Below are 288358 nucleotides of genomic sequence, written 5' to 3' on the forward strand. Positions count from 1 at the left end.
AGTATTCTTGCCTGGAAAATCCCATGGACAGAGGAGCCTGGTGGGCTACAGTTCATGGGGTCGCAAGAGTAGGACACGACTGAGCGACTAAACCACCACCGCCACCACCACCTGTGAAGTACTTCTCTGTATTTCCCTGGTGAGGAAACTGACATCCGGGGTGAAAGCATCTTGTCGGGTACCACTTTGCGCCCCTTTCTCCCGCGCAGGGGCGGGTGGGGAGCTGACCCCCGATCTTAGAGTGGAGGGGCTTCTGGCGCTCCACGCTCTCGGACTCCAAGGACCACTAATGCACAGGAATCGAAAAATAACCGTGTTGCGGTCTTGATCTGCAGAGTGAAAAAGTTGTTTCGGAGTTAAGTTACGCCTGAGACGGAGGCCAAGAAGTGGAGCCCAGGGGGAGAGAATTACACAGGAGAGGGGCGGAGTGGGGTGGAGAGAAGGGCGGGAGAGAAGGCCGGAGCCCACGCGCGCGGGGGCCGGGCCGGGGCGGGGCGCGGGGCGGGCGGGGAGGTATTGGCCGGCGCGTCCGGGAGTGGCCCCCGCGCCCGCCCGCCGCCCGCCCGCCGCCCGCCCCGGGAGCCCGCACGCGCCGCCCCGCGCGGACAGCTGCCGGGCGGTACCTGGATCGCCGGGCGAGCGCGCGGGGCAGAGCCGCCTGCACCCCGCCGCGGGAGAAGAGGCGCGCAGCGTCCAGTTCCGAGGAAGGTAACGCAGCGCGCCGCTCCGGGGTTAGGGGGGCCCGGGGTGGGGCTCGGGGTTTGTACCACCCGCCCAGGGTCCGGAGCCGAGAGGACACGGGGAGCAGCGAGATGCTCTCTTCGCCCGCCTGCCTGCGCCTCCCCGCAGCCGGTCCAGCCCGCTCGCTGTGTTACCTCGAGGAGTTCTCTTTCCCTCTCTGGTACTGGTTCCTCCTCTCTTAAATGTGGGAGTTGCTGTGGTGTGACGCTTTTTGGTTCTGAGTTCTGAAACGCGCTGCACTTTGTGGCGGCGTCCGGCAAGCGCCCTTGCTTAGTCTCCCACCCGCTGAAGAGCCAACTCTAGTGCCCGGGGGGCGAGTCTCCAGGAGGCCGAGTGCTCGGGTGGGCGGCGGCTCCTTGCGCTTTCGAGGACTGAGCTTGACCTGGGGCCGGCTGCTGGGTGGACCTGTCTGCAGGCTGCCCCTCGGTTGCTCAGGTGGGGTGCGGTGGGGCGTGAGGACCTACCTACAGGTGGGGGCTGGGGAGGGAGAGTTAGGAACCGACTGTTGCTGCTGGGAAAAAAGCCGGTTTGTTTTGGAGTTCTCTGCCTGCACCCAGCCCTTGTCCCGCGGTTGAGTTGTGTATTACAGGAATGGGCTTTATCGTCTTTTCAAAGTGGAGAAACCAACTGCCTCAGCAGCTAGGACAGCGGGCTCCACCAGCCTGTAGGAAGTGGGCCCCTGTCTCTGCCCCACCCCGCCTCCTCCCGCTTCCCTTTCCTCCCGCCTCCCTTTGTAAAGCCCCTTTGACTTCGAGGGGGCTCCCTTCCTGTCTGCATGACAAGTCCTCGTTTTCACTTATTGCTGGTCTGTGACCAGCAGGCTCCAGGGCTTGGGTTCTGGGTTGAGATGCAAGCAGAGATAAGAAGAGACTATGAATCATGCTGCCAGCCTCCACCACTCGGGAATGTGCAGAGGAAGCCCCGGACAGACACACACACTCACACTCTGGAAGGCTGGATAGATTCCAACTGCTCTTCAGCTTCCGGTCCCCTTGACAGGCATTCCCAGCGAGGCAGGCAGGTGTCTGCAGGATGGAGCTGCCACCCAGGGGAGGAGAGCTGAGCGGAGCAGAGGGCCCTGGTGGGTTTCTGTAGAAGGTGCCCTGTGGGTCTCTCGCATCTCTTTCCCTCTGCCCTGTAGCCCTTCTGCCCTCAGTGTGGTATCCGGGTGAAACTAGATTCCAGGGCCCATCAGAGGCAGCGGAAGGGGCCATGGAGGTGGCAGTATTGACTTTATGGGGGCCCTTATGGGCCAGATACTCTGTTGTGTAAAACAACATATCCTTAACTCTCACTGATCTATGTGAGGGCTAGGGTGCTGGTATTTACTCCATTTTACAGATAAGAAACTGAGGCTCAGAAAACTTGTTTCCCTTAGTCATATAGCTAGTAAATGGCCGAGCTGGGATTCAAATCCAATCTTTCTGGTTTGAAAACCTGTGTTCTCCACCCCTCCCCCCTTTTTTTGGTGCTCTGTGAATAAGGGCAAGTTGGCATAGTGACAGCAGAAATGACTGTTGCTGAGCTTACACAAGGTGCCGGGCGCCATTCAAAGCACTTTGGAGGTGTTATGTCACCTAAGGTGCGAGGGGTCCCGTCATTCTGGTGGGAATCCGAGATGCATTAGGCTCTCTCCAGCGGCAGCCCCCTTCCAGAATGCCCCTGCCTGATCCCGCCCAGCTGCTGGTGCCTGGATGGGGTGGGGGCCCTGTTTGCTCTATCCTAGAGGTGGTTTGAGGTCTAATGAAAGATTGATTGTCCACAGCTGATCCGTTAGACCTGACCGTTGGGTTGTGAATGATCCCACTGTCCCCTGAAAGGCCTTTCTCAGGCTTCGCTCAATAAACATTTGTGGAATGAATGAATTAGCACGTTGTGCAGAGTGGTCTGCCGTCCTGCAGAAGTGGGCAGTGGCAGCCCGGGGCCCCCACCATCCTCAGAACCCCAGGATGCCAGGCCAGATTGTTTTCCTCCTCAGGTGAGGAAGGTAGGGTGAACTGTGCCCCTGTGGGCTTACAGATTACCCTGGTAATATGTTGACTGGCACCTGTTTTGTAAAGGAGTTTTAAAGATAGTGGATGAAGACGAATTTGACTTTTTAAAAAAGTGAACTGGAAAAATGACTTAGTTTTAATCAGGTTTCTGCTCTTTCAAGAAGAGGGGAAAATAGGACGGTACTATTCGTGTTCCAGCTTCCCAGACTTCTCCATAAAAAGTCTCCAATAGCAAAGAAGCCTAGCAAGTGCTCCTGCGCGTTGGGGTGTGTAGTTCAGACGGGCCCCAGGCAGCTTGAAAATGCTTTTAAGGTTTTATGCAGTTTTTATGTGATTCCATATACTTGTTAGGTTTGTTTTTTTATATACAAATATTTGTATATAGTTTTCTTCCCCAAAATATTTGTGTAAAATTGGTGCCCTGGCATATTGCTTTATATTCTTGGGGGGCTGAGGGGACCCAAATGGAGAAGCAGGGCAAAGGTTCTGGTCTCGGGGCTTTAAGTATTTGCATTTTCTGTTCACTTGGTTCACAGTAATAGAGCTTCCCAACCTTCGGTGATGATTACGTCTTTTCCCATTTTTTGAAGTGAAGAACATATTTAAAAAATAAAAACAATCATTGTTTTCCCTCCCCCAAGTCTTATTAAGATACAAGTGATACACAACACTGCGTAAGTCTAAGGTGTGCTCATGATGGTTATATGTGTATATGTTGCTTCTGTGTTTCTTATAGTGAGGATGTTTGCAATTTACTCTTGGCCACTTTCAAGTATGTAATACATACTCCAGTCACCATACTGTATCTTAGATCCTCAGACCTTACTCATCTTATAACTGGAAATCTCTATTCTTTGGCCAGTATCTCCTCATTTTCCCCCACTCCCCAGCCTCTGGCAACCATCATTTTACTCTGCTTCTAGGAGTTTAGCTTTTTTAAGATTCTCCATAAAAGCGAGATCATTACTGTTTGTTTTCTTATTATCCAAACTATAACCTGTTCATTGTAGAAAAAGATAAAGTACAGATTAGCATTAATAACAGTAATACATCTGTACTCAGACAACTAATACAAAACTTAATGTAGCCTTTCATATCTTTCTCTGCATCTATACATTTCAAAAAAAAAAAGGAACAAATGAATATAACCCTTACTTTTGACTCTATTATTGTCAGAGCTAAGAGCCATTTCAAGTCGTTTTGAATAATTAAAGCCGCCATAAAGGTTACTCTTGTTTGTGAACCCCAAAGTTCGCCCCCTGGAGTTCCCCTGTGTCGTTTAGTTTCCAGCACAAGTGCCCGTGAGCCGGGGCTGCTGCTGAGGTTGTGGGGTCAAGCTGTGCTCCTTGTAGGGCTCAAGTATCTTGAATGTCTCAGGTGTAACCGAAAAGGTAGGTCTTCACGGTTGCTGACGTGGAACATGTGAGCAGAAAATGCCCAGTGGGGAGGAGGGAGCCGTAGATAAGGTCATTGCTCCAACATTGCATTTTAGTACCTGTGTGGCTTTGGGTAGCTTTTGTGAACCAGCTTTTCCTTTCATAAATTGGGACACCTGCTTGATTTTTCTCCACCACAAGTCATTAGGAGGACCGAGAGTCAAATGTTGTTTGTTATCTGAATTGCCTGTCAGTGTGTATGCAATTGAAGCTAACTTGATGGTTGGGCAAAAGCATTGTTGGCCTTTATAAAATGCTGGGCTCCAACTCTTGGGGTTTACATCAGTAGAATTTAATTGTGATGCAGACTCTCTACTGGATCCCTACTGTCTTCCACAGAGAATATAGGATTCCTGGCTGGCTGGCATCTCACTCGTCTTCATCACAATCCCGAAGAGAAGACGACAGAACACAGCCCTTCTCACAGAGTCAAAACAGGCTTGCCATTCTAGGAAACTGTTCCTCTGCACAGGGAGTGCGGAGTTCCTGAGGGCTGGCTCTCACTGCCTAAGGCAAGGTCCAGGCGCACTGAGGGAAGGCCGTGAGAGCAGCTGGAGAGGTGAGGTGTACCCGAGGATAGCAGCAGCTCCTGCAGTCAGGGCTACTCACGGGCAGGCACCAGCTCCCGGCAGGGCAGTGGAACGGGCCCTGCCTTGGGAAGCCGACGGCTCAGCTTCTGCCTGGCTCGTGGACATGCTGGGAGATCCGGGGTTACTCACGTCCTCTCCCTGATTCTTGCTTTTTTTTTTTTTTTTAAGGAAAGATTGTTTATTTGGCTGTGCAGAATCTTAGTTGCAGCCTGTGGGTTCTGGTTCCCTGACCAGGGATCGAACCCCGGGCCCCCTGCATTGGGATCATGGAGTCTGAGCCACTGGACCATCAGGAAAGTCCAAGTGTTTTTTAATCTATAAAGTGAAGGAGTTGGACCAGTTGAAATTCTTTCCAGTCTTAAATTACTGCCAACTCTCTGCGGCCCCATGGACTGTAGCCTGCCGGGCTCCTCGGTACATAGAATTTTCCAGGCAAGAATGCTGGAGTGGGTTGCCATTTCCTCCTTCAGGGGATCTTCCTGACCCAGGGATCGAACTTGCATCTCATGCGTCTCCTGCATTGGCAGAGAGATTCTTTACCACTAGTGCTGCCTGGGAAGCCCATCCATAAATGTCTATGATTCTGGGTTATTTTCCATTCACATTCACCCAGATAGAAGCTTGGTAGAGAATGACTGCATCCGGATGAATCAGATAGGAGCTCCACTGGTCCTATCAGTTAGCGCGCATTACTTACACAGATAAATCAGGGGTCAGAAAGTGCTCCCACTTCCGGTTGCATTCAGGGCCCTCTCATGATTTTCCCAGGGTCTCCTCAGCTGACTGCCCTCATGGAGAACACATGGTCCGCAGATCTTCGAGGGGAGAGTTGTTTCTGCTCATCTATCTGTTAAACTCTTAATCTAGAACTTCCTCAGATTATAGAAGGGAGAACTGCTTTGGGACCACTTCTGGTTGACAGAAGTACTGTGAAAACAGGTTATTTATGTTAATAAGGCCATGCGTGTCACTCCTACTCACTTCTGAAATCACTAAATACAGTACTTTTGTCTGGTACCCCCTGGGTACTGGGCTTCCCTCATAGCTCAGTTGGTAAAGAATCTGCCTGCAGTGTAGGAGACCTGGGTTTGATCCCTGGGTTGGGAAGATCCCCTGGAGAAGGAAATGACAACCCACTCCAGTATTCTTGCCTGGAGAATCCCATGAACAAAGGAGCCTGATAGGCTACTGTAGACGGGGTTGCAAGAGTTGGACACAACTTAGCGACTAAACCACCACCACCACCCTGGGTACTTGGTCCTGGCTGAGGACTTCTGCAGAAAGTGGGAGCAGCATGCAGAACTATAGGAATGGTTGAGGCAGAGAGGAAGGAAGAGAGGAGAGGAGCGCATGCTGGCTGTGGCTGGAATACTGTGGAGATGAAAAGACCAATTTGGGGAAAAACTGACCCTCTAAGGGCTTGGGGTCTCTGATTGAATTCTGCATCCAGTTGCCCGGCACTCAGTGGGAATTTAGCGAAGTGTTTTTAATGAATTAATAACATGAATGAAGGGAAGAATGAATGAGTCACTCTTTTGAAATGAAGTCTTGACATTCGGTATAAGAAGCACTTACAAAACCACCTTCATATGCATTATCCCTCATAACGGTGTGGGAGATTAAAGGCCAGAATAAAAGCATTTCCGGATGTCATGACTTGGTAGACATTTTGCAACTAGTGGAAACAGATTTGTTTTATTATTCCTAGATAAGTCTTCCTTCTATAAATGCATCAAGGCATATTCGAGAAAGGCATATAAGATCTAGTAAATGGTAAGATCTAGTAAATGGTACCACAAGTTCGCATTGTAAGTTGGAGAAAGAAGGGCATTGCTTAGCTCCGGGGCGAATAGGCGTTCTTGTTTCCCTTGTAGAGCATTGTTTTACTGTAACCCCTGGTGTGACTGACACCATCAGCTTCTGATCAGACAGATGTGCTTTGTGTCGCCATTACTCGCAGCCACAGGCGCCTGGGGTCTGCTGCCGCTGGCTGAGTCAGATGATTAAAACCCAGGGCTCTGAGGCTGAGGGCAGGGGCTGTACCCCTGGCCAAGCCAAGGCGCTCCGCCAGATCCGTGCCTCAACCGCTCCGCCAGCCATCTGCCCTGGGAGGAAGACTGAACTGAGGGCAGAATCTTCACCCCTGCTGGTTTTAGGCTAATCATTTGAGTTTTAGTAATAAAAAGCCTGGCTCACAGACTTGGAGGATGACTTTATGGTTACTGGGGGCTGGGGGGAAGGGTAGCTGGACGGATGGACTGGGCGCTTGGGATTGACATGTACGCATTTTTATTGGTTCGTTTCTGTTTGGCTGTGCCGGGTCTTGGTTGCTGAGTGGCGGCTACACGTGAGCTTCTCTAGTTGTGCGGCATGGGGGCTTCTCTTCCTCGCATGGGGCGGGGGGTGCTTCTCATTGCAGTGGCTTCTCTTCTTGCGGAGCGGGGGCTCAGTGGTCGCGGTGCACAGTGTAGCTTGCCCCGCGGCGTGTGAGCTCTTCCTGCATCAGGGATCGAATCCATGTCCCCTGTGTTGGCAGGCAGACTCTTATCCACTGGACTAGGGAAGTCCCTCACGCTGTTATGTTTAAAATAACCAACAAGGACCTATCAAGGTAGCTTTATACCTACTATCTATACCTTCTATATAACATAGGGAACTCTGCTTGATATTCTGTAATAACCTAAATGGGAAAAGAAGAAAAGAGAAAAAGAGACAAAGGATCTTGGTTTTCAGTTTAGTTTTTTGATTCTTGATAGAATGTATTCTAGGGTTGTTTAAGGTCTACCGTCTTGGGACATGTTGAGGGGTGCATCCTGAGACCTTATCACCATTTCCTTAACGTGTCTGTAAAATGTCAGTGATCAGACCTGCCTTACAAGGTTGTTCAGAGGATTAAATGAGATCATATATTTAATGTGGGGGGCTGATGCCCAACAGTGAATTGGTCTAAAAACTTTCTCCTTATCTTGGAGGCAGCAAGGGGCTAATAAAAGTATCTCAATATTGTGTGTGAAATAACTAGATTTTAGAATGGTAACACTGTTCAAAGTTTGAAAGGTGGATTTGAGGTTGCTGGAAGGCACGCTTGTTTGGACTTGTGGGTACAGATAAGATATTTTAAAGCTTTTGATAAAAGGTACTTGGTAGAGAATGGTACTGCTATTTAATTCAGGACTTTTGTAGGAAGGTATAGGGCTTCCTCGGTGACTCAAATGGTAAATAATCTGCCTGCAATGCAGGAGATGGGGGTTCAATCCCTGAGTCAGGAAGATACCCTGGAGAAGGAAATGGTAACTCACTCCAGTGTTCTTGCCTGGGAAGAGGAGCCTGGTGGGCTACAGTTCATGGGGTCGCAAGAGCTGGACACAACTTAGCAACTAAACCACTGCCATAGGAAGGCATATATGTGTTGAAAAATGGTAATGCCGTGTACTAACCTATGGACTAGACCACACTGGAGATCAGTAATTCCATAAATGATAAATATGTCCTTCCTTGTGAAGTGAAATTCTCTTAGTCATGTCTGACTCTTCACAACCCCATGGATTATACAGTCCATGGAGTTTTCCAGGCCAGAATACTGGAGTGGGTAGCCTTTCCCTTCTCCAGGGGATCTTCTCAACCCAGGGATTGAACCCAGGTCTCCTGCATTGCAGGCGGATTCTGTACCAGCTGAGCCATGAGGGAAGCCCATGTCCTGCCTTGGAGCTAAGCATTTACCACTTTTAAAATAAGAACCTGGGTTTGCTTTTGGCAAAATGATTGAGGCTTGGCCCCAGAAAGAACGTTTACGCCCCTTTTCCATATTTCCAGAGTTGAAGTTCTGCGAATTGTTGACAGCCAGTACACGCTGAATTTGGTTAGTGCTTTGCAGAATGTCTTGTGCTCAGCAGGCACCGCTGTGGTTAGCAGTCTCTGAGTTTCCTGGTGGGGGAGGAGCAGGGAGGCATGGGCCACAAAACGCTTCAGTTCAGTCTCTCAGTCGTGTCTGACTCTTTGCAACCCCATGAATCGCACCACGCCAGGCCTCCTGGTTTGTCATCAACTCCCGGAGTTCACTCAAACTCACGTCCATCGAGTCGGTGATGCCATCCAGCCATCTCATCCTCTGTCGCCCCTTCTCCTCCTGCCCCCAATCCCTCCCAGCATCAGAGTCTTTTCCAATGAGTCAACTCTTCACATGAGGTGGCCACAGTACTGGAGTTTCAGCTTTAGCATCAGTCCTTCCAAAGAACACCCAGGGCTGATCTCCTTCAGAATGGACTGGTTGGATCTCCTTGCAGTGCAACAAAACCCTTATCTGTGGGCAAATCGCAAGAAACGGAGTGGCCCTGGTCCCCGAGCCATCAGCATCAGACAGCAGCGCGCACAGGTGTGTGTTTGTGTTTCTAGGTCCCTGTTTATGCTGACCGAGTGTTGTCTGCTTTATGCAGACCACAGGGAGAACCTGACACATACTGGGAGTTCCCCAGGGAGGATCCCCTTGGGGGATCAGCCGTGGTTGCCAGGGGGGCCGAGATGTGGCAAGGATCGCCCGCTTCCCACCTGAATCAGGTGGTGGCCCCGAGCCAGGGGCGTGGAAGGGAGGCGGCTCCGCCTGTCAGAAGGCTCCGGGGACAGATGTTCGTGGAACCGGTCACAGGTGTCCGCCTGGTGTTTGCGGAACTGCGGATGGAGTGAATCTCCTTGCTTTTTCTCTCTGCTAACCTTTTCCCCAAGGTCAGTCTCTGAGCTGTCAGGGACTGGTACCAAGTCTCAGGCTGACGGGTGGTACACGGAGGGTGAGATGCCCACGTTCACCTCCCGGGGGCGCCTTACCTTGGGCTTCCGGAAGGTGAGGGCTTTGAACCCTGTCTTCCTTCATGTGCCACGCCCCAGGTTTTTCTCACTGGGTTAATCGGGCAGAGGGAGGAATCTTTGATAGAGGCAGGTTCGGTCTCCTCTGAGACCACAGGCAGCCAGTCTGACAAGCCGTGGGTGAGAATGGCCAGCTCTGGGGAGAGGGAGGGAGAGGGGGAGGGAGGGGGAGGGAGGGGGAGGGAGGGTGCGTGTGCATGTCCATGCTTCACTATCTAGAGGTAGTGAATGACTACCTGTTTAGAACAGTAGGATTGGTTGGTCTTTGCAATTTTGTTGGTATTCTTTTAAAACTATAATTAGTGCGCATTTGTTGATAAAGGGACAGTATCCTTTGGGGGCTTCCCTGGTGGCTCAGATGGTAAAGAATCCACCTGCGATCTAGGAGACCCAGGTTCAATCCCTGGGTCCAGAAGACCCCCTGGAAGAGGAAATGGCACCCCACTCCACTATCCTTGCCTGGAAAATCCCATGGACAGAGGAGCCTGGCAGGCTACAGTCCATGGGGTTGGAAAGAGTCAGACACGACTGAGCCAGTAACACACACACATGCTCTGAGGGAAAGAATATCAGACTTAGAGACAAGAGTTAGTTCATTCAGCAAATACTTGGTATTTAGTGTGCTAGAGATTGTTCAGGCTCAGAGTCCAGTGGGGAAAGCATCGGTCTATAACTGCATACATTGTGGTGTTAATAGTCAGATATGAGCACTGAGAGAGGTGGGTGGTAAGAGGGAAGTGGGAGCAAGTGCCAAGGGCTTCCTGGAAGAGATGATACTTGAGAAGAGACTTAAGAGATGAAGAGGGGTCAGGAAGTTAAGAGGCCCAGGAACTAGTGTGGTGGGCACAGTTTCACGTGTACGGCAAGCTTGGCCAGAACTGAGGCCAGTGAGGTAGGGAGTGGGCTGAGCTTGGAGAGACTTGTCCATCTCATTAAGGAGGCTGGACTTTATGAAATCCTAGCCTGTATTCTTCACTGTGTGAAGATGGGGCAAACGTTTCCCCTCTGAGCCTTAGTTGCCTTATTAGTAATATGGAGATGGTAATGATTGCCTGACTTTATCTCATAACATGACAGTGAGACTCAAATAAGATAATAGTGGCCAGCAATTATTGAACACTCACGGTATGCCAGAGAGACTCTGCATTAAGCTCTTTTCATGAATTAACTCATTGAGTCCTCACCACAACTTTATGAGATAGGTACTACTATTAAGCCCATTTCATAGATGAGAAATCGAGGGCAGTGAGGTTAAGTACCTTGTCTCAGATCATAAAGTTAATAATACATAGTAGAGTCAGGATTTGAACTGAGGTATTCTGGCCCCAGAGTGCTTCTTAGTTGTGTGTAAGTGGATATGCTTGAGTTTACAGTGCTGTCTCTCTGCCAAGCTGAAGGCCTCAGTCATGTTTGCTTGAGGCTGATGAAACTCACAGCTCTGGACTTGACACGTGCAGTGTGTGGCTTCTCCTCTGCTCCAGCTGATCCTCTAAGCGGGCTTCTTCCACATATGCTGATCTAGCCACGACCTCCTTCCTGAGCACTGGTACCTCATCTCCATCGGAGTTCTAGATACTTCACTGAATTCTTTGACCAGCTCTTTTTTACTGTAAAAATACTTTTAACCTTTAACCTGGCTGCCTTCCAGGCATTTCTGGTTGAATGTGCTAATACTGAAGTTAACTTGAGAGTTTTGAGTCTTGTTTGATTCCTGCATCTCCTGAGGAGCGTTGTTACTGCTTCCTTCTCGATGTTGCTCCCAAATGACATTTATGTTTCACCTCTCTGTACCTCCCAGCTCTCTGAGTTTTGGGAGATCTACTGCAAAAGCCTTAGCCCTTTTGATTACAGTCAGTCCTCTCCTTCATGCATACTAATGTAACATGTTTAAAAAAGTAAAAAAAAAAAAAAAGAAAGAAAGAAACTCACACACAGACTCCCCACAGCATAAAAGACAATCTCCTTCATTCTACATTTGAGACCCATGTTTTAGATTCTTCTGGTTTTTAGTGGGGTATGTGCCTGCCAATGCAGGAGATGCAGATTCTATCCCTGGGTTGGGAAGATCCCCTGGAGTAGAAGATAGCAACCCACTCCAGTGTTATTGCCTGGAGAATTCCATGGACGGAGGAACCTGGCAGGCTACAGCACACAGCTCCTTTACAGTGTTGTGTTAGTTTCTGCTATAATCAGTGAATCAGCTGTGCATCCATCCACTCGTCCTTTGATTTCCTTCCTGTTTAGATCACCACAGATCATTGAGGAGGCTCGCTCTGCTATAGTAGTGGATATATGTCAATCCCAATCTCCCAGTTCATTCCACCCTCTCTTCCCACCTTGGTATCCATTCATTTGTTCTCTATGTCTGTCTGTGTTTCTGCCTTGCAAATTAGTTCCTCTGTACCATTTTTCTAGATTCCATGTGTGCGTGTTAATATGCAATATTTGTTTTTCTGACTTCTGGTTAGAGTCTTATCTTTCACTGTCCTCTTCTCTGAACCTAATCTCCCAGTCAGACCATATTCCCCTTTCCCTACAGCAGCCTCTGTGCGTTGTTCACATAGCTTCCTGTCTGTGCCCGAAACGATACTTTTATTTCCCTGCTTGAGCTCTTCCCAACCCTGCCGCTTACTCTCAAATCTTACCTGTCCTGAAAACTGCAGCCCTATGGTAATTCTTACCCAAATCTTCCTGGTTCGTCACAGCAGGAAGTTTTTTCTCCTTTCTCTGGCTGGTTTAGTGTTTGGCTTCCGCCTCTTTTATGATCGTCATCACGCACCACCTTGTGTTAGCATTCTTTGTGTATTCAGCTTATCTTCCCTATTGGTCTGAAGTTTCTTAGAGGGCTGGGACTTGCTGGTATTTCCTTAAGGCCTGGAACACAGCAGGCTGACACAGTCCAAATATGTTGAAAGAATATATTTTGAAACCCTAAGTTATGTTCACTTTTTTAAAAGAATTTCAGTATGTCAGTTGGCTATAGGAATTTAGTGGTCAGAGGGTAGTTATGAGTTAGATATCTGGGGTTTTGGTTTGTGACTGCAGGAAACGATTAACATAGGGAGCCTGAGACTGCTTGTCCTTAGAAATGCCTGCTTGTAAGGCTGGTCCTTGACTGGTATCTGGGAACCTGGATCTCAGAAGGGTTCCCACCACTTACTCTTTCCCCAGCACTCACTGTACCTAAACTGTGCAAATAGTGCAGTATATGCCGAGGACCTGCTTTCTTTCTGGGAGTCTGAAATTTGGGTACACGCTAGCCAGAGGGTATCCATGTTGACCAGTCCCCAATAAAAGCCCCTGGGCACTGACTCTCTAATGAGCTTCCCTGGTTAACATTTCACACATGTTGTTACAGCTTGTGTGTATGACTCAGCTGAAATAGGCCTCTTGGAAGCCCATGGCTGGTTTTTACCAGTCTTCACCTCAGCTGGCTTTAGTCTTTGCTGATCTTGCTTTGTACCCTTTCATTGTAATAAACCATGGCTGTGGGGATGACGTGTATGCTGCTCTGTGAGTCCTCCCACTGAACCATCAAAAACCTGGGGCTGGTGTTGGGAATCCCCTCAACACACCATGAAATGCCACAAATGCAGAGCCAATCCTTTGGGTTTTTGTGGGTTTTTTGGCTAAAACTTCAGAGTTATTAAAGTTTCAGAGAGGTTTCAGCTTCTTACATAAGAGGGGAACCCAATTCTTAGGACTGCTTGCATATTGCAGGTACATGGCGCTCTGCAGGGTAAAGCTGAAGCCTTCTTGGTTGTCTCTGTAAAATTTGGGTGAGAAAGAAGTATTGGAGGAGGTTTGATTTTTTTTTTCATAACATCTCAAGTACTGTCATAAAAATGTTATTTATCGGAACTAGGCTTTTAGAAAAACTAGCGGTAGTATTAGCCTGGGATCCACCCATTCTTATGATTCTTCTAAATCAGGAGTTGAATGCCTTGAACATTTTTCCTGCCTGAAAATAAGGGGTGGACAGGGCATCCATAATATTGAGATGCTATGGTGTGGGACATCAGCTAGATGCTTAACATGAATCATTTTCTCAAAGGTAGGAATTTTAAGCTATACAATATAGTTGATGCAAACGAAAATGAAACCAGAGTCACACAGTCCATGTAACCCTGGAATTCCAGCCTATATACTCTTTTACTTTTTCCATTGTGCTGCCTGAACACAATGGTGGGACTTCAAGAATAATAATCATTATATCAGCCCATTTATGAGTGGCTAAATATTTCTTTCTAAAATATTTGTTATTTGGTCTTGGTTGCAGCACGCAGGATCTTCCATGCGTCATACATGGGCTTAGTTGCTCTGAGTCGTGTGATATCTTAGTTCCCTCACCAGGAATTGAACCCACATTCCCTACATTGCAAGGCAGATCCTTAACCATTGGAGTCCCTAAGTGGCTAAATCTGACCTGGACCTCAGTCAGTGTTTTGAGAAGTTTTATCTTCTGGTGCCTAGCTGGAAGGTTTGGAGAAGGAGGAAATCGCCCTGGCAATGATGGCTTCTGTGCATGCTCTCGGCTTTGAACTGCCTTTCCAGGGTCATGCGGGGCTTGCGGCAGGGGGACTGTCCTGACTGTGTTCACGTGGTGTGTGCTGCAGTCCGTGAATGGGTGGTGGGCAGACATAGCCTGCTCTGTTGTTTTGTCAGTTTCAGAGCAGGTGTGATGAAAGTCTTTCTTCCCGACAGTTTTGCTCAAAAACATATCTGGGAACATCCTGCTTTATTAAATTTGAAAGTAAATGGAGAGGGTTTTTTTTTTTAATTTTTATTTTGTATTGGAGTATAGCTGATTAACAAGGTTATGATAGTTTCAGGCGGACAGCAAAGGGATTCAGCTATACATGTGCATGTATCTGTCCTTCTGTAAACTACCCTCGTGTCCGGGCTGAGGCATAACACTGAGCAGAGTTCCCTGTCCTGTACAGTGGGACCTTATTGGTTACCCTTCCATCCCAAACTCCCCAACTAGCCCTTCTCCCCTTCCCCTCGGCAACCATAAGTTAATTCTTTAAGTGAGAGCTTTTTTTCTTTTTTAAAGGAATAGAACTATAAGAAGGAAAATAGAAATGGGTGATTTGAAATACACGATGCAATATTACTCAGCCATAAAAATGAATGACATTGGGTCCTTTGTAGAGACATGGATGGACCTAGAAATAGTCATATAGATGAAGTAAGTCAGAAAGAGAAAAACAAAGATCAGCGTATTAACATGTGTATATGGAATCTAGAAAAATGGTATAGATCTTATTTGCGAAGCAGAAATAGACGTAAAGAACAAATGTATGGACACTAAGGGTAGGATGAATTGGGAGATTGGGATTGACATCCATACACTATTGATACTACATGTAAAACAGAACCAATGAGAGAATCTACTGAATAGCACAGGGAGCTCTACTCAGTGCTCTGTGGTGACCTAAATGGGAAGGAAATCCAGAAAAGAGAAGATCTATGTATACATATAGCCGATTCACTTTGATGTACAGGAGAAACTAAACATTGTAAAGAAACTATAGTAAAATGAATTTTTAAAAAGAAATGGAGTAATCTGGGGTGCCCTAGTCTTGTTAGTTTCATCTTGGGAAATGTTTTTTATGTAACATTGCTTCTAGATGATTAGCATATTTCAATAAGGAAACAAGGCCTTGGACTCTACAGGATAGTACAAAGCACTGAGTGTGAGCACAGACAAGGTACACAATTAACATTTGTTGAATAAATACAACTGGGGGCAAGTGTCTTACCTCTTTTGCTGTCCAAAGGATGGAGTAACTTGGGCCCCAGGTCCCATTCATGTGCTTCTGCTGAGGAAGGGAAGATTCTCTTTTTTTAGATCAGATGTTGAACCTAGGGCCAGGCCATCATCATTTCAGAGAATGAAATGCAAATGGCTTCTTCTTGGCGGGATGAGATTTTATTTGTGATGCTGAGCATAGATTTAGTGGTAGAGGTAATAATAATAGGAGCAGCAGCTACTGCTGCTGCTGCTAAGTTGCTTCAGTCGTGTCCGACTCTATGCGACCCCATAGACGGCAGCCCACCAGGCTCCCCCGTCCCTGGGATTCTCCAGGAAAGAACACTGGAGTGGGTTGCCATTTCCTTCTCCAATGCATGAAAGTGAAAAGTGAAAGTGAAGTCGCTCAGTTGTGCCCAACTCTTAGCGACCCCATGGACTGCAGCCCACCAGTCTCCTCCGTCCGTAGGATTTTCCAGGCAAGAGTACTGGAGTGGGGTGCCATTGCCTTCTCCGAATAATAGCAGCTAGTACTTAGTATTTATTATGCAAGACTAAATGCTTTACACATACAGACCCATCTAATCCAGACGTCATAATTTTAAGTAGATATTTTACCAGTGAGGAAGCTAAAATGCAGAGGCTATGTAACTTGCCCAAGGTCACAGGTAAGTGGTAATTCTGAAATGTAAATGTGGATACCAGAGAGCAGTCACTAACCTCTCTTCAGTCATATTATAAAGGAACAGGAACCTAAATATTTTTCCCCAATTTTTTATTGGGATAAAATTCACAAAAATTTATCATGTTAGCTTTTTCTAAGTGTTCAGTGGCATCAAACACATTGACAGTGTTGTGCAACCATGACCACCGTCCATCTCCATAGCTCTTTTCATCTTATAAAACTGAAATTCTAGACCCATTCAACAGCAGTTCCTCATTTCACCCCACTCCTGTGCGTGTGTGCCCTGCCACTCAGTCGTGTCCGACTCTTTGCACCCCTCTGGACTGTAGCCCACCAGGCTCCTCTGTCCGTGGGATTCTCCAACCAAGAACACTGGAGTGGGTTGCCATTTCCTCCTGCAGGGGATCTTCCTGACCCAGGGATCAAACCCTTGTCTCCTGCACTGGCAGGCAGATTCTTCACCACTGAGCTGCCAGGGACGCCCCACCGTATTCTTACCCCTGGCAACTACATTCCACTTTCTGCTTCTGTGGTTTGATGCACCTCATGTAAGTGGCATCACACAGTGTTTCTCTCTCTGTGACTGGTTTATTTCACTTAGCATAATATCCTCAAAGATCTCTCATATTGTAGCATATGTTGAAATTCCCTTCCTTTTAAAGGCTCAGTAATATTCCATTATATTCTGTACACAGATTTACCACATTTTGTGGAAAAATTGTAACTTACCACATTTTGTTTATCCATCAGTGGATACTTGGGTTGCTTCTACTCTTTAGCTGTTGTGAAAAATGCTGCTGTGCAAAAGAGACACAGATGTACAGAACAGACTTTTGGACTCTGTGGGAGACGGAGAGGGTGGGATGATTTGGGAGAATGGCATTGAAACATGTATACTATCACGTAAGTAACGAATCGCTAGTCTAGGTTCGATACAGGATACAGGATGCTTGGGGCTGGTGCACTGGGATGACCCAGAGAGATGATATGGGGAGGGTGGTGGGAGGGGGGTTCAGGGTTGGGAACTCATGTACACCTGTGGTAGATTCATGTCAATGTATGGCAAAAGCAATGCAGTATTGTAAAGTAAAAAAAAATAAAATTTAAATTAAAAAAAAAAGAAAAATGCTGCTGTGAACACAGGTGTATAAATATCTCTTCAAGACCTTGCTTTCAGTTCTTTTGGGTATAGACCCAGAAGTGGAATTGCTGAATCATATGGTAATTCTACTTTTCATTTTTTGAGGAACTGCCATACTGCTTTTCACAGAAGCTATACCATTTTGCACTCCCGCCAGCTCTGCACAAGGGTTTAACTTCTGCACATCCTTGCCACCACTTGTTATTTTGTTTCTTTTTTTTCCTTGATAGTAGCCATTCTAATGGATGTGAGGTGGTGTCTCATTGCAGGCTTAATTTCATTTCCCTAGTGATTAGTGACGTCAGGTACCTTTTCATGTGCTTACTGGCCAATTATGTATCTTCCTCGGAGAAATGTCTAGTCATTTGCCCATTTTTCATTGATATGGCTTTTTTGTTGTTGAGTTTTAGGAGTTCTCTTGTAAATTTTGGATATTAATTCCTTATCAGATGCATGATTTTCAGATTTTTTTCCATTCTGTGGGGTGCCTTTTTAGTCTGTTGATAGTGTTTTGATAAACAAAACTTTGAAATTTTCATGAATTTCGACTTGTCTACTTTTTTCTTTTGTTGCCTGTGCCTGTGGTGTCACAGTTAAGAAGTCACTGCCAGATGCAATGTCCTGAAGCTTTTGTTCAATGTTTTCTTCTAAGAAGTATATGTAGTAGGCCTTACATTTAGGTCTCTTAACCATTTTGAGTTAATTTTTGTATGTGGTGTTAGGTAAGGGCCCAACTTCATTATTTTGCATGTGGGTATGCGGTTTTCCCTGCATTATTTGTTGAAAAGACTGTCCTTTTTCCATTGAATGTCCTGGTACCCTTGTCACAAGTCATTTGAGGAGTCCTAGACATTTTGAGAGGCCATCTAGTTCTTATTGTTTCTTTGCTTTTTTATTAAAAGTACAGGTGAAAGGTATTTCTTTCCATGAATTCCTGGAGCAATTTCTAGAAATTCTGCTTTTTCTTTTAGGTCTATATAAACCTTAACAACTATTTGAAAGAAATGAAAATTCATGTTTGAGTCTTTTTATACTTTCCTGCCTAACATAATGTTATTCTTCCCACAAATACCAGGCAAATAGTAGAAATTAAGCTCAAACAAGCAGGAAAGACTTCATAAACTCAAGTTCTCTCACTGGGGGACCAGGTCATGGGGAGACATGATCCCCAGTTGAGAATCTGGATTCTTCTGAATTTTGTGATATGAAAGTCTATTCTGTGACCCTGAGGAAATGGGAGATTTTATTGCTTGTTTTGTTGTCTTTTAGAGTTGAACATGAGTTTTCAAGCCATTGGAGCATGGGAGTTGAGGAACTGTGAGCTCTTTTCTCCAAAGAGTTTCACAGCATCATTAATCAAAGATGGCAAAGCATAAACTTCCCATTTGGACATGTTTCCAGCTGTGCTGCACTTGTTTTTCAGACCACATGGTTATTTTTAATTGACTATTTTGTGGGGTTTATATTTGCATTGAGAGAGCATGCTGACTAAAACAATGTGGAAATGCCATTGCTTGCCAGATTCCAGCCACAGATTCTCCAGCCTTTTTTTTGGTAATAGGAGTTTTCATTTGTGCAGAACTAAGCAATATGACAACTGTGAGGCCCTAACCATGGAAATGCCTCTTTATTTGCTCGTTGGAACAATTTCCATGACAGAAAGTGTTGAGAGCATGCCCTTGATTTTTAGGGACAGGTTTATAAAACATCAGTTATGAGATATATCAGCTTACATTTCATGGATGTTTTGAAAATTTGATGTGGCTGAAACTTCTCCACGTCTGTCTCTTGGAGAAGGTTTATAATTCAAAACCCCTGAAGAGAAAATAGAAAACTGCTCATCTCCAAAACATAGAATTTGACTAATAACAGTTCTCAAGTTACTTTCTTCCTTATAAATATTCATGTTTTATAATGAAAAACAGATGTAATAAAAGTTCTGATACTAAGAATCTGTGCAGGTGGAAAGCTGTTTATTAACAATTAACTTTTGTGATTACTTCTCCCGTGAAATCATTTTGATTCTTTGGTTTATTGTTTCTAAAAGGTACTTGTTTGAGGAGAAGGAAAAGTCCTTCTGGAGACTTTAAGGCACTTAAACTGACACTTTTTATGGGAGCCCCATTTAGAGATGGTTTGCGTTAGAAAGTTAAGCTGCAGGTTAAGAGAGAAATGAGCCCTGACTGGGAATAGAACAGGAAAGGGCAAAGGATACGTGGCTTTGGCCTCCACTGCCATGTCTGATATCCCTTTCTAATCTGTCCCAGAAGGGTTTGGGGAGCTCTGCTGGTAGAGCCCTGGCTTCCCTGGTGGCTCAATGGTAAAGAATCTGCCTGCCAATGCAGGAGACTTGGGTTTGATCTCTGGCTGGGGAAGATCCCCTGGAGAAGGGATTGGCTACCCACCCCAGTATTCTTGCCTGCAGGGTCCCACGGACAGAGGAGCCGGGCGGGCTACAGTCCATAGAGTTGCAAAAGAGTCGGACACGACTTAACAACTAAACAGTAGGTAGAGCCCAAGGTCACCTCTGATTTGAAGAGGCTAGAGGCTCAGTTGGTGTCTTGCTTTTCCATGTGAGTCCGGTCTCTTTCAGTGATTCAGAGTCTAATGTACAGAACAACAGGCTTTCACTGGAGCAGATTGTCCCCACCATTGGACCTGTTCATCTGGTCTCCTTTGATTCTTACTGGTACATACCCAGATTTAGCGCATGGTAATCTTTCCTGTGGAATTCACCAGTGACACTGTGTGCAGGTGCCATCTCAGCCAGACTGTCAGCATGGTTATTAATCCTCTTTTCCTGCAGCTTTTGTATTCCTGTAACAGCCGGTAGGATTCCTAGGGAACAAGGTTGGGAGCTATGAGTCTTTCTCAGTTTCAAGAAACTGGGGAAGCCAACTGCTATTTGTCACATGTATTCCCTCATTTACGAGCTCAAAGTTTAGATCTGTGACCCCATAGGAGTTACTCCCAACATCTTGCTAACCACATGACTTCCTCTAGGACTTTTGATTTAAGCCTGAAGCAAGGGATTGGAGTGGGCTCACATAAGAGTCTTTAAGTATGTATTTGAAGAGCTGTTGTAGGTGTGTTGGAAAACAGCTGTTTGCTGTGTCCACAGTGGATGGTGCACAAGGGAACAGGTGGCAGATTAGATGGAAACAATTTAGATGATAAGGGGCTGGTCAACCTTTAGGATAGGAAAGGAATTTAGAGGTTGTGTATTCCAGTCTGTATCCTACAGATGAGGAAACTGAGGCAGAAGCAGGTTGAATGATGAATCCAGGCTCACAAAGCTAGTGAGTAGCACAGTCAGAGTTGAATCAATGTCTTGAGGCTTGCCCTTTGGTGTTTTCCTGTAATCCTGAATTACCAGTCCTTAATTATTGCAAACGCTGTGACTCAATGCTCAATTACTCTCTTCAGCTCAAGTGCTCTTCCTTCTGGATTTTTTTTAAAGTATAAAAGATGATTATCTCCCATTGTGGGGGAGGTGTGTGCAAGTAAGGTCTAGAAAGAAGTAGAATATTTTCTGGAAATTGCTGTGAGCCAGAATACTTCCTGAGAGTTCTTTGTTTTGGAAGATACACATTTGCACACACTTACCATTTCCTCTGCCACACCATACTTCATCTCTTCACCCTGAAGTAGTTTCTAGGTCCTTCCGTTTTCTCTTCCGCTGTAGAATTGTGGTGGGGCAGGAGCTGCCAGCACCCTCGGGCAGTGGCCTGAAACCTTTTTGGCTCCAGGGACTGGATTCATGGAAGTCAGTTTTTTCCACAGACCAGTGGGGAGAGGGGATGGTTTCTGGATGACTCAACTGCATTACATTGCTTGTGCACTTTATTTCTATTGTTATTATATTATCTTCACCTCAGATCATCAAGCATTAGATCCTAGAGCTTGGAGGCCCCTGCCCTAGGGCGCAGGCCAGTTTCCCTAAATAGCAGGCAAGCAAGGATCCTCAAGCTGGGTTTTCATCTCTAATGTGTGAGAGCCCAGGGATCAGAGGAAGCTACTGGGAGGCTGTCCTTAAAATGCAGATAAATTTAGAATGAAAGGAAAGGTCGGTGTCTGACATGTAGTAGTCACTTAAGAAATAATTGTTGAACAAATGAATTACGGTGTTTTTCTTCCCTCACTGGTAATTATAGAGCTGGAAGGGAACTTAGAAACAAATTCAGCTCTATCTTTTCATTTTATGGGGTGGGACAAGTGAAAACTAGTGATTTGCCTAAAGTCTCACAGCTAGTTAGGGACTGTGCAGGGCCAGGCATTGAAAGACGTGTCCTTCTCGGTCTTGTTCTTATATTACGTTGAACCAAGTGAAGTTGTAATTTCTGTGGATCAGAACATTTGCATATTGGCAGTTTTGTGTGGTACAACCTAATATGTTAGAAGGATCAGTATTATATACTTTCTCTCTCAATCAATAATAGTAATAACAACCTTGGCCTTCTCTGTAAAACAAGCAAACCTGGAGCAGTGTAGCTTAGTGTGAAGGTCAAGAATACTGCTTCTCAGCAGATGAGCCTGGTTGTATATCCTTCATCTTTCTAAGTTGACGTTTCCTCATCTCTCAAATAGAAAAAATATTATGTGCATCACTCTTGAGATTGTTTTTGAGATTAAATGAGATGATTCTTTGAAAGGCTTAGTGTACTGCCTGTGTGTGTGTGTGTGTGTGTGTGTGTGTGTTAAATCGCTCAGTTGTGTTTGACTGTGACCTATGGACTATGGCTGCCAGGCTCCTCTGCCTGTGGGATTCTCCAGGCAAGAATACTGACGTGGATTGCCATGCCCCTCTTCAGGGGATCTTCCCAACCCAGGTATCAAACTCAGGTCTCCTGCCTCTCCTGCACTGCGCCACCGGGGGAGCCCCAGTATACTGCCTGGCATGTAGTAATTACTTAATGAGTAAATACTGTTATTCATTGAATTAATAAGGAAGAGAATAGAACTCATAAAGTTTTAAAGATTTATAATCCTTCTAGACCACACATGCTTTTTTTTTTTTTTTTCCCTCTGAAATCTAGGGGATATGCCACACGTTTGTGGTCTCACATTGATGTATCTTTATGTTCACTTTATTTCATATGCTTTGCTGGTTACAGAGAGTATGCTTGGAAAGATGTTCTATTTTTAAGTCCTTGGCTTTGACAAACATGCTGTCCTGCCACGCAAGATCATCACGGCGGAAGTCAGGCAAACGTGTGACTACACAGAACTAGATCAAGAGCTCCATTTCGGGAGGGGACCTCTTCTGTCAAGGTCATGGATGACCTCAGTGTCTAGCCAAGGACAAGTGGATAGTCAGGGCTCAAAATGACTGACCAACTGATCCAAGTGTGTGCGTGCATGTGTGTGTGTTCAGTTGCTGAGTCAGGCCTGACTCTTTGTGACCCCAGTATATTCTTTTGAAACCTGGACCCTGGGACCATATCCTTTGTTTGCTGTCTCTGCCTTATGGGTCAGCAAATATCTCCACTGCTCGGGCTTGGAGACACCCATGTGTAAAGTATTTCTCATAGAACTCTTCATGGCCCAGTGACACATCCAGAGCAAATATGTTTTCAGACAGCTGCGTATTTAGGGGAGAAGTTATCACCCTCTGGGTAAGAATGGACTAAGGCACTCCCAGTCCTGAGAAGGAAGCAGGAGACTTACCCTGAAAACAAACACTTCTCTTTGGAGAAAAAGGAAAGAAGCCCTTTCTCTTTTTCCTCAGTACCACCAGCCCAGTATTCTTAGGGACTGTAGGCTTTCGGGATATCTTGCCCTACTGTCTATGTTGTCTTTGGACAGGACTAAGGCATGAAACCAAGGGGAGGAGGACATGCCCGAGAGAAACCTTCTTCTGCAGAGAGATTTTCAGGGAGGGGGACTGATCCTGTCCTAACAACTACTATAAGTCCCCTTCTCATCTTCCAGTTGAACTGGTCTTCCATCTCTCCATCCTCCGTCTCCATTTACCTTGTCCACGTTACTGTTCCCATTGTAAATGGAGCTAAAGTTTGATCTTTAGAGAAGGTGCTATATGAATAAAACACTATTTATTGAAGAGACATAAACTTACTAAGAATTAGCCAGCATTTTTTTTTTTACATTAAAAAAATTTTTTGGAGTATAGTTGATTGACCACATTGTATTAGTTTCATGTGTACAGCAAGTGAATCATTTATGCAATACATATATCCGCTCTCTTTTAGGTTCTTCCCCGTATAGGCTATTACAGAATATTGAGTAGAGGTCCCTGCACTATACAGTAGGCTCTTATTACCTATCCTGTATACAGTGGAGCTTCTTTGATGGCTCAGTGGAAAGAATCTGCCTGCCAATGCAGGAAACTCAGGTTCAGCCCCTGGGTTTGGGAGATCCGTTGGAGAAGGAAATGGCACCCCACTCCAGTATTCTAGCCTAGGAAATCTCATAGACAATGGAGCCTGGCAGGCCACAGTCCATGGGTTTGCAAAGAGCTGGACACGATTTAGCGACTAAACAACATTCTATATATAATAGTGTGTCTATATCAATCCCAATCTCCCAATTTGGCCACTGTTTTGAACTACAAGGGCTTCCCTTGTGGCTCAGCTGGTAAAGAATCTGCCTGCAGTGAGGGAGACCTGGGTTCTATCCCTGGGTTGGAAAGATCCCCTGGAGAAGGAAAAGGCTACCCAGTCCAGTATTCTGGCCTGGAGATTTCCATGGACTATACAGTCCATGAGGTCACAAAGAGCTGGACACGACTGAGCGACTTTCACTTCACTTCACTTCACTTGAACTACAAAGTGGGCATTAGTGCCTGGAAGTATCTATGGAAGGCTAAAAACATTTATTGAGCATCTTCTTAAGTTGGTATTGAGCAAGGCTGTTCATGTACACCATATCTCATTCACCTAGCAAACTTGCAAAAATAAGTAGTTTAAACTGAGGTTCAGAGAAATTAGCTGGCATATCACACAGCAAATAATCAATGCAGCTACTACTGCAGGCTTAGTGGGAGGTGATCTTTCATCTCACTGTAGACCGTAAGGGTGGAGAAGTTGGGGCACAGCATTTACAGGCCTTTCAGAGTTGAGAAAATGGGAACAAAAGGATTGTGAATTACCAGTTTATCCAGCTCTACAGTGAGGAGTAGAGAATGTACACGTTCCTTCCTTCACTTGCTCATCTATTAAGAACCTTTTTATTCAGTTTCTACTCTTTGTTCAACATTGTGCTAGGCACCAAGAGGGTGTAAAATAGACATGGGCCCTGTCTCAGGAGCTTTTATCCTCTAGGGAGATAAGAGTCCTGAAATCCCTGTCCAGAAGAGGAGTTAGACTATGTGGTTAAAACAGTTGGTGTACTTAGAGATGGGCGAGATCTGTGTAGGTGGATAGAAAAGATTTCATGTATTAAACACACACACAGTCTCAGGTGGTGGTGTTGATGGTGGGAGAGGAAGATTGCTTAAGATTTTTTAAAAAACTTTACATGATAATTATAGATTCTCATGTATTATGAGAAATAATACAGAGAGATTCGTGTACCATTTACCCTGTTTCACTCAGTGGTAACATCTTGCACAGTTGTAGTATAATAATCACACCTAGGATAATGACATCAGTATAATTCAGATTTCCCCAATTTTACATGAAGTGGCAGCCCACTCCAGTATTCTTGCATGCAGAATCCCATGGACAGAGGAGCCTGGTGGGCTACAGTCCATGGGGCTGCAAAGAGTTGGACACGACTGAGTGACTAAGACTACACTGCATGTGTGTGTGCAATCTTGTACACACCTGGATGTCTTAAGTTCCGTACAGTTTCATCACATATGTCTACCACTACCGAGACACTGTTCTGTTGCTGCCCCACAAATTCTCAACCCTTGGCAACCTTTGTTCTGCTTTCCATTTCTATATTTTTGCCATTTCAAGACTGTCATATAGATGAAACTATGGAGTATATAACCTTTGGGACTGGCTTTTTTACAATCAGTATAATTCCCCTGAGATTCATCCAAGTTGTGTGTATTTATAGTTTGTTTCTTTTTATTGTTTAGTATCATGAGGTATGGATATACTTCAGTTTAACTTTTCACCTTTTGAAGGGCATCGAGATTATTTCTAGTTTCTGGCTATTATAAATAAAACTGCTACGAACAAGATTTTTTTCTATGCTATTTATGTAGCACGGTTGGGTCCAGCCTCAGGAAGAGTATGACGTTGGAGCCACTGTCACTCCTTTCTTGGGGATATTTTGTTCTTTTATTTTGCACTCATTCAGCAAGTACTTCGTGAGGTAGGCATTGTACTATTTGAGGATTTCTGGGTGGCTGAGTGGGAAGAACCTGCCTGCCAATGCAGGAGATGTAAGTTCAGTCCCTGGGTCGGGAAGATCCCGTGGAGGAGGAAGTGGCAACCCACTCCAGTATTCTTGCCTGGAGAATCCATCCCATGGACAAAGGAACCTGGTGGACTATAGTCCGTGGGGTCACAAAGAGTAGGACATGACTGAGCAACAGACCACAGCGCATTGTACTACTTACATTCTACTAAGAAATAGGTGAGTGAAAATTACCTTTGTTGATTCTTGGACTTCGGTGGCCTATGGCTCTCAGTATATGGCTTCTTTGGGGGAAAAAGTCAAACTGCAAGTCCAGGTGTGGGCATTGTTGTGCTCCCATGGACTCGACAGTCCTCAAAAATTCAACTTTCAGAGTTTTACTCTCTTAATTCTTCTGGAACAAGTCAGACTTTCATGATTTGTTCATTATCATGATTCTCAGGAACTTTTCATGATAAAAATTTTCATTGAAAATCTTACCAATCAGTCTCTGGAATTATTTTGGAACAGAAGGATAGAAGAAGTTTCTGCAGAAATTGTTTAAAAATCTACTTTTCCTTAAAAACAGAAACAAACAACAAAAAAGGACCTAATCGAACTTACAAGCTTTTGCACAGCCAAGGAAACTATTAAAAAAAAAACCTCAAAAAATAGCTTACAGAATGGGAGAAAATATTTGCAAATGATGTGACTGACAAGGGCTTAATTTCCAAAATATACAAAGAGTTCATACAACTCAAAAACAAGAAAACAACCCAATTAAAAAATGGGCAGAACACCATAATAGACATTTATCCAAAGAAGACATACAGATGACCAGTAGGCACATGAAAAGATGTTCAACATCACTGATTACTGGAGAAATGCCAATCAAAACTATAGTCAAATTTACTTCATACAGGTCAGAATGACCATCATTAAAAAGTCTACAAATAATAAATGCTGGAGAGAGTGTAGAGAAAAGGGAACCCTCCTGTGCTGTTCATGGGAATGTAAATTGGTGCAGCCACTATGGAGAATAGTATGGAGGTTCCTCAGAAAACTGAAATATGATCCAGCAATCCCATTCCTGGGCAGAAATCCAGACGTAACTATAATTCAAAAAGATACATGCATCCTTATGTTCAAAGCAGCACTGTTCACAATAGCCAAGACATGGAAGTAACTTAGATGTCTATCAACAGAGAAATGGATAAAGAAGATATAATACATGCATGTACAATGGAATATTACTCAGCCACAAAAAGAAAATAATGCCATTTGCAGCAACCTGGATGCAACTAGAGACTATCATACTAAGTGAAGTAAGTCAGAAAGAGAAAGGCAAATACCATACGATGTAACTTACACGTGGAATCTAAAATAGGGCACAGATGAACCTATCTACAAAACAAACAGATTCACAGACATGGAACTCAGACTTGCAGTCGCCAAGAGGGAGCTGGCGGCGGGGAGGGATGGACTGGGACTTTGGGATTGGTAAATGCAAACAACTACATTTAGAATCAATAAAGAGGTCCTACTGCACAGCACAGGGAAGTGCATCCAATCTCCTGGGATAAACTGTAGTGGCAAAGAATATAAGAGAGAATATATGTGTGTGTGTGTGTGTATACATTCAGTTCAGTTCAGTCGCTCACTCGTGTCCGACTCTTTGCAACCCCATGAATCGCAGCACGCCAGGCCTCCCTGTCCATCACCATCTCCCAGAGATGTCATTCGAGTCTGTGATGCCATCCAGCCATCTCATCCTCTGTCGTCCCCTTCTCCTCCTGCCCCCAATCCCTCCCAGCATCAGAGTCTTTTCCAATAAGTCAACTCTTCGCATGAGGTGGCCAAAGTACTGGAGCTTCAGCTTTAGCATCATTCCTTCCAAAGAAATCCCAGGGCTGATCTCCTTCAGAATGGACTGGTTGGATCTCCTTGCAGTCCAAGGGACTCTCAAGAGTCTTCTCCAACACCACAGTTCAAAAGCATCAATTCTTTGGCGTTCAGCTTTCTTCACAGTCAAATTCTCACATCCGTACATGACCAATGGAAATACCATAGCCTTGACTAGACGAACCTTAGTCAGCAAAGTAATGTCTCTGCTTTTGAATATACTATCTAGGTTGGTCATAACTTTTCTTTCAAGGAGTAAGCATCTTTTAATTTCATGGCTGCAATAACCATCTGCAGTGATTTTGGAGCCCAAGAAAATAAAGTCTGACACTGTTTCTACTGTTTCCCCATCTATTTTCCATGAAGTGATGGGACTGGATGCCATGATCTTCGTTTTCTGAATGTTGAGCTGTAAGCCAACTTTTTCACTCTCCTCTTTCACTTTCATCAAGAGGCTTTTAAGCTCCTCTTCACTTTCTGCCATAAGGGTGGTATCATCTGCATATCTGAGGTTATTGATATTTCTCCCAGCAATCTTGATTCCAGCTTGTGTTTCTTCCAGTCCAGTGTTTCTCATGATGTACTCTGCATATAAGTTAAAAAAGCAGGGTGACAATATACAGCCTTGACGTACTCCTTTTCCTATTTGGAACCAGTCTGTTGTTCCATGTCCAGTTCTAACTGTTGCTTCCTGACCTGCATACACATTTCTCAAGAGGCAGGTTAGGTGGTCTGGTATTCCCATCTCTTTCAGAATTTTCCACAGTTTATTGTGATCCACACAGTCAAAGGCTTTGGCATAGTCAATCAAGCAGAAGTAGATGTTTTTCTGGAACTCGCTTGCTTTTTTGATGATCCAGCGGATGTTGGCAATTTGATCTCTGGTTCCTCTGCCTTTTCTAAAACCAGCTCGAACATCAGGGAGTTCATGGTTCACGTATTGCTGAAGCCTGGCTTGGAGAATTTTGAGCATTACTTTACTAGCGTGTGAGATGAGTGCAATTGTGCGGTAGTTTGAGCATTCTTTTGCATTGCCTTTCTTTGGAATTGGAATGAAAATTGACCTTTCCCAGTCCTGTGGCCACTGCTGAGTTTTCCAAATTTGCTGGCATATTGAGTGCAGCGCTTTCACAGCATCATCTTTCAGGATTTGAAACAGCTCAACTGGAATTCCATCACCTCCACTAGCTTTGTTCGTAGTGATGCTTTCTAAGGCCCACTTGACTTCACATTCCAAGATGTCTGGCTCTAGATTAGTGATCACGTCATCATGATTATCTGGGTCGTGAAGATCTTTTTTGTACAGTTCTTCCGTGTATTCTTGCCACCTCTTCTTAATATCTTCTGTGTGTATACATACATATACATATATATACTATATTACAGTTCACTGTACAGGAAAGATACATACAACATTGTAAATCAACTACACTTTAATTTTAAAAGTCAGTGAGAAAATATGCTTTTCCTTTTTAAAAACTGGTAAGGATTTTGACTCCTACAAGGTATAGATGTTTGTCAGAAAAGGGGAAAGTTGAAATTCCACTATTCCTTCTGTTTTACATCCCCAAAGGGGGTTTATTTCCAAGTGCCCTCAAATGAGTTGTGTTTAGTTTGAGCCCATACTGAAAGTCTGTTCTGTCCCTTCTGTTATTTAGGAGATGTCTTTTCATTTGAGTTTTATTTGGAATTGCAAAAGCCTCTGTCCTCAAGTGAGACTGAATCCCACGGAGCAGACCTCACTGGTGTTTTGCCTTCGGTTTTCACGGGTCCCCAAATTCTTTTCCCTTTAGCAGGGCCATATGTCATACATAGCTGTGATTTCAGTGTAGACAGTGGGTATGGGATTCTCTTGACTCAAATTGCCTGTTTTTCACCTTCTGCTTCTTCCATCCCTACTTTGAAACCTTTTCTGACTGTTTCAAATAAGAAATAATATCCAAATAAGTAGACATGGCATTAAATACATGCAAATGCTGGTGTATTGTGGCAGGCAGAAGGCTGTGGTATAACTAGTGATTCTCAGGGCTGATAGAAACTAGTTTATATAAGTCTAGATGATGGGAACATTTTTCCCTTACCAGCTCTGTGGAATTGTGGGAAGAAATTAAAAATGAAAATTTAAGGTGATGGGGTTTCTTGGGATAATTTTGTTTTTTAGTGAAATGTTGAAGGCTGGTCATTTTCTGTGCTTCTGATGTATGTAAGTGTAATAAGATGAACATGTCATAAAGTTAAGCCCCATGATGATATCATTTGTTTCCTTTGTATCACAGCTTATAGTAGTGGCATTTGAAAGCTATTATTTTGGAGAATAATAAAACTATGGACCCAGAATTTGAAGTGAAAGCATTGTAGGCTGACGAGTTCTCCTTCATCTCCTCTGTCTTTTCTTCCATTCTTTTTTCCCTCTCTTGTATCTCAGATGAAAAAAATTAGGCAGAGTATATCCTATCTTTAGATAAGATTTTTTTTCTTCACATTTCTATTCATTTACTTAGTTTCTTTTCGCAACATGTTCACATGAGGTTCACCACACTTTTTTTCTTCTTGGTAACTTTGGGAAGAATGAGGCAGAAGGAATTTAAGGAATTTGGTGGTTAAGCTGCCCTTAAAGTCCAAACTCTATTTTCAGACCATCTTGCCCCATCTCTACCATTAAACTTTTATAAAGTTTAGTCTTAATTTATCTGAGTTCATTGGATGCTTTTCTTGGGGAAATGTGTTTTTTTTTCCCTCCTCTGACCTTGTCTTTTGGTGAAGGTGAAAGTTGTCCCAGGATCTGAGAAGCATAAATTTTCGGGTGTCGGGTGAAGGTTGATGCTGGGACATGGTGTCGGGTCAGGCCACGCTGTTTGCGCTGGGACACGTGATCCTGGGCTGTAGCGCTGAGTCCATCTGCTGGGCCCCTGGGGGTCTCCGGGGACCTCCTCTCCTTGGGCTGCTTCAGAAAGCTCAGCTCGAGTCTGTGGGCAGAGTCTGCCAGAGACTAGAAAATGAGCCAAGCCAGAGTCCACAAGGGTCAGAGAGAAAGGACAAGGACAAGACTGCAGTCCAGGCTTCCGGAGGAGGACTGTGTGCTTTGTGACACTGTCATTGGAGAGAGGCGGGGTGACGTGGGGGTCAAGAGCTTGGATGCCGAGGCTGAACAACAGCTGAGTTGTGAACTGCTACTTACTAGTTGTTCAGTCTCTCTAAGCCTGTTTCCTTAGCTGTACAATGCTTACTTTGGCATTTTGTTAGAAATTAATGAATTAATAATATGAAGTGTTTCTATTAACGCATGTATATGGAATCTAGAAAAACAGTACTGATGAACCTATTTGCAGGGAAGGAATGGACACACGGACATAGAGAATGGACTCATAGACACAGCGGGGGAAGGAGAGGGTGGGATGAACTGAGAAAGTAGCATTGACTTATGTACACTGCTGCTGCTCCTAAATCGCTTCAGTCGTGTCCGACTCTGTGCGACCCCATAGACGGCAGCCCACCAGGCTCCCCCGTCCCTGGGATTCTCCAGGCAAGAACACTGGAGTGGGTTGCCATTTCCTTCTCCAAGGCATGAAAGTGGAAAGTGGAAGGGAAGTCGCTCAGTTGTGTCCGACTCCTAGCGACCCCATGGACTGCAGCCCACCAGGCTCCTCCGTCCATGGGATTTTCCTGGCAAGGGTACTGGAGTTGGGTGCCATTGCCTTCTCCATACCATGTGTAAAATAGAGAGCTGGGGGGAAGCTGCTGTATAACACAGGGAACCCAGCCTGATGCTCTGTGATGACCTAGAGGGATGGGATAGGAAGGGGGAGGGAGGTTCAGGAGGAAGGGGATATACATACAATTATGACTGGCATTATCGTATGGCAAAAACCAACACAATCTTGTAAAGCAATTATCCTCCAATTAAAAAAATTGAAAAAGTGTTAAGAACAGTTCTGTCATATGGTCAGTGCTATGTAAGTCTTTGATGTTCTTATAGTTATTATTAATAATAACTAATTTTGCCTAGTTTGCTACTACTGTCAATAAGGGCTATTTAATTTGGCTGCAAAATATCTTATTTAGAGGAGCTTGAGCACTACTGAGTGACCCCGTTAACTTGCTCCTGCCAGTTGGGATGGCATTGTTCTGGGCTTTGAGATGAAAAGTGTGCTTGTGAGTTATAGGGCCATGGTCCATCGTAGCCAAATTCTGCTGGCGTCTGTATTTTGCTCTTTCACTAGTATGAATCAGAGCATTTTATTGTTGGATCTATGAGATCTCTCTTTGGAAAAGAAAGATCATCTTTTTAAGTGCCCTTATTTTGCCAGTGAGAACAAAGACCCAGAAGGCTGAGTGACTCGCACAGCATCACATAGCCTGGGGGCATCAGAGGTGTGAGAGAGAGTGACCTTAATTCCCATGACAGTTTTCTTTTTCCAGTACATTTGGTTTTTCCACAACCACAGCCTCTCTCTGAAGTGTGATGTACCTGATAAGTCTCTCACACAGATGTCCTTAGGAGGTATTTATTCATCAACCTTTGTTGATTAAAGCTTTATAAGATGAGTGCCCATCTTTTTCTGTAATCAAAGTTATGGATAAAGATTGATTTACCTCAATATTTTCAGCTTTCCATTATAGCTTGACCGTTTAAGACTTACCTCCATTCAGAAAAAAATTAGAATAATGAGATTTTATAAGTGTTAGCTGACCCATATGTTTGTACTTTTTGAAATGAAAACAGGAAATTCTTTTAGAAAGTTGCAGAAGGTAACTATTATCTATAAAATACACATGTATGCACATATCTGTGTATGAACCAATATTTAAGAAGATGGACAGGGGTGAAGTTCCTTCACTCCTCTGAGCCCCGTCCCTCTTCTGTAAAATGTGAATGGTAGCACTGCTTTCCTTACAGTGTTGCTGAGGATTCAGTGAGGTAGGTTATGTAAGTGTTCTGACATTATGGGTCTTCATAGTGACAGCAGCATATCATATTATACAACATCACATATTATACATCCTATTATATACAACATCACATATTATACATCCTATTATACAACATCACATATTATACATCCTATTATACAACATCACATATTATACATCAGATTATACAACATCACATATTATACTGCTTATCCTCTCAAAAACAAAAACCCCAACTACATCTGAACCAAAATAAGCTTTGTTAGGGCATTGTTTCATGGGAGAGAGATGTCTGATTTTATCCTTTACCTGGACATTAGAATCTTGATTTTACAGTCACTTAGCAACAGTTTTTTTTATAGAAGAATGGATGACGGGTTCTCAGAATTTCATAAATTGGTTACAAATGATTGAGAAGTAAATATATATATATATATATTGCATATAGTTATGCATATAAATACTGTTATATTCAGATGTGTATCTATATTTGAATTTATATATACACACACACACTGCATTTTAGACATTGATAGGTGGGTAGACATTGATAGAGCTAGTACATATGTGTCTATTCTTTTCCTCCTCTAAGCTTAGTCATTGTTCAGCACTTGCTCAAGGACAGACGGATCTTCAGGTCTCCACTGGCGGGTATCCGTGGAAGGCTCTGCTGCCTTCTGATCGTTCCTCAAGACGCCAGAAAGGCTGGAAAGGTGCTGGAACTGGTTCTGCTCTCTAGCTTGGAGCTCTGTTTTTCTTGGTCATTGTCCACTCTGCAGATAATACTGGGCTCACCTGTGATGGAAGAGAAGCTTTAAATTCTCCCTGATTGGGAAGAGTCGCTTTCAAGTCTAAACTCCAAAACCACCTACCATCATCATATAGTCCCTGCCTCCATCCCATCCTGACTTCTTGCCAATTGCTTGGGGTTGGGGACCACGGGGGATTGCTTACTCTCCTATATTGTGTGAATTTCATCTCAGCACCCTTGATGAAATAGGTATTGTTTGAAATGTTACCTGATGAAATGAAATTGGAATCAGAATTCTGGAGAGTTGACTCAAGTCTCACTAGTTAACAAATAAGAATTATAATTCTGCAAAGAGTAAACCATAGAATTCTTGTCACCTGAATTCCTCAAGAGGTCTGTGGTTTAACTTTCATCTCATTCTTCTGTGTCTAAAGTCCCTCCTCTCAAGGACCCTTAGCCTGAATCCACAAACTCCTCAATTCCTATTTTTTTTTTTTTTGGCTTAAATCCAACTCTGATATACAGAGCCTGGGCCTGTTTCATTGTGCTCTTATGTAATTTTGAGATTCTATCATCACTTTGAAATCTCTCCCAGACACTTGCCTCCCCTTCCTTCCCACTGCAGGAGCAGGTCCAGGTTGCTTATTAATTACATTCCTGAGGCTCGGTAGCAGCCAATGCAGTTTGGGAAGGTGGGCTGGCGGTGCATGCACGTGACTTGCTTCTCTCACAGAGAATACCTGACTGAGGAGGTCAGTGAGCTCAGGCAGTTTCAGTAATGATCAAGAGTGCCAAGGTCAAGGATTTTAACCCTGGCTCAGTGGGTGGAGATTCCATGTCCTTAATGCCACCTGGCCCTTTCCCTGGTACCCACAGCGAGTGCCCAGGCAAGAAGCTCAGAGCCACCCATTTTCCTGAGAAAAATACCCAGAGTGCACATGCTGATTACTGATGGTAACTAAAGAATGTCCACCTTTTAAATGAAAGACAGTAGGCTGCTGTGTGCACATAAATATAGACATCCTCTTGTTTTTCTGTACTCCGCCCCTCTAAAGTAGCGCTGTGCTCTCTTCTGCGTGGGCTTCCATGAGTGTAGGCTGTGAACTGTCTCGGGTTCACCCCATGGTCAAAGCTCCACTCTCGTTTCCCCTCTTCCCAGTTCCTGCCGCGATCTCTTCACCGCCCCGCTCATTACACGGTTGACGCAACTGCAGTCTCGTCCGCAGGCCTGTTCCTCCTCTGCGCATGCGTTCCCTGTCCCGCTCTGTCACTTCGGCAGCTGTGTGATCGTGGACAAGCCCCTTGACCTTGCTGAACCTCGTTTTCGCATCCATAAAAGGATTATGATGACACTTCTTCCTCCCTACCTCCCAGGAGTGCTGTGAAGAGCGAATATGCCAGAGAATAGTGTAAACCCCCAACCTTGTACAAATGGAAGCTGTTACTATTGAATCTCTTTGACAATGGGAACCAGGTCTCACTACCTGATAGCTGAATCCTTGCTGCCTTGCCCGCCCGGAACAGAAGACCATGCCAGTGAGACAGGGAAGGATGGGGGAGACAGAGAGAGGGGAAGGGCAACTTTTGTCAGTTTTTATACCTTATTTTCCTAATTATCATTCTCTCCCTCAATATATAACTATCTTAATGAAAGATGGATTTTTTTTTTTTTTCAAAAAAACGTTTTGCGTTGGTCAGCAGAATGGTGTTTTTTCCTCCAAAATCTTTCTCTACATCTCTTTCTTCCTCAGATAGCTTGGCACTGATACTGGAATTCATTCTGATCACTTGATTTTATGGTCATGAGAAAATTAAATTATTTAAATGGCAGATAAGATCAGAAACCAAGTGCCTCGTTTGATGGGTGAGGTCAGCCAGAGAGATACATCAAACCACCAACGGTTTCAGTCATTAGTGGCAGAACCAAAATTCATCTTCATCTCTTTCTTCAGGCTGCCCCTGAATTAATGAAGTGTCAGTGATCATTTCTGCCTGCCTTTGAAGGGTATTTCAGGGACTAACACTGGGCACGCGTGTTCAGTCGCTGAGTCATGTCTGACTCTCTACAACCCCATGGACGGTAGCCCACCAGGCTCTTCTTTCTGTGGGATTTCCCAGGCAAGAATACTGGAGTAGCTTGTCATTTCCTCCTACAGGGGATCTTCCCGGTCCAGGGATCAAACCTGCATCTTCTGTGTCTCCTACACTGGCAGGCAGATTCTTTACCACTATAAAGCTCTTTTCTGGATCAGTGCAAAGATTTTTGTTCAGGAAGTTTTCAGAAAAACAGATTTGCTGCTGCTGCTGGGTCATCATAGTCTCTGCCTGAGGTCCACACTTGAGTTTGCTTATGTATGTTGATCATTGGATCACAGAAAGAATAAAACTCCCTTCATAACTAGTTGCACACACATCGAGTTTTAACAGCATTCGGTACTGCAGAGCTCGGTGTCTCAGGTGCGTGGGGGTTTGAGGAAACCCCCAGCTCGTCTTTGTGCCTTTGGGTTCTGTCACAGGGTACCTGTGTGCCTCACCAATTCTTCCACCAGTAACTGTCTTTCTGGTGTGTCGGATAGCACTTTGGGGCCAGGCAGACCTGGGTTCATATTCCAGCTCTGTAGTTTAGAGGCAGGATGGGTTTAGGCAAGTCCCTTAACCTCCAGGAACTTCAGTTTCCTCATCTATAAAACAGATGACAAGAGGGAGGGGACATATGTATACCTACGGCTGATTCATGTTGATGCATGGAAATCAACAACATTGTAAAGCAATTATCCTCCAACTATAAATAAATGAATTTAAAAATCCACAGAGGACACTGCCTACTTTGCTGATTTGGCTTATGGTATAGAGGCAATGGATGTAAAGGTGGGAGAAGGTATTGAAGGAAGATAAAATGTCTGTTTCTTTAACTTTTCCATCAAGCCCAAGTTCTACCTATTAGTTGCATTAATTTAGCTTTTATCTTTTATAGCACACATACATAACTTTCAATAAAAGTAGTGGTAAATATAAGGCATTTTGCTTTTCTATATGAAATCACATGCTTTCTTGTTGCCTTTCATCTGATTTTCCAGGACCAGGCAGAAAATCTTCAGAAAGCTTAGTGTATAATTTATCTCTTTTGGAAATTTTTTTCCTTCTTTTGGTTAAAAAAAAATTCATAAAACCAAAACCCACCAAGTCGGACATCATTTCTAAATTTGAATCTCCTTTTTAAAAAACTGTGGTTCAGTGAGTTTAAAGAGAGGTTTCCCAGAAACAAATGCAGTGTATATTTTTCAACTCCACAAAGATTATGTCACAATTCCAAACAGCTATATATATATTTTTTTCCTAATAAGGCAAAAGCTTGGAGATAGTTTTCTTTCTTGCTTTTTGAATAGAGAAAACATTCCTTTACAAAAAAAATTCGCTTTCTGGTTCTTTGGAATAGCAACTTAAACACAGGTGATACTTTGGTGGAATTGGATCTAGTATCAGTAAATATCGAATGGTAGGGACTCGGTCAGGTGGTGGAATGAGAGGAACACGAGGTCTCTGCCTTCAGATGCCCAGGCTCCTCATAAGGGAAATTGATAAATGAGCAGGCACTTGCTGTATAATACAGAGTCCTGTGAGAAGACAGAGGAGAAGACTCTAACCCAACTGGGAGGAAGAGGCAGCCTTCTTAGAGGAGGTGATACCTGGACTGTGGCTTGAAAGGTGTGTGTGTGTTAGCTGCTCAGTCGTGTCTGACTCTGCCATTCGGTGGACTGTGGCCTGCCAGGCTCCTCTGTCCGTGGAATTCTCTGGGCGAGAACACTGGAGTGGGTTGCCGTTCCCTTCTCTAGGAGATCTTCCTGACCCAGGCGTCCAACCCGGTCTCCAGCACTGCAGGCAGATTCTTTACCACCTGAGCCACCTGGGAAGCCTTTGGAAGATGAGTAGGAGTCTAAGGAGCTGAGAAAGGATGTTACAGGCAGAGGGAGCTCTGTGTTCTACAGGCATAGAAGCGTTACAGGTAAATTGAAGGAACATCAGGGTATGATTTGGGGAAAATGGAGAGGAAGACCGGAGGTAGATCTGGAGGGTCCCGTGCAACACTGAGGGGTCTGAATTTTAAGCAACAAGGAGGTATTGAATGAACCGCCCAAGAAGCCTTACACCAGAAGGAGACCTTGGACATCAGAGTCTAGCATTTCACTTGGCAGATATGGAAAGTGAGAACCTAGAATGGAAGTTCTCGTGGCTGCACAGTTAATGTACATCTTTGTATAGACCCAGTGGTGCTTGGGCGGGGGGAGGTTTTGGTAGGGGGAGCCTTCACAATGAAATTCCAGTGTTGTCCTTGTGAAGGCAGATTCTCATAGGAACATTTGGCCGAGGATTTATCATGGGGACTGCATGGTTTGGGCTAGTGACCCCAGCATGCCTTTTTGCATATTATGTCCTTTAAAGGAAAGGCCATCACTAGCTAGAAATGCTCTTTGGCTATTTTTAGGCTGTGTGGTAGGGGGAAATTAGTGGAATTCTTAAGGTCAGCCCCAGCTGTTTTTCTCCAAAAGACCAGCTGAATTTTTCATGAGATGTGCTCATTAGGGCTTTTGCCCTTCAGTAAGGCATTCTACTGAGTCTGAGTCAGCCTGTCCTGGGAAATAAGGGATAAGAGTGTGAGGGAAAGTAGACCAAAATTGGAATGGCTGCTGCCCTTTTTAAAATGTTATGCACTAATTAACATTAAGTGCTAATTACTGGCAAGTGCTGTCTTAGATACGGTGGGTTATTTCTCATACCTTCTCAATCACAGTGAAGATCTTTCTGGATTACAACGACTACCTTAAAGGATGGTTGGGTTTTGAAGATTCAGGGATGTTCTTATATGTAAAGTCTGGCTCGATGCCTAGGTAGAGATAGTGGTGACTAATTACATGGTAATTACACTGAATAGCACCCTTCATTCGGGACTCTCATCTCAGAACACTGTGTAGATACCAAGTCAGGTATTCTTTAAGAATCCTGTGAGGGGAATTTGCCTGTGGTTATTTGGCATCTACAATTACAACACTGCCTCTCTGCTGTGTGTCAGGGACTCTCTGCAGGCAGGTGAAGCAAAAGCACCCTTCATTTCTTCTCGAGTTCTCCATGAATATTTTTTCCTATCCAGTCTTAGGGTGTCTGTCTGGAGCTCACACTGTGTTAGAAGGTGAGTGGATAACTAGCTGTCCAGCAGTTTTCAATGCACAAACTGTCTTCCCACATGTGATCTCATTCACCCCTGTAGTGATTTCAGCAAGGAAGGTGGGCCGTGGTTAGTCTCAATTTTAGAAAGGAGGAAACAGACTCAGGTACTTGGTATGTTTTGGTCACCAAGGTAGTAAGTGGGTGACTCAATTTCAAACCAGATCTTATGACTTTAAATCTCTTGTTCTTTGCTCTTCATGATGCTGCCAACTTAGATTGAGAAATAAAGGGCCAGGTTTCTCATCTAGCATAAAAGTGGTTTAAGGAATGCCTTTAAAAGGAAGGTGACTCAACTGCATACCCAGCTAAGGAATGAAGGATCATGTCCAGTGTGGGATTTCTAGACGTGATGGAGTAAAAGTGAACTTTGTCCCACTAGCTCTGGAATAACAGCTCTTCTCTGAGTTAGAACAAACACAGTGACGTTAGAATAGAAGTGCATAACTTATACTTATGAAAACAATATTTTTTATTGTTGGTTGGAATGAACAGTAGTGGAGAGGCATTAACTAATGAGAGGAGATCTTAGAAAGTTTCCACCTTAATTCTGTCACATTGATGATCAGAAGGTGAGCCAGTGTACTTCTCCCCTTCTCTCTGAAATGGAGAAAAATGAGGCCATCCTCACTATACACAGAACAGGAAGCCTGAGTCTATGCTCCCAACACATCGGTGGCTTAATATTAAAAATCTGTTTAAAAAAACCACTGCATGCAAAGTACTGTGTGTCTACAAAAATGAAAGTGGATATTTTAATAAACCCTCCCCTTAAAGAATCTAGAAACGGAAATTGGGAGAATTCCCTGTGCTCACTGCTATGGGCCCGGGTTTCCTCTCTAGTTGGGGAACTAATATCCCACCAGCCGCTCTGCTGCATGGTTCAAAAGAGAAGGAATTTGGCATGTAATGTATATAAGTTTCTGTAATGTTTATGTAACTATTGAATAGTCAGTGTGTCAGGCACTTATATGTGAGCTTAAATCTTCTCAACAACCTAGTGAGAAAGGTATGATGCCCATTTTACATATGAAAAGCCTGAGACTCAGGGAAGCCAAGTAACTTGCACAAGAGTGTCACCTTCTACCCGGGTCTGTCTGACTGTAGAGTCTGTGCTCTTTCGTACTTCAGATGAGAGATGTACGGAGAAGAGCTGGGAGGGGTCAGTGAAAGAGGGAATTATGGCCAGTTTATGGAAGGCATATTTGTGAGGGGACGGGGGCTGCAGGGACAGCTTCATGGACGAGGTGTCATTTAAGCCGGGACTTGAGTGATGGGTAAGGTTTGGGTGTGTGGAGATATAAGGAAAAGATATTCCAGGTGATTCCTGGGTTGGGAAGTTCCCCTAGAGAAGGGATAGGCTACCCACTCCAGTATTGTGGCCCGGAGAATCCCCACGGACAGAGGAGCAGAAACAACACATGCCTGATGATGACTGTGTGCAGCGGATATTGGTCTGGCTGGGATTCACAAGGTAGGAAAGGGTCCATGGGAAAAAAGACTGGATAGGGAGGTTGGGAGGATAAAGATGTCAGTACAAGGAATGTGGGCTCACTCTGCGATCAGGGCTTCCCTGGTGGCTTGGGTGGTAAAGGATCTGCCTATAATGCAGGGGACCTGAGTTTGACCCCTGGGTTAGGAAGATCCTCTGGAGGAGGGAATGGCAACCCACTCCAGTCTTCTTGCCTAGAGAAGTCCCATGGACAGAGGAGCCTGACAGGCTACAGTCCATGGGTCGCAAAGAGTTGGACATGACTGAACAACTAACGCTTTCACTTTTTTTCCACTTTTTTCACTTTTTGGTAGTCAGGGAAGAGCTAGGGAAGATGTTTTTGCTTTTGTTTTTCCCAAAGAGCTGCATCTGTTTATTGTCACCTATATTGTGATAATTTTTTTAATCTACATTGTGAAGATTTAATTTTTTATCTATATTGTGAAGATTTAATTCCTTTGCTTAGAATTCTTTTTTGCTTTCTTTTTTTTTTTTGTCTGTCTTTATTTTATTTATTTTTTTTTTAAATTTTAAAATCTTTAATTCTTACATTCATTCCCAAACATGAACCCCGCTCCCACCTCCCTCCCCACAACATCCCTCTGGGTCATCCCCATGCACCAGCCCCAAGCATGCTGCACCCCGCGTCAGACACAGACCGGCGACTCAATTCACATGACAGTACACATGTTAGAATGGCATTCTCCCAAATCATCCCACCCTCTCCCTCTCCCTCCGAGTCCAAAAGTCCGCCATACACATCTGTGTCTCCTTCCCTGTCTTGCATACAGGGTCGTCATTGCCATCTTCTAAATTATTACAGTATGATAATTCATTTACAGGCAACTTGGAAAATATAGAACAAAGTTACATGTAATTTCACTATGTGTTACAGTTTTTTGGGGTAGATAAATTAAGATTTTTTACTTGAAGTTCCAATATTAAATTCTCAAAGAAACAGTAGAATGAATAGAAAAGTGGAAGGGTATATAAAAGGCCTGAAACGTGTGATGAACCAATTCAATATAATTAAGATTTAGATAATTTTTGGTACAAATTCTGTTGAAGAACTAGGTAGGGTTCTTGAGTATGGTATCCTGGAAGTAGGGCCTTGGAATGTGAGTCTAGCTGGACTGTGTATGGTAGCCAGAAGAGAGAATGAACCAGCAATTAAAGGAGCCCTGTGCAGTTCATGTCCATCTGTTTCTAAATGAGAGAGGAAAGGTGGAACTGGACGGAGCACAGAGATTTAATCAGCCAAACCTGCTGGCAACTGATTGGCTGTATGGCAAGGAGACGAAAGCGTCAGCCCTTGGTGGTGCTTATGAGGCTGTATTTAGTTAACAGGGTTCCAGGCAATGAGCTGGGAGTTCAGAGATGAATAAGGCGTGCTATCAGGCTCTGTCTGTTTCTATTGCTGCTGTGCACATTACCACAAGCTTAGTGACTTGAAACAACACAGCATTCTTATCTTACAGTTCTGGAGACCAGAAGTCTGAAATGAGTCTCACAGGATAAAGGAGTCGGCAGAGCTGAGGTCCTGCTGGACACGTTCGGGGAGAATCAGTTTTGGTTCCTTTTCCAGCTGTTAGAGGTTGCCTGCCTTCCTTGGCTCATGGCCCCTTCCTCCATCTTCAAAGCGCACCACCCAACCTGTCTTCATCCTCATGACTGTTCTGCCTCCTTCAGACCATCCTGCTTCCTCATAAGGACCTCGTGATTACCTTGGGTCTACATACATAATCCAGGATAACTCCTCCATCACAGTATCCTCAGTCATATAGCCCCTTTCCCCATGTGCTATATTCACAAATCCAGGAATTAGGATGTAGCTGTCTTTGGAGGACCATTATTCTGCCTACCAGAGAGTTAGCACTTCTATGGACGCTAACTTGTCAAACCTTTTTTGTCCCTATGATCTCTTTCTTGTTCCCTTTATTCAGTAGAGGAGGCAGCTGTTGAGAGTTCAGGCACCACACTAGGCACTGAGGATTCGGGGATGCCAAGGCACCTCTCTGCCCTGCTCTAGAGGAAGCAAATGAGAGAAGGGCTGCTAATGTAGAGCCAGAGACCAGCATGTCAGACTTTTGGCTTTGATTTTTGCAAGCTGAGGTCTAGGCCTGAGATGACAAGATATAGAAGAATTTTTGGTAATTTAAAAATGGGATCCTCCTACCCACCCTCTCTACTGCCAAACCCCAATCCCAAGTTTAGATTTCTTTTCAATCTACTCAAAGGCTTCTGGGGCGGAGGTGTTTGCTGAGACCAGGAGTTTGACTCCTTTTTAGAATACGGTGGGAGGTTAGAAGAAGGAGACAGTCTAAAGAGGAAAACAGAAAAAGCAGCAGCAGTAACACTCCAACCTCAAGTAGCATAGAAAGGTGATGTTACTGTTTTTGTTTAGTCGCTAAGTTGTGTCTGACTCTTTGCAACCTCGTAGCATGTAGCCCAGCAGGCTCCTCTGTTCATGGAATTTCCCAGACAAGGATACTGGAGTGGGTTGCAATTTCCTTCTCCAGGGGATCTTCCTGACCCAGGGATCAAACCTCCGTCTCCTGCACTGGCACGTGGATTCTTTACCACTGCACCACCAGGGGTGAAATTTCCAAAAGGTAATAAGAGTTGATGAAATGTTGAAGATTTAGTCAGCTGGTATCCATGAAGCACCTACTATGTCCCGGATCATTTAACTTACAGCCTAATGTCATCTCACAGAAACCCTGTAAGGTAGGCCTTGCTGTCTACAAAGCACAGACCAAGTAACAAACCCAGAGTCCATAGCAGAACTGCCAAAGAACTGATGAAGGATTAGTCCCCTTCCAGGCATCTTTTGACTTTAAAACCAATGTGTCTTCCTACTCCATCACAGCAGCCTCTTATGTCGAAGGGGTAAGATTAATGCATGTAGTCGGCTTTATTCACCTGTATCCATTTCAAAACCAGAGTCTCTTTAGAGGATGAAGCAGAACAAGGAAGACCTCACACACAGGAGGCAGTTGACGTATCTTTGATGGGATAATTAATGGCTTGACCAGAGGGATTTGTGCAGGTGTGGGCCTGGAGCAAGGCCAGTGAGGTACCCAGGGCACAGACTATGGAGACAGGCTCATACAAGTGCGGGCACTGCACTTGCCATACCAGGACAGTGAGTGCCTCCTTAGTCGTGTGCCCAGGGTGCCTGAGTAGGAGGGAGACCTCGCTCTCAGGGCACTTCAGCACAGTGTGCTGTGCTCACACAATCTTGACTCTGAATTTTGTGCTCTGGGCATCTTGCTTCCCTCACCCTAGGTCCTCACTTTGTGCTGAGGCCAGAGGAGGAGAGGACCAGTGAGTTCAGTGGTCTCAGTACTGGCTGTACATTATAACCCTCTGGGCAGCTTTAAAAAAAACATCTGGGGTAAGATATAACCCCAGACCAATTAAATCAGAATCACTGGCATGGGGTGGCATGGAGAAGGGATAGGAGGCAAAGACCTGGGCATGGATGTATTTTTTAAAGCTTTTCACGTGATGCTAATATACAACCAGGTTTGGGAACCCCTGAGTTTGTACATTAGGAGAGAGTCTCTTACTGCCAGGCTAAGCAAGAATGTACATGATTGTAGCAAAAGTGAGGGTTTAGGTAGTTCTTTTAAAATGTGAGCTGATGATGGCTACAGTTCAGTTAACTTTATGATTCTGGGTTTAATTCCAGCCTGGTTAATAAATCAGCTGATTCTTCCACTCCCCTCCTCTGAATTTGAAACCTGGAAAATAACTAAATGTAGAATTCATCTGTAATGGCTGTAGTTATCAAGTGCTGGCTTCAGGGCTGCTGTGAAAGGCAGCTCAACCCACTTTATTAGCCCATTTGCAAATCCTTCTGAGGGTTGAAACTGTGTCTGTCCTGAAAGAGAAAGGAAGTCCCCTCTGAGTGTCCCAGCGCTCACATTAGGGAGCCATGTGACCCTAAACAAGTGTTCTGACCCCTCTGCGTCTCACCTTCCTCATCTCTACAAAGAGGTGCTTGTGACTCCATGGTTCAGCTGTTACTTCATTTCTGTGTTTGCTCTTGTTCCAGCTGGGAAACAACTGCTATACAAATGAACACGCTTAACTTTGACAGCTGTGCTCTGCAACCAGTCATTTCTGACATATAAGGAATCATTTAAAGCTGTGATTTCCAAACCTGGCCAAACATCATGTGGGAAATTTTCAGAAAATGCAGATTCCTGAACTTCATCCCTGAAGATCTTTCTCCCCTGCCCCACTGCCCCATTAAATATGGTGTTTAATCAATGCAGCCCTGGTCAAACTGTCTACCTTTACTCATTGGGTCTTTTTTTTTTCCTCTTTTGAACTTTTAATTTTGTTTTGGGGGCTTTCCTGGTGACTCAGATGGTAAAGAATCTGCCTGCAATGTGGGAGACTGGGGTCTGATCCCTCAGTTGGAAAGACCCACTCCCATATTCTTGTCTGGAAAATTTCATGGACAGAGGAGCCTGGCGGGCTCCAGTCCATGGGATCACAAATAGTTGGACATGACTGAGCGACTAGCATCACCACATAGCCAATTTAACAATGTTGTGATAGTTGCAGGTGAACAGTGAAGGGACTCACTGAAGCCATACACATACATGCATCCATTCTCCCCCAAACCCTGCTCCCATCCAGGCTGCCACAGGACATTGTGAAGATCTTGATTCATTGGGTTGTTTTCTCCCCCGACATGGCAGGTGGGATCTTAATTCCCCGACCAGGGATCGGACCCACGCCCCTTTGCAGTGGAAACATGGAGTCTTAGCCGCTGGACCACCAGGGAAGTCCTGGTCTTCAATAGGTATTAAGTGATATCTGGGAATGTGCCACTCATCAGCCAGGTTAGGATGTAAGCAATGATTAGGTTAATTAAAGTGCTAGAATCTCCAATCTCGGTATCCCTTGAGAGTTTACAGTTAAGTCATAGTTCTTCGAGGAAGCCTTCCCTGGGCCCCAAGACTGTGTTAAGGCCCCTGGTTAAAAGTTTAATAGCATCCTGTTCTTCTCCCTCACAGGACTTCCTGGGCTAGTTCACATCTGTCTTCCTTTCCAGAATGTAAGCTCTCTGAGGGCCAGGATTGTGTACACTATTACAGCTTTTGGGGCATGCAACTTCCCCTCTTTCAGAATGGAGATCCGGGCCTTTGGTGGATGCTGCGGTTGCCGGGGGAGAGGAAGTTTCTCTCTGGCTTTTTGACTGGAGGCACGACTCCAGGGGCTTCCCAAGCTGTGTCATCAGTGAGAGCCAGTGACTGTTGGGTTTCACAGCAGCTCCGTGCCATGTCTGATGGGCCATGTTCATCCTCTCTCAAAGTTCCTCGGTGTGTTGTCAAAGTAAGTCATCCCCTTTGTAGGCTGTCATCCTTTTTTTAGATTTGAGTTTTCAGCCCAAGTGTGAAGATTAAAATGAGTTTTCAGCTGCCTATCTCCTTAGCTCCTTTCTCTCTACTGTTTTTATCTTTTGAAATTCTGATATTCCCAAATAATACAGATTTTAAAAGGTGGTTTAGGCATATTTATTGAGACTGAAAAGTTCCAGTTCCCTCCCTTGGCATTTCAGCCTCTCAGGGTTTGACCCCAGATACTGTTTCCCCATTTGTGATCACACTCCAGCTACCAGCCTTGAAAATCCTGTCTCCATAGTTTCACGGCCAGTGCACTTGTCCAGAATGCCCCCTCTCTTCTTCTCAGCCCCCAAGATTTTCTTCTTCTGATCTCCTGCCTAAGTCCCTGTGGCCCTGATGCTTGGTTTATACCTCCTGTATTACCGCTTAATGTAGTACTTGTATGAGGGTAGCTTGTGAAAGTGATAGTCACTCAGTCGTGTTGACTGTTTGTGATCCCATGGACTGTAGCCCACCAGGTTCCTCTGTCCATGATTGAATTCTCCAGGCAAGAATACTGGAGTGGGTTCTTCTCCAGCGGATCTTCCTAACCCAGGAACTGAACCTGGGTCTTCTGCATTGCTGGTGGATTCTTTACCATCTGAGCCACCAGGAAAGCCCCACGAGGGTAGGTGTGTGTGGTACTGTCTTCCTCAGACTGCCCATTATCTTACCCTTGCCTGGGACTTGATTAAACTGTTAGATTCCTGTGGGTACCATAATCTAAACTTACCTGGGAATGGCAGGTGAGCCTTTCTAGAAGTCCAGAGATTATTATTAAGTTGGAAGATGAGATTAAGGGGTAGGGAGCATTGTCACATAGGAACAATCTTTACTTCTCAGTTCTTAGTTCGAGGTGACCAAGTCAGTCTGTGGGAAATGTTACCGGTCAGCTGCGTCAGTCTGTCCCCGAAGGAGGTACCTGAAGAAGAAAAATGGCTTCCACCTTCAGAAGAGCCCCCCACAAAGTGAAACCTCTGTTTATTGAGGTGCCTGTCAATTTTGATTTTTTCACTTATTCCTCTGTATAAAAGAAAGAAACTCATTGGATAACTTATTCTTTATTATTCCGTCTGTATTTTTCATTTGTTCGCTTCTTCCTGGGCTCATTTCATGTGTTCATTTTATTTATTCACTAAGCTCAGGTTGTTTTTGAGAAGCTACTCTGGACCCGTCACAAGGCAAGTATTCTTTCAAGAAGCCAAATTTAGGCAACATGTTAGATTGAGTAATTTACCTGTATTTTTTAATAATGATGAAAGCATAGACCATGTAGAAACAAAATATTCATATGGCATTGTTTCCTGAAAGGGCTGTGGACAAAATTTGCTATTCATATAAACACATTTCTTGGGGAGAGGTGTGTGGGAGGGCATTCAGGATGGAGGGGACACACGTATGCCTGTGACCAATTCATATTAATATGTGGCAGAAACCATCATGATACTGTAATGTAATTATCCTCCAGTTAGAATACTTAAATGAATTTAAAAATAAATAAAAATTCTGATTGAGTTTAAAAAGCACAAAGCATCTTTTAGGAATAGTTTCTGATTTCAGCGATTGCTCGCATTCTGAGAGGCTAATGAGCCCGTATAAACACCTGCGTGTTGACTTGGGTGCCCCTTTCTGCATCCATGCTTGTTGTCTTTTCCGAGTCTATCCGCATAACAAACCTAGAGGGCCCAGCCATTTTCCTGTTCCTGACAAGTTGGGCAGAGAGGAGCGTGCCGTGCTCTGCGAGCTAGGGCGTGATGCTCGTAGGAAACGACACAGAAAGAAGTAGGCCGTCCAGAAGGAGGAACAGCAGGTGAGAACAGGCTGGGCCGGGAGCCAGGACTCCTGGGCTCTGGTCTCATCCCTGTGCCTGACGAGCTGTGCGACCTCTCAGGGAATAAGTGGGGATCGGCGTGCAGCGACAGATTAAAAGTAGCAGCTTTATTTAGCATTTGTTTGTGAACATATAGTTATTTTTATTGGAATATAGTTGCTTTACAATGTTGTGTTGGTTTCCGCTGTGACGCAGTTATATGTGTATATATAGCCCCTCCCTCTTGGACCTTCCTCCCACCCCTCTGGGTCGTCACAGAGCACAGAGCTGAGCCTCCCGTGCCAAGCTGCACCTTCCCACTAGCTGTCTATTTTCCGCACGGTGGTGTATATATGTCAGTGCTCTTCAGAGTCTTACAGCCCTCGGTTCAGATCACATTCTGGTTGAGCAGCTGTGGACGTCACTTAACTCCTCGAGCTCCGCGTTATCCACAGCATGTGGAGAAGACCCGCCGCATTCAATGGACAGAGGGATGAACTGCTGTCCTGTGGGTGAAGGATCTCAGCACCACATGCTCAGTTTTCAGCCTAGAGAAACATGACCGAGATGGTGAGAGGCTTGGAAAACATCCTGTGAGGAACAGCGGAGGGGAGGAAGTTCAGCTCCCTCTCAACAGAGACGCAGGGAGAACGCGAGTCCTGTCTGCCTCATAGACTGTTGTGTGAAAGCGAGAGTGAGCCGAGGGCAGCAAAGGGTGGGAATGGCAGGCAGGTTCGACCTTGGAGCGCACAGCCTGAGAAGTGGGGCAGCCCAGCGGGGGAGCTGGCAGCTTAGGGCCTGCGAGCCCTGGCCGTGTGGCCCGGTGGTCTGATGACTGCGAGGTGGGGGGCATGGTGGGGGTGGGACGAGAGATCTCTCTGCCAGGAGGGAGATGGGCTAAGCATCTCAGATTGTCCCACTCCATTTATTCCTTATGAGGATTCTCAGGAACCATCTGTGGGTTATTCTGCTTATCCTTAGATGCCTCTCTGAGGGTTAGCATTCTTTTTTTTTTTTTTCTTTTGAACTTTTTATTTTGTGTTGAGGTATAGCCCTAGTGGCTCAGACAGTAAAGAATCCACCTGCAATGTAGGAGACCTGGGTTTGATCCCTGAATTGGGTAGAACCCCTGGAGAAGGGAATGGCAACCCATTCTAGTATTGTTGCCCGGAGAATCCCATGGACAGAGGAGCCTGGTGGGTTACAGTTCCATGGGGTCTCAGAGAGTCAGACATGACTGAGTGACTAACACAATTTTGGGGGCTTTCCTGGTGGCTCAGAAGGTAAAGAATCTGCCTGCAGTGCAGGAAACCCAGGTTCAATCCCTGGGTTGGGAAGCTCTCCTGGAGAAGGAAATGGCAATCCTCTACAGTATTCTTGCCTGGAGAATGCCATGGAAGGAATTCCCCATGAGGAGCCTGGCAGGCTACAGTCCATGAGGTTGAAAAGAATCGGACACCACTGAGCGCCTAACACTTTCACTTTCATAGCTGATTAGCAATATTGTGATAATTTCAGGTGAACAGCTGAAGGACTTAGCCATATGTACGCATGTATCCATTCTCCCCCAAAGTCCCCTCCCATCCAAGCTGCCACATAGCATGGAGCAGAGTTCCCTTTGCCCTAGAGTAGGTCCTTGTTGGTTATCCATTTTAAATACAGCATGTGTACATGACCATCCCAATCTCCCTAACTATTCCTTCTCTGTGGCAACAGTAAGTTCTTTTTCTAAGTCTGTGAGTCTCTTTCTGTTTTGTAAGTTCATCTGTATCATTTCTTTTTAGGTTCCGCATACAAGGGACATCATGTGATATTTGAGCATTTGGTCTTAGACATGGCGGTTTGTCATTGCTGGGGGTAAGCCTCTTAATTGATCAAGGCTGCCTTTGTTCCCCCCAGACCCACCCTGACTTGAGCATACTTGTTCTGCTCTCCTGCTGCCTCCCAGATTTTTCTTTCACGGCTTCCTTCTTGATGTCATGGGACTGTCAGAACAGTTTGCTTCTCTTCTGAAAACCTCATCATGTGAGAGTCAGGACTTCCTCGAATTTTCCTTCCCTTCCCTGGGGTCATGGAGAATGTTATGGTCTTCCTTGAGGCTTTGGGACAGCAACAGCCATCCTAGACAGGAGAAGGTGCCACTGGGGCCGCTCCTTGGAGCACAGCGAGTTGTGGGAACAAATGCTGCTGTTAATCAGCCTTTTTAGCCTGGGTCTGGCTGGCCGGGTGATGGGGATTAGGCCTACGAGCCTCACTCGTCTCTTTGCTGGCATCAAAAGCAGACACCAGCTGTGGTGTTTCTCCCTTCAGTTTAACTTTTGGACAGCTGGCAAAGAAAATAAGCTTTTATAGATGTGGCAGAACAGGGCTGAAACTTGCAAGATATTTTTTGGGGGGTTTGTTTCCTTCCAGTTGTGTTGAGATATAATTGACATACAGCACCGTATAAATCGAAGGTGTACAGGTGGCTTGGTGTTAAAAAAGAAAATCTGTCTGCCAGTTCAGGAGCCTTGGGAGACAAGAGTTTGATCCCTGGGTCAGGAAGGTCTGGAGAAGGGAATGGCAAGTCACTCCAATATTCTGGCCTGGAGAATCCCATGGACAGAGGCGCCTGGTGGGCTACAGAGAGTCGGACACGACTGAGCGCCTGAACGCACATATGTACAGCGCAATGATCTGACTTAGATGCAGCATGCAGTGGTTATCACAGTAACTACAGTGAACAGTCATCTCATATGGGTATAAAAATTAAAGAAGTAGAAAAAATGTATCTTGTGACGGAAGCTCTCAGGATTTATTCTCGTAACCCCTTTCATGTTTAACACACAGCAGTTTTGATATATGTATCATGTTGTGCATTCTGTCCTTAGTGTTTCTTTATCTTGTTCCTGAAAGTTTGTACCTTTGGACTGCCTTCTTCCAATTCCCCTTGTCTCCAAGCCTCAGCTCTGATAACCACAAACCTGATGTCTTTTCTTTTTTATGAGTTTGCTTTTGAAGCATGATTGACCTGCAGCACTCTGGTGGTTCCTGTTATACAGCATGGTGATTCTGTATATCTATACGTTTCAAAACCGGCGCAAGGAGAGCTGGGATTAAGCACAGTCTGCACCTGGAACCCTCCCACGTCCCTTTCAGCTGCTCATTTCTTATTTGTCCTCGACACTTTCTTCCTTCTCACCGGATCCTCACAATAATCTCCGTAAGGAAGGGAAGGTAGGAGTGAATAGATCCACTGTGCAGGTGAGGAAACAGGCTTGGAGAAGCCGTGTGATTGATGTAAACCAGACAGTCCTGAGGAAAGCCTGGAGCTGGAACCCGGCGAGGAACACGTGGCTGATTTTTCAGTGTTGCGCCAGGCTCATGTTAAGGGGGAGGTGAATTCCCGTCCAGCTGTGTTCACGGGTGAGATACGTGAGTGCCTGTTACGTAGAGGGGAGCCGCAGTGGCAAGCGCTGGCTGGAGACACAGAGCACTCGGACACCCAGGCCTGCACGTAAACCAGGGGAAGACAGACATGAGTAGATGGGGTTTGGGATCCTCTGCTGAGTATCCTGGGTGAGGAAGTTAGGGGCTAATGGAGCACTCCAGAGCGGCACCAACCTGGCCTTGAGAGGATGGGGAAGACGTCTGTAGTATATGCCATCTCACTTGAGACCCAGGAGGTATTGTTTGAGGGAGGGGGATTCTAGGAGGAAAGTGAAAGTGTAAGTGTTAGTCACTCAGTCATGTCTGAGTCTCTTCGACCCCATGGACTGTAGCCCACCAGGCTCCTCTGTCCATGGAATTCTCCAGGCAAGAATACTGGAGTGGGTTGCCATTCCCTTTTCCAGGGGATCTTCCTAACCCAGGGATTGAGCCCTAGTCTCCTTCATTGCAGGCAGGCGCTTTATCTTCTGAGCCACCAGGGAAGCCCAGGAGGGAGGGTAAGTATATGCAAAGGTCTGAAGGCAGAAGGAGCTGAAAACGTTCAGTGTGACAGGAAAAGAGTTTGGAAAAGAAAGCAGGTGCTACTTCACAGAGAGCCCTACAGGCTGCGGTGAGGGCTTTGAGCCTTAGCCAGTGGACGGTGGAAAGTTGGTGAAGGGTTTTAAGCCTGGGAATGTGCCCTCGTCACATCTGAGTTTTAGAAAAATCCTCCAGCTGCAGGAGGAGGGTGGGAGGGAGGGCTGAACCTTAGGGGAACTATTTGCTCATCCTCCTCCTGCTGTGGACACGTCAGGCATCCCTGTTGCCAAGACTCATCCCTCCCGGATTTTTGCACGGAGGTTGCCCCCATGCTGACAGCCAGCTCTGGGCCAGTGATTCTTCTGTGCTTAAGCAGAGAATGAGAGTCCACAGGCAGACAGAAGGGCTCTTCTTCTGCTTCCCCAGTTTGAGGATCTGTGTGCAAGAGAGAATTAAATGGAAGGCTTATTCTAACAAAGCCAGTGGTGACTTGTTCTAAAAAATGCCAGCCCTGCTACACACAGAAGCTAGGTGGCAAGCACCTCCATGAGCCTCATAGTCTTCATCTGAAAAGCACACATAATAAAATGTTGTTCAGTCACTAAGTCATGTCTGTCTGTGACCCCATGGACTGTATGTAGCACACCAGGTTTCCCCTGTCCTTCACATCCATCGAGTTGGTGATGCCATCCAGCCATCTCATCCTTTGTCATCCCCTTCTCCTCCTGCCTTCAATCCCTCCCAGCATCAGGGTCTTTTCCAATGAGTCAACTCTTTGCATGAGGTGGCCAAAGTACTGGAGTTTCAGCTTCAGCATCAGTCCTTCCAATGAACACCCAGAACTGATCTCCTTTAGGATGGACTGGTTAGATCTCCTTGCAATCCAAGGGACTCTCAAGAGTCTTCTCCAGCACCACAGAATAATAAAATACCTTCCTCAGATCTTTGTGAGGATCCAATGAGATGATATATGTAAACTGCCAGGCATGTAGGAGGTGCCCAGTAAGTATTTATTCCCTTTTCCTTTTTTCCTGCCTTCCCCTTATCACTGATCCAGAAATCTTACAGTCAACTCCAAGCCCAGAATAGTCTGACCTATTTCCTTTCTGACCCGCTCCATTCTGTCCTTCTGGCACACTGATTGCCTTGAAGTTTCTTGAACACTCGAGACACACTCGCACCTCAGGACCCTCTGACACCTGCGTGGCTTGTTTCCTCATCTCTGGCAAGTTTTTGCTCAGTTATCATCCTCTCAGTGAGACCTGCCCTAGCCACACTCTTTAAAACTCCAGCACCCTTCATCTTATTATTGCTTTCCCAACTTTATTTTCCTCTAAAGTTCTTATTACCTTCCCCAAATTTATATAATTTATTTTTTATTTTTTTGTGTGTTTGTTATTAATTTGTTCATTATCCCTTCCAACTGGCATACATACTCCACAAGGACAGGAAGTTTTAAATGCCTTATTCATTGCTGTATCTCCAGTGCTTAGAACAGTGTCAGGTGCATAATAAGCTCTCAGGAAGTGTTTGTGAGATGAATGAATGATCGATTAGCTCTCATGATAACTGTTGAGAATATTGGGAGTTGGGGGAGCACCTGGGACTGAAGAGTCTTGACTGCCATCTGAGGGTTCTTCTGCAGTCTGGCTGGGTAGTGACTCCCTGCTAGGAGTCTAGGAGACAAGAGTTCCAGTCCTTTACTCCTTTGTCTGTAAAATGAGGACCTTGCTCTTTGCCTCACTAAAAAGCCCATTTTTATTAAAAAAATTTTTTTATTGATGTGTGTTTTTATTTGTTTATTTGGCTGCATCAGGTTTTAGTTGCAGCACTCAGGATCTTTCATTGCTGCACACCAGCTCTCTAGTTGTGGCGTGGGTTCCGGAGCACGTGGGCTCAGTAGTTGCAGTGCTCAGGCTCAGTAGTTGCAGTGCTCGGGCTCAGTAGTTGTGGTGCTTGGACTCAGTCATTACAGTGCTCAGTCTCAGTAGTTGCAGTGCTTGGACTCAGTAGTTACAGTGCTCAGGCTCAGTAGTTGTGGTACTTGGGCTTCGTTGCCCTGCAGCTTTTGGGATCTTCATTCCCGGATCAAGGATGGAACCTACATCCCCTGCATTGCAAGGTGGATTCTTAACTCCTGGACCACAGGAAAGTCCCATAAATAGCCTATTTTTAGAAAAAACTTAACCCTAGAACCTTTTACACAGAAGCACTGGTTAGCTCATAGTTCACCTTGAAGATGTGGAAACCAACATTTCCCCTCTTGCCCCCCTGCCAGCTTCCACTGCTGGACAGTTTATTTTTCTTCTTTGTTTGCTTCCTGTCCTCAATTCACTGGACTTAAAAACAATCTCCCATTGAACCTGATGGCAGTGTGATGCCAGGGACATGGTTCCCAGAAGGTGGCCTGAGTGCCTTTCCTTGCCAGCCTCTGAGAGCTAAGGAAGTTACTGTGCATGAATTAAAGCTACTGTGCATGAAAGAACTGAGACAGCTGTCCCCTGGTGAAGTTGTCTGTTTAGATTAGGTTCACTCAGTCATTTACTCATTCACTTATTTCTTCACATCAAGAGACTCACAGTCAGATGGGAGAGGCCAGAGCAGACAAATTATTATCGCAGTGGAAACACATAGGCGGAGGAGAAATTTTCTGTGTTAGTGAAGTCCCTGCTACAAGAGTGTTTGTTGTATGACAACCCCAAACCTCAGTGGTTTCCAACGAAAACTATTCATTTCTTGCTTTGATACCTACAGGTCAGCTAAGGTGGCCGAGCTTCAGGTGGATCAAGTTCTGGTCTGTCCTTGTATCTCTTTCTGGGACCCAGACTGAAGAGGCAGTGGCTACCTGGGGCAAGCTCTTCTTGGGGCCCATGGCCAGAGTACAAGAAGCCAGGCGAAACCACACAAGCACATCCACAGCCTATACTTGCGTCACACTGATAACAGTTCATGGGCTAAAGTCAGTCACAGGCCAAGCCCACCATCTGGAAGGTAGGGGTGAATACTCTGCTTAGTCTAGTGACAACATGGTTGTGTTGTTCTATTTCAGGGAGGGACTGAAGAGTTAGGAATACTGTACTTGAAGTGGCTTAGTGATAATCTGCCTGCAACATAGGAGACGTAGGTTCGATCCCTGGGTCGGGAAGATCCTCTGGAGAAGGAAATGGCTACCCACTCCAGTATTCTGGCCTGGGAGAGTCCATGGACAAAGGAACCTGGTAGGCTACAGTCCATGGGGTCACAAAGAGTCGGAGCAACTAAACAGCAACGACAACGATCGAATGTGCTACAGCATTTAGCTCATTTAGCTCCAGCTGTGGAAATGAGGGAAGGCTTCTTGGAGATAGTAACTTTCATCTTGAAGGATAAGTCCTTTTCGAGACAATTAAGCAGGCAGTAATATTTGCAATTTTGTAGTATCACATACACACACACACACACACACGTATATTTATATATGCACAAGTAGTAATATATGCACCAGAGAATCCTGGCATGCTGCAGTCTGTAGGGCTGCAAAGAGTCAGATGTGACTTAGCAACTGAACGGCAACAATAGCAAATACATGGGAGTGCATGCTGATTTAAGCAGTGAATGTGAAGTGTTATCTTAAAATTCCGTAGTCACTGTGGGCAATATGTAAAGAGCTACAGGAAGATAAAAATAAAGGTCACCAGAGTGCTTGCCTTCAAGTTCGAACTTTGTAAGGGAGAAAGATACAGAAAAGAAAAGGAAAACATGTAACCAACACATTCTTGCCAGCTGAATGGAACAAAAGTGTGAACTCAGAAAGGAAGTTAGAGTATATTTTTAGCAGCTACTTTTGGTATGCACTGCTTTCTAGCCATTATTTCATTTAATCCTGGCAACCCTTGAAGGATGTCCTAATGAGAATCCTGAGCCTCAGAGTGGTTAGGTAACTTGCCTCATGTTTTATAGTTAGACAGTTGTAGTGGGAGTACTTCCTTGTTCTTCTCTTTTGCCAAAGAGCAGAGAGTTTACTCATAGATGTATTCATAGATGTTACTATGTTACTGTACACACTGTCTTTTATTGAGTAGGGCTGCTTTAAAATATAGTAAATCCCCCCCTTTTTAAGTGTCTACTATATATGCAGTACTCTGCTTGCTAAAGGACCCCAGTCCTGGAGCAGTTCCTCAAGTCTAGCCTGGCTGTGGCATTCTGTAGGTCTCACCTTATTCTCATAGGTTCAAAAACTTTTTTTTTTTAAATCTTTATTGAATTCTGTTATAATACTGCTTCTGTCTTAATGTTTTAATTTTCTGGCCGTGAGGCATGTGGGATCTTAGCTCTCTGATCAGGGATCAAACCCACGCCTCCACCCTGGACAGTGAAGTCTCAGCTGTTGGACCACCAGGGAAATCCCTGCTCATGGGCTTAAAATGCCTCAGAAAAAATAGGATTCTTGCCTATGTTTCTATGCAGAAATGCTCACTTTGAACAGTGGGGTGTTTTGAAATCCTGCCTCTTTTTTCCCCCCAGATTATACACACACAGTTACTGTTCTTTCTCCTGGGAAACGAAGGGAGACAGCTTGGTGAGTTGCTCCAAGTCCAGCAAAAGATAGAGGTGGGACTAAGTGGAGAATAACTGATTTCACTATGGTGCAAACTCCCTCTACCTGATAATAACTCTTCCATCATTACGGAGCACAGGTGCATGCAAGTGGAACATTCCTGTGCATGAAGAAGTGGGCATTTGTGAATTTTTATTTCTAGTTTCCTACCAGTAATCACTTCACAACTGGAATAAGGTCTCCCTGGTCTTCTTGATCTTTAGTGTGACCTTTCAGCCTAGTGTCCCATGCGTTTGCGGAGAGAACCGCCATCTTTCTGCAACCATCCCTTCCCTCTGTGGACTGTTAAACATTGACAGGCATTTTTGTGCACACTCCATCTCGGCGGTCCGGAATTGAGTTGAAGCATGTTTCATGACCCATTTTCTATTTGCTCAAGAAGCTGGCAGAACTGGTTTCCCTGATCTCGGAGACCATCTCACATGGTCACTTTTTCCCCCCAGACATGTTTGAAATCTTCTAATAATGAGCAATGCTTATTGTTAATTATGAGAACCACTGCCTGTTGCTGTCTGGTATTTACTGTCTCACGATTCCCCAGGCAGGTGACACTCAGATCCTGTGGCTGCTCATCGAGTTGACGTCGGACGGAAGGAGAATAAACTGTCTCAGACTGGTCCAGCGAGGGGGTGTGAGTGAGAATGCCGCAGCGGGAACAAGTGACCTGTCTGGCCAAGAATCCAGCATCCTGAGCGCTTCCTCTTGACATCACCCTCCAGACCACTACTGCCTTGAAGGAAAGGGTGCTTAGGATTTTGCTATCAGCTACCTAAAACTTTTGCCTAGCCGAGAGAAGACTTTTGCTGAAGAACTGAACAAGATACCATTCCACTGCACTTTTTCATCCTTTGATCATCCTGGCTACGGTGACTTGTTCAGCTTGGGGAATCTGAGGCTGTGTTTTTTACTGTCATTTTTGTGAACACTCTTCAAAATGATCGACTTAAGCTTCCTGACGGAGGAGGAGCAGGAGGCCATCATGAAGGTTCTGCAGCGAGATGCCGCCCTGAAGAGGGCTGAAGAGGAGAGAGTCAGGTAGGAGGCTGGCCCTCTGTGGGGGGAGGAGGGCAGTCCATAAGAGGATGAGACACCTCATTCCTCTCAGCTGTAAGTGGTCATTCTGACTTGGAGCCTGACTTACTTGTTCCAATTTCAGGTGTATTTCCTGGACAGGACTTTCTCCTCCTTGGTATCTCTCATCCCATAGGACTCATGCCAGAAATAGTCTTGATTAAAAACCTAACTAAATGGCTTTAACGTATAAAACACTGAATTAAAAATGAAATACTCTCTACAAACATATCCATACATCTACACTCCCCATATATATCTATAATGTGTACACAAACACACACATATTCACTTTTTTTTTTTACTGAATCTACTTCTTTAAAAGTAGATCATGTACTAAATTAGAAAAAAATGTTAAGTTTCTAAAGTATTGAGAACAGAGAAGTAGCTCACATTTTCGCATATTTTCATACATGCTTGAAATGATTTCAATAGCAAATTGAAATTGGTTCTGACTGAGCCAGTTTTTCATTTGTGTCCCTTGAGAAAGTGTGATGCCGTTCTTGTTGGGAGGAACTCAAACCAAATGTTCCGCATCAACAGTCCTACCACTTTCACCTACTGTGGGGTAGGAGGAGCATGAGGTTAGAGTGCTTGAGTCCTAGCCCTGCCATTTATTGCCTTCATCATCTGGGTTTTGAAGGCAGTGAAAGGCTTCCTGAAATAAGTTAGTTGTATTCATGGCATAACCCCTCATCCCAGGAGTTATCCAAGAGGAGCATCAGCCATCTTCTTACTTCTTGGGACACCATGATCATAAACAATGGATTTATTTGTTTCCATATTTAATTTATTTTTTGATAGTTGACCCTCATTTGAACATGGATGCTTTGTAAAAGAACATGCTGAAGTTCCCTTTAAGTACTCCAGAGTGTCTGATTATGTCTGTTCATCGTAATTCATGTTAAACAGTGCTTAACAGACTGCGAGGGGCTTATATGCCCATTCTTTCCTCTGAGCTCACAACACTCATGCAGTTGGGATGCAGGGTGGTTTGTAATTACACCAACCTGATGTGTGAGGAAACTGACCTTGAGACAGGTCAAGTGACTCACCCAGGCTCATGCAATCCATAGATGTCAGAAGTGAGAATTAAATCCTGGCCCGCAGGTACTCATTCACTGAGTCTACCATCCCTTCCTGAGAAAACTGCAGCAGACAGGACATCCTGGGAGCCAGCCGTGACGGAGGGGGTGGCTGCCATGGACACTGAGCTGGGACTGTGAAAGGAGGCGGCTGTAGGTGGTGGGGATCATGAGAATGGGGTTCTGTACTTGTCATGTTCCATCCTCCAAGTTGCTGCTCCCCACTCTCAGCAAGTGGGGCACCTCAAACTGTGTCCCCTGGAGAGCTGGGAATTACGCCAGTCAGCCATCGGGGTCTCTTGGTAGCATTCATCCTTAAGCAATCACAGTACATGAATGCCATCCTCTTATGATCCTCCCAGCAGCCCCGAGATTTGGCAAGGCAAGACTGTTAGACCCATTTTAGAAATGAGGGGGTGGGGGAGCAGCGCAGAGGAAAAATTAGTAGGTTTTTCAAGCATAGAGGGGAATGGGAGTTCCTTTAGTCTCTCAGAAGGCTAGATGGAGAGACTCGGAGGGAAAGCAGTGGAGTTGAGATTGCCCCAGGGCCCCATCCCTCTTCCTGCCTCGAGACATGGGAACTTTCAATATTAGCAATCTGCCATCTTTGATTCCTCCCACTGTGGCACTAGTGGTAAAGAACCTGCCTGCCAGTGTAGGAGACGCAAGAGATGTGGGTTCGATCCCTGGGTTGGGAAGACCGTCTGGAGGAGGGCAAGGCAACCCACTCCAGTATTCTTGCCTGGAGAACCCCATGGAGACAGGAGCCTGGCGGGCTACAGTCCGTAGGGTTGCACACAGTCGGACATGACTGGAGTGACCAAGCATGCATGCACCGACAACGTTTTACGTGTGATCTGTAATTCTGCTTCCTCCACCTAGCCGGATTATGAAGGCTAGAGGGAGGTTATCCTCCCTTCTATTTTAAACATACTTAATATTTTATTCTTTTTAGAAAATATTTATTATTTGGCTGTGCTGGATCTAAGTCAGAGCGTGTTGGATCTTTAGTTGTGGCTGCAAACCCCTAGTTGTAGCATGAGGGATCTAGTTCCCTGACCAGGGATCCGACCTAGACCCCCTGCATTAGGAGTGTGGGATGTTAGCCCCTGGACCACCAGGGAAGTCCCCCTCCCTTCTATATTTACTTGGCCTCTGGGATTCCAGGCCATTGGGTCTTCCTCATAGTTCTCCGATTCTGTATGAGTGGAGGTATTTCTCAGGCATCTCTGGTAAGAGCTGAAAATATCCTTAAAAATTCCAAGTTCTGCCTGAAAGTGAGCCTGGTGAGGGGTGGGAATGTGTAGCCACTGGCACCAGTGAGTCTACAGCCACAGCAGGAAGGCTGTGGGTCCTCTTGCAGAGGTGACCTTGCAGAGTCTCCTTCCATGCCCTGTTTCTGAGGACACCTCTGAAGCTGCCTCTGGTGCTGCCCTTGTTTCTTGCTTTTGTAAACTAATGGAAGAAGGCTTGGGGTGGTGAAAATCTAGTGTGAGTCAAACCCTGTTTGCTGCTACCATTCTGGTGTGTCAGCTGCTCAGTCGTGTCCAACTCTTTGGGACCCCCTGGACTGTAGCCCGCCAGGCTCCTCTGTCCTTGGGATTTTCCAGGCAAGAATACTAGAGTGGGTTGCCATTCCCTTCTCCAGGGGATCTTCCCAACCTGTGGATCGAACCTAGGTCTCCTGCATTGCAGGTGGATTCTTTACCGTCTGAGCCTCCATTCTGGAGGCCTTCCTAGTTAGGCACCAAGCAGCTTGGGTGGACTTGGCCATGGGTGGGCCCAGGACTGAGTGCCAGGGGCCAGATGGGCAGCAGGCCCACACCCTGTGGACACTGACAGAGGCCCAGCTCACAGCCTGCTCCATACAAGAGGAATGGTGCTCTCGAACCCTTTGCTTTAGCCCTGAAGGGACTTGGATGAGTCTGAGGCTGTCTGCTCCTGGACTGATGGAACAAAATGCTGTTCCTTGGGCTTTTGCTTTTCAGTCCTGTTACCATCCCCTAAGCTGTTTGTCTTTGGTGCTTCTATCAGAGTTATAGCCTGACAGCTCTGGAAAGATTTTTGGGGTCTATATCGGTCACTTTACAGATAAAGCAGGAAAAACCCAGAGAGGAGAAGTGACTTACCCAGGGTCACACAGATAGTGCCAACGCCATGACAAGAAAAGCTCTTGGTCCCCTGGTTTGAGAAGAACAGTAAGGGCCCTTCAGTCAAAACTAATGTGATTTTGAATCCTCTCCTCACCACTAAATCAACTGTGGTTCATTCGGCAAGTTACTTGACCTCTCTGAGCCCTCAACTCAGAGACTGGGAATAACCATAGTATCAAACTCAAAAGAATTATAGCCAAATAAAATAATTCTTTATCTTCTTAGCACATAGTAGATGACTGATACATTTTAATTTCCTTATTCACCACTCCACCTTTGCCTCTAAGAAAAAAAAAAAGGACAGAATTCTCTGGTTAGTGGTCTGATTCCTTAGAAGGAAATTACTCCTAAAGCTCTCAACTATTTATTAATAAAATAATGGAGTCTAATTGAGCACTCTTTAAGTATAGGAAACTTCTCTGGACTAATGAAAGGGATTTTAGGGTAACTGAAACATTACCAGCCTACCTGTCCCAGCCCCCAAGGTATTTACCATTTATCGGATTATCAATTGCAAATTTAAAACCTCCACCTTGTTTCCTTAACGTGATTTTGCAATGCCCTCGTTCTCCAAGTTGGTGAGTGACTTTAGAGACATAATTTAGATAATTCTATTCTTAGCCTAAGCAAAACACCATTAGAAAGGCAAATCTGCCACTGAAATTCAGAGTGCTTCAGCGTGCCATTTCAAATGCTGGTTCTGTATGGACCTCGGCGGCAAGGACATTACTAATGGGCTACAGCACTGCTGCCCGCTAGGAGCAGACACTGCCTCGGAGTCTTCAGTACGGCTGTGGAGGAGAGTTGCATTTAACCTGAAATCTGTCTGCCATTCCTCATTTATCCAGGAATGCTTTGGCTTGTTCACATCCAAGCTCTTTCAAGACCCTTTGGAGATGATTTATCCTGTAGGTTACCTCCCATCCAAATTTCAGGGCTTCCCAGGTGGCGCCAGTGGTAAAAGAACCCGCCAGCCAATGCAGGAGACTTTAGAGACATGGGTTCGATCCCTGGGTCAGGAAGATCCCCTGGAAAAGGGCATGGCAACCCACTCTGGTATTCTTGCCTGGAGAATCCCATGGATGGAGGAACCTGCCGGGCTACAGTCCAGGGGGTCGCAAAGAGTCGGACATGACTTGGCGACTCAACAACAACCTCCAGATTTCATGGACCAGAAAGTGAGTGTTGTACAGAAGTGTCCAGTTCCCAAATCACTCAACCTGTTAATGGTAGACGGTGGATTTGAACCCCAGGGAATATCCTCTGTGGTGTCTCTGGAGTTCAGTGAGAAGACAGCAATTCCAGGCCACTGTAGCTCCCCGCTACCTGTAGCCACAAGTGGTAGGTGCAGTCACCTACCGTGCCGCTCTACCCAGCCTGCTTTCCCCACTGCCAGCTGGAGACATTTCACAAAGCAGTAGGGCAGCAGACATCAGCGTGGATTCTTTTTCTCCCTCCTGGCTGCCTCCTCCCTCTCTGTCCTCTTTTTTTTTTTTCTTTTTTTAAGAAACACCACCACACATACATAGATATAATTTTGGTCTTTTATGGTTTGAAAATGACACACTCTAGAGGTGGTGTTTCCTGTGCTTTGCGTCACACTGCCAGCAGGAAATCATTGCCCCTGGGTGTCTGTACACCGCCAGCACTGTGCCCCCAGCCCATAAACATACAACCACGTCTAGGGTGATGGGTGCTCTTGCAGTAGATATCATCTCAACCGCGACCACATCTTGTGATCCTCCGCTGCCGCCTTAAGCCCTAGATTCTTTGAAATGAAGGCAGTTGTCATTGAAGAACTGCCTTCCAGCACCTCTGATGGTGTTTTCTGTCAAAGCAAAGGGGAAAGGAACCAACATTTGTCCCGGGTTGACATTGTACACAGTGTCACATTTTCCCCCTTGATCCACGCGACGGTGTAGCCGAACCCACTCAACAAGGAGGAAATGGGGGGTGGGAGGGGTGAGGTTAAGCGCCCTGTAAGAGTGAAACCTTGCTCATCCAACTACAAACCTGTGTTTCCCATACAATGTACTGCCTCACAGCAGACTGGGGACCTGCCATGGAGCCACAACGTGGGTGATGCGTGTTTGGTCTTATTTTCCGCTGTAATGAGCTTTATGCAGTTTATTTCATTCTCACGTGTGCTTGTTTTCAGATTCTTTATCAAAGGTTGAACTCCTTCATAGAAAGAGTGAAGTGTGACAGCTGTCTTAGAAATCATAGCCACGTTTGGCTGTCCCCGGCAGGGTGGGAAAGCAGCAGAAAGAATGTGGTTGAGGAGGCAGGCTGGCTTCTGGTCCTGGCTCTGTGTGGCCTTGGGCAAACCTCTTAACCCCTCTGGGTTTCAATTCATCTCTGAAGTGAGGCCATTTGTAACTATCAGCTCTCGTATTCAAAACAATAATGTAAGAGTACTTTCAAATCACCTAGTCTAACCCTCTTGCCCAGAATATGCTGAGTGGTTAAAAATACTATCTAGGGAATCAAACGGTCAGCCTCTCTGGCCAGTCTGCTGATTCTCATTATCCACAGCTGATCAGATAACATCGTCCAGGTTCTGCCTATGATGCTAGACCTTTGCTTCCTCATGATGAATAGCTAGAATCTGGGGTGTGCTGTGTAAGTACAAGGAAGAAAGCTGTTTGAACCCAGGATGAAGGGTGCCGCTATTCAGGCTTTTCTGTGGAAGCGCTCACATTCTTTCTGCACCACGGGAGCTGGCACTGGCAGTGAGACTGGCTGTAGACTATTTTATGTACAGTTCCAAGCATAGACCTTGTATGCAGCAGGGAATCAATGAACTAGTGGATAAGCAAACGAACAGATAAGGCCTTTAACATACAGAGGAGGCAAGTTGGCCATCTTCTGCAATTGACTGAATTCTTTGGGCATCATAGTAAACCTGTAAGGATTAAATGAGATAATGCATGTTAAGTGCCATGCATGAAGCCCAGTATAAAACACATGCTTAGCGTATATTAGCTGATGGAATAGGGGCATGACCAGGACAGTGTCTTCTCTAGGTTGAGTATTCTTCTGCTTTCGCTTTGTCCAGCAGCCTGTGGGTATTTATTGAGCATCTTCTCTGTCCTCAGCTCACTACTAAGTATAACGTGCAAGTGGAGAGGATGGTAAGGTGTAAAAAGCGTGAGGGCCAAGAAACTTACCCTTCTCCCCACTTCAGCTAAATGGTACAACTGGAGAATCAAATGCTAATTTGTTGGTACAATTTCAAGAAAAATGAGAGATCAGTGTAGGCTGGTAGAGAAGTTTTTTTTTTAAATTTTTAAAAGTTAAAGTATAGTTAATTTACAATATTATATGTTTCCTATTAGTACTGCATTGGGATTCAGTATTTGTATAGATTATATGTCTTTAAAAGTTACTACAAGATAATGGCTATAATTCCCTGTGCTGTACAATATATCCATGTTGCTTATCTATTTTATACATGCTGCTGCTGCTAAGTCACCTCAGTCGTGTCCGACTCTGTGTGACCCCATAGATGGCAGCCCACCAGGCTCCCCCGTCCCTGGGATTCTCCAGGCAAGAACACTGGAGTGGGCTGCCATTTCCTTCTCCAATGCATGAAAGTGAAAAGTGAAACTGAAGTTGCTCAGTCGTGTCCGACTCTTAGTGACCCCATGGACTGCAGCCTACCAGGCTCCTCCGTAGTTTGTATTTCTTAATCTGGTACCCCTATTTTGCCCTTCCCCCTTTCCTTTTCCCCCTTATTATCAATTAGTTTGTTTTCTATATCCCTAAGTCTGTTCTTGTTTTGCATAGACATTCATTTGTATTATTTTTTGTTATTGTTCAGCTACTCAGTCATGTCTGACTCTCTGTGACCCCATGGACTACAGCATGCCAGGCTTCCCTGTCCTTCACTATCTCCCTGAGTTTGCTCAAGCTCACGTCCATTGAGTCAGGGATGCCATTCAAACATTTCATCCTCTGTCACGCCTTCCTCCTCTTGCCCTCAGTTTTTCCCAGCATCGGGGTCTTTTCTAGTAGTTGGCTCTTCCCATCGGGTTGCCAGAGTATTGGAGCTTCAGCTTCAGCATCAGTCCTTCAAATAAATATTCAGGGTTGATTTCCTTTAGGATTGACTGGTTTGATCTCCTTGCTGTCCAAGGGACCCTCAAAAGTCTTCTCCAGCAACACAGTTTGAAAGCATCAATTGTTTGGCTTTCAGCCTTCTTTATGGTCCAACTCTCACATCTGTACACAACTACTGGAAAAACCATAGCTTTGACTATATGGACCTTTGTTAGCAAAGTGTGTCTTTGCTTTTTAACATGCTGCCTAGGTTTGTCATAGCTTTTCTTCCAAGGGGCAAGCGTCTTTTAATTTCATAGCTGCAGACACCATCTGCAGTGATTTTGGAGCCCAAGAAAATAAAATCTGCCACTCCTTCCACTTTTTCCCCTTCTATTTGCCACGAAGTGATGGAACCAGATGCCATGATCTTAGTTCTTTGCATGTTGAATTTTAAGCCAGCTTTTTCACTCTCTTCTTTCACCCTCATTCGCTCCTCTTCACTTCTACCATTAGAATGGTATCATCTGCATATCTGAGGTTGTTGAGATTTCTCCCAGCAGTCTTGAATCCAGCTTGTGATTGATCCAGCCCAGCATTTTGCATGATGTACTTTGCATGGAAGTTAAATAAGAAGGGTGACAATATATAGCCTTGACGTACTCCTTTCCCAATTTTGAACCAGTCTGTTGTTCCCTGTCTGGTTCTAACTGTTTCTTCTTGACCTGCATATAGGTTTCTCAGGAGACAGGTAAGGTGATCTGGAATTCCCATCTCTTTAAGAATTTTCCAGTTTGTTGTGATCCACACTGTCAAAGGCTTTAGTGTAGTCAATGAAGGAGAAGCAGATGTTTTTCTGGAACTCCTTTGCTTTCTCTATGATCCAATGGATGTTGTCAATTTGATCTCTGGTTCCTCTGCCTCTTCTAAACCCAGCTTGTACATCTGGAAGTTCTCAGTTCATGTACTGTGAAGTCTAGCTTGAAAAATTTTGAGCATTACCTTGCTAGTGTGTGGAATGAGCACATTCCCCAAGTAAGTGACATCATATATGATTTGTCTTTCTGTCTGACTTATTTCACTACCCATAATATTCTCCAGGTGCTAAGAAGATTTTACCAGCACTGCCTAGGTGGTAGATTCTTTTTATTCCTTTTTTTGGTCATGCTGTGCAGCCTGTGGGATCTTAGTTCCCAAATCAGAAATCACACCTGCGCCTCCTGCAGTGGAAACACCAAGTCTTAACACTGGACCATCAGGGAAGTCCCTGATGGTGTGATTTCTTTTGTAATCTACATCTCTGCAGAATTTGGGCTTCGATGTCTTCCATGTGGTTTCATCTATAAAATATTCCAAATGGCTAAGATAGAAAAAGAGATTGATTAACTCTGGCAGTGATTATCATGATAGGAAATATATAAATAGCACTTAATGCATTTGAAAGTATTTCCTTTTTTTTTTTTTTTTTTTTTGCCACTTTAAAAGAGATGAACCAGGAACCCAGCCTGAATTCTTTACTGTAATGACCTTACTGGAAGCCTGACTCCCACAGTACTGCAGGCTTAGGGGGGCCAGAGTCCTGGAGACAGACAGTTAGGCAGGAGCAGATCAAGCATTGCCTAAAGACACTTACAAAGTGCTTTTCAGTTGAACAACAAAAACAAGTAAATAAATAACCTCGTGAAGGGAAATTGGGCGTTGTTGCGCTCTGAGGGTTTGTGGTCTTCTTCAACAAGCTCATGGCTGATGTCAGATTTCCTTCGGCATTTTCCTGATCCTCCAAGAGATGAAGTGTCCTGCCTGAACCGGAGAAGGCACTGCCATTGTGATGGAGCTTGGTTCACTCAAGCCCAGGAACAACAGGCTCCCATCTCTTGTCCGACTCCCACCAGGCTGGCTGCTGTGCATTTACGTATTAATAAGTTATCCACTTAACAGTTTCTAGGCATCAGTTCCATGCCAGGCTCTGTGCTGGCGCTCTTGTTAGAAAGGTGATTAGGAGGTAGTCCTCGCTTTCAAGGGGTTAGCAGAGTTCGCAGGTCAGTGTGTGAGATGGATGTGCCAACAGATCATTGAACACGGCGTGCTGAGCGCTGCCATGGAGGAGCTGTGGGAGCACGGAGAAGGGCCGGCCGCCTGGTGCCCTCGGGAGTCAGGGAAGCCTTCCCCGGTGAGGCGGTGCATAGATCTGAGGGATGAGGGGTCACGTGCTGGACAGAGACGTGAGAGAAAGACATCCCAAGGGAATTTACATTTACTGGTCTCTTACCAGGATCCAGGAACTGTTAGGTACTTCCAGGTAAATACTGCCTTTCATCATCCTAGAAGTCCTGCAGAGTACCTATTATTTCCCCCTGTCTTTATAAACAAGGAGACTGAAGCTTAGAAGGGTACAGGAAGCTGCCAAAGATGGCATGTAAGCAGAGTCAGAACTGGAATTTGGACCCAATCTGGGGAGATGCCAAAGCCCGTAGTCTTTCTGCCACAACCTCCTGCCCTTAATGTCTGCAGAGGTCATGCAAGACCAGTTTGGAGATCAGTGAGAAGTCAGGTGGGGAGCATGGGAGCAAATGCTGGAAAACGAATCTGAAAAGATAGCCTGAAGCCAGGTGGTCAGGGGCAGCATAGGATATTCCTTCCTTCCAGAAGTGCTGAGTGAACACCCACTGTTCCATGTCTGGAAAGATATAAAGCAAAGATATATTGACTACAGGCCCTGCCCCTAGGGGCTCACTGTCTAGTCATGGAGAGCTGGAAGGACTTCTTTTTTCTGGCATTGAACTTGAATGTGGTCCTTTTGGGAAGAGAAGGCAAAAGCTCCATCAGCAACCAGGGTGGATTACTTGCTCTGCTGAAAATCAAGGCAATGATTCCACATGTCAGCAATATCATATAATATTTGTTTTTCTCTGTCTCACTTACTTCACTCAATATGAGAGTCTCTAAGTCCATCCAGGCTCCTCTGTCCATGGGATTTCCCAGGCAGGAATGCTGGACTGGGTTGACATTTCCTTCTCCAGGGAATTTTCCGGACCCAGGGATCAAACCCACATCCCCTACCCTGCAGGCAGATTCTTTTACCACAGAATCATTTCACTCTTTTTTTTTTTTTTAATGACTGAATGAACACATCTTCTTTTTCCATTCTTGTTGATGGACATTTAGGTTGCTTCCATGTCCTGGCTGTTAAAAATGTACACTCTACTATATATAAAAATAGATAACTAGTAAGGACCTATTGTATAGCACAGGGAACTCTACTCAATACTCTGTAATAACCTGTGTGGGAAAAGAATCTAAAAAAGTGGATATACATATATGTATAACTGAATCACTTTGCTGTACAGCAGAGGCTACCACAACATTTTAAACCAACTATATTCCAATAAAGATATTTGAAAAAAGAAAATCTGGGCAATGGGAAATCATTCGCCACATTTCATGGGAACCATGAAGTGAAGACACTGTCCCTGTTAGGATTTGGTGGTGGGCTGTCACTACAGCGTGTATCCAAGGGTTGTGATTGGACATGTTTGGCCTAGGGCCACTTTTTTAAGTGGAGAGCAGAGACGTTTCCAGCAGAGAGTCAGACTCTGGCTGGAAAGTGTCTCTTCAGGCATGCTTTGGAGAGAGAAAACGTACTTGCCAGAACCCTGGTGACTATCCCTCCTGCCTTCCTCTTTCCCAGGTGGGCCTTTGTGCAGCCGTTACACACAGCCCTGCCACCGCCTTGGTGTGGCCACCCTGCACATTCTCTGGCTAAAACACTCAGATTTGCTACGTTAGGTAGTGTGCGTATTTGCTTGAATGACAGTCATCAAACCCTGTTGGGTTTTTATAGCACAGTATCTTCCAAGAGTTGAAAGTCTCCTTAAGGCTTTTATTTTACTTTACGTACAGCTCTGTGAACAAAAAAAGATAGATTTTTTTGACTCTCATTTTATCCACATGGATAGAGATGTGGAGGTTATGAGACTTGTCATTGCAGAACAGTGTTTTTCTGTCTGTTGGAAAATGGGGGAAGCTTTAGGAGGGTGGTACTTGGTTTCTTCTTTAGATTTTAGCTTTTGCGTGAGCATCAATGACTGTGGAAGCCTTAGAAGCAGTGTCTGCACAAATGGAATTTATCCCTGCCTGCACTCCCTACCCCACCTAAGTTTGATCTTCCCTCATCCCAGCCTGCCTTGTTGAATTCATTTTTTTAGAATTTACAACCAGGGACATATAGGCTTCCACAAAAGTTTCTGATAAGTTCATTTTACTGAAATGGCAAGAACTGATGAGCTGATAACTTCCCCACCAGTTATCCACTCAGTGTTTCTTAGGTGCCAGGCGTACGCAGACTGTAGTGTATATGCATTAGCTAACTTAATCCTCATAGAAATCTCACGAGGTGAGTTACTATTATTAACCCCCTTCCTTTTTAAAGGTTTTTTAAGGTGGACATTTTTAAAGTCTTGAATTTGTTACAGCATGCAGCTATTTAAGTTTTGCTTTTTTGGCCACTGAGGCATGTGGGGGTCTTATCTCCCCAATTAGGGATCAAACCCGCACCCCCTGCATTGGAAGGTGACGTCTTAACCACTAAACCATCAGGGAAATTCCTTAACCCCTTTTAAAAAATAAGGAAACCAAGGCTTAGGGAAACGTAATATGCCCTCTTTCTCTGGGGTATTTGCATTTCAACAGTGAACACATAAGCCTGCAGCTGAAAAGTGAATTTGCTCTTGAGAAATCTCAGGCGTCATCCGGGGATCGTGGCTTTAATCTTCGAATTTTTGAAAAATGTTGGCATTGGATCCTGTGACCTTTTAGTTAAAGCATACACTGGTTAGTCATCTGGGAGGTTTGTGGGATCTCGTAAAACACTGAGAGCTTCATTTTGGCCATATGCTTACAACTTCTTTGTGCAGTGTCACTGTGAACTCGTTTACTTACTGTGGATTCATAACAAAGCATTTTTCCTTTTGTAGACATTTGCCTGAAAAAGTTAAGGATGACCAGCAACTGAAGAATATGAGTGGCCAGTGGTTTTATGAAGCCAAGGCAAAAAGACACAGAGACAGAATCCACGGTGCAGATATCATCAGAGCATCCATGAGGAAGAAGAGGCCCCAGGTAGCAGGTAAGTTGATTGGGCTAGTGCCTCTCAAGGCAGCATTTGTTTGGGAGAAGTAGCCCTTGGGAGAAGGGAAGGGTGTCACCATCACTCCTGAAATCTGCGGAGGGAAATCATTTAGGGGTGTGCTTTGCATAATGTGTGGTCCTGTAGGTCAAAATCTTCTTGGGTTTGGATGGATGAAGTCAGAGCTAAGTGACTTAGTGTGGTAAAGAAGAACAAAGGAAGCCCTTTAGCTGCCATATTGACTTGGAGTAACATTGACAATTGAGGCTTATAAGGGCTCTGTGTGTGTGTGTGTGCATGCGTGTGCTCTGTCGTGTCTGACTCTTGGACGGTAGCCTACCAGGCTCCTCTGTCCATGGAATGTTCCAGGCAAGAATACTGGAGCGGGTTGCCATTTCCTACTCCAGGGGGTCTTCCCAACCTTGGGGGATCAAATCCACATCTCTTGTGTCTCCTGAATTGGCAGGCAGGTTTTTTTTTTTTTTTTTTTTAACCAGTGTACCACCTGGAAAGCTCTTATTAGGGATCTACCATCTCCTCTTTCTTTGGCTCTAACTAAAAATTCAGAACCTTTTCTCCTGAGTAGAGTAACAGGAAGAGATTGGCCTTCCTGCTCAATGACTGTGACACCTGGTACTTCTTTAAAAACCAAGTACATCATTTAAGGGACTGTAAAGACAGCATTTTGGAGGCTTCTTTAGAATTCTGTTGAGTTCATTAAATATTTACCAGTTGCCTTCTCTCTAATTAACTCTGCGCTAGTCAGTGTAAACCTTTACCCCTGAGAACTAGCCTCTGTCTAGTTCTAACCTGTTCTCAATAAGGAAATTACCTCTTTGGCATCCAATATGTTATAGGCATTTCTTCCCTAATATTTCTAATTGTAGTAGCAATCTTATAAGGTCGGTATTATTATCCTCATTATATATATGCAATGTGTAAAACTCAGAGAAGTGAAGTAACTTGCCTAAGGTCATCAATGGGCTATGAGCACTGCACAGCTCATCACAAGGAGTCAGCCCCAGTCTATAAGGAGTGTGGCTCTACATCAGAAGGGCTGAAATCCCAGCTGTGCCATGCACCCTCCCAAAACCACCCAGAACTCCAGAAATCTTGAAGGGTCCCATGGGTTATACCGAGGGCTCCATTTTGCAGCTAAAGAAACTAGACTTATGAGTAGAGAGACCTATGAATGTATTTGGAAATTGGGAGTCCTTGGTGGCTCAGACAGTAAAGAATCTGCCTGCAATGCAGGAGACCTGGGTTCAATCCCTGGGTCAGGAATCACCTGGAAAAGGGAATGGTAACCCGCTCCAGTATTCTTGCCTGGAGAATCCCATGGACAGAGGAGCCAACCAGGCTACAGTCCATGGGGTGGTGAAGAGTCAGACACAACTGAAGTGACTAAGCACATGTTGCTTCATCTGAATTCTTAACACTGATGGAAGTATTACTGGTGCTTACTGGCTATGTGGCCTTAGGCAAGTCTCTTGATCCCTTTGGTCTTCAATTTTGAAATCTGTAAACTTGGAAAATTTTTCCCTCCTCAGAGTATAATGCATGCCAGGGACTCAGCACTTTGCCTCAAACTCGGTCATCACTCAGCTGATGCTAATTATCCAAGAGGTGCAGGTAGAGAGCAGTGGGTGTTCAGGGGCCAAAGAGATTATTTCCTGAAGAGGGATCACAGAGGTTTTAAGTGGGCTCTGGCATCTGAGCTAGCTTTTGAGAACTTGTAGAATTTGGCTGTGTAGAGACTATGAGAGGAGGAGGCAGTGGAGAGGAACATTCCAGAACAGAAGCATTTGTTCCCTTCTGTATCCCAGAAGGCAGCCTTGAGTAGAGCTGTTCGGTAAAGAGTTGGTAATGATGGTGTGTCTGTCCCAACAAGAACTTCCCTGCCCTGAGCATCCCCTGGCCATACACAATAAGTTCTGGCCCCAATTCAGGTCAGATTCACCTAGAGCAGTCGCAATTTTGCTTTAGTCGCCTCCGCACATTTAAAGGTGCGCCCATGCTCTCTGGAGACTCTACCTGTGGGCAACTAAACAACACGACTCCTCTCACAGATGTATTGATAATTCTAATCTCAAGTATACAGACTCATTCGTGACTGCCTGGGTGCTAAGGGAAGGCCTGACATTCAGGTTCCAGCCTTCAGAGGTTAGAGCTGATATGAAGTTGTAGATTGTGGAGCAGACAGGATAACCTTCTTGCCTTTATTGTTTCCTGTTTCAGATGAGCAGAGTAAGGACAGAGCAAACAGGGCAAAGGAAAGCTGGGTGAATAATGTCCACAAGGATGCGTTCCTCCCCCCAGAGCTAACCGGTGTTGTAGAAGAGCCGGAAGATGTAGCCCCAGCAAGCCCCAGGTGAGACCGAGCTCATGGGGAGAGCTGCTGCACGTGGGGCTCCTGGCTAGGTCCTGCTGTGTGTGTGCATGCAGAGGCCAGCCAGGTCTCGTGGATGTGGGGAGGAGGGCATGGATGAGAGCGTTCTGAGCCCTGATATGAACAAAGCCTGAGTGGTATTCTTTCTCAGCTTCCAGAATGTCTAACAAATCTACATATTAAATAAAATTAAAATGTCAAGTGGTGATTTCTTCCAGCACCAACTAGAGCTGTTTTTTTAAAATTGTTATTTGTACTAAGGGTTTCTTCATAGAGTAAATGAAAATGTACTCCAAAATGAATATTGTGGAATAAGTCATTGAAGGAAAGAGATGAATGGAGGGGGGAATTCCCTGGTGATCCAGTGTTAGGACTTAGATAATTACACTGCTGTGGGCCCAGGTTCCTTCCCTGGTTGGGGAACTAAGATCCCCACAAGCTGTACAAATGTGGCCAAAAAAAAAAAAAAAAGAAAGAAATCAGTGATGATCAAATTGTAACAGCCTGGTGTAATTAAAGAAATTTAAGCACCAAAACCAAGCAGATGGAAATTCCAGTCCTTAATATGCCATTTATTAGCCATTTGACCATAGGCAAGTCATTTAATCTCCCTGAATGTCTTTTCCTAACTATAGGTAGGAATCATACTGTATAAGAAAGATTCTGATGAGAAATAGTACATAAAATACCTGATACATGGTAGGTACTGAATAGACGCCTCTTAAGGATGCAGATTGTCAGGATATTTCAGTCTTGCTTTTGTGTGTTTTCCATTTTTATCACCTGACCAATCAAAATTACATTTGTACATCCTTTCTATGATATAGCTGATTATGAGGCTATGTTGCCACAAACTTTTTCAACCAAGATGATTTGTTTTTAGGTATTTAGGGGTCTTCCCATTGGTATCTGTCCATTGGCGGTATAGTTGTTACTCTTTGATTGAAGGACAATTACATTTTATCTCTAGTTCCTCAGTGAAGGCGATTGAATCAGAATCTCCAACTGTAGTGAAGTCAGTGAATTTGCTGATGGGACAGTCACTGAGTCAGGGTCCAAGGCTGAGACACCTGGGAAATGGGGATGTTTTCAATATGATTTGTGGATGAGAGAGTGGGTCTATTCTATAGGCACCAACAGGCATTTCAGAGTCAAATATAAGTATTATGCTATATGAATAATGGAATACTGAGTCTATTAAGGTACCTGTTGTTTATCCATTTCCCTTTTAGAAAGGACTCGCTTTGTTTTCCTGGGTGGTAGGCGGCACCATATCCCCCCGGCCCCCACCCAGGATGATCTGTGATGTTCTATCAAGACCCTGATGCTGGGAAAGATTGAAGGCAAAAGGAGAAGGGGGTGGCAGGGGATGAGAAGCTGGTTGGACGGCATCACCAACTCAATGGACATGAGTTTGAGCAAACTCCAGGAGATAGTGAAGGACTTCTTTCCTTCTCCCAGGAACGCATTTCATCTCAAATGGCCTAAGGGACCGAGGTGCGACGGCCCTTAGAGCTTGACTGAGTTTCCTTGTGGCCATGCGGCCTGGTGGGTACCCACCTTCCTTTCCCAATTTGAGGCTGGGAATAGTGTCCACATTTGTGTCTCTGTTGTTGGTTACATTTCTTGGATGACCTCAGACACATCTTTAAGGTTTCATCTGTATGTACCTCAGGACCAAGCTGCCTCACCAGGGCGTTATGAGATGAAATGTAATGAGGTAAAAGTACCACTTGGCATTTCTCAGGAAGAAAGAAAATGGGCAGTTTGCAGGGGATCTTATATTAGGTTGGCAATCCCCAATGGCTCAGATGGTAAAGAATCTGCCTGCAACGCAGGGGACCTGAGTTCAATCCCTGGGTCAGGAAGATCCTCTGGAGAAGGAAATGGCAACCCACTCCAATATTTTTACCTGGAGAATTCCATGGACAGAGGAGCCTGGTGGGCTACGGTCCTGGGGTCGCAAAGAGTCGAACAAGACTGAGTGACTAACATGTTATAATAACACAGATGAGGTAGGCCAAGAAGACAGGAATAAACATGTTTGATGTGTCCGGCATACTTCGCTCATTACGTGGCCTGAGTGGTGATCACCCAGAACTGTAGCAGGAGCTGTTAACTTCCTTCTCTCTGTGTCAGAAACTCCTGCTTTACTCAGTGTCAGGTTCCAGCCTGTTTCTCACCTATACTTTAACCTTTGGGAACTGGGTGTGTTAAGCATATTTTGGGGCCTGTACTTTTAGACTAAGTGAACTTCAATAGAATGACTCAATACCTGTCAATACTTTCTTAGTCAGGAGTCAGGGAGCGTGAGGCAACCCTGACGGGGTATTGCAGTTTCTGAAGGATTTTTTTTTCCCCCTAATGAGCTCTGGGGCAGGAGTCCTTCTTCTGTTGTGGGCACAATTCTGAGCGCTTCTGTTTGTGAATAATTAACTCATTGTGGGTATTCAACATGTATTCAAGCATGAGAAGCTACCTGCGTTCCTTTGAAACTGGTCTTTGCATCTATAGCCTGAGGAGGCAGAGAGGGCTCTGATGAACAGAGGGGTGGGGGGCAGTGGATGAGGTTCTCTTTCGAGCGGCAAAGAAAACTCCAAGTGTGCTCAACTCTAGTTCTGGCTGCTGGGTAGTACTGGCACAAACAGTGGTGAAGGGCTGGTGTTTGGGATTTATGTGTTTTCTATTTCTAGTCATCACAGATTGAGCCCTTTAATAAAATATACTAAAAATGAATACTCAAAAAGTGAAATAAAGATAACAACAAGGGCATGCAAAACATAAGCCCACTGAGGATGTGCTGTGGTGTCTCAGCAAATTGCTGTAACTGATTCTAAATGCATACTCTTGATGTCTGTACCTGTTGTAAAACCAGTAACACGCAGCTCACATACTGACACTGGTACAGTGGTCCGCAGTTTGATAGCACATCGTGTCTCTACCCCCAAATAATTGTGGGACAGGCACACAATAATCCCCAGGGCATGGCTGAGCCTTGATGGGGAGCAGAGGATGAAAATGTGAGAAATTTCATGTGCATCAGATCCTGCCTCCCCAACGAGGAATAACGTGTGTTTCCTGGGTATAGAGGTAGGCCTGCTCTGGGATGAGAAGCCTCACCTTTATTATTTGAGATGACATGTTCTATGGAAAAAGTTTGGGTGCTTAGGGAATCACGGAGAGTCTAGTAGTCTCTCGACTAATCAGGGCCTTACGTGTCCCCACCCTTGGTGCTACTTTGGTCTGAAGGAGCCCAGAAGTGGACTGACCTTTTTAGTTCCCCTCTATCTCTCCAATTTCTTCCCCTAAGACTACCCCTCTGAGGACTGGTCCCTCTGGTAGCTTATATCATCTTGGCTGAAAGTAAAAAGCGAGAGTGTTAGTTGCTGAGTTGTGTCCAACTCGTTGAGACCCCATAGACTCTAGCCTGCCAGACTCCCCTGTCCACGGAATTCTCTAGGCAAGAATGCTGGAGTGGGTATGTGGCCACAAACAGGGTCAGCCCAGACCTCTAAAAAAATGAAAAACAAAAGCAAGAGTTTCTCAAGTGTGTTCTAGGCTTCCCAACTCGTTTCTTCTCCTGGTTTCTCCTCCCACACTCGTTGCCATCCCACATCCTTCAGTTCCCTTATGGTTTCCTCCTTTCCCCTTGGAACGCTCTACCGTGCATTCTGCCCTAAGGCTTACTTAAGCTTTTAATAACTTAAGCCAGTGTGGATGAAAGTTTTGAGCTTCTTTCCTTTTCTTGGTTGTTTCCAGAAGCTTAAAGAATTACTCTGAGAATGTATCCTGATAAGGTTCAGAACCTTCAACCATAGAAAGCAAGTTCCTAGGTGTAAAGGAGGTTACATTAGAGGCAGTGGACACCACACGAAGGACGTGGTAGCCTACTCTGACTACATATAAACCGGCTCTAGTAACAGATGACAGTCAGTAATAGGCCATGGCTGCTACTGTTGCAGCAGAAGTCACAGGGGGCGCTGTGTGCCAGCCTGAGCCACAGGCAGAAGAAATAGGAAGCCAGAAGAAAAGCCGTCTAAGAGTGAGATGCAGAGAAAAATAAGACAAAGAGACACAGGTAAGGATAGTGAGGATAGAGCCGTTAAGGCATGTGTTGGCTTGGTTTACTTTTAGGATATTTTTTGGAAATGTTTAAATATCCTTGTTTGCAGTTGATTGAAAAACACAGATTTAGCATCTTTCTAGCACCTAGTAGAATGACCAAAAGGTCATTCTGTAGGGTTGGAAATTCATTCTCCATGTAGTCATTCAGTCAGTCGGTAAACAGTTGTTGAGTATTTGTTGTACACAAGGGGGTAGCTAGGAATTCAAAGTGGAATAAGATATGATCCCTGTCCTTGAGGAACTTATTCCAGAAATAATTATATTTAAGGGATTTCTTGAAGGATAAGAAGGATTCTGTTAGGGAGACAGAGGACAGGACAGGCAGAGGGATGACATGGGGATCTGGTTCAGCTTGACATCGGGAAGGGTCTAATATAGTGGATATATTGCAGTTATCAATTACTAGTCATCTCTTGAGTGTTCTGCCAACACTTCAAATCTCTTCTAAACGCATCTCTCAAATTCTGTTGTATGTTTCCTCTTTTCTCCATTCCCTCAATTAGGATTTCACCATCTCTCACCTAAATTTCTGTTATAATGTCCTTATTGGATTGAACCTGTCTACACAGCTACCAGATCATGACTCTAAAAAGTAAACTGGATCGTAAAGTCATTTGATGGTTCCTTGTGACTTAGAAAGTCTAGCCTTTTGGTCTGGAGAAGGCAATGGCACCCCACTCCAGTGCTCTTGCCTGGAAAATCCCATGGACGGAGGAGCCTGGTGGGCCGCAGGCCATGGGGTCATTAAGAGTTGGACACGACTGAGTGACTTCACTTTCACTTTTCACTTTCACGCATTGGAGAAGGAAATGGTAACCCACTCCAGTGTTCTTGCCTGGAGAATCCCAGGGATGGGGGAGCCTGGTGGGCTGCCGTCTATGGGGTCGCACAGAGTCGGACACTGAAGTGACTCAGCAGCAGCAGCAATAGCAGCAGCAGCCTTTTGGTCAACATTTAAGACTCTTCATAACCTGGTTCTAACTACTTCTTTTAGCATCAGTGTGTGTGTTAGTCACTCAGTCGTATTTGACTCTTTGTGACCCTATGGACTATAGCCCACCAGGCTCCTCTGTCCATGGAATTCTCCAGACAAGAATACTAGAGTGGGTAGCCATTCCCTTCTCCAGGGGATATTCCCAACTCAGGGATCAAACCTGGGTCTCCTGCATTGCAGGTGGATTCTTTACTGTCTAAACCACCAGGGAAGAGAAGTTCTCAACTGTGACCTGTATGATGCAATTGCCCAAGCAACTTTTAATAATCCAGATTCCCAGGGCTAGGTATCACTGTGGTGTTCTCTTGGGTTGAGGACTTGGGTCTCACTCACCACCATCCCCCAAGCTTCCAACGATATATCCAGCACATAGTAGGTACTTGGTATCTATGGACCAACCAAGTGAATGAATGTTGTTCCCTCTCTTACTGTCGTCCATCACTTATCACTACCTGACATTATATTACATATTCACTTTTGTGTGTTTGTTGTCCCCTCCTCTCAGCTGCACGAGGAAAAAGACTTTGTCTGCTATTGCATTTCATTTTGTTCACTGCTGTCTTCCTGGAACAGACAACAGTGCCCAACAAATGTCTTGTGGAATAAATGAATGAATGAAGAATATATGGGAAAATATATTTAAAATTTTTTAAAAAGAAAAATAGATGGAGAGTGAGAGATGGATTGATTGAGAATAGTTTATGATATAATGAATTATTAAATAGAGAATAATGGTGAAAGAGGGGTTAATGGATAAACAAATGAGTAATAAATAATTGAATGAAGTCCTTTGGACCCCAGGGATCCAGTAGAAAAAGAGACTAAGACAGCGAGAAAAAATTTAAGCTACAAGGTAAGAATGGCATTGATAACATCCAGGTTTTATTGCTTTGCCAAGACTGCCTCACTTCAGACATATCAACATGAGCTCTGGTGATTATAAAAGCTGGAGGAGACTTTGAGGGCTATTCTCAAATTTGGACAACCACAAGTAAGGAGCATTCAGGATGGAGAACAAGAAGGCATGGAGGTAGGAGGGAGCTTGGCTGCTGCAGGGGTTGCGATGCCCATTAATCAAAAATATCCCTGGGGAATGTCCCCAAAATGAATTCAGGGAGAATAGGATAAAGCCTGTACTATGGTGTTTCTTTCCATGACATTGGCAGATTTTTCTCTGGGAATTTTCCTATGAAATGCTGTGAAAGTGATGAGTATTCCGGTAAGCAAAAGCTGTGCACCCCACCTTTCTTTGTTTTTGGTAGAATTAAAGTGCTGTTTCGTTATATGTTATCATAGTGAACCAAAAAATGCTCATCTTTGAGCTTCACTTCCTGTGCTTCCATGATGCTCACTTCTGACACCCCTCTCTCTTACTCTGTGTTGAATGGGAACCTATCAATTAACACAATGTCTTTAGCTCTGAAATAGTATTGTTTTTTCCACTAATGCTCTTTTTCCTGGAAAGCTTTTGTTTGTATATATCTATCTCCCTTTTGCAGAGGGATTAGCTACTTAACCCTCTATAATAAGATCAGTGTGAGGCACTTCACTTACTCCCAAAGGCAGGGTAGAGATGAGCCAAGCTCTGGGACAATGCATTTGATCTTTTGTTCTTGGACTACTTGCAAATCCAGTGATGTGACTGTTTCATTTCTTGGAGGCCTGCTCTACAGAATCACTCATATTGAGCTCTTAAAAGAATCCTGCTAATCCTATAGAATCTTAGATATACCCAAACTATCCCTGTGAGGGATAGTTTCACTCTGACATCAGTGTGCCTTATGGATGGATGGGAATGTTTGTGTTAAATAAATCTGTAGCATGAACTGGGGAAGAACCAGAGAAGTAATATTTTACTTAAAAAAAAAATACTGACTCGAAAGGCTGGCATAGTATATTTATGAATCTGCTTCACTCAAGCCCTGAGCCATTTCTTCATGTGTTTTTTTTTTTTTTCACATGTTCAAGCCTCATTGCATGTAACACATGTTAGCACAATGCTGGGTGCCAGGCACAGCACTTACATCTAAGGAATTCACAATTCGAAGGGAGAAAGCAGCAATGGCAAGAAACACAGGGAGAAAAATCACTTGAAAAATTCTCTTCTGAGTCCAGCCACAGTTAATATTTATTCTGAAACATACCTCAGAAGAGTATGTCCATTGTTATTTTTAACTTCCTTACTAATTTTTTGGTTTTTTGATCACACCACGCAGCCTGTGGGATCTTAGTTCCCCAACCAGGGATCAAACCCATGGCCCATGCAGTGGAGCGCAGAGTCCTAACCACTGGGCTGCCAGGGAATTCATTTTTAACTGCTTTAGAGGGAAAGCCTGCCTAAGGTTCAAAAGCTTTAAAAGTTGTTGCATGTGCTTAGAAGTACTTTACAGCTGGACGTAGAAGCAGATGGGCTGTCCCACTGCCCAGGTGATGTAGTTCTAAGACTGCTGTGAAGGCCTTCTTCCCCACGTGTCCCAACCAGAGTACCTAACATTCTTCTTCATTTAAGTCTTCAAAGACTTGTATTAAAATGCAGACACTTTCAGGAGCCAAACTCTAACAACAATATCATAGTCTAACAGTTTAATAATCTTCTTACAGAAGTAAACCACTTTTGGCTGAGTGCTGTATCTAGTTTTGAGGCCTCCCAGGTGGCACAGTGTTAAAAGAATCTGCCTGCCAATGCAGGAGATACAAGAGACGCGAGTTTGGTCCCTGGGTCTGGAAGATCCCTTGGAGGAGGACACGGCGACCCACTCTAGTATTCCTGCCTGGAAAATTCCGTGGACAGAGGAACCTGGCGGCTACAGTCCACGGGGTTGCAAAGAGTCAGACACAACTGAGCACGCACATGTGCACATCTAGTATTTTTTTTTTTTGCTCTTTATTTTTTATTTTATTTTACTTTACAATACTGTATTGGTTTTGCCGTACCTTGACACGAATCCGCTACGGGTGTACATGAGTTCCCAATGCACATCTAGTATTGCAGGCAGTTTTTGAAGGGTGCCTGAGGTCAGAAATTACAGAGCACAAGGTGTGAGCTTTGGCCTGCTGTATGCTGTTAAGAACTCATCACGTGGAAGGTATTCAGTATCTTATTATACAGGACACACCCTAAGAATAGAAATCTTAGGAGCAGTGGAAAGCCCTCTGAGAGGGCTTGTAAGAAACAAAAGACGCATTACGTGGCTATAGAGAGACTGTGTTCTCTTAGGAAAAATAATGCTTCCCTTTATGAATATTTAATCACCTGATTTCAAATAGCACCAGGTAGGGAGCAAATTCTAATTCCAAGTACCAATAAAATGTGCGGTGAGATTTGAGACAATGAGACCCACTGCCATCGGGCTGATAGGCAAGCAGCGCCACAAGGGAGGTGAGATTTGGACCAGGCTTGGTGGTGAGAGCGAGCGTGTGGGTCAAGAGAGCAGAGCCAACATTTGAGGGAGGGGGTGGGGGTAGGTTGGGGGGACCGCAGAGAGGGGCAGGGAGCCAGGTTTGGCACGAAGGTCAGTGGGCAGGAGGAGTGGGAGGGTACAGGGGGCAGATGGTGGAGTGTTTCCAACTCCTTCCTAAGGATCCCAGAAAGGTAATGAGCAGGAGAGGGATGTGCCCAAAGTCTTGTTTCAGACCGTTCTAGCTTAGAGGTGGAATGGGGAGAGTGGAACTTTGGTGTCCAGACATCGAATGTGAGGCTCATACAGATGACAGGGAGGAGTCAGGAGCGGTGGAAAGGAAGCGACAGATGGGAGAGTCACCGGGAAGTTAGAATCACCCCGTCCTCATTCCAGTCCTCTTGCCATAAACCACGGCTTTACTGATTTGAGGAATCAGTGGAGTGCAGCCCAGCCATTCCAGTGCCTGTCTCTGGAGTCAGGGTCAGACACCTGGTTCACATTCCCAGCTCTTTCGCTACCTTAACCTCTCCAAGCCTCAGTTTTCTCACTAGTAAAATGGGGAGAAGGGTACATACAGCACAGGGATGTTGCAAAGGTCAGCTGAGAATAGGATGGTTGCGGTGTTGATAGTTGCCCAGTAAAAGACAGGCAAACAAAACATCGTTGTATTCCTTGAGGGACACAAAGCCGGAGCTTAATCGAGGAAGTAGCTACATTTTTCAGAAGCATTTTGAGGCATGAAACTCTGTTTTGATTTTTTTCTATTTAGGCAGACTTGTGAACTGTGGTTAACTAAGTACCTCACTCTCATCCCGTTTTCTGCTTATCCCACCCACCAGAGAACCCAGTGAACCCTATATGTTCCCGGTAATTCCGTGTCTGATCATGTGCACCGAATGCCTCATTTCTTTCTTTCTCTTTTGCTTTCTGAATAGCAGGAACAAAGACATCTTGTCTAAAACCTAAATAATTTGCCTCATTGTAGTTTGGCAAACCACAGATTGAAAAGAAAAACAAAAGCAGTGGTCACCTGTGTGTGCTGCTATCTCCCAGGCACTGGCTTATTTGGCCTTGAGTTGCACAGCCACTCACTCGCCAGTTGTGTCCCAGACACTGTACATGGTATTGCGAGGAACAGAAAGATGGCCGAGATGCTCTGGAGGGGTCTCCCCGCTTACTGTAAGAGAGAAGATACATATGCATGGGGTGAGGTTGCATCACTCCTATATGGTCGCTTGAAATCCATAGCTGCGGAGGGTTTGGTAAGAGAGAGGTTGGTTTCGTCCCTGGGCAGGCAGGGACCACGTGATGTACAGCGTGGGTGGTTGGGGTGGTGGCTGGGGGTGCAGAAGTGGGGTTTCCAGGGAGCAGAAGGAGGAGGCTGTAGGGACGCTGCTTGTCCTTTGTTCTTGGGGAGAGGGAGAGGGAAGGGAGGAAGATAGTAGGAGAGGAGGGCGGCAGTCTGCTCAGGTCCTGCGGTTATGTGAATGATTTATTTCTAGTTGAAAGTGTTCATTACTCAGTCATGTCTGACTCTCTGTGACCCCACGGACTGTAGCCCTCCAGGCTCCTCTGCCCATACGGCTCTCTGGGCAAGAATACTGGAGTAGGTTGCCATTCCCTTCTCCAGGGGATGTTCCTGACCCAGGGATTAAAGCTGGGGTCTCCTGCATTGCAGGCAGATTCTTTATTGTCTGAGCTAAGGGAGATGATACAAAGCACTCTGAGAAAATGAACATGACATCTGCTATAAGCTTCCTCATATTGTTCACTGGCTTCTTACAGTGACACTCAAGAGACATAGCTTTCTAGTCCTGAGCTGTGGACTGCCTTTACTGTGAGTTCTGTCAGTGACCAGGGTCCTTTTTTCCTGTTGGCTGATAGACAGCTTGATTCATGTTTGTGCTCACCTCTTGTAAGAACAGAGGCCGCCTGCCATGTGTTTTGATATTAGCCTGAATTCTGGCTCCATTGTAAGTTCCCACCCTTGTTCCCTGCTCTTTCCCTCCCCATCCTGCCCCCGCCTCAGGTTCTCACATCCCTGTGTTCAGGCTGTGTTCCACATACGTCTGCCTCATCGGCTGTAATTCTGTCTGCAGCAGCGAGGAAGGTAACAAAAGGAAGCATGCTTCCTCAAGTGTTCAGCCTGTTCCTGGGACTACCTCTCCATAGAAGCATCAGTCCAAGTGCAGGGGGAAGGAAAGGAAATCAAGCAGCAAGAACACCTGGCCCATGAGTTTAGAGACAGCAGTCTTGGGCAAGGCTCTCTGGCTGTGGGGCAAAGTGCTCCCCTTCCCTCCCTCCAGTTCCTTAGCTTCCTGGTGAAAAACCAGCACCTTCTGAGGTATTTTTCCAAGTCCTTGACTCTGTGATGCCACTAGGAGTTTAACCAGGTGGAGTTTAACAAGGCATGGTGCTTTCAAGCAATAGTGACCTCCCCTCTTATGCCTTGAGCCGGGGCGCCTGGAGCAGGAAGTCTGAGCAGGTGGTTTTCCTCTCTTTCCAAGGCCACTGTGACCTTCTTTGTCCTTCTTACTCAGTCACCAAGGGAGTGGTGGTTCAAGATGGAGCCAGCTCAGCTTAACTTTTCTCCATTCACGCTTCCAGTAGTACTCTCATCCGAGGGCTGCCCAGTCCCTGGGGTAGAGAGCCAGGGTCTGGAGAGTTCTCCTCTCCTCTCTGGGCCAGCTGCAGGCTTCTAACCTCCCACCATCCTCTGACTGTGCTCCATCCTCACTCCTCTTGTATTTGAACAAGAACTCACCTGGCCAGCCTGGAGAGTCGGGGAAGGTTCCCCATAAGTTGCCCCCATCCCCCATCCTCCCAGCACAGCATCTCTGTCTGCTGTTTCTTCTGTGTCATTGCCCAACCACTTGTCTCACCTGAGTGTTTTCTTCAGCTATTTTCTTTTTTTTAAACACTGATTTGTTTGGCTGTATCAGATCTTGGTTGCGGCACCCAGGATCTTCGCTGCATTGGGGGGATCTTTCGTGACGGTGCACGGACTCTCTAGTTGTGGTCTCTGGGCTCAGTAGCTCCGTGGCATCCAGGATCTTAGTTCCTTCACCAGGGGTCAAATCTATTTCTCCTGCATTGTAAGGCTGATTCTTAGCCACTGGACTACTAGAAAAGTCCCGCTTTGGCTATTTTCTACCTGAGTTAGAGTAAGCAGTGCCATTCCAGTCTTGGACCAGAGAATCTCTAGAAGACTTTGGGGCCTTATTTCAGCAAGGGTGTTCCCTTCTTGAGAACAAGTTGCTCACTTTCTAGTCTGCATCTGATGTGAGGTCCCAACTTTGAGATAAGTTTATTTGTACAAATTTCAACCATGAACCTCCTGTGTGCCTGGCACGGTGATGAAATCTTCAAGGCTTCTGATGGATAGCTTTGCCTTGTCTCAGGCCTGTCTTTCATTCCTGTTTTCCCATTGCTTTTGCTTCGCTGCTTAATCATCTCGGCTCCAACTCCCTTTTCCTTCCTGGCAGTTTGATTTGACAAACTTCCTCTCCTATCCTGCCTTAATAGCTTCTGGCTTCAGAGGCATGATTTACGCTTCCTCAAAGGGTAAGGTTTTATTCTCTGAATTATTGTTTCTTTTGCAGTTCCAGCGTGGTAAATCCAGCGCCCACCATGATTGATGCATCCCAGGAAAACACAAGGAAGTCAGCTGTATCTACAGCCAAGGTAGATTGAACTTGGGCTTTGAAAAGCTCATCTGGGGCCAGAATGCCATTCTCTCACTTTATCAAAGTACCATGTAAAAGAGGAATTTTGTAGTACTTTTTTTCCCATCAAATATAGATAAGTTTTACTATTTAATATAGGAAATCACTCTTTTGGTGGACCTAGGTTTTTTACTCTAAAGAATAAAAGGTCTGACACTATTGGGGGCTGCTGCTTTTAAGCATATGGCGTGTGGCTTGTTAGTTCCGTGACTGTTCTTACTCCTATTCATGGCTTCCTGAATCCCTGTTAGAAGCCTGCCTGTGGGAGAAGATTTTCAATTTATGGAACTACAGATAGGAAACACTGATTTTCAGTCTTATATTAATAAAGAAAAATACTAGGAGCGGGGATAACTTAGGAGTTTAGGATTAACATATACACACTACTATTTACAAAATAGATAACCAACAAGGACCTACTGTATAGCACAAGGAACTGTATGCAATATTTTATGATAACCTATAAGAGAAAAGAATCTGAAAAATATGTATATAACTGAATCACTTTGCTGTACACCTGAAACTAACACAACATTGTAAATAAAGTATACTTCAGTTGAAAAACAGAACTCTATTTATTGATACGGGCTTCCCTGGTGGCTCAGACGGTAAAGCGTCTGGGTTATGTTTTCTGACATTAGAATCAATGATCGTATTAGTGACTATGAAGCACTTCAAGATACCTTGACTCTTAAATCCTTATAGAAAAGGTCAGTTACGATCATATTTAGTATGACTTTAACCTATCACAGAGAGTCCCGTACGGTAGAAAGAGCGCTGGTGTGAATCTGCCCTAATTAGAGCCTCAGGTTTACCCTGACCTGTGACTACTTCTTTGATGTGTTCAGGCCCAAGTTTTTTTGCTTCTGTAAAAATCTCACCTCTGAGATTAGATTCAAATGGCTGGTTCTAGTTTAACTTTGTAAGACTCTGGAATAGAGTACATTTTATACAGTTTTGGTCTGATTTTTTTTTTTTTTTGGCATGGCATATATGTAGTGATTCTTTGCTGACCGGATTAACTAGGACCATCATTTTTCAAACATGCCAGATAGAGTTTACTGGTCAAAACTATTAACTATTGCATATAATAAGCATTTGCTGACACTGAGTTGCTGTTATGACATATAAAATGAATTTAATAAACAATATTTTTCCCCAGCAAAGGAAGAATCCGTTTAATAGCTCCATGTTGCCAGAAGATCACTTATCTCAACAAACCAAAAATGAGCAGTCAAAAAATGGAAAGACTGGTTTCTTTCAGACTTCAAAAGAGGGTAAATATTATTTTTATTGAGCTAGATATTTTTATCTTTGTTATCTGTGGACTAAGGGAAATTCTCAGAGTTCCTTTAACTAAAATAGCTTTCAAGAGAAAGTGAAAAATTGTGATGGTTTTCTTATTCTTCTACTATACCCACCATTTTCCTGCCCAAGGAAAGGAGGCAGAAATTTTAGAAACCGGAAGTTCATACATTCCAGGCTCAGAGGTGACCTCCATGCCTTGGGTTCCCCCTCAATGACCTGGGAAGTTTTTTGACCAGAGGCATTCAGTCACTCACTGAACACTATTTATTGGATGTCTACTGTGCAGACACAGTTCTCTGTTTAAAATTAAAACAGTTTGCCTCAAGACCACTTGATAATGTTATCATCCTCTAATCTGTAACTATCAGCTCAGTCTCCCAGGAGCTTTTGATTAGATTTGTTGCTGAACTGATTGGAGTCTGCCTCTTACAGAATTTTACCATTCTTACATTCTATTAAGAAGAAACATTAGACAATTTAATCTCTTCAAAATCAACTGTAAGAAGATTCCTTAGGCATTAAAGACTGGACAAGGAGTAGAAAATTAATTTGTTTATTGTTCAGTTGCTAAATTGTGTCCAACTCTGTGACCCCCATAGACTAGAGTTTCAATTACACTGTTTTAATATTAGTGTATTTTATCCTCTCCATTGGATACACTTTATATAGCATAAAATATTTCATAGAAAAGAAGTCACTGAAACATGTTTTTTTTTTTTTTACCTTTTTGTCAAAATTAATTTTTATTTTAGGTGTTGAAATTTTCTTTGCAGAAAACTGAGCTCATTTTTCTGGTTTCCATATATGAATTTTTTCAAGTAACTTTTGTATTTTTTCTTTACTCTCCTCAAGGAGTTTTTGAAATTTCTTAAAATTTTTTTTTTCTATTGAGTATAAAATACCACAAAGTGTGAATATAAAGCATAGGCATCTTAAATTCAGTGAAGTTCATGCATGAGTGTTTTTAGAGTTTTTAATTAGGTCTGTACTTAACCTTCATGCTTTATTGTCTTTTAATATTTTAGCATTTTTTGCTAAATGTAGATTAAGATAGGTGTTTTAAATTAATGCGTTACTCTCCATTTGGTATATCATCTGATGTTTTCCTTTTCAGGGGAGTTGTCAGAGTCCAAAGAAGAGTCATCTATCCTGGATAATTCAAGCCAAAAGTTAGAAAAACCAAAGCAGACTGTTCCAGGTCCTGAGAATGGGTCCCCAGTCAAGGCTCCAGTCCCCAAAGCCAGGAAAATGATCTACAAGTCCCAGAACTTAAAGCAAGATGATAACCAGCCTTTTCCTAGACAAAGGACAGACTCCCTGAACACAAGAGGGGCCCCCAGAGGGATCCTGAAACGCAATTCCAGTTCAAGTAGCACAGACTCAGAAACTGTGCGTTTTCATCACAACTTTGAACCCAAAAGCAAAATTGTGTCCCTGGGCCTAACCATCCATGAGAGAATTTCTGAGAAGGAGCATTCTTTAGAAGACGACTCCCCCTCAGACTCGCTGGAGCCATTAAAGCATGTGAGATTCTCTGCCGTGAAGGATGAACTGCCACAGAGTCCAGGGCTGGTCCACGGCCGGGAAGTGGGAGAATTTAGAGTTTTAGAGTCCGATAGGTTGAAGAATGGAACAGAAGATGCAGGGCTCCCAGATGAGGTTTGGAATGACCCTCAGCCTTCCCAGTACACAAACGGTTTGCCTTTTCAGTCATCAGCCTCAAGCCCAAGTCCATCAAAAAATGAAACAAGTCAGCCAACGACTTCTGGTTCCTTTCCAATTAATGAGCACCGTTCTTCCAAAGAAGTTTTAACTACAAGAGCACAGTCCACTGAGAATTCACATACCATCAATGAACACAAAACTAGCTCATCAGAATTATCCAAAAACCCTGCTGGTAAGAGATTCATCACTACCAGGCTCTGAAAACTGACCCAGTGGGCTTGGGATAGCCAGGCAGCCTGGTAGAAGCCCATTTTGCCTTCTAGGTATTCCAGCTAAAATTCAGGCAGAAGCCACTAGGGAATGTTTATGCCTCTTAGACACTTGCAGGTTGTCCTCAATCGCCAATAACTACAAGATCCAGAATAGCACACTATCTGGCACGTATTTACACTTCACCCTAAACAATTGTAAGAGTGTCAGTTATTTAGTCAAATTATAGTATTTTTTTAGTTAAATCAAGGTTTGTATACAGAGTGAAAATTAAACATATGCTAATACCTTTACATAGAGTAAATATATTCTTATTCACCTAATGCAAATTGATTGATTCCCATTTAACAAAACTTTGGTTTCTCTTTAATTTCAGGAGAACCTTCACTTTCTTAGCCTCAAAGGATGGGAAACTAGACTTTAAATTCTTACTAGGAAAAAGCTTGGTATTGACACCATGTCTTGCCCAGGGCCTTCATCCATTTGCTCCTAGACTTTAAGTATTCTGAAGGAAACTTTCTCCTTCAGTTGCTATGAGTTGAGAGGCAGTGAGAATACTGATTTTTCTTGCTAGCTCATTGATTTAGCCCTCTCTTGAAGATCTTAGAGCTCTCAAAGGATGCCTCAAACTGCTTTCTGATACCCATATGATTACTTCATAGTTCTTGTGTTTTAAAACAGAAGCAGTGGGGAAAACAATTTTATGTACTCTCTCTCATCTTCATTAAGTCTTCCTCCAACCCTATGATAATTTCTGTAGTCAGAAAAATATATAGTAGCAGCAGACAAGTTTCTAAATCATTTTTCTTCTCATCCCCTATTAGTCATTGTTGCGTTGACCCTGAGTCACTTTTGCTCAGTCCTACTCTTTCACACTTATTCAGATCAATCCGGCTTCTTAAAGACAAAGTGTCTCTATTACCCCTCTCCTTGGATATTTTAAATAATTTGCAAAAGGCAGAATATTTTTTTTTAGTTTTAAAATTAGCAGGTACTTCTTCAAAGATATAAAGGAACTCATTTTAAGGAAAATTCTAAATTTTGAGTAAACACTAACAAATAATTAGATGATACTTACTTAAATGTTTATCTAAAAGATGAAAAAGTTCTTTGGTAATATTTTCTTTTGGTATAATCCATAGAAAAAAAATGGTAAGCCATTCCTGTTTTTCAAAGTGTGCCTGCTTTCCAATAGGCTACCTTTACAATTTTCTGTTAGCTATTTATTTATGCTTTCTGATTTTTAAATCTAACTCACCATGAAATCTGGGAAGAAGGCATCATCAGTAAACCCATTTTGATTGACAGACAGGCCTTCTGGTCTTGAAGCTTATAAACAAAGTTCTGCTTATTCACTAATGCCCTGTTTTCTCCCTGCTTACCACAAAAATATATACAAGTAAATAATGGAGCATAAAAGGAAAATCAGAACTGAAAAATGGTAAACTCTTAAAATGTGCGAATTATGAGAGTTTAACTTTAGCTCTGAGCTTTAGGACAATCACTATCACACTCATTAAAAAAATTTTTTTTATTGGAATATAGTTACTACAATGTTGTGTTAGTTTCTACTGTACAGTGTAGTGAATCAGCTATATGTATACATATATCCCCTCCTTCCTATTTAGGTCACCACAGGGCATTGAGTAGAGTTCCCTGTGCTGTGCAGTCCGTTCTCATTAGTTACCTGCTATACACGTAGTGGTTCGTATACATCAGTCCCAAGCTCCCACTTCATCCCACCCCTCCTTTCCCATTGGTGACCGTACATTTGGTCTATACGTCTGTGTCTCTATTTCTGCTTTTCAAATACACACTCATTATTATACCAGGAGAAAACAAAAGAATTCCTCAAAGGAAACAAAAACATTACCTGGCATCAAGTTTTTTAAATAACCGTTCTTGTTTTTTAAAATAATACACTTTTATTGAAAAGTGTGTAAAAACATTTGAAAAGAAATATGCACAAAATAAAACAATGATCACCTGTGATATCAACTATTGCTAATGTTTCATTGTAGGGCCTTTCAATAGTTTTCAGGCATGGATATCATTTGAATTATGTTTACACTGTCCAGACTTCTTTTTTCACTAACAGTGTATTACAAGAATTTTTTTTCCTCATTAGTCTTCCATTAAACAGCCTAACAGGGAACTGTTAAAGATCTCTCAAAGGAACTTCACCATCACTGACATATTTTTAATAGTGTCATGTGTAGTTATGAAAGGAAACTGTATCCACTGTGTGCCAGTTATTGTATAAGCCTTTGTTGTTTTATATTTAGCCAGAGTTGATTATTAAAATTAAAGAGAAAATTTTATTAATTGACATCTCCTCTGGTGCACTTGAAATGTAGCCAACTTCATAAAAATTCAGCTCACATAATTTTCAAGAACATATATGTAGCATTTCTAAGGAAGAGCGAGAAATGCTGAAACACCCACCTGTTAACTAAAGGGAAAGAATGCCTGAGTTCCCTCACATGGCTGTGCCTAAGGCTCAGAAATGTCTTGGCCTGCTTTCTCGATAGCTTAGAAAGAACTTCAACACCCTTCTCTAGCCTCCTAGCCATTGGGTAGCAAACATCAGGCAGCAGGTAGAATTCACATTCTCTGTCAGTCCTCACTTACTTTGTCTCACAGAAACTTCCTCCAAAGTTGCAAATTATAGAAGGGAAGTAGGGGACCGCAGAAGAGCCCTTGAGACCATGGTCTGAAACTGCAGTGTACAAGATGACCACTGAGATAGCCAGTAGGAAAGATTCCTGGGCCCCGTCTTCAGAGATTCTAGCTCAGTGTATCAGGATTAAGGCCCCAGGATGCAAATATCTTCACTGTGCCCTTCTGATGGTTTGGAAGGAACTCCTTGCTTAATCTTCCTTGAACGTTGCTTTCCTAACTCCTGAAATCGCGTAAGTCTTTGTTACTCAAAATTATTTTTGTTCTATTCGGTTTTGGTTTTGGCCACATTGCATAGCATGTGGGGTCTTAGTTCTCTGACCAGGGATCAAACCCACATACCTTGCATTAGAAACTTGGAGTCTTAACCGCTGGAATGCCAGGGAAGTCCTGTGTTTCTCAAACTTGAGTATAAGCCCTCTCTAGGGTTTATGAGTGGGCCAGTAGATAAGCAACAAGAGGTATCTTCCTGGAGTGTCTGTTTTATGCAAAGCTTTGAGAAAAATCTGTATGTACAATGAAGCATGGATCAGAATATAAAATCTACTTGAATTTTTAGAATAAAACAGACACTTGTAAGAAATTCCCCTCATCATTTCAGGGGTCTGTATTTACCTTCCTTTACTATTATAGGGCATCTTTGGTAGAATATCCTAATTAGGATGGTTTATATTATAACTGTAAACAACTAATGGTGGAGCAAATGTAAATTCAAAATCTTTTTAGAAGATAATGTGATTGAATAACAATTCTTTAAGTGTTCTCTTTTCTTACTTAGAAGAGCATTTCTGTGTTGCAGATGAACTGTCTTGCACTGAGCCCAAGTCATCTCAGGTGCCAGACTGCAGTTCTAGAGACCATCAGCAAGGTAAGCCCCCTCTACTCCAGGCCCTAAGAGCTAAGACATCCTCACATTCTGGTCCATATGCCACTGAGATAAGGAAGACAACTGACGATTCCATATCTAAAGTCCTAGACTGGTTTAACCGAAGCTCTCATTCAGATGACAGTGTGGCATCTCTGCAATATCCCCAGGAAATACAGCCCAAAGAAAAACCAGACTCCAAGCCACAGATTGCTGTTGCCTTGGTGACAGATGACATCAGTGAAGAAGGAAATGGTTTGGTTGCTCTACTACCCACCAAAGTTGAATTGACACCTGTGGGACCTGATTCAGCATTCCAGGTAGAGGAACATATGCTGCCTTCTGGAAACTGCCAAGATAACAATGTGCACATCAAACCCAGATCTATTAATTTGTCCCCACAAGGCAAGGAAAGTCCGGGCATGTTGCAACCATTTGAAATCTACAGTCCAAATCAAGAAAGTAAAACTAAAGACTATAGCCAAAGTTCAAAAAACACAGGGAAAGCAGTTGGGGTACTTCTTCCAGCCAATAACTGTTCCTATGGTATTCACAAAGGATCTCATGCAGAAGACCAAGTTCTATGCAGTATTAAGGATGCTGGCAGCTTAGGTGAAGAAGAACCCAAGCTTCGTGTTTATGAAAAAAATACAAGAAAATCAGAAGTAAATTTTGACTCTTCCACAATTATCCAAGAGCCGAGTTTAGAAGCCCACGTAAAGGCAGAGAGCGAGAGCAAAGGAAGAGATACTTCCATCCTAAAATCTTCTTTAGAACCAGAGAATATTGAGTCACCACTTGGGGCTGCCAACGGCGTATCTCCTTGGAAGAAGCTTGAGGTCCAGTTACCAGAAGCTGGTGAGGTTCCCCAGAACCGAGTACAAAGAGAGAAGTACAAGAGAGTAAGTGACAGAATATCCTTTTGGGAAAGTACAAAAGCTGCTGTTCATAAAGAACCGCCATCTCCATTCAGTCAGGAACGACCTTCTGCTAAAGCATGTCAGCCTGTGACGTCCGTGGACAGTTTACCTATGGGCCGTGGTAAATGTAATACTCAAGTCACTGCCAAACAAGTAATCCTAGATAACGATGGCCAAGCAGCCCATGTCTCCAGTTTTTATTCCTCAAAGAAACCTAAAGAGACTAGGCCCCAAATATCAGGTCCATCCAAAAATGATCCTTCAGCTGACCAGTCAGGCACAGTGTCTCTCTTTCAGAATAAGACAACTGAGCCTGTAAAAAGATTACCAGTGACAGACAGTTTGCATTCTGAAAAGGACATTACTTTCCCACCATTGCATCATCCTTCAAATGTCGGGATTGAAATGCATACCTCTTTGGAGAAAGACAGATCTCTAATTGGTGAATGGAATCCCAACTTTAAAGTTATGTCCTTACAAGAAAGAATGAATGAACCCAATACAGAACAAGTCTATAATCACTCTCAATTTGAGAACTTGAGAAGGTTTTGGGACTTAGGCGCCAATCCAGACCGTCAAGATAATATCGAGAAGAATACTACCACAACAAGCCAAAAAAATTCTGTGCTTTTTAATAGCCAGAAACACAAAGGATTCAGTGATGTGACATCGTCAGGAAACTGTACCCATGAGAGAGAGATGCTTCTAAGCCAGAAAGAAATCCCTGCAAGAGAGGAAACAGAGGAATTAAATTCAAAGGGCACACTCCAGGTGTTGCCAGATGACACCACATTGCCATGGAGACCACCCAGAAAGTCCACTCATCAGCTGCCAAGATACGAATCACCAAAGGAAAACATGGGGAAAAATACTGAATGCTTTGTTACCCCGGTGTTCAAGGAAGAAAACGATGACTCTGACCAAGAGCTCAAAGAGATTCAAGAATCCACAGTGAAAACAAGTGTTTCATCTAAAGACTACAAAGACACACTTAATGACAGCTTACAGAAGCTGCTTTCCGAAGCCTCATCACCAGTCCTCCAGCCTTCTCGTGGAAAAGTTCATGCGAAACAAGTGTTTGAGCCAGATGTTTCTGAACATAGGACATGGCCTCAGGAGACAGATTTTGTTGATCCTGAGGAAGAAGCCAAAAGGCCTAAAGAGATCAGTAATGAGCATATAGACAAAACAGTAGCTCCTCCAAAGGCCTATTTGAACACTTTGACTGCTAGTCTGGACAAACTCCTGAAGGAAGCAACCGGAAGCCCACCCTCTCCCTTGCAAACCAAATGTGAACCCACCACCACTGGGATCAGCTCAGAGTCTGAAGAGAGTAGCGGTGATGAAAACAGGATAGAGCAGAGTCAGAACACATCAGCTGATGAGAGAGAGAAAATGGCTTCTTTTCCAGAGGGGACAGAAACTTGCGGAAATAGCGCACTCTCTCAGGAAGCTCAAAGTGGTGAGTGCCAGCTGAACCCAGAGAACTTGTTGTAGGCAGCTGCAGAAGGCTCTCATCCCCTGGATCAACCTTCCTGTTGCCACAGAAAGGGTTCTTCCGGGGATGTGGTCCACTCTCCCCAAGATATGCCTTCTTCCAGGGATGCCCATTCTTCTCCTCAGGATAAGACACTGCTTTCTCAAAGGGAAGTTTCAGAGACTATAGGAAAAGTTATTCTTCCACCCAGACCTGCACTGAATGACGTAAAAGCTATATTACAAAAGCTACTTAGAAAAGCTTGGTTGAGTTATCCAGCAGGGCTGGAAGTAGTTTCTGGAGAAGTAAAAATAGAATTTCCTAAAGGTGTACAGGTAGAAAGTAGTGCCTCCAATTCTCTGGGAGTTATCCCACAGACAACGGTGGACAGCACAGCTTCAGACAGAAAGGATTTTTATTCCTCCAATGTAGTTTCTGATAAAACTCATAAAATGGGATCTTATTTAGCTGCCCAGACGTCTCCATCAGACCAAACCCTTAGCTCATTTGCTTCTACTCTTGCTCAGTATGGCAAAGAGTTACCTCAGGAAGTGACAGAAATTGTGAGGGAAATGACTATTCAGCCTAAATCAGAGCCCCTTGAGTTCAGTGTTGCCTTAGAAAAACTACTAAAGGAAACAACTGAAACCCCTTGCACAAAATATGACAGTGATACAAGGGGTCTTTATTTGTCAGAGTTAGTAGGTATTATTGAGGTGCCCAGGCAAGCTGCTTCTGAATTCCATCCTGAGAAAATAAAAGAAACAGTAGAGAAGTCTGAGGCTCCATCAACTACTGAGAGTGCTTTTGATATTGGTTTGGAGAGACTCCTTAAAGAAACATCTAATGGTCCTTCTTATCAGCCCCAAGTGTCAGTGAAGGAAGAATATCCTGAGGACGAGCCATTAGAGGCAAAGCAGGCCAGGTGTTGGGGGAGAGTGCCCCCTTTTCACTGGTCAGTCTCGGGCCTTGGAAATCAAACATAAGAGTAATGTATTCAAAGCTCAAGTCAACCAACGTGATAGAGTGTTGGGAAGACACAAAGCTATGACTGGCTTTTCAGATCTCTGTGGTTCTGAAAGTGGGGTTGACATCCCTGGAGCCTCACAACTTTCCATGGACCACAAAGTAGGGACCACAGACACTATAAACCCCCCAGAGGAGAGGGATAGTGAAAGTGAGGTTGCAGTGGTTCGAGAAAGAGCTTATCAGGAGCCTGGTTTCAAAGAGGCTCCTGAATGAAGCAATTAATGTGCCCAGAAATAGGCAACCCGTTCCTCTCCTGACAAAGAAAACTCTGCAAAAACAAGTCAAGTTGAGTTGATTCTGGGATCACCGTTTAAGAGACTAGAGAAAAAGGAAGAAAAAGGTTTCTCTGACTATGATTTTTCAGACGGAAACATTGGTTCTAATGCAAAAAGCTGGAGAAACACCTCCAGTGAGCGTTTTGAGGTTTTTCACTGATTGTTTAATGAGTTGATTTATGTAATGCTGACTTAAAGAATGATATAGTTTTTAAAACTGAAATTAATTTGATAATCCCAAATGGTGCGAAATTCATCTTTGTACTTCAGTTCTCCCTAGATTTTCTTAATAAAAACTGCATTTCCTGTTATATTCTTTAATCAAATGAGTTACATAGAGATAGTGTTACCCATCAGGCAGTGTTTCAGAATCTGATTTTATTCTCACTGATCAACGATAGAATTTTCAGATTCCAAAAATGTCTTTTAAAGAACTTTTGGGGTTTAGAGAGTACCTCTGAGACATCCAAGCGAGCTTTCCTGTTGGAAAGAATTAGAATTTCCTAATTGGCAGTCCACGCAGCAGGCTCCAGTAAGATTTGCGGCAAGAAAGTGCTGCAGGTGGGCATAGATTGCCCTCTTAGGAGCAACATGTTTCCACAGTGGTGGCTGAGTACCAGGAACAAGGTGCAGGGCTGGAACTTGCCCTCAGATACTGTGAACTGTTGTGGGGTTTGTTTTTTCGTTTTTTCTTTTTTTGCTGCTCTCTCCCTCCTGTTTCCAGTTACCTGCAGAATCCTCCCTTCTAGGCCGTGACTCAGTGTGATGACTTCACCTGACCCCACCTAAGGGCCTGGCCTGGCCTGTGCATTTCTTTGGCTCAAGCTTTAGCTGAGTAGAGATCTTCATCAATTACCATATTCCTCTAAGTGGACTTGGGATACTGGTTTCAGCCAGGCTCCCAAAGAAAGGGCTTGTCTCAGTTTGCTCTTTGGAGCAACGTGACTATTTTAGGAGAGAAAGCCAGGAACAAATAGGGATTAGAAGTCACCTGGTTAGAGTGATGAAATAATAAAGGATGCTCCCCGGTTGGAACATTTTAATCAAAGTTGCACAACAACTAGTGTTGATCACCTTCCTCAGTAGAAAATTAATAGAATGTGTCATTTCCTAGCTCCCTTCGGTCTCAGTAAGAACAAATGAGCTTCGCTGAGTGGCTCATTTGTGAGGTTTGGGTTTCTTTGCAAATAGCCATAGGGCCTCTTATTGAAAACTGACCAGAGAATCCATCTATAATCCTAGTTAATGAAGCTGAAGCCTCTTTAATATTTGTAACTAGTGGGAAAAGGAAAGTGAAATACCAGTCTCTGCAAGAGTGTAAGTCAGTATCTTAAACTTATCGAAGTAGACTTAACCAAGCTACCCCATGAATTACTAGGGTAAATGGGCCTATATGAGGTGAAGGCTTATAAATTTACACTGAAGTTTGAAGACTGTTCCTGAATGTGTATAGCTGTGTTTAAGTATACCAGCATAACTGATTGAACAGCAACAAACCTATCTAAAAAATAAATAATCAATATAAATGATTACCCAGACAGAGCCCAGAGATGTTAAAGCCAAGTAGGAGGTATAAAATGGTGCACGGAGTGTGTGTGTGTTCAGTCATGTCTGACTCTTTTGCGACCCCATGGACTATAGCCTACCAGGCTCCTCTGTCCGTGATATTTTCCAGGCAAGAATACTGGAGTGGGCTGCCATTTCCTCCTCCAGAGAATCTTTCCCAACCTAGGGATCGAACCCATGTATCTTGCGTCTCTGGTATTGGCAGACAGATTCTTTACCACTGAGCCACCTGGAAGGCATAGTTTTCTAACTTCTAACCTAAATAATTATTTTTTAAGTGAATGAGTTGGGTGGAATGAGAGTATGGAAGAACCTGGCAACAAGGCCACCCCAATTTTGATGAGCAGCCGAATATGTTTGACTTGTGGCTGAGCTCTTAACCAGCCAGGACCTCATGATGTTCCTTTAATAAAGAGAGAAGAGACTGCTGAGAGACTATGCACATGATTCATGTTTTATTGTGAATTATATGATTCGTATGCACATGATTCTTTTTTTTTTTAAGCATATTAAAATCACTGAGAAGGTCCATAGTAAGAAAACTTTATTTTATTTTATTTTTTTTACTTTTTTAATATCTTAGTTTTATTTTATTTTTTTATTAAATTTTTTATTTATTTATTTTTTTAATTTTAAAATCTTTAATTCTTACATGCGTTCCCAAACATGACCCCCCCTCCCACCTCCCTCCCCACAACATCTCTCTGGGTCATCCCCATGCACCAGCCCCAAGCATGCTGCACCCTACGTCAGACATGGACTGGCGATTCAATTCTTACATGATAGTATGCATGTTAGAATTCCCATTCTCCCAAATCATCCCACCCTCTCCCTCTCCCTCTGAGTCCAAAAGTCCGTTATACACATCTGTGTCTTTTTTGCTGTCTTGCATACAGGGTCATCATTGCCATCTTCCTAAATTCCATATATATGTGTTAGTATACTGTATTGGTGTTTTTCTTTCTGGCTTACTTCACTCTGTATAATTGGCTCCAGTTTCATCCATCTCATCAGAACTGATTCAAATGAATTCTTTTTAACGGCTGAGTAATACTCCATTGTGTATATGTACCACAGCTTTCTTATCCATTCATCTGCTGATGGACATCTAGGTTGTTTCCATGTCCTGGCTATTATAAACAGTGCTGCGATGAACATTGGGGTACATGTGTCTCTTTCAATTCTGGTTTCCTCGGTGTGTATGCCCAGCAGTGGGATTGCTGGGTCATACCCAGAGATAAATCTGCACACATGTGGACACCTTATCTTTGACAAAGGAGGCAAGAATATACAATGGAGTAAAGACAATCTCTTTAACAAGTGGTGCTGGGAAAACTGGTCAACCGCTTGTAAAAGAATGAAACTAGATCACTTTCTAACACCGTACACAAAAATAAACTCAAAATGGATTAAAGATCTAAATGTAAGATCAGAAACTATAAAACTTCTAGAGGAGAACATAGGCAAAACACTCTCAGACATAAATCACAGCAGGATCCTCTATGATCCACCTCCCAGAATTCTGGAAATAAAAGCAAAAATAAACAAATGGGATCTAATTAAAATTAAAAGAAAACTTTAAAATTTGAACACAGAGCATCCCAAATCTAATTCATCTTAGAATCCATTTACTGGAGAATGCTTATTAACATTGGGCAGAACTGGGGTGCACTTCAGGAAAGTGTTGTCTAGAGTTGTTCCCAAGTGGATTGACTCATTAATGGAATCATTCATGGATTTAGCAAACAATGTTGAAGTGCCTCTTGCCTGCCGCAGTTGTAGGCACTAAGAATATAACAGTGATGAGTGACAGTACTCAGACCAAGGCTTATCCATGTTGGAGTTTTCACTGTCAAAATGGAAAACTTAAAGACAGTCTAGAGAAAAATGTTATAACATTAGATACATTTAAAGAACAGTTCTTTTTCTCCAGTTATGCCCTTTTTCTTTTTTCCTTGTGTTCCTAAAATACCGTTCATTTTTTATAAAATGAAGCCCTTGGTAGTTAATAGAGACCAACTTCCCCCACTTTAAAATGCTTTCTATTTTAAAATAAAAAGTTGACCACCTCAGGTCATTACCCAACATTTTGATGGAAATCTTACTAGCTCATGAAACCCAAAGAGTCTATATTCGTTGATCTGGAGAATTCACCTATCTGTGTACCCAATTATATACAGATGTTAAAACATCTGAATCCTGCCTTCTATGGTTTTCAGCTAATTATTTTAATGCTCCTAAAACCATTTTGTGGGTGTCTTCAAAAGCTAGAAGTGAAGGGGAAAGATGCAAATTTTAGAACAGAGCAAATCATGTGCCTAAAATAGGGGTGTAGAAGACTTAGAGAGCACATTGCTGTTACTGTGGTCATTATGTTAATCTTGTCTCTATATTATTTGTGCTTACAAATATTTCTTATGCTTACAAGTCATTTCTTTAAATGACTTTCCTGGTGGCTCAGTGGTAAAGAATCCGCCTGCCAATCCAGGAGACACAGGAAATGAGGGTTTGATCCTTGGGTCAGGAAAATCTCTGAAGGAGGAAATGGCAACCCACTCCAGTATTCTTGCCTGGAAAATCCTATGGACAGAGGAGCCTGATGGGCTACAGTCCATGGGGCAGCAAAGAGTTGGATACAACTGAGCATGCATGCATGCACTAATATTCTTTGGTGAAGAAATTTTATTTTCTTCTGTGGACTGCCTCATAGTACTGCCTCCTGAAAGTATGGAGGCTTATGGCATAATACCTCCTTTCAACCTACCATTTCAGTGTCTGTTGAACTATTAAGAGTTTGATTCTTTTCTTTTTTCGTTTGTATTGTGCAGTATTCATCGGTTTTGTCTTGTAACAGGTTCAGAAGAAGAACCCAGTCCTGTTTTGAAAATTTTGGAAAGGAGTGCTGCTAGGAAAATGCCTTCCAAAAGTCTGGAAGATATTTCATCAGATTCATCAAGTGAGAATAAAGTGTGCCCCACTGTCCATGCCCCGATCTAAGCTTAAAAACGCTTATGTGCTCTTCTGTGGCCTCGCTGCATGCTGTTGTACCCTGAACCCCTAAAGGAGGGGTTAACAGATGAGAACAGCTTTTCCCAACCGAGCTAAACAGGCTCAGCCAAAAGTGGTTGGAACTTCGCTTTTAAAATAACACATGAGGTTTGGTTACAAGTATACTAGGTTTTCTTGAAGAACCCCAGTTTGAATATTTATTCAAACACTTTTCAAACACTGAGTTTTAAAAGACTGTGGTACCTTGTGGCTCTAGTGGTAACAGCTGACGCTGATTTAGGACTGTGTGCCAAGATGTGGCTAAGCGTTTTATGTGCATGATATCATGTAACTGGCATAGGCAACCACATGTGGGGGTGGGGGGCACAAATTGTTATCCCCATTTTACAGATGAGGTAAGTAGAGTTCAGAGAGGTGAAGTAATTTGCTTCATACCATGCAGCAGAGCTAGGACTCAAAATCAATAGGCTGTTATCAAGAGCATTTATGAGGTAATTGTATTACATATAACTGCTTCTTGTCTGATAAATTTTTGCATGATATGGAGATGAATTCATCCCTGGCTTCAGGGACTTTGCTTTCTCTTTTATCCCTTGTTTCCACCCATTTCTTTTGGATAGTGGAACTATAAGCTCAAAGACTGACTGACATACAGCACTCCAGGCACACTCTTCCCCACTGCTTTAATTGGTGAAGGATTTCTAGAGTAATAACGTAAAGCCTAACATATATAGGGACTTGTGAGCCAGACAAACAGATTTAGAGACTGTGACTTCTAGGGGTTTTGTTCTTTTTCTTTCTAAGCTAAGATGTACCCCTGGGATTACAGATGGTCATGAGGAAATTCATCAAGTGCAAGTTAACCACTGCCAAACTCATATAATTAAAATTTGATCACTTTCATGTTTGAAATATTTCTATGCATCTGCAGTTGACACTGAAAAGTTTCCGATTTTAAAAAGGAAAAGAAAAAAGAACAAGCTATGCCACTAAACATAGTGGCATAAAATTCAGAGATTTTCAGGGCTGTGAAGGCAGTATTCCCAATTTGGAATGCAGCCCTCACCCCACCAAAGATCTTGGAATCTCAGGCTTAGAAGGGACCTTGAAGGTCACCCATTCCAAACTCCCCCTCCAGTGCAGGAATTCCCTCTAAAGCCTCAACAGGTGTCCAACCCCCCACATCCGCCTGAATGCTTCCAGAGAAGGCTAGTCCAGTCCTTTGTTGTTCAGCCCTAATTGTCCCTTCTGATGTCAGTGATGGACCCGAAGGGGGAAAAAAAACTTCAGCAACAATTGTCCAATTTGGCAAAACTCGAGCCTGAGAAACGTGGGGCTATTGCCATGGTGCAGCTTTAAAGTACTCAGGAATGTGTAGGGTTAAAAAAAAAAAACACCACCATCAGCTGACGGGTATTCCTGCACGCTCCCTTCCAAATACCGATACCCACTCTCACACTAGCCTGCCAAGATTCCACTTAGCAGCTGGTCCCCACTTACATCTCTTCAGTTGACTTCCCAAGCAAGGCTCCCAGAGGCATGCACAAATGATGCACGCCCAGAAATATTTGTTAATGACCGTGGGTTTGGGAAGGTGTTAGTCATGGCTAGCATCTTACCCTTTCCGGAAGAATAGAGAGGCTGTTGCAGCCCCGTGCTTTCTCCTGCTGCTGGCTGATTGCTTGCTCTGAGCTAACCCACTAACCCTTGGGAGTCCGTGTGCAGCAGTGTGCTGATGTAAGCTGCATCGGGGCTGAAATGGGAGCTCCCGCTATGGCACTGGCTCGAGTAGCTAATCTAAAGAGAAAGTATTTTGGGGAAGACATCTTGGTTGCACCCCTCACACGGCATCTTGACTAATTGCTTCCAACTCCAGGGGCTTCCAGGGACAGTCTCATTGTTCTTGCTCGCCAAGGGTCAGTCGTGTTAACCATTTGTTAATTTCTCCTGCACAGATCAAGCCAAAGTAGATAATCTGCCAGAAGAATTAGTACGTAGTGCTGAAGATGGTAAATATCTTTACGTATTTGCATGTCTGTCTGTGTGTTAGGTTCTGGGGTGGTTTGGGTGGTCACCGGGACACAGCTATTAGGATAAATAGAAGAATGTCACTTGTCACTATGTGATGAATGGTGCCTAAGTTGTTATAAAATGGTTCTGACTTGGTGCATTTAATACTGTTCGTATTCTTAAGGTTTCTGCTGGTGATACTGGCGTGAAGATCTCATCAGAGACCCTTGGGAAGCAAGGGTTCTAAAAATAGGAAATCGTAGTTCTATGAGCATGAGCAGATTTTTGCTACTCTGACTTGCAGAACTCCTTGTGAAGGCAGGGAGAGTGGCATGGGTTCCTGGGTTAAGTTATTCCTGTATTTCATTTTCAAGTCAGCATATAGATCTCTCTAGATTTAACTGGTAAAGATTTAAGATCAAAGAAAAGGGTCCCAGAACAAGACTGGGTATCTTGCCTCTGCTTACATCAATAACCAAGTATAGACCAAGGGTGAATTTGACTGATTCTGAATATTAAGGAGCCAGAAGGTCTTGCAGCTTGTCTATGGATCAGGCATTATACTTGGTTCAGTTATAAACTGAATAGGGTAATCGTGGGGGCAAGGATGGAAATGAGTCTGATTTTTTATGGTTCAGCATTTATACAAATATGTAATTTATACTTGTGTGCTAGAATTTTGTTTTCTAAGTTGCTTTCACTATAATAATAAAAATGTATGTCAGCTGAGCTTTCTCATATAAAATGAAGCAGCAGAGATCCTCAAAGGTCATTCTTTACTTTTGTGTAATGGTTTCGTCTTTTACGTTGATAACAATTTCATTGAAGTAGGTGGGGCAGCGATTTTTATCTTCATTTTACAGATAAAAAAAGCTCAGAGAAAGGAGGTGATCTGTCTGAGCTTTCGTAGCTAGTCAGTCAGTGAGAGGGTAAGGATGGGAACCTCAGCTTCACTCCTAGCCCAGTGTTCCTTTTGTTTTCCATGCCATGGCTTAATGAGTAAGAGGAAAGACACTGAACATCTATGCTGGATGTTGGATTTTTAGTTGAACAGGAGACCTCAAAGAGGCTGAGGAAGAATTGCACTGGGGAATGGATGGAAGCAGTCTGAGAACCTGTCAGATGTATTCTGCAGTCTTGGTTGTGAAACTGACATCTGAGCTTTACTTTCATGTCTCTTTCTGTTAAAATGGTATTTATTCTCAATGTTGCTCTTCTGAGTAGATCAAAAAGCAGATCAGGAACCAGACACAAATGAATGCATTCCAGGAAGTGAGTAGCAGAATCTTTCTCAGAAATGACTAAATGTTGCCACTTTACATGGTGTTAAATGTACTGAAATAACTAACCCCATTAATAATGCGGCATTTATCATTGTACTAAATTCTTACAGCTTACAAAACTATTTCATTCTGACAAGGGTTTTGTTTATTAAAAGTATTTTACTACTCTGTGTTTATTCATGATTCTACTGAGGGATAGTTATATATTTTAAAAATTATATATATATGTATGTGTTATATATACACACATTATTGCTGAATACTATTATGCTTTTGCCAGTCTCCCTGCCTTTTGAGTCTTTAATGAAAATAATATCACTTGGTAGTATGGTCTGGAGTATTGGATCTCTTATGGCCTCTACAAAACATTATAGACATTAACAATTTATAATGTATTTGGACCTGAGGAAAGGACTGTACTTTGACAATTAGTATGTAGTATGGCTGTGTATGCCTCCCTACATTATCTATAGAAGCAATTTTTTTTAATGCCCAGGGTTTAAGCTCTGAAGTTCAAAACTAAAATAGTATATAGTTCAATATATAAGGCAAGTGAACTTCTGAATCTTAAGTAGTGAATGCACATGGCAACATGGATGGGTCTAGAGGGCTTTATGCTAAGTGAAATAAGTCAGAGAAAGACATAAATGTGATCTCATGTATATGTGGAATCCTAAAAAACGAAAAACAACATGCAGACTCAAAGATATAGAGAACAAATGGGTGTTTGTTGGGGGTCATGATGGGGTGAAAATGTGCAGGGGATTAAGATAAAAAATAAATCATGGGAACGTAATATACAGTGTAAGGAATATGGTCAATAATATTGTAATAACATTGTCTGGGGACAAATAGTTACTAGCATTATGGTAATCATTTCATAATGTATGCAAATGTCCAATTACTAGGTAGTACACCTAAAACTAATATAATACTGTATATCAACTATGTTTCACTTTAAAAAAAAGAAAAATGTATGTACAGTTGTGGTAGCTCATATGCATCAACTAATTAGTATCCACCACCAGGAAAAGATAATGGTTATTCAGTGTTTTATGTTCACTCTTAAGACTGTTGTTCTTAATTGTGACTATCATCTTGAGTACAAATAGTGCATTAAAAGGGGTTTGTGGGGACTAGCAAAGAATGCAGATATGTTTGTGTGTCTTCTTGGCATCCCTTTTCAGAGGTGCTTTCAAAATCCTAAGTGTTGGAGGGATGAAGATACACATACCGGCCCATAGGATTTTTAATAACAGTTTCCCAACAGCCACTGGATGTGCTAATGGTTCTTAAAGAGAAGCGTTGCCAAAGGAAGGAGCCATAAGATAGAGGAAAAGTGCTGATGCTTGAAAACAGTGACTTCTCATCTGAAATCTGAAACTCTGCTCATGAGGTTCTCCTGCCAGAGATGAAGGCGCTGAGCCTTGGCACATGACCTGACAAATTCTTAGGAACTACCTAGGAAATAAGGCTGTCCAGGCTTCAGCCATTGGTGTGTGTTCTCTGTCTGGCTGCCGCAGAGGCAACAAGACTTCTGTCTCTCAGGGGTGTTGGGTAAAGAGGCTTTTCCAGTTGCTGTTGAACCGGCAACTGGATACTTAAGTTTGGGCATCTTGGTTTATCTTTGTATGTTTTATTCAACATTTAGTCTGAGAAGTGAAAACAAAGCATAGACATGGATGATGTATGCCTATATACCTGTGTCTTCATTTGTGACTTCCTAACTAGCTTAGTTTTTTGTCAAGGCAAAGAGGCTAATCAGTGCTAAATTCTAGATAAATCATTTCTCTTTTTTTTTTGTGGTATTTTCCAAGATGACTTTTAATGCCTGGGCTGGGGTTATTCCTTTTCTTTAGTGAAGAGTGTGTTCTTACCATAAAAAAAAAAAAAATGAAATGCATGGTCAAAACACAAATAACTAAAGCCCAGCAAACATATTACTAAACTGACTACATTTGAGTAGTAAATATATACTTTGAAAATAATACAGAGCAATGTTATAATAAAGTTTTGCATACTCATTGGGCTATCCTTTGCCCTTGTAGGACCTGATCTTATACTACTTCAGTATAAGTCACTCAAATACACACCATGGGAAGTAATTAAAGCAGGTTATCATCTTGTGAGACACCATAAACATATTTTGATGCATTTGTGAGCCTAAAACTAGGTGAGAGCTATTATGTGATAAGCAAATATTTGATAGTTCAACTTTCCATTTTCCTTCATTAGGTTTCTTTTAACTAACGATAAATGTGCCTAATATTTAGGGCTAAACTTGAGCCTTTTGAGTTATATGTAGATATCTAATTTGACTTTTATTTATCTGCTTTCCTTGTATCTATGCAATGAGAAAGTCAAGTCAGTATATTTATGTCACATGGAAAAGATAATTTAAAGATTTCCTATCAGATATTTACTTGTTTAGCAAAGACTTATATAGAGCCTAATATGTGCCAAGCACTGTTCTGAGTACCTTGAAAAATATTAAGTCATTCAATACAAAAGCTCTGATTCACCATAAGAAAAGCTTAGACATTGTCGTTCTTAGACTGCTGCTGCTGCTGCTGCTAAGTCGCTTCAGTCATGTCCAACTCTGTGCTACCCCATAGACGGCAGCCCACCAGGCTCTGCCATCCCTGGGATTCTCCAGGCAAGAACTCTAGAGTGGGTTGCCATTTCCTTCTCCAATGCACGCAAGTGAAAAGTGAAAGTGAAGTCACTCAGTCGTGTCCAACTCTTAGTGACCCCATGGACTGCAGCCCACCAGGCTCCTCCGTCCATGGGATTCCTGGGCAAGAGTACTGGAGTGGGGTGCCAGTGCCTTCTCCCATTCTTAGACTAAGAAGAAGAAAAGTTTTCTAACTAAACATATTAGGAAGAGAATTCATCATCATGTTGTGACTTCCACATATATACTTACTGTATCAAAAAGAAACCGTGTGCTACATTTTCATATTAAATTCTTAGAGTATCTTAAACTGAGTCATTCATACGTGACCTTTGGATATCGCTGTTGAAAGTTATCTGGACTGACAGATAGCTAAATAATTTCTATTTTCAGAAAATAATTAATTTTGAAACTGTAGTCTCTTATGATTCTGAGGGAGAAATACTCTTACAGTAATGCCAACAGTCACCAAGGAATCCAACCTCCTTTTAGACATCAATAGCCAGGACACTTTTATGATTGAGTTGTGTACAAAGATCCTTGCTATTCAATGAAATAGTTTTTCAGCCTGCAGCATGTTAAAAAATATATCTCAAGGAGATGAACCAATAAAGTACAGATCTTGTGGTTCAAAGATCTACTGTGAAAAAATGTAAATTAAAACCAATTCATGTTAGTAGTATATTTCAGTATAATTCAAATCCAGTTCTCCAGTTCAATAAAACCTAGTGGTTTTTAAGTTCTGTATTCTGTTTGGTTCAACTCCTTGCTAGTTCTCTCTATATAACTTACGAAAATTGCATGTTGCTTACCTTACAGTCCTGTGCATGTGAACTACTGTGCCTTTAACCATTTTACAAAAACGTCTCTGTTCATAGATGGAAAAAAGTGTGTTTTCAACTTATGCCTTATGTTTGTCTGACAATTGTGAGGATAATTTTGAATGGAAATGCTGCTGTTTAGTTTCCACAGTGTCTTCACAGCCTGATAATCAGTTTTCCCACCCTGACAAACTCAAAAGGATGAGCAAGTCTGTTCCAGCATTTCTCCAAGATGAGGCAAGTTTGTCTTTTGTACCTTCCCAGAAATGGAACCAAATAAGTGGATTTGCTATGCCAAGGTTGGTGTGTTTGCATTAAGCCATAGCAGAGACCTAAGAGGCAGCAGGGGTGACCTTTGCCTCTCCTATCAATAGACGTAGTGTTTTTGGTCCTGGAACCAGGCAAGGCATATCTCATTTGACTCATACAGTAACTCTTTGGTGGTGAAGCCAGATTGCATACAGGGAATGTGACTTTTGTTTCAAAATAAGAAATCCAGGCAGAAAAATGTTGGCATGTACTTTTCTGTAGTTTAGAGTACGGTTCATTTGTGAAAGCTTAGTCTAGATAGCATGACTAGCTTGAAAGCATATGTTAAAATTACAAAGTATCAATGACATGGAAAACTTTAAGGATGTCAACCAGGTGTAAGCACTTTATATACATTATCTCATTTAATCCTCCAAACACCCTGGGAGGTGGGCACCATCACTATCCCCAGTTATTACAGATGAGGAAACTGAGATTAGGAGAGATCAGGCAACCTCACTCAGCTAGAACGGGGCTGAACCTAGGAGTGGAATCTACATCTGACCTTCATGCAATTAACTACTATACCTTCTGTTTCAAATAAGAACATGACTATTATCTGTTATTCATTTAATTCATAGTAAGTACCAGGCACTCTGATATCTTTAACTCTTACTAACAAAATGTGGTAGGTACAATTTTTTCCATTTTATACAAGAAGAAAGAGCCTCACAGAGCCTTTCCCCAAATTCAACAGCTACTAAAAAGTAGATCTAGGATTTTAACTCAGGTTCTTTGATTTAACTAAGATTCCATGTTGTGCAATCAGGTAATTAGGAGTCTGAGATTTGATGTTAGACACTCGCACCCCTAGTTATACTGCTGATTTGCTATGTGGTTATGAACAATTTCCTTAACTTCCTTGAGCACTTTCCTAGTACCTAACTCATTAGACTGTAAGGAGTCAGTGAGATAATTCAGGGAAAACACACAGCACCGTGCTGACACGTAGGACCTCAGTGCTTACTGTTGCCGTTTGCAGTTCTGGTCTGATTTTTCATGATGAAATAAAAGCTTCATCCTTTCTCTTAGTAGATGGAATGTAAGGAAAGCTCTGAAAACATGCAAATTACATCCCTCCTCCCCAACCTCCTGGGAACCCTTCTGTCTACACCTGAGCCTTCCATGAACTGTATCAGAAAATATTCAACCCCTGCATGTGCTTAACAGCCCACATTATAGTTGCTTTGGAAAAGCACTCATTCTTTGAAACAAGCTCATGAGCTAGAAGCCAGCATAGGTACCTGATAGAGTTCCTGCGGTTTTATACCTCTGTAGATGTACTTTGGTCTTGGCTGGTCATATGAATAAAACAGCTAATCATTTGAGAGGCAAATGATACCAGTTGCTGATTTTTTTCTCCTTCCTTCAGTTTTAACCTGCTGCCTCATTGCTCCACACAAAAGATAGTCCAAATAGTTTGAGTCTGTGGATCAGAGATGCCAATTTAAGCTGTATTGTTTTACTTTTCAAAGTACTTGGGGTTGGACTGAATGTTAAAGAAAGTGGGATAAAATCAGACTTTGCTTCTTCATCCACTGTCCCTTTGAGGCTTACCATCAGTCACATTTGTTGAGTGCCAACTTTGTGAAAATCAGTGTTACAAGTCATCAAGACAAGGTCCTGTCCTTCCAATAATCACTAATGATCTGATGTACCAGGTAGAATGTATTATGGCTGTGATAGAGGGAAATGGTCTCTAAGCATGTGGGGAGGGAGTGTGATAATAGAAACATTACAAAGGTGTGGATTTTTTCATCCTTGAGGAAAGATTCTTTTCTTATCCACATAAATCATAATTTTTTAACTCCTTTCTTAATCTGCATTAGGATTGGCATCTGTTATATTGACATGTAATTGCATGGCCCTGGAATATGTTGGCATGAACTAACCACTCCTTTGTAAAGGTGTTTCCCTAACCCCAGGAGCCGCTGAACTGCTCCATAAACTCTCTAACCCCAAAAGGAGCTCATTCTGAATCACAGATCCTTAAAGCTACCATCTAATATACTATAGACCTGAATATAATAAAATTTATTATCACCACTTTTTCTTTCTTGACCCAGGTAAATATTTCCAGGGACATATTTAAAATAAATACCTTACTGCCATTAAAAAAAAATTGTTAAAATGCAATGTGGGTAGAATGTATAATTCAATATACCTCCCTGTAGCAACAAAAAAGATAAGCACAGTAACTCTATAGGAATACCTAAGAGGTGGTTTAAAATTACGTATCAGTTCAGCTCACATATATGTGTGTGTGTATACGCATACATGCATATATGAAAATCTTGAAACACAGATCAGATTAGAATTGTTTTCCCTAGTTTAATAGTGTCTCAAGTAAAAGACTTGATTTTTAGGGAAGTTAAGTCTATGTTACTAAGAGGAATTAGGCATGACATTTTATGATTTAAGAGTAAATATTAGACCTTTTATTGTCTAGGTAAAGATAATTTCTCATATGTAGCAAAAAAGTTTGCCAAGCAATATAAATGTATAATATTAAGAGAAAGCCAAGAAAGCTCACAATATGCTATCTGCTGTAGCACCTGGGGGCTACCTTGCTGGTGAAAAAAAATCACTTTGCTATTTCAGTAGCTAAACACTGCTCTCCTGCTTAAGTGAGATCTTGGGTAGACCACCCACCCCATTTGAATCCCATTCCTTGGCAGTTATCACTGCTGTCCTTTGACCTTGGAAAACGTCATACATGAGTGGGATACCAAGCTATTATCTTTATCTAAACTAAGATCTTGATCTTGACTCTTTCTGAATTTGAATTTTGTGTGTATTATATGATGTTTTGTAGAGTGATGACAGAGAGACAGATACAGCATCAGAAGGCAGTTACCAGCTCAGCAGACACAAGAAGAGCCCAAGCTCTTTAACCAATCTTAGCAGCTCCTCTGGCATGACGTCCTTGTCTTCTGTATGTAAACAAAGGCTTTGTGTTAATATCCCTCTGCTTCTGCCAACCTTGCTCTGCCATGCTCCTGCTCCTGTAAAATGGCCTTTTGTTATATTTCTTAGATTCCAGGGGCGTGAGAGTTTTGTTTTTTATCTAACCCACAATTAGCTTCTGGCTAGCTACATCTTCCTTTCTTCTCTTTTTTAAATCACAAGACAGTTCATATCCAAGATAAACAAATACGGTTTGTTTTGGATGTTACGTACTTCAAAAATAAACCTAAATTACCAACAAGATGAACCACTAAACTTCTCTGTGTGGCGAATGGGGTACCTATTACAAAGTCTGCTTTTATCAGATATGATTTTATGTACTCTTTGCAGATATAGAATTGTACCTCTTTTAGCAAGTCATTTATTCTGACGACTAAAAGTACTGATTCACATTAAAAGGGAAGGTGATTCTTTGCCTCATGGAAGGATTCAGAATGGGATTTTCCAAAGGAAGCTCCCTAAGTATAGTTACTTAGATTTGATTTGGAGAATTTGACTTTATATAGAAGTGAGATAGTTTTGTGTGTGCATGTAGCATGTATATAGAAATATATATATTTGTAAATATATCCATATACATTTATCCAAATATCTATGATCTGTATATACATGCACAGATCTCATCAGATATGCTAAATGAATGATAAATCTGTGCTTAAATTCTTACTGGCCTTGCATTTTTCAAACTCTTTAAAAAAAATCTATTTAAATTGAATTTCTGCTGATAACAATCAAATGTATGGCCTTGGGAAGGCTTTAAACTTCCTTCATCAATCATCCATTTTCTACCCTTCCTGACCTCTAAAAGTGTATGGCTCAGTAAGCATTTTCTTAGAGTCAGTGGATGGGTAACATAGTAAAATTCCTTTTTAGTGCCTTGGAAATTTGATAGAGCAATGTGTCACTGTGATTTGTGTGCCCTGGGGTTTCTCACATCCTCTTTATTTAACATTTTAAATTCTAAGCATGCCTAAAAATGGGACTCTGAGTGCCCCCTACTATAAAATCACCCTGGTTTGAAATGAGTCAGCATCTAAATAACTTTGCATTTCATACTTTTCATCTATGTCTCTTACAGGCAGTGTTTGTTAAACACCAGTCATCATGTCATGTATATCATGTCAGGTTGTCTGTGTTGGTATGCTTTTTTTAATGCCACATTAAATTAGCTGCTTTTATATGCAAAGTAGAGAAATAATGGCAAGCAAAGATTACACCCACGTAATCCTTGCACTGGATTCGAGAGTGAGTCAGAGACAGACACCATGTGTTTCCCGGCGTTTTCAGGTCAGCGGCAGTGTGATGAGTGTTTATAGTGGAGACTTTGGCAATCTGGAAGTGAAAGGAAGCATCCAGTTTGCCATCGACTACGTGGACTCACTGAAGGAGTTGCATGTCTTTGTGGCCCAGTGTAAAGACTTAGCAGCAGCGGATGTTAAGAAACAGCGTTCGGACCCGTAAGTACATTCTGGAGTCGCTATTTCCTCTTAGTTACTCTTGTAAAAATTGGGAAAGAAAGAAAGAAATTGAAGGGAAGGTATGTGTGTGACTGTGTTGAAAAGGAATGTTCAGGGAAAAAAACGGGATTTGGGGGGGTGAAAAAAGAGTTGGGGAAAAATGCTGTTTATAGATTCATTCGCCAAACTTACTAAATTATAAGAATGTCAGGGAAACACAAAGCATTTCAAGTTGGAAGGAACCTTTGAGGTCAACTTGCCCTGATTCCTTCTTTTTTACCGATAAGGAAACAAAGGATAGGGAAGACAAGCTCTGTCTATTTATAGCAGCAGGATGAATGAGACTTGAGCCCCCTCTCTCCACACACTTTTAGACTTTCTCTAAAAGGAGGGACGTGTTAGGCATACTTTATAGTGCTCAATGATGCAGAGATAGTTAAGATTCTAGAATAAGGTAATTTCCACATTTAAATTATATTCTGTGGAACTTTAGGGGGGATTATCAATTCATTTTTGAAATCACAGGTTTAATGGCATTTCAGTTCAGTTATAAAAGTTGAATGACAGTCCCCACTTACCCCTTTGCAGAAGTCTGATTCTTAATAATTTTTCTAGCATAAGCCCAACCCTTTGTTTTTGTTATAAAAGCAGCGGGGCCCAATAGCTTTTCTTTTTCCTTTTTTTTTTTTTTTCTGTTTTACACTGAATATGGCCTGATTGCTATGTACCAAGATTTTTCTTTCAAAAGACAGTCTTTTTTAATTCTGCAAACATCAAAGCCTTTTCTTAATAGGACACTAGCCAATGAAATTAAGCATCACATTAGAGGTCAGTTGTCTTCTCCTGCCCTACATTAGTTAAGGTCAAAGGAAAAAAGGAATTCAGGGACTATCCCTTAAAAATCTTCAGAACAATTTAAAATGATCCATTCCACTGAAATCCCTTAAAAGTTTAAGCATAAAGGTGTTGATGAGAGCATTTATTATATACTACTTTCGCTAGTGTCATGAAATAATTATTCCTATCAATTTCGAATGCATTTTTAAAAGTACAGGTAGACATGTCACTTTTATTTTCTCTGACCTTCTTGTCTGTTCAATTCTCTTTTTAGATACGTAAAGACTTACCTATTACCAGACAAAGGCAAAATGGGCAAGAAGAAAACACTAGTAGTGAAGAAAACTTTGAATCCTGTGTATAATGAGATACTGCGGGTACCTACGACCTCTCTATCTAGGAAAATCCCCAATGGTGACCTGTGCACTTAAAAGGCCATGTGATCTTGGGTAGTATCTCTGCAGAGGAAGTCAGTCCCCAAGAGAGAAGGAAATGAATAACCACTTTCTGAGAATCTGCTTTGTATGAGATGATACACCATGACTGTTGGATGCCTTGTCTCATGCACTCCCTCCGTACTCTGCCAGGGGTTATTATTATCTGTATCTCACAGATGAGGCAAAGGAAGCTTAGGGAAATAAAGGAAACTGGATACACAGATGATAAAGTTGAGCACTGCAGCCAAAACAATCTTATAAAAGCCCAATTCTGATCGTGTTATTTCTCTGCTTAAAATCTTGGAGGACTCCCATTAGCCTTTAGGTCAAGCCCGCCATCTTAACATGCATACCCCTCCCTTGAGAACCTGAGCTCTGGCCTCATCCTTCTACTTTCATCGTCTTTTTTCAGGTTACCCTGATTCCTTTCTGTTCTTTGGAGGAATTACAGTCTCTCACTCTGCTGGGACTTTCTCTTCCTTCAAACTGGGATGTTCTTCCCCACATGCTGTCCCTAACTACTTCCCACAGCCTGAAATGCCTCTTCCTGTGAGAGGTTGTCCTTAACTCCTAAGTTTCCCTGCTGTCTGCTGCCTCAGTCTCTTTATTTCACAATAGGTGGTGCTGACATTCAGCACTTTAACTGCTGGTTTAATTGTAAATTCCACAAGAGCAGGGATCAACTCTAGGTTGCTTATAAACTGCATACCTTGTGCAAATGACTTAACCCATCTGCACGTTAGATCTGCAAATGGGAAATAAGAATAGTACCTGTCTGGGACTTCCCTGCTCTTCCCTGGTGGCTAAGAGGTTAAAGTGTCTGCCTCTAATGCAGGAGACCCGGGTTCGATCCCTGGGTGGGGAAGGTCCCCTGGAGAAGGAAATGGCAACCCACTCCAGTATTCTTGCCTGGAGAATCCCATGGACGGAGGAGCCTGCTGGTTCCCCAGCAGTTCAGTGGTTAAGAATCTGAGCCTCCATTGCAGGGACCACAGGTTCAGTCCTTCGTAGGAACTAAGATCCTTCCTGCTGCATGATGTGGCCAAAAAGTTTTTAAAATTAATTTATAATAAAGAATAGTGCCTACCTACTTCAGTAGTTGTGAACGTTAAAAGAGTTAATATGTGTAAAGTGATAAATATGCATTAGTGTGTGTTAGTCACTTAGTCATGTCTGACTCTTTGTGACCCCATGGACTGTAGCCCTCCAGGCTCCTCTGTCCATGGTTTTCTTCAGGCAAGGATACTGGAGTGGGTTACCATCTCCTTCTCCAGGGGATCTTCCCAACCCAGGGATCGAACCCAGGTCTCCTGCACTGTAGGCAGATTCTTTACCAGCTGAGGTATAGGGAAGTCCATAGTATAGTATGAATTCAGTTCAGTTCAGTTCAGTCACTCAGTCGTATCCGACTCTTTGTGACCCCATGAATCACAGCACGCCAGGCCTCCCTGTCCATCACCATCAGTATGCAGAGTATGCATTAAACACTTAGTAAATGCTGACTCTTAGTATAGTGTCTGGGATAGGTACTTTGAAAATGTTTGTTGGAAGGAACGATGGCTGGATAGAGGAGTGGAGAATATGCCTCGCTCAGATGCCCATGTTCTGTCTTCCTGCAAACTGTCTCATGCTGCCTTAGTCATGGGCAACAGATTATTTAAAACAACAAATGTGAGAAGTATTATTCATTCTCTTTCTGAAAATTCTGTCCAAGTATTTGGTTATCCTCTGAAAAAAAGAGCTGCATTAAATTAATCCTCAGTTATCCATGGGTGAATGAATTGTCTATAGATTTTCTGTAGCAAGTTTTTAATTACAGTTTGACTGTGATATACCTCAGCACCCTTGCTATTTCTAGGTCATCTACTTTAACCACAAACTCAGGAAAAGCCAGCTCATTTAAATGGTAAACTCGGAGAAAAGCAAGTCTACTACAACCAGAATGGACATTCAAGTAGTATATCATAAAGCCAAGTAGAGATTATTTTTAGATTAGAAAGACTATCATCCCTTCCATAATTATATATAATCAAGAATTGACTACATTTCAGATTAACACTGTTAGGATGCCCCCCAAAAAGCAAAAAACAGGTCTGTCTTTTCTTGAAAAATATTTTGCCCTTGCCCAATATCAATGATTGGAGAGATTATATATATATGGAGCAGGTGAAATATGGGAACACTTCTGTACTTTCTTTTCAATTTTGTGCAAATCCTGAACTGCTCTAACAATTAGTCTATTAAAAAAAATACCTTGTCCTCAGGGAGAAAACAGGCCATTGGGTTAAGCTTCATTTGTATTTTTAGACTGAATTGGATTCCTGTTATATCTAGTTAGAAGTAAAAACATCCAGTAAAAACTGAATAATTGGCTTTTGTTTTTAGAGAGTTATTACCAACTATGATACTTGAGCCATGATTTGCTTTTCCAGAGAGGGAAAGAAAAATCAGCTTTTGTGAAAGATGGATGTTAGCTCTTTGAAACAAGACACTTAGAATAAGATGACTTTGCAGTATTTTTGAGACTTGAAACCTAACAGATGAGAAAATCTGATCTACACAGAGGACTTTATCTTCACCTCTATGTCATAACTTTGGCCTAAAATAATGTTATTTACCCCTTTAATTTCCTTCTTTGAACTGCAGTATAAAATCGACAAGCAAACCTTAAAGACACAGAAGCTGAACGTGTCTGTTTGGCATCGAGATACATTTAAGCGCAATAGTTTTCTAGGGGAAGTGGAACTTGATTTGGAAACTTGGGACTGGGACAACAAACAGAATAAACAATTGAAGTGGTACCCTCTAAAGCGGAAGGTAAGTTTGGAACTTTTTGTTTGGTTTGGTGGTTTAGGGCCTGGGATTCAGGAGAGAGCTGCTGTAAGATTCCATTTTCGTTCAGAATGCTTATCCATTGTTTGGGATCGTCATGTTTTTTCACTCTGTCCAATAAATCTCTTAGGCTCCTTTCCATGTTGTGTAGTCTTTCTTCCCCTACCTATTCTTTGGGCTGGCTAGTTTCTGCTAACCTATCTTTTAGTTCAATAATTTTCTTATCTGCTGTGTCTAATCTAGTATCTAATATCTAGATGGATATCTATGGGTCCTCAGTTATTATACTTTCAGATTTATATTTTCACTTGACTCTTTTTTATAGATTCTGTTTCTCTGCTACAATTCTTTATCTTCACATTAATCAAAGTTACTCAAAGTATGTATCTGAAAACTCCTATATCTTAAACATTTGTGAGTCTCATCTAATTTCTATTGTTTGGTCATTTGGCCCTTTGTTCTGGTATGCCTGTTCATTTTTTTTATTGCATGCTGGACACTGCATAAAATGAAAAATTCTAGGGATAATTTGAGAGGGTTTACTTTTGCATTTGACCCACAGAGAAAGGATGCACTGCCTCAATCTAGCCTGGTAATGAACTGACGAGAAGCTGGGGTTCAGCTTTCACGTGGTCTGATCTCATTTTTCTTTGCCCATGTTTCTAGGCTGTGGTCTTTCATGGGCTCCAGCTGAAAACCTAGGTAGTAGTTTGCAGATTTTAGCATGTATCCAACCTGGCCCCAAAATATGCATTTCTAACAAATTCTCAGGCATTGCTGATACTGCCAGCCTGGGGACCATACTTTGAAAACTATTGGTCTAGAGTGTTTTCTGAGACCATCTCTCCTTAGCTAGCCAACTTTTGCCTCCCCAGCCCTGTGAGAGGCTGTGCTCAGCTTCTTAGCCTCTTTCTGCTAAGTAGTGCTAGTCAGCACTACTCACAATGCAGCTAATGCCTTGAAGTGGAAAGAAAGAATTTCAGGCTACAACAGCTTATCCATTTGAACCCTATCTATCTTAATAATTCTTCAGCACCTTCAAATAGATTTGTTTAATCAAGTTTGTTGTTGTTGTTGTTCTCAATGTGAGGGTTAGTATGATACATACAATTTATACAAACTGTTAAGTATCTATACAGTAGAGCCATTCTACTTAAGGAATGGTTCCAAAATACCACATCAAGGTCACCTGAAGCTCTTATTTGTAGGTCTACCCAAGATTTGCTAGTTAAGAATTTCTCAGAAGTTGTCAAAAGCGTCTCGTTTTTAGCTTCCTTCTGTTGTTTCTGACATATAGCCCCGTTTTGGCAATAAGGCTCTAAAAGATCAGAATTTGAAAGGAAAACCACCTGTTCTATAATAAATACACATTTAAAAAATTTTATTTATTTTAATTGGAGGCTAATTACTTTACAATATTGTGGTGGTTTTTGCCATCAGTTCAGTTCAGTTCAGTTGCTCAGTCGTGTCTGACTCTTTGCAACCCCATGAATCGCAGCACGCCAGGCCTCCCTGTCCATCACCAACCCCCGGAGTTCACTCAGACTCACGTCCATTGAGTCGGTGATGCCATCCAGCCATCTCATCCTCTGTCGTCCCCTTCTCCTCCTGCCCCCAATCCCTCCCAGCATCAGAGTCTTTTCCAATGAGTCAACTCTGCGTGAGGTGGCCAAAGTACTGGAGCTTCAGCTTTAGCATCATTCCTTCCAAAGAAATCCCAGGGCTGATCTCCTTCAGAATGGACTGGTTGGGTCTCCTTGCAGTCCAAGGGACTCTCAAGAGTCTTCTCCAACACCACAGTTCAAAAGCATCAATTCTTCAGCACTCAGCCTTCTTCACAGTCCAACTCTCACATCCATACATGACCAATGGAAAAACCATAGCCTTGACTAGACAGACGGACCTTAGTTGGCAAAGTAATGTCTCTGCTTTTGAAAATGCTTGGTTGGTCATAACTTTTCTTCCAAGGAGTAAGCGTCTTTTAATTTCATGACTGCAATCACCATCTGCAGTGATTTTGGAGCCCCCCAAAATAAAGTCTGACACTGTTTCCACTGTTTCCCCATCTATTTCCCATGAAGTGATGGGACCGGATGCCTTGATCTTCATTTTCTGAATGTTGAGCTTTAAGCCAACTTTTTCACTCTCCACTTTCATTTTCATCCAGAGGCTTTTTAGTTCCTCTTTACTTTCTGCCATAAGGGTGATGTCATTTGCATATCTGAGGTGATTGATATTTCTCCTGGCAATCTTGATTCCAGCTTGTGTTTCTTCCAGTCCAGCGTTTCTCATGATGTACTCTGCATATAAGTTAAATAAGCAGGGTGACAATATACAGCCTTGACGTACTCCTTGTCCTATTTGGAACCAGTCTGTTGTTCCATGTCCAGTTCTGACTGTTGCTTCCTGACCTGCATCTAGATTTCTCACATTGACCTGAATCAGCCGTGGGCATACGTAACATACATTGTACATTTTATATTGTAAAATGATTGTTCAGCTTTTGTTATTCTTACAGGCATCTCCTCATCTGGTCTAAAATAATTAGGTTAATGCAGCTATGAAAATGTATTATTAGTCCCCCACCCATACCCTGGCTCTTTCTACTTCTTTAAATAAAGAAAATACAGATAAGTTGTTTTATGCAGTGGCTGGATCACTAGCAAAAATGTACGTATTTTTATAAAAATCTAAGCATTTCAGAACACCTTTCCCATCTGCAAGAAACCCATTCTGATTTCTCTGAACTGAAGGACTTAAAATGTGTTCTGGGTACCCTGCAGAGTTTTCCAGGATACACAGTGTAGCCTTCCCAGATCTCAAAGCAACAGTCCATCTGTGATGGGGAGGGAAATTTCAATCCAGGGCACTCATGAATGATACCTAAGCTCAGAAATGAGGCAGATATGGCCCTGTAGCAGAGCACCAACACGGGGTGAATGGCTTTTGTTTCACACCTGCTGACTTGCCTTCATTTTCCAGACAGCACCAGTTCCCCTTGAAGCAGAAAACAGAGGTGAGATGAAGTTGGCTCTCCAGTATGTCCCAGAGCCAATGCCTGGTATGTACTGGTTTTCTGTCCAGATTTATGGCCTTACCTTAGCCTTCCCCTCTCCAAGGATTTCTTTGATTTCTATGTTTGTTTTTTTTTTTTTTTTAATTTTCAAAGGTGAAGAACTAAATTAACTTACTTAGTAAGGATCCAAATGAGTCAATCCATACTTGTAAACTAGAAAATTTTCTTTATTTTTAATTGTGGTCAAAACACATAATATAAAAAAAACAAAACCACATAACATAAAATTTTTCTTAACCATATTTAAGTGTGCGATTGGTTGTAGTTGTTGCATGCTCGCTCAGTTGTGTTCGATTCTTTGCGACCCCATGGACTCTGCCAGACTCCTCTGTCTACGTGATTCTCCAGGCAAGAACACTGGGTGGGTTGTCATCTCCTCCTCCAGGGGATCTTCCTGACCCAGGGACTGAACCCTCATCTCCTGCACTGACAGGTAGATTCTTTACTACTGTACCTCCTGGGAAGCCCATTAGCAGTGTTAAGTATCTTTACAATAATGTGAAGCATGTCTCTGGACTTTTTCATCTTGTTCATCTGAAACTCTATACCCATTAAACCACAACTCTTCTCTTGCCCTTCCTTCCAAGATCCCCTTCCTGGTAACCACCATTATATTTTTTCTGTTTCTTTGAGAAAAATACTCATTTTTTTCTCAGCCCAGTTTACAGCCCTTGTTTTAACTTTGGCCTCACTCTCCCCAAAGTTCTTATCTACACAGTGTAAATGGCTTTTCCTGTGTAGTGCTGTGATGCAAATGGAACTGGAGTAGTTTTTACCCCCCACAGGTGGAAATTAAAAGGATTCATATTAAGCCCCTAAGAGATTAGAGCTCATTTGTCCTCTACTCTCAAGGTCTCATTAAAGTAGAAAGTTTTTTCTTCAAAATTACTACATTGCATCCTTGATGTTAGAGCCTCAGGTCTCCAGCACAGTTAAGGAGCAAGAGACTGCTGGGAAATGAGTGCTAACCCCTCTCTCATTTCTCATACAGTTCCCTAAGTTATTCTCCTTAAGAATTCATATGAGGGACATCTGTGGTAGTCCAGTGGCTAAGCTTCTGTGCTCCCAATGCCGGGGGCCAGGGTTCGATCCCTGCTTAGGGAACTAGACCCCACGTGACCAACTAAAAGTTTGCATGGCACAACTAGAGAGCGTGAATGCTGCACCTAAGACCCAGCACAGCCAAACAGATAAATAAATAGAAATAAATGTTTCTTGAAGGTAGTGGGATGACAGAAATGATGGTGGGGGCAGTGACTAAATAAAGAAAGGCATTCCAATTCAGCTTAAAAAAAAAGAGAGAGAGGACAAGCAAAACATATCTTCAGGCCACATGGCACCCAAACTGCCATCTTGTTACATCTGGATCTTTTTAAAAGACAGATTCTTCCCTATATAATCTGTATCCTATCATTTATGGTCAGCATACATAGAGATTCTGCTAGTCTCATTTCCCATTTTCCCTGTGATTACTTTTTGCTGGGGGAAGGGCAGGAGACCCACATGTGATGGACTCCAGCTTGTCTGAGTTTTTGCTCCTGTAATAGTTTTTTCTCCCTGGAATGGCTTCCTCTTCCCCTAAACCTATTCAAGTCTTTAGATGAAATCCCATCTCCTCCGCAAAGCTTTTCCTGAATGCATTTACCCTCACTGATCACACCTTCTAGATCATCATAGTAATCACTTAGCATTTCATCCTATATTACATTTCACTGCTTTTATTGAGTTTCTGTCTCTAGCTTACCTGTAAACATTTCCCAAGCACATAGATTTCTTGGATTCCTTGTATATCCAACAACATTCCTAGCACGGGGCTGAGCATATAATAGATGATCATTAAACACTGATTGGTTGACAGATTGGGTTCACCCATCCAGAAAAACATGGGGTCGCAAAGAGTCGGATACAACTGAGAGATTAACACTTTCACTTTTTTCCCTCCATCCATGTGCACCCAACCTTTATAGAAACTTCAGACTAAGGCCAACTTCTCAGCAATTCCCCTTCTATAATATTGGCTGTTACATGTGTCTATACAATACTCCTATAAAATGCATAACTACTTTTAACAAGAGTGACTATACCTAAACCAGTACCTGTTTTGGTTACTTCATACTCAAATTTGTTTAAATGCCTCCTATGAGCACTGATTGATAATGGTATTAATATTTGAAAAGTACATGCATCTCACTGAGTAGTTTTGAACATAACTATAGATGGATGATTCACACACCTAATATCTATAATTGATTTTGTTGAACCAAGCAAGACCCAGAAACAATGATGTAATATACTGTACTTGCAATAAATTATTTTTATAGAGCTCCTTGAGCTCAATACAGCCAGACTACGAAAGATGTAATTAAGAATAGATATAATCATTTAGGATCATATCATCAAGCACTCAGTCACGTCGCTATGCCAGACCATTTTTAGATTGGCATCTTGGGAGGCAGTACTGCCAAGAGAGGAAAGGCAGTGGAATTTCATTTTCTCTCTCTTTTTCTGTTATAGGTAAAAAACTTCCTACAACTGGAGAAGTGCACATCTGGGTGAAGGAATGCCTCGATCTACCACTGCTAAGGGGCAGCCATCTAAATTCTTTTGTTAAATGGTACCAGCATCGATAATTCTGCCTCCCTCAGTTCCACAATAGGCTGGCCTTTGCCAATTGATTTTAATTTTCTGTAACTATGATGCTGAAGTTCATCATTCATAGTATAAATGAAATAATTTGAGACAGTGGTGACACAAGCTAGAAGGATCTCTGACATGAACCCCCTGCAAGGCTCCATTTAGTTTAAGAGGGAATATATACAATAGGAGGTACATCTGCTGGCGAGGATAATATTCAGTACCAAAGAGTTTATGAAATGGCTAATGGTGATACCACACCCCTTGTATCATTTGTCGAACATCTGTATGTAAATAATCACAAATATGTAATATAATTTATTCCCAAAGTCAAATCTAGGGAATTGGAGAGGTTTCTTTTCTTTTTCAATTCTGTACAAGACTAATTTCTTAGGCTCTCACAGATAATCAGGAGTAGATTTTAGAGGAATCCTCAAACAGTTGCTACATAGTAAATGCTAAATACAGGTACTGAACTAAGTTGTTTGCTTAATCTGTAATTCTAATATTAACCTTATGAGGTAGGCATCACCATTCCCATTTCATAGATGAGTAAGCAAGTGTCTGAGAAGTTAAGTCAATTTCCCACAGTACACAGCCAATAAGTAGCAGAGTCAGGACTTCCTCAAAGCAAGTCTGGTCCACTCTAGTGCATGATCTTGCCAGCAGAATGCCCACCATTACCATCTCTCTGTGTTCTTTTTTTTCTTCCGTTGCTTCTTGCCAGTCCTCAGTAGCTGAAGCACACTAAAAGCATGAGAGTTTGCTGTCTTACTCACATGCTTTCACGGGAATGTTTCCTTTTACAGTACCATCCTTCCAGATACAAGTAGGAAAAGTCGCCAGAAGACGAGAGCTGTGGGGAAAACCACCAACCCTGTCTTCAACCACACCATGGTCTATGATGGGTTCAGGCCTGAGGATCTGACTGAAGCCTGTGTAGAGCTCACTGTCTGGGACCATTACAAATTAACCAACCAGTTTCTGGGAGGTCTTCGGATTGGCTTTGGAACAGGTAACGTGTTACATTTTTAATTTTCCGTGAGTCTAATGCCTCTGGAGACACTAGAGGTTGGTTGGTTTGCTTCATCCTAATGAAGACATGTACTCTATTTCTGTTAAGTGTGGTGAAATGAATCAGTAAAGGAATGTCAAGCTGTGTGCCAGGGACTCTAGATATGAAGACTATCAGGATGCTGTGTTTGTCCACACAGAGCTTAAGTTATTGTGGTGGACACCAGAAAAGCCTTCATCACTACCCTTTCCTGAAAAACAGTTTATGGCCCTTCATGGCTAAACATGTGCTTTGCATAATAATAGCAGCTAACATTTATGGAGCACTGGTCACTGTACCGAGTGCTTTCTTTGCATTATTGCATTCGATCCTCACAGAAGTTCTATGAGTTATTTCTAATGTTATGCCCAGAGACACTGATGTTTCAAGAAATTAAGAAACAGAGCTAATAAGTGACAGAACCAAGATTCAAAATTGAGTGTGTTAGACACTAAAGCTGTAAACAACACTTTCTTAGAGATCACCTACTGTTGCTTTCAACCTAATGCTGGAATCTTCCTTGCTGTTCCATTATACACCTGATAGATTTTCATCTGCATTTTATATGGTCAAGAAGAGAAGTTATTACTCTGAGAATAATGAGAATAATCCCTATTGTGGAGAGTTCCATTATCAGACATCTCGTATGATTAAATAGATCTTTTCTTCTGTTGAGTCCCAGCCCTACTGGTGATGTTAAAACTCTTCCTAGCTGTCTCCATTGGTGATTATAATTGGGGAATGGCTCAGTTTTTCCCAATGAACTATTCCTTTCTAAATGCAAAGCTTCCCTTTTTTGTCCAGGTAAAAGCTATGGTACTGAAGTGGATTGGATGGACTCTACTTCAGAGGAAGTGGCTCTCTGGGAAAAGATGGTGAAGTCTCCCAACACTTGGATTGAAGCAATCCTGCCTCTCCGAATGCTGTTGATTGCCAAGATTTCCAAGTGAAGCCAAAGTCCATGGGCTCCTCCACTGAAAACCACCAGACAGGTGGAATCCGATCTTGTAGGCAGAGATCCTCACTTTCTATCTGTTGCCTGGAACAAATGCCACATAGCATGTTAAAGTCAACCTGCACATGCTTCTTTGGTTACAAGGACTAAAAAAACTTAAATAATAGCAAAATGTGTAACTTAGTTTGTGACTGCAATGTTAAAAGAAGATGTTTGAGAAAGCTAAGAAAATCAAAGCATTGCTGCTGCTTCAAAGAAAAAGCTGCCAAAAAAAAATTAAATGTTGTTAATAAGCAAAAGTTTCCAGTTTGCTATCATGTGTTTCAAATCACAAAAGGGTTAGGAAGGCCTCCCACTTAATCATTGAAAACCCTTGCAGGAATTGAAAAAATGTTGGTTGTTGAAGAGTGACTCAAAGATATTCCTATGAGCAGGAGGGAAAAGAAATTAGAATATCGTGAAGATAAAGAATCTGTTCATAAGAAAACTATTCACTCTGTAGTCTCTATTGAAATATGGAATTCCATGTTAGGACAATGAGACTGAATTCACTGCATGTATTTTTGCTTTGAGAAGTGGCCCCTTTTCCCAATGTTTAAAGTCTTATGTGCTTTGGTGCCACCCACTGGCCATAGGTGAAATTAAGTTTTTGGCTTAATTTTCTCCTAAGTTCCAAGCCTGTATTTTATAATAGGGTACCCATAAATAAAACAAAGAACAAAAACTTTGCATATATAAGATTCTGTTTTTCTTACAACTCTACTATCTGAAGCAGCATGAGAGTGGTCACAAACATGATTTGCGATAAAGTTTTAATTAGAATGTAAATTGTTAAATTATACTGTCCTTCCTATGTATGTATAATTTTCATAAAGTATTTTGTAAAAACCCTTAGAATAAATTATTATATGATTTAATGATATTGTCAAGGTAATCTGACTTCTTAATTTAAATGAAATACTTTATGTTAGGAATCTTAAAGGCCAGGACTTCCCTTGTGGTCTAGTGCTTAAGAGTCTGCCTGCCAATGCAGGGGCCACAGGTTCGATCCCTGGTCTGGGAAGATGCCACTTGCCACGGGACAACTAAGCGTGTGTGCCACAACTACTGAGCCCGTGCACCTTAGAGCCATGCTCTGCAACAAGAGAAGCCACTGAAATGAGAAGCCTGAACCCTACGATAGAGAGCAGCCCATACTCATCACAACTAGAGAAAGCCTGCAAGGGGCAGTGAAGGCCCAGCACAGCCAAACATAAATAAAGAAAAATTTTAAAAACTTCTTTTAAAGAAGGAATTCTAGAATCTAAATTCACAAGCCAGGCTAAAGAACTTTTGGGCTAATATTTCTCCAAAGTCTTTGCTGCAGCTCTGGGCATGATTTTCTCTAAACTGGAAGCTTCAGCTATGTTACTAAGAGTAGAACTTTTGTTTTTTAGAAGTAGCTAAAAGCTTTGAAGGTAAGTTGTCGTTTATTCTTAAAGTTTTCCATAAAGACATTGGGGTCATTTAATACATGAATCATCATTCCCTGTTAGAGCTCCACTAGCTCGTCATTTCCAAAACAAGCTGACGATGGCTCAGCAGGTAAAGAATCTGCTTGCAGTGCAGGAGACACAGGAGATATGGGTTCAATCCCTGGGTCTGGAAGATTCCCCTGGAGGGGTAAATGGCGACCCACTCCAATATTCTTGCCTGAAAGATCACAGAGGAGCCTGCAGCCCATGAGGTCAAAAAGAGTCGGACATGACTGAACAATTAAGCACACAGGCAGAGGAAGCCTAGATGGTGACAAGACAGTGAGATCTTAAAACAAGTATCTAACAAATGTCATTGAAAACAGCTCCAGTGCTTGCCTCTTCCCCCAAACAAATGCTAGAACCTTTGACCCACTGGCCAGTAAAAGCAACTAACCTAGAACAACACCCTTGCCCCATTGTCTCTCGAGGTCTTTTAGGAGGTTGTTTATCTAGTTGTATTTCCTCTTCCTGTTCTGACTGCAGACGAGGGCAAGACCAGGTGACTAGACACACACCTCCAAGGTTGGCCTGCAACCATAGCAGAAGTACAGACCCTGTTTCAGCCTCTGTCACTTCATACTACAAGATACTTTCTCAGCCTTTTTTTTTTTTCCAGTTACCTTCTCAACCATCTGCTAGCATCTAGCCATCTCAGAAGCATTAATGAGATTGCTTCTAGAACCTCCCCATCCAGGGCTAGGACTGCCTGCCTCCTCCAGCCCCAGATTTGCAAAACACCAAAGTGGACAACAGAACCGTCCTTGCATCTACCCAAAGAACTTCCAACTGCCTCATGACGTCCAGGAAGATGTAGTGTCACTTTTTTTTTTTTTCCAAAAAAAGAAATATAAATGTTGAATCTCACCTGGCTGTAAGGCAAAGTCTAAATGGGATTTTCATGCATTATAAAGTGTGGGCCACCTGAATTCTTTAGTGAACTCAGGTTGGCAGACTTTTGATTCAGTGGGATTTTTTGGCAAAGTCCCTTCTGAAAATTTTCATTTTCTTAAATTAGAGGTGTTTCCTTGGACTGCATGTTTTAGGGCTCTTTTCCTCTTTTTCAGAAACCCCATCAGAAATAAACCTAAATACACTAGGTTGTGTATGACCATTTGTTAGTATGTATGACTTTAGGGACTCATGGGCGAAACATGAGTTCCCAGGAACTCCAATACTGTCTCTTTCTTCCTTGGTGGTGGTGGATCAGTCCCTAACTAATGTCTGACTCTTGCAACCCTATGACTGTAGCCCACCAGGCTCCTCTGTCCGTGGGATTTCCCAGGCAAGAGTATTAGAGTGTGTTGCAATTTTCCTTCTCCAGGGGCTCTTTCCAACCCAGGGATCAAACCCGCATCTCCTGCATTGCAGGTGGTTGCTTTTACCTCTGAGCCACCAGGGAATCCCGACTTCCTTGGGAGTAGGAAATAGCACCACAGAGAGCTCCAACGTCACAAGCTCTCAGCTAAAGCACTCCTCTTTCCTAGGTTCAGCTTGAGAGAACTTTGGGAGAAACTGGCTGAGCTTGGGTCATATCCTCACCTACTGCACCACTCAGAGTGGCCAGGAACAGATAGGGTAAGCTCTTATGATTGGTCCTACCTAAGTTATGTCTCCACCCTGTGGCCAGGGAGAAGTGATCCATTTTCAGAAGAATGGGGTGTTATATAGAGAGGCACTGGAAAAATCAAGGGCTAGGTAGCCATTGCAGTTTGTATCCCCCTCTGGTGAAAATACTTCCAAATTCCATTATTTTAAAAATGAAGTAATATTTCGAAAAGTCACTGCTGGCTTCTCCCAGAGAAGCCAACATTTCTACACCCTCCGTGACTGCTGCAGCTTCTAAAGAGGTGGTAAGGATCCTAGGAATGGCATAACCTGGTCACATGGCCTTGGCATCCACCAAAGCATGATTACTGTTAGCCTAGGGTCACTTCTAGGGAAGCTACATGGACTTCTTTGCAGATCTCTCATCCATACTCACCATCTAGGTTTAAAAGTCCCTCAGCATTTGCCTTCTCCCGTGCTCTCTTCCCATTCTGATTTTGGGATTGGTCTCCTATCTCCGCCCACTCCTAGACTCATTCACTAATTTCCCTAGTTTGTTTTACAAAACAAATGTTCCCACCTATGTGATCCAGTCACACACATTCCTTCCACTTCTTTGGCTGATTTGTTAAGACTGCCTCTCCTTCAGCCTTAAAAGAGAAGACTCTCACTCTCCACACTCAGCACTTCAGTCAGGATGTGGGATCAGACTTCAGATCACTGCACCCCTGTTTTTATTCTTTGCGAAGAGTAGTATGTCTAACTTATCCATGATTCTGTTAGCAGTTATAACACCTAATAGCCATTTTTCTATTATTTGTCTCTACCATTTACTGTAGTCATCTTAAGAGCCAGGACTGCAAACCAGTTTCTCAGCATATGAATTGAATGTATGAATGAATGAACAATTAAACAATTGAATGAATGATGAACTAAAGACCATGGGCTTTGGTATCAAAAAGATCTGGATGTGAATTCTGTCTCTATTACTCTCTGAGTGACTTGGGACAACTTGCTTAACCTCTCTGTGTCTTAATTTCTTTGTTCTCTGCCAACTATGAAATGTGGATCAAAATGCCTGTCTTTCCAGAATATTGTTAGAATTACATGAAGAAAGATGTACAAATGCCTAGTATTACATAGGGTATATAGGGCTTCCCCAGTGGCTCAGATGAAAAAGAATCTGCCTGCAATGCAGGAGACCTGGGTTCAATCCTTGGGTTGGGAAGATCCCCTAGAGAAGGAAATGCAACCCACTCCAGTATTCTTGCCTGGAGAATCCCATGGACAGAGGAGCCTGGTGGTCTACAGTCCATGGGGTCACAAAGAGTTGGACAACTAACACTTTCACTTTCATGTAGGGTGTATAGAAGAACTCTGTAAATGTTAATAGGTTAATAGTAGCTTAGACGAAAGAGACATTTAAAAACTTAGAGGCAGGTGGGTGGGGGGGGACTTGTTGGATACCACTAGGGAGAACATTGGCCAAGGTTTGTGACTTGGACCTCCCTTGGAAGGGAATATACTGAACACCTTCAGGATCAAAGGTAGGTGGGAAAAAAGGTAGAGTAAAGAAAACAATCATGGCAGAGAGGAATCAAAAGTCGTTATTACTGAACTGCAAGTCCTCTGAGAAGAGTGCTGTGTTCAATTTATTAATGTTCCTTAGCATTACTTCCTTCAGTCTTACAAGTTTTTTTCAGTGTGTGAAGCTTGAAATTTAAGGAAAAGTGAAGAAGCGGTGTGAGACAGAAATTTAAAATATGTTTTATGTTTTTAAAAGTCTTGGAACCCACTTTCATAAACCCTAAATATCCTACAATCTGAGTTGTTGCTAAAATTTTAGTTCAGGAGATTTCTCCAGTCCTCAGCCTTGATTTCTTGCTTTCTCTACATAAACATGAGAGTTGGGATTGGGGACAAGAGAGCTTGATCTCTGAGACCAGAAGTAAAATCTCAGACTCTTCTGTCAGATCTATTCTGCTCTACATGAACTCTGAAGCATTATAAAATCCATCCATCCATAAGTAACACCCCAGACTTTTTCCTTATCATCATGACTTGACAGTTTAAGTCTGACCACTAGAAATAGTGATCGCAGGAATAGCTAGCTCTTTGCTCTCTGCTTAAGTTTTCACATCATTCAGATCATTCTAAATTCTAATTTTTTTAAATCTTGCTTTTTTCAATTATCTTTCAAACACAAGCATTTCCATGCCATTAAATTACCTATAAACATGCTAATGTTTAATGTCTACATAATATTATATATGAAGATATCATAATTTTCTTAACATTTTCTCTTTTTTGGACAGTTAGGTCTCCAACTTTCAGTTGTTATGAACCATACTTTGAATAAAACTTTTTCTTTCAGACTATTTCTTTCGAAACAAGTCCCCAGAAGGACAATCATTGATTCAAAAGGCATAAAGATGTCTTAAGTTCGCAATACATGCCATCAATTGACTTTGATCACAGTAGAAGAGTAACTATTTCACTATACCCTTAACAGTCATGGATTGTCTTAAAAATAAGAGGAAACTTATTGACTAACTTGATTGATGAAGTATTGTCTATTTATAACTGACATTTATTGGATCACTGATGGGGTTTGATTATTAGCCATTTCATCCCCCTCATCTGTGAATTGTTCATTTCTCTTTTAAGATGTTAACACTTTATTGATTTGTACAGGCTCTTTGTAAAAAAGTAAATCTGTTGTCTGTCATATTTATGGTGAATGTTTTTCTCCATTTGATTTTTGACTTCAACATCCATCCAACACACACATCTGAGTCTCCCCAAGGCATTGATCTAATCATTAAGAATGAAACAGACACAGGCCCTACCCTTAAGGATCTGAGAGTTTAATAGTAGGAGGCAGGGGCATAAATGATGAGTGCAATAAGGCTTTTAAATGCTCTGTTAGAAGTCCAAATAGGCGAGAGTGACTGCTCTAAAAGTGGTGAGTGGTCATGTATGTACATGCAGTAGGTGCCAGGAAAGGTTTCATGAAGGAGGTGCTTCCTAACTGAGTGCAAAATGCAGAGTTAATGACTAAAGCAACAAGGTAGGAAAAAAGCATTTCAGGCAGAGGGGACACCAACAGGGCCAACTAAGGAAACTTCAATAGCTAGGTTAGGTTAGGGAATAAAGCAGCAGGCAGGTCCAGAGGAAGAAAAGGCTAGAGAGACATCAGAGTCTCACAGGTTTTTAAATTATATATAACTTTTTTATCTTTTGGATGTTCAACTTAGTCCAATTAAGCTTTACCTTATTCGTCTCTTACATAATATGTTAGAGAAGGAAATGGCAACCCACTCCAGTACTCTTGCCTAGAAAATCCCATGGATGGAGGAGCCCCATAGGCTGCAGTCCATGGGATCACAAAGAGTCGGACACGACTGAGCGATGACACGACATAATAGGTAGGCTAAGAAAGTCCTTCCTCACCCAGGGCTTCAATGCTTACCTTTGTTTTCCTCTAGTTTCCATTTTAAAACAGTATTTTATTTTTGGCTCTGTCGGGTCTTAGTTGCAGCATGCAGGATCTTCATTGTGGCATAGGGGTCTTTTCATGGCAGAGCACAGGTTCTTTGTTACCACGTTCGGGCTTCTCTCTAGTTGAGGCACCGTGGGCTCAGTAGTTGTTGTTCAGGGGCTTAGTTGCCCGACCAGGGATCAAACCCTAGTCCCCTGCATTGCAAGGCAGATTCTTAACCGCAGTCCACCAGGGACATCCTTCCGTGTTTAATATTTTGTTTTCGTTTTAGTCCTTGCATTTAACATTAAACATTTCAGGTGTTTAATCCATCTGAAACTGACTTTGGTGTGTATAAGGTAAGCCTCATTTGAACTTTTGTGTGTGTGTGTCTTAATGTTTATCACGCCTATATTGTCCATTAAGCTTTTCTCTGTAACCCTATTGTGTTAAAAGGTAAAAAGGGAGTGCTAGCTAATAAATATATTCCCAGCTGGGAACAGTGCTTCAAGAAACAAGATACATTTCCCTGGGGTTTGTTCTTTCACTGAGCTGTGTTAATCACTACAGGTACAAAGTCACAGCCGTTTAGGATCCTTGTTCGCAGGGTCATCCTGCTACTTTGTATTTATAGATTACAAATTTCTTTACAGAGCCAACGGTTTCCACGGAGAGGACTTTATTCTCATGACCACTGAAGTGGGGACAGGGAGGAGGACTATGTCACCACTGCTTGATTTGTTTACTCCCACAAGAGATTAGGTAGAGTCAGGTTTCTTCCCCTGATGCTGGCTGGAAATCAAGTGGGGTTGGCATCTCGGTTTAGTACATACCAGAGCCTGGGCTGTTAGCGGAGGGCTGTGATTAGCTAGAAAGGCAAGCATAACCTGACCTGATTGGCTCTGGACTCCCTCCTGTTGTTACTCCACAGCAGCCTGAAGACCGGTCCACCAATCACAGGGCTCCTTACTGGGTGCACAAGCAACTGCCGGAGATTGCCAGGAGCCCCTAGCAACACCTTGGCTTTTGAAACCTGGAAGGTGGGGTGCAGTCAGTAGAGGAGCGTGCCAATGCCTCAGGAAGAGTCGGATCCCAGGATGGACACCCCACCCTCTGAAGAACCCTTAGATAAGCAAAACAGAAAACTGGAAGTCCAGGAAGAGGAGATGGAGTTTAAGGAGCTGGATGATCTGAGGGAAGCCTTGGCGAACCTCCGGGGGCTGTCTGAGGAGGACAAGAGTGAGCGGGCGATGCTGTGTTCCCGCATCCAGGAGCAGTCCCAGCTCATCTGCATCCTGAAGCGGAGATCCGACGAGGCCCTGGAGCGCTGCCAGACCCTGGAACTGCTCAACACCGAGCTGGAGGAGAAGAGGCTGCTGGAGGCCGAGGAGCTGAAGGCCAAAACTCAGCAGGCCCAGAAGCTGGAGGAACGCTTTATGACCCTGGCCTCCAACCATGAGTTGATGATCCGCTTCAAGGATGAACACAAAAGGCAGAACGCCAAGCTGCGGGAGGAGAACGAGAAGCTGAGGCTGGAGAATGACCAGCTTTTCAGCCCAGCGCTGAAGGCCCAGGAGGCCAAAGTGGTGCAGCTCACAGCCCGGAGCGAGGCCCTCGCCAAGGAGCTGGAGACCCTGCAACGGAAGTACGCCCAGGATGTCTGCCAGGCCCAGGCCCGAGAGCAGGAGCTGCTGGAGCTGCAGAACCGGCAGGCCTGCGCCCACACTGAAGAGACCGAGCAGCTGCGCATGCAGCTGCAGAGCCTCCAGCAGCAGCAGCAGGAGGCCCTGCAGCAGACGGCCAAGGCCGAGCAGGCACACAGCCAGCGGAACCAGGAGCTGCGGGCCCGGCTGCAGACCGTCACTCGGGAGAAAGAGGAGCTGCTGCTGCTGTCCGTAGAGAGGGGCAAGGTGCTTCAGAAAAAGCAAGCGGAGATCTGCCAGCTGGAGGAGAAGCTGCAGATGGCCGACGTGGCCAAGAGGCACGCGCTCGAGCGCTTTGAGCAAGAGGCCGTGGCCGTGAACAGCAACTTGCGAGTCCGGGAGCTTCAGCGCAGGGTGGATGGCATCCAGGCCGCCTATGATGAACTCAGGCTGCAGTCTGAAGCTTTCAAAAAGCACAGCCTGGATCTTTTAAGCAAGGAGAGAGAACTCAATGCCAAACTACGCCATCTCTTTCCATAAGGAGGTTTCCTCCTCCTCTGGCCTCCGATGAAGAAATCAGATATCTGTGCCTTACTATTATGGCGAGAGTCAAGATTGTATTCCATTTATTCTACTTTTAATTACGAGAGACCGCTCAAAGAAAAGCTACTTTACTACAGTGATGTTTACTACAGTGCCATTGTAAGGGTAACACTGATTTTTCAGTCCCACCACCTAGAATACACGAGATTTACCAAATTTCATTGTGTGCCTTTGAAATCTTCCTAAGTTTGCTATCAGTATCTCCACCTCTCCTATAACTTATTCATTCTCAATCTCAGATATCTTCAACTGTGCTAAGTTTTAAAGTTAGCAGCTCTTTTCAAAGTGCAATGGGGAATGTATTATTGTGAATAAGTGCAATAGGATGTATTATTGTGAAAAATATCACAGTTAACCCTTGTAAACAGGCTTGTAATCTCCCACAATTGAGACTGTAAGCTGTAACAGTTAATAGCATGAATAACTTACAGAAAAGTGTCTGATTTTATAACTGGCCAAACAATTACTTGCCTTACCTTCTTTATGGAATATCCTTTTATTTGCACTAGCCTGGAGAACAAAAATTAAGCTCATTGTTTTCCAAAGTAGTCAAAGTTTATTATAGCCATTCTATATGAGCAATATGATTCAAATAAATAAAATCCACCTTTTCCAAAGTAGTCAAAGTTTATTATAGCCATTCTATATGAGCAATATGATTCAAATAAATAAAATCCATCTTTAAAATTTCCCTGCAAGCTTAGATCACATTCCATTTTCTTGTTTTACACCCCCCCCTAATAAAAATAGGATTTGAAAGTGAAAGTGAAGTCACTCAGTTGTGTCCAACTCTGCGACCCTATGGACTGTAGGATTTTCCTCCTACAGGCTCCTGGGTCCATAGGATTTTCCAGGCAAGAGTACTGGAGTGGGTTGCCATTTCCTTCTCCAGGGAATCTTCCCAATCCAGGGATCGAACGCAGGTCTCTTGCATTGTAGGCAGACGCTTTTGCCGTCTGAGCCACCAGGGATTTAGAGTTATAAAAAAGCAGATATCAGTAGCTTTAATATTTCACAATATGTTAACAAAAGTCCCCAATTTAGGGTAAAAAGTCATACACTGGATATGATACATACAGTAACACAGAGTGATTGCTTTATTTCTATTAGCATACTTTCTTGAAACTTTTCTTTTGTAAAATAAAAATTAAATGGGAAGTATATATGGATACTGACAGCATTTCTGTAGGAATACTTAAATGTGTAATGATTAAAAACAAGTTATTATATATATTTATACAAAGTTCTTAAAGAGGTAGATATAAAAATACACTTTATGCTTCCTTATTTCTAGGTATTTAGTTGACATAGAAGCATTATTATGACTACTTCCCAAGACAGATTGTAATATAGTATTTTTCTCACTCATTTAGTATAGGGTGCCAAGAGATACCGAATGATATGGATTTGTTAAAAATATTACTTGGTACCTTTTTAATAAACAATTTTAAGCATCACTTGCTTTCAGTTTAACCTAAAGCAGTTTTTAAAAACAATTTTCTCATACTTTTAATAAGATCGTGGTATTAAATACAGTTTCCAAGGATCCACCTTGCTGGCTTGAAAGGATTATTTACTTCCTTTTACACATTATCAAGAACCAGAATATAGGAGCTAATTATGGTTACCTTTTATTGAGTTCATATTGCTTATCATTGTGCTAAAGCACTTTGAATGTATTGTTCTATTTAATCCTTAGTAGTAGGGAAGAAAGTAATAGTGTTCGTTTCTATTTCAAAGAAGAGGAAAACTGAGATTCAGTAATTTGCACATGGTCACTGGGGAGCAGTGGTTTTTGATGACATCACACTGAAAGATTTATTGACTGTCTATTGAGTAAGCTTAGGGAGTGGGGTGGGCACTGAAAATAAGCATGAAAAAGCATGTTTTCTGCCCCAGAAGACCTCCTACACGGTCTAGGTGCAAAGGAGCAGTCACAGCAGTGTAATGTGTTTTCAGGGGTGTTCTGAGATCATAGTGGGTAAAGCAGACACAGAGCAGTTACATGCCTGAGGGTGAGGGTTGGGATGGAAGAGAGGATTGCCAGGGATGACTAACACAGGAGTTGACATATAAGCTGGTTCTTTAAACAACTAGTAGAATTTTATAAGGTGGAGAAAAGAAAGATTTGAGACAGCACTGTGTAGAAAGTCACGGAGATTTTTTTTTTTTTTTTTACAAATATCCAGGATATTTGGGGAAATCATAAGTGGCTATGAGGAGGTGAGGGAGAAGCATGTCTACAATTAAAAGGAAAGAGGAGAGAGGGCAGAGGAGACTGGCAAGGGCACAAACAGGGACCCACAGTGCCACCGGCTTCCTCCGCCTCCCACGCGGGTTCAGGCTGAGCCGTGAGGAGATTGTGCGCCTGCGTGCTAACGGCTCTTCCTGCCCCGCCCGTGCAAGCTCCGCCCACTTGCCCTAACCACCAGGTGGGATGCAGGTCCCTCCGGATCACCATTCGCTCGCGCCCAGCCTGTGAAGAGAAGGAAGAGGCTCCTGGAAGCCACCTGAGGGCCATGTGAGCAGGGAATACCGGGCTCCTCGTTGAGGAGTGTTGGCTAGTGCAGGGCTTGCCTCCGGGACTCCTTATTAGGTGGGGAAACGTCAGGTACATGCTCCCCACAAGGTGGGCGCAAAGGAAGGGTCTGAGTTCCCCGGGTCTAAGGACAATACCATTCAAAGTCATGCTGAGGAGTTCCTGTTAAGTTGAACCATATATAATTTTCACTTCCGTAGGTCACAAATGAATAGCTACGGGTCGTTTGATAATGCTCACTCTAATACCCTGAGGGCTTCCTTGGTGGCTCTGACGGTAAAGCGTCTGTCTGCAATGCGGGACACGGGTTCGATCCCTGGGTGGGGAAGATCCCCTGGAGAAGGCAATGGCACCCCACTCCAGTACTCTTGCCTGGAAAATCCCATGGATGGAGGAGCCTGGTGGGCTGCAGTCCATGGGGTCGCTGAGAGTTGGACACGACTCAGTGACTTCACTTTCACTTTTCACTTTCATGCATTGGAGAAGGAAATGGCACCCCACTCCAGTGTTCTTGCCTGGAGAATCCCAGGGATGGCAGAGCCTGGTGGGCTGCCGTCTATGGGGTCGCACAGAGTTGGACACGACTGAAGTGACTTAGCAGCAGCAGCAGGTCACAAATGAATAGCTACGGGTCATTTGATAATGCTCACTCTAATACCCTGAGGGCTTCCTTGGTGGCCCTGATGGTAAAGCGTCTGTCTGCAATGCGAGAGACCAGGGTTCAATGCCTGGGTGGGGAAGATCCCCTGGAGAAGGAAATGGCACCACACTGCAGTATGCTTGCCTGGAAAATCCCATGGACAGAGGAGCCTGGTAAGCTACAGTCCATGGAGTCGCAAAGAGTCGGACGTGACTGAGGGATAGGTTCTAACACCCTTCATCCTTGCTGACAAAGTCTAATACCCTTTTGAAAGATACTGGAAAGAAGATGGGTAATGAGAATTAGAAGGTCAAAGATGGATGGATGCCTAGAGAACAGCTGAGCAAAAGAACCCACAACACAAACTAAGAGGAATGTGAACCTATCATGTGTCAAGTGCTTTTCATGTCACTTTCATTCCAGCTCTTCAAGGGAGGTGCAATGATCACTGTTTTACAGATGCAAAAAGTGAGACCAGAGAGGGTGACTTGCCTGAAGCCAGGAAGCCTTGGGGTACAGGAGTGAGGTTTGAACCTCAGCTCTTCTGGCACGACTGTTTTAGGCATGTGCCACCTGCCCATGAATCAAGCGCTTGGCTCTACTGCTGCTGCCCTGAGAATCATAATTGTGTGGCAAGGGGCTCCACATTTTCATGTTGGGCACTGCAAATAATGTAGCTGTACCTGCTTACTGGCTATAAAACCCATGCTTTCCCCCAGTATACAAACCACCTTCTAACCAGCCACAAAGACACTGATTTCTTTCCCCTCCTTTGTGCTTCACAGCACTTTTCTATTCTACTCTCTCAATGTTTATCTTGTATTTAATCTGTGACTCAGACCGGATCAGAGGATGGGTGACTAGTTACTGTGGAATGCTGATCTGTAGTGATGCTTATCACTACAACAAATTGTCAAAGTGTAAATCAACCACTTTCAAATTACTGCCCTTGAGGGGAAATTGAAAAAACAGAGCAACAGAACTCCTATCTAAAGCAGACCTAGATTGCTAGTGAATTTGTCTGTGGCCTCCACAAGCAGTAACCCTAAGATGAAAATCCTTAGAGATTTGAAAACCAACTAATATGTGAGCAGTGCTGTGTAGCTGATAAGTGTGATCTTTTGTGTTACCCACTTTAAGCCTTTCAGTGTGCCTCTGAGGAACTTATCTGGTTCCCAAAATTCCAAGTGAAATAGAAAAGGAAGGAGAACTACAGGAAAAAGGAACTGCCTGGCTGATGTTCTCATAGTATCAACTCTCTTTCACTTAGTGAAAATTAAGTGAAGTTAATTTGTTTCTAGTAAACAAAGTATTGTTAAAAAACCTGTTTCTCCCCAACTCGGCTACATGGAAATTAAACCTTTAAATAATATTGTTTGAAGGAATACCTGCCCAGGTGCTTGCTGTTCTATCCAGCCCTTGTTGACTCAGCTACCTGTGGAGTGGCTGTGACTGCGTCAAGGCGGGAATGAGTCTGTGTTCCCCACCATGACAAGATCAAGAGATTTGGGTAGACCTTTGAGATACTATCTCTTGCCACACAAATAAAGGAAAGAGGACCACAACCCTAACTAGTCTCCCCAAAGCTGACCAGATGGTTTATCTTCCATTATCATTTGCCAAAATTGGGCCATATGCAAACACCTCAACCAAACATCTCCATGGGCAAAGTTGTTACCATGACCGACTTAAGCCAGTCTCTGTGACATATAGTATGTGGGGCTACCTAACAAAAGTATGACTTTGTCAGCAAGGATGAAGGGAGATGGATGTTGAGTGAGTCACCAACAATGTCTGCTGTACCACGACTACTTAGATTCCCAGCCTGATCAGGCTGGGAATTTTTATTTTATTTTTTACAAATCTCAGCCTTTTAAAAAAGTTGTTGGAATTTTGGGAGGTGGCCAAGAGAAGATTTTTCTAATCAGTTGTCTGTCTACTTAAGAACAAACTGGATATTATTTTCCAAACTAAGTTTAGGGCCTAGGGCTATACAGATGAGTCTCCTTATTTGATGTTCTTTCCAAACTTCTGTTTATCCCACTTGGCAAAACTAATTCAAGAAAAACTTTTCCCTTGGACAGAACTTCCTAGTCATTCATTACAAACTCAACTAACTACAGTACCCTTTCCCCAGCCCCTTCACTCCCCAGTTCACCAAAGAAACTTCGCTTTTGCCAAACTCTCCCTCTTTAATGTTCTGATCTGCTTTTTCTTGCATTGATGTAAAATAATCTTCCCTTTCATGTTTAACATGATTCATTACAGAATTGTTTGTAATATAAAAAGATTGGAACTACCCTACATACCATCAATAAGGAACTAATTAAATATTAAATAAATCATGGGCCCTCCATTCCTTGGAATACATTGCAAAGGGTAGGGGGAAGGCAGAAAGAAAAAGGAAGCTCTCTATGTACTAATACAAAAATATCTTCAGGGTATATGTAAGGGAAAACAGAGTGCAGAATATCTATCATTTATTACCTTAGTGCAAGGGAGAGAGAATGGGTGGGGAATAAGAATGTAAACATATGTACCCCCATCTGTATAAATAAATACTGGAAAAAAAGAAATGCTAGAGAGAAGTGTTTATTGGTGGTATAGAGGAATGTGGGGACAAGGATGGGTAGGGATAGAATGTGAAGGAAACTTCTCAACTTATCCCATTTTATATCATTTGACTCTTGAGTCATGTGACTGTGCATGCTAAGTATCTTCCATCATGTCTGACTCTTTGTGACCCTGTAGACAGTAGCCTGTCAAGCTCCTCTGTCCATGGGATTCTCCAGGCAAGAATACTAGAGTGGGTTGCCATGCCCTCCTCTAGGAGATCTTCCCGATGCAGAGATCAAACCCTCGTCTCTTATGGCAGGCAGGTTCTTTACCACTAGCATCACCTGGGAAGCCCCACCATGTGACTATATCACCTCTTTAAAAATATAGTAAAATTGGAAATTCCCTGATGGTCTAGTAGTTAGAACTCTGTGCTGTCACTGCTGAGAGCCTGGGTTCAATCCCTGGTCAGGAACTAAGATCCCACAAGCTGTGCAACATGGCAATATGTATGTGTGTGTGTGTGTATATATATATATATATATATAAGCTGTATGTAGTAAAATTAAAAACAAGGAAGTATCTTCCACATAACTATTTCCTAGTAAGCTGTATTTCTGTGTAGATGACTCAAAAATCCTACAGGTTTTTCCTTCCGCAAGAACTGCGTAGACAAGACATTTTATATGGAACCAAATATGGCTTGACAGATCCGGGTCAGGCTTTTCATCTGGAAGCTGCTGCTCTCATGAATGTTCAGCCACACATGGCTAATGACAGTATCTTTTTCTACCATAAGGAGTACCTCCTAATGATTTCTATGTCTCTCCTAAATTTAAAGATTTAACTATATTAACTTTTCTCATGGATTTTCACATGTCTGTATGAGATCTAAATTTTAGATTTTGGAGAGCCTTCTCATATCTTCAAGTTTTTAGGCTTTGGGTATTGGTTTCTTGTTTTACTTTAACAGATGAAGAAAGATGGTAGAGGAAGAGCAGGCCAAGCCATTCTGATCCTCCAACTTCAATAACTGATTTATTTAGTATATCTCATTTATGTCACAAATATTTACCGAGAGCCTGTTACTCACTAGGCACTGTGTTAGGTGCTAGGCACAACATGAGCAACAAGGAGGCCCGATCTCACTGAATCTGCATCCTAGTAGGTGAGAAGGAAATGCTGAAGGAGGGGATGACATGAGAGTACATAGCAGGGTTTCTTAAGGTAGAAGAGATAAGAAACAGCTTTTCCTAGAAGTGGCGTTTAAGTTAAAGTATTAATGTGCTTTAAGTTAAAGCAATTGTGTGTATTTGAGAGCTCAGTCACTTCACTTGGGTCCGACTCTTTGTGACCCCATGGGCTGTAGCCCTCCAGGCTCCTCTGTCCATGGGATTGTCTGGGCAAGAACACTAGAGTAGGTTGTCATGCCCTCCTCCAGGGGAATCTTCCCAATCCAGGGTTTGAACCAGTGTCTCCTACATTGTGCACGGATTCCTTACCCACTGAGCTACCTGGGTAGCATGTGTAAGAATTGTCAAAGAGTAGAGATGAGGAAAATATGAAAGTAGTTCAGAATCCTTCGTAGGACTTCCTGTTCTTTAAGAAAATTGCTTTCACAATAGCCACACCATCCAGGGCTGCAAAATAAGCACTCAATAGACTCTAACAGAAACAGGTGAGATTAATCCAGTTATGCACACTTCCATATTTATCTCCACTCCTCTTAAAAATCTGAGTCTTCATAATCTGGCTTAAGCCTCCCCTGTCCGCATTCAAATCCTTTCACTAGACCCTTTAGAATCCAAAATCTATGATCAGCAAACTAGCAAAGTACAGTGAGTGAAGGGGTACATTGGCATCAGACTGCCTGGTTTCAAATCTTGTCACTGGGTGTCCTTAAATAAGATCTTACTGGGTGAAGAGGGAATCGGAGAGCTAAAATTTTTAGTGACTGAGCATTTATCCTACTTTTCCTGTTTGTGTATTTCAGGCTAACAAAATGGCCCATTTGTGATGAGATAGAGTCGCTTTTCACAGAAGAATCCCAGATTGTAGAAGAATCCCAGTTAATAAATGTAGTGAAATAATTTATTCAGGCACTGATCATCACTAGATGAAGCCATCAGGAGAAAGGTTAATGGAGAAGTTTACTGTCACCATTTGAAAACATTGATCAATCTTGGCATCACTAAAGACAGGAAAGCTAGACCCTGTAGGCCTTCTAGTTGATGCTAGTGGTAAAGAATCCACCTGCCAATGCAGGAAACACAAGAAATGTGGATTCAATCCCTGGGTACTGACAGAAGATCCCCTGGAGTAGGAAATGGCAACCTGCTCCAGTACTCTTGCTTGGAGATTCCCATGGACAGAGGAGCTTGGTGGGCTACAGTCCATAGGGTTGGAAAGAGACACAACTCAGTGTGCATGTGTGCGTGCGCACACACACACACACACACACGTGATGTGCCATGAGAAACAGCACTTCTTAGGAAGTATTCTGGCCAAAACTGTTGAACCTTAAGCTAAATAAACCCTAAGAACTAATTTCCCGCTTACAGGAAATACAGGGTTGAGGGAAAAGTCAAACAACACAAGAAAGAAAACAGACAAATACAGAATAATGGGACACTCAACAGGACAGCTCACTCGGCTTCTTCAGAAAATTAGATGGCATTGGTGAAAAGGGGTGGAGGGATGCTGTCTTAGAGGCTTCAGAGATAATAGGAAATGTATAGAATTGTTTGGATCCTTATTTAATAAAGCCATCTGTAGTCAGTATCCCCTGCACTGGCAGGCTGATTCTTAGCCAGTAGACCAACTGGGAAGCCCTACACCAGGATTTTCACTTTAAAATATTTCAGCAAAAAAAAAAAAAAGGCAGGGGGATGAAGCATATGTGGCAAAATTTGGATATGTCTTAAATTTGGAGGAGTATATAAGGGATTCAGGGTACTCTTTTCTCTAGCTCTGTGTATGATTGCAGATTTTCAGTATTTAAAAAAATTAAAGTCAATGAAAGCTGAGATTTGTGAAGGAAGGAGGAAGAGAAATTATTTGAAACTGGTAATGGGATGCAAGAGCAACTCTGCCAAGTTCTGACTCTGAGATTCTTGGGGTGAGAGATAAGACAATTTCCCATCTGAGAAGTGGAGTCCTTCCCATCAGAACAGGAAAATCCTACAAGTCTCCAATGCCCAAACTTCTCCACCGGTTGTTCCTTCCTTTCCAAAGCAGCAAATCTCACCTTCACTGGCCCCAGCTGTGTGGCTTGATTAGTTGGGAGGCATGGTAAGTTCTTCAGAGAAGGCAATGGCAACCCACTCCAGTACTCTTGCCTGGAAAGTCCCATGGATGGAGGAGGCTGGTAGGCTGCAGTCCATGGGGTTGCTAAGAGTTGGACATGACTGAAGAGATTTAGCAGTAGCAGCAGCATGGTAAGTTTTTACTATTTTAATTGGTTACAAATGGTGATCATTTTTAAATAAAATAAATCAGATCCCAGATTATTCCAGAATACCATAGCTCATTAATTTGCATTCACAAATGCATTTTTCAGATGAAGGGAATGGAAATACAGCCAGAACACAGAAAACTGCTTATAATCTATGAAAGTACGTAGTGCTTGTAAACATAATCCTAGAGTACCCTGAAAGAAAGTGAAAGTGAAGTCGCTCAGTTGTGTCCGACTCTTTGGGACCCTGTGGACTGCAGCCTACCAGGCCCCTCTGTCCATGGGATTCTCCAGGCAAGGATACTGGAGTGGGTTGCCATTTCTTTCTCCAGGGATCTTCCCAACCCAGGGATCGAACCCGGGTCTCCCACATTGCAGGCAGACGCTTTACCGTCTGAGCCACATTTTGCTAATACGGTACCTTAGACAGTACCAACCTTTTGAGTCTACAGTTTTCATACAGTCATAAAAATCCTCTCATGGTTATAGTTCCTGCCTTTTATGGATTACACTTCATGGGAGCACAGGCAAATTATATTAAAATAAGCACTCTGGCCTCTGTAGCACTTTTATCCTGCTGTATCCATTCAGCGAAACCTCAGCCCTGATTCAGCTGCATTCCCTACCATCTCTGCTCCAACTCCCATTATAGAAAAATCCGATAGATGTATGTATTGGTGACGAGGTACCATACAGCCATGGTCTTTGTGCAGGATTTAATAGATTGGTACTCATCACCCATTTCAATTTAATTTGTTTTTAATGTGCTTTTCTGTATTGTGCAAATGGAAAAGCTAAAACAAAAGAAACACACACCCCAAAATTGTATTTTCAGACTCTTCTGCAGTTATATTTGGTAGATACAAATGTGGCAGGCATCTTTTCCCCCTGCTTTGGCTGTTATTGTTCCCAAGCACATTCTTGGAGATGTTGAGCTTTCATCGTAGTATTCACTCACTAGTTTTATCTATCTATCATCTATCTATCAAGTATAGGTGATTTACAATATTGTATTAGTTTTAGTTGTAAATCATGATTCAATATTTTTATAGATTATACTCCGTTTACAGTTACTACAAAACAATGACTGCAATTCCCTGTGTTGTACAATATATCCTTTGTGCGAGTCTATTTTATACATAGTAGTTTGTATCTCTCAATCCCTTACCCCTACCTTTCCCCACTCCCCTTCTCTCTCCCCACTGGTAACCACTAGGTTGGTTTCTATTATCTATACGTCTGTTTTGGTTGTGTTATATGCATTTGTTTGTTTTATTTTTTTAGATCCTACACGGAATTGATAACATACAGTATTTTTCTTTCTATAACTTATTTCACTAATCACAGTACTCTCTAGGTCCATCCACTTTGTTGCAAATGGCAGAATTTCACTCTCTTTATTGCTGAGTGATATTCCATTGTATACATATCCATTCATATGTTGATGGACACGGGTTGCTTCCTTATCTTGCCTCTTGTACATAATGCTACTGTGAACAATGGGGTGCATGTATCTTTTCAAATTAGTGTTTCCTCCCTCCCTCCCTCCCTTCCCTCCTTTGCCTCCCTTGTGTCTTTATCTCCCTTTCTTCCTTTCATCCTTTTTTTCTTTTTGATACATACACAGAAGCTGGGTCATGTGATAGTTATTTTTGTGTTTTTTTGAAGACACTCCATACTCTTTTTCCATAATGACTTGCCAATTTACATTTCCACCAATAGTGTACAAGGGTTCTGTTTTCTCTAATCCTTACCAACATTTGTTATGTATAGACTTTTTGATGATGGCCCTTCTGACATGTGTGCAGTGATACCTCATTATGGTTGATTTGCATTTCTCTAGTGATTAGCACTGTTGGGCATCTTTTCATGTGCCTCTTGGCCATCTGTATGTCTTCTCTACAAAAATGTCTATTCAGGTCTTCTCCCAATTTTGTAATCAGTTGTTTTTTTGATATCAAGTTGTATGAACTGTTTATATATTTTGATATTAATCCCTTGTTGGTCATATCATTGCACATATTTTCTCCAGTTCAGTAGATTGTCTTTTCATTTTGTTCATGGCTTCCCTTGCTGTGCAAAACTTTTTAGGTTTCATTAGGTCCCACTTGTTTATTTTTGCTTTTACTTCTTTTGCCTTAGGAAAAAGATCCAAAAAAACTTGCTACTATTTGTATCAACGAATGTTCTGCCAGTATTCTCATCTAGGGGTATTATGTTCTTACATTTAAGTCTTTAAGTTCATTTTGAATTTATTTTTGTATATGATGTTAGAGAATGTTCTAATCTTTTACGTGTGGCTGTCCATTCACTAGTTTTATGAGATATGGTAGTCAGCCCCCAAGATGGTACCTAACGATTCTTGTCTCCGTGTGTTCATATCCTTCCATAGTGAGTAAGGTCTGACTCATATGACTGATAGAATACTACAGAAGTGATTGTGATTTCTGAGGCTAGGTCATAGGATATTTGCTGATGCTTCCTTGGTGTCTTGGATTGTTCACTCTGGAGGATGCCAGCCACATGGCAGTGCAGACACTCACACAACCTGTGGATAGGCCCACAGGGAGAAGGAGCCGAGGCTTCCCCCAGGAGCAACCTGTCAGCCACGTTAGAAGTAGGTGCTCTAGTTTCAGCCAAGCTTTCAGATGACTCCAGCCCAGTAAAAATCTGGCTGAGTTCCATGAGAGTTTCAAAGTGAGGCTGCATAGCCAAGGCACTTACAAATTTCTGACCAACAGAAACTGCTAGAGATAAGAAATGATTATTGTTAGTTTAAGCCACAACAATAGCATGTATTATTGTTTTGTTTGTTTGTTTTAGGTTTTGGGTACATTTTTAGGCAGCAGTACATAATTAATAAATGGGGTTGAGAGTCCTGGAAGCAGTGCTTTTGAAGCCAACATTCCATCTGTGTATCTACAACTATCCCAACCTGGGCAGAGATAACAGCACCCTAGCAGGCCTGTTAGGCCACATTGCACTGAGAGGCATTCTTGATCACCTGGCCTAATGCCCACTCTTCTAGTCCTTCCAATTACTTTGTATACATCTTCTCTGTATTAACAGCTATGCCTGCTTAAAATAGCTGAAGTAGTTTCTGTTTCCTGCAACTGGGCTTAACCTAATAAAGATACCCATCTCAAATCAGTAGCTAGACTCTAGAGGCATTCCTGTGAAGTTCAGGAATAAGGCAAGGAAATTGATTATTCACAGCATTATTTAGCATCACTCTGGAAGTGCTATTTGATTATAAGTCAAAGTAATAAAACAAGTATTGCAAAGAAGGAAGCAAAATTGTCATTATATATAATAAGATGATATAACTGTTTACTAGGGAAATTTGAATAAATAAACTAAAAATAAAGACTTAAGAAAGTTCAGCCATTGAATATAGATAAACACCGTCTTCATTATACATATTTATTCTGCCACATGAAGCATCAGAGATGAATAAAACTGAACTGGAAAGCATCTGGTAGAAAATGGTCTGGAGATAGCCTTTTCAAAATGTATCATTTCTAGGGAGAAACTAAACAGCACAACTTGAGAGCCTACAGTGATTCCCTGGTACATCTGGGGAGGCCTCCCAAATCTATTATCATGTTTAAGGAAATAATATGTGTAAAGTCCTATATATGCCCAATAATTGATAAGGACACCTAACTAGCAGCTATTGTTATTACTATCATATTACAATTATTAAAATGATCCTTGTCTTGTAGGTCCTTAGAACTACGTTGATGGAAACTGGAAAAAAAGAAAATTCAGTGAGTGAGTCAGTTAAAAATTTAACAAAAACATCAGTAGCTTTCCTATGGAGCAACAATAACCATTTAGAAAGCATAAAAGAAGAAATAATCTAGTCCAGTAGCCCAAAAAAATGCATAAAGTAACTGAGGAAAAAAATTTAATAGAGTTAATTCAATTTCCATGAAAATTACAGCTTTTTTTTTAAGCTTGGAAAATTTTATAAAGTTATCTGGAGGAATAAATATTCAAATGCAGATTTAAAATTCTGAGAAAGACTAAAACGTCTTGTCCTATGACATATTGAAATATAAAACTGCAATAAAAATGTACTGATGTTGCTTCCAGAATGGATATACTAAACAATTAAATAGAAGAAAAACACCAGAAATAGATCCAACTATATATAAGAATTTAGTATATGGCACAAATGTTGGGACATCAGTGGGTACAAGTATGGATTCTTCAATAAACTGTACTGTGGCAGATAATTTTTTGAAAAGTTATATTCTTATATCACATTTTATACTAGAATAAATTCCAATTGGATCTATTAATAAGTGAAATAATCACTCATATTGTTAGAAAAACTCAGTAATTTATAAATAGAAGAAATTAAAGGAGTTCTAAAATACATAAGTAAATATCAATATTATTTAGTTTAATACAGGCTTTTTCAGCTAAACAGCAAAGCCAGAAATCATGAAGAAAAGTTTGGTAGACTATTTAGAAATTATAGTAAAACAAGTAGTTTTAGCCCTTCCCCACTCCACCCTCCAACCCAAGCACAAGCTGGAATAAGATTGCTGGGAGAAACATCAATAACCTCAGATATGCAGATGATACCACCCTTACGGCAGAAAGTGAAGAGGAACTGAGAAGCCTCTTGATGAAAGTGAAAGAGGAGAGTGAAAAAGTTAGCTTAAAGCTCAACAGTCAGAAAATGAAGATCATGGCATCTGGTCCCATCACATCATGGGAAATAGATGGGGAAACAGTGGGTGACTTTATTTTGGGGGGCTCTAAAATCACTGCAGATGGTGATTGCAGCCATGAAGTTAAACGACTCTTACTCCTTGGAAGGAAAGTTATGACTAACCTAGATAGCATATTCAAAAGCAGAGACATTACTTTGCCAGCAAAGGTCCATGTAGTCAAGGCTATGGTTTTTCCTGTGGTCATGTATGGATGTGAGAGTTGGACTGTGAAGACAGCTGAGTGCCAAAGAATTGATGCTTTTGAACTGTGGTGTTGTAGAAGACTCTTGAGAGTCCCTTGGACTGCAAGGAGATCCAACCAGTCCATTCTAAAGGAGATCAGTCCTGGGTGTACTTTGGAAGGACTGATGCTAAAGCTGAAACTCCAATACTCTGGCCACCTCATGCGAAGAGTTGACTGACTGGAAAAGACTCTAATGCTGGGAGGGATTGGGGGCAGGAGGAGAAGGGGATGACAGAGGATGAGATGGCTGGATGGCGTCACCGACTCAGTGGACGTGAGTCTGAGTGAACTCCGGGAGTTGGTGACGGACAGGGAGGCCTGGCGTGCTGCAATTCATGGGGTCGCAAAGAGTCAGACACGACTGAGCGACTGAACTGAACTGAAATGAGAGGAAAAACTGGAACATATATGAGACAAAGGTATATTTTTCTTATAATGCAAGGGTTCATATAAATTAAGAAGGAAAAAGACAAATATCTTTTTTGACAAAAATCTCTCACTTCAAAGAAAAATGGACTTAGGCGGTAAAAAGACTATTCACATTGGAAATCAGTTGGTCATTTGAAAAACATTCAGGCTAATAATTAGAGAAATGCACATTCATACAAAAAGATGCCCCTTTTTTATTTTTAGCACGTTTTAAAAAGAACAAATCCACTCTGATGAGTGCATAGGAATTAAATACTGTCAAATACCATTGGTGACAGATACCTTCCCATAGGTAATAAGAGTTTATGTATAACAATTGTAGACAGATATTCTACTTCCAATAATTTGTCCTAAGGAAATCATAGGATAAGTGAACAAAGATGTTTGTGTAACATTTAGTGTGATATGTAACAGTGAAAAATCCAATACAACCTAAGTGCTATCAGTGAGGTTGATTGAAAGTTGGAAAGTTCCTGAAATGGAATTCTAGACAGTCAACAAAAATAAGCATGCAAATATATATTTGGTAGTATAAAATATGTCAACAAAATATTCACATCAAAACATTAGAGTTCAGAGAAATAAAACAATTTATATCATATGTCCATACATAGAAAAACTCTTTATATTACACATCAAAATTTTAATAAGTCATTTTGGGGTAGTTAGATTATGGGTAATATTCTACTTATTTGTATATTTCTGCACTGTCTGAATCTTTTACAGTGATCATTATAACCAGAAAAGAAAAAAAAAACCAACTGTGAAGAAGGAGAGAATGAGAGGAGAGGAATGATGAAAGGGAGGGAAGGTCGTTTCTGCTTCAGCTGCTTTTTTGTCTTCTGAGGCTACACTTGTAAAAACTCCCCTCTCTCAGTTTTTTACTTTTCTCTTAATTCAATGTAGAGGCTCTTAAACTGTGTATATTTAAACCAAAATCTTGTAATTTAGGGAAAAAATGATAAATCAATCCATGATCTTGATTTTGCCTTAGGAGAAAATACAGTTCGATTGGATGACCAGCCATACAAAACACCTGTTAAAGTATGCCAGAAAATTTATCATCTTGAACTGTTTGCTGTTCTACTTTTGCAAAACCTTTCCTAATGGGGTTTCTCTGGTGGCTCAGAGGGTAAAGCATCTGCCTGCAATGGTAGAGACCCGTGTTCGATCCCTGGGTCGGGAAGATCCCCTGGAGAAGGAAATGGCAACCCACTCTAGTATTATTGCCTGGAAAATCCCATGGACAGAGGAGTCTGATAGGCTAAAGGTTATGGGGTCGCAAAGAGTCAGACACGACTGAGCAACTTCACTTTTCCCTTTCTTTCTTTTCCTAATGGGAAGGTTAAGGAGTTACCTGGAGGCCACTAATTTTTTCTTCTAGATACCATCAGTCAGTTAGTTCAGTCACTTAGTCGTGTCTGCCTCTTTGTGACCCCATGGACTGCAGCACACCAGGCATCCCTGTTCATCACCAACTCCTGGAGCTTGGTCAAACGCATGTCTAGATACCACAGGTCATGCTTATTTGTGTCCCTTGCAGAATCGTTTTTAATTGAATTTTAATGCAATGCCTTCAGTTAAAAGTTGGAAACCTTCTTCATTCATTCAACAAATAATTATCAAAGCCTACCCTGTGTTTGGGACCTATCAGTGTCCAAATTTCCTGGAACTTGCTTTGAATCCTTCTAAGAAACAGCCAAATAAAGGAAACTATTGGTGAGGTTATCTGCTACTTTATTCAGTATCCCATTGAAAAATTTCTTTAAGATGTGAGAACAGGAAAAGCAGTTAAGGAATTCATGTATACTTATAAGCAAATAAAGGAAAGTTTGTTTGTTTGGGTTACCAAGAAGCTTAGTCTACTGAACTAGCTCAACATGAGTAACATGAGTAAGATTTTATGTCCATCCGATTCTGAAACAAACCTTTCCTCCTTTTAGAACTCCTTATCTTTTTCATCTGTATTTTCACTGACCTTGCTTTGTAAAAATGTGAGTTATTTCACTGTTTTTTTAGTGTATTTGTGAACTGCTTCAAACCTGAAATCCTTGTGGGTTTTAAGGAACAATATAAACACCACCACGAGGAAACAGACAAATCCAGATTGTGGTGGATTTTTCAAGACAACTGACTTTGTTTTTTCCAAAAAGCCAATGTGAAATGTGAAAGGGGGTGTTCTAGTTTGACAAATGGGGGGTGGGGGAACATAACAAATGCAAGAAGTGGTTTGTGATTGGATCCTGGCTCAAAAGAACACATCTGCTATAAAAGATTATTTTTGAAGAATGCTGAACAAATTTTGAATATGATATGTGTAATAGGTAATATTAACAAGATTGTTAATTTTCTCCAGACCTGATAATAGTAGTATGATTATGAAAGAGAATGTTATTTTTAAAGATGCATACGGAAGCATGTTGAGGTGGTGTGTTTTGTTTCAAACTTTGGGATAATTCAGCAAAAAGTTTTACAAACATTTATATACAGATAAAGTGTATATGGCAAACTGTTAATTGTTGAGTCTAGGTATTGGTTTGTATCGTTGAATTAGAATACTCTTTCACATATTCTGTTTATTTGTAAATTTTTTAAACAATTTGGAAACATTACATAAGAATGACTTATTTACCTCTTTTTTCTTCTAGTACTATTTAAGTGTTTGAATGAAACCATCTTGTACTATAGCGTAAGGGAGCGGGGCAATTTCAAAAAGGATTTGATCAGCAGTCTTAAATTCCAGGATAACTTTGATTATTCATAGATGTGGTATCGATCAGTTCTGAGCGAGAGTTGCTTCACTGCAGGTGGAAGCTAGAATACAGAGGATAGAGAAGCGAGGGCCGAGAGGGTAGACCACCGTTCCAATAAATCCCTGGTTTGTTGTTATTTTTGCCGCTGTTACTATGACATCACTGCAGATCTGGAAATACGCCCGGTCTACCGAACTCTCGCGATACTAGAGCCCAGTGGAGCGCGAAATGCGGTGGGAGGGGCTGGCGCGAGATCCACTGACTTCCGGCCAGGCCGTTGTCTGGGTGGCGCGGTCGAGTCATCGCTGGGCCTCGCTGCTTCCAGCTCCCTTCCCTGCCCCCCGCCCCGGCGCGGGGGGTCGACTAGCCAAGCGGGGGCGGGAGGCGACGCGGACCTTCCCCTTTCTTTCGTTCTGGCCTGCTCCCCGGCTACCCGTTCTGGGTCCCTGGGACCCGCGAGGCCCGATCTGAGGGCCCGGGGCCTACGTGGGCCCGCCGCCGGGCCCCATGAGGCATAGCCTGACTAAACTGCTGGCGGCTTCGTGCAGCGACTCCCCGACGCGTAGTGAGAGCCCGGCGCCCGTCGCGACCTGCTCGCTGCCCCCGGACCTGACCGGGGCGGCGGAGGACGAGGGGACGGCGGCGGCCGGATCTCCCGGCCGCAGACAGCCGCGCGGCGACGAGGGCGAGTCGGAGGCCGGGAGGGGGGGCCGCGGCGGCGTGGCCGCGCGCGCGCCCTCGCCTGAGGAGATGGAGGAGGAGGCGATGGCCAGCGTCCCCGGGGAGGAGACGGAGGACATGGACTTTCTGTCCGGCCTGGAACTGGCGGACCTGCTGGACCCCCGGCAGCCGGACTGGCACCTGGAGCCCGGGCTCAGCTCGCCGGGGCCCCTCTCCTCGTCCGGCGGAGGCTCGGACAGCGGTGGCCTGTGGAGAGGCGACGACGACGACGAGGCCGCGGCTGCCGAGATGCAGCGCTTTTCGGACCTGCTGCAGAGGCTGTTAAACGGCATCGGAGCTTGCAGCAGCGGCAGTGACAGTGGCGGCGGCGAAAAGAGGCGGAGAAAGTCCCCGGGAGGCGGCGGCGGAGGCGGCGGCAGCGGCGGCGGCAACGACAGCAACCAGGCGGCGACAAAGAGTCCCCGGAAGGCGGCGGCGGCGGCTGCCCGCCTCAACCGGCTGAAGAAGAAGGAATACGTGATGGGTCTGGAGAGCCGAGTGCGGGGGCTGGCCGCCGAGAACCAGGAGCTGCGGGCCGAGAACCGGGAGCTGGGCAAGCGCGTGCAGGCACTGCAGGAGGAGAGTCGCTACCTTCGGGCCGTCTTAGCCAACGAGACCGGACTGGCTCGCCTGCTGAGCCGGCTGAGCGGCGTGGGACTGCGGCTGACCACCTCGCTCTTCAGGGACTCGCCCGCCGGGGACCACGACTACGCTCTGCCCGTGGGGAAGCAGCAGCCGGACCCGTTGGAAGACCAGGACGACTCGGCCGGAGGAGTGTGTCTACATGTGGACAAGGATAAGGTGTCGGTGGAGTTCTGCTCGGCGTGCGCCCGGAAGGCGTCGTCTTCTCTTAAAATGTAGGGTCAAGTAATCCGCTCTTTATCCGCGTTTATCCCCTTTCAACTCCCTTACATCATGTAAAACACCTTAGTGGGACATCGTCACTGGACACATTTCAGAGAAGGAAAAAAAAGTAATATTGAGTCTTTAAGTGTTTAGCTAAAAGCATGAATGTGACACTGTAACCAACTCCTAATGATAACATGTGACTATTAAATCTCTCTGACAGTTTCTTTTTTAGGTGATTTCCTTCCTGCCAGGCTCCGTTGTAGGGGTTACAGAACAGTCGTTCCCGCCTCACCACCTGGTAAGGACCCATCTCTTCACGTAACGCTCATGCTCTGCTGCTTAGTCTACTTTAATGGGCAACATCTCAATTTGTGCGTGTGTGTGATTTTTTTTTGTTTGTTTGTTTGTTTGTTGTTTTCTTTTTCGGAAGTTGGGAGGGGAATCTAATTTGGGCCCTGTCCACCCTGGAAACAGACTTGTGCTGGTCAATAATGTACTCAAGATGCTTCTTCTGGTTGAAATAGCTGTTAATGTGTCCCCTTGTTCAGACTTGCGTGTACCTAGCTCTTCTGTCCCCAGTGTGGACATGGCCTTGGATGACATCGGTTCCAACTGTACACTGAAAGCTGCTAATAGAGATACAGTTTGGAGACAGTGACACAGGTGAAGTTGAATGGAACTTCCGAGTTGTACAAGGTGCAAATTGGAATTCCAATTTTAGAGCAACTTTTCAGAGGTTGACAATAAGTACTTGGGGCATGCACAAATGTGACAGTTACTTTGCTGGAGATGACAGAAATCTCTTAAATATAAGAATGCCTTTCAGTTTTAATAGATCTAGACATACAGTCTATTCAGATTAATAGATTTTTATATTTCACCATTAGAGAAGTTGGAAATTAACATGCACACCAGACTCCTGTGTTAGTTACTTGAAGGAGGAATAAGAATGGTTAATGAAATGTTTCTTTGAGGACCAGCACAGTGATTACCCTATCACTGAGTATGAAGAAATTGTTGAACACCTTTATTTTTGTTGTATTAAATTTTTAGGTTAAATTTATGTATGATTAGATATTGAAGGTTATGAAATGTGAATGAAAACGTGTAAAGTGAGGCTTCACAAAGAATCTTACTCTCCATATTTCAAAGGTATTTGTCCTACTTAATGACACGATTGACACTTTTCCAAAGTTGGGACACAGTCTTCCTTTGAAGTACTCTGTCATCCGATTGTATATAGATTTAGCCATGATGTCCTTCAGTGTACGGGACATGAAGAAATTCTTTGTGAAACATCACTGTTTGATAAAGTATATACGTATTTAGCATCCTTGTTTTTCTTTGTGCTAAAGTGGATACAGCTGTTGGGGCAGAAGAGACGGGACCAGCTGCTGGCCACATTTCCTGCTTTATTTTAAAAGGTAGTATAAGAAATGAGGAAAAAGAGGTAATATCAGGGCTTCTGCTTTTATTTTAAAATGTTCATAATTAAAAAGTATTTTCCAGCAGTCCAAAGATGTAAGTTATCTTACACATAAAATGTTTTATTTTGTTGTTATTTGGTTATGAAAATGGAATCTTGTTCTTGCACAACTGTAAATGTTTTGTTGCTAGATAATACACTCTGAGACCTAACTTGGTCTCTGGTTTCCAGTGCATTACAGCATATTTTGTAAAATCATCTACTGCACTTGAGCATGAATACGGATAGTAGCCAAACTCACAACCTGGAGTGATGAACCTGCTTATACCTAAGTGCAGGAGCAAGCCCCTCACAAATGCAGCTGCATGGATTTTTAGTGCCTACTGAATAATATATAATATATATAAACCAAAAGTAGTTGGAAAAATTATTTGAAATGACTAATTTGTGCTATCTTTATGGAATATGTTAAATGTAGCTTTTTGAAACAGAAGCCTTGAATTGAAATTTAATTAATACTTGAACATTTTGTATATATATATCTTTGTATATAATTTTGTGCAGTACCAATGACAAAAATATGGTGTCATAATAAAATCAGGTTTGTTGATCTTTCAGTTATGGGCTCAAAGAATTTATTCATCTCTAACATGACATTGGAAAACAATGGATGAAAATAGGAAAAATGATTGTTGTTAATGCTGTGGGTCTTAGGTTCTGGAAGCAGTAAGTGCGTTTTTCTAAAAATACCATTCCTTTGGAATATTTTCTTCCTAATGTCAATGATTTTCCTGCATTATTTGAAGTTTGGGGGCTGGGGAGAAACAGTCAAAGCTTTCTGAATTGGGATGCTTTGAAATTCCAAGTATAGATTTTTAGAATGTCATTTTATAAATGGCAGTTTTCGGAAATACTTGATTAAGAACTTTTGAAAATGGAGATTAGTATCAACTATTTTAAAAGCTGCTTTGTTAGGTTCCTTATGTTTTAACTGTCTTTCTTAGTTTCCATTTCATTCTCTTTTTTTCAAATTTTGGTGACTTACAGTGATTTTGTCATTTTTTGCATCAACGTCATAGTCTTGTTTTTACATGGTATTGCATGTATTTAAGACCTAACAGGGACTTTAAATAAATTTGGTCATATTTATGTGTAAACACATTTTACTGTAAATGTTTGGGTTTCTGAATTTACAACAGATATGTTTATTTCAGTATGTAGTAAACAATATCTTAAAGTGTCCTATTCACTACTTGTTAATTAAAAAAGTTGATTAATATGAAACTGTTGTCTTACTATTTTTAGAAAATTGTGTTCTGAATGATTAGTAGCTGGATAAAGGAGATTTCTGGAATATAATATGGATTGTTTAGAAATTTTCAGGTTTGGCTCTATTTACTGTAATGGATGAAAGAAGTTTAGTATTTGGGGAGTCTTTTTTTCTTTTCCTAATTGTGCCTCTATGGCAAAATGATACAGAAAGAACTAAAGATGTACCTTTTTATAGTTGTCTTCTGATTGTGACAGGAATTCATACATTAATTGAACTAACACATCATATTGACCTACTATTTCTATCATATTGACTTAATGTTTCTGCACTTCTTGACCAAACCTAACTAAAGAGTCCACGTTTGTTAAAATGTAGTCACACCTCTGATATAATCCAACAAAAAGTGTTCAAAATATTTTAAATATTTGTTCATTTAATAATCACTAAATTAATCTCTCTCTCTTCTCTTTAAACAGCTTAGCAGTGTCTGCAAAAACGAATCTTTTCCTACAACCTGTTAACTGACTGGACTGATGGTAACAAAGTAATTGTGGGAGCCATGTCGGTCAAAAATTTGGCATCTGCTGAAAAAATGAATGCCATTTTCAAGTTCCCAAATTACTTCTATACTGATTTCACTTTCCAGATTTCACTTTCCAGAAATGGAGATATGAAAAGATTGTCTGGAATCCTTGAAAGACTTAATAGGATTACATGAGACTAAGTTAATTTTGGAACAAAATTATACATTTTTTGTCTTTCATGGGAGTGATACTCAGTTCTTTGCATACCTTTTAAAAATTGTAACCACTGGAGAAGAGATTGATAGTATTTCATCAAGGAATATTAGATTCTTTTCATAATCAAGAGCACATTTTATGGAATTACATTTAATCCAGTAGAATTACATAAACAGGCCATCAGTGATCACAAGGCTGAATCATGAGTTTGTATTTATTTCCTGGAACATGAGAGCTAATCTGAAGTATAGACAGACCTTGCTGAGTAGAATATAAGAGTTAATGTAAAGTCTTTAACTATAAAGAGTAGTCTTTTTAAATAGATGCATTGATTTGTCTGTATATCTTTGAAAAATTTATTATGATTAAATGTGTGGGTAGTTAATTGCAATTCAGGGTAATGCCAAGATGTGTGGATTCTGAGGTTTTGGCTTATTGAGCTTCCTCTGAGGACATATTAAAATTATTTTGAGGTTTCTAATGAATGGTATACTAGTTTCTACTGTTTTGTATTAAAATTTCTCTAGTGTGAAAGGCTTTTTAGCATTCTGGATGATGGGAGTGGTTTTTTTTTAAAAACAGAATATGGTGGTTTTACTTATTTGAAACATTTTTCGAGTTCATTACAAGTGTGAAAAAACACTCAAAACTGATTGTTTTATTTCATTTTTGTTGGATTATGTTAATACATTGTTTCACCTGGTCTAGACTGGGTCATTTTATCTTACTCATTTCAGAGGTGTGCAGATGGTAGAAGTGGGAGGGAGATAGGCTCTTATTTCTTCTCTCACCAAAATGATTCATCATCATAATTATTCAGTTTGATTATTATATGGTGGTACACAAGCTTGATTAAATTCACTCAGTTTCAAGTTTATTCAGAGTCTGAGGCCAGGCAGCAAAGAGCGTTCTGTTATACTTAGGTGATTGATGGATGCTCCTGTATATTGAACAGTACAGCTGGTTGTGTCGTAACCAAAATCAGGTAGGCATCAACACTATTTGGTAACCATAAGTGCTGCTTTGATAGAGTAGATAATTCACTGATAATGAGTGACTGTTTTAAAATACTTAATTATCCAGTTCCGCATTTGGGAGTCTAGTCACAGTTTTAAGCTAAGTAATCTGGTGACTTTCACTAGTCTAGTCACAGTTTTAAGCTAAGTAATCTGGTGACGATTTAAAGTTGAATACCTTGTAAAATATTTTCAGGTGTTTGGTTTTCCTCCCTGCCTATGGACACAAAAGTTTTTGAGACCTTCCCAAATGGTTACGTTTTTATATTTTACTGTGCTGTTTTTTGTTGAGAAACCAGGTGGTTACCATCTAAGCCAGGAATCAAAAAGGGGATGTCCTCTAATAGATACTTGTAAAGTGTTTGCTTAGCTAGCACAATATTTTGTACATATTTGAACTTGAATACCTCAATAATCTGCCTGTTACTCCCTGTTGTCTTACAATAACAGACTGAGCTCAGAGCTCTAACCTAGACAGCAAGTGGTTGTTGACATTCAGTTTTAAAGTGCATAAAAATGAAACTGGAGATACTTTGTTTTATTCCAAAAGTAAATTACTTTAGCAACAAATCCTGTAAGGAAAACTATGTGTTTTTTAAAAAAGGCTAATAGTTGCCCTTTTCATTGCTTTGGTTACTGATAATAGTGTTTTTATTCCTGTTTTTTTACCTTTCTCCAGTTTGTACATTCAAGATTTCTTGGCCATTTTCCCCACTTTTTAAAAAGCAGATCACAGTGCTTTATTAAAGATCTTCTAATAATTTATATATATATATATATATTTTTTTTTTTTTTTGCTATGCTGCAGCCTGTGGGATCTTAGATCCTCAACCAGGGATCCAACCTCAGGACCTCAGCAGTGAAAGCATGGAGTCTTAACCGCAGGACTGCTTGAGAATTCCCAGTTCTTTTGTAGTTTGTTGACGCAAAATTTGTTGACAATCTTTTGCTCAATTTTCAGTTAATCTGATTTAAAAATCTAGCCCCTTGGTGTTTTGAACATCTGTGTAGCTGTTAATATATACAGATTTGAATTTTATTGGTGGCTGAGAATCCTTTAGAATGTGCCATTAAGTTCTGTATCTCTCCTTTATAGTTCCTGGACCCTTTTGGCATCTAATGTACCACAGTCTGGGGTTTACAAATTAATACCTTAAGTACAGTATAACATGAGCCTTCTCTTTTAAAGCCAGATAACTACACAGAACAAAGAAAAGTTTAAATAGGTTTTTTTTAAATTGTGACAGAACTGATGAAATAAACTATTTTCCTCTCTGAGGCAGTGTTCTTTAGGTCTTAGCTAAAAAGGACTTTCTTTAAATTGTAATGCAGATCATAGAACGTTCTTGCTAATTTGCCCCTGATCAAAAATTTTGGTAAGGAAATTTGTAGCAACAGGCTTGAAATAACAGGTTCTTTGGCCTGTGTTGCCCATTTCTACTAATTGAGAAGATGATTTAAGAAAAATATGGTAGAGGACAGGTGTAAGAAAGAAAATCATTTTTGGTTGCAGAAACCATTGTAAATTGTTGTATGTTTACAGATGGTGGTATGCTAGGGAGTAAGTACTGTGGAAATGTTTAAGTAAGGAAACAATTTGTACTGAATTATCAATATAGTTAAATCAGTGGGTTTTGAACTATCTAAGTTGATTACACCATGCTGTTTTTAAGACGTCTGATTCAGTAATTTGGGTTTCTTATTTTTGAAGTCAGGAATTTTATTGGGGTTTTCTATTGTGATGAGTAGAACCATGCTTTCAATAAAAGTGAGAATGCATATAAAATTATATAACTTTGGGTCAGAGCTTTATCTAGATATTTTATAAAATAAAGGGTTTTTCTTTTTAGCCATATATATATATATATATATATATATTTTTTTTTCCTCCTAGTTTTAAAAGCATATTCATTACAGAAAACTTGGAATATCCAGAAAGGAATCAAGATGAAAAGAAAAATCAGCCATAATTCTGTAACCCGGAGAATATCCATAGTAAAATATATTCTTTTGCTTCATAATTGGGGTCATTTCTTACCAAATGTAGTTTGATAGGAGATTTTTTTTAACATAATCTGTTTTTATTAGGTTTTTGACTTGGTTTTTATTTAGCCCTGCCACATGGCTTCCTGGTCCCTGGATTAATAAACTTGCACCTTCAGCAGTCAAAGCACTGGTGTTTGTGCATGCTAAGTCACTTTAGTCATGTTCAACTCTGTGACCCCATGGATTATAGCCCCCCAGGCTCCTCTGTCCATTGGATTCTCCAGGCAGGAATACTGTAGTGGGTTGCTTTGTCCTTCTTCAGGGCATCTTCCTGATCCAGGGATTGAACCTGCAGCTCTTGTGTTGCAGGTGGAGTCTACTGCTGAGCCACCAGGGACGCTCCCCTAACTACTGGACTGCCAGGGAATTCCCTTGTATTTTATAAATTGAATTTTAAATTTTTGGCTGTACTGCTTTCTTTTCTTTACGGGACGCTGAAAGCCTATCCCACTCAAAGCTGCTTTTTTTAGGTGACAAGCTAAATGTTCTTATATAATTTTAAATAGCACAAGACTAACAGATGTATCACCGTATTTGAAAAGGAATAGTTAAGATGCTTGTGAATAATATTCTAGGGTGACACAGTAATTTAGTATGACCAGCTTGTTTCATAAGCAAGTGTTGATATCCATCTTCATTGTCTAATGCCGAGGATATTAGCTAGGTATGGCTAAACAAAATAAAAAATTCAGTTATTCAGGTGCACTAGTCACATTTTGGGTGCTCAGTAGCCACATATGGCTAGTGCTAACGTTATCAGTCATACACAGTATAAAGATATTTCCTCATCATAGTTTTGTTGGCCAGTAGTGATATGTCATTGTTTAGTTGCTAAGTCATGTCCGACTCTTGCAGTCCCATGGGCTGTAGCCCGCCAGGCTACTCTGTCCATGGAATTTCCCAGACAGTAGTAGAGTGGCTTGTCATTGCTTCCTCCAGGGGATCTTCCTGACCCAGGGATCAAACCCACATCTCCTGCATTGGCAGGTAGATTCTTTACTGCTGAGCCACCAGGGAAGCTCAATGCTGATTTAGATGCTGTCAAGTAAAATGGTTTCAAGAATTGAGATGAAAAGCTTTAGAAAGGGAAAACAACTGGTCATTTCAAAAATATAAATAATCTATCTTAGGAAGTCAGGAATAGACTGATACTTCAAAAAACAAAACTAGAAATAGGAAGAACATGGCTACTCTTTCAGGGCTTGATGTCAGGTGCTTTAACACTGAACTACCAGGGAAGCCTATCATTAGGACAGCTTGAGCTAAGCCTGAATAATCTTCTGGCAGGAATACTGGAATTGATCACTGTGAGGAATGAGTTTTTGTTGTTTTTAGCTGACCAGGGTTTGAAGTGTGGCATCTTAACCAGTAGACTGCTAGAGAAGTCCCAGGAATGTTTTTAAATATGTTCTAAGAATCTATGAATAATACCTAAAGAAAACTGAATTAAAATGAATACCATTTCTGTAGTGTGTTGATACCTCTCCACCCCCTACCCCCCATTTTCACTCCTGTTTGGATATGAGGTTTTTAATGAAAACTGCTGTATGGGTTTTTCCTGTGTTACAAACCAAAGTGCTTAATATAAAGGAGCAGAGCAAGTGAATGTGGGAGAAGTATTGGGAAGACGAGGAAGTTAGGTTCTTACCTAAGTGGACAGTGTTGAATACTGTAGATCCCAGAAATGTACCTTATGTACAAGTCTCTGTTTATTCATAATCAGATGTAGGTTATTTTTATAGTTTTATTTTTGTGTACAGATTTGGTTAACAATCACTCAATTTCTAGGCCAGGTTCTGGTAACTGAAGAGCCTTTATAAGTAGTTTATATTGTCTAGACCCGAGGTATGCAGCAAACCCAGTCTGGAGCAAAATGGGAAATAACATCTTTCTAAAGACAGGCTTAGAAATCCTAATCCAGTAATTTAAGATGTTTCCTTTCTCTGGTAGCAGGGCTGAATTATACCTGTAAGAAAACATTGAGACAGTTCACTAGAAGAGATAGTTATATTAAGTGATAAATTTATGTACAACATATATTAATTCCAGAAGTCTTAAAACTAGCTTAGGGTATAGATTAAGGTAATAGCATTCTCTTCAATGTCTGATAGTCCTAAAAACTAGCCTTTTGTTTTGTCCTTTTTTTCCCCCATTTCACCTCTGGAAGCTCATAGGTTGTTTGGTACAAGAGTTCATCAGAGAATAACTGAGTTATTTTGGCTTATAGCTACACATTTTCTGATAGAATTTTCTTTTAGAAGAAGTACACAAACTCTTAAGAACATTACGCATAGTCACAGTAGTACTATTTGCAGCTTTATGTTTCAAACCTGAACCTCACACCCAAGAGGTTAGATAAATTTCCAGAAATGTTTTCAGATTCTTGAAAAATATTCTTTGATTACTTGGAAAAAACAAGGCTCATTAATGCTTTCAAATCAAACAGGTAACATTCCCTAAAAAGTAGAGTGTACTTAAGTTTTTCAGTAATTATGGAAAATAATCCTACCTAGCTGCTAGGCCACCATTCAGAGGGATAGCCAAGAAAACAGGGTACAGGCCACCAAAAACAAGACCAACCAATCCGCCTCGTGTTATGGTGCATGTTTCACAATGCAGATCACCTAGGAAACAAATTAGTTCTGCAAATGGATATTCAAGCTAACACTTAAAGAACTCAAGGTACCCTTATATGTATCACAGATGGGCAATTTTCAAGCAGTAATACAGCAAATGTATTTCTACAAGGCATGTTAAAAGGTATACATATGGATAATTAAAACGAGTAACTGATAAAACCATTTTAGGGAAAATTCCCTAATTTGTTTTCTATTTGAATATAATAGTCTGCACTGCCTCTAGTTTTCTTCATTTGTATTAGCAAACCTGGGCTAGTATTTTTGTCTTTAAGAAACTTTTTTAAACCCATGGGAAATCTGTTTTAACAATTTAATTCATCTTAAATTTTTTACATTATATAGTCTGCTTTTATTTTTATAAAATTATTCATTTTCAAATTAGTACATGGTGCTAGAAAGTTAACTTATGTTTTCACTCATTCTGTTCACTTCATTGTTTCCCTGCATATCAAGATTCTTTGCACAGTGATCTTGGGGATTCAAACAAAATACTCATCCAATTTAAACAAATTTGAAGTAGCCCTTAAGAGAATTTAAGTGGACTGCCTCCTTCCCTACTACCACCTGTGGTAATTTTTTTTTTGGAAGTCATAAATTCTTTCATGATTTAGCTGTACTTGGAGTACTCAGCAAATACTGTGAACTGTCCAAAGGGAAATCAAGTCTCCATGTATTTGATAACTATTGTACATACACACATTTGGTGCTTTTTGATTTACTACATAAAGTCTTGTTCCCATGTTAAGGAAGTCAACATTTTTTTAAAAGTTTCCAAGTATTTCTTACTAAGCACTGTGGGAAAGATAAGTTAGGTAAAGGAAAGTATTTAGCATTACTGTGTATGTATCTATTTTACTTGTTTGGTAGACCATGCTAATATGAATTAATTGCTGCGTTACAGAGGCTAGCAAGGTTCAGTCTTACCCAGCCGAATCTGACAGATGTACGCACGTCGTGACTACCTTAAATCATATAGCTACTTTAAGGATTGATGTAAGGTGCAAACTGTATACCAACGTGAACTTACTGGTGAAATAGAACTTACCTGTATTCAAAGGTAAACTTACAAAACCTTTGTAAGATAAATTTGCTGTCAAAAATGGGATCACTGCCATTGGTAAGCCAGCAGCTATACGAGCCTGTGTCACGTGTAAGATGCGTCGAAAAAGGCTATTTGCTATTAGGCCACAGAGAGCAGCATTAAGTCCAACATAAGTTGATCCATTTTCAAGCAGATTCCTGAATGGGTGAGAAAAAACAGTAACTTTTTGCTCTATCGTGTATGTAGGCTCTCCAAGAACAATTCCGGCATATGTTACAGAACTTAACCAGGATTTTAGGATCATATTTATATCTTACAGCTCTGTAAAACAAACCTAAAATCATTGTTTTACGTAGAGATTTTTATTCTGAAAGGTTCTGAATTTGGCAACACATTAAGGATGCAGTGGAACAATTTGTTTTGTGATTTTGTAAAAGGTATGGGAATTCCTCCTGCCCCGGGACCCCTATATAGCAGGGAAGAGCTTCTGAAGAGTCTGACTTAGATGCCTTTCTAGGCTCCTACAATGCCCAGTACTTACTTCCTGTAGCACAACACATTATAAAGTGGTACTGTCTTATCACAGATTTACATGTTAGCCTTCCCAACTAGCCTGTAAACAACTTGAAGACTGGCTACAAAGATACAAGTATCTTGGTTTCAATAGCACCTGACACACAGAAGGCATTCAATAAGGTGGAATTGATGTTTCCTATTAATCTTGAAGCATTGGTGTCAGGGTTAGGGGGTGGAACAGTACTGACATTTAAGGGATCCTCAATGCTAGGCAATTCACAAGAACGCATTGAAATAAAAATGATGTTTTGGGATAGTAAATGGTAAAACTGGTTTTTAAGCATGGTATGTATAAGTTTTAAAGTGCACATTCCATCCATTCTTTAGTTTCAGGGGAAAAAACAACCCTAAAACTGCTGAATATTGAAATACTCCAATTCAGACTCTTCTGAGAGTTTTAACTACTGTTTTAACTCTTTTACCACCTGCCTTGCCCCCTATAACACAGGCATTTCAGTTTCTCAATTTTCTTATTACTCTTAATTAGCCAGACTAACCATACAATACCCTCTCTCACTACTATGGTTAATTAACAATCTTAAGACAGCTTTTCTAGGAATTCCTAATTGAGCTTTCTACATTGTATAAGATATTACTTCTCTTACTGGTCACTTTGTAATCATAATGGTACTTGGCATTTCGTCACTGAGCACCTTACTGCATACAACACACTTGGCTATGAAGGTACAAAATTGTCTACCTTCAGTGTTTTCATAGTTTATTACTGGAGACTGAAAGATACATAAACTTGAAATTTAACAGAAGTGTACTAAAACAGTAATGGCAGTACAAAGAGGGCAGTTTAGAAACTTAGGGTACATAAGACTATTTGTGATGAGGGCCTGGAGAACTACCAAACAGTAACGACATAAAGAAAAGACCTGTATGTTTTTGTGGGAGCTAAGGGAGTGGGAAACTTAAGCATTTCCTCTAAAATACTGTTATTTTCATAATAATACTGTGAAATACCTATTATCTTCATTTTTAGTCATGGGAACAAATACTAAGATAAATAACTTGCCCATATATGTAATTATTATATGCATTATAATATGTTGATATATTAATGTTGCTGCTTCTAAGTTGCCTCAGTCATGTCTGACTCTGTATGACCCCATAGACGGCAGCCCACCAGGCTTCCCTGTCCCTGGGATGCTCCAGGCAAGAATGTTGGAATGGGTTGCAATTTCCTTCTCCAATGCATGAAAGTGGAGAGTGAAGTCGCTCAGTCGTGTCCGACTCTTAGCAACCCCATAGACTGCAGTCCACCAGGCTCCTCCATTCATGGGATTTTCCAGGCAAGAGTACTGGAGTGGGGTGCCACTGCCTTCTCCATATTAATGTTAAATATTGAAAATTACATAAATAAGTCCCTAAATATATTAAGGAGTGTAACTGGAATATGAATAGCAAAGTCTGCTGTCTCCCAACTAGATTTTAATTTCCTGTGGCTTAAAGTCATGTTGTTTAGTTAATAATTCAATAGAAAATTGTTATCTAGCAGCGCCATACCTGGTCACTGTTCCCAAAAAGTTTCTAATACAAATTAGAAACGTGAACTCAGGATTTTTTTGGAAAGATAAAAAATAACTAGATACATGAACAAATGAAATATAAGATCAGAAATAAGTGGCAATGAAATTTGTTACATGAAATTATTTTGTAGATTAGAAAGTGAAGTGTTTGATATTCAAGCCTAATACACTTAAGAACTTTTCAGATAACAAACCCATACCTGGGAAATCCCATGGACAGAGGACCCTGGGGGGGCTATAGTCTATGGGATTGGAAAGAGTTGGACATGACTTTATCGATGAAACAACAACTGATAATATAAGAAAGGATTCAAACAGAACTAGGATACATAAAATAGAAACAGGAAAAATAGGGAACAAAGGAAAGATATGGAGGTGCTGCCATCTGCCCTGCTTAGGTGCCAGGGCCTGAACACAGTTTACTTCTAAACTAAATCTTGCTTTGCAGTTCTAGCTCACTTTCCCATTGCTTATCCTAATTTGGTGAAAGTCCCAATAGCACATCCCACTTCCTTCTCTTCAAGGCTGTCACACCTACCCTTCTTTGTGTTAGTCTTTGTGGCATTCCCTTCCTTACTGGCCTGGAAACATGGGTGCATATCTTTTATTTGCTTAAAAAGGTTTTTCTATTTACCTCTGGAAAACTGTGTATGTGTGTATGGTAGTGGGGTAGGAGAGTTGGCTATACAGCTTAAAAAATCTCACTAAGTTCTTATTACTGGCCTTGGGTTTAGGTTCTCCCTTGTTTAGCTGGTGTCAGCAAGACTGGAATTTGTACAAGATAGTAAGATTATACTTCCAAAATGTATTTCAAATCCATCCTTTTTTTCACTTCAAACTGCCACCACCATTCCCTGGGATTACTATGCCAGTTTTTCTACTGTTGGTCTTACTTCCTTTTCTCTCCTACCTGAAAGAAAACAACTGGAATGTTCTTTGGAAATGTTAGCTGGGTCATTCCCTGCTCAAAACTCTGTTTCTTCAACCTTATGCCCACTTCCCTTATACTTTAGCAACACTGGTTCCTCAAATATGACAGACTCTGCTGTCCTGTCGCCTGTGCATATGCATATGCCATTCCTCCTGATTTTCAGTTTAAATGGAATGTTAGAGTGGCTGCCTCCGAAGGAGATCTAAGAACATTTTGTAGGGACTGCAAATCATTCAGTGTTGTCTTCAAAGATCAGCCTGTTTCCTATATAAATTAATAATATCTCAATGACCTTTTAGCCATGATCCCATTTCTCTGAAATTTCTTGTCCAGCTATGTGTGTTACACAGCACTCTCAGACTGGTAAATACAATGAATTGAGTGTGGTAAGAGTGGTAATGAACTGAGAAGACAGTTTTAAAATCTAAAATTTTGTTATTTAAATTAGTCTATAAATAAATACATTTGTCCCTACTCTAAGCCAAATGGAATAACTGAGAACTATTAGATGTCCAAAGAAATGAATTTTAGCCTTCAAGTAAAATGGCTGATCTCTCTGGACCTTGTCTTTCGCATCAATGCAAGAAAAATCTCAGTTTCTTTCTGATAGTGTATGTTATTTATAGTCAAACTAAATTGAATCAATAATGAAAATCCACCTGATACAATTTTTTTTAAGTATAAGAAGGGATCTTACCTTTCTGCTTCTGGGAGTTGGTTAATTTTTCTGGCTATGATATCAATTAAGTTCTCCTTGATGATAGTACCATCTGGTTCATGATTTTCCATCTTGAGCCTTAAATTAAAATGTCATTTTTCAATAATGTGTATCTATAGAAAAACAGCAAAAGGGCTTATAAAAGCCTTCTGAAGACCATAAATATTAAAAAAAAATTAGCCATAGCTTAATTTCATAATCATCAATTTGATTATGAAACTGATTAGCATAAACACCTCTGCCCCCAAACTGCCACAATTCTATATTGTGGATGACAACACATGAACCAGAACGTGGATGACAACACATGAAACTTTCAGAAAACACAGAACATTTTTGTGACCCTTAAAAATATTGTAAATCTGCAAAAAGCACTAACCATAAAATACATAAAGTTAATTTTAAACTAGTATTAACCAGTTAAAATGAGCTCATTCATAGATACCATAAAGATAAGTCAGTGGTAGAGAAAATGTTTGTAATGTAACTGACAAAGGAGTCGTCGTTGGTACTCAGAATATGTAAAGTACTAGAAATCAATAAGAGAAAGGCAACCAACTCAATAGAAAAATTGACAAAGGGTGTTAACAGGCACTTCTCTTTGCAACCCTATGGCCTGTAGCCTGCCAGGCTCTTCTGTCCAAGGGATCCTCCAGGCAAGAATACTGGAGTGGGTTGCTATTTCCTCCTCCCAGGGATCTTCCCTACGCAGGAGCTGACCCTGTGTCTCCCATGGTTCCTGCCTCCCAGGTGTATTCTTTACTGCTGAGCCACCAGGGAATCCTGAATTTGAAATTGTAACAAAGAGGAAAGCCAAACAGCCAAACAGCATATGAAAATATGCTTAACCACTATAATCAGGGAAATAGAAATTAAATTTCAATTACTGGTAAGAATGTGGGGTAAGGGAAACTCATATGCTGCCGGAAGCATAAATTGTATCCAATTTGGGTACAACTGGGCTTACCTGGGGTTCCCTTGGTGGTGAAGAATCCGCCTGTAATGCAGGAGACCTGAGTTGGGTAGCTGGGTTGGGAAGATCCCCTGGAGAAGGGAAAGGCTACCTACTCCAGTATTCTGGCCTGGAGAATTCCATGGACAGAGGAGACTGGTAGGCTATAGTCCCTGGGGTTGCAAAGAGTCTGACACGACTGAGCGACTTTCATTACAACCACTTTGGAAAAGAATTTGTTATTTAGTAGGTAGAAGACACTTGCAATTTCACCTCTACCTTAGAGCAGAGGTCAGCAAACTTCTCTAAAGGGCCAGATAGTATATTTTAGGCTTTGTGGGTCACATAATGGTCTTTGTTGCATACTTAGAAAAACAAAACAATTTTAAAAATTAAAAAATATAAAACTCATCCTGGCTGGCTGCAAAGAAACAAATGATAACCTTCCTCTGGTCCACAGGCAGGTAGTCTGTTGACCTAGGCACTAGTTGAAGTGAGTAAGAGAGTAAGGGAATGGGTGAATGATGAATTTTATCCTGAAGATTTAGTTCATTAGATTTAGCTCATTATATTTCAGGGCAGCAGAGTTAAGAAAAGCCAAAGTGCAGAAAGAATGTAATACATTATTAAGTAATTTTCTTGGTTCACTATTCATTTGCTAGAATATTAATTTATAATACTAACATTTTACTGGGTAGCCATTAGATGCCTTGGGAAATGTTGAGTGCACTGAATTTCATAGCCTTCGTTAGGGCTTCGCTGATGGCTCAGTGGTAAAGAACCCACCTGCTAAGGCAGGAGATGTGGGTTTGATCCCTAGGTGGAGAAGATCCCCTGGAGGAGGAAGTGGCAACCGACTCCAATATTCTTCCCTGGGAATCCCATGAACAGAGGAGCCTGGCAGGCTACACAATGTAGCAACTAAACAACAAAGTTCAAGTTACCCTAAGTACAGTGCAGGCTTGGAAATTTATGTCTAGGTTTCCTGGACTCAAACTTTTTGAGGGCCTTGGTTACTATAACATGATAGGATCTCTGATCTACAGGAACGCTGAATAGTTTTGTGTTGGCGGGGTGGTGGAAAGAGAGATAAAAATCAAATTAAGTATATACAAGGTGTACAGTGTATATGTCTGAAATGTTTCCCCAAAAAGTCCCACCAGTGGCACCCCACTCCAGTACTCTTGCCTGGAAAAATCCCATGGATGGAGGAGCCTGGTATGCTGCAGTCCACGGGGTCGCTAAGTCGGACATGACTGAGCGACTTCACTTTCACCTTTGGCTTTCATGCACTGGAGAAGGAAATGGCAACCCACTCCAGTGTTCTTGCCTGGAGAATCCCAGGGACGGGGGAGCCTGGTGGGCTGCCGTCTATGGGGTCGCACAGAGTCGGACACGACTTAAGTGACTTAGCAATAGCAATATCAATGCTATCACTAGTTTCCTGTTCTATGCTCTGCATACTGCTGAGGTTTCCGCTGTGAGCTAGCCATTTCTAAAGTGTGGCTATTAAAAGTCACCCTTAATCTGGTCCGCAGTAGGTCACTGTGTGTATCCTGGTTATTAATAATATTTTCACACCTAAGATAATCAATGCCACGTTTAAATATTACAAACATTTCGAAAGCCTTTTGCATTAGTTATCTAAGATAGCTCACGAGACAGACAATGAGGAAAGTGGGGCCGATGAAAATTATATTGGGCCAAGGTCACCCGGTAAATTGGCAGTAAACCTGGGATTAAGTTCAAGCATGGGTTTCCAACCTCTTCCCCTCCCCCGCCCCCGCCGCCAGATGCTTAATTTAAATATAAGATATTTTCTTCTAGGGTGGAAAGTATAGGGATGGTCGGACCGATGGAACCGACTCCCCTCCTCTCCTTGTGACTCAGTCCTGGGATCTCATTACCACGCTGCGGCAGAACAGCGCTGGGCATCTCTCAGTCCCCGCGGCGCCCCACTTCCCGAGCGCTGGTACCTTACGCGCTCCTCCGTGCAGCCGCGGCCTCCGCGGCTCTCCCCTGGCCCCGCGAGGGTTCACGCCACGCTCCGCTCGAGTCGCCCGGACGCGGCCATTTTGAGCGCCACGTGACCTGTCGGAGGCGGGCGCCGGGTCGGAGCCGGCGGCGGATTGGGTTTCCGGGGCCGAGGCTGCGCTCGGCCTTCTCGCAAGTGGGCGGTGCTGCGCCTCAGAGGCCAGAGGTTTGGGTAACGCGGCGGGTACCGGTTACAACCTGTGTCCGCTTCTCAGGATACGGACTGCGGAAATTGTGAGATTTCAATGTGAAAACTGAGTGACCTGAAGCCCTTTCCCATTCGTTGAAACTCTTAGTGGGTATGTTACTTAAAATTTCCTGGCCAATAGTTTACACGTCGTGTACTGACATATATATATATATATATATATATGAAATTGCACAGCCCTCGGCATACGAGATAGGTCGTCGGTTAAAACGAAGTCTAAAATTACCTGAGATTTCTTTGCTGCATCGATTTTCCGTTCTCCTTTGGATCTTGAGCTCCTGGTGCGTTTTGGTTGATCATGCCACCATAATCTGAGCGCCTGAAGAGCAGCAGGAGCTTGTTTTCTCTGTATTGTTTATGAAAGGAGGATTAGGTGAATGAGGCGAACGAAAAACTAGAGCGCGAGAGTCTTGTGGCTCCATCAGTCAGGACAATTGAGGACGAAAGTCTTGAACCAGACCTCTGAAGACCTCTGTTTCCTGTCTCCTCGCATTCTCTTTCCTCACTTACCAAACAGGAGAGGGGCTCTTTCCTCTATTATAAAGCAGGAGGAGAAACAGTCTCATTGGTTATTTTGTAAAGCTGTGAGGATCCTGTTAGAGCTCTTGTAGAAGTTGTTGGGAAAATAATTGAGCTTTATCTAAGGAGAAAGTGGTATTCAAGATAAAGGCGGGGGGGTGGGGTGGGGGAAGGACTTCATAGGAAACCTGAGCAGAAGACCTCTCCCCACTCCCTTCGCTGAGAGGGCTTTTAGTTCAGACGCTCAGTCGTGTCCGACTCTTTGCGACCCCATGAATTGCAGCACGCCAGGCCTCCCTGTCCATCACCAACTCCCAGAGTTCACCCAAACTCATGTCCATCGAGTCGGTGATGCCATCCAGCCATCTCATCCTCTATCGTCCCCTTCTCCTGTCCCCAATCCCTCCCAGCATCAGTGTCTTTTCCAGTGAGTCAACTCTTCCCACGAGGTGGCCAAAGTATTAGAATTTCAGCTTCAGCATCAGTCCTTCCAATGTACACCCAGGACTGATCTTTAGAATGGTCTGGTGGGATCTCTTTGCACTCCAGGGGACTCTCAAGAGTTTTCTCCAACACCACAGTTCAAAAGGATCCATTCTTTGGCGCTCAGCTTTCTTCATAGTCCAACTCTGACATCCATACATGACCACAGGAAAAACCATAGCCTTGACTAGATGACCTCTGTTGGCAAAGTAATGTCTCTGCTTTTGAATATGCTATCTAGGTGGGTCATAAATTTCCTTCCAAGGAGTAAGTGACTTTTAATTTCATGGTTGCAGTCACCATCTGCAGTGATTTTGGAGCCCAGAAAAATAAAGTCTGACACTGTTTCCACTATTTCCCCATCTATTTCCCATGAAGTGATGGGACCGGATGCCATGATCTTCATTTTCTGAATGTTGAGCTTTAAGCCAACTTTTTCACTCTCCTCTTTCATCAAGAGGCTTTTGAGTTCCTCTTCACTTTCTGCCATAAGGGTGGTGTCATCTGCATATCTGAGGTTGATATTTCTCCTGGCAGTCTTGATTCCAGCTTGTGCTTCTTCCAGCCCAGCGTTTCTCATGATGTACTCTGCATAGAAGTTAAATAATCAGGGTGACAAGATACAGCCTTGACGTACTCCTTTTCCTATTTGGAACCAGACTGTTGTTCCATGTCCAGTTCTAACTGTTGCTTCCTGATCTGCATATAGGTTTCTCAAGAGGCAGGTCAGATGGTCTGGTAAAATTCTTTCAGAATTTTCCACAGGTTATTGTGATCCACACAGTCAAAGGCTTTGACATAGTCAATAAAGCAGAAATAGATGTTTTTCTGGAACTCTCTTCCTTTTTCGATGATCCAGTGGATGTTGGCAATTTGATCTCTGGTTCCTCTGCCTTTTCTAAAACCAGCTTGAACATCTTGAGAAGGCTTTATCTACTGTCAAACTGTCGCTTGTCAGTGAACCAGAAAATAAAAACAGGCCCTCATATATGGAGGTGAAAAGCGGGTGTGCATCCCAGCTGGAAAGTTTCCGAGGTAAATGAGAAAGTTTGGGAAAACCAGATTGTGTGTGTGTGTGTGTATGTGTGCGTGCATGTGAGCGCGTTTTCCCTCTAACACTCTATACTCTTATTCCAATGTCATTTTCAATTGTTTGAAGCTAATTTGAAATTAATAAGTGTGTGTGCTGTACAATATCTGAAGCAAGCCATTCTAGAGTAATAAAAGCAATTTTGTACATTGAGATTTTATTAAGAAACTGTTCTTTCAAGACAGGATGAAGTGTCAAATTTATTAGATTTATTGTCTTAAATTGTTCATAGGTTTTCTTTTATTTTTCTCTAAAATTTGTAGTGAGGCCACATTGCTTTCTTATTATTGGTCATTGTAAAGTGGTTTGTAATTTTTTAAATCTTCTCAACTAGTTTCATATTTAATTGATTTGTTTGGTTTGCTTTTTTCTGTTTTCAGTTTGATGTATTCTGCTCAGTTCTATATTTTTTCCTTTCTTATTCCTACCTGAGATTTAAATTGGTCCTCTTTTTGTGATTTCTTGAGGAGGAAGCTGAGATGATTGGTGTGAAATCTTTTTGTACTCCATATGTGAGTTTAATGCTATGAATTTCGCTCCAAGTACTGCCTTAATTCCCTGGTGGCTCAGTGGTAAAGAATCTGCCTGCTAATGCAGGAGACACGGGTTTGATCCTAAAACTGGGAAGATCCCTTGGAGAAGGAAATGGGAACTCACTCCGGTATTATTGCCTGGGAAATCCCGTAGACAGAGGAGCCTGGCAGGTTACAGTGCAGGGGGCCCCAAAAGAGTTGGAGACAGCTTAGTGACTAAACAACAACAACAGATTTTGAAACACTGTTCACTCTTTTAGTTTAGTTCCAAACACTTTCTATATTCTCTCTGCTATTTTCTTTGACCTGTGAATTTCTTGGAAGTGTGTTACTTTCCTAATTAGTTCAATTTTTTGAGTACCTTTCTGTTATTGATATCTAATTTTATTCCACTGTGGTGAGAGAATATACTTTGTATGACTTGATCCTTTTAAATTTATTGGTATTTATAGCCCAGATTCTGGTCCATCTGTGTAAATGTTTCATGTGATTAAAAAGAATGTTTATGCTGCTGCTGTGCCAAATTTTCAAAAACATCAATACCATAAGTTGATTAATAATGAAGAATTCTTTATTCTTTCTGAATTTCAACCAACTTTTTCTATCAATTATTGAGAAAGGTTATTGAAATCTCTATTATAGGAATTGTTGTATTTCTCCTTTCATTTCTATCAGCTCTTCATGTTTTTTTTGAAGCTTCATTATTATATGAATAAACCTTTATCTCTGTATAATTTGAAATAACCTTCTTAATAATTGGTAATATGCTTTGCTTTGTACTTTATTTAATATTAACATAGCCACTCCAATAACTTTTCTTTCTTTTTTTTTTGTTCATACCATGTGGCATGCAAGTTCTTAGTTCCACGACCACGAATTGAACCCTGTGCCCCTTGTGCTGGAAGCATGGAATCTAACCACTGGACTCCCAGGTAGGTCCTTCCAATAACTTTCTTTTGATTAGTGTCTAGTCAAGGCTATGGTTTCTCCAGTGGTCATGTCTGGATGTGAGAGTTGGACTGTGAAGAAAGCTGAGTGCCAAAGAATGGATGCTTTTGAACTGTGGTGCTGGAGAAGACTCTTGAGAGTCCCTTGGACTGCAAGGAGATCCAACCAGTCCATCCTAAAGGAGGCAAATCCTGGGTGTTCATTGAAAGGACTGACGCTAAGGCTGAAACTCCAATACTTTGGCCACCTCATGTGAAGAGTTGACTCATTGGAAAAGACCCTGATGCTGGGAGGGATTGGGGGCAGGAGAAGAAGGGGACCACAGAGGATGAGATGGCTGGATGGCATCACGGACTCGATGGACATGAGTTTGGGTAAACACCAGGAGCTGGTGATGGATGGGGAGGCCTGGCATGCTGCAATTCATGGGGTTGCAAAGAGTCGGACGTGACTGAGCAACTGAACTGAACATGACATAGTTTTTTCCCATTGTTTCACTTTTAATCTATTCGTGTTTTTATGCTTAATGTAGGCTTCTTATAAATAGTATATAATTGGATATCGTTTTTTAAAAATCGAAATTGACAGTTTCTTACTTTTAATGAAGAAGGTGTCTAGCCATTTATATTTAAAGTGATTTTTGTATTCTAGGGTCATAAATCTATCGTCTTGCTGTTAATATTTGTTTTCTATTCGTTTCATATGTTCTACATTCCCCTTCGCTTTCTTCTGCCTTTATTTTTTGAACTGAATATTTTAAAATTCTATTTTATTTCTCCATTGGCCTATTAGGTATAATTCTTTTAGAAAATGGTAACAGTTGATTTAGCATATACTGTCCACCTTTCTATTAGTTTACACAGGCTACCAGGAGAGTACCACAAGCTTTGTGGCTTAAAATAACAAACTTATTCACTCACTATTTTGGAGGCTAGAAATCTGAAATCAGTGTATTAGCCAGGTTAGCTCCTTCTGGAAGTGCTGAAGGACAGTCTGTTCTATGCTCCCTTCCTTCTGGTGGTTTCTAGCAATGCTTAGGGTCTCTTCACCTGTAGAAGTATTGCCGCAATCTCTGCTTTTATTTTCATATGGTGGTTCTCTTTGTGTCTTTGTGACTTACTGTGGCCTTTCCCTCTGTGTATGTCTGTGTACCCAAATTTCTCTTATTGTGTAAGTGGACACCGTTGGTTAAGCATTCACCCTAATCCAATATACCTCATTTTAACTTAAATCTTCAAAGATGCTAATTCCAAATAAGGATACATTCACAGGTACTGGGGACTAGAACTTGAAAATGTATTTGGGTAGGGGGTCACAATTCCACTCACAACAACATCTTTAACTTGTCACAGTCCATCTTATCTGCCTCCTGAGAAATCTGTATGCACGTCAAAAAGCAACAGTTAGAACCGACATGGAATAACAGGCTGGTTCCAAATTGGGAAAGGAGTACGTCAAGGCTGTATATTGTCACCCTGCTTATTTAACTTCTATGCAGAGTACATCATGAGAAATGCTGGGCTGGAAGAAGCACAAGCTGGAATCAAGATTGCCAGGAGAAATATGAATAACCTCATATATGCCAAATAACACCACCTTTATGGTAGAAAGTGAAGAGGAACTTGCTGAAGGAGCTTTTTGATGAAAGTGAAAAAGCAGAGTGAAAAAGTTGACTTAAAACTCAACATTCAACAAATGAAGAACACGGCATCCGGTTCCATCACTTCATAGCAAATAGATGGGGAAACAATGGAAATTGTGAGAGACTTTATTTTTGGAGGCTCCAAAATCACTACAGATGGTGACTGCAGCCATGAAATTAAAAGACGCTTGCTCCTTGGAAGAAAACTATGACCAACCTAGACAGCATATTAAAATATTAAAAAGACATTACTTTGTTGACAAAGGTCCATCTAGTCAAAGCTATGGTTTTTCTAGTAGTCATGCATGGATTTGAGAGTTGGACTATAAAGAAAGCTGAGCACCAAAGAATTGATGCTTTTGAACTGCGGTGCTGAGGAAGACTCTTGAGAGTCCCTTGGACAGGAAGGAGATCCAACCAGTCCATCCTAAAGGAGATCAGTCCTGAATATTCATTGGAAGGACTGATGCTGAAGCTGAAACACCAATACTTTGGCTACCTGATGCGGAGAACTGACTTATTGGAAAAGACCCTGATGCTGGGTAAGACTGAAGGCAGGAGGAGAAGGGGACGACAGAGAATGAGATGGTTGGATGGCATCACTAACTCGATGGACAAGAGTTTGAATAAACTCCGGGAGTTGGTGATGGACAGGGACGCCTGGCGTGCTGTAGTCCATGGGGTTTCTAGGAGTTGGACACGACTGAGCGACTGGACTGAACAGATCTTCAAGTGATATTTTACCACTATACAAGTGAGAAAGTTACCATAGTATACTTTCATTTCTTCTCAGTCTTCGTATTATTGTGGTCATACATTTGCTTCCATACATGTTATAAACTACACACCACATAACCATTTTTTGATATCAGTAGTGATTTGTCTGTGAAATAACTTTAAAACTAAGAAAATTTATATTTATCCACATATTTTCAATCTCTAGTGTTTTTCTTTTTCTTTTTTTTGTAGATTAATTTACATCTGGTATCATTCTATGCAAAGTATTATCTTAGAAAGCAAATCTTGGTGGTGAAATCTTTTGCATTTTGCAAGTCTAAATAGTATCTGGCTCTAGTTTTAAAAATTGTGGTAAAAAACCATATCACTAAATTTACCATGTTTTTCACCTTAAAGTGTATAGTAGTGTTAAGTATGTTCACATTGTTAAGCAATATATCTCTAGAACTTTTTCATTTTGCAACCCTGAAACTCTGTACCCACTAGATGATAATTACTCCTCTTCACTCCCCTCAGCCCTTGGTAACCACCTTTCTGCTTTCTGTTTCTATGAGTTAGACTACTTTATATACTTTATGTGAGTGGAATCATACATTATTTGTCATTTTGTGACTGATGTATTTTATTTAGGATAGTGTCCCTGAGTTTTATCCCTTTTATAGCATGTGACAGGATTTCTGTTGTTTTTTAAGAGTGAATAATATTACAATTTGGGCTCCCCTGGTGGCTCAGACAGTAAAGAATCTGCCTGCAATGTGAAAGGCCTAGGTTCGATCCCTGGGTTGGGAAGATCCCCTGGAGAAGGAAATGACAACCCACTCCAGTATTCTTTCCTGGGAAATCCCATGGACAGAGGAGCCTGGCAGGCTACAGTTCATGAGATCACGAAGAGTCAACACAACTGCGCTACTAACACTTTAACTTCACTTTCAGTATTATAGTCTATGAATATATGTGTGTGTGTATACATATATCACAATATCTTTTTAAAATTATTTATTTTGACCGTGTTGGGTCTTCGTGGCTGCATGTAGTTTGTTTGCTGTGGTGTGTGGGCTTCCCTAGTTGCTACTCATGGGCTTAGTTATGTGGGATCATGGCATCACCGACTCAATGCACGTGAATTTGAGCAAACTCTGGGAAACAGTGACGGACAGAGAAGCCTGGCTTGCTTCAGTCCATGAGGTTGCAAAGAGTTGGACATGACTTAGTGACTGAATGACAGCAATATGTCCCTGTACAGAGATCGCCCTGGACCCCCTACACTGGGAGCTCAGAGTACTGGGCCACCCGGGAAGCCACTGCACCAGTCTCTTTATCCATTCTTCTCTTGGTGGGTGTTTGCGCTGCTTCACTTGGTTGTTGTGAATAGTGTTGTCATGGATATTGGTGTCTAAATATCTCTTCACCATCTTGCTCTGAAGTCTCTTGAGCTATATACCTGGAAGTGATGTTGGTAAGAAAGTAAATCTTAGAAGTTCCCATTCCTAGAAAAAAAATTATACATGTACGTGGTGATGGAGATTACCTAGACTTATTGAGGTAATCATTTTGAAATATATACATGTATTAAATCATTATGTTGTGTACCTGAAACTAATATGATGTTGTATGTCAATTGTGTCTTTTTTAAAAAGCTTTTTAGCTGAAATATAGTTTACAATGTTTCAGATGTACAGTGAAGTGATTCAGTTATACAGTGAAGTGATTCAGTTATACATATATAATAAATACATACATGCTCTTTTCCAGATACTTTCCTACTGTGGTTTATTACAAGGTATTGACTGTGACTCCTTGTGCTCTGCCGTAGCTCTTCATTGTCTGTCTGTCTTATATATAGTAGTGTGTGTCTGTTAATCCCAAATTCCTAATTAATTCCTCCCCTTCTTCCCTCCTCGGTAACCGTAAGTTTTTATGTCTGTGAATCTATTTCAGTTTTAGAAATAAGTTCTTTGGATCATTTTTTTGGATTCCACATAGAAGTGATATCATATGATATTTGTCTTTCTGTTTCTGACTTTACTTAGTATGATAATAATGATACTATCAATTTTGTTGTAATGAAAAAAGAAACCAAAATGTAAATACATGATTAAAACTTTGTCTTTTACCTTAAAATATAAATACATAGGAGTTTCTGTGTACCAAGAGGGAGAAAAATAAAGACTGTTTTTGTCAGCTGTGGTGAATGTGACTTGTATGTAACTCGCCATACAAAGGGTGGAGCGTCAGAGGAGTGGTAAGTCTTGCAGTTGGATATACTCAGCAAGGACATACAGGAAGGTCCATGGTGCTTTGCCTCTACCAACAGTGACGTGAATTGGTTCAAGTACAGTAAAAGGGATTTGGTTTATACTAAACAAAGTGAATGTATGTGGATTGAAATTTGAGTGACTTTAGTTATACCTATTGATGAAACAGACTTAAATTTAATTTAGTGTAATATATACTGACAGAATATATTTGAGTAATGTACATATATATATTGAATAATCTTGAAAAAAGAGTACAGTGTTTAATTTCCATATATTTGTGGTTTTCCTATTTTTCTTCTACCATTTATTTCTAGTTTCATTTCATTGTAGCCAGAGGAGATACTCTGTATAATTTCAGTCTTCTTAATTGTGTAAAAGCTTGTTTTGTAGTTTAACATGTTATCTGTCTTGAGAATGTTTTAATATTTTGATTCTCTTCTCATTTTCCTTTGTATAAATTATAAAGGTATTTTCTTTGTGATAACCATTGTAATGACATGAAACATCTTAAAATTATAATAATTTATTCTAAACGGATACTTCAGTTTCCTGTAAAATCTCTCCTCCTCTATATCTCTGCCTTTCTCATTACAGGCACACCTTGGAGATTGTGATTTTTGTTCTAGACCACCTTAATAAAGCAAATAAAGCAAATCATTCAAATTGTTTGGTTTACCAGTGCATATTAAAGTTACATTTACACTGTATATAGTCTATTAAGTGTGCAATAGTATTATGTCTTTAAAAACAATGTACATGTCTTAAAAATACCTTATTGCTGAAAAATGCTAACCATCATCTGAGTCGTCAGTGAATCATAATCTTTTTCAGGTAAATGGTTTGAAATGTTGCAAAAATTACTAAACTGTGACAGACACGAAGAGAGTAAATACTGTTGGAAAAATGGTGTCTGACTGGTTGCTACAAATCTTCAATTTGTACAAAACAAAGTATCTACAAAGCACAATAAAGCAATAAAATGAGGTATGCTTATATATGTTATTGATGATATAGTTACTTCTTTTATATTACATGCCATTAACAAATTTACAACAATTTTTATGCTTTTGTATCTTAAATTCTATATTAGATTGTAAAGTGATTTACACATATACATTATCACACTACAGAATACTTACCTTTACCAGGGAGTTTTATACTTTTGTATGGTTTTGTGTTGTTGCTTATAGTCCTTTTGCTTTAACTGGAAGGATTCCCTTCAGCATTTTGTAGGGCAGGTCTAGTGGTAAGGAACGCCCTCAACTTTGGTTTTTGTAGGAAACTATTTCTCCTTTGTTTTTTGAAGAACAGTTTTCCAAGTTATACTATTCTTGGTTGGCATTTTTTTCTTTCAGTACTTTAAATATATCATCTTACTCCTTTCCAACCTACAGAGTTTTCACTGAGAAATCTCTTAGAATCTACTAGTAGCTTCTTTGTACGTAACAAGTTGCTTTTCCCTGGCTGTTTTTAAGATCCTTTGCCTGTGACTTTTGACAATTTGATTATAATGTCTGTAGATTTGCAAACTGGCCCCCACACAAGGAGGGCAAGGAGAGACTGGTGAATGAAGCAGACCACTTCATCTTGGTGGGTGGCAGTTTTATTAAGCAAAGGAATTTACATACAGGGCTTATCTTGGACAGCTACAAGGTGAGTAGATCTCCACACCACCTGTCAGAATCTCTAAATTTACAGAGTGGCCTTAACTGGGTTCAGTCATATATATGCTATCTGGATGGTCTCAACAACACTGCTGTCTCAAGGCTGTGTCCTCATAAATGGTTCCTACCATTTTCAAGGGCAGAATGAGCGTTCTAAGGACAGAGAGTGGAAGAGAAGCCATTTTGCCCTGATCCAGCGCTCTGGTCAACCAGTGGTCATATCTTCTTGATTTTCTCTTTCAGCAACATCTCTCATTGCAAATCCCTTTAGATTTTTCCTAACTGGAGTTTCTTGATATCTTGAATTTGTATGCCCACTTCCCTTCTCAGATTTGGTAAGATTTTGACCATTATTTCTTTCTTTCTTCTCCTGCTAGGATTCACATTATGCATATATGGTTCCATTTGATAATGACCCCAGAGTGTTTTATGCTGTCTTCATTTTTCATCATTCATTTTTTTTCTTGTCTCCTCTGCAATAAAAACAAAGAAAAAACTAAACAACTTTTGCAGTCAAATGCTTTACCCTTGAGCTATACGCGCCCCCCCCCAAAAAAAAAAAAAACTTTTGGAAGTTATGTCTTCCACTGATTATTTATTCTGATTTCTTGCCTTTGCTTTTGAGTCCCTTTAGTGAATTTTTCAATCTAGATATGTACAGCATTCTTAAGTTCTAGAATTTCTGTTGGTTCTTCTTCATAGTTTCCTTCCTTTGCTGATTTTCTCATTTTGTTCATTGCATAATTTCCTGATTTCAGTTAGGTGTCCATGTTCTCTTTTAATTCATCGAGTATCCTTGTCACAATTTTTATTTTTTTGGTAATGAATACATTTCTGTTTGTTTCATTAGGTTAGTTTCTGGAGATTTAATTTGTTCCTTTAAATGTGCCTCTTTTCTTGTTTCTTTGTATGGCTTGTTACTTTTCGTTGGGACTTTAGCATTTGAAAAATCAGGCATCACTCCTGGATTTTTCATTCTGCAACTGTATAGGGAGAACTTTTTCCACGTAGCCTGGCTCGTGATTCTGGAGGCCACTCAAATATTTTCTGGGGATACATACTCTCTGTGCTTTAAGAAGTTTGCTAATTCTTCTTGAAAACTCCTGCTGGAGGGTCTCTTTGATACTGTGGCCTCTTTGGTGCTGTAGTAAGCTGCAGCTTTGGATCTCTACCTAGTCTGTCTGGTAATGGAGACTGGTGCACACTGATGGTTGAGTTCTTAGATATCCCTAATCTGGCCCCTTCATTTCTGTTGGTACTTGGATTCAAGTGAGATGGAGAATGGTCCCTCAGGCCCTTAAAAGTCTGAGTGATGGACATAAATTCTACTTGTTTCCCTCACCAGGAAGAGTATGCAAATTGAGGTTTTCCTCCTACTGGTACCACACCGTGTGGGCAGTAAGGGTTCTGGCAAGAGAAAGTGCAGTGAATTTTCCTGCCTACTTTAAGATAGTTGGCTTGGTGTGGACCTGGGGTGCAGGATCTTTTTTAAAAAGCTCATTTTATTCCTGTATAGTTGATTTATATATATATTGTTGTACAGTTGCTAAGTCATGTCTGACTCTTTGCGACCCCATGGGCTGCAGCATGCCAGGCTTCCCTGTCTTTCACTTTCTCACAGGGTTTGCTGATACTCATGTCCATTGAGTCAGTGATGCCATCCAACCACCTTATTCTCTGTCACCCTCTTCTCCTCCTGCCTTCAATCTTCCCCAGGATCAGGGTCTTTTCTAGTGAATCAGCTCTTCGAATCAGGTGGCCAAAGTATTGGAGCTTTAGCTTTAGCATCAGTCCTTCCAGTGAATACTTAGTGTTGATTTCCTTTAGAATTGACTGGTTTGATCTTTTTGCAGTCCAAGGGACTCTCTACAGTCTTATCCAACACCACAATTCAAAAGCATCAATTCTTCAGTGCTCAGCCTTCTTTATGGTCCAACTCTCCCATGTATACATGACTACTTGAAAAATCATAGCTTTGACTATTGAGAACCTTTGTCAGCAAAGTGATGTCTCTGCTTTTTAATACACTGTTTTGATTTTTCATAGCTTTACTTCCAAGGAGCAAGCATCTTTTAATTTCATGGCTGCAGTCACCATCTGCAGTGATTTTGGAGTCCAAAAAAATAAACCCTGTCACCATTTCCACTTTTCCCCCGTCTATTTGCTGTGAAAAGTTAGGACCAGATGCCGTGATCTTAGTTTTTTGAATGTTGAGTTTAAGTGAACTTTTTCACTCTATTGTTTCACCCTCATCAAGAGGCTCTTTAGTTCCTCATCAATTTCTGCCATTAGAGTGGTGTCATCTGCATATCTGAGGTTGTTATTTCTCCCAGCGATCTTGGTTCCAGCTTGTGATTCTTCCAGCCCAGCATTTCACATGATGTACTCTGCATAGAAGTTAAATAAGCAGGGTGACAATATATAGCCTTGATGTACTCCTTTCCCAATTTTGAATCAGTCTGTTGTTCTGTGTCCAGTTCTAACTGTTGCTTCTTGACCTGTATACAGGTTTCTTAGGAGATAGGTAAGGTGGTCTGGTATTGTCATCTCTTTAAGAATTTTCCCCAGTTTGTTGAGACCCACACAGTCAAAGTCTTTAGCATAGTCAATGAAGCAGAAGTAGATGTTTTTCTGGAATTCCCTTTCTTTCCCTGTGATCCAGTGAATGTTGGATGTTTGATCTCTGGTTCCTCTGCCTTTTCTAAGGCAGTTTGTACATCCAGAAGCTCTCGGTTCACATACTGTTGAAGCCTAGCTTGAAGGATTTTGAGCATTACCTTGCTACCATGTGAAATGAGTGCAATTGCATGGTAGTTTGAACATTCTTTGACATTTTGCTTCTTTGGCTGATCTTTTCCAGTCCTGTGGTCACTGCTAAGTTTTCCAAATTTGCTGGCATATTGAATGTAGCACTTTAACAACATCATCTTTTAGGAAATGAAATAGCTCAGCTGGAATTCCGTCACCTCCAGTAGCTTTTTGGTAGTAATGTTTCCTAAGGCACTTCAGTTCACACTCCAGGAAGTCTGCCTCTAGGTGAGTGACCACACTGTTGTGGTTATCCAGGTCATTAAAACCTTTTTTGTGTAGTTCTTCTGTGTATTCTTGCCACCTCTTCTTAATCTCTTCTGCTTCTGTTAGGTCCTTGCCACTTCTGTCCTTTATCATGCCCATCCTTGTCTGAAATGTTCCCTTGATATCTCCAATTTTTTGGAGGATATCTCTAGTCTTTCCCATTCTATTGTTTTCCTATATTTCTTTGCATTGTTCACTTAAGAAGGCTTTCTTATCTCTCCTTGATATTCTTTGGAACTCCACATTCTGTTGTTCTCTTCTTTTCTCAGCTATTAGTAAAGCCTCCTCAGACAACCACTTTGCCTTCTAAATTCTTTTTCATATTCTTTTCCATTATGGTTTATTACAGGATATTGAATATAGTTTCCTGTGCTCTTCTGTAGCACCATGTTGTTTATCCATTCTGTATTTAATAGTTTGTATCTGCTAATCCCAGACTCTCAATTTATCCCTCCCCAAACCCCAGATCCTTGGCACCTACCAGTTTATTGTCTGTGAGTGTGTTTCATAGGTAAGTTCATTTGTGGCATATTTTAAATTCAGCGTATAAGTAACATCATATATTTGTCTCTGTCTGACTCACTTCACTTAGTGTGATAATCTCTAGGTCCATCCATGTTGCTGCAGTGGCATTATTTCATTCTTTTTTATAGCTGAGTAGTAGTCCATTATATATATGTATCACATCTTGTCTACCCATTGATCTGTGAATGGACATTTAGGTTGCTTAATTAATCTTTACAGTATCCTCAAGACATAAATATTACTCTCATTTTACAGATGAATAGTAGGAAAATTAAACACATTTAGTCATTTTACAAGTCCTTCTTCAAATGTTGGGACACTACTCCTTCTCTCCTCAGAAATGAACTGGGATTTTCATTTTCCCCTGATAGTGCGTCATTCAGTTGGCAGTGGGTCTTATGGCGATACTGTTTCTCAGCTTTCCCTACATATTTTGTTGTGTACATTTTCTTGTTTGCCTAATATGTAGGAGTTGCTCAGCTAGTTTTCTAGATTTCTTTTTTAAACTTAATTTTTATTGGCTGTATTTGCTTTGCAATGTTGTGTTAGTTTCTGCTCGTCAATCAGTTATACATATACATATATCCCCTCTTTTTTAGATTTCCTTCCCATTTAGGTTACTACAGAGCATTGAGTAGAGTTCTCTGTTGTGGAACAGGTTCTCATTAGTTATCTATTTAAACATAGTAGTGTATATATGTCAATCCCAATCTCCCAATTCATCCTACCCCCTCTGTCCACCTTGGTATCCATACGTTTGTTCTCTACATCTTTGTCTCTATTTCTGCTTGGCAGATAAGTTCATCTCTACCATGTTTCTAGATTCCTCATATAAGCATTAATAAATGATATTTGTTTTTCTCTAACTTACGTCACTGTGTATGACAGTCTCTAGGTCTATCCAGGTTCTCTGCAAATTGCACAGTTTCTTTTTATCACTGAGTAATACTCCATTGTATCTATGTACAGCATCTTCTTTGTCCATTCCTCTGTTGATGGACATTTTGGTTGTTTCCATGTCCTGGCTATTGTAAATTGTACCGCAATGCATATTGGGGTGCATGTATCTTCTTGAATTATGGTTTTCTCTGGGTGTATGCCCCGAGTAGGGTTGCAGGCTCATATGCTAGTTCTAGTTTTAGTTTTTTGAGGAACCTCCATACTGTTCTCCATAGTGGGTGTACCAATTTACATTCCCACTAACAGTGTAAGAGGGTTCCCTTTTCTTCACACCCTCTACAGCATTTATTGTTTGTAGATTTTTTGATAATGACCATTTAGACTGGTGTGAGCTGATACCTCATTGTAGTTTTGATTTGCAGTTCTGTAATAATTAGTGATATTGAACATCTTTTCGTGTGTTTGTTGGCCGCTGGATTTCTTTCAGAGGATTTGCTCATGTGTAGCTGTAGATTCAGTGTGTTTATGGTGGGAGATGAGTTTAGGGGCCTGTTGTATCACCATTTTGATCTGGAAATCATTGAATCTGGTTTTATAGATTTTATCAAATTTGGAAAGTTTTGGCCATTACTATTTCAAACATTTTTTTTTTATCACTTCTTTGTCTTCAATTATAGATATATAAGTCTACTCACTAATACTGTGCTGGTTCTTTTCAGTTTTATTTTGAAGTTGCTATTGTTATATCTTTTAAGTTCACTAGTCTTCTGCTATGTCTAATCTTGGGGAGGCTTTTAGGGGGCCTTGTTACTTTAGTGAAGCTGGTGGTATTCAGGGCTACCAAGATTCAATTATTCATACTTATTAATGATAGTATGACTTTGAAGAGGATAAGATGTTGAAAGTAGAGGAATATGCATTATGTATATTTGGAACATTTTTTTTTTTTTAATGAGGCCTAGAAAAGTAAGTGATCAGGTTCTGTGAAATTCAGCCACATCTGTAGAATATAATTTCCTTATTATTAGATTACTGCTTAAGCTTGGAAATTAAAATGCTCAATAGTTTATACATGCCAATATAATTATTCAAAAGCAGGAAGAAAATCAATATTATACAGTACACTGCAAGCAATACAGTGTGATACAGTAAACACAAAACAGGATAATCACATGGCTAATAAGGCAGTTGGAGGAAATGGAGGGGAAAAATCCAAGAGAGAAGGTAAGAGCTTATAGTTGGGACCATATCTTAGTCATTGTTATATGACTCAGGGAAAATATCAGGGAAAACAGACAAATGTAAACACATTTATTGAGCACCTTCTATAGGCCAGGTATGGTGTGGTTCCATTTTTATAACCTTACTCCAAAGCAGTCAGAAAGTTTAGGTAAATTGCCCAACACGTGGTATACAATGTTTTTCATACACTACATCTTAATATTAGCCAAATAAATGAATATGTATTCAAATGGAAGTCAGAAATTTTCTTTGCTGCGCTTCTTTCTAATATTTTCTAGAAAAATGGTAAACTGAGAAGTACAGGCTAGGGAAAGGACTGTATTAGTTGGTGTGCGGTAATGGTAGTAACATCCTGTGAGTTGGCCACAATTTTGATTTACATGTATTAACTCATTTAGTCCTGACAACACTATGAGGTAAGTAGTCTTTATTTCTCATTTTACAGATGAGGAAACTGAGGTGCAGAGAGGTAAAATAGCTTATTCAAAGTCATCCCATTGGTGCATAGTAAGGCCAGGATCTGAACTTTGAGAAGGGAGGTCCAGGCTGTACGTCACACCTCTGAACTATCTTGCCTCTAGAGACTTGCTGCCTCTCTTCACTGTGGTTCACCTAGTTTTACCTTTGGGCTCAGGCTCAGATCAAGATTTCCCTAATCCCCCTTTATGGCCTCTTACAGAGACTTTGACAAGTACTGCTTCCCAAAGCCAAAGGAAAATATTGACATACTTCCCTACCTTTTCTATCGTATAAAAGGCAAATTGAAGTCATGGAGTAAGGGACAAATCTCTTCTGTTTTCAGTTGGCAAGGGAAGTGAACATATAAGTCAATCTCGCTATTTCCCAGATGACTGTCTCGGCATCTGAAGAAACAAAATACCCAGAATTTACAGAGAATTTGATTTACAAATCAAATGGGTCAAAGACGTGAATAGAAAACTCACAAAAGAAGAGGCCAGTACCTTTATTTCATAATCAAATTTAGCTAGATTTACTTTTATGTTTTTCTTTTTTCCTCAAGATTGGGAAACTTTAAAAAGATTGATGTAGCTGAAACTGGAGAGGGACAGTCAGGATGTGAGAGGGGTGAGAGACGGTGGAAAGGTAGTGGGATTGATGATTATAGACTCTGGTAAAGCCGGAGTAATGTGGTGTGAGAAGCAAAAGATGGGAAGGACAGGAAGTAGTGATCAGAATACGGAGTTTTATAACTGAGAATGTGAAGTGTTTGAATTTATTGATAATGATAAGGTCTAGAGAAACATAATTCGATAAAAATACATGCCACGTTATGTAGGACTTCCCAGGTGGTGCTAGTGGTAAAGACCCTGTCTGCCAGTGCAGGAGACCTAAGAGACGTGGCTTTGATCCCTGGGTTGGGAAGATCCCCTGGAGGAAGGCATGGCAACCCACTCTAGTATTCTTGCCTGGAGAATGCCATGGACAGAGGAGCTTGGCAGGCTACAGTCCATGGAGTCGCAGAGTCAGACACAACTGAAGTGATCTAGCATGCACATGTGTATGTAACTGAAAATTTCCTAGTTGCCAGATTAAAAAAAGCAGCAGATAGAATCAATTTTAATGTATTTTATTTCTTTAACCCAGTGTATCCAAAAGAGTAACATTTCAACATGCAATCAAGATTGAGATATCTTACATAGTAAATCTTTAAACTATGTGTATTTTACATACAATGTATCTCACTTTAGACTAGTCACATTTCAAATGCTCAGCAGCCACAAACAACTAATGACTATTATATATTGGATGGCACAGGTTTAGAGTATGACCATGGGAATAAGTGGTATGATAGAGACCAGGGTGTTGAAAGAAGGGTCACCTATGTGAATACTGGAATCACTAAGAATGTTTTTTAGGCACTAAAAAGCACATATTAGACTTAGATGAAATGAGTTGGAGAGCTCTCTAAGATATACAGTGAAGTGAAAATTAATTTCTATTATATATATGGATAATACCATTTATTTAAAAAAATATAAATTATAAAAGAAGACTATTAATGAAAGAGTCGTGCTAACTTAGTAGTTCTCTGGAGAATGGAGTAGAAATAGGATGGAGTGGGTGTAAAGGGGGACTTTCATGTCTTTTTATTCTTCTGGATCATTTGAATATCTCACAATGAGGTTTTCATGTACTTGTTGCTTAATAATTTTTAAGAGTTAATATTAATACCATTGATGTAGTTATCTACTTGACTTGGTTCCCTCTCTCCCTCCTTTCACCTGCCTTTTCCTCAGTTTCAAGTATCATGAGTTATTCTGAGAATATAAGTTGAATGGCTTACTGGCCGTGTTTTTTGTTTTTTTTTTTTTTTTTAATTAGCAGGAGTGTATGTGTTTCAGATTGTTACATTTGATGCTGTAAAGCACCTCGTTAAGATTTCTATTTCTGCTCTAGGTTGCTTGGGGCCTCAGATGACCAAATCCTTAAATCTCAAGATGAACATGATTAAGACAGAGAAAAAGCTATGAGATTCCATTGCGTGTCTTGTTTATCAGTGTTCATTTCTGGTACTAAGTTTCCTTAATTAAATGTGTAGCTCAGGAGTGCTATAGCAGACTTAAAGCAGCCTGCTGTGACCTCCTTGTTTAGATTAATCTTCTTAAGGGCAAGGACTGAATCTTTGTACCCCTGGTACCTGTATTAATTAATAGAAAATAGGTACTCAATAAATGTTCTTTCTTTCAAAAATATTTATTTGGCTGTGCTGGGGCTTAGTTGCTGCACATAGGATCTTTAATCTTCATTGGAGCAAGCAGGATCTTTAGTTATGGCATGTGAACTCTTTATAAGTTCCAGCATGTGGGATCTAGTTCCCTGCTGCTGCTGCTAAGTCGCTTCAGTCGTGTCCGACTCTGTGTGACCCCACAGATGGCAGCCCACCAGGCTCCCCCATCCCTGGGATTCTCCAGGCAAGAACACTGGATGAAAGTGAAAAGTAAAAGTAAAGTCGCTCAGTCGTGTCTGACTCTTAGCGACCCCATGGACTGCAGCCCACCAGGCTCCTCCGTCCATGGAATTTTCCAGGCAAGAGTGCCCTGACCAGGGATCAAACCCAGACCATGAAATATTCCAAAGGTTGTCTGCCCTGGGAGCATGGAGTCTTAAAAGTCCCTAGACCACCAGGGAAGTCCCAAATAAATGTTCTTTAAATAGCATAGTGAAGATGATTTGTTAATGATTAAAGAGCTACTAAGTATACTGAACTAGAGTTTAGAGGAATGGGCTGTTAGGTTATTTCTATATTGATTTCTTGTGAACTTTCAACTTTCCCTTCAAAATTTAGGACAATGTCACTTTTCCCCATAGCTTTCCCTTCTGCACAAGTATTTACCAGCTACATCCTCAATATGCTCACACAATTACAGGTATACCTCTCCAAACCCTCTCACGCTCTGTGTTCACATTTCTAATTGTGAGTTTCTTCTGGGTAAGAACCATTTCTTATTAAAAGTAACACAATGCCTGAGACCTAGCAGGTGCTCCATAAATGTTTATGAATAAATAAATATATAAATGTATAGATTAGACCTTGGGGCCTCAAGCCTATTTCCACATATAATAATGAAACAGAGACAAAAACCTACATTTATTTACTATTTATTGAGCACCTGCTGTATACCGGGCAAAAGGAAAAGAGACAAACTGTCTATCCAGAACTATTTTTTAACTCTTTCGGCAATGCCTGAGTCCTTATAAAAAAGTTCATTCAGCTGGTTTAGTGTCCGTTCATTCTTCAGTTAATCTTCATGTACAGTTTTCTCAAGTGTACTTTCAAATATTGCATAGTGCTGCAGACCATGAAATATTCCAAAGGTTGTCTGAAGGATGAGAGGGATCACCATTGCTTTTATCTCTGTATGACAAAGCAGCAGCCAATTAAGTAAAACCCTTCCTTTTGGTGGCAGGGGAACAGTATGATACCTAAAAAGGAAAAAGGGTTAAGGACTTTGTCTGGATGTAAATTCTATGGAACATTTGCTGATTTCTCCTAAACTGATCATTTCTGTTCTAGATCTTTCATGTAGAAAGCAAAAAGGGTTAAAATTAGCTATTTGAAATATCAAACCATGATATTTTAATTAAAATGTGTCATTGGCAGCTAAAGAATAAGGAGAATTTATTAACATTAAAAAAAAAACTGGAAGTAAGGAGGTAGGGAAGGGAGGAGGAGAAGGAAGAGAAGGAACAAGACGACGGACTCACTTGAATGCTAGACGCCCATTTTTAGAAAAAGCCAAAGCAGTGGGATATAAAACACCACATGCTATGCCAATCAGTGAGCTTCTAAGAACACAATTTTCCTGGCTTATGTTACCTGGAAAACAGAAGTAAATTTGGCTATTAAGAGTCTTGGGTTCTTGTTAGTTGCATTGTCCTCAACACAGCGAAACAGTTGAAAGAATGCTAGAAATTCAGTGTATGGCACAATATACTGAATGCATCAAAAATTTTAAATGTTTTTATTACTTTATATAAGGGTAAGTTTACCTCTTACTTATACAGCTGGTGCAAAAGCAATTTCACAATGAAGAATATTAAACTAGCAGACCAGATATCTGGATTCCAGATTAGTACATTTATATTATCTGTATGTCAGTCATGTGCTAGGGATACAGTGTAACACAAGAGACCCAACCACTGATCTTCAGGTCAAGTCTACTAAGAAAGAAATGCATTAGACAAATATTTAAACAAATATCTTAAACGTGCACATGCTTTGAAGGTAAAATGAATAGAGAATGTATGGGGAAACTTAACCTGAGGGAATCAGATTTCCCTGGAGATGAGGTATTTAAGCAGGTACCTGATGAACAGGGATCATGGGTTCCATTAAATACGAGCTGTGAAACTTAAAGTACGGGAGGTAACTCAGGAAGTTCTTAAAGTTCCTCAGGAAGTAACATTAGATGCCCATAATATACCAGATACTATGCCAGGCATTCAGCATACATTATCTTAATTTTTAAAACAATCCTGAGGTAAGTACTATTAGTCCTAATTCATAGATATAAAACAACTGAGTCTCTTAAAACAAGTAAGTCTCTTAAATGACTTGCCCAGTGTCATAAAACTTAAGTGAAATATGTAGTATACCAAAGCCTGCTTTTTTTCTAGTATATTATGTTGCTTCTTAGTGTACCTGAACATGTCTCAGCTTAGCATCTTACCTGTTAAAAAAAAAGCCACAATACTATTTTCCCTGTCTGATTAGGAAGATTCTTGTGGCGTTTAAACAGGACAATATATGTGAAGGTACTTTTGTTACTGGTAAAGAAATATACACATGCAAGGGATTATTATCAGCAGTAGCAACAGTATATGTTAATGAGCAATTTTACTTAGATATAAACACATGATATGCTAATGAATTTAAAATTACCTGAACACAAAGCATCTGTTACAAGAAGCTTATAAGAAACTATGGTAGACAAAAATGGAAGTGCAGTCAATGATGCATATGTCTTCAAAACATCATGTGTGACCTTTAAGCGATGTCTGAAAATGAAGTTTGTCAACATTCCAGAGAAAGCAGCTGTTGTTCCAAAAGTCAGTGTTCCATGTATATTTAAAGTCCTAATTGGAAAAACAGAATGAAAGTTAAGTTCAACATAATACTCTTCTAACAGATATATCCTTTCCTGTGTAGTCATTCGTTATTAACATATTTATACAACATCACATTTTTCTTAAGCATTTACTCTGTGAAAGGTATTTTGTTTGTGCTACGGATGGAGCAGTGAATAAAGTGGGGAAAAGAAAAAATTCCACTCCTCATGGAAATTGCATTCTAATAAGAGGATAATATAATTCTCTTTCTGAGAATAGTGTGGTTCTAAGATGGAGCTCTTTTAAAGAGAAATAAATTTTGGCCAAAAATAAGTATCAGTACTTCTAATGTAGCCAAATTTTATAAGCTAGCTAAATCCAAGAATACTGTTCTTTCTACTGTAAGAATTAATTTGCTTAAGGTCATCTGAAAAAAGTTGTTGACATTTGGTTAGGTCTAGAAAATAACTATTTCTTAAGTAGTCCAGATACATGTAAAGTATTTCCAAAACTTCAAAGAAATTTGAAAGATGTAGTTTTGGTTATTCTGACTCATACCTAAATCCAGAAATGTTGAACAATTCAGATTAACATCCATTGATTTTATTCTTGAGCTCTATTAATCTAAAAGTCAGAATGGTAATGTGAGACTATATGTACATCATGGAATCCTGTATTCCTTTTTGCTGAGTTCAGCAGTGTGGCTGAGGTAAGAAATTCTAAACTGAATTTAATTATAACTGATAATCAGTTAATGTAAGTAGTCCTCAAAATGGTGTTCTCTTGATTACCTTTAATTAAAATATGCTTATTGCACAGATAACATTTCAACAATTTTAGAAACAAAGGAATTTCAAGAGACAAAAGAAATTATCCAGTCTCAGTATTCTAACAAACGTCTATTTTCATCTGCTCATGTTTCCCTCCAGTTCTTTTTTTTTTTAAAAAAAGCTTTCTTCATAACCAACTCAGTACAGTTAATAGGATCTTAGATACCTAGAAACCATTGCAATACAGAAGATCTACAAATAAAGTTATTGACTTTCAGTCTGGGTGTGTCTCTTACTTTTCTTCTCTAAGGCATTCAATTTTTTTTTCTATGATTTCGATGACTACTGGTTTTCTGAGTTTTGCATCTCCTAGAGAAGGCCTGGACTGACCATGTGTGTATGTTGGTATCTTGATGTCCTGGAAAACACAAAATTCAGAACCATAATAGCTAATGATGTTAATATTAAATCTTATAAATTCTAGATTCAGATTAAAAAACATTTAGACTCTAGTAAAGTATCAAGTACTGTCATCTGCTTTCACATCCTTTGTTAATGATTTGTTCATTGTTTAGTGGACAGTGGTTTTTTGATTCATGTAATAACTTTGAGAAATTGGTAGGAAAATGGTCATCTCTACTTTTATGGATGAGACAAACAAGGTTCAGAGAGGTTGATTTGCCTTAGGACTTGATGTAGAAGGATTAAGTTACTCAGCTATTTTTGTTTTCCTTACAGTTTTCCCTGAAGGTAGCCAGGCCTGTTGTAGTTCTCCACACTGTAGCTTTTTCAGAGCTGAAAGTAAACAGTAGCTACCTGTTGACAACCATTTTTATCCTCTGTCTCATGAAAGCCCGAGTTTTGGAGATTATGCTGGGTTTGCTGGAGAGGTAGAAGCAGGAATTTCCTTGGAAACCAGCGAGAGAGAACCTCAGGAGGAGGGACACCTTCCAGACTAGGAAGAGGCAGTGGATGGCTACCTTGGATTACATAAGTTACATATCTAGCTCGTGAGGAGCACCTGGGGTGGAAGCAGGGCCTCTGCTGGAAACGGCTATGTGGTGATATCAGGGGGCCTGGTCCTAAGGCACTGGACTCCAAGGTTGGAAAGTTCCTGTCTCCCAAGTGTGATGCATAGTCAGTTGCTAATATCAAGGGACCATGACGTATGGCCAGTAGCATCTTAACCGAAGGTGAAAGTTGCTCAGTCATGTCTGACTCTCTGCGACCCCATGAACTATACAGTCCATGGAATTCTCCAGGCAAGAACACGGCAGTGTGTTGCCATGCCCTCTTCCAGAGGATCTTCCCAACCCAGGGATCAAACCCAGGTCTCTCGCATTGCAGGTCGATTCTTTACTGTCTGAGCCACCAGGGAAGCACAAGAATACTGGAGTGGGTAGCCTATCCCTTCTCCAGCAGACGTTCCCAACCCACAAATCGAACCGAGGTCCTCTGCATTGTAGGCAGATTCTTTACCAACTAAGCTATCAGGGAAGCCATCTTAACAGATACCAGTGGTTAAAAACAACAACTAGGCTTTCAGAAAGGATCCTTTCTAAATATTTTGCTCTGGGTAAAACTCTCAGATTTTTATGAAAAGTCTTAATAGTATTTGTTACATCATTTGGCATACTGGCATTATGGGATTCCAGATTAGCTAGTAAACAGATTTAAAAAATCTATGTCCTTCACAATTTATATGAATCCCTATGTTAACAACATTTGTGGTCAAGGGCAGACTCATAAGTCTCAAATTTCAGGAGTCCTGGGCAAGAGAATCAGAGTGGATTAAACATAAAGGACATAGAAGAGACTTAATAAGATTTTAAACCTTTGGTATGCACAAGAATCACATGAGAGTGTACCTGACATGCTGTCTCTTGAGCTCCCTATTGAAATATCTGGGTTCAGCAGGAGTAAAGTCTAGAAATCTGCACCAGTGATTCTGATGCTGGTAGGTAAACGGACACACGTTGAACATCACTGTAATATTCACTTCTTGAACAGTGATATGTGCCAACCCTAACCTAATGAAAGGTCGATTCAAATATTACATCAACATCCTGAGGGCAATTGGATGAGATGGTTGGATGGCATCACTGATTCAATGGACATGAACTTGGGCAAACTGGGAGATGGTGAGGGACAGGGAGGCCCTGTGTGCTGCAGTCCATGGGGTTGCAGAGTCCAACATGACTTGACCAATGAATGACAACAATCAATGTTGTGAAGGTATGGGCTCTCTTGAATATTTGTGTGGTATTAAACAAAGAGTAATAATGGACCAGTTTCTTTCCCTATCAGTGAAGAACTATAATCGAGCCAGTTCTTTTTCTTTAAATTGCCTGGGAAGACAGGAAAAAAAAAAAAAGTAAAATATTTTATAAATTCTGATTTCTCACAAGCTAGATGTAATCTTTTGCCTCTCTCGGACATCTAAATGGCAAATGGAAGAAACAAGATAGCAATATAGAAAGGAGATTCTATAATCCATCTAATATACATGAAGGCAGATGTCAGTAACACAATTAATCAGAAACTTGGGAAAACTTTTTGTTTCCCTGTCATCCAATTCACTGCAGTCCCGTATTACTTACACAGAAAACTTTCAGGCAATGCCGTGTACCAACTTCCCATCTCGTCTACACCTCAGTATACAGTAAACACAAACATCCAGAATTATGACCCTAAAATACTGAAACAGGACAGCCAATGTTTACTGCATACCTAGTTTTCCTCAGGCACTGTTATTAAAGCAGAGAAATATACTGATAACTTCCTGACAGAATTTTTTACAAGTACTGAAATGTACAGATTTTGCTATAACGCACATTTCATCTAAAAAGTAACCAGTTCAGGCCACTCAATTGGTCACCACGATTCAATTACACCAGTAATACTGCATCGTGCAAGTTTATAACTTTCAAAGTATCTTATGGTTTTGTAGTGCTTTTGTGTGTGTTATTTCACTTGACTTTGAGAATTTTATTCATCAATCATCATCATTTACTCAAACATTCACCCGGTATTTGAAGGTTCCCCCAGTTAAGCAAGATGTAGTCTTGTCCTCAGAACCCACAACCAGGGCAGAAGTCAGGATAGAATGGCAGGGGGTTTAAAGTACAAAGCCCCCGAGGCAAGAGAAAACAGGCTCCCTCATTCAGGACTAGGTCTCCTACTTTCTCCCCACCTCTTTTCACAGCAACTGGGGATTTAAACGTTCCTTGCATGGAGTTGGGAACTGTCCTGTTTAGACTTTCAGATCCCTTTAATGTGCATCATTTCAGAAGAGTGTGCCAGCACCTGAGGTCGCAGAAATCACGGGCCTCAGCACCCTGGGTCTCCGCCTACCTTAGGCACTTCCGCAGCTCCCACCGGTACCACACCGGCAACCCGCACGTTGTCTCCAGCCTCACGCCCGAGCGCCGCCATCTTGGCGACTCACGTGACTGGCGGTGGGCGGGGACGCAGGGCTCTCGGGTCCGGAAGGGTCGCGGGCTCACGCCTAGCGCCCGCAGACCCTGCCCAGTCAAAAGCCGCGCCCTCCGTCCTGGCTGTGATTGGGCGCGGTATCTGGAGGCGCTCATTGGCCTCGAGGAGGGCCGGACGCCCGTGGGTCCGCCCCCCGCCAGGCCCTCATCCCCGGCTTCTGCTATTTGTGAGCCTGGCTCCCTAGTTCTCGCATCCCGAGGGAAACGTGGGCCGGTCCTCGCGCACGAATGTGGTTGCGCGTGTTTCTCCTCAGGACACCTCCGTTAGCTGTGCCCGAGCTGCCCGCCCCCTTCACGTCTTCAGGGTGCTCGCCCCTCTGGCCCAGCCCGTGTGTTAAGGCTGCAGCTTCGCGGGCACTTCCTCCCTAGAGACCCCAACCGGCCGCCGGAGCAGCCCAGAGTAGCCTCCTCCCCTCACAGCCGTCAGCGTCTCCTCTTCAGTCTTTAGTCCCCTCACATGCCATCCGTTCACCCCGCTTGGGAAGGGGCCAGAGAGAAATTTGCCCCTCCACTCCCCTAGAAGACCCCCCTTGCCAGGCGATGTTTCGAGGTGGGGGTGAGGGGGGCGCTGCGCGAAGGCCTGGCCCCGTTTTGTGCACGTTCAGTGCCCGGCAGTGTCTCCCAGACCAGCAACCCCCGACCCTCCCGTCTCCGCGTCTTAGAGAAGCCAGAATCGCGAGTTATATAATTTCTAGTGCTGCTGTTTCTCCTGCCTGAGGAAACACTTCATCGCGTGGAGGGGTGCGGGACGTTTCTGTGCTCATCTCTATAACGGGGTGTGGGTAGAGGGGTGGCCGTCGGTAGCAGAGGGATTTCTGGTCTTTTCTGCGAAAGGAAGGTGGGTAGTTTGGAGAGAGAGAGAAAAAGGGTGGATGTGGAAGCCACGCAGCCGAACTCTCTCCCATTTAGGAAACCGCGAACCGTTTGCCCAGCTTATGCTCACATGCCTAATACTCCTACAGCGTCTCAGAAAACACCTTTGAGGGAAGGTCTGACTTGTCTCGAGCAGTCTCAGTGTTTTTCCTCGCCGGATAGGGAGCTGCCTGGATGCGAAGAGATGGCATGATTTGACTGACTCCAGTGTGAAGAAATCTTCGCCAACTCATCCTGCATCAAGTGCCCATTGAGTAGCACTGTCACTTTAATGTCTCCATGCCAAGGGATTGCTTTCCTTCTTTTCAGTCCTCTCGGTTAATACATGGGAGGATCAGAATCAGAGGGGCATTAAGGATCAAACCTGAGGGGCTTGGAGAGCACAGAAGAAAAAAAAAAAAATTAAAGTGACAGCAAGCTGGATCCTGTCTCACTGAGGGGGTGAGATCCGGAACTTCGGGTCCAGTAAATAGAAAAGGGCCTTTCAGTCTGGGTTCTGCCCCCAGAAAACTGTCCAAACTCACCCCACCTTTTTAAGAGACCATTAAAGAGGTTTTAAAAAGTATTTTGGAGAGGTGAGAGTTTTAAATTTTTCTCTAAAGAATTTGAGGGTCTTTATCATCAACCAGTTCATCTTTGATCATGTGTTGAATAATGAGACAGCTGTGTAAATTTGTTTTGTGCCTTAATTGAGTTAGTCATTGAACTCCAGAGATATTGCTGCCTAAAGAGGAGTTTTAATAATGTTTTCTGTGCTTACAATAATTTTCTTTTTAAACAGAATAACTATTTTAGAAGCATTGAAAAACTTGAAAAACTCAAAAGCTATTTTTCTTTAAACTCCTTGGGCACTGTCAAAGTTTGTGGAAAAAAATACAACATTTTTTCTTTATTTGAAAGAGAAGACAGCCTGGATTTCAAACAACCAAGAGGTTTGCAACAGTTACCTGGTCCTTGGCCTCCATCCAGCTGGATCAAGTTGAGATCTGAAAAGAGCTCTTGAATCCTGTGGCATTGGAAAGACCCAAGAATGCCAGTCAAGAAGAAAGGTGGGCTATGAGGTTTCCTGTATATGTTTGTCCTTTTTCTTGGTTCTGGTATTTGCAGTTTAAATTGTATTCCATTTGAGAGTAAAGTTTTGCTTGGGGTGTAGTTCTTATAATAATGTCTTTTCTGTGGTGCATCATTCAGTAATACTGTTTTGCTAAAAGAAAGTGAAGTAGGGCTGTCCTATTTAATTATAGACATTTGTGGTTTCCAAATCAGGTGGTCTAAATCACCATTTTGTAATCAGCGTAAATTTGATACCATAGATTTGGGACTTTCGCTTGTTTTCTTAGCTTGTTAAAGGTGACTTTTACATGGTCTTTAAAAAAGAAACCTGCACAGTGCAGCTCTTTATGGCTTAAATATTTATCAAGTGAATTGCATAGTTGTAAAAGATAACAAAGTTGCTTGCAGTGTACATAATTGTAGATTATCTTTTGATTAAGAATAGATTTTATGTTTGGATTTACTCTGGTGTAAGTCTTCCCTTTTGTGGTAAATCACAACTTTGGCAACTGCTGTTTGTGCATTATCCAATAACATTACTGGCAAATTCCCCAAATAAGGTTAACGCTGGACTCCTCCCTCACTTGATCAAGATCTGGTGAGTTGCTGAAGTATCGTATATACACCTTGGGATTCTCTTTAGCCTAGATCTACCCCAGGTGAACCTTATTTCTAAGGATCCTTGTGAACCTAGGTTGTTTTTTTTTTTTGATGTGGCATAGAAGACCAAATTGACTATAAAATAGTTTTTTTTTTTTTTTAAGGGTTTGAAACTAAAATTTGTGTCAACACTTTTGAACTCCACTGTAGTAGACTAGTGTAGATCCAAATGTTGACTGGTTATGGGAGTTCCTGCAGTCTAAAACTAAAGCTTAGGAAGAAGGTTAAGGTACAACCTGGCTCTGTATGATGTTTAATCATTCCTGTGGATTTGGAAGGTGCTTTGAGGAAACTTACAATCAGATTCTTTATCCAACTGGTGTCTCTGGAGATGGGCAATGATATATAATACCTGTGAAACACCTAGACATCTAGTACACTGGGATTTTAAGACTGGGCTTGTTTCCTCCTCCTGCTCTCCTCCATAATTACTGAGAGAAGTAAACTCTCCACGAAGTTTTGGAGCTACTTTTGCCCAGACCTGACATCATTGGTTTATTTGGAACAAGGATGGTTTGGGGAATGTAGCCAATAAATGGTATGTCTCTTTGACTTATTTGGCATGCAAGGTATTTTTATTCTTTCTACCATTTATTCTGCTGTAGTTAGTGTTCCTTTTGGATTTGTTTTAAACTAGTAATTGAATTAAACACTGTGTGTGTGTGTGGTGTGTGTGTGTGCGTGTGTGTGGAGAATGAGGGGGTGAAAAGGTATCTGGCAAGAGAGATGAAGGGCACTATGTTCTAGGTAAAACTTAACTAATCAGGGTGAACTTAAGGTTTCTAAACCCAGCAGACTGAGTTTGTTAAAAGTTCCTACCTTTAAAAGAAGTTATAAAAATTGTCGATACATTATTGAAAACTATACTTTAGGAGAAATAATTTATTTCCTTCCTCCTTCTCTCTTCTTTCCTCCCTTTCTCTTCTCTTAAAACTGTTAGTACTAAGATGTATATTTTAAAATATTATAGACCACTAACCAAACAAGTTACGACATGTACATTATATTTTTAATTAGCTAAGCTTACTGTCTGTACTGTTCTATAACATACATAAAACAAATACTTGAAAGTATAACCTAGATTTATTCTGGAGGGAGCACAGTACTCTCATCTTAAATCTCTTTTTCTTTCTTCATTGTTATTGCATGTAGATAGGATGGAAGAGTTGGCTTCATGTAATTTTAAGCAATAACTATCCTCATAGAACCATATGTTTATACATTGTTGAATATATTCTTACTACAATAAGAAAATTTCATAAGACAGATTTCTCACTTGTGAAATATTTTGTATGTTATTGTGAAAGTAGAGAGTGGTTTCTCTGATTGGTAACGTGAACCATGGTGGGAAGTGGGAATGGGTGTGACATCTCACTAAGTATATTTTTCTTTTCTTTTCTTTTTTTTTTTTTTCCCATTCCCTGACCAGGGATTGTACCCATGCCTCTGCAGTAGAAGCACTCTTAACTCCTGGGCCACCAGGGAAGCCCCTAAGTACATTTCTAGCTGCTATTCTTGACTGTTCTTAGATAAGCCAAAGCTACTGTATCTCAAACCCCTATATTCACTGCTAGTTTGTTTTATGACATTACTTAACTACATCTTCCACTCACTTGCTTCACATTTTTATAGATTTCAGTTTTATCAACAGAACATGTCATTTCTTCTTCAGAGAGATTTTTCTCCGAACAGTTGCTTTTCATTCAGAATTCTTTTTTCTGTAGTAGTAATTTGATTTGCTCCCAGCTAAGCCTTTTTGATATCTTTGACCTATTTTAAATTCTGAAAATTCAGGGCTGATCCAAGATAAGTTGTATCAGCATTCTCTGATATGATGCAAGATCATGATGTATAGTAAGGGGCTATTTCAGCAAGACTTACGAATTGATCTGATTTCATGTTAGATTGATGCAAGAAATAAAAGTTAATGATAGCTGTGTTATCCCCTGTGCTTTTTGCAGAACGCTGCTTTTTAATGATAACATATGTTTCAACAGAATTTTTTAGTACATTGCAGTACATTTCTTCAGCAATTTTTTGTTCTCTTTATTGTCATTAAACATGTGGGAAAAAAATCAGTGCTTTTAATAGTTTGAAGCCGATGCTTATTTCATTTCTCTGTTTTTAAAATATTGTGCTATTCTGTGCTTCTTTTAAATTGGTATAGAAGTCTATCTGATGTTATTAATATACATGACATTTTATTTCCTTTGATGACTTCTTTTGCAACTGTTCTTAGTGATGTAATGGAGTGTGTATGCTATCTAGTGAAACTTAAACATGATCATTTTCATAAATCATTGTTTAGACATTGTTCTTTTTAAAGGAAGTTGAAGAATGTTGTGTAATTGGAATCCCAAGACATGATATTGCCATGTACCATTCTTGAAATTGAGATTGTTGTTTCCTGGGCTTACACTCTTTCCAATTGGTTGACTGTATACTTCATAAAAGTGTCATTTCTGTTTTTCTTCTTTCCCCTCCTTCTGGGAAGGAAACTTATAACTCTTTAAGTTTATTGTTTGCTCAGTTAAAATTTTCTTACTTGTTTCCTGCACTTCATGGCTTAACTTCTTTTTTGTAGGATCTCACTATTTTATATTTGCCTTTCATTATCTGGGTATGGACTTCCCTGGTAGTTCAGTGGTAAAAAATCTGCCTGCCAATGCTAGAGACGGGGGTTTGATCCCTGGGTCAGGAAGATCCCTTGGAGAAGGAAATGGCAACCCACTCCAGTATTCTTATCTCGGAAAGCCCATGGACAGAGGAGCCTGGTGGGCTACAGTCCATGGGGTTGCCAAAGAGTTGGACATGACTTAGCAACTAAACAACAATAATAATCTGGGCATACTCTTTTTCCATCTGTAGCTTTTCTTCAATTATTAAAATAATTTCATCAGATTCTCTAAAAAGGGGAAAATATGTAACTAAATTTATTGGCTCTGAGTAGCTATTTTATCTCTTTTATATATACTTCACCAAGTTTTTGTTTGAATTTTTGTGTTTGCCATACCAGGGTTATATCCAGATGCTTTTTCCATTTCAGTAAAACTTGATGCTTTTTCTTTTTCCAAGCTAGTAGAGTTCAACAGTTAAGCCCCAAATCTTCCCAGAGAGGGATGGGAAAAGGCAGTTTTCAGACTTTTGTAATTTCTGTAAATTAAAATAAGATAACGTCCTGAAGATTTTCTTAAATTTGAAATCCTTCAAAAGGATCATCTTGAGCTTGGTTGAGAGAGTTATTAAAAGTCATGAACCCACAGACTCTTGATGTTGGAAAATAATTATCAATCCAGGAGGCATCTTGGAATGATAAGAGATCATTCTGGAGAGAAAAATAGAAGAATATTCTTTGTATTAAAGTACTCATTGGGAGTATATTATGAAGCAAACAGTAGGCGTGGTGCTAAAATTATTGTTAATTGAATTTATTTTGTAGTTCTTATGTACAGGGAAAGTTGCAAATGATATGCTAATAAATTGATACCATATACTATTTGAACTGTTAGGTTTTTGGGAAACTGTCCAAGTGCTCCATTCATGATAGAATATTTAATCGTTCTTTTAGGCCTTTGATTGGTTACATCTTTGGATAGAAAAGTCTAGTCAATGAGAAGATGTACACAAAATATTGGACTTTTAAAACATTGAATTCAGATGTTTCGCTCATTTATGCCTTTGCCAAACAATTAATTCCTCACTCCTCTATAACAATACATTCCATAAACTGTAAGAATGTTCGTTCCTCTTTTTTAATTATATACTCATTATATTCTCTTATTTCTTAATATTTACCATGTAGCCACACAAGAGGCTACAAAACAGATGTGTTTTTAGTATAATGCTGAGGTGCATAAAATCTTTTTCTTTTTTTCTAAAGTGGGGCAAGAGGACGTGTCCCCCAGCTATAATTCTTGCTCAGGAATTTGTAGCAGTCAAGGCACGAGGGCTCTGTATCCTCAATGTAGGTTGCTTTCTCAGCAAAGGATCATGAGTTTTACCTCAGTCATTCTGAATTCCAGGTAGTAAGCTTTCTGCATAGGTCTAGTTTTTAGTTTTTCAAAGCTATTTCAAGAATTATGGCCCAATCACCTCCATTATGAAACATTTCTCCTGACCTCATTTGTTTTAGGATTGAAGATTCAAGTGGAAATGATGTACTATAAAGTAGAAAATCCTGTGAAAATAAATTATTAAGTTAAAACTTCCAAAGATTATGAGTAAGATTGTGTATCCTATTTCTCCTGATGGCACATCTTACCAGCCATTAAGGCCCTAAGTCTGTTAGTGCAAGGCTCTGAGGGGTCTGTAGGGTATCTGTCATTTTGGAGAGCTATGACATCTTTATCATTGAATGTGTGGTGAGACCTGAAATAAGCCTGTTAAGTCCTGTTCTATTTAAAATACCATATAGATAATAAACTAAAAATTTATTTTAGAAGGTAAACTTGTGTACATATTTAGGTAAATAGCTTTCCTTCCATTTAATTATTCAATCATTTATCCATTCAGCGGAGATTTATTGAGTGCCTATTAATAGGCACAGGCACTGTGCTCGGTGTATGTTCTGCAGTGGCAAATGGTATTCAGTCTGACTTTATGATGCTTAAAATTTATTAGGGGACAGATAGGGAAAGAGGCAATTTCAGTGTTGCATTTCATGTTCATTTCTTTGAACCATGTCCTCCATCATCATCAGTTGCAGTGATGTTGTGGGAGAAACCTAGACCTGGCTTAGAAGACCTGGCTTCCAAAAGAAGGGACAAGATTAGATAATCATTGACCAGGACTCTCATTCTGTAGATTTAGGTGTGTAAGAAATATCTTCATTTTCCACAGTTCAGCTTTGTTTCTGACTCTTAATTCCTAAGTTATGGGCAGAATCACTCCAATCCTTTTTGAGGTTTTCTGTCTTTCCTGGGCTTATGGTAGGGCTCCATCTGGCATGAGGTCTACTCTGGTCATTGATCATCTGAATGTAACAGTTTACCTCTGAGTCATGAGTTGTTTTGTCTAGATAGTTCTTTCTTGTCTAGCAACAATTGCTACTTCCAAGACATGGATTTAACATTCCCCATCCCTCCCCAGGCCCCACAGAATTTCTGTGTTTCTGTTTGCCTAGCTGAATAATGTTGCTTTTCCTCTCTGGGGTCTTTCTGCCTCTCAGGCAGTGCTGCCAGGAAACAGCCTAGATACCTGCAGCCTTGGGTTCCAAAAACTTCTCTTACTTTTCAGCTGAGAAAATCTTTTCCTAGACTAGGGAGGGGCTGGAAGATATTCCTCTCTCTGCATGTACCTGAGAATCTCTCTTTGATCTTTGAAACAAACTCTTTTATTCAGAGGGTTTAGGCTTTTGGAAAGCAAAACTGGAATAACTATAAAATTCCTTCAGTTTTCTATTCCAGTACATACCTCTCCTGAGGCAATACAACACAAAATCAGTTACCAGCTTGAAGGATAAGAAAGGAAATGGGAACATGTAGAGAGAGAAGGCAATGGCACCCTCTCCAGTACTCTTGCCTGGAAAACCCCATGGATGGAGGAGCCTGGTGGGCTGCAGTCCATGGGGTCGCTAAGAGTCGGACACGACTGAGCGACTTCACTTTCACTTTTCACTTTCATGCATTGGAGAAGGAAATGGCAACCCACTTCAGTATTCTTGCTTGGAGAATCCCAGGGGTGGGGGAGCCTGGTGGGCTGCCGTCTATGGGGTCGCACAGAGTTGGACACGACTGAAGTGACTTAGCAGCACCAGCAGAGAGAGAAAAGATTAAGATATCAAAGTACCAATCTCCCATATGTGCTTCTTCACATGCCGCCTTATGACAGTGCCACCAGGTGACCTTGTGAAAATCATATCTTTCTGAGCCTCAGTTTCCTTTTCTGAAACAACATTAGTAATATGTTATTTCTTTTCCTCATCAAATAAGATAATGTATATGAACTTTACTTTTATATAATAAAGTTAGTGATAGAATTAGGACGGGAAGCTTATCCATTGTTCTTTGCACTGTATGGGTATGGTGTTCTTAGATCCACTGAATGGTGTCATGGTGCAGAGGAGGAGAGCTCTGGGAGTGGAGGAGAGCCCTGGGATGGAATCCTACCTTTTCCATCAGCTGGATATGTTATCTAAAAATCAACAGGTTGAGCTTCAAACTTCTCATCTTAACTTATAACTGCCACAAATAATACCCAAGGGGCTTCCCAGATGGTGCAGTGGTGAAGACTCTGCCTGTCAATACAGGGATGCAAGCAACATGAGTTTGATCCCTGGGTAGGGAAGATCCTCTGAAAAAGGAAGTGGCAGCTCACTCCAGTGTTCTTGCCTGGAAAGTTCCATGGACAGAGGAGCCTGGGGAGCTGCAGTTCATGGGGCCACAAAGTCAGACACGATTGAGCAACTGAACACACACAGAGTAATACTCAACTCTTAGGATTCTTGAGACAGTCAAATAAAGATACCTAGCCATGTGAAAATTGTTTCGAGAATAGGGAAGTGCTACAGGTGCTTTTTTGAGACTGCATCCAAGTACTGCATTTTGGACTTTGTTGTTGACCTTGATGGGTACTCCATTTCTTCTAAGGGATTCCTGCCCACAGTAGTAGATATAATGGTCATCTGAGTTAAATTCACCCATTCCAGTTCACTTTAGTTTGCTGATTCCTAGAATGTTGATGTTCCCTCTTGCCATCTCCTGTATGACCACTTCCAATTTGCCTTAATTCATGGACCTAACATTCCAGGTTCCTATGCAACATTGCTTTTTACAGCATCAGACCTTGCTTCTATCACCAGTCACATCCACAACTGGGTATTGTTTTTGCTTTGGCTCCATCCCTTCATTCTTTCTGGAGTTATTTCTCCACTGATCCCCTGTAGCATATTGGGCACCTACTGACGGGGGGAGTTCCTCTTTCAGTATCCTATCATTTTGCCTTTTCATACTGTTCATGGGATTCTCAAGGCAAGAATACTGAAGTGGTTTGCCGTTCCCTTCTCCAGTGGACCACATTCTGTCAGACCTCTCCACCATGACACATCCGTCTTGGGTGGCCCCCCATGGCATGGCTTAGTTTCATTGAGTTAGACAAGGCTGTGGTCCGTGTGATCAGATTGGCTAGTTTTCTGTGAGTATGGTTTCAGTGTGTCTGCCTTCTGATGCCCTCTTGCAACACCTACTGTCTTACTTGTGTTTCTCTTACCTTGGATGAGGGGTAAACTTCATGGCTGCTCCAGCAAAGCACAGCCGCTGCTCCTTACCTTGGATGAGTCACCCGTCCTGACCTTGTACATGGAGTAGCTCCTCTTGGCCCTCCTGTGCCCACGCAGCTGCTGCTCCTTGGACATGGTGTTGCTCCTCTCCGCCGCCTCTGACCTCGGATGTGGGGTTGCTTCTCTGTTCGTTTCCAAGGCAAACCATTCGATATCATGGTAATCCAAGCCTATGCCCCAACCAGTAACACTGAAGAAGCTGAAGTTGAACGGTTCTATGAAGACCTACAAGACCTTTTAGAACTAACACCCAAAAAAGATGTCCTTTTCATTATAGGGGACTGGAATGCAAAAGTAGGAAGTCAAGAAAATACCTGGGATAACAGGCAAATTTGGCCTTGGAATATGGAATGAAGCAGGGCAAAGGCTAATAGAGTTTTGCCAAGAGAACGCACTGGTCATAGCAAACTCTCTCTTCCAACAACACAAGAGAAGACTCTACACATGGACATCACCAGATGGTCAACACCGAAATCAGATTGATTATATTCTTTGCAGCCAAAGATGGAGAAGGTCTATACAGTCAGCAAAAACAAGACTAGGAGCTGACTGTGGCTCAGATCATGAACTCCTTATTGCCAAATTCAGACTTAAATTGAAGAAAATAGGGAAAACCACTAGATATTCAGGTATGACCTAAATCAAATTCCTTATGATATACAGTTGAAGTGAGAACTAGATTTAAGGACCTAGATCTGAAAGAGTGCCTGATGAACTATGGATGGAGATTTGTGACATTGTACAGGAGACAGGGATCAAGACCATCCCCATGGAAAAGAAATGCAAAAAAAGCAAAATGGTTGTCTGGGGAGGCTTTAAAAATAGCTGTGAAAAGAAGAGAAGTGAAAAGGAAAGGAGAAAAGGAAAGATATAAGCATCTGAATGCAGAATTCCAAAGAATAGCAAGGAGAGATACAAAAGCCTTTCTCAGTGATCAATGCAAAGAAATAGAGGAAAAGAACAGAATGGGAAAGACTAGAGATCTCTTCAAGAAAGTTAGAGATACCAAGGGAACATTTCATGCAAAGATGGGCTCCATAAAGGACAGAAATGGTATGGACCTAACAGAAGCAGAAGAGGTGGCAAGAATACACAGAAGAACTGTACAGAAAAGATCTTCACGACCCACATAATCACAATGATGTGATCACTCACCTAGAGCCAGACATCCTGGAATGTGAAGTCAAGTGGACCTTTAGAAAGCATCACTATGGACAAAGCTAGTGGAGGTGATGGAATTCCAGTGGAGCTATTTCAAATCCTGAAAGATGATGCTGTGAAAGTGTTGCACTCAATATGCCAGCAAATTTGGAAGACTCAGCAGTGGCCACAGGACTGGAAAAGGTCAGTTTTCATTCCAATCCCAAAGAAAGGCAGTGCCAAAGAATGCTCAAACTACTGCACAACTGCACTCATCTCACATGCTAGTAAAGTAAAGCTCAAAATTCTCCAAGCCCAGCTTCAGCAATACGTGAACCATGAACTTCCGGATGTTCAAGCTGGTTTTAGAAAAGACAGAGGGACCAGAGATCAAATTACCAACATCCGCTGGATCGTTGAAAAAGCAAGAGAGTTCCAGAAAAACATCCAATTCTGCTTTATTGAGTATGCCAAAGCCTTTGACTGTGTGGATCACAATAAACTGTGGAAAATTCTGAAAGAGATGGAAATACCAGACCACCTAACCTGCCTCTTGAGAAACCTGTATGCAGGTCAGGAAGCAACAGTTAGAACTGGACATGGAACAACAGACTGGTTCCAAATCGGGAAAGGAGTACGTCAAGGCTGTATCTTGTCACCCTGCTTATTTAACTTCTATGCAGAGTACATCATGAGAAACGCTGGGCTGGAAGAAGCACAAGCTGGAATCAAGATTGCCAGGACAAATATCAAGAACCTCAGATATGCAGATGACACCACCCTTATGGCAGAAAGTGAAGAGGAACTGAAAAGCCTCTTGATGAAAGTGAAAGAGGAGAGTGAAAAAGTTGACTTAAAGCTCTACATTCAGAAAATGAAGATCATGGCATCTGGTCCCATCACTTCATGGGAAATAGATGGGGAAACAGTGGAAACAGTGTCAGACTTTATTTTTTGGGGCTCCAAAATCACTGCAGATGGTGACTGCAGCCATGAAATTAAAAGACGCTTACTCCTTGGAAGGAAATTTATGACCAACCTAGATAGCATATTCAAAAACAGAGACATTACTTTGCCAACAAAGGTCCATCTAGTCAAGGCTATGGTTTTTCCAGTGGTCATATATGGATATGAGAGTTGGACTGTGAAGGCAGCTGAGCGCCAAAGAATGGATGCTTTTGAACTGTGGTGTTGAAGAAGACTCTTGAGATTCCCTTGGACTGCAAGGAGATCCAACCAGTCCATCCTAAAGGAGATCAGGCCTGGGTGTTCATTGGAAGGACTGATGCTGAAGCTGAAATTCTAATACTTTGGCCACCTCATGCGAAGAGTTGACTCATTGGAAAAGACTGATGCTGGGAAAGACTGAAAGCAGGAGGAGAAGGGAACAACAGAGGATGAGATGGCTGGATGGCATCACCTACTCCATGGACATGAGTTTGGGTGAACTCCGGGAGTTGGTGATGGACAGGGAGGCCTGGCGTGCTGTGATTCATGGGATCTCAAAGTGTTGGACACGAGAGAACAACTGAACTGACTGACAGCTGCTTAGCAGAATGCCTTTTCTTTTTGTTCCAAGGAAAAGGAAAGCTGTGTTCAGAGTCAGAATTGCTTTCCATCAGTTTTCTGAGTCAGCTCCTGGTCAGCTCCTGGAGTAAGCCTGCCCAGATGTGGCAGGTACATATCTGGTTACAGAAAAGAAGTGCCACAGTATGCTTTCTACTTTTTGATAGACTGGGATGATGTTCTTATGAGTTATTTCTTCACTTTCAACATTGCTAAAGTAACTTAAACCATTCAGTATTTACAAAATAATTGCAGTCTTTTGATCTGCATTACGTCTGGCCATACATTTCCCCCACAATTTAAACTCCATGTGTTTTCTATTTTTTCATCTTTTTCCCCCCTAGTTTGTTACAACTGGAACAAGGCATTTTTTAGTATTATGCTGAAGATGCAGTTTGCTGTCTTTTCTATTTGTTACTGTTTTAAGCTTATACTTTTCTTATTTTCTCTTCAGTAATTCTATAGAAAAGCTGAAAGAATGACTTACCTGAAAGGTAGCAACATAAATTCACCATTTTAGTTTAATACCTTTTTGTGTCAGTAGGGGAGAGTCTCATCAACAGATACTTGTTGAAGTGTATTTAAAAAAAATTAGGGGGAGGAGTAAAGTATAATTACAGAAAACTACAGAAAAAAGGACAATTGCAGAAAAAAGAAATACTGTGATCCTTTTGCAGTAAGTTGAGTTTCAGTATGGCATAATACTTGAAAGTATGGGCTTTGGTGCCAGATGGACCATGGTTTATGTCCTGGTTCCAGCACTTACTGGTTGTGTCACCTTGGAATAAATGAAGTTACTTCATTTCTCAGTTTGTTTCCTCATTTGAGGAATGTGTATTTCTTGGGGGTACTTGGGGAAATTAAATAAGGTGATCCATGCAGAATACTTAGCATTACTCAACAAATGGTAGCTAATTTTATTAGTAATAAAATGATACGTTTGTTTTTATCACCTTGGACTTTATATTTTAATATTAAAGCATCTTTTTAAAGGCCTAGTATCAGGATAACTTTTCTTTGGCATCCATCATTTTAGTGTTTTCACATGAGTATTCATCATTTTATCATTTTCATATGAGTATTTTTTATATGGGGCTTCCCTGGTGGGTCAGTGTTAAAGAATCTGCCTGCCAATGCAGAAGACTCAAATTCTACCCATGGATTGGGAAGCTCCCTTGGAGAAAGAAATGGCAACCCACTCCCAGTGTTCTTGCCTGGGAAATTCCAAGGACAGAGGAGCCTGGGGCTATAGTCCATGGGGTTGCAAAGAGTTGGACATGACCTAGCTACCAAAAACAACAGATCCTTAATTTACAAAATAACAAAAATGATAATGTTAACAGTAAGAATTAAGCATATATACTTCCCCAAAGAAGAATATATATATATACATACATATACACACATACACACACACACACACGCAGACATACACACACACTTTTATTTGAGGGACTTCCCTGGTGGTTCAGTGGTTAAGACTCTAAGCTTGCAGTGCATGGGACACAGGTTCAGTCCCTGGTCAGGGAACTAAAATCCTGTATGCTGCATGGCTTGGCCACAAAAATTCTTTTTTTCTAATTTGGTGTTTATAGTGTCATATAAGTAATGATCAAAAACTGTTCAACGATGTGTATATTCACTTCAGATGGCATGAGAGGGGGGAAACTGTCATTCTTTCTTGTTTCAATTGATACATAGCATATTGTAGTTAAAATGATCTTTATAAAACTTTACAAATGGTCGTGTTCATCTTTATTAAAAATTTTTCCATGGCTTCTTATTCATTCTTCAGGAAAAGACCAAACAGAATCATCTATATGGTATCAATTTACTTCTCTGTTCTCTTGGCACCTGGTACCTCATCATAGCATGACCATACTCTATTTCAATATTTTACTTTGTTTAAATTTTCTACTTAATTATCTTTACCTTCAGACAGAATACATCCCTGAGAGGGTAGAATATTTATCATTTTTAGTGTTGAGCGACCAAAGTCTAGAGCATCATAAGATAAATATTTGATTAATGAATGAAAGAACTTAGTATCTCTATTAGATTGTAAAGGTAAGACCATTTAAATTTATGTTATAAATATAATTTTATATTAATAAACGCATGTAAAAATAGAGATTCAACTTATAACCCTAGATTCTAAAATTCAGTGATAAAATTATGTCTGATTGGTCAAGTCCCCCCCCGCCCCCCCCCCCCCCCCCTCCGCCATAGAGATATGCTCAACTGTTTCTGGAGGATTAAGGGTGAAACTATGGAGAGAACACTCAGAATGAAAAGCTTTAGGATTAGGCTCCAAATTTGTTACTCAGTAGTTCTGTGATCTTGGGCAAGTCACTTACGAGTTTCAGTTTCATGCCTGCGTGTGTGTTTATCCTTCAGTTGTGTCTGAATCTTTGTGACCCCATAAATTATAGCCTGCCAGGCTCCTCTGTCCATGGAGTTCTCCAGGCAAGAATACTGGAGTGGGTTGCCATGCCCTTCTCCAGGGGATCTTCCTGACCCAGGGATTGAACCTAGGTCTCCTGCATGGCAGGCAGATTCTTTACCATCTGAGCCACCAGGAAAGCCCCAGTTTCATGTATAAAAGGCAATATAACTTCTCAGTGGTGGGAATCAGATAATGCATGGGAAAGTTCTTTCTAAACTGTGAATTTGAAAGACTCTCACTCATGTCCAGCTCTTTGCGAACCCATGGACTCTACAGTCTGTGGAATTCTCCAGGCCAGAATACTGGAGTGGGCAGCCTTTCCCTTCTCTAGGGAATCTTTCCAACCCAGGTCTCCCGTGTTGCAGTTGGATTGTATTTAAAGGAATTCCAAGATTTGAAATGATTTGTGTGTCTAGTTTGGAGAAGGCAACGGCACCCCACTCCAGTACTCTTGCTTGGAAAATCCTATGGATGGGAGAGCCTGGTAGGCTGCAGTCCATGGGGTTGCTAAGAGTCGGATACGACTGAGCGACTTCACTTTCACTTTTCACTTTCATGCATTGCTACTGCTGCTAAGTCACTTCATCGTGTCCGACTTTGTGCGACCCCATAGACGGCAGCCCATTAGGCTCCTCTGTCCCTGGGAATCTCCAGGCAAGAATACTGGAGTGGGTTGCCATTTCCTTCTCCAATGTATGAAAGTGAAAAGTGAAAGTGATGTCGCTCAGTCGTGCCCGACTCTTAGTGACCTCATGGACTGCAGCCTACCAGGCTTCTCCGTCCATGGGATTTTCCAGGCAAGAGTACTCGAGTGGGTTGCCATTGCCTTCTCTGTTCCATGCATTGGAGAAGGCAATGGCAACCCTCTCCAGTGTTCTTGCCTGGAGAATCCCAGGGACGGGGGAGCCTGGTGGGCTGCCGTTCATGGGGTCGCACAGAGTCGGACAGGACTGAAGTGACTTAGTAGCAGTGTGTCTAGTTCACCATTTCCTCTATTATACTTAGATCTTAGTTTTCTGAACAATACCGTCATGTGTTCTATAAGTTTTCTTAGTTGTGGCAAATAATTTTATGTTATCTTTTTCTTATCTAAAAATTCATGTTAGCAATATTGCTGTTTCAAATTAAATCACCTGTCCCAAATTATAACTTTTTGGCAATGCTGTTCTTAAACCAAAGACAAAAGAGCTGAACCCTAATTAACAGACACGTGATTACCTACAATTCCAAGTATGTAACATTCACTATATTCACTTTGGATTGTATATTTCATCTGAAATTTTTATTTTAAGAAATGATTTCCCTGTTATTTCTTTCTGTATCTGCCTTCAGGTATTCCAAGTTTAGTTTTGTCCTTTCAGTAGACTCTGGAGTCATATGAATATAGATTTTCTTTAACAGAGAAGATAATTGAGACATTATATTGGCAGTTCAGGTGAAAAAATATCTCCATTTATACGTGGTTTAATTTGAACAGCAGTCAAGATATTAGTCCCAACTTACTTGGATAATTCTCAACTTTCCACTTTATTCAACATCTGGTTAGGGATCTTTGACTTATACAACAAGATCCTTGTTATCTTTTGTTTTCTTTATTTATCATCTTTGTATAGTTAAATAGTTTTCTATTATCTTCACATTCAAGCTTTTGTTAATCAGAAACAAGAATTTAATCAGAAATTGAATTAACACCAGATGGTGATCATTGATGTCAAAAAGAAACTTGAAAAGGCAACCACAATTCCATCATTAGATGCTGGCATGCAAAAACCTAAGACAGACTTGACCATATTTGACCATTTTTATTATATTCTGCCTTTTTGTTTTATGTGTCAGATTTTTGTTGTACAGAGATGAGAGACATAATACATTCTGTTGGTTAGAGGCCATCTAGATGCTTTTAATAGTGTCTTCCCTGGGTAGTCACTCAATAAATATGTGTTGAAGGAATTAGTTAAAGTCCCTTTACCTAGTGACTTACATCTGTAGATGTGGTCATGGGAATGCTGTCATGGTGTGCTGCAGTCCATGGGTTTGCAAAGAATCGGACACGACTTAGCACCTGAACAACAGCAACAATAAGAAAGAATGAAAGCAAAGAAAGTGTAGACAGCATTTCAAGGAGTTCTGCTATGGAAGGGAACAGAGAACTGGGGACAGTAGTTACTTGGAGAGGAATTAAGGGTAATGGAAAGTTTTTTAAAATCACTGCTCTTACAGTTTTATTTGTACGGTGAAGGGAGAGATTGGAGAGGAAAACAGTTGATGATGAAGCAGTGTAGGCAAAAGAAAATAGGCTTAGGTGCTTAAGTAGAGGAGTTGGCATTAGAGAGAAACAAATATTTTATCCATAAAGACGGGGAAGGCGGAGTACAGGGGTGCAGCTACAGATAACCTAGTGGATATTAGATTAGGAGCTTGTGTAATTTCTCTTCTGATTTTCCACAAAATGGAAAACATGATCATCAGCTGAGGATGGCTGTGAGGGTAGAGAATTGGAACGTTCAGTGGAAAAATATGAATTATTGTTACAATTGATATTTAGTCTGGGAAAGTGGTAGATTTGAAGGGGGAAAGGCTATTAAAATTCAAAGACAGTTGTCTTTGTGGTAATGATTGTGGTAATCATTTTACAATATATATATATATCAAAACTTTCTGTTGTACACCTTAACTATATAGTTTTTATTTGTCAATCTGACCTCAGTAAAGCTGGGAGAAAAAGAACGAATCTCAAAGCAGGGAAGTTTTGATGAAGATTCCTTATATAATTGTAAAATACACGACAACATGAGAAGAGCTCTGGTCAGGTGGAGAAGTGCCGGGAATTCCTAAAGAGGCTTTTGAAGGGAGTGACACTGACTGAAGGTAAAACTCTTACTCATGACAGAATCTGAGCAAAGGATGAAACTGTGGAAAACCAACGACTGAGCGACTTCACTTTGACTTTTCACTTTCATGCATTGGAGAAGGAAGTGGCAACCCACTCCAGTGTTCTTGCCTGGAGAATCCCAGGGATGGGGGAGCCTGGTGGGCTGCCGTCTACGGGGTCGCACAGAGTCGGACACGACTGAAGCGACTTAGCAGCAGCAGCAGCAAGCCTGGAGTGCTGCAATCCATGGGATCACAAAGAGTTGGACACAACTGAGTGACTGAACAACAATGATAATTCCAGTCAGCTTTTGTCCAAAATGATACTGATAAGAGACTCCATAATGTGTCTTCTCTATGAAAAGTTTGTATGCTATTAGTTCCTCGGACAGGAACTCCTCAAACAGAACAAATATAAAAATACATAAATCATATAAAGAGGAAAATTATCAATGTAGTATTTAAGATTATGGTCTGAACTGTGTTGCCACTTTCTTCAGAAGCTTTCTAAACATGATTTTATAAAATACAAGTCGATGATGAAAGCAGTTGTTTGTTGGTTAAGATGACTCTTGCCCTTTCTCATAATGCATTTCAGTTCTGAGGAAGTGTTGTATTTTATATTTTCAGTGTGACTTGACATTCTTCAAACAGAACTTAATTTTGATATAACTAAATTGAGTCTTCTCACTTCCCCCCAAAATTGTCACCTACTATACACAAAGACACTGCTACTTTGGTGACTTTTTCAGGGATATTTTGTTGTGTGGGCAACTAATGCTTTGTCGTGTGGGCGATTCAAGAAGCCATAGTAAAACAGTCCGTATTAAGAATGCCTGTAGTATTTGTGTAGGCAAAATGGTTTGGAAGAAGAGTGACAGTGATTACTTTTAACTGTCCGAGATGGTTTTATGGAATAGAGAGCATTTGTGTATGTGTGTGTGTGTGTGTGTTGGTTGTTCCGTTGTGTCTGACTCTTTGTGACCCCATGGACTGTATTCCTCCAGGCTCCCCTGTCCATGGAGTCCTCCAGGCAGGAATACTGGAGTGGGTTGCTACTTCCTTGTCCAGAGAACATTTGAGTTAGGTCCAAATTAAGGGAAGACAAGTTTTCAGTTGATTTCTTGATTACTTTCTATGAATTAGGTATTGTACTAAGCATTTTGTAATTTAATCCTGCTACCTGTAAGGAAACAGAAGCTCAGAGAGGTTAAGTAACTTATTGACGGTCACACAGCTAGCAAATAGGTTTCAGACCCAGACCTAGCTAACAATAAACTCTTTCCAATGTAGCACACTAATTCAAGGAGGAGAGAGTGGTATGGGGGAGGATATTCCAATACAGAGAGCAGGAGGAGCAAAGGAAAATGCAGAGGTATAGAAAGTGTGTGTGTGTGGGGAGGCAGAGTGGAGAGTGGAAGTGAGTAACCCACTGTGACTTTGGCACTGTATGTATATGTGTGAAGGGGGTGAAATAATATATGGTGGGAAATACAGACTGAAAATATAGCTTGTAAACAGCTCATGGGATGGTGGTCTCAAAAGTTACATTAAGGAATCTGGACATTATCTTGTAGGAGGTCACAAGTTTTAAGATAGTTTTCCTGACAGAGTCTTATCTACTGTGTGAATATCAACTGGTCGGCATTCCATATGGACTTTTGCCTTGTTTCATAGTGGCAAATTCTTTTGGAAGACAATAGAAATAAAAGTGGGTTCTTAAAATTGAGTTCATTGTAATTATCAATTTTAAAAGTAGTTTATGGAATTCCTGATTAGTTATTATTCTGTGTTATGAAATTAGGAATATCACTAGACAATAGTTTAATATTAGCTTACTGTTTTTCTAAGACCATAAGATAGAATTTTAAAATCATGTTTTTCTAAGACCATAAGATAGAATTTTAAAATCATGTTTTTCAGATACCGACCGAGCTTTGTCATTACTGGAAGAATACTGCAAAAAATTAAGGAAACCAGAGGAGCAGCAGTTGAAAAATGCTGTTAAAAAGGTGATGGGTATCTTTAAGAGCAGCTTATTCCAAGCTTTGCTAGGTAGGTATTAACAATTATTCATCATCTTCACAATTAGAATTGGGCTTAATAGGTTGAATAATGTTAGAGAACCTGATGTTAACCAAATTTGAAACTGAAATATTTTTCTTGATATCAGGTAGAAGAAAAATTTTTTTTTCATTTTCTTATTTCAGCTTATCTTAAAAAAGAACCTCTATAAGATGGAAATAAGTTTATGTTAATAAAAATAAAAGTATTGAAAGAATGTTTTGTATAGGAAGACAAGTAAACACAGGAAAAAGCTGGAGTAGTTTATTTCAAAAATTGAGGAAAAATGTGCTAGGAAAGGAAGTTGCTTCTTTCTGGAGAAGGACTTGCCTGACACGAATAGTGATGGGTCACATTCTATTCGGATTACAGTTCTAGTCTTACCTTCTTCTTCAGACAAAACTTGAAACACTATTTTTCATCTTTTTGCTTCTCTCAAAAAATCTCATGATTCACACTGAAAAATTTATTGATGAAAAGTTCAATACTTTGTCAGTTTTTCGTGAATTGAGCTACATAATGTTTAACCTTCTGTTTATTCTTGAATTTATGGTTTATTTATGTATATCTTTATACATACATTTTTGCATTTATGCAGATAATTTTTAATTCTTTTTTTTAGAATTAAACTAGTAAAGATACAAATACCTCCTCCCAACAAAAACAACCAACAATTTTAAAAAGCACTCAATTATAGATTCTGCTAAATTTAAACAGTGTATTTTAAAGAAATAATTGAGTCTGCTAGACATTATTACTACTTTTTCTAGGTGTGATGGTTACTGATATAAAAACTAAAAACATGAATTTATGAGAATTAGTCTTGAAAATATTTTGTGTTTTTATTATAATGAATGTTTATACTTATTGACAAAACTACAACTCTATGGTTTATATTTAAGAAACCATTCCTTTTGGAAAAATTGAAAATCAGTCTATTGAATAAGAATAGTAAAAGCTCTATAGGATTATTTTGTCTGTGGGTTAATTTCTTTGAAATATTCTTTTATGGCTAGTAAGAATTAATGACCCACATAACTATAATCATCTTAGTTGGTATTAAATAAAAACAACTCTAAATGGACTCTTAATGAAATTTAAATAAACCCTGTCATTAGAGAATAGTATTTTAGAGAACAGTTTTCAAGCAACAGATTTCTCAGTTAAAAATTAATAGTTTTATTAAGATCATTAACTGAATGGCCATACCTCTAAATAGATTTGTATGATGTGCTTAGATAAGATTGGGCTACATTTTTTGATTGAGTTTTTGAGAACTTTATTTAGAAAGAATATTGTTGAATGCTTTAGATAATTCTGCTAGAATAATGTATTCATTTGGCAGTGCAGCATCATTACAAGAGGAATAAAAAGACGAATGACAAAGAGTATTTTGCCATTGTTTTAAGTGAGTGATAAATATCTTGGCAGAAAGCCTATAGAGTAGTTGGAATTTCTCTAATAAAATGAGAGGTCACAGTAATCTGTAAAAAGCTGTTATGTAAGTAATCCTGATGCCCAGCTTTGAATGGATAGATTGGTTTTGGCTGGTCTTTTAAGTCATTTTGGGATAAACCAGATTGCAAAGAATGGAGCAATGCTATATAATGCAACATAATTTTCTGTTGAATTTTATTGGTCTCAGTGTGCATTTTTTTTTAAGGACCAAAAAGGAAAAACTATGTAGCCCTGTGTATCCTGAAGGAGATTGTATCATTATAAAAGGATAAGCAGGGAACCATTGATAAACAGGACATTATTTATACTGGGTATTTTGTTTTCTGTTTCAACCAACTTCCCTTCCCCTTCTTTTTTGCTGCACATAATGGAAAATAGTGGCTTTAACCCATTATTCTGATAATCACATAGCATGTTGAAATAATGCCTGCATGAATCTCAACTGAAGAAAATACGAGGCACTCATAGTGCAAAAAATCCAATACAAATGTATAGTAGGGTAAAACACTGTTATTGCAGAATGTGCTGTCCCATTTACAGGTCACTAGGAAACCAGGCCTTTTCTCAGTAAATGAAAAGCATCACTTTGAAAATAAATAATATCCTTCTTTTGTGAAAAAAGAAAATGCAAACACTAGTCTATCTTAGATGGTATAATCTTTGAGCACAGAATTCTGTCTCCATAGCTTTGATCATTATTATAGTGCATAAAAGCATTTTATAAATGGGTTCTATGATAATAGGATGGGGAGTGATAACAAAGATATTGTTTTTTTATTTTTAAAATATAACTTTATCTGATTATATGTATGCTGTGCTTAGTCACTCAGTCGTGTACGAGGCATTGCAACCCCAGGGACTGTAGCCTGCCAGGCTCTTCTGTCCGTGGGAATTCTCCAGGTAAGAACTCTGGAGTGGGTTGCCATGCCCTCCTCCAGGGGATCTTTCCAACCCAGGGATTGAACCCAGGTTTCCCGCATTGCAGGCAGATTCTTTACTGCCTGGGCTACTAGGGAAGCCTGATTATAAGCATAATATATGCTAATTATGGAACATTTTCAAAATAAAGTAAAAGAAAATAAAACCCAAGGGTAAAATGCATTTCTCTTGTGATAAACAGTGTGAATGATGAACTGTTTGATTAATTTTCTTCCTTCTTGCTTCTTTAGTCCCTGTATTCTGTTTTGATTTTCCATTTATGAATAACTTAAAGATAAAAAGACCTTAATTTTTAAAAAGTTAGTAATTGATGTTCATTAATACACAAAAAGAAAAATGCCTAAAATAGCAAAGCTGCACACTTTGATGTTAGGCTTAGGGTGACATCTTGTGGAAATACTAAGGAAAATGTTTTCTCCAGTGGATGGTTATAGTTTTATGATGATTGCACTATTAACACTTTTCAGAATTTGAATATAAGTGAATTCCATGATATTTTACAACTTAATTTAAGTCTCTTCATTTAGCACAGCTAAAGCAGTCAGACTTTCAAGGGACTCTATTAGGTTATTTACCCTTTTTTTTAGGAGCAAGATGGAATGTTTTTCTTTTTGTACTTCTCTGCCAGATCTACTTTGAAAATTTAACGATCTGTGTTAGCACCATAATTATCTGTAAAGACCATTTAAATCATGTAATTGGTTAGTTCATTTTTGAGTTATGTACCACGAAATTTCTTTGCTTTGATACCTTATTGAAAATTGCCTTATTTATTTATTACTTTTATGTACCAGTATGGACAGAACATGTGTATATATTTAGTACCTTTCAACCCCTTCTAAAATCTTGTTAGCATGGTTTAATTTAATTTTGCTTCTCTTAATTCACTTCAGTGTTTGGGGGGGAACCTGGAGGGAAGCCTTAGAAGAGAATGGCAGTCAAGTGATTGTTTCCTGAAAACTCTGCTGGTAGCATAGCAACGTCTTAGAAAACAACGTATCTTGCTCTATGGTGGCTGAATGTCAGATTTTGTGTTAGAGTAAGTTATTTTTTATTTTCATAAACATAAGTATAGACCATATGGAGTTCTTAGCAATAGGGGTGGCACAGTAGATACACTACATATTGGGATTTTTCATTTCCTTCCACCTGTCCCTACCTGTTGAAGCCTTCTGCCATGTCCCCACCTGTTAGCAGCTTTAACGAGCCCTTTCATTATATCTCATAGCACTTTGTTCATATTACTATAAAGCACTTGCTATGTTGCCTTATGACAAATTGAGTATATTACTGCTCCCTCAATAGAATGTGATAGCTTGAGAGTTGAGGTTGTATCTATTTAACATTTGTACCCTCAGTTTGTGTGCCTTTAATAATAATAGGTCATCAATAAATTTTATTTATCTATTCAACAATTATTTAAAAAATACCTGTTATGTGTTACACATTATGCTTGACAATAGGGATATAACACTAAACTATCAGTTTAGTCGCTCAGTAGTGTCTGACTCTTTGCGACCCCATGGACTGAAGGCTTCCCTGTCCATTACCAACTCCTAGAGCCTTCTCAAACTTGTGTTCATCACGTCAATAAACTGTAGAGGAGAGAATAGTCCTTGCCCTTATGGATGAGAGAAATCAAGTGGAGAAAAGAGATATTAGATATGTGATTAGTGAGTCATTTAAATATAATAGTGATTAGTATAATGAAATTGATCTGCATGAGAGTTTTATCAGATTTTAGTTTGAGTAAAACAAAATTGCATTTTTTCTCACTATAGTAATTCTCACATGTTGGGTTGGCCAAAAAAATTGGATTTTCCTGTAACAGCTTATGGAAAATCCATACAAACTTATTGGTTTGTTATTTATTTCAAAGTAATATCTATTTACAAACATCATGTTTATTCTGGTCTTAATTTGTTTTTGTAATAATTTTTGCCTCCTGATCATAAGAAACTGAAATAATGTTTTATAGATTATAGTGAAATGGTTATATAAATTTGGAACAACTTGACTCTAATCCTCCAAAGCAGAGGTTCTCAGAGTGTGGTTCTTGGATCAGCAGCATCAACCTCACTTGGGAATTTGGTCAGCATTGCAAATTCTTGGGCCTCACTTCAGACCTACTGAATTAGAAACTTTGAAAGCAGGGTGCAGCAAATAGTGTTGCAATAAGCCTTCCAGGCTATTCTGAGGCATGCTAAAGTTTGAGAACCTGTGTTCTAAATAGTTAGATATTTGGCCACTCAAGGAAAGAAATACAGTATGTGAACAGCATTAATAAATTTGGGAAAATATGATGGTGGCATTTCTTCATTGAGTTTTATAAAAATTTGGTTTGATCTGTGACAAATATAACGAGCCATTATATTATCATTCTGGGATATACAATAGTGTATCTGAAACATTGAAGTGGATTTTTTCCCTTTGAATACTTCATGGTAGTTTCTACCTATGGGACTGTGAATAGAGAACAAATAAGCTACACTGAGATGCTGTTGTTGGCACATGTGAGGCTCAGTTAAATTCAGTTGCTCAATTGTGTCTGACTCTTTGCAACCCCATGGACTGCAGCATGCCAGGCTTCCGTGTCTATCACCAACTCCCGGAGCCTACTCAAACTCATGTCCATCCAGTTGGTGATGCCATCCAACCATCTCATCCCCTGTCATCCCCTTCTCCTCCCACCTTCAGTCTTTCCCAGCATCAGGATCTTTTCAAATGAGTCAGTTCATTTCATCAGGTGGCCAAAGTATTGGAGCTTCAGCTTCTAGACAGCATATTAAAAAGCAGAGACATTACTTTGCCAACAAAGGTCCGTCTAGTCAAAGCTGTGGTTTTTCCAGTAGTTATGTATGGATGTGATAGTTGGACTATAATGAAAGCTGAGCACTGAAGAACTGATGCTTTGAACTGTAGTGTTGGAGAAGACTGTTGAGAGTTCCTTGGACTGCAAGGAGGGTGAATGTCAGGTTCTTAAATACTGAGATCTACTCTGTTCTTGCTTAATTTGTTTACAATACCCATTTCAGTAGAAAGAATGCAGGTATTTCAGTTATTACAATTTAGTAATAGTAATTAACAAGGTATTTATGAGGTATTTACCTCCTTACATGGACATGTGCAGGTGTATATTATTAAAAACCAAATTCCTACCCTTGAGGATGTTAAGGTCAGTTAGGAAGGAATATTCACATATATACTAACAAGAATTACATAGGATATAACTGAGGCTTAAACTCTGGAGCTTAGACCAAAGTGCTGTAGGAGTCCAAAGAAGCATAGATTCATTGTAGATTGGTGTTGCTGGGGAAGATTTTTTTTTTACAAGATGTAAACTTGAGCTGGATCTTGTCAATGACAGGATTTGGGTAAGAAGAGAGGGTAGAAAAGGACATTTTTCCCTCATCCGTTTATCTAATCATCCATGTATCCATTTGTTCATTCAAACACTGAACACTGTGCCAGATATAAAACTGGAGAGAAGAGCATTAAATGAAATAGCATGAATAGTTTATATTTACCATTGCAAAAATGTTACAGTGGTGAAGTAGAGAATGTTGTGGGTGAGAGGCTTAACTTTAGCAGTGGAATCAGGGTGAGCTATCTTAGGAAGTGACATTTGAGGTGGACAAACAGATTCATAGAAATCAGAGGAGAGTGAGGAAATACATGTGACCTAAACAACGTTCAAGATATTCTTGATATTTATGCTTTAAAAATGTTCTCTCAGAGCTGGCTAAAGGGTTGTATTAGACTTAAATCTCTTCTGGGGACTTGTTTAAGTTTGAAGATGCACTTGAGAAACAAGAGTGGTAAGCAGAAAATGGGGCCCAAACAGTTCTTGTAATTCCCTTTGTTAAACTGCTATATACTGAGTATGATTAGTTGTGTTCTTTATGTCAAGCAGGATCAAATATTTCTTAAGTTAATTTTGACGCTTTCAGTTGGGTGCCACCAAGAAGTTTGTCTCTGGACCTTTTATATTTGCTGCAGGATGTATGTCACCAGATGGCACCATTTAACTAAATTTATGTACTATGGATGCTTATAAGGCTGATTGTTTTCAAATGAAGAATGTTTTTATTTGTGCTATAATAGAAATAGCCCCAAATTAATTTCTTTTGATACATATTTGACTTCTATACACAGTAAGGTAATGAAACCCCCAAAGTTTGTTGGGAGCTTGAAAGCATCTGGTGATTTCTGATAAGATACATAATAAATGAAAATTTGGTGGTGATCACTATCACTGATATATGGAATCCAGTGAAAAAGCATAACACAATAGGCTACCCTATCTAGATTTTACCATAGCTAGTAATATTATGAATATTTTAGCCTTGAATTTAACTTTCATATATAGGGAGTTGATATGCATAATAATGAAAATGCAGAGAAGATTCTAAAAGGTTGTTTTAGAAATAAGCCTTTCTAAGATGTTTGGAAATATCATGGTAGTAATCTATTAAATAATTTTGTCAATAGAGTGTATGTTCTCTTGAATTGCAGAACTAATAAAATTAATAGAACATGGTATAGAATTCTTTCTTAGTATGAACATTTATCTCAAGAAAATGAATATTTGTTCTTAGTTAAAAATTTCCTTAATGTTTTCCCTGCCACTAAGCAAAATTAGTTGCTTTCTCTCTTACGTCCTATAGTATTTGTTGGTATTTCTGGTGTAGCAGTTACTCTGTTGTATTATTATTAGTTGATTACATGTTGACCTCCCTCACTGTGAGCTTCTTGCATACAGGAACTGGTTCTAATTCACTGTGTAGCAATGCCTGCCATGGACTAGTCCATCATTAAATTTCTTCATTTGACAGAATCTATCTTGAACACGTCCTATTTAAGAGACACTCAGGCTCTGGGGATTCAGTAAGAATAGAGATGTAGACCCTATTGTCATGAAACTCAGGGTCTACTAAGGGAAACAGACAATTAAATAGTACAGCTGTGATAAATACTTTGAAATAGTTATTTGGATCAAATAGTAAAGTAAGGAATTACTTCAGCTAATATAATTCATATTATTATGGATTGTGTTTGTTTAAAAATGTTTAGATAGTATTTGTTAAATGAAACCTTCCAGTAGTTTTCTGTTATCCTTGGAATGAAATTTGAACTTCTCACCTATAAGGCTCCCTATCACCTCTACCTACTTCTCATCTCTTAGCACTCTTCCCTACTCTATATTCCAGCCAAAATGGCCTTCTCTCTGCTTCTAAATGCTGCCCCAAAGCACTTTACATGCTTCCCTTTTGCTTTGAGTACTTTCTATCTAGATCTTTGCCTAACTCGCTTATCACATCATTTAGGTTGCAGTGCTTTGCAAATGCCTTTTCACCTCACTTCTCACCTCTGTCCCACCCCCAAGTCACGTCTATCACATTACCTGTCTTATTTTTGTCAATGTATGTATCACTATGAGAAATTTTGTTATGTATTTTCTGTGTGGCTTTCTCCACTAGAATGTAAATTCTGTAGGAGCAGCCATCCTGCCTGTCATAATCATTGCTGTATCTTTTATATTAGCTTGGTGCCTAGAACATAATAACCATGAAATAAATATTTGTTGAATGAATGAATGTGGCTGTATGCCTAGGTCTCTATTAGATTCCTGTTTAAGTTAGACTCATTTGAAAGGAGAGAAAATCTTCAATAAGTAGTTTTTTTGTTTTTGTTTTTTTCTCTATGTAGGCGGTTGCTAGCATTAAGTGAGCATCACAGGAAAGTTCCAGCTGGTGTCTCTATGACTGGGAATTATAACATGACCTCGGGAAGCAGTGTAGTGCCTGTAGAGCCCAGGGCAGGTGTTGTCAGCCACGCAGAGCACCTGGAACTTTGCCTGAGCCAAAAGAATGGGTTCCAGTTACCACCAAGCAGGCTTCTGCATCAAACGCTGGGAGTATGCCCAATGAGCAAATGGACAGGGACATTGCTCAGGGACCAGAGGAGCTAAATGACAGGGTGTTGATCCAGTGAACCCAGCCTATTTCTACCGCATGACTATGATGGCAGATAAAACCACTGTCTCCCCTCAGAACTGTCTATACTTATACAGCTAGGCATTATTTTAGGAGAAGCAGGAGAGGGGTAGGCTACATGAATGAACAGTTTTATCTGAGACTTTAAACTATTGAGCCAGACTACACTTTAAACTGCATTGAGTGGCCACTTTTCCCATTTAGCTGGTGACTGAGGGCTTCTGAACCAGCTGAATAAAATATAGACACAGTTAAGAGCTATATATTTTGTTTGTCACCATGCCACTTATACCATGGTGTGGTATAATTTGCACGTGTGATCCTGCAGTACTGACCCATAGATCTCAGTGTTGGTTCTTACTTCATACTACTCTCCAGTGTTGAATGTTGAAAAGCATTAACCACAAAAAGGAGCAATGGAAATAAGAAATAACTCACAAGTATCTCATAGGGAAAGGGGCTTCCCAGGAGGCATTAATGGTAAAAGAACCTGTCTGCCAATGCAAGGGACATAAGAGATGAGGGTTCAGTCCCTGTGTTAGGAAGATCCCCTGAGGAGGGCATGGCAACCCACTCTAGTACTCTTGTCTGGAGAATCCCATGAATAGAGGAGCCTGGTGGGTTGCAGTCCGTAGGGTTGCATGGAGTCAGACTCAACTGAAGTGACTTAGTATGCATGCGCATCTCATAGGGAAATCTTTTTGTTTGTTGTTGTTCAGTCGTCAAGTTGTGTCCAACTCTTTGGGACCCCATGGACTGCAGCATGCCAGGCCTCCCTGCCCCTCACCGTCTCCCAGAATTTGCCTAAGTTCATGTCCATTGAACTGATGATGCCATCCAACCATCTCATCGTCTGTCACCCTCTTCTCCTTCTGCCTTTGTATAAAAAGGCAAAAAGAGGAAAGCCTTTGTCTTCATCCTGTTAGCTCTGGTCCCTGGCAAAAGATGGAAGGGGTGGAGAGTGAGGAACATTGGTCTACCTTTGTTTACATGAGTCTTTCCTAAGAATTGCTTAAGAAAACATTTCTTTTTCACCTTATTTCTTGCTCGGAAACTACAGAACTTCTTAGAAAATGTTAGGAATTCCAAACATTGTAGTAATAACCTACAGATACCACAAAGCATAAATTTTCCTGGTTCCTAGTTTAAGAGCCTCTAAGTTTTACCTTATATTCAGTTTCCAGTTTGCTGTCAAAATAGTAAATTTTCATAAAACCGTAAGATTAGAGTTTTCTTTGCAGGACCATGTACATGCATAGAGTCATCAAATGTACTTAGAACCACCAAACTCCAGTGGGCATTCCAGTTCTTACAAATCTAGTTAATCATGAATCCCTTAAAAATTTAAAGCATTTTAAAACTGGCTTCCCTGGTGGCTCAGAGGTTAAAGCGTCTGCCTCCAATGTGGGAGACCTGGGTTCGATCCCTGGGTCAGGAAGATCCCCTGGAGAAGGAAATGGCAGTCCACTCCAGTATTCTTGCCTGGAGAATCCCATGGACGGAGAAGCCTAGTAGGTTACAGTCCATGGGGTCGCAAAGAGTTAGACACGACTGAGCGACTTCACCTTCACCTTAAAACTGACAGAAACAAATTATACTGAATATTAAATAATGCATTCAGAAACTTGTTTGGTTTTAAAAATAAACCATTTGAAAATAAACTATTCAAAACTAAACCTTGTTCTTTAGAAATAGTTGCTGCAGGAGTTTTTTGAAGAAGGGTTTAAGAGCTCTTCAACTGATCAAAATAGGACAGTAATTATATATATATATATATATATATATATATATATATATATATATATAAATGTGACTTCAGTCACTCAGTCAAATGTGACTTAGATTTCATTAACTGGGGTACTTAATATCATCAGCGAAACCTGTTTATTTAAGGTGCAGGACTCCAGTTAGTAATTTTTCAGAATATATGTTCCCTTTTTTCTTGCTTTTTTCCTTATACAAACTTAATTTTTTTAACTATATGTTCTCTAGAAATGGAAGCCCTGGAGATATAGAAAATTTAATATATTTAGTAGGGCTCTCTGCAGGTACTAAACAAACTTTGGTACAGGATACTTCCATTTCCTGAGTTTGAGTGTTTATAGTTGTAACATGGAAGAGCTGGACTAATGCAATGACTTTCTTTATAAACATATATGATTATGAAGAGGAGTGTGACTCTGCATATTGAATGAAGTATATAGGAACATGGACAGCAGTTTTCTACATAATAATTTACTTTCAAATTTGAATGATTGTCATTATTTTGCCTTTGTTTTTGGATAGTCCAGTTCCTCGTATCAGATTCTTGATCTCTGCTATAGTAGTAATCTCTTCTTTCACTGTATCTCAACCATCCATTCTTAAATTTTACTCTGTACATCTTAACATGATTAATAACCACACGCTTCTAAAAATGTCAGGTTGTAAACATACTACTCTGTGACCATCACGAATCACCTTCTATTGATACAGTTCATTTATGTATCTCCCATACCATCCATTCTTTGATCCCATCAGTTCAGTTCAGTAGCTCAGTCGTGTCCGACTCTTTGTGACCCCATGAATCACAGCATGCCAGGCCTCCCTGTCCATCACCAACTCCTGGAGTTCACTCAAACTCATGTCCATCAAGTCGGTGATGCCATCCAGCCATCTCATCCTCTGTCATCCCCTCTCCTCCCGCTTTCAGTCTTTCCCAGCATCAGGGTCTTTTCAAATGAGTCAGATGTTCGCATGAGGTGGCCAAAGTATTGGAGTTTCAGCTTCAACATCAGTCCTTCCAATGAACACCCAGGCCTAATCTCCTTTAGGATGGACTGGTTGGATCTCCTTGCAGTCCAAGGGACTCTCAAGAGTCTTCTCCAACACCACAGTTCAAAAGCATCCATTCTTCGGTGCTCAGCTTTCTTTATAGTCCAACTCTCACATCCATACATGACTATTGGAAAAACCATAGCCTTGACTAGATGGACCTTTGTTGGCAAAGTAATGTCTCTGCTTTTGAATATGCTGTCTAGGTTGGTCATAACTTTCCTTCCAAGGAGTAAGTGTCTTTTAATTTCATGGCTGCAATCACCATCCACAGTGATTTTGGAGCCCAGAAAAATAAAGTCAGCCATTGTTTCCACTTTTTCCCCCATCTATTTCCCATGAAGTGATGGGACCGGATGCCATGATCTTAGTTTTGATCCCATAAGCACTACTAAATCAATGACTCCACAGTTTTATTTTCATGATCTGTTAACAACCATAAGTCTTCAGGTCCAGCTTAAAAATAACATGATTCATTGCTATAGTTAATCATTTTGTATACATCTTCAATTTCTTTGTTGTCTGTCCATCTGCTGGCAAAAATCAACCTCTCATTAAACTTTCTTCTGTCTGTTCCATGACTGCTCCATTCCAACTCACTGTAGCTGGAGAAATACATATAACCTTGTTAACTGGTTCCACTTTAAATTATGACCAAAAAGCCTACTATGTTTCTTTGGACAGTTCACTTTCTTGTTCCCAGGGAGAACATTTCATATCTTTTTTTCTTCTTCAAATACAATACACTTTAGCTGCTGACCTTTCTTCTTACTTTATTGAGACAATAAAAACAATCAGAGAGCTTCCTCCTCTTTTCAGTATTTGATCTACCTGTATCTGTATCTATGTGTTTTGCTTTTTGTTTTATTAATGTGGATAGACTGTCTCTCCTTTTATCTAAGACTAAATCCTCTTCTTGGATAGAGTATTAGTGTCCTGGAAGGTAACAGAAAGCCTTCTCAAAGAAAGTTTAATTTCGAATTTGTTTACAAAGAGATGGGAAGGGAATCAACCAGGGATGGAAGCACTTGGGGACTAGGAACAGTGGGAATCTTGAAGGAACAGGGAAAGCATGTGAACTATTAATATAATACAAATAGAACTATAATTATTAGAAGGGCTGCTTGAGAGGAGCTGTGGCTTCAGGAAGAAGATAGCCATTGCCAAACCACCACCCAGCAAAGAGAGGGCTGGACAAATGAACATCCCGACCTCTCTTTCCTCCCTTCCCTAGTCTTCTGCTGGTTACTGTTAGTGGACCCCAATAGAAAGCCAGAGGACAAGGGAGCTGGGTGACAGAGTCTATTAAGGTCAGCTTCCCAGGATTCAGTGCAGGGTGAAGAGGGGAAGCAAGATGACCTAGAAGGGCAAACAGAGAAGATTCATGCCATGTTATGTCTAGATTTGAAAAATCTAGACAAGAATCAAAGACTATGCTATTGTAATTATTCCTCCTTTCTTTGCAGTTAATACTTACCTTTCTATTCACTTACTCTTATTAGCACACAAATGTCTCCTCTTAAAAGGAACATTTTAGAGTAAGGGTTAAGAGTATGGACCCTGGAGCCAGATGGCCTGGATTCATATCCTGGCTCCTCTGCCACTTACTACTTGTGTGACTCTGAGCAGATTTGATAACTGCTCTGTGCCTCAATTCCCCTGTCTCTAAAATAGGGATGGTAGCAAAAGTATCCACCTCATATGGTGGTTGTGAGAATAAATAGTGTTTTTATAGTTGATTGTATTGTTCAAACTTTCTTTTTTATTTTTAACTTATTTTTTTATTGGAGTTTATTTACAACATTATGTTAATTTTGGCTGTACAGCAAAGTGACTTAGTTATACATATGTATACATATATATATACTACATTCTCAGTAAATGTCATCATTGTTTTCCCAGAAACCTAGGAGTCATCATGGGTTTTTCTCTTTCTTTCACATTCTAATGTAGTTAATCTACAAGTTTTGCTGCCAGATTTTCAAATTAAGCCTAGAATCCTACCAATTCCTACCATCTCCAGTATGCCATTGTGGTCTCAGCCACCTTAGTCTCTTTAGTCTACAGCAGTAGTTTCCTGACTGATATCTCTTTGCTTTCATTCTTGGCCCAGTCTGTTCTCTGCATAGCATCCACAGTGACCTTTTGAAACAAAAGATCGTTTATCTCACTACTTAAAAACCCTCCATTGGTTTTCTGTCACTCTCAAAGCAAAATTTAAACTCCTTATCTTGACTGTAAGGCCTTATATAATTTGACTCCTGTCTACCTCTTTCACCTCTTCTATTAACATTCTCAACGTTGCCTGCTCCCCTCCAATCATGTTGGCCTTGAACTTTTCCTTGAATAAGCTTTCTGCTTTAGGGCATTTGCACTTGCTATTTCCTCTGCCTGCAAATGTTTGCTCACTTTCTCACTCGTTCAAGTGCTTTCCAATTGCCCTTTCCCAAACCCCTGTTCTAAAATAGCAACTCTCCTCCAATTGCTTTTTTTTTTTTTTTTTTACTTTAGTGAATTTTTCTTTATTGTACTTATCAACATATATTTATTTGTGCTACTTACTTCTGATCTTTGCCTCCCAACTATAATGTAATCTCTTTGAGGGCAGGGATTTGGTTATCTGATTCGCTCCTCTAATCCCAATGCTTACTCAAATTTATGGAGTATAATAAAAGCTAATATAATTTGGTGTGTGAAGGAAAAGCTAATTTACTGTTGATGGTCAACTTTCAAATTTTGGCAAGATAACTGCATTAACTTTTTTTTTGTTTTTGCTTTTTGTTTAAAGTCAAAATCATTAGATTCTTAAGTGAAAAGTACTGTGTGGAGAAAGATATTCATTTAAAAGAGCCTTTTGTGATATTTTATAGTTAATACAGTTGGGATTTTGCATTTGTTTTCAACCCCAGGGTTTTTTGTGCCAAGAGCTCAGGGCATCGAAGAATGTGATTTAAGAGGTCAGAAAAGTACATTAGGTTAATTATGCTACTGCATTGTCAGGCAATCTCTTGGAGTTTGCTGGGGTGCAGTGATCAGAGTAGCATCATTTAAAATCTCTAGACCTATTAAAACATGCAAATTTTACTTGTTTACATGTCTTGCTCTTTTTTGAGGTTACTGCTGATAATATGAAAGAAATTTATGATATTTTCTTTACTGTGAAAATTTAACAGAATAAAAATATGGATTTCTGTTATAATATGACTTAGTTTCTAGTATTTAAGGTAGAAGACCTCTCAGATACTGTTTTCCTTTCCTGTTTTGAGAAACATAAAAGTACCACTTAAAAATGTATTTACTGATACTATTATTCTTTATGATATATTTTCCCAAGATTTTCATTAGTGTATTTGTTAAATGAACAAATATCTATGGAGCACCTATATGTGTCAAACACTGATGTAGACGCCTGAAAGATATCAGTGAACAAGACAGGCATTCCTGGTCTCACAGAACTTATAGTTAAGTGGCAAAATATCAGTAGCACACAAACATAACAGAGAAAAATGGGCAGGAAAAGGTGATAGAAGAGTGCCATGCAGGAGGAGAGGGGGCTTCCCAGGTGGCACAGTGGCAGAGAATCCATCTGCTAACCCAGGAGACAAAGGAGACCACGGGTTAAATCCCTGGTTGGGAAGATCGCCTGGAGAAGGAAATGGCAACCCACGCCAGTATTCTTGCCTGGAAAATTCCATGGACAGAGGAGTCTAATGGGCTACAGCCTATGGGGTCACATAGTTGGAGACTGAGCAACTGAGCATGCATGCACGCCGTGTTCTTAGTAGACTTATGTTACTGATGTGTGTGTTTATGGAAGAGGAGAAGGGTTAGTATTAAATACAGTAGTTAATACATCTTGTTTGGGAGGACATTTGAGTAAAGGCTTGAAGGGGTTGAGGGATTGAGTCACCATATGGCTATCTGCAGGGGAAAGAACAGGTGCACAGGGCTTTGGGGTATGAATATGCATAGATTATCCCAGGAATAATGGGATCCTGTGTGATGGACTCAGTCACTCTTGATTGAGAGACAGTGATAGGAAATGAGCTTGGTTATGGTAAGAGGACAGATTATGGAGGAGGTTGTTGGTCATTAAAAAGACTTTGACTTTTACTGTGAATGAGTGATGAATCTGTTGGAGAGTTTTGAGATGATACGATCTGACTTATACTTAAAATGATTAATTTTGCACATTGAGAACTGACAGGATGCAAGGAAGAATATAGAAAAGATGAAATCATTGTAATATTCCAGGTAGAGATGACTGCGGTTTAGATCAGTGTGTGGCAGCAGGAAGAGTGGTGAGAAGCGGTTAGATTCTAGATTTTAAAGGTAGCCCTAGTGAGATTTGGTAATAGACTGGTGTCAGGAATGAGAAAAATAGGAGTATTAAGGAGGAATCTTTTGTTGTTGTTGTTGCCTGAGCATCTGGAGAAATGACATCCCCATTTTCAGAGATGAGGATGTCTAGGAAAGCAGCATATTTGGTGGATGGGGTGGAATATCTGGAGTCAGATTTTGGAGGTGTGAAATTTGAGATGCTTACTAGACACCCATGTGAATATATTTTAACTTTTAAGCCTTCTGGAATTGATTTATCAAGATAATTTCTAATGTGACAGAAATTAAGACAGAAATAGATGACTTGAAGTTAGAGTTCTTGACTGAAAATAACACTGTGTAACTTACATAGAAAAGGGATTTATTGTAAAGATATAAGATATCTTATAAGAACTGTAGGAAGGCTGGGGCTCAGACTCAGAAAATGGGTAGGAACCAAGAAATAGGAAGCACAGTCAAGATCAACAGAAAGAGTGTTCAGAGGATACTGGCTGTTTGCCTACATCAGTGATTATTAGCCATCATAGAGCTAGACTCTGGCTCTTTAATACTCATCACTGTGCCTTACAGTCTTCATTCTGCCACAGCCATCATAAACTCTTTTTGACCATCCCAGTACACAGTGCTCTTATGTGCTCAGCAGTGTCTGATTCTTTTTGACCCCATGGACTGTAGCCCACCAGGCTCCTCTGTCCATGGGATTTTCCAGGCAAGAATACTGGAACGGGTTGCCATTTCCTTCTCCAGGGGATCTTCCCCACCCAGGGATCATAGAAGTCTTCCCCATGTCTCCTGCTTTGCAGGAGGATTCTTTACCCGTTGAGCCATCAGAGAAGCCCCATCATGGTGCTAGTGATAAAGAATCCCCCTGCCAATGTAGGATACTTAGGAGATGCAAGTTCCATCCCTGGGTCAGGAATTTCCCCTGGAGGAGGTAATGACACCCAGTATTCTTGCCTGGAGAATCTCATGGACAGAGGAGCCTGGCAGGCTACAGTCCATAGGGTCCCAAAAAGTCAGACATGACTTAAGCGACTTTGCAAGTACAATACTACTGAGTCACTATATGAAGATTAAAAGCCCTTGCTTGGTTATGAAATATGTAGATACAGCTGTGACTTGATAAGATAAATATTTGATCTTTCCCCCTTTCCTTATTATACAGATTGTAAAAGCCTTGGAATCTCCAAACTAACGTGTCCTTTTGTTTGTTAATGAAATGATGAATGCCTGGTGACTCCTGGATAGCCTCAGGATGGGGGCTGGTTGCTAAAGGAGCCAGTTTTCAGACTAGAGGGCTGGGACCTTCAGCCCTACCCCATGACCTCTGCAAAAGGGAGAAGGGCTGGAGATTGAGTTCAGTTACCAGATGGTGCTAGTAGTAAAGAACCTGCCTGCCAATGCAGGAGATGTAAGAGATGCAGGTTCGATCCCTGGGTCAGGAAGATCCCCGGGTCAGGAAGATCCCCTGGAGGAGGACATGGCAACCTACTCCAGTATTCTTGCCCAGAGAATCCTATGGACAGAGGAGACTGGCTGGCTACGGCCCATGGGGTCGCAGAGAGTCGGACATGACTGAAGCGATTTACCATGCACATACCAGTGGGAAGTGATTAATCAAAGATGCCTGTGTAATAAAGCCTCCATTGTTGTTCAGTCACTCAGTCGTGTACAACTCTTTTGTGACCCCATTGACTGCAGCACACCAGCTTCCCTGTCTTTCACCATCTCCTGGGGCTTGCTCAAGCTTATCTCCATTGAGTTGGTGATGCCATCCAATCATCTCATCCTTTGTCATCCCCTTCTCCTCCTGCCTTCAGTCTTTCCCAGCATCAGGGTCTTTTACAATGAGTCAGCTCTTCACATCAGGTGGCCAAAGTATTGGAGCTTCAGCTTAAGTATCAGTCTCTCCAGTGAATATTCAGGATTGATTTCCTTTAGGATGGACTGGTTTGATCTTGCTCCAAACCTTCCATAAAAGTCCCTAAAGTAGTGGCATTGGAGAGCTTCTGGATTGGTGAATATTGTGGGACTGAGCCCTTAACCTACGGGATCTGATATGAACTCCAGTAGATAGTGTCAAATTGAATCATAGGACACTCACTGGTTAGTGTTCACACAGAATTGGTGAATTGCTTGGTGTGAAAAACTTGCACACAATTGGAGTCTAGAAATATTTAAAGTGTTGAGATAAGGGGAAAAAAAATTTTTTTTTTTCTTATACCGACACTCTACCTTGAAAAAGACTTGAAGTTTGCCTGTCGAAATGAATTTTGTAAGAATGGCAGCTTGTGAGTCATTGTGAAATAAGTGGTAGAAGGATGGTTATCTGAAATCAGACAAAAAATTGTAATATTTGTTGTGGATGAATGTGACTTACAACGCATGCAGTGAATTGAGGTAGCTTATAGAAGTTTATAGAAGTTTGACGGAGAAGGCGATGGCACCCCACTCCAGTACTCTTGGCTGGCAAATCCCGTGGATGGAGAAGCCTCATAGGCTGCAGTCCATGGGGTCACTAAGAGTTGGACATGACTGAGCGACTTCACATTCACTTTTTACTTTCATGCACTGGAGAAGGAAATGGCAACCCACTCCAGTGTTCTTGCCTGGAGAATCCCAGGAATGGGGGAGCCTGGTGGGCTGCCGTCTATGGGGTCACACAGAGTCGAACATGACTGAAGTGACTTAGCAGCAGCAGCACAGAAGTTTGAGGTGTGTGCATATGTGCATTTTGTATATTCCTAATTGGACTGATTTGGGTGCAGTTTCTTTCATTCACTCCTATTTCTTTCAGAGAAAATTGTGGTGGGCTTCCCAGAAGAAAGTTATGAAAGGGACTTGAGTGGGATATAACTTCTTGGTTATTTAAAGAAAGGTTGATGTATAGGGGGCAAGGAGGAAAATGTGGAAATTGAGGTAGAAGAAGGAGAGAAAATCAAACAATCTCTACCTGGTAAAAATGTGGGAAATTTTTTAAAAGATGGGACTTTTTGAAGAAATACAGATTTAACATCTTGGAGGGCAGATTTTTATCATTCTTTTTCTTTTTCTCACTGTGTATTTTGCACAGATCTAAAAGTAATTTCATTGTTGAGTACCTTGAGTATGCAAGGTGTTATTCTAAGCTCTTACAAGAATTATTGATAAGTCTTAAAACAATAATGTTCAATAGATACTATTATTTTCCAAATTTGATGAAAACCATAAACTTCTAAGCTGAGAAACTCAATGAACCCTAACAGAATAAACAGGGAAAATCACAATAAGGCACATTATAAATTGCTAAAAAGCAGTGATAAAGAGAAAATCCTGAAAAGTAGCCAGAGGAACAAAAACACAGATGTCTTGTCAGAAACTGTGTAAGGAAGAAGACAATGCAATGACATGTTAAAAATTGATGAAACAAAGAAAACTGTCACACCAGAATTCTTTATTCAATAGAAGCATTCTTCAAGATTGAAAGCAAAATAAAGATTTATTTCAGACAAGCAAAACCAATTTTGGGAGAATTGATTGTAAGCAGACTTACACTGTAAGAAAAGTCAGAGAAAATTCTGTGGGAGGAAGGCAAGTAATACAGAATTGAAATTTGGATCCGTGCAAATAAACAACAAAATATTACATTAAATGAATGGGAAAAAATTACCCCTTATTTTAAAATTTCTTTAAAGATAATTGATCATCTAGAACAAAAGTCATAGTAGTATATCAAGTAATATATAACAGTAATACTATGGAAGACCACAGGAAGGAATTGGAGGTAAACCATTTTAAGTTTTATACTATATTGGAAGCGACACAATAATATTTGAAGATAGACTGTGATAAAAATGTATATTGTAAAATTTAGGGAAACCACTAAAATAATAAAACAGATACAGCTAATAAGCCAATTGTGAAGATAAAGTAGATTTCTAAAAATACTTAGTAATCAAAAATGGAACATGAGAAGAGAGAAAAAAGCATCTGAGAAAAGATGCTGAATGGTCTAGTGGTTTTCCTTACTTTCTTCAATTTAAGTCTGAATTTGGCAGTAATGAATTCATGATCTGAGCCCCAGTCAGCTCCCAGTCTTGTTTTTTTGCTGATTGTATAGAGCTTCTCCATCTCCGACTGTGTAGAATATAATCAATCTGATTTTTGATTTTGACCATCTGATGATGTCCATGTGTGGAGTTATCTCTTGTGCTGTTGGGAGAGGGTGTTTTCTATGACTGGCAAAAAGAGGGTGTTTGCTATCTACTCTCTTAGCAAATTTCAATTATATAGTTCAGTGTTATCAACTATAGTCACTATGTTATACATTAGATGCTTGCACCTTAATCATCTTATAGTTGAAAATTCGTAACCTTTTACCAATCTCTGTTTCCTCCCTTTCCCTCAGAAACCTGGCAACCACTTTTTTATTCTCCATGTCTATGAATTTGACTTAAAAAAACAGATTCTGTATATAAGTGATACCATGTAGTATGTTATCTTTTTCTGTTTGGTTTAGCATAATGTCCTCAAGTTTTATCCATGTTGTCACAAACAGCAGAATTTCCTTCTTTCTCATGGCTGAATAATTGTACACACAACACGTCTTCTTTCTTCATTAATCCATTCGTGGATTAACACTTATGTTGTTTCCATATCTACCTTGAATGCTGTGAATAATGCCACAAGAACAAGAGAGTGCAGTTATCTTGCAGGTATCCTGTTTTTATTTCCTTCAAATATATACCCAGAAATGGGATTGCTGGGTTATATGATAATGCTGTTTTTAATTTTTTGAGGAATCTCCGTGTTGTTTGCCATACTGGCTATACAAGTTCACCTGCCCACCAACAGTGCCCACCGGTCAGTTTCCCTTTTCTTCATATTCTTGCTAAAACTTATTTGTCTTTTTGATAATAGCCATTCTATTGTGAGGTGATATCTTGTTGTGGTTTTGATTTGCATTTCCCTGATGATTAGTGATGCACAATACCTTTTCATGAACCTGCTGATCATCTGTATGTCTTCCTTTAAAAAATGTCTATTCGGTTCTCTGCCCATTTTTTAAACCAGTTTGGTTTTTTTTCTATTGAGTTGCTTGAGTGTCTTATATATTTTGGGTATTAATCCTGTCATTCAGTAGGTTATGTTTTCATGCTGTAGATTATTTCCTTCACTGTGGAGAAGCTTTTTAGTTTGATGTCTCATCTGTTTATTTTTGTTTTTGTTGCCTTAGGTTGTTGCGTCAGATCCAAAAATCACTGCCAAGATTAATGTCAAGGAGCTTAGCCCCCCTGTTTTTCTCCTGGGAATTGTATAGTTCCAGATTTTAAACTTTAGTCATTTTGAGTTAATTTTTTTATATGGTATAAGGCAGGGGTCCAGTTTTATTCTTTTACATGTGGCTGTCCACTTTTACATTTACTGAAGAGACTATTCTTTCCTTGTTGTGTATTTTTGGCTCATTTGTCCTTACTGTTGCCATTTGGTTTGTTTTCCAGCTGTTTGGAATTTCTTTTTTGGCCCCCTCTTCTCTTTATCTCTGCCTTTGTGACTTGATGATTTTCTGTAGTGCTGTGCTTAGATTTATTTTTCTGTCCTTTGTGTATCTATTATAGGTTTTTGGTTACCATGAAGCTTATATAAAATATCTTATAATAGTTCTATTTTAAACTGATAACAAGTTAAAACACATGCAAAAGTCCTGTTTTTTACTCTCAGTTCAGTTCAGTCACTTAGTTGTATCTGACTCTTTGTGACCCCATGGACTGTAGCACTCCAGGCCTCCCTGTCCATCACCAACTCCCAGAGTTTACTCAAAATCATGTCCAGTGAGTTAGTGATGCCATCCAACCATCTCATCCTCTGTTACCCCCTTCTCCTCCTGCCTTCAATCTTTCCCAGCATCAGGGTCTTTTCTAATGAGTCAGTTCTTCCCATCAGGTGGCGAAAGTACTGGAGTTTCAGCTTCAGCATCAGTCCTTCCAGTAAATATTCAAGACTGATTTCCTTCAGGATGGACTGGTTGGATTTCTTTGCAGTCCAAGGGGCTCTCAAGAGTCTTCTCCAACACCGCAGTTCAAAAGCATAATTTCTTCATCACTCAGCTTTCTTTATAGTCCAACTCTCACATCCATACATGACTATTGGAAAAACCATCAGTTCAGTTCAGTCACTCAGTCGTGTCCGACTCTTCGCGACCCCATGAATCGCAGCACACCAGGCCTCCCTGTCCATCACCAACTCCCGGAGTTCACTCAGACTCGCGTCCATTGAGTCAGTGATGCCATCCAGCCATCTCATCCTCGGTCGTCCCCTTCTCCTCCTGCCCCCAATCCCTCCCAGCATCAGAGTCTTTTCCAATGAGTCAACTCTTTGCATGAGGTGGCCAAAGTACTGGAGCTTCAGCTTTAGCATCATTCCTTCCAAAGAAATCCTGGGCCTGATCTCCTTCAGAATGGACTGGTTGGATCTCCTTGCAGTCCAAGGGACTCTCAAGAGGCTTCTCCAACACCACAGTTCAAAAGCATCAATTCTTCGGTGCTCAGCCTTCTTCACAGTCCAACTCTCACATGCCTACATGACTACTGGAAAAACCATATCCTTGACTAGGCGGACCTTAGTCGGCAAAGTAATGTCTCTGCTTTTGAATATGCTATCTAGGTTGGTCATAACTTTTCTTCCAAGGAGTAAGCATCTTTTAATTTCATGGCTGCAATCCCCATCTGCAGTGATTTTGGAGCCCCCCAAAATAAAGTCTGACACTGTTTCTACTGTTTCCCCGTCTATTTCCCATGAAGTGATGGGACCAGATGCCATGATCTCTGTTTTCTGAATGTTGAACTTTAAGCCAGCTTTTTCACTCTCCTCTTTCACTTTCATCAAGCGGCTCTTTAGTTCTTCTTTACTTTCTGCCATAAGAGAGGGTGTCATCTGCATATCTGAGGTTATTCATATTTCTCCCAGCAGTCTTGATTCCAGCTTGTGCTTCATTCAGCCCGACATTTCACATGATGTACTCTGAATCTAAGTTAAATAAGCAGGGTGACAATATACAGCCTTGATGTACTCCTTTCCCAGTTAACCAGTCTGTTGTTCATGTCCGATACTAACTGTTGCTTCTTGACCTGCATATAGATTTCCCATGTCTAGTAGTCCCATGTCTTGAAGAATTTTCCATAGTTTGTTGTGACCTACACAGTCAAAGGCTTTGGTATAGTCAATAAAGCAGAAATAGATGTTTTTCTGGTATCTCTTGCTTTTTTGATGATCCAGTGGATGTTGACAATTTGATCTCTGGTTCCTCTGCCTTTTCTAAATCCAACTTGAACATCTGGAAGTTGATGGTTCACATACTGTTGAAGCCTGGCTTGGAGAATTTTGAGCATTACTTTGCTAGCATGTGAGATGAGTGCAATTTTGTGGTAGTCTAAACATTCTTTGGCATTGCCTTTCTTTGGGATTGGAATGAAAACTGACCTTTTCCAGTCCTGTGGCCACTGCTGAGTTTTCCAAATTTGCTGGCATATTAAGTGTAGTACTTTCACAGCATCATCTTTCAGGATTTGAAATAGCTCCACTGGACTTCCATCACCTCCACTATCTTTGTTCATAGTGATGCTTCCTAAGGCCCACTTGACTTCGTATTCCAGGATGTCTGGCTCTAGGTTAGTGATCACACCATCATGGTTATCTTGGTCGTGAAGATCTTTTTTGTACAGTTCTTCTGTGTATTCTTGCCACCTCTTCTTAATATCTTCTGCTTCTGTTAGGTCCATACCATTTCTGTCCTTTATTGTGCCCATCTTTGCATGAAATGTTCCCTTCATATCTCTAATTTTCTTGAAGAGATCTCTAGTCTTTCCCATTCTGTTGTTTTCTTCTATTTCTTTGCATTGATCATTAAGGAAGGCTTTCTTATCTTTCCTTGCTATTCTTTGGAACTCTGCATTCATTCTCTTTTGTTCTTGTTCCTTTTTGCTTCTCTGATGGAGTGAATTCCATTGCCCTGTCTTCAAGTCTGCTATTGAATCCCTGTATTGAATTTTTCAGCACAGTTATTATATTCCTCAGCTCTGTTATTTCTGTTTGGACTTTTTTTATATTTTACAGCTCTTTGTTGGAATTCTTACTTTGTTCATGAACTGTTCCCTGGACTTTGGTGAGATCTCTATGAACATTATCTTGACTCTTTATCAGGTATATCACTTATCTCTTTTTTTTAAGGTCTGTTTCTGGAGTTTTATCTTGTTCTTTTGTTTGGAACATATCTTTCTGTTTCTGTATTTTCCTTGACTTCCTGCGTTAGTTTCTGTGCGTTAAAGAAACAGCCACCTTTCTCAGTCTTAATGGAGTGTTCTCATGTAGAAGATGAACCCTGTCATTTAGCCTGGCTCTTAGCTCTTGGTTGAGTCTCAAACCTTTGTGATAATTGAAGTTGCTTTTGTTTTTCTTAGCGGTTCTCAGTGGAAGAGAGTATGCTGAGAACTTCCAGTGTCCCAGAAGTGAGGATCTCAGCTTCTAGCTGCAAGCTGATTAGAATCTGAACCCTCTGACAGCAGTTTTCAATGTGTGCAAGTCGATCTCTTGCAGGGAAATGGGCGTTTCTGTTTGCTCCCTTGTCCAGAGCCCAGGGGGATAGTAGATTAAGAATTGCTTTTGTGTTTTCTGCAGTCTTGTGGGACCCACAAACACAGTCCCTATTGTTCACCAGAGCCAGGAAATCAAAGTGTGTATCTCTTGCGGCAGTGTAAAAGCCAGCGTGCCAGATGTGTGCAAGCTCCTTGTAGAGTGATAATGGTGATTTGAAGCTGGCTGCAGGTAGAAGGCAGAATGCTTTCTGCTGGCTTCCCAGATCTCTGGTGAGAAGCATAGTCTGTTCCTGCTACTGCTGCTGCTAAGTCGCTTCAGTCGTGTCCAACTCTGTGCGACCCCATAGATGACAGCCTACCAGGCTCCTCCATCCACGGGATTTTCCAGGCAAGAACCCTGGAGTGGGTTGCCATTGCCTTCTCTGAATTTGTCCCTAGATACACACTAAATTAAAAATCTGACCCTCACTCAGCAGTTTTTCAAGTATGCTTAAGGTCTCTTTCAGAAAAGACTGGGAAATGAGCATTTCTGTTTGCTTTTTATGCACTGAGCTATGGGAGAATAACTGATTTAAGAAGTGTTTGTTTATTTGCTATAAGTTCTTTGGAGCCTGAAATTGAGGCCTCGCTGTCCACCAGAGTGAGGTGATCAAAGGGTAAGTCCTCTGACCACAGCTGTAAAAGCCACATGCCAGATATGTGCACAAGTTCCTTTCAGGGGTATACTGGTGACCCGATCAACGTGACTTTCCCCCTCATTTTCCCAATAGGTAGTAAGCACTCAGCTAGCTTTTGAGTGTTTTAAAGGGAATTCTTCTGTGTGTAGGTGTAGATTCATTGTGTCCACTGGAGAAGGTGAACTGAGGAGCCTCCTATGTTACCATCTTAGGTTAAAACCCTTTGGCCCATTTTAAAATTAGATTGTCTTCTTATTACTAATTTTTAATTGTTATTTTCCATTTTGGGTACAAGTTTTTTCCCGATGAAATAATTGCAAATATTTTCTGTGGTCTTTAACTTGTCTTTCTCTTTTACAATGGTATGCATTAAAGGTTTTAATTGTGTAGTTTATTGAGTTTTTCTTTTAAGACTCATGTATTTGGTATCATATCTAAACACTCTTTCCTAACCTAAAATGGTGAATGTTTTCTTTCTTTTAGACATTTTAAACTTTTATTTTTAGCTTTTACCTTTAGGTCTGTGATCCATTTTGCCTTTTTTTTTTTTTTTTTTTTTGCTTTTGATTGCACTGTACGGCTTGTGGGATCTTAGTTCACTGACCAGGAATTAAACCTGGAGCCCTAGCATTGAGAATGCCAAGTCCTAACTAGTGGACCACCAGGGAATTCCCAGGTCTGGGATCCATTTTGAGTTAAGATTTATGTATCATATGAAGTAAAGATCTAATATCTTCCCTCCCCCCTCTCCTTTTTCCTTATGAACTTCTAATAGTCTCAACTCCATTTGTTGAAAAGACTGTTCTTTCCTCATTGAATTGCCTGGACACCTTGTAAAATAGACATCTATTTTATTTCTTGGAAGGATGAAACAATATTCTCTGGTCTTTTCTAGAGCTTGACAACTAATTTTTCAGTTTAGATTTCAAAGGCTTTTCTATTTCCAGATTATGATGTCTCTAGGAAATACACATCACAATCACATGATTATTTAAATAACAATTAACTTCGTCAACAAATTGGAAAAACTGATTGTTATTTTTGACCTAGTCATAAGAATTTAGACTCTAGAATTCCAGTATTAAGGTAATATTCTACTTAAGAGCAAAGCAAACCTATTTATATTTAATCAAAGGATTATTTATATGAAGTTCAGAGCAATACGGTTGTGTGAATATATATATATACACACATTCACTTGACTTGATTGTCTTTCAGGTACATAGCAACTCCTTTGTATACTTTTTAGATTTAGTTTGTAATACTTAAACTTGTGATGTCATGCACTATGTTTGTGAGAATAGACTGATTTATTTCTTATACAGTGCTTCTCTCACAGCTGTATTACTGCTAACTCATAGTTGTTGTTCAGTCACCAAGTTGTGTCCAACTCTTTGTGACCTCATGGACTGCAGCACTCCAGGCCTCCTTGTTCATCACCATCTCCTGGAGTTTGCCCAAGTTCATGTTCATTCCATCAGTGATGCTGTCCAGCCATCTCATCCTCTGATGCCCTCTTCTCCTTCTGACCTCAATCTTTCCCAGCATCAGGGACTTTTCCAATGAGTTCTCTGTTTCCATCAGATGACCAAAATACTGGAGCTTCAGCTTCAGCATCAGTGCTTCCAGTGAATATTCAGGGTTGATTTTCCTTAAGATTGACTGGTTTGATCTCCTTGCTGTCCAATGGACTTTCAGGAGTCTTCTCCATTACCAGAGTTCAAAGGCATCAATTCTTTGGCATTCTGCCTTCTTTATGGTCCAGCTCTCACAACCATATGTGATCACTGCGAAGACCATAGCCTTGACTATACAGATCGGCAGAGTAATGTCTCTGTTTTTTTTCAAAACGCTGTCTAGGTTTGCCATCATAGTATGGCAACTCATAGTACCCTGGCTATAATTTTATCCTTTTGTTTTTTTCCCTTAAATGTGTCCTGTTTCATTTTACTTTGAGGTAAATGAAATCAGCCTCATATTGTTGAGGCTGATAAAAAAAACTTCCCCCCATTACCACATCAGAAGTTTTTTTTGAAAAGGTTTAAGATTCTGAGATTTGAGAAACCTTGCTTTTTTGCTGGAGTTGGTTTTCTTTACATCTAGTAGCTTCAATGTTTAAAAAACATTTTATATATTTACCTACTTAAAATAGTTATGCCAGATTTTGAGCTTCTATTGTATACAATTTGCTGTTTAGTTTTTGCTTTTCAGTGAATTTAATCATCTAATAAAATGTATTTTAAAAAATCTCTCTACTGAGATAACTGTAAGAGAGAATGTACTTTGTAGTGAAGCTTTGCCCAAAGTTAACTCATTTATAGAAAATTCTGAAGGCTGTACTGTGATATTGTGAGGCTTTTTCTGTTATTTTGCTGTCTTTTTGATTACTTAGTGCACATGGGTGGGCTTATAATATTAAGTTGTTAAATCTCATCAGCTGTCCAGGTCATCACATCTGCTACCACATCTGTGCTCTAGGTTCCCTTAGGCTTTTTAATTTTAGAGAAACAATTCTTAGGACATTAATTATACAAAAGGTAACATAAAACTGTTAGTGTGAAGAAGTGCTTTAAGATCAAAAGACCTGATGACATGTTTATAAAATTAAATTTGCAAACACTAAGAAGATTTCATGGAAAATAAAAACCAATTTGACTTGTAAAGAACAATTTCAGACTGATATAATATGCCATTATGAGATGCCTGGGAAGTTATAAATTATGAAGGAACCATAATATAATCTTGTTTAAAAGTAATTTTGATCCATTACAGTGGTTTTCAAAAATTGAATTTTTTAGAATCCTGGAGTCAGTGATAGGGAGAATGCTAAGCCATGAGAAGCTAGGTTTTCCATCTAAATTTTAACTGGAGTAAATCTTCTTGGCTTTTACATCGTGAAATTTTGTATAAATGTAACAGTAAATACACAGTGAAGAGACTTTTTATTTGATTTTCAGATATCTATTGCATTAGATATCCACATAATTCCTATTTCAACAACATCTCAGTGTAAATCTTATCTTTAAGTGAACAACAAATTGTTACAAAATTATTATGTGACAACTCATTATCATTAGTTTCAAGAGTTGCTTGCTGGATGTTTTAGTTAGGTTAATATAAATATCTAATATAGAACAACTTGAAGTTACTAATGATATAGATCTGTATAAAAGGTATACTTAAGAATTTAAGAATTCTCTGATGTAATTTAAATATACAGTCCTGGAGTTGTCTTGCTAATGTCTTATTTAGAATTTTGGTGTCTATGTTTATATGTGAAGTTAGACTATAATTTTATTTTCTCATACTGTTTTTGTCCAGTTTTTGTGCCAAGTTTTCATTGGCTTCATAAAGAATCAGGGAAGCTTTATTTTCTCTTCTCTAGGACACTTTGTACAGAAAGAAAACATTTTTAGTTCCCTGAAGGTGTGATAAAACTTATTTGTGAAACCATTTACTATGGTGTCTTTGTAGGTTGGTTTTGTGACTTCTTCAGTATCCTAAAATGGTTATAGGTCTGTTTAAGTTGTGCTTTTCTCTTTAGTTAAAGTAAATTCTGTTTTTCCAGGAAATTGTCCCCCATGTCCATGTTTTCAAATTTTTTGGCTTAAAGCAGTTCATCCTGTTCTCTTATGATCTTAAGTCTCACAAGGAAGTCTATTTGTTATTTCTAGTACTATTTATTTTTGTTTTCTCTCATCTTTTTTTGTGATCAATAGGATCAGAAGTTTGACAACTTTATTATTCTTTTCAAAGACATATTTTTTTGCTTTTGTTAATCTGCTCTCTATTCGTCTTTGCTTTTTCTATTTTATCAAATTTGATTCACATTCTTAGAGTTGAAATTTTGGCTAATAGTTTTCTGAGTCTTTTCATCTCTAATATGTTTGTTGCAACTAAAAGTTTCCCTGTTAAATTCACTTTATCTGTAACCCACAGATATTCATTCATATGTCATGTTAATTGGTAGATATTTGATATATCTATAATGAAGTAGAAATTTAAATAATGAACTGTGTAATTTCTATGAAATTTAAGGTAAAATTTTAAGGTAATTTTAAAGCTGATTTTCTTTTTCTCTTTGATCTTCAATTTTATTGCTTTATATTCATTCTGCACACTAACTTTTGTTGTTTCCTGTTAAGAGAGATGATTGTAATCTGTTATGTGGATAATTTTTGTGACTGCTTAATGTACACATGAAAGAAATATTTTTCCTTAATACTGCCTTTTATATTCCACTTCTTTTTTGTATGTCATTTCCTTCACACATCATTTGGTATCTTTCAGCTTATCAGTGTCAATTTTTTAATCTGAAAATGTTTTAATTTTATTATAGAATGTTGGTTTAGCAAGAAATCTGAGTCCTTACTAAAAAGTCCTTACTAAGGCTTAATTTTAACCTGTTTGAACTTGCAGCCTTCTCTAACCTCAGCTCTGTCTCCCACTTCCCACCTCACTTGTCTTAATTTAAAAAATAGCATTTATTATAGTAATATATTGTGTATTTTACATATTTTTATGTTTATTATTTATCCTCTGAGACATTACTTTTAAAAAATTTATCCTCTGCATGAAGGCCAGGGTTTTAATGTGTTATTCAATATATTCCAACACTTAGAAGAGTATCTGGCACATGAAAAGTATATGGGTAAAAAGTATTTAATAGTAATCACTGACTGACAGAAAAAGTAGCTTAGATTCTGGGTTTATATTGATTTTATATTTTCACTTGTTCAGTTCAGTTCAGTCGCTCAGTCGTGTCCGACTCTTTGCGACCCCATGAATCTTGTAGATATTATTCTTTTCCTGTCACCAGGATGTAGGCTCCATGAAAGCAAGAATTGTTTGTTTTGTTTACTGCTGTATCCCCAGGGCCTAGAACAGTGTCTGGCATTCAATAAATATAAGTGAATTAATGAAATGATAATTAGGTTACTTTTTATCTAATTATTTTCTATTGCATTCAGTGTGTCTTTTCTGTGAGTTTGCTCTTAGCATTTATTTATTTATTTATTTTTGGTCTTAAATTATCTTCAGTATTGCATCCCAGTGACGTATCAGGATAAAAAAGGATTTCTTTAAAAATTCTTTGCATAGGATTCATTTGCTTCCTCAATCTGATCTTGTTTTTCATCGATTATGGCAAATTCTTATCTATCATCTATTCAATATTTGCTTTCTTATTTTCTTTTGGAACTCCAATTTAAATAGACATATAACTGCCTTTTTCATTCTATTCTCCATCACTCTCATCCTTTTGTTTGTGTTTTCTATTTCTTTATTGTGTTGTATTCTGAGTAATTTTCTCAAGTCCGTCCTCACTTATAATAATTTTCTGTTCAGCTGCATCTGATCTGATTAATCCACACATTGAGATTTTAAAATGTTGGTGACTTTTTATTTCTGGAAGTTTTTTTTTTTTTAATCACTTATTCTTTATCATAAGATTCTGATGTCTTCCTTTAAAAGTTTGTTTTTGATTCTTCTTTTATCGTTTAAAATACATCCAAGAATATTTTTTTTTAAAAATCTCAGATTGTTTTATTTTTTTAAGTTTTTTTTGTTTGTTTTTTTGAGGGGTAAGGGTAAAAATTGCCTTATTTGTTATGTCTTCATTTGTTTGTACTCGTTTGTTGACTCTCCATTACGGTGAATCAAGTCCTCATATGATTTGTATCCTTTTATCAGCAGTTGGTTTTTCCATAAGAGTTACATTTATTGTAGAAATACCTCTAGAGACGAGTTTTACTTTTGTTGAGTGCTCTAGGGGAGCCTGGTGGGCTGCCGTCTATGGGGTCACACAGAGTCGGACATGACTGAAGTGACTTAGCAGCAGCAGCTAGGAGTCCTACTGAACTGAAAGGTCAGTTTTTAAAAATTTCTTGGTTTGGAACTTTTTCGCCTCATTAATGTGCAGGATTATACTTTTGATTTCTGACGGGAGAGTTCCCCTTTCTAATCAGCACTCAGCAGTGGTAAAATTCTCAGTTCCTTGGGCTGGAAGCTTTAGGCTTTAAAAAAAAAATTTCATGAATAGGAAACTTTCACTTTTTAGTAAAGGAAATTTCATTTCAAGATCTTGCCTCAGTCCCTGCATAGGCATTAAAATTGTGAACGCAGGCTTTTGGGATTATATTTATCTGGGTATGATATTTGCTTTGACTACTTAAGTCACGCCATCTATAATTATTGCTATGACTTGAGTTCCCTCTGTTTCTCTTATGTTGGGGATTTCCTCTTCTTTTAAAAAAAATTTTTTTTAACTTTGATATATCCTTAATATTTGGGAGCTATATTTTATGCAGTATTTCATATATGTTTATAGGTGGAATAAGATCTTCAGTTGCTCAGTCTGGCACATTGTTACACTGCAGGTCTTGAACAGGAATACCATAGTATTGAAACAAAAACAAAAAATTTAGAAATTAAATGGAAATCTGAATTTGCTCTTTTTTTCTACTCTTATGTGCAATATCAACAAGTTAGTTTCAGCTAAACAATATCATGTGTCATAAAATTACTGTTATTAATTTGCATGGTAATGTTTTATAGCTGTATTTTTAATTCATAGATGTGTGTAATTTTATTTATGAAGGAACCACATGCATAATATTTTGTCTAATTTTGTTTGTACTTAGATTGAATTAAATATGAATATTTAAATAAACATTGGAGGTCAATTATAATTATTTTTTATTTAAAAGACTTAAATCTGAGAAATACTGCACTAATTGTGGTAAAAAAATTTATATTTAGAGACATTTTCACTGCAGATGGTGTCTGCAGCCATGAAATTAAAAGATGCTTACTCCTTGGAAGAAAAGTTATGACCAACCTAGATAGCATATTCAAAAGCAGAGACATTACTTTGCCGACTAAGGTCCGTCTAGTCAAGGATATGGTTTTTCCAGTAGTCATGTAGGCATGTGAGAGTTGGACTGTGAAGAAGGCCGAGCACCGAAGAATTGATGCTTTTGAACTGTGGTGTTGGAGAAGCCTCTTGAGAGTCCCTTGGACTGCAAGGAGATCCAACCAGTCCATTCTGAAGGAGATCAGCCCCAGGATTTCTTTGGAAGGAATGATGCTAAAGCTGAAGCTCCAGTACTTTGGCCACCTCATGCAAAGAGTTGACTCATTGGAAAAGACTCTGATGCTGGGAGGGATTGGGGGCAGGAGGAAAAGGGGACGACCGAGGATGAGATGGCTGGATGGCATCACTGACTCAATGGACGTGAGTCTGAGTGAACTCCGGGAGATGGTGATGGACAGGGAGGCCTGGTGTGCTGCGATTCATGGGGTCGCGAAGAGTCGGACATGACTGAGCGACTGAACTGAACTGAACTGTACTACATTAAACTTTGATTTTTCTCTTAGCTCTTACTGATAATTGTATATTCAATTTTGGGTAACATAATGGCTTATTCATTACTCTGTCATATTTCTATACCTATAGCAAATTTGTCTTTAAGGTATACACTGTTTAGTATATACAGTATATCTGGTATTTACATGTATTAACATTTTACTGCATCACTAACGTCCCATAGGAATGAGCACTGATTTTTTCAGAAATATTTGGAAAAGTTATTTAAAACATCAGTTCAGCCCAGTCACTCAATTGTGTCCAACTCTTTGTGACCCCATGGACTGCAGCATGCCAGGCCTCCCTGTCCATCACCAACTCCTGGAGTTCACTCAAACTCATGTCCACTGAGTCAGTGATGCCATCTAACCATCTCATCCTCTGTAATCCCCTTCTCCTCTCACTTTCAGTCTTTGCCAGCATCAGGGTCTTTTCCAGTGAGTCAGTTCTTTGCATCAGGTGGCCAAAGTACTGGAGTTTCAGCTTCAGCATTAGTCCTTCCAATGAATATTCAGGACTGATTTCCTTTAGGATGGACTGGTTGGATCTCCTTGCAGTCCAAGGGACTCTCAAGAGTCTTCCCCAGCACCACAGTTCTAAAGCATCAATTCTTAGGTGCTCAGTTTTCTTTATAGTCCAACTCTTACATCCACACATGACTACTGGAAAAACCATAGCTTTGACTAGATGGAACTTTGTTGGAAAAGTAATGTCTCTGCTTTCTAATATGCTATCTAGGTTGGTCATAACTTTTCTTTTAAGGAGCAAGCATCATTTAATTTCATGGCTGAAGTTACCATCTGCAGTGATTTCGGAGCCCCCCAAAATTAAGTCTGTCACTGTTTCCATTGTTTCCTTATCTATTTCCCATGAAGTGATGGGACCAGATGCCATGATCTTCGTTTTCTGAATGTTGAGTTTTAAGCCAGCTTTTTCAATCTCCTCTTTCACTTTCATCAAGAGGCTCTTTAGTTTGTCTTCACTTTCTGCCATAAGGGTGGTGTCATCTGCATATCTGAGGTGATTGATATTTCTCCTGGCAATCTTGATCCCAGCTTGTGCTTCATCCAGCCTGACATTTCACATGATGTACTCTGCATAGAAGTTAAATAAGCAGGGTGACAATATACAGCCTTGATGTACTCCTTTCCCAATTTGAAACCAGTCTGTTGTTCGATGTCCAGTTCTAACTGTTGCTTCTTGACCTGCATATGGATTTCTCAGGAGACAGATCAGGTGGTCTGGTATTCCCATCTCTTTCAGAATTTTCCACAGTTTGTTGTGATCCACAACAATCAAAGGCTTTGGTGTAGTCAGTAAAGCAGAAGTAGATGTTTTTCTGGAACCCTCTTGCTTTTTTGATGATCCAGCGGATGTTGGCAATTTGATCTCTGGTTCCTCTGCCTTTTCTAAATCCAGCTTGAAATCTGGAAGTTCATAGTTCATGTATTGTTGAAGCCTGGCATGGAGAATTTTGAGCATTACTTTGCTAGCGTTTGAGATAAGTGCAATTGTGTGGTAGTTTGAGCATTCTTTGGCACTACCCTTCTTTGGGGTTGGAATGAAAACTGACCTTTTCCAGTCCTGTGGCCACTGCTGTGTTTTCCAAATTTGCTGGCATGTTGAGTGCAACACTTTCACAGCATCGTCTTTTAGGGTTTTAAAGAGCTGAACTGGAATTCTATCACCTGCACTAGCTTTGTTCATAGTGATGCGTCCTAAGGCCCACTTGCTTTTACATTCCAGGATGTCTGGCTCTAGGTGAATGATCACACCATCATGATTATCTGGGTCGCTAAGATCTTTTTTGAATAGTTCTGTGTATTCTTGCCACCCCTTCTTAATATCTTCTGCTTCTGTTAGGTCCATACCATTTCTATCTTTTATTGTGCCCATCTTGGCATGAAATGTTCCCTTGGTATCTCTAATTTTCTTGAAGAGATCTCTAGTCTTTCAATATATCAGTTAAACTTCACCTCCCCCAAACATACTGATAGTGCACTTAGGATCTTATCTCAGAACTAACAAGAGGCTAGTGAGGATTTAAGGAATATGATTGTACCAATTTTGTTTTATATTTTCTCTCATGACTTTAAGACCATTGTTTCTGAAGTTTTTCGTAGCATACAGGTGATTTTACTTATCCCTTCTATTTAGACATTTGACTTTCAGTACTCTAATGCCCATCAAGTAAGATCAAGGGGAAAGCATTTTCAGTGTTTACAGTAAAGAGGAACCAACTTTGAATTTGAGAAGTTATCCAGAGGGGCCTCTTATGATGCAGAATAGCCGGGAGGGATTTACTTTACCCAAACTAGCCAGTTGCTATTCTTGGTAGGGAAAATTCCACACTGGTGTTTCAGCTTTAATCCAATTCCACCTCTGTGGGTCATCTAGCTGATCCACTTAATCCCTATCCATGACTCTCAGGGACTTCTGGTGTTACTGCATTTGGTAGCATGCCAGACAACCCAACAGAGCCTAGAAGGTCAAAATGGATACAGTTGTTTCTGGTCTCTACCTCCAACCTATCCAGTACCTCCAACCTATCAAGTTCCCAAGAGACACTCTCAAGATTAACTTCCTCATTGACCATCTCTATCTCATGGACAAGCTGCATCTTGGTGGTGGTGGACATGCCCACCAAAGATGACAATTTTCCTCTGTACCTTTTAAAAGTCTTTTTCTTTGTAGTTAAGAATAGAAATGCTCTTTCATATTTATAAAACATACATTTTTATTGTAAAATATTCAGACCTAGAAAAACATAAAGAAGATTATGAATCACCTGTAGCTAAGCTTAACAATAATATCACTTAGACATAGTAACATATTGATGGATATTCTTTCAGACATTTAACTCCACATATGTACAAACATAGGTACATATATATCTTTTATGTATTTGACTGATATATTTGACTATTTTCATTTCTTTTTTAGATGCCTTTGGGCTGGAACTGACTTTTTGAAACATTAATTCAATGTTGAAATTATTTACTTTGACATTTTAGGCTGCAGAATGTCATATCAAATGGTTGTGCTATGGCACAAAAAGGAAGAGTAAAGAATCATAGGATTATAACATAAAAGATCTAAGAGACCTTTGAGAAATTTAAGTCCTACTTTAAAACCCAGAGCTGACAGGTCAACATTTTTTCCAGTCAGCATGTTGTCATATATTATGCAGAGTTACAGAAGAAAAAAAAGCTATTATTGAAGATAGGAGCATTTACTTTAAAAGATGAAGCCCTACTCATGAATTTCCTTTCCATAAAAACTAAAATTCCTCATTTTGTTCTGTTGTAACTTCAAAGCATCTTGCATAGTTCATTGACTAGTCAAATGCATAGGTCTTATCCCATTTTTTTTTACAATTTAATTTGCACACAATTTTGTGTAGGTCTGTTCTTCAACTGGGGGTGGGGGGGGGGAGGGGAGCGGGCGGTTCTTCAACATAATGCATCTCCAGAAGATGGCTTAATAATGGAGGAGGTACCACTTTTGTTTTGCTGTAATTCTTAGTTAGGTTGAACTCAGAAGTAAATTTAGATGTATAACTGACATCTTATTGAAGTTACCTAAAATAAGGAGCAAGTAAGGAAAAAGAAATGAGAAGAAAGCACCATCAGGACTAAAAAGTAGCTGCTGTTTCAGAAAGAATTTATTTTTCTTTCTCTGTAGGTATACATGTGTGGGTGAGTTTTCACAGTCCTGAAGTTGTTGTAAATAAATTAGCTGTAAAGCAGTCACAGATTTTTTTCTCAGTTTTCTAAATTACTTCAGTTATCAAGCTGAGAAGTCTGTGGGACTTTTAGTAACAGCACACTGTTTCATATTATGATTTTTTAAAAGCAGAGACAGAGAGCAACCCAAATAATTCCATTTACATCTGAATTGAATTCTTCGGGCATTTTCTGGATTTTATTAGCAATTCAATAAGGAGCCTAGTATTAGGAGATATGGAGTAATTACAAAAGAATGGGAAGGATAGAAGTAAAAGGGCACTGAATTCATAATGCAGAATTTAGCCGAAATGATCAGTTTTTTGTGATTAGAAGGTGATGGATAAAATTTTAATCCTTTGAAGTAATTTCTGTGGATTCAAAACTGAGTATTTTTTACACTTAATCTACTAATTGTTCTACCACAAATGTCAAATCAGTAGAAGTTTTATAAACCATCTCAAGGGATCTGAGGGACATTTTATAAGTCATTTACTAACCCAGTTTTCATAAAGCCCATTAGTGTATCTTATAATAATAGATATTTATTGAATATTAAATAGATATTTATAAACAATGATACCCATTAGCTGTATGACAATGGACAAATACGTTACTTTTTTAGGCCGAGTTTCCTTACCTGTTAAATGAAGAAATGTTGAATGCAGTTTCATGTGCTGATGCACAGTGAGGTCAAACAAACCTCAGATTTTGGAGCAGAGAAAGGCTAATTGCATGTCCAAGCAAGGAGAACAGGTGGCTCATGCTCAAAAAACCTGATGGTTTTCAGAGAAGTGTTTTTATAGGCAGAATTTGGGATGAGGGCTGCAGGATATGTGACTTTCTTCCTGATTAGTTGGCGGTGTTAACGGGGCAGTGTTCCAGGAATCCTGTGTTCAGCGTGAAGTTATTGTCCTCCACCTGGGTGGGGGCCTTTGTTCCTGCAGAAGAACTGACAGACATTATGTGTATTCCTTGGGGCGGAACCAGTACCCTGTTTTAATTGCTGCACTATTGTTTCTTGATTGCTTCTTCTTTGTTTCTGCATTTCCTTACTTCTCTGATTAGAAACCGTTTGAATCTGCTCTTTGGGACTCATGGAGGTCTCAGAGGCTGAAGCCTTTTTCCTACAAACAAGAAGTGGGAGACATGGAAAGGCTTTTGTACCCAGGAGGGCCCCACAGGGTGCTGCTCAGTTTCAGAAATTAGCCTAAATAATTTCTAATATTCTTTTTTAGTTCTGAGTTCTGTGAAGTCATTAAAAATGAGGGAAATAACCCAATATGTAAATGAAAGTAATCCATTGTAATTTAAGGCTACAAGTACATAGATATTATGTTACCAAGTCCAAGCTCACTCTGCTCACTGCATTACTGAAGTAACTGCTAAGTTACTGTGTGACCCCATAGACGGCAGCCCACCCGGCTCCCCCGTCCCTGGGATGAGAGGCTAATAAATCTGAGGGGTAAGGTGTTGAGGCAGGGAATACAACTTTATTTGGAAAGCCAGCTGACGTAGAAGATGGCAAACTACTGACTCAAAAATAACCATCTTGTCAGGGCCTGGATGCCAGGTTCTTTAATGGATCAGAGATGGAAGGAAGTGAGGGAATATAGTAAAGGGATCATTTAATTCTTGCAAGCATCTCCTAAAATGGCAAGCCTCAGATAGGGGGATGTGTTAGTTTCATTTCCTTCCAGTCATTCATAGGTGGGCAGGGTCAGCTTATCTCCCTGTGAGCTAAACTAAGGCACTTTAGTTTAAGGGTTAGGCAGAAGGGGCTTGGTTCTCTGAGGCAGGCCATTATGTATGATTATAATAACAGAAATGGCAAGAGCAAGGGTTAAAATCCCAGAAACAGATTCAGCATGGAGTCAAAATTAACCCTTCCTGGTTACAGTTATATCCTTTCCATTCAGATTAGTGGTGGTCTCAATCATAATTTCTGAACCTGATACGATTATTTCTTAGCTTTCTACCGTTCATAAGATAAGGTCAGAACTCCTCAAGATGGCACATTTGAGCAACTTATGTTTTCTGTAATATAACGCCAACTTGTCTTTCTTGCCTTCTCTCTTAAAACCCCTGTGCTACAGGAATATCAAACTCTTTTTAATAGTTATGTTTTGATTAACAGCTTATTGGGATATAATTCACATACATAAGATTCACCCTTTTAAAGTATATAATGGGTGGTTTTAACTATGCTATATTCACAGAGGATTGGAGCCATCATCACTGTTTAATTATGCTTAGATCTGGATTGTGTGAACTATCAATAATATATCATTTAATATACAGCCTTCTGTCTCAAAATCCTTTAACTGTGCCTTGACTTCTAATGAGTGAAACAGTTCTTGGAGCTTTCTGAGTTGCTTTTCCCAGGTTATAATCCTCACATTTGACTTGAATATAATTTTCCCTTTCTTTTTTAGATCAACTGATTAATTTTTCGTTGACATCTGAAATGATTCTCTTCCTACAGTCACAAAAGTTAGGTAAACACTCCACAGCACCACACTGCAAAGCAGACAAAAGACTCCAAATTCCTTAGCATAGCCTACAAAGCTCTCTATCATCTCTTCCTCTTTTCTCAACCATTTCTCGCCATGAGTCACAACCTCTTTCTGTCCTCTACTCAAAAGCAGGTGGAACCAAAAGCATACACTAGCCAATTAAAACTAAAATCGCAGTAGATCTAGCTTGGCATCTCTGACTTTGAGCTACATAATTTCTTTTCATATATTTCAAGATAACCTGGTTGTAAAAAGTATATTCTAAATAACAAGATACATTTTTTTTTGTTTTTTTGTTTTTTAAATTTTTATTTATTTCTTTATTTAGACTGTGGTGGGTCCTCGTTGCTACTCGTGGTGCTTTCTCTAGTTGGGGCAAGTGGGGGCTGCTCTTCATTGTGCAGGCTTCTCATTGTGATGGTTTCTTTTGTTGTGGAGAACAGGCGCTAAGCGTGCAGACTTAAGTAGTTGCAGCATGTGGGCTCAGTAGTTGGGGCTTGTGGGCTATAGTGTGGTGCTCAGGCTTAATTCCATGGTATGTGGGATCTTCCCTGATACTGGGAAAGACTGAGGGCAGGAGGAGAAGGGGGCAACAGAGAATGAGATGGTTGTATGGCATCACCCTGACTCAATGGACATGAATTTGAGCAAACTCCAGGAAATAGTGAAGAACAGGGAACCTGGCATGCTGCAGTCCCAAAAAGGGGTCACAAAAAGTCAGACACGACTTAGAGACTGAACAACAACAACATGTGGGATCTTTCTAGATCAGGGATTGAACTGATAATTTTTGCACAGCAAAGCAGATTCTTAACCACTGGACCACCGTTGAAGCCCCCTGTTTTGTTTTTGTTTGTTTGTTTCGTGGGACTTTTAGCATAAGATAGAGTTGGAGGAAAGGTATGAGTATCTAAATTATGACTTTGGTTTCAGCATAATTTATTTGTAATCCTTTCTGAGAGAAATTAATAACTGAGATTAGATATCTATTAAGGGTCCTCTTTAATCATGAAACCGTGCAATTCAGATGGGGCTTGAACCCACATATGGGACTCAGACCCAGGCAAAACCCAGATTGGGTCTTGAACCCAAGCTCAGGTTCTTTTATGTCTCATTGCAGAAAGAATTCAGTGAGAGACAAGGTGATAGATAAGAAGTGGATTTATTTAGAAAGATACACATTCTATAGACAGAATGTGGTCCATCTCAAAAGTTGAGAACAGCCTTGGAAAAAACACTTCACAGAGTATGGGCCATCTCAGAAGGCAGGAGGCCTTGAAGCATGGGGTCGTTAGTTTTTATGGCTGGATAATTTCATAGGTTAATGAATGGGAAGATTATTCCAACTATTTCTGGGAAGGGGTGGGGATTTCCAGGAACTTAGCCATCACCCACTTTTTGGCCTTTTTATGATTAGCCTCAGAACTGTCATGGTGCTGAGGGTGTGTGTCATTTAGCATACCGTATTACAGTGAGTACAGTGAGTTTCACAGTCTACTGGAAGTGAAATCTTCCAACATCTTGGGTCTAGTTAATTCTAGCTAGTTTTTGTCATGTTCTATGGCTGTGTCATTCTTTGAAAGATTCTGCCCTACTCCATTCTCTCCTGTTTCAGTAGGCTTATTGGTTAAAAAAAAAAAGAATGCTTACCTTTTTGTTCTTTAAATTGGAAGAGTCTTTTGTTTCAAAAGTGGTATTAATAGACCAGGTTAAAAAGAAAGGGAATGAGGTAAGACAGAGCTAAATGCTCCTTTACTGGAAATTATGATCTGTACTATCTGTAGACCATTTCTTATGGGCATCAGTGGCCAATTTGTCTGTGACACTCATGTACTTGAAGTCTAGAACTGTTTCTGTTCATTGGTGGAGGAAATGGATATAAAAGTAAATGAATACATAATATTTCTGAATGAGAATTTCTACAAAATCAGGGAAATTGTCTTGGAAAAATCTTAGAAACTGCTAGAGCTAGCTTCCACAAACTTTCTGTTGTCTTTTTTCCTGGATGTTTCAATTTCTGGGTGAATTATAATAATGAAAAGATATACTAAACCTTAGTTTACTTTTAAATTTGTGCTTTTATTTCATATTTAAGAGCACTTTTTTTTCTTTTCTTTTTTTATGCTATATAATGTAGAGGACCATGTAAGTGAGAACCTAGAAAAGCTGGGGATTGCAACATTCAAAAATCTTTTATTGTATGTAAATTATATTAAATAACTTTTTTCTTTATATTGGCTCTCTCTAGTAGTGGTGGTTAAATATCCACCTTCTGCAGTCAGATTCTTTGGGTTTGTTATCCCAGAATTCTATCTGTGTGACCTTGGGAAAGTTTGTGAATATTTCTCTTCCTTAGTTTATTTATCTATAAAATGGGTACCATATCGGCATCTTTCTAGTAAGGTTATTGTGAGATTTAATGTAATTCATCAAAATTTTGTTTAATAGAGACTTATCAAATCCAAGTTGCAGAATAAGTCTTTCTTTTTAATTTTATCTCTTACTGTGTGTCTCAGCCTACTCCTCTGCCTCCATGAAACCTGATTCAGTCACAGGCTCACTTTATTGTACTTCCATGCTTTCCCAGGTTTACACTTCCTCTTTTCTTCTTGTTACATACAGTCTCAGACCATGTTTTCTCCTCCCACTAGATCCTATGTCTCTAGGCTTCTCAAGTGTTTTCATTGCTTTTTAAAAGCCCCTCTCCTGTAACAACAATCACAGTCTACTTTTTTTTTTTTTTTTTGCTTTTGAGTCTAGCATTATTTCTTTATTGTCTGAAGAAGAAGGAAAAGGATGAAAAGGAGGAAGGGAAGAGAAACAGGAAGCGGGTGGAAAAGTTAAGAGAGAATAAGATAAAAGGAGAGAAGTACTTGACTCAAAGTATGCGTTTAACGTATATTTTTGAATGAATAAGAATTTGTATATGCATATACACTTTTTGCACTTAGTTTCCTCATATTTAAAATATATAATATTCTCTAGCACATGTTGGTTTTGTGAAGATTAATGAATGTCCAAAAATTAACATATAGTCTACTATCATTTGCTCTATTGGATTGAGCTTTCAGGTGAGAGAATCTTAATTTTTTCAGATATGATTCATTTTTGAATGCTCTGATGTGCTGGTGCAAAGCAGATACTTTAAGAAAAAAATTGAGTTAAACACTGGCTTGGCTTACTGAGGTTGGAGAAATTAGGGTTGGCACTTTATATTGTTTTCCATTCTTATTTGGCACAGTCTTGTCTTGTGATCCTGGACTGAGAGCCTGGTGGTGATGCGCGTGCTGCAACATTTGAAAGCGCCTCTCTGACAGCAGGCCTTAAGTATACTGCTTATTTTGGAATCCAGGATAATGGAATCATAGCAGTATCATTGTTTTACAATTCTTATTTTAAAAGGGGACGACAGAGGATAAGATGGCTGGATGGCATCACTGACTCGATGGATGTGAGTCTGAGTGAACTCCGGGAGTTGGTGATGGACAGAGAGGCCTGGCATGCTGCGATTCATGGGGTCGCAAAGAGTCGGACATGACTGAGTGACTGAACTGATATTTATAACAGACAAATGATTTTATACACTTAGCATTTTAAAATAATGATACTAGTTTTTATAAATGCTTTTAAAGAGCAAAATATGAGAACATCTTATTCAAAGAGTTATTTTTACTTTATCATATTTTTTTAAACCTAATTTTTAAAATTTTATGTATGATGAAGTAAGGGGAGGGCAAGAAGTCGATGAAGATGAATAAGTCCTGAGTTGTCCCCCAGGCTTTCCCACACAAGGGATCAAGTTCAGGAAATTGTAATACAACTATGTCCAAGTGATTGGATTTAAAAATGGTAGTGTGTAAGAGTTGTGTAATGCACAGAAGGACAAAGCAGTCTAACTTTGCCTCTAACACATAGCCTCAGGTAAGTAGATTCAGGAAAGCAATCTTGGCCATGAACTATTGAGACTAAAAGTGAAAGTGCTTTGAGAATGGTAGCTGAAACAAAGCAGACTCAAAGCAAACTTTGGTGTATTAATACCTGGCATGTACAATGCTTTTAAAGAGAAACAAACTTGATCTCTGCTAGCTGAAATGTGTGCATTAGGAAAAAACCCTCTCTGGGCTAATCTTCCCATAATAGTACTTAGCTTTAAGAGAAGGTGGTAACTTTGTATAAAGAAAATGGATCACAGCCCTCCTGCCACAGTCTTGTGAGGATGCATTACTTGTTTAGTCACTAAGTCATGTCCAGCTCTTTGCAAACCCATGGACTGCAGCACGCCAGGTTCCCTGTGCTCTGTCTTCTGGAGTTTGTTCAAACCCATATCCATTGAGTCAGTGATGCTGTTAAACTATCTCATCCTCTGCCGCCCTCTTCTCCTTTTGCCTTCAGTCTTTCCCAATATCAGGGTCTTTTCCATTGAGTTGGCTCTTTGTATCAGGTGGCCAAAGTATTGGAACTTCAGCATCAGTCCTTCCAATGAATATTCAGGGTTGATTTCCTTTAGGATTGACTGGTTGATATCCTTGCCGTCCAAGGAGATCCTTGCATTACTTGACTAGTAGACAAAGTCCAAAGTCCTTATCTCCCTGTCTGGGAGCTTTTGTATTTTGTATAAAATGCATAACTGTATACGTGCCCCTGGAGAGGCTAGACCTAAAATCTTTGAGAAAAGGGCAGTTGGCAAAATAATCCAAGGGAGGGAGGGTTTTATATGTAAAGGTATTTTAATAGAGAAATAGAAAGATAACTTGTGGGCATTGATCATAGTCATTAGTGTTGTAAGGGGTATGAAGAGCATGAGTAGACTTATTTACCAGAGTCAAGAATGCTATAATAGAGGAGAACTTTTTATAATAAAAATCATTCTAGAAAAAGAACATTTCCCTTTTAACACCAGATGCAGTGGGACTCAATACTTGTGGCACGTGAATAAGATAAAACTGTAGATATTTTCAGGGTGGATTGCAATTGAGGAGACAGAGGAGATGTGGGTTTGATCTCTAGGTTGGGAAGATCCCCTGGAGGAGGGCATGGCAACCCATTCCAATATTCTTGCCTGAAAAATCGCATGGACAGAGGAGCCTGGTGGGTTACAGTCCAAAGGGTCACAAAAAGTCAGACACGACTGAGCACAAGCATGGCTTGGAGCCATACAGTGCAGCCATTGTGTGTGGTTATGAAAACTCAGTGGTGAGTAAGATGGATGAGGTCCCTACCCTCATGAAACGTATATGTTCTGGATGGTATATAAACAGTGAATAAGTGATTACAAGTAGGTTGTGTGAAAATCTGCTATTAAGCTGATGTATTTACATGAGCTATTATTTTTGTGTTTAAAAATATATTTGCAGTTCAGTTCAGTCGCTCAGTCATGTCCGATTCTTTGCGACCCCATGAATCGCAGCACGCCAGGCCACCCTGTCCATCACCATCTCCCGGAGTTCACTCAGACTCACGTCCATCGAGTCCGTGATGCCATCCAGCCATCTCATCCTCAGTCGTCCCCTTCTCCTCCTGCCCCCAATCCCTCCCAGCATCAGAGTCTTTTCCAGTGAGTCAACTCTTCGCATGAGGTGGCCAAAGTACTGGAGCTTCAGCTTTAGCATCATTCCTTCCAAAGAAATCCCAGGGTCGATCTCCTTCAGAATGGACTGCTTGGGTCTCCTTGCAGTCCAAGGGACTCTCAAGAGTCTTCTCCAACACCACAGTTCAAAAGCATCAATTCTTCGGTGCTCAGCCTTCTTCACAGTCCAACTCTCACATGCCTACATGACTACTGGAAAAACCATAGCCTTGACTAGATGGATCTTTGTTGGCAAAGTAATGTCTCTGCTTTTGAATATGCTGTCTAGGTTGGTCATAACTTTTCTTCCAAGGAGTAAGTGTCTTTTAATTTCATGGCTGCCATCACCATCTACAGTGATTTTGGAGCCCCGAAAAATAAAGTCTGACACTGTTTCTACTGTTTCCCCATCTATTTGCCATGAAGTGATAGGACCAGATGCCATGATCTTCGTTTTCTGAATGTTGAGCGTTAAGCCAACTTTTTCACTCTCCTCTTTCACTTTCATCAAGAGGCTTTTCAGTTCCTCTTCACTTTCTGCCATAAGGGTGGTGTCATCTGCATATCTGAGGTGATTGTTATTTCTCCCGGCAATCTTGATTCCAGCTTGTGTTTCTTCCAGTCCAGCGTTTCTCATGATGTACTCTGCATATAAGTTAAATAAGCAGGGTGACAATATACAGCCTTGACGTACTCCTTTTCCTATTTGGAACCAGTCTGTTGTTCCCTGTCCAGTTCTAACTGTTGCCTCCTGACCTGCATACAGGTTTCTCAAGAGTCAGGTCAGGTGGTCTGGTATTGTCATCTCTTTCAGAATTTTCCACAGTTTATTGTGATCCACACAGTCAAAGGCTTTGGCATAGTCAATAAAACAGAAATAGATGTTTTTCTGGAACTCTCTTGCTTTTTCCATATTTGCAGAATTGGACTTAATCCTTGGGAAGCACATCTGCTCCCTGATATGATATCTGATTGCAGGAGCACCACAATTAAAGCGGAAAACTTTCGTACAGTATCAGATGTATGAAACTGAATTATAGCTAAGAAGCTGTCAGTTTTAGGCCTGGCTCATTCAAAAGGACTTCAGTACAGTTGTTCAGGGTTAGGAGGAAGCAGAGTATCTCTGGCCACTGATTTCTTGTGCCTGAAAGATCCTTCTCTCTAGTGTTAGTGTCTCAGTCATGTTTGACTCTTTGCAACCTCCTGGACTGGAGCCCACCAGGCTCTTCTGTCCATGGGATTCTTCTGGCAAGAATACTGGGGTGGATTGCCATTTCCTTCTTCAGGGGATCTTCCCAGCCCAGGAACTGAACCCAGGTCTCTTGCATTGCAGGCAGATTCTTTCCCATCTGAACCACCAGGGAAGTCCTCCTCTCTAGACTTATTGCTAATTTAGAACTTATCGTCATTACTGTTGTTTCTCCCACTGAAGAGGTTTCAGAAAGAGTGAACTGGTCTGGGACTCTCCACACATCTTCGTTATTGATAGCTTGTATATTCAGTTTGCTTTTTCCCACAGTGCCTGCAAGTTTTCTGTTTTTCCAGATGGTGTTCAGCAAATAAATATCTTTTATATTGTATCAAGAGCATCACTATTCACCTGTATCATATTGTTTGTATCCTAAATTTAAAACACTTGATCCAACAGTACTTTTTCTATGAGTTTTGATCTAAGACCAATTATATGCAGATGTTTTTTTCCCCCCAGGCATTATGACTTAGAAAGATTTTTGAAACAATCTGAAAGTTAAAAACTGTCTCCTACCAAAAAGGTTCAACCAAATGAGTTCCTGATTTTCACTCTCAATTTTGAGATTGCTTGAGGCTTATAAAATTCTCATGTCAACAGAGAGTGGAAGATGTTTTGTGTCTTAGGTAGAAATATTTCCCAAGTGATGAGGAGATCTATAAAAGCAAGCCATAAACTTAAAGCCTTGTTCCTATCCTTCAGGGCTAAATTTCTATGTTTCTGTAAGACTTTTATTCAGTTATAGCTTTTATCACATGAAGAGCTGAACACCTTTTTGTTGCTTCAATTAGATGATAATTTCTTAGTAAGCAAAAACCAGGTCTTGAGAAAGTACCTATTATAGTGCCTGCTGCTAAGTCGCTTCAGTCGTGTCCGACTCTATGTGACCCCACAGATGGCAGCCCACCAGGCTCTGCCGTCCCTGGGATTCTCCAGGCAAGAACACTGGAGTGGGTTGCCATTTCCTTCTCCAATGCAGGAAAGTGAAAAGTGAAAGTGAAGTCGCACATTAAGTGTACGACTCTTCGTGATCCCATGGACTACAGGCTACCAGGCTCCTCCGTCCACGGGATTTTCCAGGCAAAAGTACTGGAGTGGGGTGCCATTGCCTTCTCTGATTATAGTGCCTAGTACATAAAAGAGTCTTAATGTATAGTGGTTTCTTGTTTTACAACTATAACAGTTTTCTATTGCTGCTGTAATAAATTATTGCAAATTTAGTGGTTTAACACAACAAAATTAATTTTCTTATAATTCTGGATGTTTGAAAAGTTTGAGATTAGTTTTCCTGGGCTAAAGTGAAGGTGTCCACAGATGGTGATCTTTCTAGAGGCTCTGAAGTGAGTATCCGTTTCCTTGCCCTTTGTAGCTTCTCTGTTCCTTGGCTTGTGGCCTCTTATTTCATCTTTAAACTGCATCCGCCTGGTTTCTGCTTCCATCATTCTGGTACCATCTCTGACCCCCCTTATAGTCCTCTTATGAGGACTATCGTGATTACACTGGGCCCACTGAATAATCCAGAATAATCTCCTATCTCACTATCTTTAATCACATTTGAAAAGTTTTTTTTTTTATCATAGAAAGTAACATTCATATAAACTAACATTCATTTAGTCTACCTCAGTAACTACCAGAGAGCTTTGTAGTTTGTAATTAGTTAGTATGTGTTTACTGAATTGTTTGTTATATAACTTTTAGTACACTTTTGCTTGGGAATAGAGGTTTTATGGTTTTGTTTTTTTTTTTGTAAAGAAGTCCCAGACCAATCTTTTCCTGTATTCTTTAAAGAGCTTTGTTCTATGGAGCTTTGTTTTTATCTTCTCTTATCTATTATGAAGAGGTTTTCCTTCTCTTTAGTTCATTTAAATGCAGATATTGATTTATTGAAATGTGGTCCTTTCTCTTCTTAGTTCTGTATTATTTCTTTTTTCTCAATCATTCTTTCAAAACCCTTCACTATTCCTGATATATAAAATAAAAATGCAGATTTTTCTGTGTCTTTGTGAACAACTTTTCTGTATCAAAATGGTATATGCTTTTTTTTTTTGATAATTGAAAGCACAGATTCAATATTATCTCCTTCCTGAGACTCAGTTTTCTTCAGAGAAAGAAAGGAACTAACTAATGAGTATACTTTATACACAGTATTTAATTTTGTCACATTTTCTGAAAATAATGATCAGAGAGGTCATATCATGTGATTTGCAGTAAGTTGCAGAGCAGTAATTTAAAACAAGGTGTTTGTGGAAGACTGTGCAGCCTAATGGTGGCGATTGCACTGGAAAACAAATCCAGCCTTAGCCATGTCTCCCTGCTGTGGCAGCTTCATCAGCTGAATAGACATAATAATAGTAACTTCATAGTATGTATCTGTATGTGAAAATTAAGTCAGGGAGTGAGCGAGTATATGGAACTCTCTGTACTTTTTTCTCATCTTTCTGTAAATCTAAAACTGTTTTAAAAATAAAGTCTGTTATTTCAAGAAGTCAGATAATGACTGTAGAGTACTTTGCATAGTCTTGACATATATTCACTCTTTGGCTATGGTTTTCATTACTCTATGCCCTCTCTCTTTCTGCTACAGCATGGTTTTCAGTCCAGATTAATGCTTCGACTCTGAACTCCTATAACATTTAATAGTCTGTATAGTATATAATTTATGATTTGACAGATTCATAGAATGTTAGAGTTGGAAGGAGTTTTAAAGGTCAACAGTCATATGAAGAAACTGAGGCACAGAGAGGACAAATAACTTGTCCAAGGTCATACAAGATTACATATTTTTTCTGTAGTTTATTAATAAGCTATAAGGCTGTTTACTAATTTATTAACATCATTATTCCTGTTCTTTGAAATTTTCAAGTGAAATATCACTAGCTGTTAATCCTGAAGTAGATAGGATAGTAATAGATAATAGAAGTAGATAGTAGATAGTAATGGAATTAAATTGTTAGGCATAAATTATTATTTAAGTTTCAATCCTTTACTCCATAGGTTTTTTTCACTTTATTAGGGCCCAGATAAGTTTAAGTCCTTGAATGGATTCCCAGTTTTTGACCAATGACCATGAAATACGTTTGTACTCCTTTACATATTTCCTCAAAAATTCTATCTGATCTTTTTTTTCTCTTCAAAAACTTTAATTCCTTAACATATTTTTTTTTCCCACTTCTAATGTGGGCAATCACTTGAACTAATAAAATTCAAACAAAGAGAAATTCACTCATTTTTTTTCCTTTTTTATTAATATTTATTATTTTTTCCCAAGCCACATGAAACCCAAGCCTAAAAAATGTAGTCTTGAATATGAACCAAAAAAAGAAGAGAAGTATCATGGATTTAAAAAAAATTTAGGCCAGATTTTTTGCTTGAGGAGTCAAGTTGGAGACATTAAGACTTGATCGAACGAATAGTATTTGACATGAAGTTATCAGTTGAACTTCAAAACTGATTAGTTCTACCCAGTTTTTTTATTAATGGAAATGTCTTCAGCGAACACTTCTATTTCACTAGTATGTCTTTTTGCCTCTTTAAACTCAAAAAGGTATAAACCTGTGTTTTCTAATATCTCTTTTCATGTTTTGATCTCTAGTTAGATTTGCACACCTTACTCCAGGCTCATACCATTCACCTTGCTCACATTACTGGTTTTACTGTGATGCTCTTAGAAATATCCTTTTCTTTTTTTTTTTTTTTAATTACAGAAGCCATCATTTATTTGACATAGCTGATCTTCAACCTATCGATTTTTCTAACTAGCCTTCATCATTATATAATAGTCTCCTGTATCTGATTATTTTTCTGTGTATCTTTCATGTTTTTCCTCTGGTCCCTGTCCTAATTTTTCCCTCTTTAATTGAGATATTTAACTGTTTTCCTTGGAAGAATTTAAAAACAGCCTTCTGGGTCTTTCCAACTACTAGTTTCTTCTCGCTGACAATGTGTCTTTCGTACCCTCACAGAGTGATGTGTTTAGAACACAGATTTTGTTAATGTCCTTCCTGTCCTTATATCATTTATTATGATAGGTGCCATTTATTGTTTGTATGTGTGTATATGTGTATGTCTGTGTGAGTCACTTTGCTATATGCATTATAAACATTGTCTTTAATTCTGATACCAGATCTGTGAGGAAGGTTCTATTATCCCTGTTAACAGATGAAGAAATTTAAGGCTCCTGGTGGTTAAATAATCTTCCCAAGTTTGTACATATGACTGGTGGATATGAAATAGGGCCTAGATAAACGTACATCTAAACCTTTCTTCTGTCCATGTAGTTTGTTCCCTTTAGGATGCAAACATTAACTCCTTGGCCTAGCGTATGAGGACTTTGATGATTGAACTCCTATCTCCCTTGTCAGCCTATTCTGCTAATTATGCTATTTTCTTTATTGTGCCATACACTGCAACATTAAGCTTGTCATTCTTCAACTTTTACTGAGTACCTGCTTAGAGACAGGGCTTATTTAGAGATAGGGATTATTTAGGGTACTAGATGTAACAAGATGAATAAGCTTACGGTGTAGTAGAGGAAAGAGATATGAACCAACAAATTGAATGTAGTACATACAATTTTAAGTGCAGAGGAGGAAGTGAGGGTGGGTGAGTCAGGGGAGACTTCACACAAAAGAATGAGATTTGATCTGAGTCATGAAAGATGACTCACAGTTTTCAAGAATCTCCCCAAAGATTGAGGTGGGGAAGGGGGAGGAAAATGGAAGTAAGAGGGTTCTGAGGGAGGATGAGGTGTCATTAGGCTGGCAGAAGGAGGCTGGCTTAGGCTGGCAGAAGGAGGCTGGCTTAGGCAGCCAGACTCTGCAGCTCAGAATGGGCCTCAGAGCAGGGCGGCAGCTATGGTAGCCTGTGTGGCTGGTCACTGCCATTCTGGTGGTGTGTGCACTCTGTTGAGGGAAATACTTGCATGGCAGTTCCTAGCATCCTTTATTTTTCTTCAAAACACCATTTATGGTTTCTTTAGTTTCATATTATATATTGTTTTGCTTACCAATTGTATTTCCCACTAGAATGGTGACTGTATTTTGCCTGTTTTGTTCATTGTTGTACACGTAGTTCTTGGAGCACTGCCTGACCTATAACAGATATACAAATACAGTATTAAATAAATGATAGCTGAATGAATGATTTCAAGTGATGGGAATGGGAATTTTAAAGATCACTTAGAATCTACTTATTGTCTATCTGATTGAGATACACTGTAGAATATGTTTTGTACATTTAAATTATTTAACTGTGTGGGACAGGTAGTTAAAAGCATGGGCTTTGGAATTTAGTCTTTTTGTTTCTGATACTGGCCTTAGTGCTAAGTCGCTTCAGTTGTGTCTCAGTCTTTGTGTCCCTATGAACTGTAGCCCACCAGGCTCCTCTGTCTATGAGATTCTCCAGGCAAGAATACTGGAGTGGGTTGCAGTGCCCTCCTCCAGGGGATCTTCCCAACTCAGGGATCTAACCCATGTCTCTTCTATCTCCTGCAGTGCAAGGGAAATTCTATACAACTAGCACCACCTGAGAAGCCTTACCACTTGTGATGTAGTATCCTTCAGGAAGTTGGTTAACCACCTAAGTCTTACTGTAAAATACAGGATAATTATAGTGTTTATTTCATCATGTTGCTACAAGGCCTACATGACATAGTACATGTAAAGTGCTTAGCACAGTGTGTGGCATGTAACTGGTGTAACTATGCATTAGTATGGAGGAGGCAATGGCACCCCACTCCAGTTCTTTTGCCTGGAAAATCCCATGGATGGAGGAATCTGGTGGGCTGCAGTCCATGGGGTCACTAGAGTTGGGCACGACTGAGCAACTTCACTTTCACTTTTCACTTTCATGCATTGGAGAAGGAAATGGCAACCCACTCCAGTGTTCTTGCTTGGAGAATCCCAGGGGCAGGGGAGCCTGGTGGGCTGTTGTCTATGGGGTCACACAGAGTTGGACGTGACTGAAGCGACTTAGCAGCATGCATTAGTATTACTTTTAAAATATTTCTATGAGCACTAGGAAACCAATAAAGGGTCATGGGATATGTCCATTAGTAATATTCCATGATGGAAATTACATGGGAGAAGTTTTTGTATTAAAGCATATCGATCTATTTAGCTATCAATATTTATCAATATATATAGATATATATATCTGCTTTATCTATATCAATATATATATTGATATATATAAATATATATCATATGGGCTTCCCAGGTGGCACAGTTGTAGAGAATTCACCTACCAGTGCAGGAGATAAAACAGGCATAGGTTTGATCTCTGAAGCAGGATAATCCCCTGGAGTAGGAAATGATAACCTGTTCCAGTATTCTTGCCTGGAAAATTCCTGGGACAGAGGAGCCTGGTGGGCTGTAGTCCATGGGATTGCAAAGAGTTGAATATGACTGAGTGACTAAGCACACAGGCACACACACGCACTCACAGATTGATACAAGTGTTACAAAATAATTAATTGACCCATCCTACAAACAGGGCAGGCAGTTGAGAAACAGTTTTTTCATTCATAACACTTAGTGAATGTTTAAAGAGCTATTTTCTAATTTCAATGTCAAATTGAACATAAAGTAATATTAAAAATTCTTTTTAAATTAATGTAAGCTTGTCCAGTGAAGCATTATCTCAATAATATATTTTTGAAATATTCAGTGTAGAGCCCCAATTAGTATCTAATGCTAAATTGCTATGGAAAATGAGCATCATACTGGATTTGCAAACGCTTTAGTCTCATTCAGTTTTTAATATTTCACGTGTATTAAATGCAGTTATAGACACCTCACATTCATTCTAGCCCAAATATTAGTTTATTAAAAAATTAACTTAATCATCCTCTTCCATCATTGAAAGACAGTGTTCATTTTGAAGACTCCTCTATTGCTTATCAGCTTCCCAGGTGGCTCAGTGGTAAAGAATCCACTTTCAATGCATGAAATGTGGCTTCAATCCCTGGATCGGGAAGATCCCCTAGAGAAGGAAATGGCTTTTCACTCCAGTATTCTAGCCTGAGAAATCCCATGGACAGAGGGACCTGGTGGGCTATAGTCCATGGGCTTGCAAAAGAGTAGGACAGGATTTAGTGACTAAGCAACACGCGTTGCTTATAGAACCTGTCAGAATGCTCTTTTTAAACCACATATGTGTGAAATCCTCCACTAAAAAGCTTTCAGTGCTTCTTATATTTCTCCTGAAATCAAGTGCAAAATTCTTGGCACGGTATTTTGGGCCTCTGTGATCTGGTCCTCATCTGCCTCTTCAACTTGATTTAACCAATGCTCTTCACTGTCTTGGGCTTCCCTGGAGGTGCAGTGGTAAAGAATCCACCTGCCAATTTAAGAGATGCAAGAGATATGGGTTCGATCCCTGTGTCTTGAAGATTCCCTGGAGGAGGAAATGGCAACCCACTCCAGTATTCTAGTCTGGAAAATTGCATGGACAAAGGAGCATGGTGAGCTACAGTCCACGAGGTTACAAAGAGTTGGACATGACTGAGCATACAGCATACTTTACACTCTTGCCTTGAGTGCTCTATTACTTTTGACCTTTCCTTGGTATGTTGTGTTTTATCCATTTGGGTGCTCTTTTCCCCCTCTGAATGCCTAGAGCACTTTTACTTGTTTTTCAAGACAATTTAAACTTCCTGTTTTGAAGCCTTCTCTAAATTTCATGGTGGAAAGTGCTTTGGGTATAGATACTTTACATATTCTTCCTATAGCACTTTCACAATGGATAGTTATCATTCCTTATCATTTTTAAACTATGCATTATTTATTTTAAATAGAGTTGATGAATACATGTTTACAGTTTGGGTGGTGTCTCTTGCTGTGGTTTAGCTTTATTATCACATGTCCTTTATTGCAATGTACCTGAGTTTTGGGTCAGAGTCACTCTTTATACTGGTCACAGTTCCCATACGGGGCTGGTTTCCTGGACTTCCTACTACCAGAGAACTTGGAGAGCCTTTGAGGAGAAGAAACCTGTGAATCACATTTTCTATACTAAGGAAACTCATGGAAAATATACTTTTGTTGTACATCTGTCATCCTTTTGAATCCTTTGGGTGGAGTGTTTCTGAAGCTGTTGCAAAGACTCAGGAACAATCCATAGAGTTATCTATATTTGTGACAAGGTGGACTCTCAAGGCAATATTGAGAATAGTTTGCTGGGCCTGACTATGTTCAGATTACTGAATTACAGTAGAAAGTATAATTTGATTGTTGAAATATAGAAGAAAACATGTGAAGTCAGGTTTGCAATTCACTTACTGATCTTGATCTGGTCCATCCAGTAAGAAGATTATTCTGAATAAGCCTAGATTATCCTAACTTGAAAACAATATCTTGTTTATACAAAGGGATAAGTTCACAGAATATGAATTCTCTAACTAAAGCAGATCCTGTAGGGCAGAGGACCTAGACATTTTATGGTGGCGAGAACCTAGATATTTTATGGTGGAGAGTAGCTGGATAGGTATAATTAGTATGTGGTCAAGAAGTTGGGCTCTGGAGTCAGGTCTGAGTGAACACTTGTTCCACCACTTGCCAGCTATGTAAATTTTGACAGTCCTAAACCATCACCTCAGTTTTCTAAACTTCTTAACCTCTAGGCTTTGGTTTCCTCATTTATAAAATGTGGATAATAACACTGTTTATCTTAATGCGTAATTTATATACCCTGCACATGGGAAGTACTCAAACTGATAGGAATTATCATTATTATTAACAAACTGTAGAGCAGTTGTTCATATGTTAACTCCTCAGTGAGGTGGAAAGAACCAGCTGGGACTTGGCATGTGGGACCTGTCAGCTATTTTGTTAGTGAAATAAATGTAAGAAGAGGATCTGAAGAAAAGAAGGAATATGGAACATTTTATTTGGCTGCTCCTGCTTTATGATGGTGTTATTTTTGTTTCAGTGTTATTGGGACACAGTTATTTTGTTAGGCTGTCACTCATCTAGTAGAAGTTAATGGGATTTTGTGAATATTCTGTCCGCAAATGGTAATAAGAATTTAGGTTTGGGAGATGTGGTTTGTGATGAGTGGAAACAGTGTCAGACTGGAAGGAAAGTTATGACCAACCTAGATAGCATATTCAAAAGCAGAGACATTACTTTGCCAGCAAAGGTCCATCTAGTCAAGGTTATAGTTTTTCCAGTAGTCATGTATGGATGTGAGAGTTGGACTGCGAAGAAAGCTGAACGCCAAAGAATTGATTCTTTTGAACTGTGGTGTTGGAGAAGACTCTTGAGAGTCCCTTGGACTGCAAGGAGATCCAACCAGTCCATACTAAAGGAGATCAGTCCTGGGTGTTCATTGGAAGGACTGATGTTGAAGCTGAAACTCCAGTACTTTGGCTACCTGATGCAAAGAGCTGACTCATTTGAAAAGACCCTGATGCTGGGAAAGATTGGGGGCAGGAGGAGAAGGGGGAGACAGAGGATGAGATGGTTGGATGGCATCACCGATTCGATGGACATGGGTTTGGGTAGACTCCGGGTGTTGGTGATGGAAAGGGAGGCCTGGTGTGCTGCGGTTCATGGGGCTGCAGAGTCGGATACAACTGAGCGACTGAACTGAACTGAGCTGAAAGCTCTATAATAAATCATTATCACAGTCTAGATATAGTCCAAGTCTTATAGAAAGTGACAAGAAAGAAACAGAATCAGCTCTTCTTAATTGCAGAGTAAGGTTATGTAATTTGTTTTAAAATAACATTAAAAATTTCTGTAATTTGTAGGGTGAAATCCCAATAATTGTACTGATTGAATTCTATTTTCCATTTATGTATTCTAATCAAACGCATTGATTCTCACTATTAAATCTTAATATAATTTGGCCTTTTGTGACCATTAGGGGAAAAATATCAATGGAGAGCTTAATCAGGGAAGAAAGCTTAAATATGTTATTCTTCTGTTCTGGCTTGGGGAAGAAAGTTAATCTACTTACTCACTGACTTTCTATCCCTATTCAGACATACAGTGTTCTCCTTTTATGTCTCTTGAATGTTATAGGTTCATTTTATACTGTATACCTTTCTGTATTATTTTGAATTTAAAATAGAGCTTAATTGGATAAAAGTTAGCACTAGAGTATAAGTATATAAAGACCCAGAGTGTTCACGTATTTATGTTTATATTAGTATAGTGACTGATGAATACATGTTTACTGATGAGTGAAGTTTTGGGCAAGTGTGCATATATATATGTGGAGAATGGAGAGGAAATGAATGAAGGAAAATGTGCTCTTAATTAGCAGATATAGAAGATAAATTAGCACTTTTAGTAATTATCATTGTTGTTCTTAAAAGTCCTTTTTAAGAGTACATTCAGTTCAGTTCAGTTTAATCACTTAGTCATGTCCGACTCTTTGCGACCCATGAATTGCAGCACGCCAGGCGTCCCTGGCCATCACCAACTTCCAGAGTTTACCCAAGCTCATGTCCATCGAGTTGGTGATGCCATTCAGCCATCTCATTCTCTATCATCCTCTTCTCCTCCTGCCCCCAATCCCTCCCAGCATTAGGGTCTTTTCCAATGAGTCAGCTCTTTGCATCAGGTAGCCAAAGTATTGGAGTTTCAGCTTCAACATCAGTCCTTCCAATGAACACCCAGGACTGATCTCCTTCAGAATGGACTGGTTGGATCTCCTTGCAGTCCAAGGGACTCTCAAGAGTCTTCTCCAGCACCACAGTTCAAAAGCATCCATTCTTCAGTGCTCAGCTTTCTTCACAGTCTAACTCTTATATCCATACATGACCACTGGAAAAACCATAGCCTTGACTAGATGGACCTTTGTTGGCAAAGTAATGTCTCTGCTTTTGAATATGCTATCTAGGTTGGTCATAACTTTCCTTCCAAGGAGTAAGTGTCTTTTAAGTTCATGGCCGCAGTCACCATCTGCAGTGATTTTGGAGCCCCCAAAATAATGTCTGATGTTGTTTCCACTGTTTCCCCTTCTATTTGCCATGAAGTGATGGGACCAGATGCCATGATCTTCGTTTTCTGAATGTTGAGCTTTAAGCCATCTTTTTCACTCTCCTCTTTCACTTTCATCAAGAGGTTTTTTAGTTCCTCTTCACTTTCTGCCATAAGGGTGGTTCATCTGCATATCTTAGGTGATTGATATTTCTCCTGGCAATCTTGATTCCAGCTTGTGCTTCTTTCAGCCCATAGTTAAATCTAATCACGATGGTTTGTTGGAAGTGTTATCATGAGCAATGGTAAAATAGAGTTAGATGGATATATACACTTAAATAGAATTGACATCCATAGCTTAATGTCTGTTTTGTTTTATCTGTGGATGACAGATATTGGCTGTTCTTCTTTCTGTGAAATTTCATTTTATGTAAGAAACAGAAATATGTTTCCATGTACTATCCCAGTACTTTCGTTTCAGATAAGTTGATTTGATAATCATGTTTATATCTGAGGAAAAAAGCATATGTAAAACAATGTAGTGCCTCTTTCCCTCTCTTGCTGGAATTATAGGGATAATTTTTAGCATTTTCTACACTGTAGTCAGAAGTATTTTATTTGGCTGTGCTGTGTGGCATATGAAACTTAGTTCCCTGACCAGGGATTGAACCCATGCTCCCTGCATTGGGAGCATGGAGTCTCAACCATTAGACTGCCAGGGAAGTTCCAAGAGGTATCTTTTTAATGTATATTTGATTCTTGCTCTTTTCCTTTTGTATGAGTATGTGTGTATGAATATATACATATAGACAATTTTCATATGTGTCCTTAAAAAATAGAAAATCAAATATAAAGAATAGTCAATGTATTAATATTTCAAGCATGCTTTGGAAAAAATGCCAATATAGTTAGCCAGTGTTGGGCTATATATAGTCTGGACTTTGGTTTTATCTTATACCATATCTCTTTATCCTAGACCCACATGTAAGAGGTAACTTTTTAAACCTTAAATTTTATTTTCAGCTTTATTGAAGGTATAATTGACAAAATTGTAAGATGTTCACAGTGTTTGTTGTAGTGATTTGATATATGTGTGCACTGTGAAAGGATTAGTTAATATTTGTATGTGTGCTAAGTCATGTCCAACTCCTTGCGACGCCATGGACTGTAGCCTGCTAGGCTTCTCTGTCCATGGGATTCTCTAGGCAAGAATACTAGAGTGGATTGCCATTTCCTCCTCCACAGGATCTTCCAGACCCAGGGATCGAACCTGAGTCTCTTGTGTCTCCTGCATTGGCAGGTGGATTCTTTACCACTGAGCCACCTGGGAAGCTCCATATAACTAATATATCCATCACTATATATACACACAGATTCATAAGTGTGTGTTTGTGTATATACACACATTTTTTTAATTTATAGTTTTTTTGTGAGAATATTTAAGTTCTAATATCTTAGTAAATTTCAGTTCTACAGTACAGTTATCAAGTGTAGTCACCATGTAATATCTTGCACTCTCAGAACTTATTCATTTTATAGCTGAAGGTTTATATCCTTTTATGTACTTCTCCCTATTTCTCCCAACCCTCAGCCTCTGGGAATCACTTTTCTACTGTCTGCTGCTATGAGTTTGAGCTTGACTTAAAAAAATTAGATTGCACATTTAAGTGAAATCATGCAGTATTTGTCTTTTTTTTTTTGTCTTAATTCATTTAGTGTAATGCCTTCAAGGTTCATCCATGTTGTGGCAAATGACAAGATTTCCTTCTTTCTTCTGAATGGATTACATTCCAGTGTGCATGTTTTCTTTATCCATTCTACTGTTGATGGAGATATAGGTTATTTCCTTGGCTTGGCTATTGTGAATAATACAGTGATCATGGGAGTATATATATCTCATCAATATCCTGTTTTCTTTTCCTCCAGATATATACCCGGATGTGGTTTATCGTATGGTAGGTCTATCGTTAATTTTTTGAAGAATCTTCATATTGTTCCAATGGGGCTGTACCAATTTACATGCTCACTAACAGTATACAAGGGCTCCCTTTCACTTTAGCCTCACAAACACTTACTATCATTTGTCATTTTGATGACAGCCAGTCTAATAGGTGTTAGGTGATAGTTCATTATTGTTTTGATTTGCATTTCTTTGATGATTAGTGATATTGAGCACCTTTTCATGTGTCTATTGACCATCTGTATGTCTTCTTTGGAAAAATGTCTATTCAGTTTCTCTGCTCATTCTTTCAGTTAGATTGTTTTCTGCCATTTAATTGTGTGGGTTTTATATCTTTAGATATATATAGCTGTTAGCTTAGGCTTCACTTTGGTTAGCTGATAAAGAATCCACCCTCAATGCCAAAGACCTGGGTTCAATCTTTGGGTTGGAAAGATCCCCTGGAGAAGGGAAAGACTGCCCATTAAAGTATTCTTGCCTGGAGAATTCCATAGACTGTATAGTCCATGGGGTCACAAAGAGTCAGACATGACTGAGTGACTTTCATTAACTATTTGCTTAGTGACTTCTCTAATAGATTCTGATAGCTGGAACATCACAACTTGTCATGTTCCAAGGGGGAATATTTCAGTAAGACTGGGATTTAAGTTTTTTTGTTGTTGTTGTTCAGTTGCTAAGTCATGTCCGACTTTGTGACCCCTTGAACTGCAGCACGCCAGGCTTCCCTGTCCTTTACTATTTCCCTGAGTTTGCTCAAACTTACGTTCATTGAGTCAGTGATGCCATGCACCCATCTCATCCTCTGTTGACCTCTTCACCTCTTGCCCTCAATCTTCTTTTTTTCCAGCATCAGGGTCTTTTCCAATGAGTCAGCTCTTCATATCAGGTGGCCAAAATATTGGAGTTTCAGTTTCAGCATCCGTCCTTCCAAAGAATATTCAGTGTTCATGTCCATTAGGATTGACTGCTTTTATGTCCTTGCTGTCCATCCTGGAGGCCATACCCTTAGGCAACAGCTCTTAAAATATGCAAGTAAATCTCTGTGAGGGAAAGACTGGAAAATGACCATTTCTGTCTGCTCCCTCCTTACTGAGCCCTGGAGTGATATCTGATTAAGAAGTATGTTTGCTACAGTCTTATTGTACCTGTGAACACAAGTCCTGTTGACCAGATGATCAAGGGATGCATTTCCTGGGTGGCGGCTGCAAAACCAGGGATTCCTGACATGACTGCGACTTGTTTTAGGAAAACTCTGGTAGCCGTTGGCTGGCCAGTGTATGACCATGGAGGTGATCTGGAAAGAACGGTAGTTGATTCCCCTATGTGTGTTGAATTAGAAGCCTGACCCTTAGGCTTCTGCTTTTAAGATATGCAAATTGGTCTCTTTCAAGGAAAGACTCAGAGGCATTTCTGACTGCTGCCTCTGTGCTGAGATTGGAATAGCTAGACTGTTTGCTGCAGCCCCGTTGAACCTGTGAAGGCAGGCGCCTGCTGGCCACCAAAGCCAAGTGGTCAGGGGGTGTGTGTTATGTGGAGCAGTTGCAAAAGCTGGTGCTCCAGACAGGTAGCACACAAACTCCTTTTAGGGAGATATCATTGACCTGGAGTAGGGCAGGAAATTGTGGAGATAGCACCAGTGTTTTTGTGTGATGTCTGGGGAAGATCACAGTTGACCTGTGCTAATTACGAGCCTAAATCTCAGGCTTTTAGTTTTTAAGATATGCTAATACACCTCTTTCAGGGGAAGAATGAGATGAGCATTTTTGTCTGCTGACTCTGCACTGAGCCCTGTTTCAGTGTGTTTTTTTTCATGTCTGTCTGATTTGTAGGAGTCACTCAGCTAGTTTCTGGATTTCTTTTTTAAAAAACTGTTTTAATTAATTAATTGAAATATAACTGACCTTCAAAACTATGTTAGGTGCACAATATAGTAATTCCATATTTCTGTATATTCTGCTTTATGTTTGTTTATTTGGTTTGCTTTTTTAGTTACCACATAAAAGTGAAATAATACAGTATTTGTTTTTCTTTGTGTGACTTGTTTCACTTAGCGTAATACCCTCTAGGTCTACCCATACCATTGCTTTTTTAATGTCTGAGTAATATTCTATGACTTAGAATACTAAGTATTCATTACTCAGAGAGCTGGCTGGACAATAAAAAAGGCTGAGCACCAAAGAATTGATGCCTTCGAACTGTGGTGTTAGGGAAAACGCTTGAGAGTCCCTTGGACAGCAAGGAGATCAAACCAGTCAATCCTAAAGGAAATCAACCCTGAATATTCATTGGAAGCCTTGATGCTGAAGCTGAAGTTTCAATACTTTAGCCACCTGATGCCAAGAGCCGACTCACTAGAAAACACCTTGATGCTGGGAAAAATAGAAGGCAGGAGGAGAAGGGGACGACAGAGAATGAGATGGTTGGATGGCATCACCAACGTGAGTTTGAGCAAACTCCAGGAGATAATGAAGGGCAGGGAGCCTGACATGCTACATCTATGTGGTCGCAAAGAGTTGGACACGACTTAACGTATGAACAACAACAAATATTCCATTATATATATACCACATCTTTATCCATTCATCTATCAATGGACACTTAGGTTGCTTCTGTATCTTGGCTATTGTAAATAATGCTGCAGTGAACATTGGGGTGCATATATCTTTTTGAATTGTTGTTTTTGTATTCTTTGAAAAAATACCCAGAAGTGGAATTTCTTGGTCCAGACACAGTTACTTCTTGAGGACCACCATACTGTTTTCCATAGTGACTACACCAATGTATGTTCTCACTGACAGTGCTGGAGAATTTTCCTTTCTTCACATCTCTTGTTTTCTTTATTAAAATTGTGATTCTGACATGTGTGAGGTGATATCTCATTGTACTTTTGACTTGTAATTTTTTTTTTAATGATTAGTGATGTTGAATATCTTTTCATGTGCCTATTGGCCATGCTGCTGCTGCTGGTAAGTCATGTCAGTCATGTCCGACTCTGTGTGATCCCACAGACAGCAGCTCACCAGGCTCTGCCATCCCTGGGATTCTCCAGGCAAGAACACTGGAGTGTGTTGCCATTTCCTTCTCCATCCTGTTGACCAAATTTATGTCTTTTTTGGGACAAAAATCCCATTCAAGTCCTGTGCCCATTTTTAAATCTGGTTGTTTGGAGGGTTTTTTTTTTAATTGAATTGTATGAATTCTTTATTTTGAATATTGACCCTTTGTTAGATATATCATTTGCAAATGTCTTCCCCGTTCTGTAGGCTGCCTTTTTGTTTTGTTGATAGTTTCCTTTGCTGCACAAACACTTTTTAGCTGATGTTGTCTATTTTTGCTTTAGTTTCTCTTGCTTGAGGATGTGTAGCTAACAAAATATTGATAAGACTGGTATTAAGAGCCTACTGCCTAGAATGTTACAGCTTCAGGTCTTACATTTAAAATTTTAATCCCATTTTGAGTTTATTATTGTGTATGGTGTAAGAGAGTAGTCCATTTTTCCTTTTGCCTGCAGTTGTCCAGTTTTTCCAACAGCATTTATTGAACAGGCTGTCTTTCTTCATTGTATATTCTTGTTCCCTCTGTCATAAATTGTTCTTATAAGTGTGGGTTTATTTCTGGGTTCTCTATTCTGTTCTGTGGATGCATGTGTCTGTTTTCTGTCAGTACCACACCCTCTTGATGACTATAGCTTTGTAGTATAGTTTGAAATCAGGGACTCTGATACCTCCTGCTACTGGTAGGTGGAACTGAGTCCCTTTGCAATTGGCAGTGCAGCCTGGCCAATTGGCAGTGGAAATGGCTGAGTCCCTATGCACCTAGCTGCTTGATATAAGGGTCCCAGAACTGATGCTAGTGGGCTGTTGGTGGGTGGGCCACCTGGCACTGTTGGGCTAGAAGGAGGATTACAAAATGATTGTTGGCACCAGTGTCCTTGTGGTAGAATGAGATCCCTGCTTTCACTGTATATGTCCCCAAGAGGCATCCCAGTTTTCTCCTACCTCTCTGGGAGACTCTCAAGATCAGCAAGTGGGTACACCTCAGGCTTCTTTCAAATTGCTACCTCTCTGGTGATTCCAGAGCATGTGAGATTTTATGTGTGCCCTTTAAAACCAGAGTCTATTTCTTATGACTCTGTGGCTTTCCCATACATAAAGCCCCACTCTTGCCTTCAAAATCAGACATTCTTGGGGCTTGTCTTCCCATTGTGGGAATCCCAGTCAGGGGAGTCTGATATGGGGCTCCAACCCCTTACTCTTTGGGGGTAACTTCTGCAGTTGTGATTATCCTCTCATTTGTGAGTTGCCTATCTTGAAAGTATGAGTCTGTACTGAATTTCTACCCCTCCTATTCTTTTTGTGATTTCTACTTTTTATCTTAAGTTGTAAAAAGTCTTTTCTGTTAGTCTTCAGGTAATTCTCATAGGTAGTTCTGTAAATTGTGATTTTGGTGTGCCTGTGGAAGGAGGTAAACTCAGGATCTTCCTGTTTCACCATTTTGGTCAGTCCTCTCTAGATTCTGGATTTCTTTCAGAGAGAATTGTTCTGTGTGTAGCTATAGATTTGATGTGTCCATGGGAGAGTTGAGTTCAGGACCATCCTATGTAGCAATGATGGACCGTAGTGATCATCATTATTTTTACTTAGATTTATCCTCCAACTGTAGGCTTTCCTCTTCCTCATTCTTTCTTGAACCTTATGTTTTCTTTTTGTGTGTAGTATTTTTTTTAAAAACTGTCTCAAATTTTGCTCTATAAAGTTTTGTTTTACTCTCTTGAAAGATAATTTATCTTAGTGTATCATTCTGGCTTGGTAGCTATTTCCTCTTAGCATTTTAAAGATATATTTAATTTTTTTTCTTATTTTTTTCTTGTTGCTGTTGAGAAGTTATTTCTTTTTTAGGTAGTTTTTTCCTCTTTGTTATTAATATTTTCTTTTTGTCTTTGGTTTTTTGCAGTTTTAATGTAATGTATCATGTTCAGGATTCATGTCTTTTATCGATTCTGGAAAATTACCACATTTATCTCTTCAAATACTGCTTCTTTCCATTATTTCTTTTTGAACTCCAGCTAGACATATTAAATTCTCTTCTTTTATTTTCATAACCTATAACTTTGCTTTCATATTTTTAATCCTTTTATATTTTGGAGTTGAATTTTTGATAGTACCATTATATTCAGTATCTATTTTACTAATTTCTTTTGAGATAGGCTTAAATTCTGTCAAGTAAATAAGATGTTAACTATCTGGATTTAAGTAGAAGAAAAGTGTTAAGTATCTGGTTGTGAATGTAAGAAAAAATATCCACCAGGATATTTTATATAGAAAAATTACAAAATTAAAGGTGATTAAAGAAGACCTAAACAATGGAGATATGTATCTTTTATGGTATGAAAATACAATATAAAAATATCAGTTCTTCCTAAATTTGTCTATGAATTCAATGTATTTCCAATGAAAAGTTCAAAACAATTTTTATGTTACTTGATGATTTGCTTTTAAAATATATATAAACTATTATTGGGCCAAAAATAGCTAAACACTGTTGAAGAAGAGTAAGTATAGTAAAGATGAGTTGCTCTATTATACATAACCAATTTAACATTAAGATAATGTAAATAATTAAGATAGTATATTAGAGATGCAGAGATAGACACATTGACCAGTGGGATAGAACAGTAAACCCAAAATAAGACTCACATCTGTGGAACAGAAGTGGTAGAGTGGAATAATGGGGAAAGAAAGGACTAGTCAATAAACATAACTAGAAAAAAAACTGATTTGCTTTATGGAAATAAAGTATATTTATCTCATACCAGATACAAAAGTAAAACTCCAGATTCATCAAGGACTTAAATACCAAATTCCAACTTTAAAATGTTCAGTGAAAAATACTGGGCATATTATTTGAAACTTAAGATATGGAAGGCTATCTTAAGAAAATCACAAAGAATGTTCATTATTAAAGGAAGGTTTTAGATTATGACCTTTTATCAAGTGAAATTTTATTTTTTTTCATTAATCTTCAAGAAAGTGCAAAGTCAATCAGAAGCAGATCCTACTAGATACATACTAGAATAGCAAATAGTAGTATGAACAAGAAAAGCAAATTATGGTAAAGTATGCTTGTAAATTTTTGTAATTTTAACACTTGGCTGGTAAATATAAATTGGGACAAACATTAGAAGCCTGTCTGATGGTACTATTAACTGTTAAATCTAAATATTAATATATTGTTTGACCCAACAAGTCCCCCTAAGTGAATTATAATCAAATATAGTGAAAACGATGTGTAGTATTATAGGTGAAATCTTAAAGTGAAAATGTAAGTTATACACTTGGAAAAGATACTTATGATACTTATTATCAGCAATGAATGTCAAAAATATATAAATCTTACAATTGGTGAAAGAAAAGCAATTTGTTCAAGTCACACATGGAATATTATTCATTACTCAAAATGAATTATCTATAGCTACATAATTATATCTGTCAATATATATCATATATTTATTATGTGTTAATATAGATGAATCTTTTAGCAATATACCTTTGAATGAAAAAATAAATGCATGCAGGTTTTTACATGGTTTTTAAAGTTAAAAGATACTTTGTAAGAATTCACACCTATATTTAGATACACACAATAAAAATCATGGAATGATTAAAAGAGACTTAGAATAGTGGTTAACTTGCCTGGGAGCAGGCAGGGAACAAAATGAAACAAGTCCATCGAGGTAGATGCAGGTTATTGTCAGTGTTCTAGTTTCCATGTTAATGGTGCTTTCATGGGTATTTATTATGTTTAAACAAATAAACAGAAATGAAATGAGTAAAGAAGGTTTTGCATGGGCCAATAATGAGAATATGACATGGATCACAAGTTGTATTGAATCCAGTTTTGGTCTGTTAAAATAAAATCAGGCAGCAGCCAGATGAAGGTGAAGTCGCTCAGTCGTGTCCGACTCTTTGCGAACCCGTGGACTGTAACCTACTAGGCTTCTCCGTCCATGGGATTCTCCAGGCAAGAATACTGGAGTGGATTGCCACTTCCTTCTCCAGGGGATCTTCCCAACCCAGGGATCAAACCCAGGTCTCCTGCATTGGAGGCAGACGCTTTAACCTCTAAGCCACCAGGGAAGCCCCAGATGAGGAAGTGGGATAAACATGCTTCAGGTTAGGCAGCAGTCAATACATAGGTCTTTCATTTGGAAAACTTTCAATGAATATTCTAGGAAGTGACAAAAGGCCAGACTGGAGTGAAAGGTTGAAAGAGGATGACGAGCTGAATATGGCTGGAGAGATGCAAGTGTAGGATCTTGCAGGATCCTGTTTGCAGTGTTAATTAGTTTGGATTTTATTCTAAATAAATTAGGAAGCTATTGATCAGTTTTATGCAAGGGAGAGATGTCATCAGTGATATCTTTTTTTTTCTTAAAAAGTTAGTTTGGCTGAAGTGTGTAGAGTGAATTGCAGTGGCATAAGAGTGAAAGGAGTCATGGGACTAGGGACTGTTGAGTGGCACAAGTAGTGGGTGAGCTTTTCTAAGGTGGTAACTGTACAGAGAGGTAGGCAGGCTGATGGTTCAATGGGAGGTGTTTGATGTGAAGACATAAGATTTGAGGGAGACAGAAAAATGTAGATTTTAGAACTTTGAAAAAGGGTAGAGCTGGGTGGGTGGATGGATTCTTACCTAATATTAATTCCAGCTCAGCCTAATATAGTTGTGTCAAGTTTAGCTTTCCATTTTAGGCCAGTGTTTCTCCTTATGGGATTTTTCCTTCTGGGACAGACAAAGTGAGTGAAGTGAAAGTTGCTCAGTCGTGTTCAACTCTTTGCAACCCCATGTCCATGGAATTCTCCAGGCCAGAGTGAGTAGCCGTTCCCTTCTCCAGGGAATCTTCCCAACCCAGAGATCGAACCCAGGGCTCCCACTTTGTGGGTGGATTCTTTACCAGCTGAGCCACCAGGGAGGCCCAAAGAAGGAAAGAAATGAAGATGAGATGGGGAAAGAAGAGAGAGCTGTGTAAGGGAGTCTTTATTCTTTCTTGTTGAATGTGGGCTTTGGGGTTATATTGTACTGTAGTTAGCAATAAAATGAATAGTAATTTCTATCTTACAACAGTTTTTAGACTTTATAATTTTAAAGTTATTTCCTATAAACTTCAAGGACCATCAACCTATGTCAATGTTACTGTGTTTAGTAATGGTCATATAAAATGTTAGATGTGTCATAGAGGAATAAGAGGTCTGAATTTGAATATTTGCTTTCTGTAGACATGTTTAATCTATAAACCAAGAGGTTTACTGTGGTTATGGTATGTGGGTGTTTTAGAGCAAAAGTAATTCCAACATTATCCAGATGAATAGACAGTAACAAAAATGAGCTTATTTCTGAGCAAGGCCTATAATTGAGCTGGTGAGTATTTATTTCCTAACACATTCCTGTGACTTCTCCAGCTGTGCAGAACAAATATCTCTGACCCATGTATTACTATATTCATGGTACTGATACTGCATTTGATACATTTTCTAAAGCGATTCAGTCTCTTTTAAGTGGCCTGACAGCAAGATACTGGTCCTAGGCCTGATTCTTTGCAATTTTCTTCAGTGATTTAAGTGATGGAATAGAGACCATGAACAACAAACTTGTGGATGGCAAGTTTGATCCACACAAGTGGATCATTGTGAGCACTGGGTTAGAATGCAGATGGTTCCAACCAAATGGAAAAGAAATTTCAAATGGAACAAGTTCAGGTTTTGATGGGCTATTTATAGATACCATGTGATATATGATAGAGAAGCATTTGACATTAAAATGAGAAAAGGTCAAGGACTAAGGGGTTGTCAATATGCCAACTGGAGAACCCACTGGAAGTGGGTGTCACATAGATTTCCTTGTATACCAAGTATTGTGTGTTTACTCTAAGAGTATGATATGTGTAACACGTATTACATTCAGCAGAGATAAGCCAAAGATAGTGCTTTATTAAGTGATGGTTTTGTTCACTTTTGATGGTGATAGCAAAGTAGACACTGTTTTACTTAGGGTATGTAATGTATAAATATGGTTCTGTTATCTATAGTAATAGGTCATATTATATTGTTTATAGATACAGTATCATCCACTTGATGAAGATAATAAAATATTAGTTTTTAATATCTCAACCTGTGTTCTAGAATAAGAACTCTGTGCGTTTTACTCTACAGTTAACTTTAGCATATATATTCACTGCAACTAATGCTTCCTTGGTGGCTCAGACAGTAAAGAATCTGCCTGCCATGCAAGGAATTGACCTGGGTTTGATCCCTGGGTCAGGAAGATCCCCTGAAGAAGGGAATGGCTACCAACTCCAAAATTCTTGCCTGAGGAATTCCATGGACAGAGGAGCCTGGAGGGCTACAGTCCACAGGATCGAAAAGAATGGGATGCAACTGAGTGACTTAACACATTCACTTTCAAAATACTTACCAATGTCTTCTCTTTTTTTTAAGATTTTATTTTATTTTTTTACTTTACAGTATTGCATTGGTTTTGCCATACATCAACATGAATCTGCCACAGGTGTACACGTGTTCCCAATCCTGAACCCCCCTCCCACCTCCCTCCCCATACCATCTCTCTGGGTCATCCCAGTGCACCAGCCCCAAGCATCCTGTATCCTGCATCGAACCTAGACTGGCGATTCATTTCTTATATGATATTAACATATTTCAATGCCATTCTCCAAAATCATCCCACCCTCTCCCTCTCCCACAGAGTCCAAAAGACTGTTCTATACATCTGTGTCTCTTTTGCTGTCTTGCATACAGGGTTATTGTTACCATCTTTCTAAATTCCATATATATGCATCAGTATACCATACTGGTGTTTTTCTTTCTGGCTTACTTCACTCTGTATCATCGGCTCCAGTTTTATCCACCTCATTAGAACTGATTCAAATGTATTCTTTTTGATGGCTGAGTAATACTCCATTGTGTATATGTACCACGGCTTTCTTATCCATTCATCTGCTGATGGACATCTAGGTTGCTTCCATGGCCTGGCTATTATAAACAGTGCTGCAGTGAACCTTGGGGTACACATGTCTCTCAATTCTGGTTTCCTCGGTGTGTATGCCCAGCAGTTGGGACTGCTGGGTCATAAGGCAGTTCTATTTCCAGTTTATTAAGGAATCTCCACACTGTTCTCCATAGTGGCTATACTAGTTTGCATTCCGACCAACAGTGTAAGAGGGTTCCCTTTTCTCCACACCCTCTCCAGCATTTATTGCTTGTAGACTTTTGGATAGTAGCCATTCTGACTGGTGGGAAATGGTACCTCATTGTGGTTTTGATTTGCATTTGTCTGATAATGAATGATGTTGAGCATCTTTTCATGAGTTTGTTAGCCATCTGTATGTCTTCTTTGGAGAAATATCTATTTAGTTCTTTGGCCCATTTTTTGAGTGGGTTGTTTATTTTTCTGGAATTGAGCTGCAGGAGTTGCTTATATATTTTTGAGATTAACTCTTTGTCAGTTGCTTCATTTGCTATTATTTTCTCCCATTCTGAAGGCTGTCTTTTCACCTTGCTTATATTTTGCTTTGTTGTGCAGAAGCTTTTAATTTTAACTAGTTCCCATTTGTTTATTTTTGCTTTTATTTCCAGTATTCTGGGAGATGGGTCATAGAGGATCCTGCTGTGATTTATGTCAGAGTGTGTTTTGCCTATGTTCTGCTCTAGGAGTTTTATAGTTTCTGGTCTTACGTTTAGATCTTTAATCCATTTGAGTTTATTTTTGTGTATGGTGTTAGAAAGTGATCTAGTTTCATTCTTTTACAAGTGGTTGACCAGTTTTCCCAGCACCACTTGTTAAAGAGATTGTCTTTAGTCCATTGTATATTCTTACCTGCTTTGTTGAAGATAAGGTATCCATAGGTGCATGGATTTATCTCTGGGCTTTCTATTTTGTTCCATTGATCTATATTTCTGTCTTTGTGCCAGTACCATACTGTCTTGATGACTGTGGCTTTGTAGTAGAGCCTGAGGTCAGGCAGATTGATTCCTCCAGTTCCATTCTTCTTTCTCAAGATTGCTTTGGCTATTCGAGGTTTTTTGTATTTCCATACAAATTGTGAACTTATTTGTTCTAGCTCTGTGAAAAATACCGCTGGTAGCTTGATAAGGATTGCATTGAATCTATAGATTGTGTTGGGTAGTATACTCATTTTCACTATATTGATTCTTCTGATCCATGGACATGGTATATTTCTCCATCTATTCGTGTCCTCTTTGATTTCTTTCACCAGTGTTTTATAGTTTTCTATATATGGATCTTTAGTTTCTTTAGGCAGATATATTCCTAAGTATTTTATTCTTTTCATTGCAATGGTGAATGGAATTGTTTCCTTAATTTCTCTTTCTGTTTTCTCATTATTAGTGTATAGGAATGCAAGGGATTTCTGTGTGTTGATTTTATATCCTGCAACTTTATTATATTCATTGATTAGCTCTAGTAATTTTCTGGTGGAGTCTTTAGGGTTTTCTATCATCTGCAAACAGTGAGAGTTTTACGTCTTCCTTTCCAATTTGGATTCCTTTTATTTCTTTTTCTGCTCTGATTGCTGTGGCCAAAACTTCCAGAACTATGTTGAATAGTAGTGGTGAAAGTGGGCACCCTTGTCTTTCCTGACTTTAGGGGGAATGCTTTCAATTTTTCACCATTGAGGATAATGTTTGGTGTGGGTTTGTCATATATAGCTTTTATTATGTTGAGGTATGTTCTTTTTACTCCTGCTTTCTGGAGAGTTTTTATCATAAATGGATGTTGAATTTTGTCAAAGGCCTTCTCTGCATCTCTTGAGATAATCATATGGCTTTTATTTTTCAATTTGTTAATGTGGTATATTACATTGATTGATTTGTGGATATTGAAGAATCCTTGCATCCCTGGGATAAAGCCCACTTGGTTATGGTATATGATCTTTTTAATGTGTTGTTGGATTCTGATTGCTAGAATTTTGTTAAGGATTTTTGCGTGTATGTTCATCAGTGATATTGGCCTGTAGTTTTCTTTTTTTGTGGCATCTTTGTCAGGTTTTGGTATTCGGGTGATGGTGGCCTCATAGAATGAGTTTGGAAGTTGACCTTCCTCTGCGATTTTCTGGAAGAGTTTGAGTAGGATAGTTGTTAGCTCTTCTCTAAATTTTTGATGGAATTCAGCTGTGAAGCTGTCTGGACCTGGGCTTTTGTTTGCTGGAAGGTTTCTGATTACAGTTTCAATTGCCATGCTTGTGATGGGTCTGTTAAGATTCTCTATTTCTTCCTGGTTCAGTTTTTGGAAGTTGTACTTTTCTAAGAATTTGTCCGTTTCTTCCACATTGTCCATTTTTTTGGCATATTATTGCTGATAGTAGTCTCTTATGATCCTTTGTATTTCTGTGTTGTCTGTTGTGATCTCTCCATTTTCATTTCTAGTTTTATTGCTTTGGATTTTCTCCCTTTGTTTCTTGATGAGTCTGATGATGGTTTGTCCATTTTATTTATCCTTTCAAAGAACCAGCTTTTGGCTTTGTTGATTTTTGCTATGGTCTCTTTTGTTTCTTTTGCATTTATTTCTGCCCTAATTTTTAAGATTTCTTCCCTTCTGCTAACCCTGGGGTTCTCCATTTCTTTCTTTTCTAGTTGCTTTATGTATAGAGTTATGTTATTTATTTGACTTTTTGCTTATTTCTTGAGGTATGCCTGTATTGGTATGACATTTCCCCTTAGCACTGCTTTTATAGTGTCCCACATGTTTTGGGTTCTTGTGTTTTCATTTTCATTTGTTTGTATGCATATTTTGATTTCTTCTGTGATTTGTTGGTTATTCAGAAGCGTGTTGTTCAGCCTCCATATTTTGGAATTTTTAATAGTTTTTCTCTTGTAATTGCGATCTAATCTTACTGCATTATGGTCAGGAAAGATGCTTGGAATGATTTCCATTTTTTTGAATTTACCAAGGCTAGATTTATGGCCCAGGATGTGATCTATCCTGGGGAAGGTTCCATGTGCACTTGAGAAAAAGGTGAAATTCATTGTTTTGCGGTGAAATGTCCTATAGATATCAATTAGGTCTAACTGGTCTATTGTATCATTTAAAGTTTGTGTTTCTTTGTTAATTTTCTGTTTAGTTGATCTATCCATAGTTTGAGCAGGGTATTAAAGTCTCCCACTATTATTGAGTTATTGTTAATTTCCCTTTCGTACTTGTTAGCATTTGTCTTACATATTGCGGTACTCCTATGTTGGATGCATATATATTTGTGATTATTATATCTTTTTCTTCTTTTGATCCTTTGATCATTATGTAGTGGCTTTCTTTGTCTCTTTTCACAGCCTTTGTTTTAAAGTCTATTTTATCTGATAAGAATACTGCTACTCCTGCTTTCTTTTGGTCTCTATTTGCATGGAATATCTTTTTCCAGCCCTTCACTTTCAGTCTGTATGTGTCCCTTGTTTTGAGGTGGGTCTCTTGTAGACTATGTATATAGGGGTCTTGTTTTTGTATCCATTCAGCCAGTGTTTGTCTTTTGGTTGGGGCATTCAAGCCATTTACATTTAAGGTAATTATTGATAAGTATGATCCCATTGCCATTTACTTTATTGTTTTGGGTTCGGGTTTATACACCCTTTTTGTGTTTCTTGTCTAGAGAATATCCTTTAGCATTTGTTGGAGAGCTGGTTTGGTGGTGCTGAATTCTCTCAGCTTTTGCTTGTCTGTAGAGCTTTTGATTTCTCCTTCATATTTGAATGAGATCCTTGCTGGGTACAGTAATCTGCGCTGTAGGTTATTTTCTTTCATTACTTTAAGTATGTCTTTCCATTCCCTCCTGGCTTGAAGAGTTTCTATTGAAAGATCAGCTGTTATCCTTATGGGAATCCCCTTGTGTGTTATTTGTTGTTTTTCCCTTGCTGCTTTTAATATTTGTTCTTTGTATTTGATCTTTGTTAATTTGATTAATATGTGTCTTGGGGTGTTTTGCCTTGGGTTTATCCTGTTTGGGACTCTCTGGGTTTCTTGGACTTGGGTAATTATTTCCTTCCCCATTTTAGGGAATTTTTCAAGTATTATCTCCTCAAGTATTTTCTCATGGTCATTCTTTTTGTCTTCTTCTGAGACTGCTATAATTCAAATGTTGGAACGTTTCATATTGTCCTGGAAGTCTCTGAGATTGTCCTCATTTCTTTTAATTAGTTTTTCTTTTTTTCCCCTCTGATTCATTTATTTCTACCATTCTATCTTCTACTTCACTAATCTTATCTTCTGCCTCTGTTATTCTACTATTTGTTGCCTCCAGAGTGTTTTTGGTCTCATTTACTGCATTAGTGACTATTAACTGACTTTTTAATTTCTTCTAGGTTCTTGTTAAACCTTTCTTGCATCTTCTCAATCCTTGTCTCCAGGCTATTTATCTGTGATTCCATTTTTATTTCAAGATTTTGGATCATTTTCACTATCATTATTTGGAATTCTTTATCAAGTAGATTCCCTACCTCTTCCTCTTTTGTTTGGTTTGGTGGGCATTTATCCTGTTCCTTTACCTGCTGGGTATTCCTCTGTCTCTTCATCTTGTTTATATTGCTGCATTTGGGTGGCCTTTCTGTATTCTGGCAGTTTGTGGAGTTCTCTTTATTGTGAAGTTTCCTCGCTGTGGGTGGGGTTGTATCAGTGGCTTGTCAAGGTATCTTGGATAGGGAAGCTTGTGTCTGTGTTCTGGTGGGTGGAGCTGGATTTCTTTTCTCTGGAGTGCAATGAAGTGTCCAGTAATGAGTTATGAGATGTCAGTGGTTTTGAAGTAACTTTGGGCAGCCTGTATGTTGAAGCTCAGGGCTGTGTTCCTGTGTTGCTGGAGAATTTGCGTGGTATGTCTTGCTCTGGAACTTGTTGGCCCTTGGGTGGTGCTTGGTTTCAGTGTAGGTATGGAGGCATTTGATGAGCTCCTATCAATTAATATTCCCTGGAGTCAAGAGTTCTCTGGTGTTCTCAGGATTTGGACTTAAGCCTCCTGCTTCTGGTTTTCAGTCTTATTATTATAGCAGTCTCAAGACTTCTCTATCTATACAGCAATGATGATAAAACATCTAGGTTAAAGATGAAAAGTTTCTCCACAGTGAGGGACACCCAGACAGGTTCATAGTGTTATATGGAGAAGAGAAGAGGGAGGAGGGAGTTAGAGGTGACCCAAATGAGATGGGGTGGAATTAAAAGAGGAGAGAGCAAGCTAGCCAGTAATCATTTCTTTATGTGCACTCCACAGTCTGGACCACTCAGAGATATTCACGGAGTTATACAGAGAAGAGAAGAGGGAGGAAGGAGACAGAGGTGGCCAGGAGGAAAAAAGGGGGGAATGAAAAGGAGAGAGGCAGATCCAGTCAGTAATCAGTTCCCTAAGTGTTCTCCACTGTCTGGAACATGCAGAGATTCACAGAGTTGGGTAGAGAAGAGAAGGGGGAGGGAGGAGACAGAGGCGACCTGGTGGAGAAAAAGGAAAGTCCAAAGGAGGAGAGAGCAGTCAAGCCAGTAATCTAACTCCCAAGTAAAAATGAGTACTGAAGATTGGGTTATAAAGGTACAAAATTGATAACAAATACCAAAAAGCAAAGATTAAAAATCTAGAGTAGAGGTTGGATTTTCAAGAATACAGTATTAAAGCAAAGAAGAAGAAGATAAAAAACACAAAGTCACAAGAATTATTAAAAAAATATATACATATATATATATATGTATATATATGAAGTTTGCTTTAAAAACGAAATTAAAAGACCCTTACTCCTTGGAAGAAAAGTTATGACCAAACTAGATAGCATATTGAAAAGCAGAGACATTACTTTGCTGACTAAGTTCCATCTAGTCAAGGCTATGTTTTTTCCCGTGGTCATGTATGGATGTGAGAGTTGGACTGTGAAGAAGGCTGAGTGGCGAAGAATTGATGCTTTTGAACTGTGGTGTTGGAGAAGACTCTTGAGGGTGCCTTGGACTGCAAGGAGATCCAGCCAGTCCATTCTGAAGGAGATCAACCCTGAGATTTCTTTGGAAGGTATGATGCTAAAGCTGAAACTCCAATACTTTGGCCACCTCATGCAAAGAGTTGACTCATTGGAAAAGACTCTGATGTTGGGAGGGATTGGGGGCAGCAGGAGAAGGGGACGACAGAGGTGAGATGGCTGGATGGCATCACAGACTCGATAGACATGAGTCTGAGTGAACTCCTGAAGTTGGTGATGGACAGGGAGGCCTGGTGTGCTGCAATTCATGGGGTTGGCAAAGAGTCAGACATGACTGAGTGACTGAACTGAACTGAACTTGCTTTAAAAGTAGGATCTTTTTTTTTTTTTTAAAGTAATAGTAAGTAATTTTAAAACGTTTAAAAAAAAGAAGGAAAAAAAAAGAGAAAAAACAATGATCGTAAAAATAGCAAGGATATATCTAGGACTGTCTCTGGTGGTGTTGTGGGCAGTGTGGGGTCAGTTCATTTTCGGATAGTTCCCTGGTCTGGCTTATATTTCTCAAGATCCTAGGCCCCTTCCTATGTAGTTGGTACTAACTACAGGGTTTCAAACCATTGCACCTGTCACTTCCAATATGGTTCCCTCTGTTTTAGCTTCTTACGTTTGCTGGTCTCTTCAGTGTCTGATTTCCGCCCTGACACAAAGGGGGTGGTGGTGGACACTTTTTTAAGGCTCACTTGTTCAGTCATGCGGTGGGGAGGGAGGGACGCCGCAAACAAATAACACTGGCATGTGCTCGCAGTGTCTCAGCCACACTGGGCCTGCCACTGCTCATGGCACACGCAGCTGAGGCTCTAGGTTGTCTGCCAAGAACTGTCTGAGGCTGGCCCTTGGCTGCATGCACCTCCCAGGTCTAAGCCGCTCGGGTTCAGGCAGTTAGGTAGTCCTCAGAGGCACAGGCTCGGTTGGGCCTGCATTTTATGCCCTTCCCAGGTCCGAGTAGCTCAGGTGTTTGGTGAGCACGGTCACTGCGACTTATCGCCTCTCCCATCCCTGCTGCTCAGTTTTCTGGGTGTACAACTGGTGCACCTTCTCAGGCAGATGATGACTGTCCAGAACCCTAAGAAGTCTTAGTTAACAAAGAAGCCTGCTTGCAGTTTGGTAGATACTGTCTCTCTGGGGCTGCGATTGCCCCCTTCTGGCCTTTCCAGCTCTGGCTGCCTGTCGCCGGAGGGGTATGGTCTGCAGCCGGCTAATTCTGTTCGTCGTTTGTTCTGTGTGTGATCCTGGCGGTGTCTTATATTAGAGCTTTTCGCGTGGCAGCTATCCCACAGTCTGGTTTGCTATCCCAAGTTAATTTGCTCTGATTACCCTAGGGGCATTTAGGCCCAATCCTTAAAAAGCAATGCAGCCGGCGCCTCCCTGCCCAGCCCCCGCTTGCTAGTGGCAGATGCAGGCATCTACGCTGCTTCTACGCTGGGGGAGTTACCGTTGGGCTCGTAATCTGTGGGTTTTAATTATTTATTTGTTTTTCCTCCTGGTTATGTTGCCCTCTATGCTTCCAAGGCTCACCACAGACTCAGCAGTGAGAATGTTTCCTGGTGTTTGGGAACTTCTCTCTTTTTAAGACTCCCTTCCCAGGATGGAACTCCATTCCTACCTCTTTTGTCTCTTTTTTTTGTCTTTTATATTTTTTCCTACCTCTTTTCGAAGACAGTGGGCTGCTTTTCTGGGTGCCTGATGTCCTCTGCTGGCATTCAGAAGTTTTGTGGAATTTACTCAGCAATTAAGTGTTCTTTTGATGAATTTGTGGGGGAGAAAGTAGTCTCCCTGTCCTATTCCTCCACCATCTTAGGACTGCCCCCACCAATGTCTTCTAATGTCCTCTATTTACTTTGCTGTGAGGTAGAGATGAGAATACCAGTATGGCCAATAAAATAGTGTTTATTCTGATCTAGGATAGAGTTCTTTGTCATATCATTTCTCTG

The 288358-nt window shown here is 40.7% G+C and overlaps 6 protein-coding genes, 1 long non-coding RNA gene and 1 pseudogene across 31 annotated transcripts in view; 6 read left to right on the top strand and 2 right to left on the bottom strand.

The window, feature by feature from the left end:
* The first annotated feature begins 475 nt into the window (after positions 1-475).
* Positions 476-122980, top strand: SYTL2 (synaptotagmin like 2). Of its 15 annotated transcripts, none has more exons than XR_011251570.1 (20): positions 476-708; positions 56084-56577; positions 68866-69017; positions 71256-71388; positions 83529-83610; positions 84814-84928; positions 86074-86856; positions 90373-92820; positions 98560-98661; positions 100670-100723; positions 101949-101996; positions 105645-105801; positions 108627-108746; positions 110066-110235; positions 111347-111449; positions 114156-114326; positions 117324-117402; positions 119932-120031; positions 120861-121066; positions 121910-122980. XR_011251570.1 is itself a non-coding variant. In XM_069564790.1 (20 exons), exons 2-20 carry the CDS (start codon positions 56477-56479, stop codon positions 122053-122055), a joined length of 5208 nt encoding a protein of 1735 aa, XP_069420891.1. In that variant the 5' UTR covers positions 476-708; positions 56084-56476; the 3' UTR covers positions 122056-122980. The 15 variants fall into 15 exon arrangements, 14 of the variants coding, with proteins under 14 accessions (XP_069420891.1, XP_069420898.1, XP_069420895.1 ...); XM_069564790.1 differs by having other exon boundaries at positions 105645-105739; XM_069564797.1 differs by having other exon boundaries at positions 90373-90441; positions 105645-105739.
* LOC138426370 (uncharacterized) lies at positions 92866-94330 on the top strand (annotated as a pseudogene).
* A 4849-nt stretch (positions 122981-127829) lies between the features above and the next one.
* On the top strand, positions 127830-131466 carry CCDC89 (coiled-coil domain containing 89). Its single transcript, XM_069564851.1, has one exon. The coding sequence runs from the start codon at positions 129674-129676 to the stop codon at positions 130784-130786; it is 1113 nt and encodes a 370-aa protein (XP_069420952.1). The 5' UTR covers positions 127830-129673; the 3' UTR covers positions 130787-131466.
* Positions 131467-148421: 16955 nt separating this feature from the next.
* On the top strand, positions 148422-153848 carry CREBZF (CREB/ATF bZIP transcription factor). Of its 5 annotated transcripts, XR_011251574.1 has the most exons (5): positions 148433-149768; positions 149981-150058; positions 151116-151184; positions 151805-151912; positions 152936-153848. XR_011251574.1 is itself a non-coding variant. In XM_069564852.1 (1 exon), the coding sequence occupies exon 1, from the start codon at positions 148699-148701 to the stop codon at positions 149770-149772; it is 1074 nt and encodes a 357-aa protein (XP_069420953.1). In that variant the 5' UTR covers positions 148430-148698; the 3' UTR covers positions 149773-150006. The 5 variants fall into 5 exon arrangements, 1 of the variants encoding a protein (XP_069420953.1); XR_011251573.1 differs by lacking the exon at positions 151805-151912 and having other exon boundaries at positions 148422-149768; XR_011251571.1 differs by having other exon boundaries at positions 151116-151912.
* Positions 153849-157991: 4143 nt separating this feature from the next.
* TMEM126A (transmembrane protein 126A) lies at positions 157992-166918 on the bottom strand. Of its 5 annotated transcripts, XM_069564861.1 has the most exons (6): positions 166562-166681; positions 165441-165575; positions 163682-163780; positions 159946-160139; positions 158771-158885; positions 157992-158227 (listed from the first exon to the last, which is right to left on the bottom strand). In XM_069564861.1, exons 3-6 carry the CDS (start codon positions 163771-163773, stop codon positions 158035-158037), a joined length of 594 nt encoding a protein of 197 aa, XP_069420962.1. In that variant the 5' UTR covers positions 163774-163780; positions 165441-165575; positions 166562-166681; the 3' UTR covers positions 157992-158034. The 5 variants fall into 5 exon arrangements, with proteins under 5 accessions (XP_069420962.1, XP_069420959.1, XP_069420960.1 ...); XM_069564858.1 differs by lacking the exon at positions 165441-165575 and having other exon boundaries at positions 166631-166918; XM_069564859.1 differs by lacking the exon at positions 165441-165575 and having other exon boundaries at positions 163682-163815; positions 166631-166759.
* LOC138426384 (uncharacterized) lies at positions 166845-176760 on the top strand. 2 transcript variants are annotated; one of them, XR_011251629.1, is made up of 4 exons: positions 166845-166987; positions 170377-170453; positions 175939-176091; positions 176628-176760. It is a non-coding gene; the product is annotated as an uncharacterized lncRNA (long non-coding RNA). The 2 variants fall into 2 exon arrangements; XR_011251628.1 differs by lacking the exons at positions 175939-176091; positions 176628-176760 and adding an exon at positions 171822-175770 and having other exon boundaries at positions 166859-166987.
* A 9358-nt stretch (positions 176761-186118) lies between these two features.
* Positions 186119-192404, bottom strand: TMEM126B (transmembrane protein 126B). 2 transcript variants are annotated; one of them, XM_069564853.1, is made up of 5 exons: positions 192209-192404; positions 189151-189272; positions 187918-188111; positions 186741-186852; positions 186119-186458 (listed from the first exon to the last, which is right to left on the bottom strand). In XM_069564853.1, the coding sequence occupies exons 1-5, from the start codon at positions 192287-192289 to the stop codon at positions 186275-186277; spliced, it is 693 nt and encodes a 230-aa protein (XP_069420954.1). In that variant the 5' UTR covers positions 192290-192404; the 3' UTR covers positions 186119-186274. The 2 variants fall into 2 exon arrangements, with proteins under 2 accessions (XP_069420954.1, XP_069420956.1); XM_069564855.1 differs by lacking the exon at positions 186741-186852 and having other exon boundaries at positions 192209-192397.
* A 1111-nt stretch (positions 192405-193515) lies between these two features.
* Positions 193516-288358, top strand: part of DLG2 (discs large MAGUK scaffold protein 2) — a 2361423-nt gene continuing 2266580 nt past the window's right edge. Inside the window, exons 1-3 of the mRNA XM_069564820.1 lie at positions 193516-193796; positions 194122-194270; positions 212157-212288. Of these exons, the coding sequence (XP_069420921.1) occupies positions 194252-194270; positions 212157-212288 (151 nt within the window). The 5' untranslated portion in view covers positions 193516-193796; positions 194122-194251. The remainder of the gene's footprint in view (positions 193797-194121; positions 194271-212156; positions 212289-288358) is intronic.

Source organism: Ovis canadensis, chromosome 21 (assembly GCF_042477335.2).
Source record: "Ovis canadensis isolate MfBH-ARS-UI-01 breed Bighorn chromosome 21, ARS-UI_OviCan_v2, whole genome shotgun sequence".
In the NCBI taxonomy this organism is placed as follows: domain Eukaryota; kingdom Metazoa; phylum Chordata; class Mammalia; order Artiodactyla; family Bovidae; genus Ovis; species Ovis canadensis.

What these genes read in the sequence shown, in the direction of transcription:
- SYTL2 (XM_069564790.1), top strand. Translation starts at nt 56,477, where the DNA reads ATGATCGACTTAAGCTTCCTGACGGAGGAGGAGCAGGAGGCCATCATG. An exon ending in AAGAAACAGCGTTCGGACCC is followed by an intron (nt 110,236 to 111,346) that starts GTAAGTACATTC and finishes TTCTCTTTTTAG; the next exon opens with ATACGTAAAGACTTACCTAT. An exon ending in CTAAATTCTTTTGTTAAATG is followed by an intron (nt 120,032 to 120,860) that starts GTACCAGCATCG and finishes TTCCTTTTACAG; the next exon opens with TACCATCCTTCCAGATACAA.
- CCDC89 (XM_069564851.1), top strand. Translation starts at nt 129,674, where the DNA reads ATGCCTCAGGAAGAGTCGGATCCCAGGATGGACACCCCACCCTCTGAA.
- CREBZF (XM_069564852.1), top strand. Translation starts at nt 148,699, where the DNA reads ATGAGGCATAGCCTGACTAAACTGCTGGCGGCTTCGTGCAGCGACTCC.
- TMEM126A (XM_069564858.1), bottom strand. Translation starts at nt 163,773, where the DNA reads ATGGAAAATCATGAACCAGATGGTACTATCATCAAGGAGAACTTAATT. An exon ending in AAGTTTACCTTTGAATACAG is followed by an intron (nt 158,886 to 159,945) that starts GTAAGTTCTATT and finishes TTTGTTTCCTAG; the next exon opens with GTGATCTGCATTGTGAAACA. An exon ending in AATGGTGGCCTAGCAGCTAG is followed by an intron (nt 158,228 to 158,770) that starts GTAGGATTATTT and finishes GTTTTCTTACAG; the next exon opens with GTATAATTCAGCCCTGCTAC.
- TMEM126B (XM_069564853.1), bottom strand. Translation starts at nt 192,289, where the DNA reads ATGGCGGCGCTCGGGCGTGAGGCTGGAGACAACGTGCGGGTTGCCGGT. An exon ending in GAGCTGCGGAAGTGCCTAAG is followed by an intron (nt 189,273 to 192,208) that starts GTAGGCGGAGAC and finishes TGTGTTTTCCAG; the next exon opens with GACATCAAGATACCAACATA. An exon ending in GAATGCCTTAGAGAAGAAAA is followed by an intron (nt 188,112 to 189,150) that starts GTAAGAGACACA and finishes TTTTCCAATTAG; the next exon opens with GACTTTAAATATACATGGAA.